The sequence below is a fragment of the Amyelois transitella genome, chromosome 28, assembly GCF_032362555.1.
Source record: "Amyelois transitella isolate CPQ chromosome 28, ilAmyTran1.1, whole genome shotgun sequence".
Taxonomy (NCBI): Eukaryota; Metazoa; Arthropoda; class Insecta; order Lepidoptera; family Pyralidae; genus Amyelois; species Amyelois transitella.
This window is the reverse complement of record NC_083531.1, coordinates 4,588,745-4,877,102: the sequence shown is the minus strand read 5'-3', so window position 1 is coordinate 4,877,102 and position 288,358 is coordinate 4,588,745. Positions and strand designations below refer to the sequence as shown.

At 37.7% G+C, this 288,358-nt stretch overlaps 15 protein-coding genes across 21 annotated transcripts; 7 read left to right on the top strand and 8 right to left on the bottom strand.

Annotated features, from left to right (window-relative positions):
- Window position 1: 1 nt before the first annotated feature.
- Window positions 2–20,751, top strand: LOC106137538 (gelsolin-like). Of its 2 annotated transcripts, none has more exons than XM_060952218.1 (19): window positions 2–175; window positions 1,619–1,693; window positions 2,905–3,097; window positions 4,251–4,366; window positions 4,988–5,165; window positions 5,906–5,997; window positions 6,485–6,598; window positions 7,381–7,512; window positions 8,034–8,148; window positions 8,417–8,537; window positions 9,068–9,206; window positions 10,366–10,501; window positions 11,692–11,786; window positions 12,337–12,462; window positions 13,197–13,317; window positions 13,758–13,906; window positions 14,326–14,436; window positions 17,695–17,820; window positions 20,581–20,751. In XM_060952218.1, exons 1-19 carry the CDS (start codon window positions 32–34, stop codon window positions 20,632–20,634), a joined length of 2,337 nt encoding a protein of 778 aa, XP_060808201.1. In that variant the 5' UTR covers window positions 2–31; the 3' UTR covers window positions 20,635–20,751. The 2 variants fall into 2 exon arrangements, with proteins under 2 accessions (XP_060808201.1, XP_060808202.1); XM_060952219.1 differs by having other exon boundaries at window positions 6,485–6,602; window positions 7,385–7,512.
- LOC106137554 (MIP18 family protein galla-2) lies at window positions 20,670–27,275 on the bottom strand. The gene is made up of 2 exons (XM_013338403.2): window positions 26,942–27,275; window positions 20,670–21,346 (listed from the first exon to the last, which is right to left on the bottom strand). The coding sequence occupies exons 1-2, from the start codon at window positions 27,216–27,218 to the stop codon at window positions 21,156–21,158; spliced, it is 468 nt and encodes a 155-aa protein (XP_013193857.2). The 5' UTR covers window positions 27,219–27,275; the 3' UTR covers window positions 20,670–21,155.
- A 794-nt stretch (window positions 27,276–28,069) lies between these two features.
- LOC106137553 (intersectin-1) lies at window positions 28,070–64,390 on the top strand. Its single transcript, XM_060952217.1, has 27 exons — window positions 28,070–28,182; window positions 28,458–28,585; window positions 29,949–30,047; window positions 30,431–30,509; window positions 31,338–32,096; window positions 35,137–35,227; window positions 36,377–36,528; window positions 39,100–39,202; window positions 40,394–40,523; window positions 44,707–44,817; window positions 45,655–45,719; window positions 46,152–46,334; window positions 47,219–47,330; window positions 48,409–48,486; window positions 49,350–49,539; window positions 50,701–50,787; window positions 51,816–51,934; window positions 53,554–53,617; window positions 54,059–54,163; window positions 54,977–55,039; window positions 56,374–56,506; window positions 57,494–57,623; window positions 59,629–59,786; window positions 61,556–61,691; window positions 62,746–62,835; window positions 63,477–63,585; window positions 63,915–64,390. Exons 2-27 carry the CDS (start codon window positions 28,466–28,468, stop codon window positions 63,974–63,976), a joined length of 3,528 nt encoding a protein of 1,175 aa, XP_060808200.1. The 5' UTR covers window positions 28,070–28,182; window positions 28,458–28,465; the 3' UTR covers window positions 63,977–64,390.
- A 644-nt stretch (window positions 64,391–65,034) lies between these two features.
- On the top strand, window positions 65,035–67,831 carry LOC106137546 (protein LSM12-like). The gene is made up of 3 exons (XM_013338392.2): window positions 65,035–65,480; window positions 66,468–66,605; window positions 67,679–67,831. The coding sequence occupies exons 1-3, from the start codon at window positions 65,178–65,180 to the stop codon at window positions 67,793–67,795; spliced, it is 558 nt and encodes a 185-aa protein (XP_013193846.1). The 5' UTR covers window positions 65,035–65,177; the 3' UTR covers window positions 67,796–67,831.
- A 4,444-nt stretch (window positions 67,832–72,275) lies between these two features.
- Window positions 72,276–104,712, bottom strand: LOC106137552 (BCL2/adenovirus E1B 19 kDa protein-interacting protein 3). 2 transcript variants are annotated; one of them, XM_013338399.2, is made up of 7 exons: window positions 104,506–104,712; window positions 80,475–80,601; window positions 78,047–78,128; window positions 77,429–77,487; window positions 75,975–76,074; window positions 74,845–74,948; window positions 72,276–73,121 (listed from the first exon to the last, which is right to left on the bottom strand). In XM_013338399.2, exons 1-7 carry the CDS (start codon window positions 104,543–104,545, stop codon window positions 73,067–73,069), a joined length of 567 nt encoding a protein of 188 aa, XP_013193853.1. In that variant the 5' UTR covers window positions 104,546–104,712; the 3' UTR covers window positions 72,276–73,066. The 2 variants fall into 2 exon arrangements, with proteins under 2 accessions (XP_013193853.1, XP_013193854.1); XM_013338400.2 differs by lacking the exon at window positions 104,506–104,712 and adding an exon at window positions 83,373–83,637.
- Window positions 104,713–105,480: 768 nt separating this feature from the next.
- LOC106137539 (S-phase kinase-associated protein 2) lies at window positions 105,481–119,511 on the top strand. The gene is made up of 14 exons (XM_060952380.1): window positions 105,481–105,666; window positions 105,854–105,923; window positions 106,274–106,351; window positions 107,467–107,635; window positions 108,486–108,614; window positions 111,060–111,216; window positions 112,111–112,240; window positions 113,344–113,518; window positions 115,038–115,128; window positions 115,936–116,060; window positions 116,685–116,779; window positions 117,977–118,041; window positions 118,545–118,664; window positions 119,229–119,511. The coding sequence occupies exons 1-14, from the start codon at window positions 105,599–105,601 to the stop codon at window positions 119,293–119,295; spliced, it is 1,539 nt and encodes a 512-aa protein (XP_060808363.1). The 5' UTR covers window positions 105,481–105,598; the 3' UTR covers window positions 119,296–119,511.
- A 5,897-nt stretch (window positions 119,512–125,408) lies between these two features.
- LOC106137545 (uncharacterized) lies at window positions 125,409–131,331 on the bottom strand. Its single transcript, XM_013338391.2, has one exon. It carries the CDS (start codon window positions 131,056–131,058, stop codon window positions 129,184–129,186), a length of 1,875 nt encoding a protein of 624 aa, XP_013193845.2. The 5' UTR covers window positions 131,059–131,331; the 3' UTR covers window positions 125,409–129,183.
- Window positions 131,332–132,222: 891 nt separating this feature from the next.
- On the top strand, window positions 132,223–133,288 carry LOC106137548 (partner of xrn-2 protein 1). Its single transcript, XM_013338394.2, has 3 exons — window positions 132,223–132,390; window positions 132,647–132,813; window positions 133,125–133,288. The coding sequence occupies exons 2-3, from the start codon at window positions 132,650–132,652 to the stop codon at window positions 133,270–133,272; spliced, it is 312 nt and encodes a 103-aa protein (XP_013193848.1). The 5' UTR covers window positions 132,223–132,390; window positions 132,647–132,649; the 3' UTR covers window positions 133,273–133,288.
- A 664-nt stretch (window positions 133,289–133,952) lies between these two features.
- Window positions 133,953–162,827, bottom strand: LOC106137550 (lysosomal alpha-mannosidase). Of its 4 annotated transcripts, XM_060952216.1 has the most exons (16): window positions 162,734–162,827; window positions 157,813–157,905; window positions 156,275–156,377; window positions 155,718–155,799; window positions 154,350–154,535; window positions 152,143–152,348; window positions 150,862–150,998; window positions 148,767–148,900; window positions 143,706–143,798; window positions 141,640–141,769; window positions 140,902–140,980; window positions 139,851–139,971; window positions 139,128–139,233; window positions 137,747–137,846; window positions 136,235–136,791; window positions 133,953–135,737 (listed from the first exon to the last, which is right to left on the bottom strand). In XM_060952216.1, the coding sequence occupies exons 2-16, from the start codon at window positions 157,900–157,902 to the stop codon at window positions 134,556–134,558; spliced, it is 3,306 nt and encodes a 1,101-aa protein (XP_060808199.1). In that variant the 5' UTR covers window positions 157,903–157,905; window positions 162,734–162,827; the 3' UTR covers window positions 133,953–134,555. The 4 variants fall into 4 exon arrangements, with proteins under 4 accessions (XP_060808199.1, XP_060808197.1, XP_060808198.1 ...); XM_060952214.1 differs by lacking the exons at window positions 152,143–152,348; window positions 154,350–154,535; window positions 155,718–155,799; ... (1 more) ...; window positions 157,813–157,905; window positions 162,734–162,827 and adding an exon at window positions 151,811–151,900; XM_060952215.1 differs by lacking the exons at window positions 148,767–148,900; window positions 152,143–152,348; window positions 154,350–154,535; ... (2 more) ...; window positions 157,813–157,905; window positions 162,734–162,827 and adding exons at window positions 147,408–147,541; window positions 151,811–151,900.
- Window positions 162,828–168,394: 5,567 nt separating this feature from the next.
- LOC132903661 (uncharacterized) lies at window positions 168,395–170,347 on the top strand. Its single transcript, XM_060952433.1, has one exon. It carries the CDS (start codon window positions 168,447–168,449, stop codon window positions 169,407–169,409), a length of 963 nt encoding a protein of 320 aa, XP_060808416.1. The 5' UTR covers window positions 168,395–168,446; the 3' UTR covers window positions 169,410–170,347.
- On the bottom strand, window positions 170,268–191,029 carry LOC106137541 (lysosomal alpha-mannosidase). The gene is made up of 21 exons (XM_060952159.1): window positions 190,945–191,029; window positions 188,873–188,975; window positions 188,270–188,357; window positions 187,666–187,724; window positions 185,958–186,084; window positions 184,922–185,127; window positions 184,457–184,590; window positions 183,139–183,275; window positions 182,286–182,378; window positions 181,285–181,414; window positions 180,610–180,688; window positions 179,468–179,588; window positions 178,657–178,747; window positions 177,964–178,054; window positions 177,171–177,313; window positions 175,253–176,869; window positions 174,368–174,525; window positions 173,685–173,801; window positions 173,169–173,239; window positions 172,569–172,709; window positions 170,268–171,584 (listed from the first exon to the last, which is right to left on the bottom strand). Exons 1-21 carry the CDS (start codon window positions 191,008–191,010, stop codon window positions 170,788–170,790), a joined length of 4,569 nt encoding a protein of 1,522 aa, XP_060808142.1. The 5' UTR covers window positions 191,011–191,029; the 3' UTR covers window positions 170,268–170,787.
- Window positions 191,030–194,116: 3,087 nt separating this feature from the next.
- Window positions 194,117–238,490, bottom strand: LOC106137549 (cytoplasmic aconitate hydratase). Its single transcript, XM_060952244.1, has 22 exons — window positions 238,323–238,490; window positions 237,192–237,284; window positions 235,850–236,016; window positions 231,085–231,230; window positions 230,481–230,550; window positions 229,535–229,597; window positions 228,743–228,869; window positions 227,878–228,008; window positions 226,920–227,091; window positions 222,164–222,264; window positions 221,294–221,410; window positions 208,537–208,699; window positions 206,617–206,717; window positions 205,625–205,744; window positions 204,845–205,001; window positions 203,400–203,506; window positions 202,224–202,352; window positions 200,848–200,984; window positions 199,716–199,889; window positions 198,412–198,508; window positions 197,597–197,782; window positions 194,117–195,893 (listed from the first exon to the last, which is right to left on the bottom strand). Exons 1-22 carry the CDS (start codon window positions 238,327–238,329, stop codon window positions 195,783–195,785), a joined length of 2,676 nt encoding a protein of 891 aa, XP_060808227.1. The 5' UTR covers window positions 238,330–238,490; the 3' UTR covers window positions 194,117–195,782.
- Window positions 238,491–239,074: 584 nt separating this feature from the next.
- On the top strand, window positions 239,075–260,884 carry LOC106137543 (ran GTPase-activating protein 1). Its single transcript, XM_060952158.1, has 13 exons — window positions 239,075–239,302; window positions 240,617–240,804; window positions 241,107–241,241; window positions 244,776–244,928; window positions 245,767–245,936; window positions 246,673–246,775; window positions 247,409–247,520; window positions 248,710–248,808; window positions 250,012–250,143; window positions 256,394–256,503; window positions 257,399–257,491; window positions 258,097–258,201; window positions 260,675–260,884. Exons 1-13 carry the CDS (start codon window positions 239,191–239,193, stop codon window positions 260,882–260,884), a joined length of 1,722 nt encoding a protein of 573 aa, XP_060808141.1. The 5' UTR covers window positions 239,075–239,190.
- A 3,863-nt stretch (window positions 260,885–264,747) lies between these two features.
- Window positions 264,748–265,548, bottom strand: LOC132903572 (uncharacterized). The gene has a single exon (XM_060952157.1). It carries the CDS (start codon window positions 265,546–265,548, stop codon window positions 264,748–264,750), a length of 801 nt encoding a protein of 266 aa, XP_060808140.1.
- A 360-nt stretch (window positions 265,549–265,908) lies between these two features.
- On the bottom strand, window positions 265,909–268,305 carry LOC106137547 (ubiquitin-related modifier 1). Of its 2 annotated transcripts, XM_013338393.2 has the most exons (3): window positions 268,211–268,305; window positions 267,898–268,095; window positions 265,909–266,150 (listed from the first exon to the last, which is right to left on the bottom strand). In XM_013338393.2, the coding sequence occupies exons 2-3, from the start codon at window positions 268,093–268,095 to the stop codon at window positions 266,022–266,024; spliced, it is 327 nt and encodes a 108-aa protein (XP_013193847.2). In that variant the 5' UTR covers window positions 268,211–268,305; the 3' UTR covers window positions 265,909–266,021. The 2 variants fall into 2 exon arrangements, with proteins under 2 accessions (XP_013193847.2, XP_060808353.1); XM_060952370.1 differs by lacking the exon at window positions 268,211–268,305 and having other exon boundaries at window positions 267,898–268,136.
- Between the last annotated feature and the right edge of the window lie 20,053 nt (window positions 268,306–288,358).

The window sequence follows — 288,358 nt, the reverse complement described above, 5'->3', positions numbered from 1 at the left end:
GCCTGTATAGTTACAATCTGATAAGGTTAGAATGAGTCAGACTTATCAAACAATCAATAATTCGGCTGGTTTAGTCAGTGTGTCATTTTACGCGGTAAAAAAAGGTCGTGTGATGGAGCATCCAGCTTTTGCCGACGCCGGAGCAAGTCCTGGACTGGAAATTTGGACTATTGATGTAAGTATCGTGATCAGAATCAGAGGGAAGACCTAGACGAACGGGTCTTGATCAAATTAAGGACGTCCTGGTAAAGGGTCAGGTCGAGAGTACCCGAAACCGCCGAGCTTGCGTGAAGAGAGTTGTGAATGTGGATGAAGCGAAGGAAGTGTGCAGAGATCGTGGCAAGTGGATAGAGGTAGTCTCTGCCTACCCCTCCGGGAAAGAGGCGTGATTTTATGTATGTATGTAAGTATGCAGAGATCGTGGCAAGTGGAAAAAGGTAGTCTCTGCCTACCCCTCCGGGAAAGAGGCGTGATTTTATGTATGTATGTAAGTATGCAGAGATCGTGGCAAGTGGAAAAAGGTAGTCTCTGCCTACCCCTCCGGGAAAGAGGCGTGATTTTATGTATGTATGTATGTATCGGGATCAGATCACTGCCGTGTGGTTCTCGGCAGTAGATGTAGGATTATAACCTGACGTGTCTTCTTGAACGTCACACTTTTTCAATCGACCACTGACGCTAGACGCTAAAAATATAAAAAAACAATTATTCCATTTTAAATATTCATATGAGCGACGCAGTCTATAATGATTGGTTGTTGATTTGAATGATAATCAATAAATCTATATTACATTTATGTGCGTCTAAATTTACGTACATACAGTCATCATCCCCTAATAATAACATACATACATACACACATATGGTCACGTCTATGTCCCTTGTGGGGTAGACAGAGCCAGCAGTCTTCAAAAGACTGATTGGCCACGCTCACCTTTTTGGCTCGATAATAAGAGTAGAATTCGTCAAATTTAGACCCGTGTGGTTCCCGGCACCAATAATAAAAAAAAAACAATAGGACCACTCCTTCTCTTAACCATGTATGTACCTAGTAAAAGGCGACTAAGGGATACGACTTATACACTAGCAACCTGTCACTATTTGAATCTCAATTCTATCATCAAGCCAAACAGATGCACGTGGCTTATCAGTCTTTCATGACTGTTTCCTCTGTCTACCCCGCAAGGGATATAGACGTGATTGTATGTAGGTATTACACATCCAGTTGCCTGAATGCAGATTTCCTCACGATGTTTTGTATCGCCTTGCCTTGATTGGTATATAAGAGGTTGCCCGGGTGTATCTTGAGACGCGTGTACTTATAATTTGTTTTACATACATACATACGGTCACGTCTATATCCCTTGTGGGGTAGACAGAGCCAACAGTCTTGAAAAGACTGATAGGCGACACTCAGCTATTGGCTTAATGATAGAATTGGGATTCAAACAGTGACAGGTTGCTAGCCTATCGCCTAACAAAATAATCCCAAGTTTGTAAGCCTATCCCTTAGTCGCCTGTTACGACATCCATAGGAAAGAGATGGAGGAGTGGTCCTATTCTTTTTTGTACTGGTGCCGGGAACCACACGGCACATAATTATTATTATTTTTTACAGAAATTCGAGCCTGTCCCCGTGGACTCTAAAACGTATGGAAAATTCTACAACGGCGACTCATACATAATTTTGAAGGTGAGTGGAATACATTTGCCGTTTTTTGTTTATTATAAAACGGCCTCTGTGGCGCAGCGGTAGTGCGCTTGTCTGTGACACCGGAGGGTCCCGGGTTCGAATCCCGGCCGGGCCATGATGTTGAAATGAACTTTTTCTTTTTGGCCTGGGTCTTTGATGTTTATCTATATAAGTATATAAGTATTATTTATAAAATACAGTAAGTATCGTTGAGTTAGTATCTCGTAACACAAGTCTTGAACTCACTTCGAGGCTAACTCAATCTATGTAATTTGTCCCATACATAATTATAATCACGTCTTATATCCCCTTGCGGGGTAGACAGAGCCGACAGTCTTGTAAAGACTACTAGGCCACGGTCAGCTGTTTGGCTGTAAGATGGAATTGAGATTAATTTGTCCCGGGTATGTATATTTATATCTAATATATTTAAACGAGCAATTCTTGTATATATATAATCAGGATCTCGGAAACGGCTCCAACGATTTTCATGAAAGTTACAGATTAGGGGCTTCTCGGCTCAAGGAATCGATTTATCAAGGTCCTAGGTTCGAGAAAAGCTCGGTTCCCAAAATATATTATAAAAATTTCAAAAACCGCGTTTTAAGAAACTACATATATCAGCACCATCTCTTGTACATCGGTAACCGGGTACTTATTTATTAAGCCATCACTCAAGAGAACCCTGACTTCCTAGCCCAAAGACTTCTTTCTCTTAAAAGCAGAAATGTCTGGTTTACCCCTAGAAATATGACCGATTCCAAAAAAATAAGGTTGCTCAATTCATCAACTCAATTTATTTGACGAAATATTCGTATTGGAATAATTTGTTTTTTACATTCATTCATGTTTTTTAATGTAGACAATGAGTAATCGTTCACGATTTAAATTTAAGAGATCTTTCGGTGAAAATGCTGCAGTGTAGTACTTATTCACACATAATTTCATATTTTTTCATTTAATTTTGAATTTTCGGGTTTTTTCCGGCTCTTTAGAGTAGAGCAACTCCATATGTCGTTAAAGGCGACTTAAGAATAGGCTTGTAAAGTTTGGATTCATCTCGATATTTCATCTGCCATTATTAGAATTTCTATTCCATCATGAATACCACAGCTGAACGTGACTTCTCAATCTTTACAACACCGTTGGCTCCGTCTACCCCGCAACGGATATAGACGTGATTATAACAAGTATGTATGTATTATTTACAGACAACAGGACGAAGCGATTCAGCCCTCTCCTACGATGCACATTTTTGGCTCGGCGCGAAGACTACCCAAGACAAGAAGGGGTCGGCAGCCATCTTGACGGTGACGCTGGACGATATGCTGGGCGGCAAGGCGGTTCAGCACAGGGAAGTCCAGGGTCACGAGTCCAGCCAGTTCTTGGGGTACTTCCAGCCAGGTTTGTTGCTTAATTAACTAGCTAACTTTTCTAAGGGTTCGCGCTTCCGTGGAATGTTCTAGAAAAAAGTCTATTTAATATTAATATAGGCTATAGCCTATGTCATTCCTAATGGTCTATTCTATACATACATAAAATCACGCCTCTTTCCCGGAGGGGTAGGCAGCAGAGACTACCTCTTTCCACTTACCACGATCTTTGCATACTTCCTTCGCTTCATCCACATTCATAACTCTATTCATGCAAGATCGGCGGTTTCGGGTACTTTTGACCTGACCCTTTACCAGGACGTCCTTAATTTGATCAAGATACGTTCGTCTAGGTCTTCCCACTCCGACCTTTCCGTCCTGTCTATTCTATCTAAGTGCCAAATTTCATAAAAATTTGTTCAGTTGTTATTGAGTTTGTTCGTTAGAAAAAACAATTCAAATCATCTCTCTTTATTACTAGCGATCCAAATAGTGACAGGTTGCTAGCCCATCGCCTAAAAAAAGGATCGCAATTTTATAAGCCTATCCCTTAGTCGCCTTTTACGACATCCATGGGAAAGAGATGGAGTGGTCCTATTCTTTTTTGTATTGGTGCCGGGAACCACGCCCTAAAATTACCTCTTTCATGAACTATTGCGTAGTTAGTTTTGATTTTCAAATTTTTTTCACTAAAGTTCCTAAATAAAAAACAAAAAAATGAAAATTTTTATAACTGGCCAGTAACATGTGAAAAAGAGGTTGATAGCTACTATTTAAGTTATGGACTTAATAGTATGACAAATAGTGGGAAATGAAGCGATTCTTTACTAGGGTTGAAAAAAGCGGTATTTTTTCAAATTCCCTCGTATTTATACAAGTTTTTTACGAAAGTTTCAAGAAAAATAAGAATGAAATATTTCATGTTTTTTATTAATAAAACGGAAAAATATCAAAGAAACGGAAAAATACAATAAGAAAAGTATTGATTACCGTACAATATGCATCATTGTTTTAAAAATTGGTAATTATACGTATTTTTTCCCAATCGTTTTTTTTTTATTTTTCGAAACAAAGCGAAAAAAACGAAAAAACGTTTCTTTCACCGAAAAAAAAAAACAATTTGTTTCTTTCCGAATTTTCAACGCTATTCTTTACATAAATTTCAACACTGACCATTCTGACAGCAATCAGATACTTGGAAGGTGGCAATGAGTCTGGCTTCAACGAGGTGGAGACCAACGCTGGGGCTGAGAAGAGACTGCTGAGACTTTCCGGCTGTGACAACATGAGGATTGACGAGGTTGGTTTAATCTATACTAATATTATAAAGCTGAAGAGTTTGTTTGTTTGTTTGTTTTAACGCGCTAATCTCAGGATCTACTGGTCTAAATTGAAAAATTCTTTTTGTGTTGAATAGACCATTTATCGAGGAAGGCTTTAGGCTATATAACAACATCTATACTAATATTAAAAAGCTGAAGAGATTGTTTGTTTGTATGTTTGTTTGTTTGAACGCGCTAATCTCAAGAACTACTGGTCCGAATCTATACTAATATTATAAAACTGAAGAGTTTGTTTGTTAGAACGCGCTAATCTCAAGAACTACTGGTCCGAATCTATATTATGAAGCTGAAGGGTTTGTTTGATTGTTTGTTTGTTAGTTTGAACGCGCTAATCTCAAGAACTACTGGTCCGAATTGAAAAAATATTTTTTGCGTAGAATTGACATTTTATCGAGGAAGGCTTAAGGCTATATAAAATCACGCTGCAACTTTAAATAGCCAAGAAATAATGGAATACATGAAAGAAAAAACGGGTAAAATTATTCATCCCCGACGGCTTCAATGATGCCCAACACAACTATTCCACTTGGACGAAGTCGCGGGCGCAGCTGGTAAATAAATCACCTTTTCCACATCAGGTACCAGCAGACGCCTCGTCCCTCACCAAAGAGAACTGCTTCATCCTGGAAGTGGAACATGATATCTTCGTGCTGATGCCGGAGGGAGCCAAGGCGACGCAGCGCAGAAAGATCATCAGCGTTGCCAACCAGTTGAGATTCGAGGAGCATAATGGGAGAGCTACAATTGAAATCATTGGTAAGTCAAAAAGTACATTAATGATGAGCTTTGTTGGAATACCTCGTGGCGACATCTCTACGCCACTCGTCACAACATCCAATCTCACAACAACTGTCAATCATCGCGAAGAAATTAACGCGCTCAACCAATAGCAGCGAAGAATCTAAATCGCGATTTCAGAGATTTCACGGAATGGAGCTATATATACAACCTCCGACACAACATCGTCGGAGCCGCGGTTCCCCAGGCATCACACCAGCCTGGCGGTAGATCTTCCCTTTGGTGGCGGTCGAGCCGAATCATCGCTCCCGCTACAACCTATTTCAGCACGAAGGATTATATGGCTGGCTAATATATTATAATGCTTGGATATAATGTCTAGCTTCCGCGCGCGACTCCGTCCGTATATAGTTATATAGATATAGATTAACATAATGTGGCCCGAGCTTGACATAATAGCCTTTCATGGTGGACTCAGGAGATTCCAGTGGCACTTCGCTTTGATTAGTCTATGGGATGTGGCCCAGAGCACTCTTGCGCCGTGTGTACAAGTACCAAAATCCAAATTCAAATTCAAAATTTTTATTCATTATTATAGGATACTTCATATCGCTTGGTAATTGTCAAAACGTTCGGTTTAACAACATTGGTTGACGTCAAATGAATTACTTAAAACTAATTTTACTGCCGCTTCCAAGGCGTCAGTGCAGAAGAAGCGGTAATAAACTACCCATCATAATGTACCATCATTTTTGCAGATGAATTCTCCGACGACGATGATGTAGCTTTGTTCTTCAACGCATTAGGATCTGGATCTAAAGATGACATTCAAGATGATGACGCCTCAGAGGTAAATACACAATAATAAATAAATAAATATATAAGAGACAAATATCACTGATTGAGTTAGCCTCGAAGTAAGTTCGAGACTTGTGTTACGAGATACTAACTCAACGATACTATATTTTATAATTAATACTTATATAGATAAACATCCAAGACCCAGGCCAATCAGAAAAAGTTATTTTCACATCATACACATACATACATACATACATATGGTCACGTCTATATCCCTTGTGGGGTAGACAGAGCCAACAGTCTTGAAAAGACTGATAGGCCACGCTCAGCTGTTGTCTACCCCGCAAGGGATATAGACGTGATTATATGTATGTATGTATGAGATTTGATAATATATTGTTTATGGATTGCCAATTTTAAATAGATTTATGTAGGTACAGAGTGTACTAAATTTTGATTTAGGTTTAAATAAAATATATTTTTATTTATTATTATTTATTTATCTCTAGTTGTTAGTACTTTGACTTAATTTCCAGGGCTACTCCCGCGCAGACATCAACGCCGTTTACCTGTACAAGGTGTTGGTCGGCGATGACCTGGATCTGGTGGCTCTGAACAAGCCGTTCAAGCAGAAACAGTTGGCTTCCGATGTAAGTATTAATTTCCGCTTCGCTCTGGTAGCATTTATAAGATACTCGTACTAGCTGTCCCGGCAAACGTTGTTTTGCCATACATACATATATTCATATGGTCACGTCTATATCCCTTGCGGGGTAGACAGAGCCAACAGGCTTGAAAAGACTGAATGGCCGCGTTTAGCTATTTGGCTTAATGATAGAATTGAGATTCAAATAGTGATAGGTTGCTCGCCCATCGCCTAAAAAAGAATTCCCAATTTTGTAAGCCTATCCCTTAGTCGCCTTTTACGACATCCATAGGGAAGAGATGGAGTGGTCCTATTCTTTTTGTATTGGTGCCGGGAACCACACGGTTGTTTTGCCATATAAATAATTTTTAAGTAATTTCTAGTTAAAATGTTGAGAGTGGACAACCCTTATCACTGAGGTGTATGAGAAATAAACATTGGCCGATTCTCAGACCTACTCAATATGCTCACAAAATTTCGTGAGAATCGGTCAAGCCGTTTCGGAGGAGTACTAGAACGAACATTGTGACACGAGAATTTTATATATAAGATAAAACCTTCTTTCTTTCTTTTCAAACTGTAACAAATTCCGTCCACAACTTTATCTTTACTTTATTTAAATCTCAATTCTACATTCATTAAGCCAAATAGATGAACGTGGCCTATCAGTCTGTTCAATACTGTTGGCTCTGTCTAGCCCACAAGGGATATGGACGTGAACATAATGTATATGTGTAAAAAAATAAGTCCTGGTTTAAAGGTTACATTATTTAATTTGATTTTCAGGAAGTGTACATTCTGGATACGCCCTGCAGTGGAATCTACATCTGGCTGGGTGACGATGTGGACGGTGAAACCAAGAAGAACTATTATGATATTGTCCAGAAGTATTTGGACGCGAAGGGATATCCGGCTTGGGTGAGTAAAAATAAATATAAGTAGAATTGATCGTGCCGTGTGGTTCCCGGCACCAATAAAAAATAGAATAGGACCACTCCGTCTCGTTCCCATGGATGTCGTAAAAGGCGACTTCTTTTAGGCGATGGGCTAGCAACCTGTCACTATTTGAATCTCAATTCCATTATAAAGCCAAACAGCTGAACGTGGCCTATCAGTCTTTTCAAGACTGGTCCTCTTTTAATAATTTACATACATACATACATAAAATCACGCCTCTTTCCCGGAGGGGTAGGCAGAGACTACCTCTTTCCACTTGCCATGATCTCTGCATACTTCCTTCGCTTCATCCACATTCATAACTCTCTTCATACAAGCTCGGCGGTTTCGGGTACTTTTGACCTGACCCTTTACAAGGACGATGTTTTAATAATTTATTTAAAATAATTAAAAAAGGACCTATTAAACCTCCTTGTGGAACACCTTCGTTAATTACATACAAAAAATTGATGTCCAAGTGTAAATTTATCAATTAATTTCAGGTTCATGTCACGAGAGTAGCAGAAGGCGTTGAGTGCTCCAATTTCAAGCAATACTTCCACAATTGGGATACTGTGAACAGCGGTTATTCTGTCAAAGGCATGATGTCGGACGCTGGTAAGTAAAATTTCTGATTTTCAACCACTAAGTGTTCCGACAGCTTATGTTTAATTTTGCAATAAAGTGCCGTGTGGTTCCCGGCACCAATAGAAATAAGAATAGGACTCTCCATTATTGTCTTACTTGAAAAATGAATTAAACTATACCTAGTTACAAAAAGCGCGCGCGACTAACAGAGATCGTTGCTTTTTTCCAATTTAAAGTTTAAGAAAACCGGTTCTAAACCATGGTAAGATTAACAGAAATGCTAATTCTAAAATAACAGATGCAGGATACTACTCTGGGGATGCAGAAGAGTCTGCTGCGGCCGCCAAGCAGATTGGAAAGAGCGCATCAGCCCGGGGATACATGCCAGATCAGGGGGAAGGCAGTCTCACTGTCACTAGGTAACATAATTTACTTTTATTTATTTACTAGCTGCGATTTCGTGGAATAGTTATTATGGGCATCATTGAAGCCCTCAAGGATGAATAATTTTCCTCTTTTTTCTTTTACATTTTCCATTATTTCTTCGCTCGTAATAGTTGCAGCATGATGTTGTATAGCCTGAAGCCTTCCTCGATAAATGGTCTATTCAACACAAATATAATTTTTCAATTCGAACCATTAGTTCCTGAGATTAGCGCGTTCAAACAAACAAACAAACTCTTCAGCTTACAGCTATTCGGCTTAATGATAGAATTGAGATTCAAATAGTGACAGGTTGCTAGCCCATCGCCTAAAAGAAGAATTTCAAGTTTATAAGCCTATCCCTCGCTTTTTACGACATCCATGGGAGAGTGATGGAGTGGTCCTATTCTTTTTTTGTATAATAGCTGAACGTGGCCTATCAGTCTACAAGACTGTTAGCTCTGTCTACCCCGCAAGGGATATAGACGTGATTATATGTATGTATGTCTTCTCTTTCCATTACCAGGTTCGCTGGTGACCAGGAAGACGTAACGGAGAGGTTCGAGTCAGGTCTGTCTTTGCTGTACCAGAGCGAGGTCTACGTGGTCAAATACCAATACACCAATGACAGTGGTGAAGACGCTTACGTCTTGTACTTGTGGATTGTAAGTTCTGCCGTGGTAAAACTAAAACGCCGTGATCTGACTTCAGGATTTTCACCTTTTTTACCAGTAGAATAAGAAAAAAAATCTCTTTTGATCTGTAGGTATATACGACTTTTAGGTACTACCTTTAAGTCATAAATAGGCGTTCTCATTGATGAATGGCATCAGTTTAAATTTTTACCGCTATTTTGACGTTTTACTTAAAACAAGGATTTGGCAGATAACGGCATTTTAGTTATACCAGGGCAGAGTTCTGACTATATCTTTCTTGTTTGTTTGTTTGTAAACACTTTATTGCACATAAAAATAACAGTACCTGGTTGGTACCTGACCACCAGAGATGGCGCTGATATAGTTTCTTAAAACGCGGTTTTTGAAATGTTTATATATCTTGGGAACCGAGCTTTTCTCGAACCTAGGACCTTGATAAATCGATTCCTTGAGCCGAAAAGCCCCTAATCTGTAACTTTCATGAAAATCGTTGGAGCCGTTTCCGAGATCCTGATTATATATATACAAGGGATATAGACGTGATCATATGTATGTATGTGTATTTCTGTGTGTATTTGAATACTTGTGGAGAGAAAGGTCGAAGTGGGAAGGCCTAGACGAACGTATCTTGATCAAGTTAAGGACGTCTTCGCAAAGGGTCAGTGCAAGAGTACCCGAAACCGCCGAGCTTGCATGAAGAGAGTTATGAATGTGGATGAAGCGAAGGAAGTGTGCAGAGATCGTGGCAAGTGGAAGGATGTAATCTCTGCCTACAACTCCGGGAAAAAGGCGTGATTTTATGTATGTATGTATGGTGCCGTGTGGTTCCCGGCACCAATACAAAAAGGATAGGACCACTCCATCTCTTTCCCATGGATGTCGTAAAAGGCGACTAAGTGATAGGCTTACAATCTTGGGATTCTTTTTTAGGCGATGGGCTAGCAACATGTCACTATTTGAATCTCAATTCTATCATTAAGCCAAACAGCTGAACGTGGCCATATTCAGTCTTTCCAAGACTGTTGGCTCTGTCTACCCCGCAAGGGATATAGACGTGACCATATGTATGTATATATATCTAGTCTTTCCAAGACTGTTGGCTCTGTCTACCCCGCAAGGGATATAAACGTGACCATGTGTATGTATGTATGTATGTATATCTTTTAAGGGTGCCGACGCTTCATCGCAAGACAAGACTTCAGCTTACGAGCTGACTTCTGACCTTGAGCAGGAGTTGGACAACGTGACCGTGGTCAAAGTGCCTCAGGGTAAAGAGCCCAAGCACTTTTTGAGCATTTTCAAAGGCAAGTTTCTATTATATAAAAGACTAGCGGCCCGCCCCGGCTTCGCACGGGTGGACATATCTTTGTGTTTTTTTTTAAATAAACAAAGAGTAAAAACAAATTTATGCCTATGTCACTTTTGAAGGTCTATTCTATATTTGTGCCAAATTTTATCAAAATCGGACCAGTAGTTTTTGAGTTGTTTCATATAGGAATTTATGATTGTTTAGGATATTTATAAATAAAACACATTCGAGCTTCGCTTGCATGATGACGCAATGCCCAACTGATTTATTGTCTTGTATGGCCGTTACAAACTCTCTTGACAATGACATTGACACTAATATGACACATGAGTTAATTCCACACAAACATACAAAAATACAAATCTTTCCTCTTTATTATTAGTGTGGATAAGGAATAAGTACTTCTTCTTCGTCGTTACATTTTCGCACTTTCTGCGCGGGGTCGGCACAGTATGTTAATTGTTTCCAATTACTTCTGTCTATTACCATCTCACCGGTCACTCCCTTTCTCCTCATACTATCCTTTACGGCGTCCATCCATCTCTTTTTCGGTCTTCTCCTATTTCTTGAACCTTTCACTTCCATATTTAAAGCGCTTTTAGTACATGTAACTAATATAAGGAATAGGCGAAGGAAATATGCAGCGATCGTGGTAACTGGAAAGATGTAGTCTCTGCCTACCCCTACGGGAAAAAGGCGTGATTTTATGTATGTAAGTATGTATGTAATATAAATAACAATAAACACCTCATTTATTTTCTTTACAAAAATAGAAATACATATATGTATATCTATACTAATATTATAAAGCTGAAGAGTTTGTTTGTTTGTTTGAACGCGCTAATTACTGGTTCGAATTAAAAAAATATTTTTGTGTTGTTGAATAGACCATTTATTGAGGAAGCCTTTAGGCTATATAACATCACGCTGCAACTATAAGGAGCAAAGAAATAATGGAAAATGTGAAAAAAAACGGGGCAAATTTTATTCATCCATGAGGGCTTCAATGATGTCTAAAATAACAATTCCACGCGGACGAAGTCGCGGGCACAGCTTGTCTTACATATGTCCTCTAGAATGACATATATTTCTCTGAAAAGAATCAATATAGTGGATCATCTACACGACGCATTATAAGTCTCAATTAACTGATGTAGTCGTTTTAATTTCAATTTTTTTTTTCAGGCGATCTCGCCATTGTCTTTGGCGGCAAAGACGAAGATTACAAAGCTACAAACTCCAAAAAATCATATGATGACGACAAAATACGCCTATTTAGGGTAAGTGGTGGACATGAAACTGGAACGATAGTTCTGGCTCGACCTTCGGTTTCTTGGTTCGTTTTCCATCACAACTAGACCAGCCCTCGTAGCCAGGGACTATCGCTGTTTCATTTAAGAATCGATCACAAAACTTGAATTTTTCAATTCAATAACCCAAAACAAAACGCGGCTTACTCACACATAACGTCAAAATCAAAAACTGTGTTGCCTACAAATAAAAATACATACATACATATCGTCACGTCTATGTCCCTAGTGGGGAAGACACAACCAACAGTGTTGAAAAGACTGATAGGCCACGCTCAGCTATTTGACTTAATGATAGAATTGAGATTCAAAAGAGACAGGTTGCTAGCCCATCGCCTAAAAAACAAGAATCCCAAGTTTGCAAGCCTATCCCTTAGTCGCCTTTTACGACATCCATAGGAAAGAGATGGAGTGGTCTTTGTCTTTTTTGTAATGGTGCCGGGAACCACACGGCACGGCACGGCACGACAAATATTTTTTTTTTTTTTATAATGTTAACACAACTGTAATATCTGTGCAGGTGGAAGGTACCGAGTTAGGTGTTGACATGCGCGCGTGCCAAGTTGAGGAATCAGGTTCAGTGCTGGAGGATGACGATGTCTTTGTGTTGGAGACTGCCGACAAAGTCTACGTTTGGTCTGGGAAGGTAAATTTGTTTGTAGCTAGAAAAATTGTTTAGTTGACATCTCGTCATTTTACGTATTTCGGCATTATCTTAATACGTCGCATTATTATCACGTCTCTTGGCTTAACTAGACAACATCTGCTACTTGTCTTATCCGATGCAATGAAAAATTTAAGTAGATTAAAATAGAATAGATTAATTTTCAAAATTGGATACAAGGTATCACTTATTGACGTCACATAACTTAAAATGATAAATTATATATACAGGAAATATATAATTATATAGGAAGATGTTCTATAAGCTATAGAATATCTTCCTGTAGGCTAGTGTAATGCCTGGGGAACCGCGCGACAGACAATGTTGAGTCGGAGATAGTATTTATGCTCCAATCCGTGAAATCTTTGTAATCGCGATTTAGACTCTTCGTTGCTATTGGCTGAGCACGTCACATTCTTCGCCGTGATTGACAGTTGGTGTGTGATTTAAGTGATGTCGCCAAATCTATATTTTGTAAAGGAAAAATAATTGTTTAGGAGGCACACTTACAAATATTAAAAAAAAATTAAAGAATTAATTAAAAAAAAACAACAATACCTGAGCCTAAAAGAACAAATTAATATTTTTAAATTAAATAAACCTCATTATCTGTTCATATATATTTTTTCTTAATGTGGAAAAAGTAGCTATGTAGACGTACATATAAAATTCGATAAAACTAGGTAGGTTAGGTTTTAATCTATTAAAATTTCCAGGAGTCAATACCTTCCGAAGCCGAGGCTGCTCAGAAGTTCGTTCTGAAGGTGGTAGGGGATGAAAAGGAGGTCGAACAAGTCGAGCAAGGGAGCGAGCCTGACGAGTTCTGGGATGCTCTAGGTTTGTAGTGTTACCCACTCCGAAAATAAAAAACTTCTAATTGATTTTTTATGACATGCGATGCGAAAACGGCAATTCGGCCCTTGTATACCTACAAGGATAATAGGAACAGAAAAAACTGACATTTGGCAAAAAGCGAAACATCACAAACGAAGTCGAGACTATAATTACCAAAAAAGAGTCGATGGAGTCTCATACATACCTACATATAATCACGTTTACATCTCTTACGGGGTAGAAATAGCCAATAGTCTTGAAAAGACGGAAAGAAGTTGGATTAAGGATTTCAATAGTGACAGGTTGCTAGCCCATCGCCTACGATGTTAATCCCAATTTTATAAGCCATAGTCGCCTTTTACGACATCTATAGGAAAGTTGGATAAAAGTTAATGGTCCATAATATTCTCAAAAACAGAATCAACTAAGAAGTTTCATTCCAGGAGGAGCTCCGGATGAGAAAGAAGACGCGTCAGGATGGAAGCTGAACTACAACCGGCGGGTGACCGCGCCCCGCAACCTGACAGCTGTCACTGTCACTGTCACCGGCAAGGTCAAGTTTGAGGAGTTGCCGCTCGAGTTCAAACAAGAGGTAAACTTTCACATCCAGGCCGTGCCCTGATACTCTTACAGCCTTACGTGTTCCTTCCGGAGTCTAAATATATTGCTACGTTTAACATACAATAACGTCACTATTTTCATGAATGTCCGACTCCGAATGAATCAAAAGGTAGTTAAAACCTTTTTTTTTGTTAATAATATGAGATCTTTTTGTTCTTTCTGGTGTCGTGTGGTTCCCAGTACCAATATAAAAAAGAACAGGATAACTGTATCTCTTTCCCATGGATGTCATAAAGGCGACTAAGGGATGAGCTTATATAAACTTGGGATTACCATTTGAATCTCAATTCTATCGTTAAGCCTAACAGCCTGTCAGTCTTTCACAACTGCTGGCTCTATCTTCCCCGCAAGGGATATAGACATGATTATATTAATGAATATTGTTTACAGGATCTATCAGACGATGGAGTCTACGTCCTGGACACGGGAGAGGAATTGTACCTTTGGCAAGGCGCCAACATACCGGAGAGGGTCAAAGCAGTCAGGAGTAACATAATTAAGGTAAGAAACTTTACGCCTTTATCTTTTTTAGTGTGAAAAAGGCCAACAGCCTTAAAAAGACTGAAAGTAAAAAAAGTAAAGTAAAAAAAAAGTAAAAAAGTATTTATTTCGTCTCCGTAGGCACAGAAAAATTACAAAAAATGTACAAAATATTGGTGGAGACTGGCGTCTGTTAAAGACTCAAGCCTGTGTAACAGTACGCCATGCTCTCACAGCGGTTGAAGAAGAAGTACATACAATTCATAAGTAGAACAATTTTTCAGAAGGTTTACCATTTTAAAGGGTGGTTAGTACGAACTTACGAGCTAAACTATATAGTGACGTGTAACATGTAATTTGGAGTGAGGGATAAAAGTTAGTATAAATTGCATAGATCTACAATAATATTTAATATCAAATAAGTCATGTGAATATAAGATACGTACCAAGAAAAATAAATAACGAATCAGATAAGAGGATGTAGGAGATTTTCAGTTTCGTCGTAATTAAGGGAAAACAAATAGTTGAGGATAGATTTTTTACAAGAGAACGTAGAAAGTGTTACCAAAGCCAATTTTGAGTGAGCCTTGTTGTATAAAAAGGGTCCGGTAAAACAAGTAAATCTATGTGCAAATTTCGTAAAGAAGAGAGAAGAGGTAGCTACAAGACGGTTGAGTCGGTTCGGGTTATGACGAGTATTGCCGTGCTGTTGAGTAATAACCCGCAAGATGTATAGCTGTCGGACAGTTAATACTTCACAATATTGGTATAGTTGGAATGTAGGATATGAAAATGGTTTGGAGGTACAGACCTTGAGAAGAGCTCGTTGAGCTCTTTCAAGTTTAATTAATATGGACTTGCACGCTCCTCCCCAGGAGCTTATACAATATGTTAGTAACGACTGTCCTAAGGTAATATAAGCCATTTTCACGATTTTTGGGTGTGCCACATGTCTTAATCTTTTAAATATATATATTAATTTGCGAATTCTGCCGGCCATAGCATTAATATGTAATCTAAAGTTCAAATTTTGGTCTAAAACAATACCTAGGTATTTTACAGATGCAGAAGGAGTTAGGGGAGTACAAAAACAAGTGTTGTTATGGATAAAATGTGAGTGAGCAGTTATTGACAGTTTCGCAATAGCATTACGATGGGAGACTAAGTTATAAATGGAGAAATTTATAAGTTGGGTTTTTTGGACGTTAAGTGTTAAAAGATTGTGTAGTAGCCAACTTGAAACAGAGTCTAAGCCAATCTGAGCGTGACGGTATGTGTCTTCCCAAGATTTTGCAAAAAATAATAGAGCAGTGTCATCTGCGTAAGATATGACTTTACAGTGAGGAATATTTAGTGTAAACAGATCGTTAATATAGACTAAAAATAGTGGGGCCCAGGATACTTCCCTGAGGAACTCCATACTGAATAGGCAGGTCAGAGCTTACTTTGTGGTTTATAGACACACATTGAGATCGATCCGTCAAGTAGCTTTCGAAGAGTTTCAGTTGTGTACCTCTTACACCGATAGAATCTAGCTTTTTCAGGAGATTAGAGATCGAAACGGTATCGAAAGCCTTAGAAAAGTCCAAGAACAGCCCCGCGCACTTGTTCCCCTTGTCAAGATTTCTAACTATAGTGTCAGTCAACTCATTAACAGCGTCATTAGTAGATCTTCCTGTGCGAAAGCCATATTGGTTAGGGGAGAGAACGGAATGCGCTTCAAGGTAAGATTTGAGCCGGATATTAATGAGGCGCTCTAAAATTTTAGAAAGAGCCGGAAGAATAGATATAGGCCGGTAGTTGCTAGGAAGATCTTTTGCACCACTTTTATATATGGGGTGGATTACAGCTTTCTTGAAGGCTGAGGGAAAAATACCGGAGGATAGGGAGATGTTGCAGATGTGGGTAATAAGGGGAGTTAACAATTTTTTGTTGCGTTTTATAAATGATGTAGAAACATTATCCCAGCCAACAGCGCAGTCGTCTCTTAAAGAATCTATGATATTTTCTACCTCTTCAGCTGATGTGTCAAGAAGAACAAAAGAATTCAGGGATGAATTAGTTTTACAGTAGGGAGATGTTGAGGAAGTAGCAGTAGAGTTAATCTGACTTCTTATGTTTTCTGCAAGAGTTTTACCGACATTGACAAAGTAAGAATTTACATAATTTAGAGAAGTTTCAAAAGTGGGTTTGCAATCAAGAAAGGCCACATAAATAGTGACAGCAAGTCTAAAAGCAGATAAAAACAAAGACTGTGGGTGTAAGACAGTTTTTTACTCCAATTTGAGGTTGGCAACATTGGGAAGTTATGTCAAAGTCAAACACAACAAGCTCTATATAATATTTATGCGAGATCTACGTCACTTCATGCCATGGCCGCCATATTGCTAAAAGTCGCGTTTTGGCGGCATATTTGAATATTGCATTTTCTTTTTCGATTTTTTAATATAATAGCTAATATATATAGCTATAATATAAATACAGAAAAGTATAGTTTTAGGGCTCCTTATAAACAAATAAATACCCTAAGATAGTTTTTAGAACTTTGTCAAATAGCCTATTGATATGCTCAATATAACAATGTCAAGTAGTAAGTATTTTATTAAAAATGCAATAAATTTAAATTGTAAGGTACATTATTTTGATTGCATTTCTTTTAAGTTGCATTTCCGTCGTCCGTTAGATTTTTTCTAATGGGGCAAACTCAACGATACTATATCTTATGATAAATACTTATATAGATAAACATCCAAGGCCCAGGCCAATTAGAAACAGTTCATTTCTCGTCATGCTCCTGGGATTCAAACCCGGAACCTCCGCTGTAACAGACAAGCGCACTACCGCTGCGCCACAGAGGCCGTTAATTATTGAAATACATATCTTTTTGCCGTGTGGTTTTCGGCACCAATACAATTAAAGAACAGGACCACCCCATCTCTTTCACATGGATGTCGTAAAAGGCGACTAAGGGATAGGCTTACAAACTTGTGATTCTTTTTTAGGCGATAGCCTAGCAACCTATCACTATTTGAATCTCAATTCTATCATTAAGCCAAATAGCTGAACGTGGCCATTCTGTCTTTTCATGACTGTTTGCTCTGTCTAGCCCAGAAGGGATATAGACGTGACCATATGTATATATATATGCATATCTTTTTTACGGTTAAAGAAGAAATTTATTCTCATAAAAGAATCTACAAAAAAAATACTTAATAATAATGTAAATATTTGAAGTTCTTCTTGTAAGTGATGAATATGCATATCTTTTTTGTTCACCAGGAGTACATAGATGATGACGGGCTGGACCGCACTGTGGACTCAGCGGTTGTAATCTCCGTGAAGCAGGGTAACGAACCGGCCGTGTTCAGGAAGCTGTTCCCGGACTGGGATCCTGACATGTGGAGTGTAAGTGAATTTATATAGTTATTTTCTAAAATACATCTAAACTAATATTATAAAACTGAAGAGCTTGTTTGTTTGAAGATGCTAATCTCAGGAACTATCTATACTGATACTAATATACTAATAATATTATAATAAATAAATAAATAATAAATAAATATATATGGGACAAATTACACTGATTGAGTTAGCCTCGAAGTAAGTTCGAAACTTGTGTTACGAGATACTAACTCAACGATACTATATTTTATAATAAATACTTATATAGATAAACATCCAAGACCCAGGACAATCAGAAAAAGTTCTTTTCTCATCATGCCGTGATCGGGATTCGAACCCGGGACCTCCGGTGTCACAGACAAGCGTACTACCGCTGAGCCACAGAGGCCGTCATTATAAAGCTGAAGAGTTTGTTTGTTTGAACGCGCTTATCTCTAAAAATTATTTTTGTGTTGAATAGGCCATTTATTAAGGAAGGCTATAGGCTATATATCATCACGCTGCAAATATTAGGAGCGAAGAAATAATGGAGAATGTAAAAAAAATCTCTAAAAATTGATAAAAGTAGGTTAGGTACCGTAGCACCTTTTTGAAGAAGTAGGTATGAGCTACTCTTGCCTCAAATATTCGCCCGAATACTGAAACGTTACTCAAATATTTAACGGCTACTTAAATGTTTGAGTAGCTCTTAAACACAAAATTCGTATTCTCAAACGTAAATTATAAGCATGTGTTAAATTTAAATGACCCCATAATTAAGTTGCGATCAAACGCCACTCAGTGTAAAATTGGTATACTGAAACGCTACTCAAGGGTAGTTAACTGTCAAACGAACTGTCAAATTGATTTGAGCTAGGGATGTGACATTGCTGATAAAAAATCGATTTTTATATAATCGATTTATTTTTTAAGTATGAAAAATCGATTAACAAAAAATCGATTTTTCTTAAGAAAATAATCGATTTTATTATATTTATAGATTTTTTCCTAATTTTTCAATTTATGTCAAAATAAACGCCATTTACATTATATCAATAGATTTATTCATTAAAAATAAATAACAGAAACAGTAAGTTCTTATATAATCAACACAAATTAAAGTTTTTAACAATCAAGTTTGAAAAATTAAGTTTCAGCAACGAATAATGAATAAAATATCAACCGAATGTCGGTAAAATACTGTTCATCGACTAATTCCATCTAGAGAATGTTTGATTAAATTAATCATCTAAACTGTTTTAAGAGCATAGAAAGAATGTACAGATGGCGTTAATGTAATATTATGGAGCTATGATAGTATTCTTTGGCAGTTCGCGTTCCGGGCTCCAAGCCAGAAGACAAAAACGTAATGTCGGAGTGCATTTATTGTATGATTATAAAAATCGATTTTAATCGATTATTAATTTTAAAAAAATCACATACAAAAATCGATTTTTACTTTAAAAAAAATCGATTTTTAATCGATTTTTTCCATAATCGATTTTTTTTTCACATTCCTAATTTGAGCGTCTCTTAGGTCTGAGAGTGGTCGAAAGGTCTCCTAAATCTGTGCTTTTATTTGTAAATTGAAACTTAAACATTATAAAATGTCTTCATCATCGCTATCGTCTCTTTCTGATCATGAAAGACCTACAGTGAGTCGCCGAAATGTAGAAAAGCTAAATGCATTTGAAAAATACGATGATGTGGAGTTTCGTGCCCGGTTCCGTGTTTCCAAAGAGACAGAAGAACCTATATTACCAAATATTGAAGATGAGCTTATAGCGCAACCTATAGGGCCAAGTGGCAATCAAAATTTTCTTGTAAGGACAACATTAATCAATACATATTTTTCTAATTAAACATGGTGTTTTTTTATAAAACCTTTATTAAATAGTATAATTTTCTACCTCTTACATCACATTACATTCACTTATTATTCATTATTGGAGACATTACATTCACTTTGGCAATATTCTTTTTAGACCTCTGTTTGAGGTTCTCATAACGAGAGGAGTTGTTGCCAACTTCTGAAGCCGCTTGCAGCAACAGCATTGTACTGCTGGCAAACAGAATCCCAAGCTTCACGCTTCTTTAAAATCATGCTGGCATTCGTTTCCTTATTTTCAATGATATTCTGGTATCTAAAAACATACAATAAAGTTAAACATCCAATGATCTTATTTGTAATTGAACGAAACGGCAGTTTGTTTACAGTATATATTTTATTGTTTATACTCACTTTTTTACTAGTTTCCTTTTTTCTTCCATAATATAAGTAAAGAGTAAATAATAAAAACTTTTCGAAAATAATACCGCGCTCACTCAAGTGTCAGGTATCATGTCATTAGGCTAGAACGTTTCATTCTACGACAATTTGGTCGTAATTGTTTACGTTTACTTTCGTGATAATTTTTATAATAATACCAGAACATTTAGTAATAATGATTTTAAACCGAACCGAAATTTTATTTTATTTGTGTACCGAATAAAACTTTAATTGTTTTAACTCATTTAAGTAGCATTGTAAATATTCTTCATTCAAAAATGTTGCTTAGAACGAGACATCGTGAATGTTACCATGATTTAAATTATTTGATAGCTGCTTAGCTGAGTATGCCTTGAAATCATTTGAGTAGCCTTTGAGTATACTACTTTAATCTGAGATATGCTTAAATTTAAGAGCCCTTCAACTGAGTATAAGATTTGAGTAACGTTTCAGTATTCGGCCGATTGTTTTTTAAATGTCAGAGTTGAAAATAAATTTTTTTTTTTCTTTTTCAGAACCAAACATCATACGACGATTTGAAGGATGACGCGAAGTCGGCCAATTCTTAGACTAGTATTATAACAATCAATAAAACAATAATAAATAAACAACTACTTACATTTATTTGCTAATATTTACATTATATTAAAGAACAAAATATGACTTATTACAAAAAAAATATTATATTTACATTGTTTTTTTTTATTCCCGGCATTTTATGGAGAATTGGACCACTCCCATATCTTTCCCACGGATGTCGTAAAATGCGACTAAAGGATAGGCTTATAAACTTGGGATGCCTCTTTAAGGCGATGGGCTAGCAACCTGTCACTATTTGAATCTCATTTCCATCATAGATCCGTATAGCTGAGCATTGCATTTCACTTTTTTCAAAACTGTCGGCTCTGTCTACCCCGCAAGCGATATAGACGTGTCTATATGTTAGTATGTATGCCTATTTTTATTTATGTTTTGTTTTACATGTCCTAGTCAGTTATTAGCAGTACTTCTACAATCTTTGTACCTTAGTATTAAGACACTTGTTTTGCGGAGAAAAATAAATGATTTAAAAAATAAAAAGTCATTGTTCCTATTTGACAGCAACACATTGATTGATAATCTGTACAAGATTGTTGTTCTCCAAAGCTGCCGCCACTCGTTCCTTGTCAGCCAATTGTTTATTGACTGCATGTTCTGACATGTGGGTGCCTTCTGTTACCGATACGGTCACTTTGAACCGGCTGGGCAGGGCTCGCAGGAGTTGCACTCGGATCGATAAGCCTGGAATGTATTTGAATACAAATTCAATTTGTTTTTTATTCATTATTACATACATACATAATATCACACCTTTTTCTAGTAGGTAGGCAGAGACTACATGTTTCCACTTGCCACAATCTCTGCATGCTTCCTTCGTTTCATCCACATTAATAACTCTCTTCATGCAAGCTCGGCGAGTTAATCCCAAGTTCATGAGCCTAGCCTAAGTCGCCTTTTTTGTCTCCCCAGTGCACCTGTTCACAGCCCAGAAGGCCTTTAAAACCGCGCACCTAGGATCTTTACTTATGGACTATCAGCTTTCATAACGTGACCATTGTTTTTTGGCGTCAGAGCGGGACGTTAACGGAATTTTGTATATAAATAAAAAAATATATTATATACTTAATATACAAGTCAATTATAAATACAAATACAAATACAAATATCGTTTATTCAGTATGAGTTTACATAAGTTTGTTGTGCTGGCCCCCATTGAAGGTTTCCCTGTGGTATGGGAGTCAGGCTTCCTCCGATTGTCAGTTACATTATCTTCATACCGTAAACGAAAGGAGAAAAAAAAACAAAATATAGTGAAATTTTTAAGATAAATCTAAACTAATACAACACTGAATCAGCAATAGTGAAAAAGAATGTGCATGTTGTGTGTTAGCGTGTGTGTGTATGAGTGTGTGTACGTGTGCATGTTCGTGTTCATGTGCCTGTGCGTGTGCGTGTGAGTGAGTATGGCGCCGGTTTTACTATAATTATATTATATCTATCAAATCACTACAATAAATAATTCTTCAGTCTCATCAAATGTCATATTTTTTAGCCAATTATAGAGGAATTTTTTAAAGGCGTTGTAACTTATATTTGTAATGTTTCTGTCTATTATTAGCAGTTTATTATACAGTTTTGGTGCAATATAATTGTAGAATCTACGAGCAAATACTGTCTCCACTCTTGGGACAAGGCAGCGCTGGATACGTCTGTTAGCTAGTGAGAGTTTGGGCACAACTTGTTTGTGGAACCTAATGAGACTTGTGAAAATGAAGAGTTTCCGTACGGACAACACTTCGGCTCGTTCATATAATGAAGTTGTAGGATAGCGAAATGGTAATCCCAGAATAACCTTAATAATTGCTCTTTGGGCCCTCTCCACCCCCAAGATGGAAGTCTTGGCAGCGCCACCCCAAGATGTAATGCAGTAGGTGAGGATACACTGGCAGAGAGCTTTATAAACTGTCATTAGGAGTTTAGGGTCACCAGCAATTTTTAGTCTTTTAAATATGTAAATTAGTTTCCTTGCTCGAGCCGAAATAACTGCGATGTGTGGAGCCCAGCATAGTTTTTCGTCAACCACTACTCCTAAGTATTTGACTGTTGGAACCCGCTTTAAGTATGAGCAATTGCACAAGTTGAAATTATTATTTTTTATGAAATCTCTATTACAGGGAAACGTGTGTATTTTGATTTTGAAGTCAGATGTTGGACATGATGCCGAAGTTTTAAAAAAGCATATGTAGTTAGATTTGCCCGTATTCAGCGTTAGTAGATTGTTTTCCAACCAGGATGTAATTTTAGCAAGTCCAGCTTCCGATAGAGCCTCCACCCCAGCCCAAGTTTTGTCGTGGAATATAACCGCGGTATCGTCGGCAAACATGAGCAATTCTGCTCCAGGGATATCCAGGCTACATAACGTGTCAATATACAACAAGAACAGACTAGGTCCAAGCGTACTACCTTGTGGCACACCATATGAACAGTATTCTTCTGTACTTTTATGGCTTTTTACTCTCACACATTGCTGTCTGCCAGTAAGGTAATCCCTGAACCAGTCATGGACGACACCTCTGACACCTGCATCATACAGTCTTTTCAACAGAATTTTATCTATACCTGGAGCAGACTCAGATTTTAGCTTCATTATAACGTCACGCACTTCAGTTGGTTCCGTTGGGATAAATGCCATCGATTTAGATGGGCTGCAGTCTGAATTTATCTTACTCGCTAGAACATCCTGCGTTGTCCCAAGTTTAGAAAGAGTTTGGTCTGCTAAAGTTTTACCTATGGATGTAAAGTATGAGTTAACTTCCGTCAGTGAGTCTTTGGGATTAGTTTTTATTGACAGTAGCTCCTCGCATGTCGTTTTACTTTTCGATAAGCCACAAATTTCCCTAACAACCTTCCATGTCCTTTTTGTGTTGCCTTTGTTTTCATGGATTAGTGCTTGGAAGTATGTTTTTTTGGCATTTTTTATAATTTTGTTACAAATATTCCGATAATTAATAAATTCAAATTTAAGCGAATCATTGTTTTGAGATTTAATGTATGTTTTATATAATTGATCGCGTTTGCGCATACATTTAACTAATCCTATTGTGATCCAGGGTTTGATAGGTCTGACTTTTTTTGGAATTTCCACAATGGTTGTGTTGTCATTGATGATTTTTTGTAGTGTTGATACTAGTATATTAGCTGCAGTATTAGGACTATCATTCGAGTATAAAGGAGACCAATTATATATCTGCAGTGTTTTGCCTATTTTTTCGTAGTCAAGTTTGAGATTGTAAGACGAAGTTTCGTTTTTATCTATGTCTACCTTTTCTAACACCAGAAGTATAGGTCTATGGTCAGTAAAATCGTTATATATGAGTGTCTGGGCCTTTAAATTAGTTTTGACCATGAAATGATCAATACATCTTTCTTTTCTGGTTGGTTTATAGACACCTGTTAAAAGTCCATGTGAATTCATCATTTCTAAGTAAAGATTTGTGAATATGTTATCATACCCTGGAAGAACGTTTATATTTATATCACCTGTGACGATTATATTTTTTGATTTTATGCATTTTAGGATTTCGTCTATAGAGTTTATATATTTAGTTGGATTTTTAAAAGAGGGTGATCTATATGAACAAATGAGTGAATAATCATTAGAAATTTTCAGTAAAAGACAACTGCCTTCGCTAACAACTGGTTCTGAGCAAGTGCACGGAATATTAGATTTGATATATACAACCACTCCGTCGTTTTGATTTAAGCTTTTTTTTGTGTAATAACATATGTAATTGCTTAGCAAATCAGGTACAAATCCAGAATCCGTCCAACACTCCGTCAACACTATGACATCAATAGAAATTTTTATGTCAGTTATAAATGTTAAAAATCTGTCCCAATTTTTGTTGAAACTTCTAATGTTGACAGAAATAATTGAAAGAGTATTTTGATTGTTATAATTAAATGTTAAAATTGACGGGGTTTCAGACGGAGACCCAACCTCTGCACATGGAATGATGTTATTTTCGTCTATGTCCGTTATAATTTCTTCATTAGGGTTTGCGAATTTTGTTTGTAAAAGTATAAAGTTTCGTAAGACTGAAGTTGTAGTAGGTTTGTAATTAATGTTTGGAATAATTTTATATATATGAGTGTGAAATGCGTTGCACTTAAAGAAGGGTAGTGTTGTTTGTTGATTTTGTTTGGATGTGTCTTGATGCGTGGGTGTGTTAGTGTGTACGAAGTCGATAGCTTGCCATTGTTACTAAACATGTACTCTAAAAACAGAAATAATAATAAAAACTTATAAAAGTAGCTCAAATATAGGGAACCATATATAATGCTGCTTGTTGCTGGGTTGTCTAGTCACTTTTGTATGAGGCCAAAATCACTCTCTTCGTTAATGCGGATCGCCGGAGATCCCTCCATTTTGCGCATAAAGACTGAACCCTGTGCAATCCAGCAGAACTTATATTTATGCATTCTGGCTGAGTCCCTTGCCATCGCGTACAGCTTCTTGTTTTTAAACGTTAATAATTCTGCTATATAAATTGGCTGTGGTGGACCTTCCATGCTGATGTGTGACGTATTCAGTTTCTTGTCAGTATCAGTTCGGTTAAACTTCTTTACCGCGGCCAAAATATCCTGTCTTTTGGTCACTGTTATAAACTCGGCAACAATTTGTTTATTTGTACCCTGTCTATAAATATTCTTTATATCCTCTTTATTCAAAGGAACACAAATGGCGTTGCAGATTGACTGTACCAAGTCACACAAATCAGACCTTGTTTCTCTATTTCTGGCTGGTATATTTTTTATTTCTATACACGTCATTTTACCAGTTCTATCAAGGTTCTCAATTCTTCCTTCAAGTTGTTTAATATAGGCCTTATCCGCGCTACGCTCTTCCTCTAGGACGTCGCAACGACCCAGCAACTCGTCGTATTTGCTCGACATGAACTCCACTGAGTTTTGTACGACACCCATTTGGCCTTGCAAATCTTTAATTGAGTTAATAATAGTTTCCAGCTTCGTGTTTTGAGCCGCAATCAAAGCTTTGAGCGAGGTACTATCCTCAGTCGACTCGATAGGTTTATCATTACTGTCCCGGCGCACGCGCTTGTTATTGCCGCGCTGTGTAACATTAAGACTAGGATCCGAATGCGCTCGACTTAAGGAGTCACCAATTTGTGGGAGTGCTAAGTTGCGTGGCTCATTGCTTTGTACTCTGTTTATGGGCGGTGGGGATCTTTGCGTAGCCATTTTAGGTAGCTTTGCGATTGGGTAACCTATTTATTTGTACTTGATATTTTTGTGACCGAATTCTTCAAACACTCGTAAGGTAGTTATGAATAGAAATCCACGTAGATCGTCGTAGCACTGCACTGGTTGGCCGTAGACGTAGGCGGGTAAGCGTCGTAGCCTCGTAGCCTTTATCACCAGTCACCTTACCAAGCGGCGGCGGGCCAGCGTCCTTCACGCAGGTGCGAGCGAGATAAACAAATCCCAACCTTGATGTCTTTATCTTGCGAAGGAATGGAGGGGCAACCGCGCTCGTAGGTTACCGTAGCCGCACTCGCGCACCGCACCGGGGAGCAGTGTTATTTGTATGGGTCGTAATTGCACTGTTATTGTTGATAGGAATATGACCTGACTGCTCGTATCGTTACGATATAGATAAGCGCGTACACCTTTAAACTTTTGCAAATACAACACTAAACACGTCCGCTCTCGTCGAGGTCTCGTAAGGAAGCAAAGGAAGGAATTATCTATACATATAATAATTTGTCTGTACATTTAGTATTTTTGACTGACTGTTCTCGTCAGCGAGATTTGAGTGCAATGTTGATATAAAATAAGTATAAAAATTTGGTTTGCTTGCAAATGCAGGATATTTTTGCTCTCGCTGGGGACAGCAAGACAGACAGCCTGAAAGCGGGACAATCCTGCCGAAAGCGGGATGTATGGTCACTTTAAGCATTCACCAAGTAGCTCTCTCCTCTAGCGACTACTTGCTAGATCTTGTGTCTATTGCTAAGCCTGCGACCTCTCTTAACTAATCAAAATAAAGATTGTATTTATCTATATATATACTGGACAAATTACACAGATTGAGTTAGCCTCGATGTAAGTTCGAGACTTGTGTTACGAGATACTAACTCAATGATACTATATTTATACTAAATACTTATATAGATAAACATCCAAGACCCATCATTTCCTGGCCGGGATTCGAACTCGAGACCTTCGGTGTCACAGGCACTGCCGCTGCGCAACAGAGGCCGTTAAATTATTTATTACATTAACATATCCCTTAATAATTTATATATCACTAACCTATCAAAGTAGCCATACTGCAATGAGGAATAGTCGGCGTAAACGTCACGTCCACCGTATTCTCCTTATTATTGACCGCAATATTCTTCTCTTCCACCACATGAAGCTCCTCCAAGGTCAGGGGGTGTTCAGGATCGTTGATGTTCCGGATAAGGTCGAAAATTTCCCGTTCGTCAAACTCATCTGTTACATCCTCGTCGTGGTCTGCGGAAGTTACCTCTCGCTCGGAACCTTTCTCGTAAACGTCGGGATTAACATTATCCGCTAGTTTGGTCATTTTTATTGTAACTCTCGAAGATCTTCAAACTAACCAAAACAAATCAAAATTTTCTATCCGAGCTCAGCTGTGAATGACATTGACATTGACTTTTTTTAAATACTAAATTGAACTAAGCAAATAAAACTTGTCTGTTTCTTGTTGTAATGTCAACGGCTAAAAAAGCAGCTGTCATTTTATGTTTTGTTGACAGTTTTCCCTGGATTAGGGATGTGACATTGCTGATAAAAAATCGATTTTTATATAATCGATTTATTTTTTAAGTATGAAAAATCGATTAACAAATAATCGATTTTTCTTAAGAAAATAATCGATTTTATTATATTGATAGATTTTTTCCTAATTTTTCAATTTATGTCAAAAAAAACGCCATTTACATTATATCAATAGATTTATTCATTAAAAATAAACATCAGAAACAGAAAGTTCTTATAAAATCAACACAAATTAAAGTTTTTTACAATCAAGTTTGAAAAATGAACTTTCAGCAACGAATAATGAATAAAATATCAACCGAATGTCGGTAAAATACTGTTCATCAACTTATTCCATCTAGAGAATGTTTGATTAAATTAATCACCTAAACTGTTTTAAGAGCACAGAAAGAATGCACAGATGGCGTTGATGTAATATTATGGAGCTATGATAGTATTCTTTGGCAGTTCGCGTTCCGGGCTCCAAGCCAGAAGACAAAAACGTAATGTTGGAGTGCATTTATTGTATGATTATAAAAATCGATTTTTAATCGATTATTAATTTTTAAAAAATCATGTATAAAAATCGATTTTTCCTTTAAAAAAATCGATATTTAATCGATTTTTTCCATAATCGATTTTTTTTTCACATTCCTACCCTGGATCAATAATTTCAGTGGCTCGTATATAAAATCTTCAAACATTTTTGAGTGTAACTAACTAAATAGGGCGTTTCATCACAAATTTTACGTGCACCTAACAGCTTTGATGTAAGTTTATTCTACATTATCAATTCTTAAGAGTTTTTACAGTGCCAATGCAATTTAATTTTCTGTAGAAAGTGTTGTAAATTATTGAAGCTATATACACCCATTTCTAAGCCTCTCAGCAAGATAAGAAAGTTATTTAGGATCCCTGCAAGTTTTTCCTTATGAGTTGAGTCACGGAGATCAGACTGAAGTCTCACTTACTTACAACGAAACAAACAAGCTTCATCTGCCGAAACTGGACTATCAGCTAAACGGCTTCTCTATATATATTACAGACTTCACCATGGCAGACCCCTGGGTAGTTCAGCCTCACGAGCACGCCAAGTTTGCGGAGCACTTCCGCAACCTCGGCCCGGTCAACGGAGCCCTGACAGGCGAGCAAGCTAAGAGGTTCATGTTGCAGGTAAATACATACATATTATCACGTCTATATCCTTAACAGGGTAGTTAGAACCTACAGTCTTGATAGGCTACCAGCCAAAGGGAGTAGCTGATGTCTGCACTTGGAAGATACCACCAAGACATTAATATAGGGAATCTAATTATATATAAGGAAAACATGTGGTTCCCGGCACCAATATAAAAAAGAATAGGACCACTCCATCTCGTTCCCATGGATGTCGTAAAAGGCGACTAAGGGATAGGCTTATAAACTTGGGATTCTTCTTTTAGGTGATGGGCTAGCAACCTGTCACTATTTGAATCTCAATTCTATCATTAAGCCAAACAGCTGAATGTGGCCTATCAGTCTTTTCAAGACTGTTGGCTCTGTCTACCCCGTAAGGGATAAAGACGTGATCATATGTATGTATGTATGTAAACTAATTAAAACCAATAGAGAGCAAACATTTTATTTTAATAATTACTGTCTGTATCATTGTATTTGCATCAATCAATCAATGTGATATAATATTCTAATGTGTGCATAGTCTTATTAGAAAACATACATACATATAATCACGTCTATATCCCTTGCGGGGTAGACAGAGCCAACAGTCTTGAAAAGACTGATAGGCCACGTTCAGCTGTTTGGCTTTATGATGGAATTGAGATTCAAATAGTGACAGGTTGCTAGCCCATCGTCTAAAAGAAGAATCCCAAGTTTATCAGCCTATCCCTCAGTCGCCTTTTACGACATCCATGGGAACGAGATGGAGTGGTCCTATTCTTTTTTTTTTTATTGGTGCCGGGAACCACACGGCACTTATTAGAAAAACCTGTTAAAAATAAAATTATATGTATATATATATTTTGACATACATATAAACACGTCTATATCCCTTGCGGGGTAGACAGAGCCAACAGTCTTGAGAAGACTGATAGGCCATGTTTTGCTTAATGATAGAATTGAAATTCAAATAGTGGCAGGTTGCTAACCCATCGCCTAAAAAAAATCCCAAGTTTGTAAGCCTATCCCTCAGTCGCCTTTAACGACGGAAAAAACGGAGTGGTCCTATTCTTTTTTGCATTGGTGCCGGGAACCACACAGTTGAGAACGACACGGAAAGAATGCACATTAGAATAGAATAGATTTATTTTCAAAATTAGATACAAGGTATCACTTATTGACGTCACATAACTTAAATCTAATTACAACTACTACCGCTTCCAAAGCGCATGTGTAGAAGAAGCGGCGGAACAAACTACACTGCAGCATTTTCATCGGACGTCAATTTACAAAAATAGATCTCTTAAATCTAAATCGTGGACGAATGCACATTGTCTACATTAAAAAACATGACACACAAACACATTGTTTGTTCCAGTCCCAGCTGCCGCCGCCGATTCTGGGGCAGATCTGGTCTTTGGCCGATACCAACGCTGACGGCAAACTGGATCTGAGGGAGTTCTCCATCGCTTGCAAGGTATTATGATGCTGTATTCTAGATGAACTGTATGTAACTCAATGTATTTAAATAAATATATATGGGACAAATTACACTGATTGAGTTAGCCTCGAAGTAAGTTCGAGACTTGTGTTACGAGATACTAACTCAATGATATTATATATTTTATAATAAATACTTATATAGATAAACATTCAAGACCCGGGCCGATCGGAAACAGTTCTTTTCTCATCATGCCCAGGATTCGAATCCGGGACCTCTGTTGTCACAGAATAAACGCACAACAGCAGCACCTCAAGAGCTGTGAATGCCACCACAGAGGCATACATCTTAGTGAAAATACAAAGATTATCTGAGGAATATAAAAAAAAAAGAGAAAAAAAACTTGTGACCTGTTTCAGATCATAAATTTGAAACTGCACGGTATTGAAATACCAAAAGTGTTGCCGCCGTCGCTCCTCGCGTCTCTCAGTCCTTCAGGTAATTCTTATCCAATACTTTCAAATGAGCAATATTTATTTTGTTTTTTATTTTCTACTACATATGTTATTTGGTTTTTATGACGTTCAGCGAGCACAGCTCGGTCAACCAGGTACTAGCTTTATAATACGTTGTTCACTTAATTATTAAATGCGCCTTCACTATTCTTAATCGTAAATCAAATGGGCATTATGACTAACTTTTTGTTTCGATGTTTATAAATTTACATATATACCTATATATAATCACGTCTATATCTATTGTGCGGTAGACAGAGTGAACAGTCTTGAAAAGGCTGCTAGGCCGCGTTCAGCTGTTTGGCTTAATGATAGAATCGAGATTAAAACAGTGACAGGTTGGTAGCTTATCGCCCAAAAAAAAAATCTTATAAACTTGTTCCCGATTTTTTTATTGAGGGCTTACATGAGCTCAATGCAATTTACTGCCACGGTCAGCTGTTATGTTGTGTTTATCTTTTACATTCATACATATAGTAACGTCTACATCCCCTGCGGGGTAGACAGGGCCAACAGTCCTGGAGAGACTGACAGGCCACGTTCAGCTGTTTGGAATGATAGAATCGAGATTCAAATAGCGACAGGTTGCTAGCCCATCGCCTTAAATAAGAATCCCAACTTTAAAAGTCTTTCCCTTAGTCGTCTCTTACAAAATCCACGGGAAATGAGATGGAGTGGTCCTTTTCTTTTTTATATTGGTACCGGGAACCACATGACACTCTTATCTTTTAATTTTTAAAATGGACTTAAATATAATAATGTTAGTCACATTAATACGATGAAAATTACAATGTATTTTTCTCTTTTTTAGGGGCTCAAAAGCAAATCACACCACCTGCAAAGCCACCTATCCCTCCTATGCCCACAATGCCACCTTCCATCCCTTCTCAACCCCTCATCTCGTCCCTGTCGTCTCAACCCCCAACCAACCAATCCCTACTCGGGGATTTCGACGCCCCGCCCCAACAAACATCATCACCCTTAATCCCACCGCTGACCCCCCCAAATAAACCTGTCCCCGACCTAATTTCGGGGGCCAAACCTCTGATAGACAATCAACCTTTAATGTCAAAGCCAATTATACCCCCGGCGCCAATGACGGCTCCCATGATGGCTTCTCAGCCTATGATTGCGCCAACTCAACCCCTAATCCCCCCAACTCAACCCCTGATCCCCCCAACTCAACCCCTGATCCCCCCAACTCAACCCCTAATCCCGCCAACTCAACCCCTAATCCCGCCAACTCAACCCCTAATCCCCCCATCTCAACCCCTGATCCCCCCAACTCAACCCCTAATCCCCCCAACTCAACCCCTAATCCCGCCAACTCAACCCCTAATCCCGCCCACTCAACCCCTAATCCCCCCAACTCAACCCCTAATCCCCAACCAGCCGTTAACCGGCCCCCCCATTGTCCCCTCATCGCAGCCACTCGCAGGGGGTACAACTGTACCCTCACTGGCCGGCAGCCCCCCACAAGCAATCAACACTGTGGCCGGGTCGATGGCGACGCAACCGATTACTTCCACGCCCATTACGACCGTAAAGAGTGATCCGATTTCTAAACCTGGTAATTTTTTTTTTTTTTTAACAACATTTAATTAGCTGTTACTCCGTTTGCGTGTTTTTGGAAATGCGAACGGTTGAGGTTTGTTAAGTTTTGCTCGAAATTAACCAAAATAAATTTCAACGAAATTTGAAATTATAGTAGAACCGCCTAAATGAGTCCTCGCCCGCGGAGTACAGGGGCGCGGGGGTATGACGACGAAGGGCGGCGGTCGAGCGTAGCGTGTAATACAAGGGGCGAAATGTTACTGGACATTTCTTGAGATATGTGACGTCATAGTGGTTAGCGGCAAACAGGTGAAGATTTTTATTAAAAAAATAATAATGGCTATACAAAATTTGAATGAAACAACTGTAAACTATACAACGTGTTCCTTTTGTTATCCCATAACTCCATGGTATCAACGAGACCACGTACATGAATTAAATAGCATAAGCATTTTTCGATTATTGTTATTTTCAAATTTTTATTTTTCATACAAAACAATTCGATAAAAATGTGATTTTATGATATATAGGTATGATATGTAGGTAAAAAAAAGGTAATAAAGTTATGTATGTAATATTTATTTATGCAAAATTTATCAAAATTATAAATCAATCACTTATGTCCATAATATCACTATCACTGGAACTTGATTCTTCACTTTCACAACAGCCATCATCAGAATCATCAGAATCGTCTTGCACATTAATAATAAAATCAACAACTTCATCTAGGACTCCATCATGTTTGCAATATTCGTCTTCGATTTTAATCACGTGTTTAACACAATTCTCCCATTTCTCTTTGGGATATTCAGCAAATAATCTCTCTAATATTTCTTTTTTCTGGTCCAAATTAGAGTCGATACTTTTTTGTGCTAATTGTCCTTTGATATCACCCCAGACCAACTCAATTGGGTTCAGGTCTGGGTGATATGGAGGCAAACGCAATACTTCGTGTCCGTTTCTTTTCAATACCTCGTCAATTTTGTAAATATCTTCTGTGAAATTACTTTTAATTAATTTATATAAGTCATCCTTTCTAAGTTTTTCATCAAAAGGCACGTTATGTCGTCGTAGCCATTCTTGCATAGTTGGCTTGGTAGAAGCCATAGTTGGCTTTTTCTCTTCTCGAACCGAATGATAAGCTGCGTTGTCCATTACTATGACAGAATTTTGCGGTATATTAGGCATGAGCTTTTCATTTATCCATTTACTGAAATTTGCGAAATTCATAGAATCGTGATAATCACCTGTTTTACATTTGGATTTGAATATCACAAGGGCTCCGTCTACAAATCCAATTTGACCTCCACAATGTACGATGATCAAACGGTCCCCTTTACCAATATGAGATAGAACGCCAAGTTCATCCTTTGATTGCCAACATTTTGAAACGTTATGAGACGCGTTTACATAAGTTTCGTCAAGGTATAAAATATGTCTTCCTTCTCTACGATATTTTTTAATAGTATTTAGGTATTTCCACCTCCACGATGTGATATTTGGCTGTTCGATAAGGAGTTTCCTTTTAGATCCGCATTTCTTAAATTTAAAACCTAGATCATGTAATAATAGCCTTAAATATTCCCTGCCGCAGTGTAATATATTCTCTTCTCTAAGTACAGCGTTCAAAGTTTTCAGAGTAGGTATTTTTTTGAAAATTGTGTAAAACTGAGTGACTTTTCTTCTTACCACTCCTTTTGTGAAATCGTCTATTTCCACTCTTTTTCTACGAACCTGTTTTGGTTTTCTCGGTGATTTAAATCTCTCGTTGTCATTTAATGCTTTCCCTTGTTGTACAATTCTAGATACAGTCTTTTCTGATAGTCCAGTAACTTCTGCTACAGTTTTATTTAAAGGTATATCTTGTTTATATTCATCAGAATTTGGGTCGAGTTTCTTTTTTCTAAAATATTCATATACGTTAAACGCCATTTGTTTGCACTGACTATTAATTCTATGTCCGAAAATATTTCGACTCATCTTGAGAATGTAATCTCATGTATAATTTTCACAAGGCGTCCGCAACTGTCAACACGTGTGATCGCTAACCGCGTAGCGAGCGAACTGAGTTTTTACAAGAATGCGCCCGCCGCCCGCACCTCTCTCGGTCCCCTTCGTCGTCATACCCCCGCGCCCCTGTACTCCGCGGGCGAGGACTCATTTAGGCGGTTCTACTATACATTGGATATAATTTGAATTAACAAAAAATACTTTGCATTCCGAAATTCTCACGGCAGCGGAGACCCATTGCGCATACAGTTGACAGCAAATATTTAATCTATACTAATATTATAAAGCTGAAGTGTTTGTTTGTTTGTTTGAACGCGCTAATCTCAGGAACTACTGGTTCGAAATGAAAAATTATTTTTGCGTTGAATAGACCATTTATCGAGGAAGGCTTTGGGCTATATAACATCACGCTGCAACTATTAGCAGCAAAGAAATAATGAGAAATGTGAAAAACTCAGGGGAAAATTATTCATCCTTGAAGGCTTCAATGATGACCAATATTACTTTTCCACGCGGACGAAGTCGCGGGCACAGCTAGTTATATACAGGGTGACATTTAAAACAACTGCATCATTTTAAACATAGACTATACCCATGCTTCTGAGCCATTTGAGCCTATTTTTATTTAAATTAAACGTCATCATTTTCACATTTAACAAACCCTCAAAAACTACGTCACACGCTTTATTAAAGGCCAATACTAAAAAAAGAAATTAAACTAAACATGTAAATAAATGTCTGAAAAATAAATTATTTTTCTAGTATCAAGATCAAGTAAAGTACAGAGTTGTCGAGATCGCACAGCTGAATGAATTGTGTCGTTGACCTCTGAATCTTACGCGTCGCTTTTCCGCCGGCCGGGGTGATATGACGTATTTAGGATCGTGGATTTTGATACTTTTATTTTTTTTCGTACTTTCTGAAATATGAACCGATATTTTTCTTTTAACGTTTTTAAATATCCTTAAGATGAGTACACTTAACAGTTAAATTTATGCAGTTGAAAAAAAAAGTCACCCTGTATAATGTAATGTGGTTTACAGGATCAGTGGTGACAAGTCCCACTGAGCTTCCCATGGGCGTGGTCAGCCCCCCACCTTTGGAGTGGGGCATTCCACAACCGCAGAAACTTAAGTGAGTCTACATCTACGTATAAATTTATTTATTTATTTCATCAAAACTTTTCCTATAAGCAGATATACATGGAGGGTGTGGAGGGAAAGGTCGGAGTGGGAAGACCTAGACGAACGTATCTTGATCAGATTAAGGACGTCCTGGTAAAGGGTCAGGTCGAGAGTGCCCGAAACTGCCGAGCTTGCATGAAGAGAGATAGATGAATGTGGATGAAGCGAAGGAAGTATGCAGAGATCGTGGCAAGTGGAAAGAGGTAGTCTCTGCCTACCCCTCCGGGAAAGAGGCGTGATTTTATGTATGTATGTATGTAAACTTATCCTATCATTACAGTCATAAAAACCAATGCGATAGACAAAGCAACTTATACATTAAATTCTTACACAATATTAACAATTATAACATACAACAAGTATCGTAGTATTTGATACATATAGTCACGTCTGTATCCCTTGCGGGGTAGACAGAGCGGATAGGTCTCGAAGATACTGATAGGCCACGTTCAGCTGTTCGGTTTTATAAAAGTATCGGGATTCGAGTAGTGACAGGTTGCTAGCCCGTCGCCTAAATGAAGAATCCAAGATTTATATGCATATCCCTTAGTCGCCTTTTACGACATCCATGGGAAAGAGATAGAGAGGTCCTATTCTTATTTGTATTAGTGCCGGGAACCACACGACACTACATTAATTATAAATTAAAAATTAAATGTACATTTTTTTGTACAATAAAGTTTTAAATACATAAAAAAAAAATATCAAGGGAATAATAATAATAATAAAATTTAAACTAGAAGAGAAATTCATTAATTCATTCAAATTTAGTACAAGGGCACTACCTACTTATGGCATTTTACATATAGACGGCCTCTGTGGCTCAGCGGTAGTACGCTTGTCTGTGACACCGGAGGTCCCGGGTTCGAATCCCGGTCAAGGCATGATGAGAAAAGAACTTTTTCTGATTGTCCTGGGTCTTGGATGTTTATCTATATAAGTATTTATTATAAAATATAGTATCGTTGAGTTAGTATCTCGTAACACAAGTTTCGAACTTACTTCGAGGCTAACTCAATCAGTGTAATTTGTCCCATATATATTTATTTATATATTACATATATATATATATATATATGTATATTTATTTCATTCAAAGGTACACACAGTTGTTCAACGCCACCGACCGAGCCAAGACCGGCTCCGTGTCCGGGGTTCAAGCTCGCTCCATAATGCTGCAGTCTCGTCTGCCGCAGCAGGCACTGGCCCAGATATGGGCGTTGGCCGATTTGGACTCCGACGGTAAACTCGGTGAGTTCTGGTCAAGTTTGGACTTTTTTTTAACTTCATTTGGGTTTCTGTCTCGTAGCGAGCTTGATAACACAATGTGTGTGAATTTATACGTCTCAGAATTTGAGTTGACTATCATTTGAATGTAAAATGATAAATCGCGTCCCAATCTCACACAAATTCTTCTATATCCCGTCCCAATCTCACACAAATTCTTCTAAATCCCGTCCCAATCTCACACAAATTCTTCTAAATCCCGTCCCAATCTCACACAAATTCTTCTATATCCCGTCCCAATCTCACACAAATTCTTCTATATCCCGTCCCAATCTCACCCAAATTCTTCTATATCCCGTCCCAATTTCACCCAAATTCTTCTATATCCCGTCCCAATCTCACACAAATTCTTCTATATCCCGTCCCAATCTCACACAAATTCATCTTCAACGCCACCGACCGAGCCAAGACCGGCTCTGTGTCCGGGGTTCAAGCCCGCTCCATAATGCTGCAGTCTCGTCTGCCGCAGCAGGCACTGGCCCAGATATGGGCGTTGGCCGATTTGGACTCCGACGGTAAACTCGGTGGGTTCTGGTCAAGATTGGACTTTTTTTTAACTTCATTTGGGTTTCTGTCCCAATCTCACACAAATTCTTCTAAATCCCGTCCCAATCTCACACAAATTCTTCTATATCCCGTCCCAATCTCACACAAATACTTCTAAATCCCGTCCCAATCTCACTCAAATTCTTCTATATCCCGTCTCAATCTCATACAAATCCTTCTAAATCCCGTCCCAATCTCACTCAAATTCTTCTATATCCCGTCTCAATCTCATACAAATCCTTCTAAATCCCGTCCCAATGTCACACAAATCCTTGTTCAACGCCACCGACCGAGCCAAGACCGGCTCTGTGTCCGGGGTTCAAGCCCGCTCCATAATGCTGCAGTCTCGTCTGCCGCAGCAGGCACTGGCCCAGATATGGGCGCTGGCCGATTTGGACTCCGACGGTAAACTCGGTGAGTTCCGGTCAAGTTTGTGGACTTTTGTGTTTTTTTTTGACTTCATTTGGGTTTCTGTCTTGTAGCGATGTTAATAATCCAATGTGTCCGAATTTATTCGTGTCAGAATTTGAGTTGACTATCATTTGAATGTCTTCTATATTCCGTTCCAATCTCACCCAAATTCTTCTATATCCCGTCCCAATCTCACACAAATTCTTCTAAATCCCATCCCAATCTCACACAAATTGTTCAAATCCCGTCCCAATCTCACACAAATTGTTCAAATCCCGTCCCAATCTCACACAAATTCTTCTAAATCCCGTCCCAATCTCACACAAATTCTTCTAAATCCCGTCCCAATCTCACACAAATTTTTCTTTATCCCGTCCCAATCTCACACAAATTCTTCTAAATCCCGTCCCAATCTCACACAAATTCTTCTTCAACGCCACCGACCGTGCCAAGACCGGCTCTGTGTCCGGGGTACAAGCTCGCTCCATAATGCTGCAGTCTCGTCTGCCGCAGCAGGCACTGGCCCAGATATGGGCGTTGGCCGATTTGGACTCCGACGGGAAACTCGGTGGGTTCTGGTCAAGATTGGACTTTTTTTTAACTTCATTTGGGTTTCTGTCCCAATCTCACACAAATTCTTCTATATCCCGTCCCAATCTCACACAAATTCTTCTATATTCCGTCCCAATCTCACACAAATTCTTCTAAATCCCGTCCCAATCTCACACAAATTCTTCTAAATCCCGTCCCAATCTCACACAACATACATACATACATACATATGGTCACGTCTATATCCCTTGCGGGGTAGACAGAGCCAACAGTCTTGAAAAGACTGAATGGCCACGTTCAGCTATTTGGCTTAAGATAGAATTGAGATTCAAATAGTGACAGGTTGCTAGCCCGTCGCCTAAAAGAGGAATCCCAAGTTTATAAGCCTATAGCCTATCTCACACAAATTCTTCTAAATCCCGTCCCAATCTCACACAAATCCAATCCGAAATTAAGATATCAAATAAAGACTGTCTTCCTACCCCCACCCCTCTAACGGGGCAGTTCACAGACGCTGGTTACAGCTAAATTTAATTATAACAATATAAGAAACATACATACACATACATGTAATCACGTCTATATCCCTTGCGGGGTAGACGGAGCCAACAGTTTTGAAAATACTGATAGGCCACATTCAGCTGATTGTATCGAAATTCAAATAGTAACAGGTTGATATATAAGCCCTTCGCCTTAAAGAAAAATCACAAGTTTACAAGTCTATCCCTTAGTCGCCTTTTACGACATCCATGGGAACGAGACTGAGTGGTCCTATTGTTTTTTTTTTTCTATTGGTGCCCTTAACCACACGGCGCATAATAATATAAGAAAGAAACAAATTATTTATACAGGGTGTATTTATTAATTTATATACAGGATGTGTTTATTATTTTTTATACAGGATGTGTTTATTAATTTATATACAGGGTGTATTTATTAATTTATAGACAGGTTGTATTTATTAATTTATATACAGGGTGTTTTTATTAATTCATATACAGGGTGTATTTATTAATTTTTATACAGGGTGTGAAGAATTCGTCCTAGCCATGTATCTGTGCGAGAAGGCGACACAAGGCGAGCCCGTCCCTGCCAAACTGCCCCCGGAACTGATACCACCATGTTTCCGGTGAGTTCAATGACCTCTACCTATACACAGGATAGCTGTGCCCGCAACTTCATCCGCGTGGAATAGTTATTTCGGGCATCATTGATTGATTTTGAATGATCTCATAAAGCCAAACAACTGAACGTGGCCTATCAGTCTTTTCAAGACTGTTGGCTCTGTCTACCACGCAGGGGATATAGACGTGATTATGTGTATGTGTGTGATTGATCAAGGATGAATAATTTTTCCCGTTTTTCTTTCACATTGTCCATAATTTCTTCGCTCGTAATATAATAGTTGCAGCGTGATGTTATATAGCCTAAAGCCTACCTCGATAATTGTCTATTCAACGCAAAAAGTATTTTTCAATTCGAACCAGTAGTTCCTGAGATTAGCGCGTTCAAACAAACAAACTCTTCAGCTTTATAATATTAGTATAGATGTTCTCCCACCTGGCTTTAGTCCCGGTCGCATTCTCATCACTCTGGAGAGGAGCACGGGGTGTGCCTTTGACCATGGACCCTGTCTTAAGCTCTCGTCTGTGACACCGGAGGTCCCGGGTTCGAATCCCGGCCAGGGCATGATGAGAAACGAACTTTCTCTGATTGGCCTGGGTCTTGGATGTTTATATAGGTATAAGTTGTTATCAATACAAATAAAAAAATTTGTCTGTAATTGAGTATACATACATACATATAGCCATGTTTATATCCCTTGCAGATTAGACATCCAACAGTCTTCAAAAGACTGAAAGGCCACGTTCAGCTATTTGGCTTAATGATAGAATTAAGATTCAAATAGCGACATGTTACTAGCCCATGGCCTAAAAAAATAATCCCAAGTTTGTAAGCCTATCCCTTAGTTGCTTTTTGCGACATCCATGGAAATGAGACCGTGTGTATTGAAATAAATACTTAAAATAATATATCCCCATACAAAAAATATGTATTGTTTTCAGTTTTTTTTTTTTGCTGTTACCCTATTTCAGTAGGTGCGTAAGCGCAATGTTACCTTAATAATTAAGGTATTGTTACCTTAATAATTAAGGTAATGTTACCTTAATAATTAAGGTATTGTTACCTTAATAATTAAGATAATGGTACCTTAATAATTAAGATAATGTTACCTTAATAATTAAGATAATGGTACCTTAACAATTAATGTAATGGTACCTTAATAATTTAACGAGACATTTCCCCCCCTAATCCGTAGTCGCGAATCGGTGACGTCAATAAGCAGCGTGACGTCATACGAGGAGAGGCGCAGGGAGAACATGGCGCGGGGGCAGGCGGAGCTCGAGAGGAGGAGGTCGCAGTTGGCCGATGCTAGGATTAAAGAGAAGGTATTGTGTTTATTTTATACTCTATATCCCCTGTTTTGTCATTTAGGGGATATATATGTTTTGTCATTTAGGGGAGTTAATACCCTATATAGGGGATATAGTAGGTCGAGAGGAGACGCTTGTTGTTATAGTCGTTTAGGGTATAAAGAGAGCTCGAAAGGAGGCGATCGCAGTTGGCCGATGCAAGGATTAAAGAGAAGGTATTGTGTTTATTTTATACTCCATATCCCCTGTTTTGTCATTTAGGGGAGTTAATACCCTATATAGGGGATATAGTAGGTCGAGAGGAGACGCTAGTCGTTTAGGGTATAAAGAGAGCTCGAGAGGAGGCGCTCGCAGTTGGCCGATGCTAGGATTAAAGAGAAGGTATTGTGTTTAGTTAATCCCCTATATCCCCTGTTTTGTCATTTAGGGGATATATATGTTTTGTCATTTAGGGGATAGACGGAGGTCGAGAGGAGACGCTCGCAGTTGGCCGATGCTAGGATTAAAGAGAAGGTATTGTGTTTATTTAATACCCTATGTTGTTTTGTCATTTAGGGGATAGACAGAGCTGGAGAGGAGACGCTCGCAGTTGGCCGATGCTAGGATTAAAGAGAAGGTATTGTGTTTATTTTATACCTTAAGCCCTCTGTTTTGTCATTTAGGGGATAGACAGAGCTGGAGAGGAGACGCTCCCAGTTGGCCGATGCTAGGATTAAAGAGAAGGTATTGTGTTTATTTTATACCTTAAGTCCTTTGTTTTGTCATTTAGGGGATAGACAGAGCTGGAGAGGAGACGCTTGTAGTTAGCCGATGCGAGAATTAAAGAGAGGTATTGTGTTTATTTTATACCCTATATCCCCTGTTTTGTCATTTAGGGGATAGACGGAGGTCTAGAGGAGACGCTGTTAGTTACAGTCATATAGGACTTAGACAGAGCTGGAGAGGAGATGCTTGTAGTTAGCTGATGCGAGAATTAAAGAGAAGGTATTGTGTTTAATTTTATACTCTACTAGCTTTCCGCCCGCGGCTTCGCCCACGTGTAATTCGGTTATATATAGCGTTTTTTATTGATCTCGACAGGGCTTTTTCTTCCACAGGCTGAAATCTTGTTACAACTGGAATTAAATATAGCCTGTGTTACCTAGTCCCGTTGTTACCTAGTCAGGATCTGATGATGGTATTCCAGGGAAATCAAGGGCAAACCTCAAATTTACAGGCAATTACGTTTTTGACAATTTCATAGATCTGTTTAAGTATTTGCGTCTGATAGTCATCATCCCATGTGAATGAGCTGACGATGGAAGGTACAACTCCTCAACGGTTAGGAGTTGAAAGAAAATTCTTACGAAGTTATACGTACATGTGAGGCTATTAGGTTGACCTGATAATAAAATGTAAATCTCATTAACGTTAAGAATTTAGGTGAAAATGGATGCGGACAAATTTCGTCTCTTCACTTGTTTCCTTTTAGCTGTTTGTATGGGTAGTGTTAACACAAAATAGGGATTTAAAGGCGTGATGTTATTAATGTTATGCATGTATGTACATAATTATGTATGTTATTATGTATGTTAAAGAGACGACTGAAAGTTGTCATACAAAGTCTTTTTTTTTAAGGATGGGAAATCATCAAATGACCTCTCTCGCTCTGGGTGGAACGGAAGGGAGTGTCAGACTTTTACTGACTAAAACCCACCTCGTTCCTTCAGTTGCCCTTTGCGTTCCGGGGCCACGGTATCTCGTTAGAACTTTCCCGCAGCCCCGGCTCAGTTTATCCCGTTTCCCCCCCTTGGGGGTTGACATTTCAAAAATCCCTTCTTAGTGCTCACTTATGTTACTAAAGGAACCTCTGTTCAAAATCTCAGACTCCTATACCGAGCGGTTTCGGCTGTGCGTTAATAAATCAGTCACCCAATCGCACCCCCTAAATCACGATTGGAGGGTAGTTTGAAAAAACTTATAATGTCAAACATATTTACTTGCCTATGTACGTGTTCATGCCAAGTTTCAAGTTTATAAACCCAAGGAATAAGATTTTTCATAGAAACGTTTTTACCCCTTTTCCCCCCCTTGGGGGTAGAATTTCCAAAAATCCTTTCTTAGTGCTCCCCTACATATCCCAAGGAACCTACATTCCAAATTTCAGCTGTCTACGACCAGTAGTTTCGACTGTGCGTTGTCTGTCAGTCAGTCACTCAGTAACGGAAGAGTTTTATATATATAGATATACCCCTGTTTTGTCATTTAGGGGATAGACGGAGGTCGAGAGGAGGCGCTTGTAGTTGGCCGATGCGAGAATTAAAGAGAAGGTATTGTGTTTATTTTATACCCTGTTTTGTCATTTAAGGGATAGACGGAGGTCGGGAGGAGACGCTTGTAGCTATAGTCGTTTAGGAGAAAGACAGAGCTGAACAGGGAGACGCTTGTAGTTACAGTCATTTAGGAGATAGACAGAGCTCGAGAGGAGACGCATCTAGTTGGCCGATGAGAGGATTGAAGAGAAGGTAGTGTGTTTATTTTATTCCCCTTTGTCCCCTGTTTTGTCATTTAGGGAATAGACGGAGGTCGAGAGGAGACGCTCGCAGTTGGCCTATGCTAGGATTTAAGAGAAGGTATTGTGTTTAGTTAATCCCCTATATCCCCTGTTTTGTCATTTAGGGAATAGATAGAGCTGGAGAGGAGACGCTTGTAGTTAGTCGATGCGAGAATTAAAGAGAAGGTATTGTGTTTATGTTATCCTCTAAGTCCCCTGTTTTGTCATTCAAGAGAAAGACATCATGCGAAGATTGAGGAGAAAGTGAGGTTTATTGTTCATACCTTAAGATAATCTCCTGTTTAATCGCCCAGGGGAAAGACGGAGAGGGGAAATTAGGGATAGGATAGCTAATTGCAGTCAATAAGCAGCGTGACGTCATAAGAGGAGAGGCGGAGGGAGAACACGGCGCGGGGACAGGCAGAACTCGAGAATTAAAGAGGCGGCAATGTGTTCATTTGGTCCCTCATGTGTCATGTTTAGTCATCTAGGGGATAGACAGAGCTGGTGAAGAGGCTAAAAGTAGTTTATTTGGTCCGTAAAATATTAGAATATCCGTGGTTTGATTGTACATACATACATAAAATCACGCTTTTTCCCTGGCGGGGTAGGCAGAGACCGCATCTTTCCATTTGCCCCGATCTCTGCACACTTCTTTCGCTTCTTCCACATTTATAACTCGTTTCATGAAAGCTCGGCGGTTTCGGGATGACTTTTTATTGTAAATTACATACATAGTACATATAATCACGTCTATATCCCATGCATGGTAGACTGAGCCAACAGACTTGAAAAGACTGATAGACCATATTCAGCTATTTGACTTTATGACATAATTGAAATTCAAATAGTGTCAGGTTGCTAGCCCATCGCCTAAAAGAAGAATCCCAAGTTTATATGCCTATGCCCAAGTCACCTTTTACGACATCTATGGGAACGAGATGTGGTACTATTTTTTTTTTCGGTACCACACGCACAATTGATTGTTAATTTGTTTACTTATCATTTAAGCTACTTAAAATCTTTAAATATTTTTAATATAATAATTATATATTCCTTTAATGTTTTCAACGCAACCTAGGAGGCGGAGGTAAATTTGAAATCTGTAAATGTATTTAAAAAAAAACTCTATTGAAATAATATTAGATATTTACTTAGATTTCAAGTCTATTCACTTTAATGAAAATATAAAAAAAAATGTTTATATACCAACTTATTAATGCGACAGTAAGTTTGTTTGTTTGTTCGCGAGTTATCTACTGAACCGATTTTTTTAAAATATTTTGCATATACATACATATATAACTAGCTGTGCCCGCGACTTCGTCCGCGTGGAATAGTTATTTTGGGCATCATTGAAGCCCACAAGGATGAATAATATTCCCCGGTTTTTTTTTCACATTTTCCATTATTTATTTGCCCCTTACAGTAGCTGCGTGATGTAATATAGCATAAAGTCTTCCTCGATAAATGGTCTATTCAACGCAAAAATAATTTTTCAATTCGAACCAGTAGTTTTTGAGATTAGCGCGTTCAAACAAACAAACAAACTCTTCAGCTTTATAATATTAGTATAGATATAAACTTAATAATAAAAGACCTTATGTACATATTTAAATTTGTTAGGATTTCGAATACATATATATATATATAATCGTAACATAGGCTGAACGCGAAAGGAAAGAGAGGGAAGAAGCCGAGAAGAGGGAGAAGGTGCGATTGGAAGCGCTCAAGAGGGAGCAGGAGGAGATGATGCGGAAACAGAAGGAGGAACAGGTTAGTGAATAATACATACATACATACATATAATCACGTCTATATCCATTGCGGGGTAGACAGAGCCAACGGTCTTGAAAGGACTGAATGGCCACGTTCAGCTATTTGGCTTAATGATAGGATTGAGATTCAAATAGTGACAGGTTGCTAGCCCATCGCTTAAAAAAAAGAATCCCAAGTTTGTGAGCCTATCCCTTAGTCGCCTTTTACGACATCCACGGGAAAGAGATGGAGTGGTCCTATTCTTTTTGTCCTGGTGCCGGGAGCCACACGGTACTAACATTAGTTTGATTATTAACCGATGCTCTTACGGTGAGGGAAAACATCGCGAGGAAACCTGCACATTCAGGCAACTGGATGTGTAACCATGATCGATCCAACACGGGTCAGGTTCCCCTGCAAAGGTCGCGGAGGTCGGACGGGAGTCGCTTCGTGTGAAAACCTGACTCACCCAATCCAGGGTCCATGGTCGAAGGCGCACCCCGGGCTCCTCTCCAGAGTGGTGAGGATGCGACTGGGACTAAGACGGCCGGCCTCTGTGGCTCAGCGGTAGTACGCTTGTCTGTGACACCGGAGGTCCCGGGTTCGAATCCCGGCCAGGGCATGATGAGAAAAGAACTTTTTCTGATTGTCCTAGGTCTTGGATGTGTATCTATATAAGTATTTATTATATTATAAAATATAGTATCGTTGAGTTAGTATCTCGTAACACAAGTCTCGAATTTACTTCGAGGCTAACTCAATCAGTGTAATTTGTCCCGTATATATTTATATTTATATACTAAAGCCAGGCGGAAGAATTAGAAGTGATTAATAATAAACTTTTTACTCTGACAGGAAAAAAGAGAAGCTGCAAGGAAAGAGATGGAGAGGCAATGTCAGCTGGAGTGGGAGAAGAAGAGGTGAGTTTAAGGATTTCTTTTTATTCAATACTAGCTGTCGCCCGCAACTCCGTTTGCGTGTTCAAATCCGTTCAGTGGTTCCGGAGATAAGTGTGAACATACAAACAGACAGACATTTTTTTCATATTCATGATCGATTTAGATTTCTTCGTCGTTATAAATATATTTTTTTTAAATATACTCAATGTACAGACAATTTTTTTTTATTTTATGTAGGTATTGATTTAGATCGTTTATATATTTTCCGGTGACCTCCGTGACCAACATTTTTGTGACCTTCGTGACCACCGTTTTTGTGACCTCCATGACCACTTTTTCTGTGACCACCATGTTTGACCTCTGACCACCATTTTGTGACCACATTTTTATGACCACCGTGACCACTCCGTGAACACCATAAATATGACCGTTTACAGTATATATTTTCAACAGGACCAGGGAATTAGAAGCGATGCGCACAGAGGAACAGTCCAAGGTTCTATCGCTGAAGGCAAAGAGTCAATCTCTGACCGCGGAATTGAACACGGTGACCGTGAGGGCCGGGAATCTGGCGAAAGACATACGGGAGACCAGGACCGCCGTCGCGGCAGCCAAGTGCACCATAGACGGGATGAGGTCAGTGATGAACCATGAACAAAATAAAAAAAAATAAAAAAAAACAAATGCACGATTCGTCGAATCACCATAACAACTAACAGTGATGAACTAATAATAATAACACGTTACTGAAGGAGTTTTGATAGGAGAACAACATAACATACATACATACATAAAATCACGCCTCTTTCCCGGAGGGGTAGGCAGAGACTACCTCTTTCCACTTGCCACGATCTCTGCATATTTCCTTCGCTTCATCCACATTCATAACTCTCTTCATGCAAGCTCGGCGGTTTCGGGTACTTTTGACCTGACCCTTTACCAGGACGTCCTTAATTTGATCAAGATATGTTCGTCTAGGTCTTCCCACTCCGAACTTTCCCTCCACACTCTCCATGTATATCTGCTTAGTCAACCTGTTTTCATAACAACATAACATCAACTTCTCCAAAGGGCCTCTACGTGTTGGATTTATATCCCCACGCAAGCCACTCAAAAATCGGGTGTATAGACCCGTGAAATCCAGGAGGAGAACGCATTACTAAATAGAAAGAAAAAATTACGATTCGTCGAAAAACGGTTCATAGAATCAATGACGAAATATTATAATACATGATTTGACAGAATAAAACAAAAAAAAAACGTCCTGGTAAAGGGTCAGGTAAAGAGTACCCGAAACCGCCGAGCTTGCACGAAGAGAGTTACGAATGTGGACGAAGCGAAGGAAGTGTGCAGGGATCGTGGCAAGTGGAATAATGTTGTCTCTGCCTACCCCTCCGGGAAAAAGGCGTGATTTCATGTATGCATGTGTGTACGATGCAAAAGATATACTTCAGCACACGTAAAATGGAACATGCGACGCCGCTTGATTCATTTTAAATTTAATTATTTCACTTGTCCAGGTCAGAGCGTGACTCCAGCATGTCTGAACTGCAACAGCTGAAAGCCAGGGTGAAGGAGCTGAACGCCAAGCAGATAGCTCTGAACAAGGAGAAAGCCGAGTTGGACGCTAAGGTTACAAACATACATACATACATACACACACTTCTTCTTCGTCATTACCTTTACCCACTTTCTGCGCGGGGTCGGCACAGTATGTTAGTTTTTTCCAATTACATCTGTCAATTGCCATCTCACCGGTCACTCCCTTTCTCCTCATACTATCCTTTACGCCGTCCATCCATCTCTTTTTCGGTCTACACCTATTTCTTGAACCTTTCACTTCCTTTCACACATGCATATCGTATTCATGCATTCATTCATGTTTTTTAATGTAGACAATGTGCATTCGTCCACGATTTAGATTTAAGAGATCTATATTTGTAAATTGACGTCCGATGAAAATTCTGCAGTGTAGTTTGTTCCGCCGCTTCTTCTACACATGCGCTTTGAAAGTGGTAGTTACAATTAGATTTAAGTTATGTGACGTCAATAAGTGATACCTTGTATCTTATTTTGAAAATAAATCTATTCTATTCATACCTACATACATAGTATCGTTGAGTTAGTATCTCGTAACACAAGATTCGAACTTACTTCGACGCTAACTCAATTTGTGTAATTTGTCCCATATGCAGGGTGACTTTTAATTCAACTGCATAAAAATTTAAATAAAAATAGGCTCAAACGACTCAGAAGCATGGGTATAGTCTATGTTTAAAAGGATGCAGTTGTTTTAAATGTCACCCTGTATATTTATTTATTTACTAGCTGTGCCCGCGACTTTGTCCGCGTGGAATAGTTATTTTGGGCATCATTGCAGACCTCTAGGATGAATAATTTTCCCCGTTTTTTTTTTCACATTTTCCATTCTTTATTTGCTCCTTATAGTTGCAGCGTGATGTTATAAGTATGTATAGCCTTCCTCGATATATGGTCTATTCAACGCAAAAATATAATTTTTCAATACGAACCAGCATTTCCTGAGATTAGCGCGTTCAAACAAACAAACTCTTCAGCTTTATAATATTAGTATAGCATACATAAATACATACATACACACATAGTATCGTTGAGTTAGTATCTCGTTACACAATATTTGAACTTACTTCGAGGACAAGTATAGATGAAATAAAATATGTTTTGTTAACAGGCGAAAGCGTCAGAGGGCGCTGGTGAGGATGGCAAACTGAACATGATGGAGGTCACATTGAAACAATTGAGAGACAAGGTAGGACTACTATCCCACTATTTGACGGCCTCTGTGGAGCAGCGGTAGTACGCTTGTCTGTGACACCGGCGGTCCTGGGTTCGAATCCCGGCCAGGGCCATGATGAGAAAATAACTATTTCTGATTGGCCTGGTTCTTGGATGTTTATCTATACATACATACATATAATCACGTCTATATCCCTTGCGGGGTAATAAGTATTTATTTTAAAAATATAGTATCGTTGAGTTAGCATCTCGTAACACAAGTCTCGAACTTACTTCGAGGCTAACTCAATCTGTGTAATTTGTCCCGTATATATTTATTTATTTATTTATCCCCTTCTTTTTCACGTACATACATAATAATCACGTCTATATCCCTTGCCGGCTAGATTGAGCCAACAGTCTTGAAAAGACTGATAGGCCAAGTTCAGCTGTTTGGTATTATTATAGAATGGAGATTCAAATAATGACAGGTTGCTAGCCCATCGCCTAAATGAAGAATCCCAAGTTTATAAGCCTATCGGCTTTTACGACATCCGTGGTAAAGAGATGGAGTGGTCCTATTTATTATCTTTTATTTGGTGCCGGGAACCACACGGCTATAGACGTGCCTACATGTATACAGGGTGACTTTTAATTCAACTGCATAAATTTAACTGTTAAGTGTACTCATCTAAAGGATAAAAACGTTACGTTTTGAGGGTTTTTTAAATGTGAAAATGATGACATTTAATTTAAATAAAAATAGGCTTAAACGGCTCAGAAGCATGGGTATAGTCTATGTTTAAAAGGATGCAGTTGTTTTAAATGTCACCCTGTATAATGTTTGTATAGTAGGTACTGTATAAAGACATAGATATTTTGTATTTCCCAAAACAGGTGGAAGCGACAAAGGCGATAATCGAAACAAAAAAAACGGACTTGGAGACGAACGAACAACAGTTATCGTCCCTGAACGAAACGGTGCAACAGCTGAGCGAGAAATGCAGCAAGGTGTGGGAGCTGTACGAGACGAGGCGCGCCGAGTTCCGCGAGAGGAGCACCGCGCCCGCCGAGACGTGGGCGCCTGGTGAGTGACCTTCGTGACCTCCGTGACCACCGTTTGTGTTACCACCGTGACCACCTTTTTTGTCCTCTGACCTCCGTGACCACCGTGTTTGTGACCTCCATGACCACTTTTTCTGTGACCTCCGTGACCACCATTTTGTGACCTCCGTGACCACTTTTTCTGTGACCTCCGTGACCTTCATTTTTGTGACCTCGGTGACCTCCATTTTTGTGACCTTGGTGACTTCCATTTTTGTGACTTCCGTGACCACCATTTTTGCGACCTCCGTGATCAACATGAATATGACCAGAGCTATCAAATAAAGAACTTAAAGACGAACAAACAGCAGTTGTCGTCCCTGAACGAAACGGTGCAACAGCTGAGCGAGAAATGCAGCAAGGTGTGGGAGCTGTACGAGACGAGGCGCGCCGAGTTCCGCGAGAGGAGCACCGCGCCCGCCGAGACGTGGGCGCCTGGTGAGTGACCTCCGTGACCTCCATTTTTTGACCTCCGTGACATCGTTTTTGTGACCTCCGTGACCACCAGTTTTGACCTCCGTGACCACCGTTTTTGTGACCTTTATGACCACTTTTTCTGTGACCTCCGTGACCATCATTTTTGTGACCTCCGTGACCTCCATGATCAACATAAATATGACTAGACCATTTTTTACCTCTGACCACCATTTTGTGACCACATTTTTATGACCTCCGTGACCATTCCGTGTGGGAGCTGTACGAGACGAGGCGCGCCGAGTTCCGCGAGAGGAGCACCGCGCCCGCCGAGACGTGGGCGCCTGGTGAGTGACCTCCGTGACCACCAGTTTTGACCTCCGCGACCACCAGTTTTGACCTCCGTGACCATCATTTTGTGACATCTGTGACCACCATTTTGTGACCTCCGTGACCACCATTATATGACCTCCGTGACCACCATTTTTGTGACTTCACATGACCAATATTTTGTGACCTCCGTGACCTCTATTTTTGTGACATATCCCATGGAGGTCACATAAACGGCGTGTGGCCACCACACCATGAACAGGACCGGTGACCACTGTGACCTTTGTAATGTGACCATCGTAATCACTATGACCTTCAAACTGCTAGAACCCACCCGATACGTCTATTTTTTTTTCTTTTTTTGAACTTTTGTTTATATACATATTTCTTTTAATATCAGAAGCAGCATGGGGCGCTTCCGAATCGGCTTGGGGCGACGACGGAGCCGCAGCCGAAGACACTTGGGGTGACGCCGATACAACTACAGGTGAGAAAAATAACGTTATTGAATTAATTAATAACCGTTTTGTAGACTAAAAAACATGCAAAAAATGATAACTGTTCGCCGCGAACTCAAAAAAAAAATTAATTAAGAAAAATATATTCATAAACAAAAATAAAATAAAATTGATAATATCTCAAAACCCACTTAAACGATTTTGTTGCCCTACGAGCGAAAAAAAAAATTCATTGACAGATACGAGGGCCACACTGAAAAAAATTAATGAATCAAACTAAAACCTCTTTATTTATGTTAAGGTGTATAAAATGTTATTCTAAACACAATTCCATTTTCGAAATTTAAAAAAAAAGTAACATAAACACGTGTAAATTTCATTTTAATTGAATAGTGTCAGTGAGGAAAATAAGTTAAGGCGGGAACATTAACATTCTTAACTCAACTTTCTTAGAGGTTATCTCAAGAATATCTTTTTTATAAATTTGAAGCACCAAGAAAATCTACTATATTTATTTGTATTCTGAGTATCGTCGTGCACGTGAATCTTCTGATCTTTGCCTGTATGTATTGAATGTATGTATAATGAATTAAAATTTCGAGTTTTAATTTCGAATGTGCCGTGTGGTTCCCGGCACCAATACAAAAAAAGAATAGGACAACTTCATCTCTTTCCCATGGATGTCGTAAAAGGCGAGTAAGGGATAGGCTTACAAACTTGGGATTCTTTTTTAGGCGATGGGTCACTATATGAATCTCAATTCCATCATTAAGCCAAACAGCTTAACGTGGCCATTCAGTCTTTTCAAGACTGTTGGCTCTGTCTATCCCGCAAGGGATACAGACGTGACCATATGTATGTATACAATTTGTTTCACGAAACAAGTTTTATCGTGCATGACACTTGTTGCGTAATGTAAATCCAGCTTAATGTATGTATCGAATCAAATCAAATCTATTTATTGTGGAGCACAGGTAAAAAGATAATATAATTGTATAGCGTATGTTTGTTGTATGTTTATTGAATAAAAATTTCGAATTTGAATTTGGAATCACAGCGACCGAACCCGTTGTACCGTCAACAACAACAACCACATCAGCCGCTCCAAAATGGCGGTGTGTGTACGAATTCTCGGCTAGAACGCCCGACGAGTTGAGCTTGCAACCGGGCGACCTGGTGAGTTACCTATATACATATTTTATTATTATTGATTAATTTATACAAAACTAGAGGCCGCCCGCGACTTCGTCCGCATGGAAACCCTATCAATCCCGCGGGAACTCTGGGATAAAAAGTAGCCTATGTGTTATTCTGGGTCTTCAGCTACCTACATACCAAATTTCATGATAATCGGTTCAGTAGTTTTTGCGTGAAAGAGTAACAAACATCCATACAAACTTTCGCCTTTATAATAGTAGTAGGATTGGCAATCCATAAAATATATATAGTTACATTTTTTTTTTAATAATATTTAAATCTCTTATAAATATATTTATCTGAACAATGTATTCTCTCGTCCACATTCTATTCTAAGTTTAATTAATATTGTAAAGTTGACGTTGTTGAAGAAAATGCTGCAGTGCAGTTTGTTACCGCTTCTTCTGCACTGACGCCTTGGAAGCGGCAGTAAACTTAGTTTTTAAGTAATTTATTTGACGTCAACCAATGTTGTTAAACCATACGTTTTGACAATTATTAAGCGATATATAGTATCCTATAATAATGAATAAAAATTTTGAATTTGAATTTTGAATTGAATTTGACATACATACATACATAAAATCACGCCTCTTTCCCGGAGGGGCAGGCAGAGACTACCTCTTTCCACTTGCCACGATCTCTGCATATTTCCTTCGCTTCATCCACTTCCTTCATCATCATCATCCTTTCGGGTACTTTTGACCTGACCCTTTACCTACATATATATCTATAGTTATACTTAATATTATAAAGCTGAAGAGTTTGTTTGTTTGTTTGTTTGAAAGCACTAATCTCAGGAACTACTGGTTCGAATTGAAAAATTCTTTTTGCGTTGAATAGACCATTTATAGAGGTAGGCTTTGGGCTATATAACATCACGCTGCAACTATTAGGGGCGAAGAAATAATGGAAAATGTGAAAAAAAAACACGGGTGAAATTATTCATCCTTGTGGGCTTCAATGATGCCCAATATAACTATTCCACGCGGACAAAGTCGCGGGCACAGCTAGTCTTATATAAAATTCTCGTGTCACAATGTTCGTTCCCGTACTCCTCCGAAACGGCTTGACCGATTCTCATGAAATTTTGTGAGCATATTGAGTAGGTCTGAGAATCGGCCTACATCTATTTTTGATACCCCTTAGTAATAAGGGTTGTCCAACCTTAACATTTTTTTTAACTAGAAATTACTTAAAAATTATTTATATGGCAAAACATAAGCACATAAATGCCGTGTGGTTCTCGGCACCGATAGACCAAAAAAAGAAAGAAGAATAGGACCACTCGCATCTCTTTCCAATTGATGTAGTAAAAGGCGACTAAGGGAGAGGCTAAATCTATTCTATTCTAAAGAGATGGAGTAGTGATCTAGCCATTCTTCATTGCCGGGAACCACACGGTACATGAATTTGTGAATATTTATTTTGTACAGGTGAGCGACGCATTATAGAAGAAAGAATGACAAATAAAACTAATAAAAAAAACTAAAATAAAAAATACATAATTATAACTAACAGTAATAAAACTTATGTGATTATATACTTCTTCTCATCTCATCTCTTCTCTTCTCATCTTATCTTATCTTGTCATATAGGTGAGCGACGCTCCAGCCCCTAGGGGGGACGCTGAACCGGGCTGGAGATGGGGTGCAGCCAGAGGTATGTTACTATTTCACAACTAGCTATAGCCCCGGCTTATCGAAGTCTCGAAGTCACAAGTCTCGAACTTACTTCGAGGCTAACTCAATCTGTGTAATTTGTCTCGTATAAGTATATTTTTTTTTTATTTTTTTTTCTCGCACCAATCATTTATTTGACGGCCTCTGTGGCGCAGCGGTAGTGCGCTTGTCTGTGACACCGGAGGTCTCGGGTTCGGATCCCGGCCAGGGCGTGATGAGAAAATAACTATTTCAGATCGGCCTGGGTCTTGGATGTTTATCTATATAAGTATTTATAATAAAATACAGTATCGTTGAGTTAGTATCTCGTAACACAAGTCTCGAACTCACTTCGAGACTAACTCAATCTGTGTAATTTGTCCCGTATATATTTATTTATTTAATGTGTATAAATGTTTACTGATGACGATTCATCATTCAGGTCAGACAGGATGGTTCCCTGAATCTTACGTGGAAGACATCAACGCTCCAGCGGCATACGATGCGGAGGTCATCGAACCCGCCGAGACTAAAACTCAGCTTGAAGGTAAGCTCATTTTACCACTACACCATAGGGTTACAATGGAGTAGATTTATTTTCAAAATTGATTACAATGTATTACTTATTGACGTGATATTATCTATCCAATATAAAAGGGATATGATCACTCCATCTCTTTCTCATGAATGTCGTATAAGGCGATTAAAGGATAGGCTTAAAAACTTTGGATTCTTCATATAGGCGATAGGTCCTGTCACTGTTTGAATCTCTATTCTATCATTAAGCCAAACAGATGAACGTGGCCCTTCAGTCTTATCAAGATTGCTGGCTCTGTCTACCCCGCAAGGGATATAGACGTCATTATAGGATGTATGTTTTTTTATAATCACGTCTATATCCCTTGCTTGGTAACAAATTCCAACAGTATTTTTATGTACTTAGTTTTTTTTATGTACTTAGATGCCCTTAATAGTTTAATACATATCTCTACACATTTAATACTATATGTTGAGAAAAGGTGGACTGTATGATTAGATTAAATAAAATTGGATATTATAATGAAATTGTACCCGAAACCGCCGAGCTTGCATGAAGAGAGTTATGAATGTGGATGAAGCGAAGGAAGTGTGCAGAGATCGTGGCAAGTGGAAAGAGGTAGTCTCTGCCTACCCCTCCGGGAAAGAGGCATGATTTTATGTATGTATGTATGTATAATGAAAAATGATAAAATTTGTGAACAGTCGAATTGGTACTTTTTATTTGACATTAGTGACAGACTTAAAAAATAAAAGCAAACATTATACAAAAAAGGTTGTTATAAAAATAGTTCACAACACTATACATACGTTTAATTTTCAGGTATAGCTGAGGTACCCGAAGCGGAAATAGCCAACGATCTAGGAGGCGCCATGCCACCTGTTGGTAAGCGTAAACGCCGATAAAGGGATGAAGGCAAAATCGTAACAACTTTTGTGAAAAAGAGACCTCCTCGAATCGATACCCTCCTTTTTGAAGTCGGTTAACTTTCTAAAAAGCATCCTTTTGAGTGTTACAAACGCTTTACTGAAAACCGCATCGAAATCGGTCCAGCGAACATACATACGTGCAGGTCAAATTGAAAAATTAACTTTTTACTTGAAGGCATTTGAAAAACTGTCAAGTTGTGATACATGACTTTTGAAATTAGATAAATGTCGTAAAAGGCGCTTAAGGTATAAACTAATAATTCTTATTTTAGGCGATGGGCTAGCAACCTGTCACTGTTTGAATCTCAATTCTATCATTAAGCCAAACGACTGAATGTGGTTTATGAGTCTTTTCAAGACTGTTGGCTCTGTCTATCTCGCAAGGGATATAGACGTGATTATTTATGGCTAATGTACAGAACTTCGAAAATAGTCATTGGATTTGAATTAATTTTATGAATGTACTAGAGGCCGCCCGCGAATTCGTCCGTGTGGAATAAATCCCGCGGGCACTCCGAGATTAAAAGTAGCCTATACTTTATTTTGGGTCTTCAGCTACCTACTACCTACATACCAAATTTCATCGTAATCGGTTTAGTAATTTTTGCGTGAAAGAGTAACAAACATCCACCCTGACATCCTGACATACTCACAAACATTCGCATTTATAATATTAGTAGGATTACATACTAAGATACCTTAAAATTGGGTTCCTTTTATTATTTCTACATACATACAGGTTGACATTTAAAACAACTGCATCCTTTTAAACATAGACTATACCCATGCTTCTTAGCCGTTTGATCCTATTTTTATTTAAATTACACGTCATCATTTTCACATTTAAAAAACCCTCAAAAACTACGTCACACGCATTATTAAAGACCAATACTACAAAAAGAAATTAAAACTAAACATGTAAATAAATGTCTGAAAAATAAATTATTTTTGTAGTATCAAGATCAAGTAAAGTACAAAGTTGTCGAGATCGCTCAGCTGAATGAATTGTGTCGTTGACCTCTGAATCATACGCGTCGCTTTTCCGCCGGCCGGGGTGATATGACGTATTTAGGATCGTGGATTTTGATACTTTTATTTTTTTTCGTACTTTCTGAAATATGAACTGATATTTTTCTTTTAACGTTTTTAAATATCCTTTAGATGAGTACACTTAACAGTTAAATTTATGCAGTTGAGTTAAAAGTCACCCTGTATAGTCGCAAACTTTCGCATTTATAATATTAGTAGGATGTAAATAGGTTATAGTAAAAATGTTATCACTTTCCCCAGAAGGTGGTGATTTCTACATAGCGGCTTACCCATACGTTTCGGCTGAACCCGGCGATTTGACCTTCGAGGCCGGCGAGAGGATCGAGGTGGTCAGGCGGGACGGTGACTGGTGGACGGGGCGGATAGGCATCAGGTGTGTAAGTGGGAAATTTTGGGAAAAAAATTGGGAAAAATTGGGAAAAGTGCGAGAAACTGGGGAAAAATTTGTGATAGTGGGAGAAATACGGGAATTTTGGGAAAATTGGGATTAGTGGGAGAAACGGGAACAGTTGGATTTTGGAGGTAATTACCATCTGAGCTTGGGTATATTTGAAAAACTAAGTCTATTCATTGATATCACTTGGGTGATTAAATTCAACACATACATGTCAGATGAACTTGGCGAATTGACCTTCGATGCCGGCGAGAGGATCAGGTGTGTAAGTGGGAAATTTTGGGAAAAAATGGGAAAAGTGCGAGAAACTGGGGAAAAAATTGGTGATAGTGGGGGGAATACGGGAATTTTGGGAAAAATGGGATTAGTGGGAAAAAATGGCACAGTGGTATTTTGAGGTTATTACATAGGCTTATAAACTTGGGATCCCTCTTTTAGGCGATGGGCTAGCAACCTGTCACTATTTGAATCTCAATTCTATCACTAAGCCAAACAGCTGAGTGCGGCCTATCAGTCTTTTCAAGACTGGTGGCTGTGTCTACCCCTCTAGGAATATAGACGTGATCATATGTATATGGAAATATTGGGACGTTCGGTAATTTCCACTTGTACTAAGTACTAAGTATAATATACAATATAAGTATACTATACTTAGTAGTTTGATAATGTTATCACGCCTTTGTTTTTACACGCCTTTATTTTGACGGCCTCTGTGGCGCAGCGGTAGTACGCTTGTCTGTGACAACAGAGGTCCCGGGTTCGAATCTCGGCCAGGGCATGATGAGAAAAGAACTTTTTCTGATTGGCCTGGGTCTTGGATGTTTATCTATATAAGTATTTATTATAAAATATAGTATCGTTGAGTTAGTATCTCGTAACACAAGTTTCGAACTTACTTCGAGGCTAACTCAATCAGTGTAATTTGTCCCGTATATGTTTATATGTTTATGTTTATTTTATCCCCAGGACCGGGATATTCCCTTCGAACTATGTTACCAAAGACGCGACAACTACGGCGAGCTCTATAACCGCCATACCGGAAGCGGCCGAGCCCGAGCCGGAACCGGAACCTGCGCCCGCGCCGCCGCCCGCTCCAGTACAGGTGAGACTGTGAATAGACCACTTTGGTGGTACCGATCTTTTCTCTTCCTAATATAAATATGGATAAAATATTAAATACATACATGTAGTCACATTTATATCGCTCCCGGGGCAGACAGAGCCAATCTTTCTTGAAAAGACTGATAGGCCATGTTAAGCTGTCTGGCTTTATGATAGAATACTACTAAATAATATAAATTAGATAACTAAATAAAAAAAATAGGCAATATGACATAAAATTTAATAGTTTTAAATATATAATAGTGATAATTGAATAGTTCCTCAAATCGCAAAATGTCAAGTTTTTAAATGATACACGCAAAATGTCATAACCAATGAACTACGAGTTAAAGGTGTAAAAACTGGAAACTACAAACACGCACATTATGATGGAATTGAGATTCCAAATAGTGACAGTGAGAAAATGCTGCAGTGCAGTTCGTTCTTTCGCACTGACGCTTTGCAAGCGGCAGTACAAGCATAGTTTGAAGTAATTTATTTGACTTCGACCAATGTTTTGTAAGACAATTATTAAGCAATGTTTCAAATGTTCCATAATAATAATAATGAGTAGCACAGTAATACATACATACACAAAATCACGCCTTTTTCCCGGCGGGGTAGGCAGAGACTGCATCTTTCCACTTGCCACGATCCCTGCACACTTCCTTCGCTTCATCCACATTCATAACTCTCTTCGTGCAAGCTCGGCGGTTTCGGGCACTCTCGACCTGACCCCTTTGCCAGGACGTCCTTAATCTGATCAAGATACGTTCGTCTAGGTCTTCCCACTCCGACCTTTCCCTCCACACTCTCCTTATATAGCCCAGTAATCCAGTCCACTATCATCCAATCCGCATGACCCACACCAAGTAAATCCCTCCCTGGCAATAGTTTGGCAGCTGTGGAGGGCTGATCCGTTGGTGAATCCCAATGGTTCATCAAGGGACAGATCTCCACAGCTGCAGCCATCTCACTCTAGAACAAAAGGTACCAAATGGCCTCTTCATGTTGGCTTCGGCCCCACGAACGCCTCCGAAACCCAGGGCCCGAGCACATTTGTCATAAAATAAATGAATATAATAATACGGGACAAATTACACTGTTCCGTGTGCTTCCCGGCACCAATAGGACTACTACATCTCTTCCCCATGGATGTCGTAAGAGGCGACTAAGGGATAGGCTTATAAACTTGGGATTCTTCTTTCAGGCGACAGGCTAGTAACCTGTCACTATTTATGTACATTTCTATCATTAAGCCATGCAGCTGAACGTGGCCTATTAGTCTTATTAAGACTGTCGACTTAGTCGCCTTTTACGACATCCAAGGATGAAAGAGATGGAGTGGTGGTTCTATTTCTTTTTTTTTATATCGGTGCCGGTTACCACACTCTATATTATCAAGTACATACATACATATTGTCACGTCTATATCCCTTGCGGGGTAGACAGAGCCAACAGTCTTGAAAAGACTGAATGGCAACGTTTAGCTATTTAGCTTAATGATTGAATTGAGATTCAAATAGTGACAGGTTGCTAGACCATCGCCTAAAAAAAACAAAGAATCCCAATTGTGTAAGCCTATCCCTTAGTCGCCTTTTACGACATCCAAGGATGAAAGAGATGGAGTGGTCCTATTCTTTTTATTCATTGGTGCCGGGAACCCCACGGCACAATTATCAATTCGTGATTTTTTTTATACTTACATCGTCACCAAAACAGGAACAGAAATCGTCGACGCCCGTGTCGTCGCAGGTGGCGTCTATAATAATTGATGTAGTAGTCCTATTGGTGCCGGGAACCGCACGGCACAATTGTCAATTCGTGATTTTTTTATACTTACATCGTACGGGATAATCCCGCGGGATTGTTTGTGAAATTATAGATAGGGTTTCCACACGAATCGCGACCTCTAGTTACGAATAAAAATACGTATTTTTATTCCGCGATTTCGTGTGGAAATTCATTCTATAGAATTAGAGAACACGCAACTGAAACAGGAACAGAAATCGTCGACGCCCGTGTCGTCCGAGGTGGCTTCCATCACGTCGGTGCCGCGGCCGGGCTCCGCCGCGCGCCGCGACTCGGGCCGCGACTCCGCCGCCGGCCGCCGCAAGCTGGACGTGGCGCAGGCCGTCGCCGCATACACGCCCACCAGGTACTGTAATCAATGAGCTTTATTATCCACTAGCTGATTCGCTTACGTAGGTATGTATATATATATATATATATATATATATATATATATATATATATATATATATATAAACATACATACATACATACATTCATTGCCGTGTGGTTCCCGGCACCAATAGAAAAAAGAATAGGACCACTCCATCTCTCTCCCGTGGATGTCGTAAAAGGCGACTGAGGGGTACGCTTACAAACTTGGGATTCTACTTTTAGGCGATGGGCTAGCGACCTGTCACTATTTGAATCTCATTTCTATCTTAAAGCCAAATAGCTGAACGTGGCCTATCAGTCTTTAAAAGACTGTTCGCTCTGTCTACCCCGCTAGGGATATAGACGTGATTATATGTATGTATGTATGTATACATACATTCAGCCAAATCGTTATCAAGACACAATCGGACACCAGCAGCTACAGCTACAGGCATGGTGACACGTATTTGAATGTTCTCACCAACAAATGTACCTACATATTTATTAACTAACTGTACCCGCGATTTCGTCCGCGTGGAATAGTTATTTTGGGCATCATTGAAGCCCTCAACGATGAATAAATATCCCCGATTTTCTTTTCAAATTGTCCATTATTTCTTCGCTCCTTATAGTTGCAGCGTGATGTTATATAGCCTAAAGCCTTCCTTGATAAATGGTCTATTCAATTCAAAAAAGATTTTTCAATTCGAACCCGTAGTTCCTGAGATTAGCGCGTTCAAACAAACAAACTCTTCAGTTTTATAATATTAGTATAGATTTTAAACTTTTTCTCTGTAAGTGAAATGTAAATTTCTATCTATATCTATACTAATATTATAAAACTGAAGAGTTTGTTTGTTTGAACGCGCTAATCTCAGGAACTACTTGTTCGAATTGAAAAATTCATTTTGTGTTGAATAGACCATTTATCGAGGAAGGCTTTAGGCTATATAACATTACGCTGCAACTATTACGAGCGAAAAAATACTAGAAATAGTAAAAAAACGGGGAAAATTATTCTTCCATTGAGGGCGGCTTTATTCCTCGCGGGCGGAGGCGCGGGCACAGCTAGTAAATAAATATGTAGGTATATTTGTTGGTGAGAACATTCAAATACGTATCACCATGCCTGTAGCTGTAGCTGCCGGTGTCCGATTGTGTCTTGATGACGATTTGGCTGAATGTTTGTGTGTATGTATGTATACCTACGTAAGCGAAATAGGTACGCCGCTTTGGGGATTTTTTTTCCAAATTTGACATATTTCGAACAATGTCAAATTTCGCAATACCTATATCAAATTTGTGCGAAACTGCACATTTCCCTAAAGCGGCCTACCTATACCGAACACGTTGACTAACCTAAATGTTGATGTTAGCAAAATAACTAGAATAAAATGTCAAATTTCACAAAATGCGCAGTTTCGCACAATGTTGAATTTCGAACAATGTCTAATTTCGCAAAATGTCAAATTTGACAAAAACGTCGACTAACCAAACTAGCAATAAAACTACCGATATGTCCAGTTACGCAAAATGTCAAATTAAGCAAAATGTCAATTTTTCGCAAAATGTCCATTTCAGCGAAACGTCCAGTTTGCAATTTTGCGCATTTTCGTCAAATTTCGAAAAAAAAAAAAAACAAAAAAGTCCAGTATACGCAAAAGGTCAAATTTCCAAAAAAAAAACCATCTTAACGCCACTAGATAATACCGAGTTTAAACATAATTAACTTCCACCCCATCCTTCCCCCCACACCAACAGTTCAGAACAGCTGGCCCTGCAGAAAGGCCAGCTGCTGGTGGTGAGGAAGAAGGCGGACAGCGGGTGGTGGGAGGGCGAGCTGCAGGCCAAGGGCAGGAACAGGCAGGTGGGCTGGTTCCCCGCCAGCTACGTCAAGGTGCGTCTCACTTTTATAAAATGTATATCTATACTAACATTAGGTGCGTCTCACTTGTAAAATGTATATCTATACTAACATTAGGTGCGTCTTACTTGTAAAAATGTATGTACATACATACATACATATGGTCACGTCTATATCCCTTGTGGGGTAGACAGAGCCAATAGTCCCGAAAAGACTGAATGGCCACGTTCAGCTGCTCGGCTTAATGATAGAATTGAGATTCAAATAGTGACAGGTTGCTAGCCCATCGCCTAAACGAGGTATCCCAAGTTTATCCCTTAGTCGCCTTTTACGACATCCACGGGAATGAGACGGAGTGGTTCGCCTTTGGATGATTATAAAGGATGGAGTGGTTCTATTATTTTTCCTTTTGGTGCCGGGAACCACACGGCATTTGGAAGTGTATACTTATCTACCTAAGTATACAGGGTGACTTTTAATTCAACTGCATAAATTTAATTGTTAAGTGTACTCATCTAAAGGATATTTAAAAACGTTAAAAGAAAAATATCGGTTCATATTTCAGAAAGTACGAAAAAAAAATAAAACTTTCCATCGTGCAATTTGATAGGATTTTAATCTCAATGTAATGGAATTTAGGTTGAATGTCGCAATGCGCTATGGCCATGCGGAGTTCAGTAAATAGCGTAAACGGTTAGTAACCATTTCGCACTGTGAATCTTGACTTGATCTTGATACTAGAAAAATAATTTATTTTTCAGACATTTATTTACATGTTTAGTTTTAATTTGTTTTTGTAGTATTGGTCTTTAATAAAGCGTGTGACGTAGTTTTAAAGGGTTTTTTAAATGTGAAAATGATGACGTTTAATTTAAATAAAAATAGGCTCAGAAGCATGGGTATAGTCTATGTTTAAAAGGATGCAGTTGTTGTAAATGTCACCCTGTATATTATATATTTTATTTTAAACTTTAATATTTACGAATGCCATGATTCCTAGGTGATTACTTGTTATATATTTTTGTTCTTCATTAAGAACTTTAAGGCCTTGTGAATAACATTTTATAAATATAATGTTTTCAAACAGATCCTACAATCGTCGGGACGCACTTCAGGCAGAACGACGCCTGTACTATCCAAAATGGACACGATGCCAGCGGAGACTGTCATCGATAAGGTAATACATATGTGGCGACATCTCTACGCCACTCGTCACAACATCCAATCAACCAATAGCAGCGTAGATTCTAAGACGCGATTTCAAAGATTTCACGGATTGGAGCTATATATACGACCTCCGACACAACATCGTGTGTCGCGCGGTTCCCCAGGCGTCACCCCAGCTGGCGGAAGATCTTCCCTTTGGTGGCGGTCGAGCCGAATCATCGCTCCCGCTACACATACATACATACATAAAATCACGCCTCTTTCCCGGAGGGGTAGGCAGAGACTACCTCTTTCCACTTGCCACGAAAATAAGGTAATACATACAAACATATGGTCACGTCTATTTCCCTTGCGGGGAAGACAGGGACAACAGTCTCGAAAAGACTCATAGGCCACGCTCAGCTGTTTGGTTTAATGATAGAATTGTGATTCAAATAGTGACAGGTTGCTAGCGCATCGCCTAAAAAAGGAACACACGTTTGTAAGCCTATCCCTTATTCGCCTTTTACGACGTCCATGGGAAACAGACGGAGTGATCCTATTCTTTTTTGCATTGGTGCCGGGAACCACACGGCACTATTTTTTTTTATTTATTACGTTCTATTCTATGTATTTTTAAATAATGACATATATTGTTTTTTTTTATGACAGGTGATAGCTCTATATCCGTACACTGCTCAAAACGCAGACGAGTTGAGTTTTGAGAAGGATGACATTATAGCCGTGACGGATCGCAGTCAGGACCCGGCGTGGTGGCAGGGTGCGTATTTGTTATCCCTTAATCGGCTTTTACAAACTTAACAAAAAAAAAACACACGGTGTGGTGTTCTGTTCCAAATTGGATGAATCTATTTGAATGACAAACGTAGCTGATGTTACATACTTACATATATGTTATCACGTCTATATCCGTTGCGGGGTAGACAGAGCCAGCAGTCTTGAAAAGTCTGATGGGTCACGTTCAGCTGTTTGGCTTGATGATAGAATTGGGATTCGAATAATGACAGGTTGCTAGCCCGTTGCCTAAAAGAAGAATTGTTAGTTTATAAGCCTGTATTAGTTTTAATATTAATGTAAATTTATTTTCAGGTGAATTGCGAGGCATGACAGGATTATTCCCAAGCAACTACGTCACCAAACTTGTCAACTAAAAGCTACCAAAATGGTAGTAAATAGTAGAAAATAGACGCATATAATGTTACCATGTTATTACACTAATATTTAATCAATTTTCAAACTTGTTAGTTTAGCACACATGTGATCACGTTTCCCTTTCTCGTAGGGGTAGGCAGAGACTACATATTTCCACTTGTCACGATCCCTGCATACTTTTTCTTCATCCTCATTCGGTTTATATGGTACTTTTAAACTGACCATTTCTGTTTAATGTGTAGTAAAAATAGTTCGGTCATGTAAGGTACATGTATTATTATGTAGGTAATGTATTCATTCCAATATTATTAAGTACAAATGTTGCCAGTTTCGCGTGTATTGCCATGTTATATGTTTATGTAATCGATTGTAGTAGTTGTTTGTTGAATAAAGATTATAGTCGCTTTAAAAAATGTTTTTTTTTTTTCATTTTTGTATGATGTGTGTGTTGGGTACCCTATGATCTGAGCGTTTGTGTCTAAAACGGCCTGCTAGTGTAAAGACAGGTCCCGGGTTCGATTCTCGGTCATAAGTTATAGTGTAAAACGAACTTTTTCTGATTAAAATGGAATGAAATTGTGGAGAGACTAAAAATACACTTCGTGTAAAAACTTGACTTACGTAAACTACTTAGAGCAAGTGTGCCTTAAGGCTCCAAGATTTGATTCACATACATTGATGTGGCTACGTGAGGTAAAGGCGCAAGCGGGACTTACGCCAATTTTTTAAATGGTCGGTTATGCAGAATCTGACGAATTTTAATTTTTTATTGCAAGTTTTGAACTTTTTTATTATTAAATCGGCTCCAACATCCACTCGGACAGATGAAGTAGATGAACCAAAAAAATCGCACGCTTGTACGTGTTTCTTCATGAAATATATTAAAAAAAATGTATTTCACTTCATAATTTTAATAAAAAAAATTTTTTACAATATACTACTCAAATAGATCCTCAATCACTTTAATTTATATATTTTTACGGCTTAGCACGTGTATAGGCTACCTCTTGCTTATCGCCAAAAACGAAACGTCATGTGATAACAAAACGCAAAAACATTTTTCATCTGTGACAACTGTCAAATATCAATGGCGGACGTTGATCGCAGCAACAAAACATTTTAGCACGTTTATTAGAAAATTGTCTATACAAAGCAAAATACATGCAAAATAGTCCATTCTAACAAAATAGAAGTTGAAAAATGTCCACTGTTGTGTCGGACTGCTTCACAATCGGGAGTATTGTGGCGACGAGAACATGTTACAATGAAGAAATAGAAGGAGAAGTTTTAGCTTTCGATCCTCAAACTAAGATGCTGATTCTCAAGTGTCCGTCTTCCAGCGGGAACCCAAAACGCCATGACGTTAATATTGTCAATTTATCGTTGGTCAGCGACGTGCAAATCAAGAAAGAAGTGACTACTGTACCAGAGCCACCACAGTCACTAAACCTCCATAGACTTAATACTAGAGTTAGGAATTCCATCGAAAATAAGAAAAGATTAGTGAGTATGATGATTTCTGTGCATTTGTGATTTTTTCTAGTTATTTTTTTTTTAAGTACCTAAAATTGTGATGGGATGATGAAATGAGGTCAATATTTTTACATGGTTTTTTAGGCAATCGAAAATTATCCTTTGGTATATATATTATATTAAATGCCTCATTAAATGTTATCTGCTTATAAAATTAAAATTCTTATTATAATGGGGATATGTTATGGGGGTATTATTATAATAGAAAATGGGGATATTCCTCGATAAATGGTCTATTCAACACAAAAAGAATTTTTCAATTCAAACCAGTAGTTCCTGAGATTAGTGCGTTCTAAAAAAACAATCTCTTCAGCTTCATAATATTAGTATAGATTTAAAATTTTTGATTATATTTTTCCATAATATCAGATTTAGTAATCTGACCTATTTCTCTATACTAACCTTCTGGTTATCATCACAAAGTCATGTTAGGAGTACTCTTCTCTCCCGCTTGCTCTCTAACAGCGTACCTTTTGTTGACTCCCTACATATACTTATAAGTGTCTATTAGTTGTGTGTAACTCACCCCCTACTCCAGGGGGGGCTGAAGACACATGTAACGCCTTGCGTAGCCATGCCATTCGCATGGTCGCCCAAATCTTTTAACAGGAAGACCGCAGAATTCACCTCAAATCCCACAAGATTGCAATAGTATACTCAGAATTGAACTATTTCTATTACATATAGTCACGTCTATATCCCTTGCGGGATAGACAGAGCCAACAGTCTTGAAAAGATTGAATGACCACATTCAGTTAATGATAGAATAGAGATTCAAATAGTGACAGGTTGCTAGCCCATCGCCTAAAAAAGAATCCCAAGTTTGTAAGCCTATCCCTTAGTCGCCTTTTACGACATCCATGGGAAAGAGATGGAGTGGTCCTATTCTTTTTTGTATAGGTGCCGGGAACCACACGGCACCATGTGACAATGATTGATGTGGTTATTCTTCAACAGGTGACAGCACTGGCGGCGTGCCTAGATCCCGAGGGGCAGAAGCTGTTCCTGGCCATCACAAGGGTCATTGATGATGTCACGTGGGTGGGGCAGAACATAAGGGTCTACAATGAGGTCACAATCACTCCACCTTATAAGGTAAGGAATGACATCAACATGATATGGAAACATACATATGATCACGTCTATATCCATAACGGGATAGACAGAGCCACCAGTCTTGAAAAGACTGATAGTCCACGCTCAGCTGTTTGGTTTAGTTATAGAATTGAGATTCAAAAAGTGACAGGTTGCTAGCCCATCGCCTAAAAGAGGAATCCTAAGTTTGTTAGCCTATCCCTAAGTCGCCTTTTACGACATCCGTGGGAAAGAGATGGAGTGGTCCTATTCTTTTTTGTAATGGTGCCGGGAACCACACGGCACTATAAGGAAACCATGATTGAAATAACTAGTTCTACATTCATTCATGTTTTTTAATGTAGACAATGTGCATTCTTCCATGATTTAGATTTAAGAGATCTATATTTGTTTATTGACGTCCGATGAAAATGCTGCAGTGTAGTTTGTTCCTCCGCTTCTTCTACACATGCGCTTTGGAAGCGGTAGTAGTTATAATTAGATTTAAGTGATGTGACGTCAATAAGTGATACCTTGTATCCAATTTTGAAAATCTATTCTATTCTATTAATGACGCACAGGTTTTTAATTACATCTGGGGTATGTGCCAACTATTTTCAAAGTTACATACGTTAGTTTGAATACTAACCGATGCTCTTACGGTGAGGGAAAACATTGTGAGGAAACCTGCACGTTCAGGCAACTGGATGTGTAACCATGATCGATCCAATACGGGTCAGGTTCCCCTGCAAAGGTCGCGGAGGTCAGACGGGAGTCGCTTTGTGTAAAAACCTGATTCACCCAATCCAGGATATAAATATAAAGCACTTTAGAAAAGGATCACTCGATATCCCATATCGTCGTATCGTTGATGTCGTAAAAAGCGACTAAGGAAAAGGCTGATAAACTTGAGATTCTATCTGACAATATTTGTATCTCAATTCCATCATTTAGCCATGCAGCCGAACGTGTTTCGTTCAGTCTTCTAGACTGTTACCTCTGACTGTGTTTACCCCGCAAGGTATATAGACGTGACAATATGTTTGTAGTGTGTAGATATCATTTTTGTAAATTTTCTTTTTTCTCTTTTACAGGTAGAAAATGTAATAGGTGATCTTGACTCGAAACCTTATAACTACATTAAAAAAGTAGTTGAAAAACATTGGCGCGACCAAAGAGAGAGCTCGGCTAACAGCAGTCAACATCAATAAGAAAAAAAGAAATAAAAAAAAAACAGATTATCAAATCAGAGCAGATCAATCAATTGGAATTATTTTGAAGGTAGTTGAAAAAAAAAACTACAGCAAACATGTTCCGTTATAATTCCACACATGAATTTAAAAAATATTTGTAAAAAAAGCAAAAATAAAAATATTTTTTTCGTAAAACACAATATAAAAATAAAAGACCCAGGCCAGTCTGAAAAAAGAAACATTTCACATCATGCCCTGGCCGGGATTCAAACCCGGGTCACAGACAAGCGCACTATCGCTGCGCCACGGAGGCCGTCATATATAATATCTGTATTTAATAAAATTTAATATACCCAACTTGCTTCGTCAGAATATTTAGTAGTGGAAAAACTGTCTTCACAAACCCAAGGGTTAATCATTACAAATGCTGTTGTATCTACCTTGAAAACAATTCAATTGATTTTCCTACCCTGAAAAGAACAATTCACATAAAAAGGTATCTTATAAGCGCGTTGCAAAATAGATGAAGGTACCTTTTCATGAAAAAATTGTTTTAAGTCATATATCTATATACATATATATTTTTTGTTTATGTATGTATTACAAAACCAATTCAAAAATCAAAAAACGAAAGACGGAACTTCCATTACAATTGGCATTGTACGTGTACATCATAAAACGTATGTTATTTTTTTTTTTTTAGTTTCTCCAATATTAGATTTATATAATTTTCTCCAAAAACATCTTATTAGCAATAAATACACTCGAATGAACATACAAAGTCAACTTCTCTGTATTTACAAAATGTTAAGTGATAGAATTGGGAAATGACAAAGTTTTATTCGCATGAACAAAAGAAAAAACGAAAAAAATTCAATAAAATTAAAAAAAAAAAATTATTTTGCAAATTTTTAAAATATTATTATTCATTAATTTTTAACTTTAAAAACATGATTGTGTTTGTCTTCAAGGCAGTATTTTAACGTGAACTCCAGACTTGGCTGCTTCACAATGATAACTTTTATTCAGATACTGCGGAACAAGTAGTAAAACCTGTCTCACCCAATCCAGCATCCATGGTCGAAGGCGCACCCCGGGCTCCTCTCCAGAGTGGTGAGGATGCGACCGGGACTAAAGCCAGGTGGAAGAAGACTGGTGCTTCTTCAAATCTACATTCACCTGTATTTATTGCATTTGACATGATTTCACTATCATGAATCTAATCAGAACGGTTTTTCCAAAACACAGTCCAGGTTCCCTGGGGAAGACCCAACCGGGCAGACGTCAACACATACGTCTTTATTCCTGACAGGCTTGACAGAGCTTGGTAGTTAAGCTTTAGATTCAAGATTAAGCATTACTTACATATACTCTAACGGTCAATTCACAAGAGGTTGAGAAGGTATGTGTATGAAGTGAAGGTATCTTTTTCCTTTTTGTAACTTTCTGTGGCTGACCTCAAAGTTAGAGACAGAGGAGAGACGAGTTCACCAGTCGGAGCAACTTACCATTTTGGTTCAACTTATATTCCGCGGTTTATTTACTTGCAACATGAATAAACCTTTCTTTTTTCGCAATCGGATAAAAACAAACAAAAGATGTAGATAATCATGTCATTTCGCAAACTATTTCCTGTGCATTTTATAGTTAAACAAATTCCCAAAAATGAATTATTTTACGTACAGTATCTACCTATATTGTTTTTTTTTAACTCCGAATCGATTTAATGGGTTCTGCCGTGACAAAAGTTGAAAAAAAATTGAAAAAAGTAAAAAAAATTTCAACACATGTAAATTTTATGGATTAATTAATTCGAATTGGAAAATTTCTTTTTAAATATTTTTTTTTATTTAAAAAAAATATGGATCTTTGTCATGGCGTATTATTCCACAAAGAAATAAAATTTTGGAGTTTTGTATGTAGTAGTACTATTTATATGATGTTGGATTAAGGAATAGAGAAAATTATTAAAAAAAACTGCAAAAAGTTTTCTTTGTTGTTTTTTATTTAATTTACCTTTGTATACTAACCTACTTTTTTGTATTGGTGCCGTGTGGTTCTCGAATAGAAAAAAGAATAGGACCACTCCCATCTCTTTCCCATGGATGTCGTAAAAGGCGACTAAAAGATAGGCTTATATACTTGGGATTTCTCTTATAAGCGATGGGCTAGCAACCTGTCACGATTTGAATGTAGATTCTATAATCAAGCCTAACAAGCTTAACGTGGCCTTTCAGTCTTTTGATGACTGTTGGCTCTGTCTACCACGCAAGGGATAAAGACGTGATTATATGTTATAATATGTTTGTATACTTATCTAATATATATGTACGATACAATTACCAGTCTATTAGCCTTTCCCTTGATAGACTTTTTTACAAAAGACTTCGTCAGCCTTAAATTCATAAAAAACCTTTTAGATTTTGCGTGAAAGAGTATGACATAAAAACCGGTCTTTTTGTTGTTGTAAATATCCTAAGATCCTAGAGTTGTTGTCTATATCTCTAGCGGTATAAACAGAGCCAACGGTCTTGAAAAGACTGAAAGGGCATTCAGCTGTACGGCTTTATGATGGAATTGAGATACAAATAGTGAGGTTGCCAGCCCATCGCCTACAAGAGTATATAATCATATTCCTTAGTTGCCTTTTACGACATCCATGGGAAAGATACAAGTGATTCTAAAGTGCCGATAAACCACACGGCATCTAATGTACGCAATCTATAATATATGTTACCGCTTTCAAAGCGCAAGTATAGAAGTCTATAACTAAGCAACTAAAGGGGTAATTTAAATGGAAATGTTAAATAAAAAAACGCTTAAAAAATGCATATCCTTATATTTTAAGCACTTACATTAGTGAATAAAATGACACATGTAACATGTATTTACAAAAATTTCGCATATACATATTATATTCCTGACAGTAAATGAGATCTTTACCCGACCCTACTGATACATTTTTTTTAAACATACAGGAATTACTGGCCAGCGAAGTTAATAAAAATAAAAAGAAATAGGCTAATTCTACTCAAGTAAAAAAAAAATCTACCCTCTGGCCAGTCAAAAGAGATAAAAAAAACTGGCCAGTCACATATTTAAAAAAAGAACGCCATGTTTTTTTTTCCCACTAAACAAATTTCTTCCCTGTAATCTAAATCTACATTATCTTGGTCCATCCATAGACGATATATATATTTTTTTCTAATTTACTGTCATAATATTTTTAAATGAAATGAAACATCTAGCGATTCAAACTCTACTACGTGTTAAACTTAAAATAAAGTTAAAATTACTATAGATTATAGCAATATAAAAAGAAAAATCTTTTTGAATTCAAAATCAGCCAGCGATATAATATTTTTTTTTTATTTTTTGCGCCTCACGCGTAATTTTAAAACATATTATAAGTATTTTAAAATTTCTAATCGATCTATCCCAATGATATAAATATATAATAGACAACAACGCGTCAATGAGTAATTTGCTAGATACTTTTTTCCTAAACAAAATGGCGGAATTTCACACAAATTTACCTTAAAATTTCACAATCACAGCTCAAATAGCTTTTTTATAAAATTGATATCACTGGAGTGATATTAAAAAAACATTTCCTACGCTAAATGACCAATGTTCCAATATGTGTGTGTGTGACCAATATGACAAACTGTGTGAATATACAATTTAAAAAAATAAAATGGCCTTTTTCGATAATAATAAAATTATATATAAATAAATAAGATTTTGAAAATGAATGCGCAGTTTCAAGATATCATAAAAAAAAATCAATTGTAAAATTGGTATTTCTCAAATATACACATAAAAAAAATTTTCATTGTTGAAAAAAAATTCAAGCGAAAATCTTTGCTATTTCAAATATATGAATGAGATAATGAAAATAACTACAATTTTGTCGATATGAAAATGAACTAATCATTACAATATGTTTAGGATTACAAACTCCAAGATACAAAAACTACTTGTATGAATTAATAAATATAACAAAAGTTACATATATTTAAAGGTACATACATATATTTTTAATGTTATTGTTGGCTGTGGAACTAAAATTAAAACTACGAAATTATTGTCAAAAATAAAATAACTAGATTTACAGAGCTGCTTATTTATATAAAAAAAACCATTGAAGAACAAATCTTTTGTTATATTTTTAATCCATACAATAAAAACAAACTTAAATGTATTTTTTTTATATATATGAATGTATGTATATAATATGCTTAAGACTAGTCATTTCATAGAAAAATATGGATAGAGCTAGAGTGCGAACTATCAACGATTTTAATTTGCTAATCTGGCTTTTTTTTTTCTCTGGCAAAATCGGTCAAGACCCCATATACATAGACATTTCCATGTTTTTTCTTAAAGTTTTATTGCAGTAAAAACAGAGTAACTTACATACAAAGAAATTTGCATGTAAATAACATAAAACCATTAAAAATTAACATTAAAACATTGAAATTAAAATCATTGAAACTTCGCTTTGAGAGTAAGAAGGGATTATTGGAAAAAATACAAAAGGTACAGCGTACGTGGACTATAAAAAACACTTTTTTTTTTAATTTTTTTAATTCTTTTATCTACCCAAAACGACAGTCAAGCTACGCGCGCAAATACATTTAAATATACTAGTTCTTCATTCACAACTGGTTACAAAAAAAATTCTTCCTTTGTAACTATGTAGTTTAGTTACCAAAGTGGACGAACGGGTCACCGTTCGCGGTTTTGACTCACAAAAAGGCAACTTTTTAAAATAATTAATACATAACATATTCAGATAACGAATTGGCCATGTTGATAACTAGTATATATAATGAAATGCTCGCAATTTATAATATTAAAAATCACACACCAGCCGCAATGAACTACAATTATCACCGAGCCATTATACTTAGTAAGTATTAAATATTTTACTCAAAATTTAGCCAGTTTTTTGTATACACATGAAAGTCTAAAAAATTACAAGAAATAACATTGATTGGCTGAATAAGATGTCTGTAATTTTGTTTTCTTTATATATAAAGAATTCTTTCTTTTTTTCTTAGAATTTCTTTTACTTTTTTAGACTTTCATTTATATATACTTTATATATAAATATATAAAGTATATATTCATTATGTATATAATGATCGTTCAGGAATTATGTATATATATATATAAACATAATCCCTTAACGAATATATATATATGTTATTTAATAAATATACAGACATTCCTTGTGGCAAATCGGTGATATAGCAGCAACTCGGTCCAGCGCGTGACGGTGTTTTAGTTCAGAATGATAAGCCGCGGGGGTAGCATCCCCCTTCGACTTAGCCACACCCTGGAAATTAAAATAATAAATATAACATACATATTCTCACGTCTATATCCCTTACGGGGTAGACAGAGCCAACAGTCTTGAAGAGACTGAATGGCCACATTCAGCTACTTGGCTTAATGATAGAATTGAGATTTAAATAGTGACAGGTTGCTAACCCATCGCCTAGAAAAGAATCCCAAGTTTGTAAGCATATCCCTTAGTCGCCTTTTACGACATCCATGGGAAAGAGATGGAGTGGTCCTATTCTTTTTTGTATTGGTGCCGGGAACCACACGGCACTGCCGGGAACCGCACGGCATAATATATATAAATAAATATATACGGGACAAAGTACACAGATGGAGTTAACCTGGAAGCATGTTCGAAACTTGTGTCGCGAGATACTAACTCAACGATACCATATTTTTATAATAAATACTTATATAGATAAACATCCAAGACCCGGGCCAATTCGAAAAAGTTCTTTTCTAATCACGCCCTGGCCGGGATTCGAACCCGGGACCTCCGGTGTTACAGACAAGCGCACAACAGCTACGCCACAGAGGCCGTCAAAACATAACATATACATAGGTATGTATTTAGGTAAATACATACATTCATGTGTACATATACATATAGGTCAAAATGAGAACCACTATGTAAGTATGTATGTGTATGTTTTGACGAGACTATATGTATGTATGTATAGACGTGACTGTATGTGTGTATACTGTCCATCTGTATGTCTGTATGTATAGACGCGACTATATGTACGTATAGACGTGACTATGACGTGACACATGTCTGTATGTATGTATAGAAGTCACTGTATGTGTGTATACTGTGCATCTGTATGTCTGTCTGTATAGACGCGACTATATGTATGTATAGACGTGACTATGACGTGACACATGTCTGTATGTATGTACAGACGTCACTGTATGTGTGTATACTGTCCATCTGTATGTCTGTATGTATAGACGCGACTATATGTATGTATAGACGTGACTATGACGTGACACATGTCTGTATTCATGTATAGACGTGACAATGGCGTGACACGTCTGTATTTATGTATAGACGTGACTATGGCGTGTCACATGTCTGTATTTATGTATAGACGTCACTGTATGTGTGTATACTGTCCATCTGTATGTCTGTCTGTATAGACGCGACTATATGTATGTATAGACGTGACTATGACGTGACACATGTCTGTATGTATGTATAGACGTCACTGTATGTGTGTATACTGTTCATCTGTATGTCTGTCTGTGTAGACGCGACTATATGTATGTATAGACGTGACTATGACGTGACACATGTCTGGTCTGTATGTATGTATAGACGTCACTGTATGTGTGTATACTGTCCATCTGTATGTCTGTATGTATAGACGCGACTATATGTATGTATTATTTATTTATTATTAAACTTAGATATTTTAACATTACATACATTTAACTGCTACAGTGTAACAAAAACCATAGACGTGACTATGACGTGACACATGTCTGTATTTATTTACCTAAAGACGTCACTGTATATCTGCATATTGTATGTCAGTCTGTCTGTATGCATACACATAAGCATGTAACGTTCACAAACGAATCAAATACGTAAAACATAGACGTGACATTATGTCTGTATTTATGTCTGTCTGTCTGTATGTATACACATAAGCACGTAACATTCACAAACAAATAAAACACGTAAAACAAACAACAAACACAAAATCTCTCACCCGATGCCGGCGCCCAGCAGCAGAGACACGAGGTTTGTGACGAGAACCGCGGCCAGAGCGCCGCGGCTGAACAGGCAGGAGCGGCGCACAGACAGACAGTGATTCTGGAACGTATATACATACATATACAATCATCCAACTTGTGTAGTATATGTATGTTTATTTTATATACTGTATGTATATATTTATCGTCAAACTTATACATGTAAACTATATTATATGTAAGTGTATAAGGTATTCTATTATTCATATTTTTCTTATTATTATTATATATTTTTTTTACACATTAAATTAAAATAAAATAAAAATTAAATGAAATTAAATTAAAAAATAATTTGCCGGCACCAATACAAAAAAGATAAGGACCTTTTACGACATCCATGGGAAAGAGATGGAGTGGTTCCATCTCTTTCCCATGGATGTCGTAAAAGGCGACTAAGGGATATGCTTATTACATACATACGTATAATGTGTACAAATACATATAATAAAAGTGCCGTGTGGTTCCCGGCACCATTACAAAAAAGAATTGGACCACCCCCATCTCTTTCTCACGGATGTCGTAAAAGGCGACTAAGGGATATGCTTATTATTACATACATACATAAAATGTGTAAATATACTTACATATAATAAAAGTGCCGAATGTGATACATATAATCACGTCTCTATCCCTTGCTGGGTAGACAGAGCCAAAGGTTTTGTAAAGACTGATGGGCCACGCTCAGCTGTTCGGCTCGATGATTGTTATTACGTATTCATATTATATAAATCTCATATTCATCCCTTTCGGGATGGACGGAAACATTACACAACAAGAATCAGAATCTGTGCCGTAGGGTTCACGGCACCAGTACAAAAAGAACAGGACCACTCCATCTCTTTCCCATGGATGTAGTAAAAGGCGACTAAGGGGCAGGCTTATAAACTTGGGATTCTTTTTTAGGCGACTGGCTTTGCATCCTGTCACTATTTGAATCTCAATTCCATCATAAAGCCAAACAGCTGAACGTGGCCATTCAGTCTTTTCAAGACTGTTGGCTCTGTCTACCCCGCAAGCAAGGGATATAGACGTGACCATATGTATGTATATGTGTGTGTGTATGTAAATCACATCTGACCATACATACCTGCTGCATGTTGACCGCCAACTGCTGGTCTATGACCTCAATGGACGAGGTGGCCGAAGGAGGGCCCCGGGCGCTCGCCGGGTGCTTGAATCGCCAGTCTCTGTTTGGGAGAATGAAAATGAAAAAAATGAAAAATATTTTATTTGGAAACAAAAACAAGTACAATTTAAGTAACATAGTATAACGATGACATCTGCAGAAGTTATGAAACTGTGTCGCAGATCTCAACGCCCACCTCCAGAAAACATTTAAGTATATAATGTGTTTCCTTAATCTTAGCACGTAATCCATTCAATTTGGGAGAATAACATTTGTATCATACATGAAGTGACCATACGTCCCGCTTCCGGCGGGATTGTCCCGCTTTCAGGCTGTCTGTCCCGCTGTCCCCGGCGGGAGCAAAAATGTCCCGCTTTTGCAAACAAACCAAATTTCTATACTTATTTTATATCAACACTAGAGGCCGCCCGCGACTTCGTCCGCATGGAAACCCTATCAATCCCGCGGGAACTCTGGGATAAAAAGTAGCCTATGTGTTATTCTGGGTCTTCAGCTACCTACATACCAAATTTCATGGTAATCGGTTCAGTAGTTTTTGCGTGAAAGAGTAACAAACATCCATACAAACTTTCGCCTTTATAATAGTAGTAGAATTGCAATCAAATCTCGCTGATGACAACAGTCCAGTCAAAAATACTAAATGTACAGACAAAATATTTTTACTGTTTAATTATATGTATATAGATAATTATTTATAATTGACTTATATATTAAGTATATAATATATTTTTTAAAATTCCGTAAGCGTCCCGCTCTGACGCATTTATTGAGATGAGAAGAGAGTAGAAATGATTCCGCCGTCACTTCTACTCTCTTTTTATCTCAGTTCCTTTTCGGCTTTGAAAATAAATATAATATAAATATATACGGGACAAATTACACTGATTGAGTTAGCTTCGAAGTAAGTTCGAGACTTGTGTCACGAGATACTAACCCAACGATACTATATTTTATAATAAATACTTATTATAGATAAACATCCAAGACCCAGGCCGATCAGAAAAAGTTCTTTTCTCATCACGCCCTGGCCGGGATTCGAACCCGGGACCTCCGGTGACACAGACAAGCCCACTACCGCTGCGCCACAGAGGCCATCAAACAAACATACATACATACATATTAGTCACGTCAATCTATATCCCTTGTGCAGTGTGGTTGAGGGCACCAATTAAAAAAAATTGGACCTCTCCCCATCTCGTTCCCGTGGGTGTCGTAAAAGGCGACTAAAGAGTTAGGCTAGCAACCTGTCAGTATGTGAATCTCAATTCTATCATTAAGCCAGACAGCTGAACATGGCCTATCAGTCTTTTCAAGTGTGATTCCGCCGTCACTTCTACTCTCTTCTTATCTCAATTCCGGTTCGCTTTGAAAAAAAGAGATAGAGAAGAACTCACTTCGGCGGCAGCTGATCAGGCCGACTGCTCCACTCCCAAACCCAGTCATTGGAGTCATCCTGTTTAGAAGAATAAAAAAAACAATTAGTTTATAACAATTAGTTTCCGCTGAGCTTATGACCTTTTTGAATTGCTGCGGCGTACACCTGCTTAGAGTTAAGTTATATATATTTTTTTTTAATTATTTTATGTTGTATTTGAGAAGCTTGTGTACGTTGAGTTATTTAAATAAAATTTAAATAAATAAGAATAAAAAAAATATTTATAAGAATAAAAAAAACAATTTACTCCTATATGTACCTATATATTCAAAATATCAGGTCAAAAGTACCCGAAACTTGATACTAAGTTTATAAATAAACAATAACACGTCACTATTTGAATCTCAATTCTATCATAAAGCCAAATAGCTGAACGTGGCCTTACAGTCTTTTCAAGACTGTTGGCGGCTCTGTCTAGCCCACAAGGGATATAGACGTGACCATATGTATGTATGTCTTTTCAAGACTGTTGGCTCTGTCTAGCCCACAAGGGATATAGACGTGACCATATGTATGTATGTATCTCTTGGTCGGCTATTACGACATCAATGTGCACACCACTTACGCTATGGCTTACCTTCCAGCAGTTTATGTAAACCCCCTTCAGCTCATCTTCAGTGGACGGCTCCAGATTAGGGCTGTTTGGTGGGGATTTTGGGCTGGAATTTATACAAAAAAAATTAAATTAATAAATTGAAAAAAAAAAACAAAACACAAACATAATCACGTCTATATCGCTTGCGGGGTAGGCAGAGCCAACAGTCTTGAAAAGACTGATAGGCCACGTTCAGCTGTTTGGCTTAATCATAGAATTGAGACTCAAATAGTGACAGGTCTCTAGGCCATCGCCTAAAAGAGGAATCCCGAGTTTAAAGCCTATCCCTTAGTCGCCTTTTACGACATTCGCGGGAAAGAGATGTAGTGGTCCTATTCTTTTTTGTAACGGTGCCGGGAACCACACGGCACTCGGCATGCAATAGACAATCATCACATACATGACGTAATGTATGTATGTATGTATGTGTGATGTTATATCATGTATCGTATTACGTGCGGTGAACCGCGCGGCGGCGGCACCCAACTTCACTTGTGTGGTGTTTATTTCTGCCGTGGTATAACTAAAATGCCGTTATCTGAAATCAGGATTTTCACCTTTTTACCAGTAGAATAAGGGGAAAAAAATCCCTTTCGATCTGTATTATACGACTTTTTGGTACCTTTAAGTCATAAATAGGCGTTCTCATTGATGAATGGCATCAGTTCAAATTTTTAACCGCATTTTTGACGTTTTACTTAAAACAAGGATTTGGTAGATAACGGCATTTTAGTTATACCAGGGCAGATTTTATATCCTACTAATATTATAAATGCGAAAGTTTGTATGTCTGTATGGATGTTTGTTGCTCTTTCACGCAAAAACTACTGAACCGATTACGATGAAATTTGGTATTTGGGTAGCTGAAGATCCAGAATAACACATAGGCTACTTTTTATTCCAGAGTTCCCACGGGATTGATAGGGTTTCCATGCGGACGAAGTCGCGGGCGGCTTCTAGTGTAGTATATTTACGCCGCCGCCGTGTGGTTCCCAAACATACATATTATCACGTCTATGTTCCTTGCGGGGTAGACAGAGCCAACAGTCTTGAACAGACTGATTGGCCACGTTCAGCAGTTGGGCTTAATAATAGAGATCCAAATAGTGACAGGTTTATTAGCCCATCCATTAGTCGCCTTTTACGATATGTAAAAGAGTGGGAAAGTGGTTCTATTCAAAAGTGCTTGGAACCATGGGTGCCGTGTGGTTCCCGGCACCATTAGAAAAAGAATAGGACCACTACATCTCTTTCCCATGGATGTCGTAAAAGGCGATTAAAGGGATAGGCTTAAAAACTAGAAATTATTCTTTCTGGCGATGGGCTAGCAACCTGTAACTATTTGAGTATCGATTCCATCATTAAGCCAAACAGCTGAACGTGGCTTTTCAGTTTTTTGAAGACTGTTGGCTCTATCTACCCCGCAACAGAAAAAGACGCGATTACATGTACCTACTGTATGGCATTGTTCCTCATTTATGAAATAGGTTAAAACCTACGCTTTTATCATTGAATACAAATCACTATGCACATGTATGATTAAGGCTTCTCATTATAATTAACTTAGTATTGCAACACGCGATGGCCGTGTGACTCTGTCCAGTCACATAACATATAAGTCTACACTAATATTATAAAGCTGAATAGTTTGTTTGTTTGTTTGAACGCGCTAATCTCAGGAACTACTTAAAAAAATTCTTTTTGTGTTGAATAAACCATTTATCGAGAAAGGCTTTAGGCTATATAACATCACGCTGCAACTATAAGGAGCGAAGAAATAATGGAAAATGTGAAAAAAACGAGGAAAATTATTCATCCTTGAGGGCTTCAATGATGCCCAAAATAACTATTCCACGCGGACGGAGTCGCGGGCACAACTAGTATATACATATACCTTGTTTTTTTTTTATTATCGTAGGGCATATCCTTTCTACGGACTACTCCCCTGGCTCCGATGTTTTACCTAAAACGGCACAAAGTGAACGTCTCACCACCGACCTGCCTTTCAGACTGGACGCGCGGGAGTGTCTCACTGACGAGTCTCTGCTCATTGTCTCACTGACGAGTCTCTGCTCATTGTCTCACTGACGAGTCTCTGCTCATTGTCTCACTGACGAGTCTCTGCTATGTTTTACCTAAAACGGCACAAAGTGAACGTCTCACGACCGACCTGCCTTTCAGACTGGACGCGCGGGAGTGTCTCACTGACGAGTCTCTGCTCATTGTCTCACTGACGAGTCTCTGCTATGTTTTACCTAAAACGGCACAAAGTGAACGTCTCACGACCGACCTGCCTTTCAGACTGGACGCGCGGGAGTGTCTCACTGACGAGTCTCTGCTCATTGTCTCACTGACGAGTCTCTGCTATGTTTTACCTAAAACGGCACAAAGTGAACGTCTCATCACTGACCTGCCTTTCAGACTGGACGCGCGGGAGTGTCTCACTGACGAGTCTCTGCTCTCTCTCTGCGCCTCGCGCAGCAGTCTGATGTACTCGTTCTCGGTCGCCAGTCCAGAGTTCAATTCCACCCATGATTCTGTAACAACATATAAACATATATGTACATATACATCAACTAGATGTCCAGGCAAACGTTGTTTTGCTATATCTATACTAATTATACAAAGCTGAAGAGATTGTTTGTTTGTTTGAACGCGCTAATCTCAGGAACTACTGGTGTGAATTGAAAAATTCTTTTTTTAAATTAGTTCTATTCTAAGTTTGGATAGTTGTGAAGTGGACGTTGTTGAAGAAAATGCTGCAGTGGAGTTTGTTACCGCCTCTTCTGCACTGACGCCTTGGAAGCGGCAGTAAACTTAGGTTTAAGTAATTTATTTGACGTCAACCAATGTTGTGAAACCAAAAGATTTGACAATTATTAAGCGATATGATAGTATCCTATAATAATGAATAAAAATTTTGTTTTGAATTCATGTTTTTTTAATGTAGACAATGTGCATTCGTCCACGATTTAGACCGAAGTGATCTTTATTTGTAAATTGACGTCAAGTGAAAATGCTGCAGTGCAGTTTGTTCCGCCGCTTCTTTTACACACGCGCTTCGGAAGCGGTAGTTGTTATAATTAGATTTAAGTGATGTGACGTCAATAAGTGATACCTTGTGTCCAATTTTGAGAATAAATCTATTCTATTCTGCCACTTGCATTGTCGGCGGACGTCCGCCATGTTGGATTCCGCCGCCATGTTTAATTTTAATTGTTTATAATCTGTCCATTCAACGCTGATTGCGTGCAGATAGTCGTAATGTTATTGTTACAAACTGAATTTTGTTAAGTATGTGACGGCCTCTGTGCCTCAGCGGTAGTACGCTTGTCTGTGACACCGGAGGTCCCGGGTTCGAATCCCGGCCAGGGCCATGATGAGAAAAGAACTTTTTCTGATCGGCCTGGGTCTTAGATGTTTATCTTTATAAGTATTTATCACTACATAGTATAAAACAAAGTTGCTATTTTAGTATGTTTGTCTGTATGCTTAAATCTTTAAAATTACGCAACGGATTTTGATGCGGTTTTTTGTAACAGGTAGAGTGATTCAAGAGGAAGGTTTTTATGTATAATAACATTTATAATTTTGCAGCCGTGCGAAGCCGGGGCGGGTCGCTAGTTATAAAATATAGTATCGTTGGGTTAGTACCTCGTAACACAAGTCTCGAACTTACTTCGAGGCTAACTCAATCAGTGTAATTTGTCCCGTATATATATATATATATATACGGGACAAACACATAAATATATATATATATATATATATATATATTTATGTGTTTTTGTAGAGTCTGTGGTCGAATCGGTAAGGTGCCCGGTGAAAAGCGTGACGCGCAGAAAGGCACAGGTTCGAATTCCACCTCGGTCATGAACCAATGACTATTTTCAAAGTTATGTACATTAGCTTGAATGCCAACCGATGATCTTACGGTGAGGGAAAACATCGTGAGGAAACCTGCACATTCAGGCGACTGGATGTGTGACCATATGATCCAATACGTGTCAGGTTCCCCTGCAAAGGTTGCGGAGGTCAGACGGGAGTCGCTTCGTGTGAAAACCTGACTCACCCGATCAAATACAAGAAACTTTTTAATTTAAGTTTGACCCAAAAACTCGTCTTTATTGTTAATACTAAAACAATGCGTTTGTGGCATAGATTATATTCATTATCATCACATTATCACAGTTCAATGTCACTAGGTTAATGTTGTTTAAACATACATACATATTATCACGTCTATATCCCTTGAGGGGTAGACAGAGCCAACAGTTTTGAAAACACCGATAGGCCACGAACAGCTGTTTGGCTTAACGATAAAATTGAGATTCAAATAGTGATAGATTGCTCTAACTCAACGCCTCAAAGAACAATCCCAAGTTTCTAAGCACATCCCTTAGTCGCCTTCTACGACATCCACGGAAAAGTTACGAGTTATCTGCTCTTAACCTAAGTTCTTTTAAAACACCAATCAAAAGACTGAATTCTGCATGCATTTAATAATTGAGTGTACTCATATTTATGTTAGTTTATATATATATTTCATTTACGTATGTTAACCATAAATTATTTGGAAATTTAATTGATTCACATATCAATTCTGACAGCTCATTTAGTGTTGCACTATAGGTAAAATTACCGATTTGATTTGTCACAACAATCGAATTATGCATCTAAGAATTTTATATCGATTTTTCAATATCTAAATTGATTCCAAATTTCGAATGTCTTGAAAAAGGGAGATATTTGGAGTACCCGTAATCGTCGAATATGCATGAAAAGAGTAATGAGTGTGGAGGAAGCGGGAGAGGTCTGTAAGGATCGTAGCAAGTGGAAATCCATAGTCTCTGCCTACCCCAGTGGGAAACAGGCGTGATGGTATGTATGTATGTTAGTTCTAAAATCTCACGATAAAAACTACCTATTTTCAAAGAGTAAGACTCCCAAATAAAATTAATAGGTAATTCGAATAAATTATCACAATGATGGTCACTTAATGAAGTTATTAATTTTATTAATTATTAAATGACCATAAAACTGATTGCTACTACAATTTTCTACAAATTCACGTCTTTATCCTTCATGAGGAAGAGAGAGCCAACAGTCTCACAAAGACTGAAAGGCAATGTTTAACTGTTAGGATTAATGATAAAATTGAGATTCAAATAGTGACAGATTGCTAGCCCATCGCCTAAAAGAAGCCTCCCAACATCGCATACAAATAATTTGTAACACGCAAATGATATCACGAAACACGAATCATTGCTAATAATCGCCCGGAAAAGCACACAAAACATCATCTCACCGAGATCATCGACCGCCACCGAGGTTTTTGGCTCCATGATTCTCAATAACACAGCACTGTATACAACAGTTAAAAAAACACTAAAACAAATACAAAATATCCACAAGTCTTGCTTCAAAGAATTTGTTTTCTATTTTTAAAACGGCATTCAATACGAGGAGCGTCCTCGTATCGCGCGTGCTTCCGCGCCGAACGCCCGTGTCGAACTGAGCGCAATGTTCAAAATTGGAACGTGGACGGACGTGTGTAAACAAAGCATTGTGATTGCGTGGGCGCAGGCAGACGCGTCGCGCCACCGTGTACCTACTTACAATACCACGCGTTGATAAAAAGCAATAAAGAGTTTTATCGCTATATTTTTTGCAGGGTTTTTCATTGTTAAGGAAACATGTTGCAAGTATAAAGACCAATTATCTCGGACAAGCGGCAAAATTAAAAAGATTTTTATTGCTTCTGTCAACCGCTACGCGGCGCCACTTACTTCCATTCTCATGTCGATCGCATTGGTTGTTTTGTTTGCTACATATTTGTAATACATACATACATATGGTCACGTCTATACCCCTTGCGGAGTAGACAGAGCCAACAGTCTTGAAAACACTGAAAGGCCCCGTTCAGCTATTTGGCTTAATGATAGAATTGAGATTTAAACAGTGACAGGTTGTTAGCCCATCGCCTAAAAGTCCATAGTCGCCTTTTGCGACGTGGAGTGATCCTCTTCTTTTTTCGTTTCGGTGCCGGGAACCACACGGCACAAATATGAAGTAGGATATAAATAGCGTAGTAGGATAAAAAAGCATGTTTGTTTCAGTAATTGCGTCGCTCCATACATACACCACACGTATTTGAATACCTTACAGTCAATAACAAAATGCGTATTGTTTGTTCATAATATCATTACATTAAGTATTTATTTGTCCTTGATACGAAGTTAATTATCTATTTTCCAGTTTTATTACGTAAGTATTATAGTATGTAGTGTGAAATTGAGTTTGTGTCGTGCGGTTCCCGGCACCAATACAAAAAATAATAGGACCACTCCATCTCTTTTCCATGGACGTCGTAAGAGGCGACTAAAGAATAGGCTTACAAACTTTGGATTTTTTTTGGGCGACGGGCTAGCAACATGTCACTATTTGAATCTCAATTCTATCATTAAGCCAAATAGCTGAACATGGCCTATCAGTATTTACAAGACTGTTGGCTCTGTCTACCCCGCAAGGGATATAGACGTGATTATATTGTATGTATGCATGTATTCATTCAATCAAACACCTGCAGTTTGCGTCATTAATTCTAACAAACTTATTTACGCTTAAAATAAACTAGTCACCATTTGAATCTCAATACTATCATAAAGCCAAATAGCTGATAGCGGGGTAGTCAGAGCCAACAGTCTTTTCAAGACTGTTGGCTCTGACTACCCCGCAAGGGATATAGACGTGACAATATGTATGTAATAAACTAGTTACCGCCTAACTGGGTCAAGCGCTATTGTTTGAACCAAATGCTATCGACGACATCAGATACGTGTAGGCGCTAATATACGCCCCTGCACGGCGCCCACTCGTCGCCTACTGTCTTTTGATATTATCCGTTCAAATTCGTAACAGAAACGTTGTGTTTACGATACGATGTATAATCACGCCTCTTTACTATAACGGTAGGCAGAGATATTACTGTTTGCAACGATCCCCGCGTGCTTTTGCTTTGTCAAAAGTTAAAGTTAAATCTTCTTTTTTAATCTTCTGTGCCTTTGAATTGAAAAGGTGCAGTAAGTTTTATTTTACACAGCTATTTGGCTTTAAGATAGAAGTGAGATTCAAATAGTGACAGGCTGCTCCAGCCCATCGCCTAAAAGATGAATCCCAAGTTTGTAAGCCTATCATTTAGTCACCTTTTACAACATCCATGGGAAAGAGACGGAGTGGTCCTATTCTTTTGTTTTATTGGTGCCTGGAACCACACGGCACTATGACATTCTGGTATACTTTGACGAACAAACTAATTACCCAAAACTTGTTTTAATTGAATGCAAAAGGCGAAATGTTAACATCATCATTAAAATTCAAGGTCTAAAGACAATAATGCAAGTGAGCTTTATGTACTGTGGAACGATTTGGAAAATAATTACATACATACATACATAAAATCACGCCTCTTTCCCGGAGGGGTAGGCAGAAACTACATCTTTCCACTTGCGACGATCTCTGCATACTTCCTACGCTTCATCCACATTCATCACGTCTATATCCCTTTCTGGGTAGACAGAGCCAACGGTCTTGAAAATACTGATAGGCCACATAGGTACAGCTGTTTGGCTTAAAGGTAGAATTGAGATTCAAATAGTGACAGGTTGCTAGCCTATCGCTCAAAAGAAGAATCCCAAGTTATAGCTTAAGCTTATACCTTAGTCGTCTTTTACGACATCCACGGGAAAGAGAAGGAGTGATCCTATTCTTTTTTTTTTATTGGTGCTGGGAACCACACGGCATAACAAACGTTCTATTGTTCGTAGTGAAGACAAAAGATTGAATATTATCTCCCTTAATCTACATTTCTTCGAGGCGATATGTGCGTTGTATTGTATTGTTACGTTCGTAACAAAAATAAATACATACATATAATCACGTCTTTATCCCTTGCGGGGTAGACAGAGCCAACAGTCTTGAAAATACTGAGAGGCCACGTTCAGCTGTTTGGCTTATAGATAGAATTGAGATTCAAATAGGTCGCTCTGAATCCCAAGTTTTAAAGCCTATCCCTTAGTCGCCTTTTACAACATTCACGGGAAAGAGACGGAGTGATCCTATTCTTTTTTTTATTGGTGCCGGGAACCACACGGCACAACAAATGATCTATTGTTCGAATTCTATTTCGTAGCGAAGACAAAAGACTGAAATTATCTCTCCCTTTATCTACATTTCTTCGAGTTGCATTGCTTTTTTGCGTTCATGACAAATATCTTTGTTCAAACACTCTATTCTGACTTTGGTTATATCATCTCTTTGATAGATAAGCCGTGTGGTTTCCGCCGCTTAAGAATTTAACCATCTATGTATATCTATACATATTTTAAAACAAAGTCCCCCGCCGCCTCTATCTGTCTGTCTGTTCGCGATAAACTCGAAAAGTACCGGACGGATTTTCATGCGGTTTTCAACAATGGATAGAGCAGCTCTTGAGCAAGGTTTAAGTCTATAGTAAGTTAACGTTTTGTACAAACTCAGTAGCTTTCCTCAAGAACGAAAATCATTCATCCTTGAGGGCTTAAACGATGCCCAAAATAACTTTTCAGTAAGACAGTTGGCTCTGTCTACCCCGCAAGGGATAAAGACGTGACCATATGTATGTATGTAAGACTGTTGGCTCTGTCTACGCCGCAAGGGAGATATAGACGTGACCATATGTATGTTTGTATGTAAGACTGTTGGCTCTGTCTACGCCGCAAGGGATATAGACGTGACCATATGTATGTATGTACGTACATTTCAGCGTTGCACTTTACCGTTGACTCACGCTCTTTGACGTCACATCGCTGATAAAAAAAAAGAAGAAAAGCATCATTGTCCGCGAACGTTCCAGTCAAAAAGGTCTTTGTTCTTGCAGAACAGATAACAATGCCTTCGCTTCAAATGTACGTTAATTTGATGCGAGTTATGCTTTTATTTATTTTCCATTGGCAAAAATCTATACTAATATTATAAAGCTGAAGAGTTTGTTTGTGTGTTTGAACGCGCTAATCTCAGCAACTATTGGTTCGAATTGAAAAATTCTTTTCGCGTTGAATAGACCATTTATCGAGGAAGGCTTTAGGCTGTATAACATCACGCTGCAACTTTTAGGAGCGAAGAAGTAATGGAAAATGTGAAAAAAAAACGAGGAAAATTATTCATCCTTGAGGGCTTCAATGATCAATGATGCCCAAAACATCTATTCCACGCGGACGAAATCGCGGGCAACAACTAATATACCAGCCTACGCACTAAAACCCCCTCCGTGCGCCCTTCTTGTGATTCAAATTCAAAACTTATTAATAAAAGTTTTGAATTTGAATCACAAAGAAGGAAGTATGCAGAGATCGTGGCAAGTGGAAAGAGGTAGTCTCTGCCTACCCCTCCGGGAAAGAGGCGTCATTTTATGTATGTATGTAATTTGAATTACGGCAACAGACATCAAGCGGGCCTTACGCCAAAATGGTGGATCACGATTGACCCTAACGCGTAATGCTGTGATACGTATGTATATACATACATATGGTCACGTCTATATCCCTTGCGGGGTAGACAGAGCCAACAGTCTTGAAAAGACTGAATGGCCACGTTCAGCTATTTGGCTTAACGATAGAATTGAGATTCAACTAGTGACAGGATGCTAGCCCATCGCCTAAAAGAATCCCAAGTTTGTAGGCCATCCCTTAGTCGCCTACGACATCCATGGGAAAGAGACGGAGTGGTCCTATTCTTTTTTGTATTGGTGCCGGGAACCACACGGCGCCAATACTTAATAAATGCTGTGATCCAAAAATCATATGTGACATTTACCAATGTCAATATTTGCGAGTCTTCAAGGCTGCTTCCTCACACTGCGCGGGTCAGTGTGTCAACGGTTAAATCGGGTTATTTTTACAATGGCGCACATCCAAGAATGTACACACACACACACACATGGTCACGTCTATATCCCTTGCGGGGTAGACAGAGCCAACAGTCTTGAAAAGACTGAACGGCCACGTTCAGCTATTTGGCTTAATGATAGAATTGAGATCCAAACTGTGACAGGTTACTAACCCATCGCCCAAAAAAGAATCCCAAGTTTGTAATCCTATCCCTTAGTCGCCTTTAACGACATCCATGGCAAAGAGATGGAGTGGTCCTATTCTTTTTTTGGTATTGGTACCACATGGCACGTTCACACACAGAACAAAGTACGACCGCTCGTGTGCCGTGAGTCACGTAGGTACCGTACGACCTTCACCCGTCTCCGATCAGGTCGTGATGACGACTGTACATCCACGTCACTCTCAATGAGCGTCAGGGCGTCGGTTGAAATGCGCAGAAAGGGGGGACATGTTCGAATCCCATCTAGACCAAAGACCGTATTCGTAAGTTATGTACATTAGTTGAATTTAATTTAGTGGTCCCCAGTACCAATTTACGATTTAGAAGTAGGAGTTCATATTGCACGTGCATTAAAATATATAATAAGCTGCCGGACTCATACAAGTCTTTGCCAATTAATATATTTAAGAAAAGACTGCATGAATTTTTAATTTTTAATTGTTTTTATTCCATTAATGATTATTTTAATTTTAAATTCTTTCTATTTCTGAAATACTACATACATACATACATATAATCACGTCTATATCCCTTGCGGGGTAGACAGAGCCAACAGTCCTGAGCGGACTGATAGGCCACGTTCAGCTATTTGGCTTTAAGATAGAATTGAGATTCGAATAGTGACAAGTTGCTAGCCTATCGCCTAAAAAAAGAATCTCAAGTTTGTAAGCCTATCCCTTAGTCGCCTTTTACGACATCCATGGGAAAGAGATGGAGTGGTCCTATTCTTTTTTGTATTGGTGCCGGGAACCACACGGCACTCTGAAATACTAACCGATGCTATTACTAGCAACCTGTCACTATTCGAATCTCAATTCTATCATTTAGCCAAATAGCTGAACGTGGCCATTCAGTCTTCTCAAGATTGTTGGCTCTGTCTACCCCGCAAGGGATATACACGTGATTGTATTCCAAAGTTATGTAGGTACATTGTAGTTTAAATACTAACCGATGCTATAACGATGAGGAATCTCTCATCGTGAGTAAATATGCACATTCAGGCAAGTGGATGTGTGACCATGATCGATCCAATACGGGTTAGGTTTACCTGCAAAGGTTGCGTATGTCAGATGGAAGTCGCTTCGTGTGCAAAACCTGACTCACCCAATCCAGGGTCCATGGTCAAAGGGATACCTTGGAGCTCCTCTCCAGAGTGGTGAGGATGCAACCGGGACTAAAGCCAGGAGGAAGAAGATTTGAACTCACAATGAGCGTTTAATGGGAGAACATCTATACTAATATTATAAAGCTAAAAAGTTTGTTTTGTTTGTTTGAACGTTTGTTTGAACGCGCTAATCTCAGGAACTACTGGTTCGAATTGAAGAATTCTTTGTATAGACCATTTATCGAAGAAGGCTATTTGTATAACATCACGCTGCAACAATAAGAAGCAAAGAAATAATGGAAAATGTCAAAAAAAGAACGGGGAATATTATTCATCTTTGAGGGCTTCAATGATGCCCAAAAGAACTAATCCACGCGGACGAAGTCGCGGACACAGCTAGTGTTACATATGTCATATCTTTCTCAGCGGTCGGTCAGATCCAGCAGTCTTTGAAAAGACTGATAGGTCACGTTCAGCTGTACGGCTTAATGATAGAATTGAGATTCACATACTGACAGCTCGCCAGCCCATCGCCCCAAAAGAAGAATTCCAACTTAAAAAGCCTATCCCTTAGTCGCCTTTTACGACATCCATGGGGAAAATAGATAGAATTCCTTTTTTTATAATAATGCCGGTTACCACACGGCAAGAAAATAAATACTTCACTACATAGTATAAAACAAAGTCGCTATTTTAATCTGTTTGTCTGTATGCTTAAATCTTTAAAATTACGCAACGGATTTTGATGCGGTTTCTTGTAACAGATAGAGTGATTCAAGAGGAAGGTTTTTATGTATAATAATAACATTTATAATTTTGCCCACCCGTGCGAAGCCGGGGCGGGTCGCTAGTAATTAATAAACAAGAGAAATGTAAAATTTCCAACCAAACGTGTCACACAAGATAAATTTAAAAGTACCAGGAAGGCATGAATCGAAAGCGGTTTGACGTCAGCGCAACGCACGTGGAGTTTGTGCACTTGGAACAAAATGGCGTACGGCCAAAATACGGTTCAATGTTTCCTGAACTGAATGTGGAAATGCGAAATGTTTTTGATTCCAAATCTCGTAAACGTGTATGTATATAGCTAGCGACCCGCTAGGGTATCTTACAGGTAGCATTATACGAGTACATATAAACCTCTATCTGACAACACTATCTATTAGTTTAAAAAAATCTGCATCAAAATCCGTCGTATAGTTTTAAAGATCTAAGGATACATACATACATACATACAGAAGGACAGACGCAGGAACCGACTACGCTCTATACAAATACTAATATTATAAAGCTAAAGAGTTTGTTTGTTTGAACGCGCTAATCTCAGGAACTACTGGTTCAATTTTAAAAAATAGTTTGCGTTGTATAGACCATTTATCGAGGAAGGCTTCAGGCTACAAAACATCCCGATACAACTATAAGGAGCGAAGAAATAATGGAAAATGTGAAAAAAACCGAAAATTATTCATCCTTGAGGGCTTTTATGATGCCCAAAATAACTATTCCACGCGGACGAAGTCGTGGGCACAGCTAGTATAGTGTAAAGCAAAGCTGCTTTTCGTACTCTTGACCTGACCTGTCGCTATGACGTCCTTGATTTAATGAAAGTACCAAGGAATGTCGCGAGAACAGCTAGTAAAAGTATACATATATGACCTATCATCCAATCGGTTCGAGCGAATATACATTTTAAAACATCGACATTTCGCCAGCATACTATTTTTTTTTTGTGGGCAATATGTCTGCCAAACGATAAATAACGTTTAATAAAGATACATACATATGGTCAAGTCTATATCCCTTGCGGGATAGACAGAGCCAACAGTCTGGAAAAGACTGAATGGCCACGTTCAGCTATTTGGCTTAATGATAGAATTGAGATTCGAATAGTGACAGGTTGCTAGCCTATCGCCTAAAAAAGAATCCCAAGTTTGTGAGCCTATCCCTTAGTCGCCTTTTACGACATCCATGGGAGAGAAATGGAGTGGTTCTATTCTTTTTTGTATTGGTGCCGGGAACCACACGGCACATTTTAATAAAGATACCAAACAGAAACTAGTTTTGAACAATTCACTAATGACTTCCAGTATTCCTTATCACCGTCATCAACTTGCAACAATCATTAATAGATAATTAAAATAAATGAAAATTAAATAATAATTAAGTGTGTCATTAACAACAAATGAGAGTGTACATGGAAAAAGTCACGTATTTCTTACAAGCTGTGCCCGCGACTTCGTCCGCGTGGAAAAGTTATTTTGGGCATCATTGAAGCGCTCAAAAATGAATAATTTTCCCCGTTTTTTTTTTCACATTTTCCATTATTTCTTCGCTCGTTATAGTTCCAGCGTGATGTTGTATAGCCTAAAGCCTTCCTCGATAAATGGTCTATTCAACGCAAAAAGAATTTTTCAATCGCTCAATAATTGATATATGTATGAATAAAAGGACCTTTTCGTAAAAGTCGTGAAAGGCGACTAAGGGATAGGCTTATAAACTTGGGATTCTTTTAGGCGACGGTCTAGCAACCTGTGACTATTTGAATCTCAATTCCCACACATTTGAACGCGGCCAATCTATCAATCTTTGTGAGACTGTTGGCTCTGTCTACCCCGCAAGGGATGTATGTATGTATACATACATACAGTCACGTTTATATACCTTGCAGGATAGACAGAGCCCATAGTCTTGTAAAGATTCTGATAGGCCACGTTCAGCTATTTGGCTTTAAGATAGAATTGAGATTCAAATAGTGACAGATTGCTATCCCATCGCCTAAAAAAGAATCTCAAGTTTGTAAGCCTATCCCTTAGTCGCCTTTTACAACATCCATGGGAAAGAGATGGAGTGGTCCTATTCTTTCTTCTATTGGTGCCGGGAACCACACGGCACTATGTATGTATGTATGAGTATGTGTATTCTTAATGTTAAGTAAACTTATTAGTAAGCCGGCATAATCAGCTGAACTACAAACAGCTGATTAGAAACGTGGTCAATGTCAATATTTATTGTCTAAACGGTCACTTTGTTCGTTCTACTTATAAAACCTCATACACACACACATATGTATATCCCTTGCGGGGTGGACAGAGCCAACAGTCACGCAAAGACTCTTCACCTTGATTGAGATTCAAATATTGACAGATTACTAGCTTCTATGAAACATATACTACATATCAGTCACTGTGTTTTGGTCGTGTGCCGTGTGGTTCCCGGCACTCTTATAGAATACGACCACTACTCCGTCTCTTTCCCATGGGTGTCGTAAAAGACGACTAAGGGAATGGCTAATAAAATTGGGTTTCTTCTTTCAGGCGATCAGCTAGCAACCTGCCACTATATGTATTACTACACAATTCTGTCCGTAAAGACTGTTGGATCTGCATAACCCGTAGAGGATATAAACGTGACAACATGTATTCGTACGTATGTGTGAAACGATGTATTCTCTCGTCCACATTCTATTCTAAGTTTAATTGTTATTGTGAAGTTGACGTTGTTGAAGAAAATGCTGCAGTGCAGTTTGTTACCGCTTCTTCTGCACTGACGCCTTGGAAGCGGCAGTAAACTTAGTTTTAAGTAATTTATTTGACGTCAACCAATGTTGTTAAACCATACGTTTTGACAATTATTAAGCGATATGAAGTATCCTATAATAATGAATAAAAATTTTGATTTTTTTTTTTAATTTTGTGTTATTTTTTATAGTTTACTACGCCGCTCGGTTCATTACACCCCACTCCGTCACAGCGCCGACTGAGTCATGATAACGTGCATCACAACAATAACAAGGTGACACGCAATGACACGCAGAGTCACATCGATCATGAAATTTATGTGTGTTTTAGTCAACGACATAACATAATATGTAGCGGGCGCGATGATTCGGCTCGACCGCCACCAAAGGGAAGATCTTCCGCCAGGCTAGGTGTCAGTCGTCATATAGTCTAACAATATATGTGTTGGGGCCAAAACTAGGTATATAATAATCTACCCGACAGTATTAAAGATCAGAATATTAAACAATTCAAGGCTAGATTACAAAAAAATTCATTGAAAGATGTTATTATTCATTAGAGGAATTTTTAAATGATAAAATTATGTAATAAATGTAGCAATGATATTTTATTTTTATGACATTTGGAAGTATTTTATTTCATATTTATGTCAAAACAAATGAATTGAATGAATTTTACTATTATAATTTGACAAATTTATTATTATTATTTGACATTAAAATGACAAAATGGTAATAATTAGACAGAGCCTATTACGCTGCTTATTTAAAATACATGTATGTACATAATACCGACGCCTTCAAAGGTAGAATGTGTGTTAACAGAAACTGTGCTCGAATACTTGAGACCTATATATATTGTGAACATATTCAAGGAATAAATAAATTATTAAATGAGTCTCCATGACGTACGCTTGTTTGTGACACCGGAGGGCCCAGGTTCGAATCTCGGCCAGGGCATGATGAGAAAAGAACTTTTTCTGTTTGGCCTGGGTCTTGAATGTTTATCAAAATTAAAAAAAAATCAAAAATATTTTATTTAACTTCACAAGTTATACAATAGATAACACAATAATATTAAAAAAGAGAAAACAATTACAAAAACTTGTTGGAGTCCTGGAGACTCAAACTAGTTATCTACATAAGTTTTATTATTTTTATTATAAAATATAGTGTCGTTGAGTATCTCGGAACACAAGTCTCGAACTCACTTTGAGGCTAACTCAATCTGTGTAATTTGTCCTGTATATATTTAATTTTTATTATTTTTATGTATTTTTATGTGCCGTGTGGTTTCCGTCACTATAGAATAGAACCGCTCTATATCTTACACACGGATATCGTAAAAGGCGACTTAGTGATAGGCTTATATATTTGCGATTCCTGTTGGAGGCGATAGGTAGCTAGCAACCTGTCACTATTTGAATCTCAATTCTATCATTAAGCCAAATAGCTGAACGAAGCCATTAAGTCTTTTCAAGACTGTTGGCTCTGTCTACCCCGCAATGGATATAGACGTGACCATATGTATGTATGTATGTTTACTAACACAGCAGAAGGGAAAACATATAATAAATCACGACATTCATAAATTAAATAGCAAGTTATAACTTAATTATTGGCTTACGTTATCGGACCAATAATGTTATTATAACTAACGTCAAGCTGTTATCAAGTACAAAACACGAACGTAAGTCTTCATTATAAGCGTTCAAATTTTATCTCAACAGTTTAAGAATAGAACAGAGACACGACCTAGCCGGACGAAGGTCAGAGTTCTAATGGAGCGGGTACGATGACCGGCGCCAATATATTTTTCAAATTTGGAACATTTATTTTTTCCAGTAAAGGAATCGCCAACATGCGGCCAGGCGGGAGGTTCGAGAGACAATTTCGAAAATGATTGCGCCAATATAATTTTTCAAATTTGGAACATTTATTAAAAAGAAAAAGGCCGGAGTGGGAAGACCTAGACGAACGTATCTTGATTAGGGTTGAAAAAAGCGGGAAATTTTCCGGTTTTTTTCAAATTCCCTCGTTTTTATACAAGTTTTTTACGAAAGTTCCAAGAAAGATAAGAATGAAATATTTCATGTTTTTTATTAATAAAACGGAAAAATATGAAAGAAACGGAAAAATACGATAGGAAAAGTATTGTATACATATAGTTCTTCAATCGTTTTTTTCTTATTTTTCGAAACAAACGACGAAAATCTCAATCTCAATAAAACCGTTTTTTCCCCAAGGTTTTATTCTGATATATTTCAATGTAACAAACCAATAAAACGGTAAAAAACGAAAAAACGTTTCTTTCACCGAAAAAAACAATTTGTTTCTTTCGGAATTTTCAACGCTAATCTTGATCAAATTAAGGACGTCCTGGTCCAGGTCAAGAGTACCCGAAACCGCCGAGCTTGTATGAAGAGAGTCATGAATGTGGATGAAGCGAAGGAAGTGTGCAGAGATCGTGGCAAGTGGAAAGATGTAGTCTCTGCCTACACCTCCGGGAAAAAGGCGTGATTTCATGTATGTATAGAACATTTATTTTTCCCAGCAAAAGAATTGCCAAAATGCGGCCAGGAGAGAAATTCTAGAAACAATTATAAAAATTGTTTCTCGAATTTTGGCTCAAAAGTCGTGTAAATTTTCGACAGTCAGGCCGTGAACTCGTGAGATCATTCATAATAATATGTGTTTGTATGTGTAAAGTGTCTGACAGATGATTGATGAAAAATGTGAGTGAAACTAACAAGTGCCACTAATAAGTGTGACTATAAATGATTTATTTAAATATATTAATGTACATCAAGGAAAATAAGAATAAAATATATATGTAGATAGGCTTATAAACTTGGGATTCTTCTTTAAGGCGTCAGGTTAGCAACCTGTCACTATTTGAATTTTATTTTCTTTACAAGCCCATTTCTTAGTCACCTTTTACGACACCCATGTGTTCTATTATATAACACAATATTTAATTAATGATGTAGTCACCTTCATATTGATATCGGTAAAAATATTGATATTATATATTTTATGTCCAATTAAAATGAAAATCTGTGAATTACTATCTTAAATTATTTTTATTAAGATTATTTTTCATAGTTATCGGGTCAATGGGTTATCCTACGTTTTTTTTTAGCCTGCAGCAAGAACTACCCACAAACTATTTTTGGGTACAAAGTTTTATAAAACGTTTGCATTTGGGTTAATGCCGTGCGGTTCCCGGCACCAATAGAAAAATGAATAGGATCCACTCAGTATCATTCCCATGGATGTCGTGTAAGGCAACTAAGGGATTCTTCTTTTAGGAGATTTGCTAGCCTACCTGTCACTATTTGATTTTCTCATTTTCTCAATTTTATCATTAAGCCTATCAGCTGAACATGACCTGTCAGTCTTTCAAGACCGTTGGCCCTGTCTACCCCGCAAGGGATATAGACATTATTATTATATGTATGTATGTGGTGATAAAGTTCAACCTTTCCCCCACCGATCTGACCTTAGTTCAAGAACCTAGACGTCTGAGGCGGGGTCACTGACACCGTTCCAAGGGTAGCTTCTATGAATGAGCGCTTTGAAAACCTCCTTCGATATTATGATAGCCTGGTACTTTTGCAAAATGTTAGTCGGGGCGCTTTTATTTATTACTAGAGGCCGCCCGTGACTTCGTTCGCGTGGAATCATTCCTGCGGGAATTCAGGGATAAAAAGTAGCCTATATATCTTCAGCTACTTACATATCAAATTTCATCGTAATCTGTCCAGTAGTTTTTGCGTGAAAGAGTAACAAACATCCATACTGACATACAAACTATCGCATTTATAATATTAGTTTATAGTTTATTATAATCGTGCCGTGTGGTCCCCGGCACCTATAAAAAAAACAAAATAGGACCTCTCATCCCGTTCGCATGGATGTCGTTAAAGGCGACTAAGGCAAACTTGGGATTAGGCGATGGGCTAGTAACCTGTCACTATTTGAATCTCAATTCTATCGTTAAGCCAAACAGCTGAACGTGATTAATCAGTCTTTTCAAGACTGTTGGCATTGTCTACCCCGCAAGGGATACAGACGTGACTATATGTACCGTATGACCTATTGCGCATGAGCATCCGGTCATCATTGGTCAAAAAAACCGCACCCTGGGCTCCTCTCCGTTATTTGTCGCATTATTGATCTTTGGTAATTTAACCTTTAATATATAATTTTAACTTTCTTTCACATCCAAATGACGCATTTTGTAGTCACGGTTCACAGAATAAAATAGAATAGATTTATTTTCAAAATTGGACACAAGGTATCACTTAAATCCAATTATAACTGCTGCCGCTACCGAAGCGCGTGTGTAGAAGAAGCGGCGGAACAAACTACACTGCAGCATTTTCACCGGACGTCAATTCACAAATACATATAGATCTATTAAAAATAAATCGTGGAGGAATGCACATTGCCTACATAAAAAAAAAATTACATGAATGAATGTAAAACTAATATGTAATTACAATACGAATATTTCGTCAAATAAATAAAAGATACAATTTAATATGTACACACTGTACCTCAGTACATTATCAGTTACCTAATTACGTGAATCGTTATCAGTGTACGTGACGATTCGTAGATCCTATTAATGGTCTAATTTTAATAGTATTTTGATGAATTGTAGACCTCACACGTCACATATATATATCTATAATAATATTATAAAGCTGAAGAGTTTGTTTGTTTGATCGCGCTAATCTCAGGAACTAGTGGTTCGAATTGAAAAAATTTTTTTATGTTGAATAGACCATTTATCGAGGAAGGCTTAAGGGTATATACTCGTAAGATCACGCTGCAACTTAAGGAGCAAAGAAATAATGGAATATGTGAAAAAAACGGGGAAAATTATTCATCCTTGAGGGCAATATAGCACATTCCACGCGGATGAAGTCGCGGGCACAGCTAGTACATAATATAAGTCACGTCTATAACTCTTGCGGGGAAGACAGAGTCAACAGTCTTGGAATGACTGAAACTTACCGCTTTACAGCTTAACGTGGCCTTAAAATCTTTTCGAGACTGTTGGCTCTGTCTACACCGCAAGAGATATAGACGTGATCATTGCATGTATGTAGTAGAATCCTTGGCATCTATTATCTTCGATTTAAAAAAAATAACGAGTTTTCATAAAAGAGTAGGACCGCTCCATCTCTTTCCCATTATTGTCGTAAAAGGAGACTAAGGGATAGACATATAAACTTGGGATTCTTTTTTTTAAGGCGATGGGCTAGCAACCTGTCACTATTTGAATCTCAAATCTATCATCAAGCCAAACAGCTGAACGCGGCCCGTCCGTCTTTATACCTACGACTGTAGGCTCTATCTACCCCGCAGGGAATATACACAAACTCTTAAGCTTTATAATATTAGTATAGAATGTATGTATTCATACAAAGTAAACGTTGAATTAGTGTATCAATAACTATTTTTAAAACAAGATTCACTAACTATCTGCGTGTTAGTTTAGTTGGCACTCGGCCAATTCTAACACGTCCGGGGTGTCATACATACATACATACAAACATACATAAAATTACGTCTCTTTCCGGTGTCATCTTGTACGGTTATAGACAAAAAACGGCAGTAGTTATAATTAGATTCAAGTGATGTGACGTCAATAAGTGATAGGTACCTTGTGTCCAATTTTGAAAATAAATCTATTATTCTATTCTATTTCGTGTGGATCCCGGGCACCAATACAAAAAAAAAAAGAACAGGACCACTCCATCTCTTTCCCGTGGATGTCGTAAAAGGCGACTAAGGGATAGGGCTTACAAACTTGGGATTCCTTTTTTAGGCGATGATGGGCTAGCAACCTGTCACTATTTGAATCTCAATTCTATCATTAAGCCAAACAGCTGAATGTGGCCTTTTCTTCTTTTCTGGTGATTTCAGCCTTTTCAAGACTGTTGGCTCTGTCTACCCCGCAAGGGATATGGACGTGACAATATGCATGCAAGTTGTTTTATTGAAACACAAAAGATTTCTGCGATATCGATCGTTCAAAAGATAAACAGACGCGATTAACTACAAGTGTCATATTTAATCCTTATATGTATAAGATAACAATTGATAACGATGCATCCTACTTACTAATATGACTTCCTGATCAAAAGATTGCGAAATTTCTGGTTTCAGACTTATAAAGACTTATAAAGTTGGGGATTCAAATTCGCAATTCTATCAAATAGCCATACAGCTGAATCGTCTTCGCGAGATTATTAGCTCTGCCTACCCCGTAAGGGATATAGACGTGACTATATGTATGCATATGTATGCCTTTGTACCATCTATATCTGCTTTGTGTTGTTTTGTATGTTTTACTCTTATGGTGCAATAAAGAGTTTTATCTATCTATCTATCTATCTATCTATATGTACATTCAGTCAGAAAAGTATCGGGAATGGATTATTTATTTATGGTTCCAAATTAAAATTTTTGTTTTTTTTGTTGTTGTTAGATTGGCACAACTGTTTTCCATTTTGGCGCGGAGTTTGAGTTGCATCTGTTGTTTACATTAAATACAGTGCTATTTTTAGTTATATCATATCTAGTGTGTATTGCTAATTTCATAATGGATAAAAACATCGAACAAAGAGTTTGTCTTAAATTTTGCATTGCCAATGGAATATCGTGTTCGGAGTCACTGAAAATGTTACAGAAGGCTTACGGTGAATCGACTTTATCAAAAACTCGTGCTTATGAGTGGTACAAAGCGTTCAAAAGCGGTCGAGATGTGATGGAAGATTTGCCTCGCTCTGGTAGGCCATCAACGTCTGCAACTGAAGTTAACATCGCAAAAGTGAAGGAAATAGTGACTGAAAATCCTCATTCAACTTTGAGAGAGATAGCCACCGAACTTTCTGTATCTCACGAGTCAATCCGTACCATTTTAACTAATAATTTGGGTATGAAACATGTTGCCGCTCGGCTAGTCCCAAAAGACCTGAATTTTTTTCAAAAACTCAATCGCATAAGAGTCGCTGAGGACATGCTAGAACGAGTCAATTCCGACCCAACATTCATGAAACGCATTGTTACTGGTGACGAGACGTGGGTTTACGAGTTTGACATGCAAACTAGTCAACAAGCTTCGGAGTGGCGCCTTCCAACTGAACCGAAACCGAAAAAACCACGCCAAAGTCGTTCAAAAGTCAAAGTCATGTTGACTGTTTTCTTTGACTATCGCGGTGTTGTGCACTCGGAATTCTTGCCGGAAGGTCAAACGGTAAATAAGGAATATTATTTGAGTGTTATGCGGCGTTTAAGAGAGCAAATCCGACGAAAAAGAGATTTGTGGAAAGAAAATTCTTGGATTTTGCACCATGATAATGCACCTTCGCACAAGGCCATCATTGTGAACGAATTTTTAACCAAACACTCAACAAATACCATCGAGCAACCACCATATTCACCAGATATGGCTCCAGCCGACTTTTTTCTTTTTCCTAAACTCAAATTACCACTTCGTGGCACCCGTTTTCAATCGGTAGAAGACATAAAAGAGAATTCGCGGCGAGAACTGACCTCAATTCCGGAAACAGCGTTTAAAAATGTTTTGATGATTTGATTATTCGTTGGCGTAAGTGTATCGTTTCTAAAGGAGCATATTTTGAAGGTGATAAAATAAATTTGGATGAATAACAAACAGTTTGTGTATTATTGATCTTTTCCTGCTACTTTCTTGACAGAGTAGTATGTATGTTATTTGTTTTTGATTTTATCTATGACTAGCTGTGTCCGCGACTCCGTCCGCGTGGAATAGTTATTTTGGGCATCATTGAAACCCTCAAGGATGAATAATCTTTCCCTTTTTTTTTTCAACATTTTCCATTATTTCTTCGCTCCTAATAGTTGCAGCGTGATGTTATATAGCCTAAAGCCTTGCTCGATAAATGGTCTATTCAACGCAATTCAGAATTTCAACTCTTCAGCTTTATAATATTAGTATAGATATAATCAGAGCTGGTAGACCTAACCCGCATTGGATCCATTATTACACATCCAGTTGCCTGAATGTGCAGGTTTCCTCGCGATGTTCTCCCTCACCGTAAGACCGTCTGTTAGTATTCAAACTAATGTACATAACTTTGAAAATAGTCATTGGTACATGGCCGAGGTGGGATTTGAACCTGTGTGTCTTTCTGCGCATCACGCATTCTAACCGGGCACCTTACCGATTCGGCCAACGACGCTCTTTACCATCAATTTAAATTTTACGTTTGCTTTCCTAAAAGCATTGACCGGTCATACGAATTAACGGCACGGAACGTATTGGACAATTTGTCAATCAAAACCAATAAACGGATTCACTCGGACGCGTATTTGCAAACCCTAATCTAGCACGAACCAACTTTCTGACCAAAACTTTTGACTCTGTATTTTTTTATTATTGATTTGTAATAGCGACAAAGGAAATACATAATTTGTAAAAAAAATCAGCTAATTACATATCACGGTTAATGAGATACGGCCTAGTGACAGACAGACAGTGGTGGCTAAGTAAAAGGGGTACCGTTTTTTACCTTTTAGATATGGAACTCTTTAAACTAAAACACGCTTAAAAATACATACATATAATCACGACTATATAGTAGTAGGCAGCCAACAGTTTTGAAAAGACCACGTGGAAGGCCACGTTCAGCTGTTTGGCTCAATGATAGAATTGAGATTCTAATAGTGGCAGAATCACTATTTTAAGTCACTATTTTGTAACAGCGAAGAGTCTTAACCGCACAAGCAAAGATTTCACGGATTGGAGCATAAATGCAACCCCGTCTCCCCGGAACCAAGCATAACAGCGAGCCCGGCGAAAGATCTTCCCTTTGTGGCGGTCGAATCATCGCTCACGCTGCAGACATTTATTTTCTGCAGACCAGTCGATTCGAATAGGGTTTGCTAATACGCATCTCGATCTATATTCGACTGTAATCATCCAATTCGTACGAATTGTATTTGAGCCTCGTAACTATGAGAACGGGCTATGTATAGCGGCATTTATGATTGTGAACATACATATATATAATCACGTCTACATACCTTGCGAGGTAGACAGAGCCAACAGTCTTGTAGAGACCACGTTCAATGTTTGGCTTAATGATAGAATTGAGATTCAAATAGTGACAGGTTGCTTGCCCATCAAGAATCTCAAATTTATAAGCCTATCCCTTAGTCGCCTTTTACGACATCCATGGGAATGACACGGAATGGTCCTATTCATGTTTTTATTGGTGCCGGGAACCACACGGCACATTTATTTTACTAATTATGATTGTAAATTTACTATACCTATTTCTAGTTCTACTAGCGCTTAAGAATAGGTCCACACCATCTCTTTCCCATGGATATCGTTAAAGGCGACTAAGGGAAAAGGATCATTACAATATAGTACGTCACGTCTATATCCCTTGTGGGCTAGACAGAGCCAGCAGTCTTGAAAACACTAACAGGTCACACTCAGCTATTTGGCTTAATGATAGAAATGAGATTTTTATTTGAATCTCATCTCTCTATTAAAATCTCATTTCTATCATAAAGCCAAAAATTTTGGTCTGGTAGCAAACAAGGTAAACACCACTTACTCAAATTATGTGAAAAGGTCTGTATTTTATGTAAAATTGATTGTGATTATTAAATAAAATAGAATTTTTTTCACAATAGGCCACAACTTTAAATGCAAAAATTAAATGATCCATACATACATAAAATCACGCCTCTTTCCCGGAGGGGTAGGCAGAGACTACCTCTTTCCACTTGCCACGATCTCTGCATATTTCCTTCGCTTCATCCACATTCATAACTCTCTTCATGCAAGCTCGGCGATTAAAATTAAATGACCTTGCTTCTTATCAGCTATGTAGCAAAATATTGTTTACTGAATAGTTTTGTTATATTCAGTATATAATCAGAGCAGGTCTGTTCAAAACAATAACATTTATAATCACACTAGCTGTGCCCGTGACTTCATCCGCGTGGAATAGTTATTTTGGGCATCACTGAAGCCCTCAAGGATGAATAATTTTCCCCATTTTTTTCACATATTCCATTATTTCTTGGCCCTTAATAGTTGCAGCGTGATGTTATATAGCCTAAAGCCTTCCTCGATAAATGGTCTACCTACTAAACACAACAAGAATTCTTCAATTCCAACCAGTAGTTCCTGAGATTAGGACGTTCAAACAAACAACAAACTCTTCAGCTTTATATTAATAGTATAGATATCATTCAAGTTGAAGTATTATATGATTATAGAAGCCAATCACTACATAATATGTATATAGTGCTGTGTGATTCCCGGTACCAATTATAAACTTGGATTCTTTTATCACTAATCTTACACTGTGCCGTGTGGTTCTAGGTACCAATATAAAAAAATAAGACATTTCTTTCCTATGGATGTTGTAAAAGGTGACTAAGGGATAGGCTTATAAACTTGGGATTCCTCTTTTAGGCAATGGGCTAGCAACCTGTCACTATTTGAATCACAATTCATATCATTAAGCCAAACAGCTGAATGTGGCCTGTCAAATTTTGTTCATGTATGAAATGTTGGAAAGAGAGTTTTCAGAGGAAGGTTTATATCTTTAAATGCTAGCTGTTAAAAGCCGGGGCAGGTCACTAGTGATAAATATAAATCATGAAGTTTATTCCATGAGATAAAGGATATACAATGTTGAAATGTCCATTAATAAAAATATACATTTCTCAAAAAGTAGGGGTAAGACTTCTGTAATTTCACTTTTATTTTTTCTTTTTCTTCTCATACATATGTGCATATGGTCATGTTTATATCCCTTGCGGAGTAGACAGAGCCAACAGTCTTGAAAAGACTGAAAGGCCACATTCAGCTATGCCATTTTTTAACCAAATTGAGATTCCAATAGTGACAGGTTGCTAACTTGCCTACAAGAGCAATCTCATGTTTTAAGCCTATCCCTTAGTCACCTTTTACGACATATCCATTGGAAAGATATGGAGTGGTTCAATTTTTTACTCTTTTTCGCTACAAACTTTCGTGTTTTTAATATTACTAAGAAGGAAGTAGGATAAGATAGTATGAATAGATAGATAGATCCATATTGAATGTATGAATAACAACAATATGCGGTGAAAACAACTTGTTTACAAACATGAAAACGTAAACAAAATGTCTCCCAATCAATAGGTGCAAGTACCAGGCAAACAGAAACTTGAAGGAGGTTGAAAATGTTTACAGGTGTTACCCGGCCGAATGCGGAAGACGATAAGTTAACTGGAAATTGCACTCAAGAGAGCAATATTACAATAGTCGGTTTATCCCTTGTGGTATCACGTACACATCAGCTAATTATTTATGACGCAAAATCATGCGTTGTTGTGTTGTTACATTCAATGACCTCGAAAGTTCAACACGACTGCGCCATTTTATTGAAACTAAATTTCTACAATGTAAACAAAGAAACAGCTGGCTGAAATAACAAATTTAAAAGTAATTTCTGCGATAAGAAATCCACGAATGAAGTATTCGCATTGTATTAATAGCATTTTTGCATCGTGCATAGTCGATATCCTTGATAAAAACAAGAAAATCGAGTTTCGTCATGCATGTTTTCATCTCATTGTTTATTTATGTTACGAATCACTTACCGCTCAAATCTTCGATGGTATTCAGCTTTCGTGCTGCCATTTTCGCGATAATCGCAAACACTACACTTGAGAATATAGTTTTTCGACAAAATAATCACTTTCGATTGTTATTTTCGAACTTTTTGCGCACAATTACAAAGAAAGCAACGGACTTCACGTTGCTCGCAGTCCGCCTTCGGCCTTTGTTTCCTGTTTTATTTTCAATCCGCCGTGACAAGACGGTGGCGCCAGTGTCGCCGAGACACAGATAAAATATACACCAATTATTACAATATCGAGCTTTATTCTCACCCTATAAGGTGAAAAATTAAATGCACTTATTCTTGGAGATGATGTTACAAACTACAATTGGATTGGCTTTCATGCGATTAATATAAACCAATAAGAAGAACCTTCGACGAGGGAAAAATAAAAAAAAAAGAAGTCATTATTGCCAGTTATTTAAATTAATTTAACTTGTCTATGGTATTAAAATGTCAATGACCTAAATAAGGAGGGTTAAAGGTGGCGTATTTTCTTACTTATCATTATAACTATCTACTGAAATGAAATCGCTAGCAGTAACGAGATGCTACCAGAAACGTAGGAACGTTAACTGGTCATAGTTCTTACATTACGTAAGAAATGTGACCGATTATGATTATGAAGAGTTTGCTTGCGATGTTACTTTAAATTTTCACTTATTAAGGGTATGAAGGAAAAATATATTTTGATATCAACTAAAAATACATCTTTTGCGTGATTTATTCAGATTATTAATATTTTTTAAAATTAAAATTTATAGGACCATTGAGTGAAATAATCTTTAAAATTCGTTCAAACGGGTCTGCGAATAGTTTTCAATTTGTATTATCCTATCTACGACTTCTACAAGTAAAATCGTGTAGGTATTCTTACTTAATTTAGATTTGTGTGCTTTCTTAACATAGATTCTAGATATGCACTGGTAACACCATATTGTCTATTGAACTGACTGCAAGTGCATTTTTGACATTTGGACTTTTGTAAAAAGTTGAGTTGGTGTCTGGGTGGCGTTTTTCGGCACCTTCACAATTTATTACAAATAGTAGGATACATTTTTTTAAATCTCGAAATGAGTGTCGATAATAGCAAAGAAGATATCCCACCATCTAGAGCGGCGGAAGAAATGGGAAGTCCCAGGTAAATTGAGTGTTTATGTCATAAATTGTACACTTGATCTGCTCGATCACCTGTATTTCTGACAGCTGATTTTTAGCGGTAAAGTTGAAAGCTGGCGAGGCGCGAACGCTCTATAATGTGTCGAGTTTTGAACGAATTTCTGCATATTTTTTATTAAATTATTGTTAATTGTGTGTTTTTGACGCAGGAAGCGTATACGGCGTGAGAACTCCTCGCGAAAAAGTTGGAGTTTAATGGACAGGAGAACAGACAGAGAGGTAAATGTCACGGTTCCCGCTTTTTTGCCCGCTTATTTTTTGGTTATGTCGCCTTGTTTTTATCCATGAGTCAATGAACTCTCGTTATTTTGATCTTACGTATTATCAAATCGATGTTTTAACTATATTTCATTCATAATATGAATATTTCTGAGGTAAGTTGTATGTTTATATTTCCTATGACATCACTTGTAAATGATCCGGAAAATACCGTTATAAGATCATTGTTAATCCTCTTTTACGACATCCCTGGGAAAGAGATGGAGAGTGGTCCGGTTCATTTTTTCTATTCCATAAGTGCCGGGAACCACACGGCAAATTTTAATATTTTTTTTGTCATATTTCTAAAGGTTCTTCAAGAGATGGGTGTCGGTCTTTTGGAGCCCGATGAGAACGATCAGCCGTGTGATCTCAGCCCTACCAGTATGGTGAGTTATCCAATTTTTAACTTTTTAATTATTTGACGAAGAAATATTCGTATTGAAATCATTAGTTTTACATTAATTCATCTTTTTTTAATGTAGACAATGTGCATACGTCAATTGCTTAGATTTAAGAGATCTATATTCTGTAAATTGACATCCGGTGAAAATGCTGCTGTGTAGTTTGTTCTGCCACTTCTTCTGCACAAGCGTTTTGGAAGAGGTGGTCGTTATAATTAGATTTAAGTGATGTGACGTCAATAAGTGATACCTTGTATCCAATTTTGAAAATAAGTTTATTCTATTCTAACCCCTGACGAAAATAGAGGGGTGTCATGGGTTTGACTTGTCAGTCTGTCTTTGACACCATAGAAGAAAACAAACAGATGAACCTAATTAAATTAAGTTTTTATTTTCTTCCCATTGAAAGCTTTTGAAAGAGGCGTGATTTTATGTATGTATGAAAGGTTATTTACAGGCAAGCGTTCTTAGACCTGTTTGTTCAAAATCTGTACAGAATAAACATACATACATAAAATCTCATTTATATCCCTTGCTAATACTGATAGGCCATGTTCAGCTGTTTGGCTTAGTGATGATAGAATTGAGATTCAAACAGTGACAGGTGGCTAGCCCATCTAAGGAACTTAAGGAAGGACTTGGAATTCCTCTTTTAGGTAATGGGCTAGCAATCTGTCACTATTTGAATGTCAGTTCTAACATTAAGCCAAACAGCTGAGTGTGGCTAATCAGTCTTCAAAACTGTTGGCTCTGTCTACCCCGCAAGGGATATAGATGTGATTATATGTATGTATGTATGTTTCAGGGTTTTATTAAACATTAAATTAATGCCATGTGGTTCCCGGCACCAATAAAAAAGAATAGGACCACTCCATCTCATTTCCCATGGATGTCGTAAGAGGCGACTAAGGGATAGGCTTATAAGCTTGGGATTCTTATTTTAGGCGATGGGCTAGCAACCTGTCACTATTTGAATCTCAATTCTATCATAAAGCCAAACAGCTGAACGTGGCTCTTCAAGGCTGTTGTCTCTGTCTACCCCGCAACTGATATAGACGTGACTATATGAATGATTAAAATTAACAATATTTTACCAACAGCACCACAAAACGCTGAAGAGGAAACATGACATTGAAAACATGAATCCCAATGTGAACTGTGTAACGTCTCCGAGGTCCAGGTTCAGTCCCAAGAGCCCCAAATCCAGGGTAAAGTGCAGCCCTAGCCCGGGCCCTTCTAAGGCTAAGAGCCCTAGGAGTTTGGAGAAGGGTGAGTTTATTATCCACTAAATACATACATTCACATCTTATAATAAAATTCTCGTGTAACAAGGTTAGTTTCTGAGTTAATAAGTAAATAAATATTAGTTATAAATCTTCTTATATATAATATTCTCGTGTCACAATGTTCGTTACCGTGCTCCTCCGAAACGGCTAGACCGATTGTCATGAAATTTTGTGAGCATATTGAGTAGGTTTGAGAATCGGCCGACATCTATTTTTCTTACCCCTAAGTGATAAGGGTTGTCCACCTTTAACATTTTTTTTTAACTAAAAATTACTTAATAATTATTTATATGGCAAAACAACGTTTCAGCTAGTAAATTAATAAAATACGGGACAAATTACACGGATTGAGTTAGTCTCGAAGTAAGTTCGAGACTTGTGTTACGAGATACTAACTCAACGATGCTATATTTTATAATAAATACTTATATAGATAAACATCCAAGACCCAGTCCAAGAACCACAGAAGAAAGTTATAAATGTGGATGAAGCGAAGGAAGTATGCAGAATAGAATAGAATATTTATTTGCTTTTGACTAGGTTTTACAAAAGGTGTAAAACAAAAATATTTCCTCCCGGTCATCCATTAATTATTATAGCATGCAAATTATTGTAATTATTATGCAGAGATTATGGCGAGTGGAATGATGTGGTCTCTGCCTACCCCACCGGGAAAAAGGCGTGATTTTATGTATGTATGTATGTACTACATATTGAGTACATAAACATTATAATGCCAAACAACGTGAAGTAAAATTATATATATATATATTTATTATTTACATTTTATATTCTCTCAACACGTAGTTACAATTGTAGTCTCATTGTCCCAGCGGCACTCCAGCAGACGGAGTTGGAGACATCCCTGGTGGAGGGCTACCTCGTGGACGAGGAGACGCCGCTGGCGCAGTGCGTGGGCCGCTACAGCGGGGGGCGCGGCGGGGAGCCGAGGCAGGCTGTGTGTGAGTGTGCTTTTAATATTACATACATACATACAATAATAACGTCTATACCCTTACATACATACAATAATCACGTCTATACCCTTACATACATACAATAATCTCGTCTATACCCTTACATACATACAATAATCACGTCTATACCCTAACATACATACAATAATCACGTCTATACCCTTACATACATACAATAATCACGTCTATACCCTTACATACATACAATAATCACGTCTATACCCTTACATACATACAATAATCACGTCTATACCCTTACATACATACAATAATCACGTCTATACCCTTACATACATACAATAATCACGTCTATACCCTTTGATACATACAATAATCACGTCTATACCCTTGCATACATACAATAATCACGTCTATACCCTTACATACATACAATAATCACGTCTATACCCTAACATACATACAATAATCACGTCTATACCCTTACATACATGCAATAATCACGTCTATACCCTTACATACATACAATAATCACGTCTATACCCTTACATACATACAATAATCACGTCTATACCCTTTGAAATCACGTTTATACCCTTACATACATACAATAATCACCTCTATACCCTTACATACATACAATAATCACGTCTATACCCTTACATACATACAATAATCACGTCTATACCCTTTGATACATACAATAATCACGTTTATACCCTTACATACATACAATAATCACCTCTATACCCTTACATACATACAATAATCACGTCTATACCCTTACATACATACAATAATCACGTTTATACCCTTTGATACATACAATAATCACGTTTATACCCTTACATACATACAATAATCACGTCTATACCCTTTGATACATACAATAATCACGTTTATACCCTTACATACATACAATAATCACCTCTATACCCTTACATACATACAATAATCACGTCTATACCCTTACATACATACAATAATCACGTCTATACCCTTTGATACATACAATAATCACGTCTATACCCTTGCATACATACAATAATCACGTCAATACCCTTACATACATGCAATAATCACGTCTATACCCTAACATACATACAATAATCACGTCAATACCCTTACATACATGCAATAATCACGTCTATACCCTTTGATACATACAATAATCACGTCTATACCCTTACATACATACAATAATCACGTCTATACCCTTACATACATACAATAATCACCTCTATACCCTTACATACATACAATAATCACCTCTATACCCTTACATACATACAATAATCACCTCTATACCCTTACATACATACAATAATCACGTCTATACCCTTACATACATACATACAATAATCACGTCTATACCCTTGCGGGGAGACAGAGCCAACAGTCTTGAAAAGACAGGCCATGTTCAGCTGTTTGGTGTAATTATAGAATTGAGATTCAAATAGTGACAGGTTGCTTGCCCATCACCTATCTCAAGTTAATAAGCTAATCCCTTAGGCAGAGACTACCTCTTTCCACTTGCCACGATCTCTGCATACTTCCTTCGCTTCATCCACATTCATAACTCTCTTCATGCAAGCTCGGCGGTTTCGGGCACTCTTGACCTGACCAGGACGTCCTTAATTTGATCAAGATACGTTCGTCTAGGTCTTCCCACTCCGACCTTTCCCTCCACACTCTCCTTGTATATCTGCTTATTCAACCTGCTTTCATTCATCCTCTCCACATGACCGAACCATCTTAACATACCCTTTTCTATTCCTGTAACTACCATCTTCTTTGAAAATAAATCTACATACATACATATGGTCACGTCTATATCCATTCTGGGCTAGACAGAGCCAATAGTCTTGAAAAGACTGAATGGCCACGTTCAGCTATTTGGCTCAACGATAGAATTGAGATTCAAATAGTGACAGGTCGCTAGCCCATCGACTAAGAAAGAATCCCAAGTTTGTAAGCCTATCCCTTAATCGCCTCTTACGACATCCATGGGAAAGAGATGGGAGTGGTCCTATTCTTTTTTGTATTGGTGCCGGAAACTATTTTTTTTTTAAAGATAAATATTAAATCAATAATTTAAAAAAAAAATTTTATTTATTTATTATTTTAATTAGCGTCTATTTAATCATAACACGCAGTTCAATTTTTTCTATAGTAAGAAAACTTCACGACTTATATATATATATTACTAGCGACCCGCCCCGGCTTCGCACGGGTGCAAAATTATAAATGTTATTATACATAAAAACCTTCCTCTTGAATCACTCTACCTGTTACAAAAAACCGCATCAAAATCCGTTGCGTAATTTTAAAGATTTAAGCATACAGACGAACAGACTAAAATAGCGACTTTGTTTTATACTATGTAGTGATATATGTATATATATACATATATATTATATTATAGAGAAATTTCTTCCAGTAGGCCCATGTATGTATGTATGTATGTTTCAGCGTTAGGCGTCGAAGAGGAACAGATAATCTCCCGGCTGTCTCAGTCCGCCCCCGACGGGGTAGACTCGTTCGCCGCGCTGTCTGACGAGATGATGCTCAGCGTGTTCCGATGGCTGCCGAAATTGACGCTGTCCAATTGTATGTTGGTCTGTAAGAGGTGAGATATATACATTCATCTATCTAATATATTTAAACGAGCAATTCTTGTATATATATAATCAGGATCTCGGAAACGGCGCCAACGATTTTCATGAAAGTTACAGATTAGGCGCTTTTCGGCTCAAGGAATCGATTTATCAAGGTCCTAGGTTCGAGAAAAGCTCGGTGCCCAAGATCGCCATCGATAAAAACTATATCAGCGCCATCTCTGGAAGACCGAGCAAAGCTCGGTCAACCGGATACCTCATATAATTACGTCTATATCCCTTGCGAGGTAGACGTAGCCAGCAGTCACGAAAACACAGAAAAGCCACGTTCAGCTGTATGTCGTCATGATGTCTGTCACTATATGAATTTAAATTCAAATAGTGACAGGTTGCTAGCCCATCGGCTTAAAGAGGAATCCCAGTGACAGGTTCCAAGTTTATAAGCCTGTCCCTTAGTCGCCTTTTACGACATCCATGGGAAAGAAATGAAGTGGTCCTGTTTTTTTATTTCTATTAGTGCCGGGAGCCACACGGCTCCCGTTATAAGTATAAAAGTTATATATACAACTAGCTGTGCCCGTGACTTCGTCCGCTAGGAATAACGTTATTTTGGGCATCATTGAAACCCTCAAGGATGAACAATTTTCCCCATTTTTTTTTACTTTTTCCATTATTTCTTTGATCTTTATAGTTGCAGCGTGATGTTATATAGCCTAAAGCCTTCCTCGATAAATGGTCTATTCAACGCAAAAATAATTTTTCAATTCGAACCAGTAGTTCTTGAGATTGCGCTAATCTCAGGAACTACGGGATCAAATTGAAAAATTCTTTTCAAACAAACTCTTCAGCTTCTTAATATTAATATATATATATATATATATATAAGTTATTTATTATCTTTTCAGATGGTACAGGGTAGCGTGCGATGAAACGCTATGGCAACGTTTGGATTTAGGAAACAAATCTCTAGCCAGAAACGCGTTAGAGAGGATACTAGCGAGAAAACCCAGCGTAATCAGGCTAGCTAACTCTGAAGTGAGTATTTGTTTACATCACACTTACTTTTAAGAGCGAAGAAATAATGGAAAATTTGAAAAAAAAAAAAAAGTGCCGTGTGGTTCCCGGCACCAATAAAAAAAAGAATAGTACCACTCCATCTCTTTCCCATGGATGTCGTAGAAGGCGACTAAGGGATAGGCTTACAAACTTGGGATTCTTTTTTAGGCGATGGGCTAGCAACCTGTCACTGTTTGTATCTCAATTCTGTCATTAAGCCAAATAGCTGAACGTGGCCTATCGGCAGGATTGTTGGCTCTGTCTACCCCGCATGGGATATAGGCGTGACCATATGTATATATGTATATGAAAAAAAAGAACGGGGAAAATTATTCATCCTCGAGGGCTTCAATGATGCCCAAAATAACAATTTCACGCGGACGAAGTCGCGGGCACAGCTAGTCTTCGATAATAGTTTGACCTATAGATAGTGGATTCACTAACCACACTTGTTCCTCCCGGCTTTAGTCCCGGTCGCATCGATCTATCGTTGTTCTAACTGCCTTGCATTACATTGATTCATGTTTTTATAATGTAGACAATGTGCATTCGTCCACGATTTAAGAGATCTATATTCTGTATATTGACGTCCGGTGAAAATGCTGCAGTGTAGTTTGTTCCGCCCGCCGCTTCTTCTACTTGATGTCCGCGTGGATTAGTTGTTTTGGGCATCATTGAAGCCCTCAAGGGTGAATAAATTTAACCGGTTTTTGTTTTTCACATTCTCCATTATTTTTTTGCTCCTTATAGTTGCAGCGTGATGTTATATAGCCTAAAGCCTTCCTCGATAAATGGTCTATTCAACGCAAAAAGAATTTTTCAATTCGAACCAGTAGTTCCTGAGATTAGCGCGTTCAAACAAACAAACTCTTCAGCTTTATAATATTACGAGACATTATATAATTTGGTGCCGTGCCGTGTGATTCCCGGCACCATTAGAAAAGAAAGAATAGGACCACTCCCAACTATTTCCCATGGATGTCGTAAAAGGCGACTAAGGGAAAGCCCTATAAACTTGGGATTCTTCTCTTGAGCGACAAATAAGTATAGATTACCTAACTAACTTTTTTAACATCCAATAGATAGGCGAATGGCACCCAACTACGCCACCGATCGCGTCCCGGATTCAATTCCTGGACCTCAGCATGAGCACGGTGGACCGACACACGCTTAGCTGTTTGCTGGAGAGGTGTCCGGCTCTAAGGAGGTTGAGTTTGGAAAATGTCGCACTTGGCGATACGCAGTGTCTGTTAGTTGGTAAGTTATATTGTATCTGTTGGCTCTGTCTACCCCGCAAGGGATATAGACGTGACTATATGTATGTATGTTACATTGCATCTGTAGGCTCTGTCTACCCCGGAAGTGATATAGAAGTGACCGTATGTATGTATGTATATTGTATCTGTTAGCTCTGTCTACCCCGCAAGGGATATAGACGTGAACGTATGTATGTATGTATATTGTATCTGTTAGCTCTGTCTACCCCGCAAGGGATATAGACGTGACCGTATGTATGTATGTATATTGTATCTGTTAGCTCTGTCTACCCCGCAAGGGATATAGACGTGACCGTATGTATGTATGTATTTTGTATCTGTTAGCTCTGTCTACCCCGCAAGGGATATAGACGTGACCGTATGTATGTATGTATATTGTATCTGTTAGCTCTGTCTACCCCGCAAGGGATATAGACGTGACCGTATGTATGTATGTATATTGTATCTGTTAGCTCTGTCTACCCCGCAAGTGATATAGACGTGACCGTATGTATGTATGTATATTGTATATGTTGGCTATGTCTACCCCGCAAGGGATATAGACGTGACCGTATGTATGTATGTATGTATATTGTATCTGTTAGCTCTGTCTACCCCGCAAGGGACATAGACGTGACCGTATGTATGTATGTATATTGTATCTGTTAGCTCTGTCTACCCCGCAAGGGATATAGACGTGACCGTATGTATGTATGTATTTTGTATCTGTTAGCTCTGTCTACCCCGCAAGGGATATAGACGTGACCGTATGTATGTATGTATATTGTATCTGTTAGCTCTGTCTACCCCGCAAGGGATATAGACGTGACCGTATGTATGTATGTATATTGTATCTGTTAGCTCTGTCTACCCCGCAAGGGATATAGACGTGACCGTATGTATGTATGTATGTATATTGTATCTGTTAGCTCTGTCTACCCCGCAAGGGATATAGACGTGACCGTATGTATGTATGTATATTGTATCTGTTAGCTCTGTCTACCCCGCAAGGGATATAGACGTGACCGTATGTATGTATGCATATTGTATCTGTTAGCTCTGTCTACCCCGCAAGGGATATAGACGTGACCGTATGTATGTATGTATATTGTATCTGTTAGCTCTGTCTACCCCGCAAGGGATATAGACGTGACCGTATGTATGTATGTATATTGTATCTGTTAGCTCTGTCTACCCCGCAAGGGATATAGACGTGACCGTATGTATGTATGTATATTGTATCTGTTAGCTCTGTCTACCCCACAAGGGATATAGACGTGACCGTATGTATGTATGTATATTGTATCTGTTAGCTCTGTCTACCCCGCAAGGGATATAGACGTGACCATATGTATTTACGTACGTATACAGTATTTTGTCCCATTACTGAGTTGACTTTTGTTACCTGTGAAAATTTGTTATTATGTAAACACGTCTCATTTCCCAATGGCAAATGTTTTCATGAAAAATTGCCATAAAAAAAAAAATATATATATAATCTTATTTTTTTTTTGTTACAGGCAAATGCAAGAACTTGGAAACATTAAATTTGGCGATGTGCCAAGGCATCACCGCCGATGGACTGAAAGCCATCTTGGAGGGGTGTCAGCTGTGAGTGGAAATTATTACATACATACATACATACATATGATCACGTCTATATCCCTTGCGGGGTAGACAGAGCCAACAGTCTTGAAAAGACTGAATGGCCACGCCATGGAAATTATTATGCCATCAAAAACATCATGTAAAAAAGCCCAAGTCTCGCACCTAAGTTTTTCTACCGTAAAAAGTCGTGAGATCCATGTTATAACAAGTCGGTCAATCTATTTAGTCTCCACTTAAATGATGTTCTGCCTTAAGTTATTGCATTTAGTTATTATCATTGCAATATTAAAAATATTCTGTCTACCCCGCAAGGGATATATACGTGACCATATGAATGTATGTATGTATTAAAAATATTTTACGTTTTAAACAATCACTTTGATCCACTTGGAACAAATTAATCGAAAATAGCCTGAATTGCTTCGATAAAAGGATGGTATGGCCGTGCCGCTTTTTTTTTTTTTGCTCGACTTGGCAAGATTTACTGGAGGCTTATTTTTATATACATACATATGTAGGATTGATCTATTCAAATTACCAGCTATATTTTTATTTGCTACTAGAGGCCGCCCGCGACTTCGTCCGCATGGAAACCCTATCAATCCCGCGGGAACTCTGGGATAAAAAGTAGCCTATGTGTTATTCTGGGTCTTCAGCTACCTACATACCAAATTTCATGGTAATCGGTTCAGTAGTTTTTGCGTGAAAGAGTAACAAACATCCATACATCCATACAAACTTTCGCCTTTATAATAGTAGTAGGATTTTTATGTATGTATGTATGTAAGTTTTTATCTCTTCAATTTCCAGCTTGCAATCCCTGAACATATCGTGGAGCGGCCTCTCGGAGAGCGCTCTGGAGGTGTTGGTGACGTCACTGCCCCCCCACGTCACCCGGCTCAATGTGGGGGGCGCTAGGATCATGACCAGCGACAGTGAGTATATCTATTTATATTTGTATGGTCACGTCTGTGTCCCGTGCGGGGCATTCAGAGACGACGGTCTTGAAAAGACTGATGGATGGGTCGCGTTCAGCTGTTTGGCTTGATGATGGAATTGAGATTCAAATAGTGACAGGTTGCTGGCCCGTCGACCGGAATTAGAGTTCCAAGTTTATATGCCTACCCCTTAGTCGCCTTTTACGACATCCATGGGAAAGAGATGGAGTGGTCCTATTATTTTTGTATTGGTGACGGGAACCACACGGCACACACAGTGAGTATATATATATATATATATTGCTCCTTATAGTTGCAGCGTGATGTTATATAGCCTAAAGCCTTCCTCGATAAATAGTCTATTCAACGCAATTCAGAATTTTTCAATTCGAACCAGTAGTCCCTGAGATTAGCGCGTTCAAACAAACAAACAACAAATCAATCTCAAGTCTCCATCATTAAGCCAAAGGTGAACGTGGCCTATCAGTCTTTTCAAGACTGTTGGCTCTGTCTACCCCGCAAGGGACATAGACGTGACCATATGTATTTATGTATGTACTTTTTACTCACAATGTGCATATATTATATTTTATAATATCTATTAACATCTCTTTGTTACAGTGCTGAGTAAACTCGTAGAGCGGTGTCCGCATTTATTAGAATTGGATTTGTCAGATTGCTCTCAGTTGGGCGTTGAGGCTGTTCAGAGCGTGCAGGTAACATAACTCTCTCTTTTTTTTAATTTTAGGCATGGTAGGGTAGGTATAGAATAGATTTATTTTCAAAATTGGATACAAGGTATCACTTATTGACGTCACATAACTTAAATCTAATTATAACTACTGCCGCTTCCGAAGCGCATGTGTAGAAGAAGCGGCGGAACAAACTACACTGCAGCTCTTTCATCGGACGTCAATATACAAATATAGATCTCTTAAATCTAAATCATGGACGAATGCACATTGTCTACATTAAAAATAGATTTATTTTCAAAATTGGATACAAGGTATCACTTATTGACGTCACATAACTTAAATCTAATTATAACTACTACCGCTTCCAAAGCGCATGTGTAGAAGAAGCGGCGTAGTTTCAAAATGCCGTAGTGTCGTGTGGTTCCCGAGCACCTATACAAAAAGAGAATAGGACCACTCCCGTCTCTTTCACATGGATGTCGTAAAAGGCGATTAAGGGATAGGCTTACAAAATTGGGATTTCTTTTTTAGGCGCGATGGGCTAGCAACCTGTCGCTATTTGAATCTCAATTCTATCTTTGAGCAGAACAGCTAAACGTGGCCTATCAGTCTTTTCAAGACAGTTGGCTCTGTCTACCCCGCAAGCTATATAGACGTAGCTAGCCCATCGCCTAGAAGAGGAATCCCAAGTTTATGAGCCTAGTACTTAATTGATTTTTACAATTTTCGTCCTATCCTATGTCCGGGGCAGGTTCATATTATAGAACTAGTGACTTACTAGGTATTTAAAAGCGTTACATACATACATACATAAAATCAAGTCTCTCTCCCGGAGGGGTAGGCGGAGACTACCTCTTTCCACTTGCCACGATCTCTGCACACTTCCTTCGCTTCATCCACATTCATAACTCTCTTCATGCAAGCTCGGTTTCAAGTCAATTATAGATACATACATACAGACGGCCTCTGTGGCGCAGCGGTAGTGCGGTTGTCTGTGACACCGGAGGTCCCGGGTTCGAATCCCGGCCAGGGCATGATGAGAAACGAACTTTTTCTGATCGGCCTGGGTCTTGGATGTTTATCTATATAAGTATTTATTATAAAATATAGTATCGTTGAGTTAGTATCTCGTAACACAAGTCTCGAACTCACTTCGAGGCTAACTCAATCTGTGTAATTTGTCCCGTATATATTTATTTTATTGTTTTTTTTTTTCAGAAGCTCTCTCGTCTCGAACATTTGGCTCTGAGTCGATGTTATTTGTTGCCGCCGCACGCTCTCACGTAAGATATTACATACATATGGTCACGTCTATATCCCTTGCGGGGTAGACAGAGCCAGCAGTCTTGAAAAGACTGATAGGCCACGTTCAGCTGTTTGGCTTAATGATAGAATTGAGATATTGACAGGTTGTTAGTCTGTCACCTAAAATAATGATCCCAAGTTTGTAAGCCTATCCCTTAGTTGCCTTTTACGACATCCATAGGAAAGAGATGGAGTGGTCCTATTCTTTTTTCTAATGGTGCCGGGAACCACACGGGTCAAGGGATACATACATACATACATAACAATCACGCCTCTTTCCCGGAGGGGTAGGCAGAGACTACCTCTACCTCTACCACAAGGGATATACATAGACGTGATTATATATATATATATATTTATTTATTTTTATTGATTTATTATACCACAAGGGATATAGACGTGATTATATATATATATATATATATATATATATATATATATATATATATATATTTATTGTTATTATTATGTTTTTCAACAGCAAAGTCAGCAGTATGCCGTGTCTACAGTTTCTCGACGTTTGGGGAATGCTGCCTTCAAAATCACTCAGCGCGCTGAAAGCCGCATTGCCGGCCATACAAATTAATCAGTTTATGTTCAGGTGAGTACATACATATATGTATGTTGTACTAGAGGCCGCCCGCGACTTCGTCCGCATGGAAACCCTATCAATCCCGCGGGAACTCTGGGATAAAAAGTAGCCTATGTGTTATTCTGGGTCTTCAGCTACCTACATACCAAATTTCATGGTAATCGGTTCAGTAGTTTTTGCGTGAAAGAGTAACAAACATCCATACATCCATACAAACTTTCGCCTTTATAATAGTAGTAGGATTACATACCTATTCGTTTTTGTATTGGTGCCTGGAACCACACGGTCCGCACCATCTCGTTCCCATGGATGTCGTAAAAGGCGACTAAGGGATAGGCTGACAAACTTGGGATTCTTCTTTTAGGCGATGCGCTAGCAACCTGTCACTATTTGAATCTCAATTCTATCGTTGAGCCAAATAGCTGAATGTTGCCATTCAGTCTTTTCAAGACTGTTGGCTCTGTCTACCCCGCAAGGGATATATCTGTAATATCTGTTTTGTTTAATAGTTCTGTTTTGTTTAACAGAACAGCTTTTTAATAAATAAATAAATATATTATTTTTTTTTCACAGCGCTATCGCAAGACCCACAGTAGGAGCGAAAAGAACGTCTATATGGGGACTGCGGACCAGGGACTGATAGGTTTAGATGATTGAACGTTGCGATTAGTCGCAACGATTAGTCGCCGCGACTGGTCGCAAGTTTGTCGGAACTTTTTTTCGGTGACAGTGAAATTTCCTTCCGATGTGTTGTCGCGACTGAAAGTTGCGACTAGTCGCAACGATCAGTCGCTGCGACTGGTCACAAGTTTGTCGGAACTTTTTTTTCGGTGAGAGTGTAATTTCCGACTCAAAGTTGCGATTAGTCGCATTGTTAATTGAAACGTAACTCGTGTGATACTGATGTTTTTATGTTGTTGCGACTTGTCGCAAAGTAATAGAAATCTAACTCGTGACAGTGTATTTCTGATGTCTTGTTGCGACTGGAAGTTGCGACTAGTCGCATGTTAATTGAAACTTAATTTTGTATATAAGTCGCAAGGTAATAGAAATCTAACTCGTGACAGTGTATTTCTGATGTATTATTGCGACTGAAAGTTGCGACTAGTCGTATGTTAATCGAAACGAAACTCGTGTTATACCGATATTTTTGTATATTAGTCGCAAGGTAGTGGAAATCTCATTATAGTGAATTTCTGATGTATTATTGCGACTAAAAGTTGCGACTAGTCGCATTGTTAATTGAAACGGTAACTCGTATTATACCGATATTTTTGTATATTAGTCGCAAGGTATTGGAAATCTAATTCGTGATAGTAAATTTTTTATGTATTGCGTCTAAAAGATGCGATTAGTCGCAAGGAATTCTAAACTTAAATCGTAAATATCGATATTTTTTTAATTCTGTTGGCAACTAGTCGCAATTAAGTAAACATACCTACATACATAAAATCACGCCTCTTTCCCGGAGGGGTAGGCAAAGACTACATCCTTCCACTTGCCACGATCTCTGCGTACTTCCTTCGCTTCATCCACATTCATAACTCTCTTCATGCAAGCTCGGCGGTTTCGGGTACTTTTGACCTGACCCTTTACCAGGACGTCCTTAATCTGATCAAGATACGTTCGTCTAGGTCTTCCCACTCCGACCTTTCCCTCCACACTCTCCTTGTAACTTATTAAGTAATATCGTAATTAATTCGTGATAATTTATTTAAGTTTCTATATCGTTGCGACTAAATGTTGTGTTTTAATCGCAAACTGTGTGTTTGCAAATAACCTAGAAACGTATTAATCTTGATTGTGTAAATGTGTTGTTTGTTGTTAATACAGTTGGCTCTGTCTACCCCACAAGGGATTTAGACGTGACTATATGTATGTGTAAAAGTGTGTTATTATAACATATTATAACACTTGCAACCGGGACTAAAGCCGATAGAATAATAAATATATCTTTATCCCTAGACAGAGCCAGCTCAGAAAAACCACGTTTAGATTTCATGGAATTGATATTTAAAATGTGATTTGTTCCTAGCCCATCATCTTATACAGAGAATCCCAAGTTAGCCTTTCCCTTAGTCGCCTTGTACGGCGTCCACGTGAACGATGTGGAATGGTCCTATTCTGAAGTGGCTGGAACCACACGGCGCAAAAATGGATACTAAGTAGTTATATTAATTTATTCTTAGTAAGATTTTTGAAAACAGTCAATATTTATATGTTGTCCCTTCAAATTGAGTATTTAAAGTAAGAAGTTTTATTTTAAAAAAAAATACTGCATTTATTTTAAAATATTTTTAATTATGCTTATTATAAGAGAATGCATTGTAGGCAATTAAGTCCACCTGTTGCACAAATTTACGTGCATAAAGTTTAAATAAATTTATATTATACTAATATTATAAAGCTATTTTTCAATTCAAACCAGTAGTCCCTGAGATAAGCGCGTTCAAACAAACAAACAAACTCTTCAGCTTTATAATATTAGTATAGATATACCTATATTGAATCAATATTATTCTTATATCAAAATTATTGATCGAAGTAAGTATCGATACTATTGTTTCAAACTGAACTAGCTTATTTTCGTGATAAAGGGATTATTAAGCAACTTTACCGTTATTATTCGTGAATCGACCACTAAAGGGCTTATTCACGATGTGAAGTCATATATCTGTATTTTCTCTCTCACTCTAACATTGAGTGATAGAAAAAGAGAGCAGATGAGACATATGTCGTGTCAGTTTGGGAATAAGACAGCGGGTGTTGCTTTTTAATCATCGGAAATCAGCGGTGACTTATTGATTTAAATAAAAGATTTTTTAAAATTAAATTTTACGAGTTTTATTTTTATTTCTGGATAAAAAAAAGCGTATAACGCTTTTACGCTTTCTCGTTACCGCGAGAATTTTTGGGAATTGTCGCTCAGCGTTGTGACGACATCTCTACAAGATACAACCAATCAAGCGACGTATCAGTCAAAAACAGCGCGAATTCTAAATCGCGCAAGCAAAGATTTCACGGATCGGAGCAAATATACAACCTCCGACACAACATCGTGTGTCGCGCGGTGTCCCAGGCGTCACACCGGCTTAGAGGTGGCGGTCAAAACGCATCATAGATTTAAATAATATATATATATATTATATAATATATATAATAATGATACATGTAAATCTGAACTTTTATTTCGAAAGTGCAAAATTGTAAAAATTTTGATTTCGGCGATGTAAAATAAAGATTCAAGTTATCTTAATAACAAATAAAGACTTCCTGATTATTACTATCTCCTTTGTTTGTTTTTTATTTCATTTCTAAGGTAATGGGGAATTGTGAACTTTATCAACAACTTTTTTCACAAATCCCCATCATAAGGGATTAGTGGAATAACCCGCAATAAATAAGTACATATTATTAATTGAAAAAGTTGCAAAACTTGGATACTTGGTTACCTTCAGCGTGTTAAAATGTAGAATTTTTTTATTTCTTTGTTTCTTTGTTTCTTTGTTCCCGTTACGAAATTTAATAAACTAGTCGTTCACTATAGCCTAAAATGGTATGCCTTTGACCATGGACAGGTGTTTTACACGAAGCGACTCCCGTCTGACCTCCACAACATTTGCAGGTTAACCTAACACGTATCGGATCGATCATGGTCACACATCCAGTTGCCTGAACGTGCAGGTTTCCTCACGATGTTTTCCCTCACCGTAAGAGCATCGGTTGTTTTACAAAAGAATGTCATGAATGTATAATACATGCATACATGGCCGAGTTGGGATTTGAACCTGTGCCTTTTTGCTGCACACGCATTTTAACCGGGCAACTCACCGATTCGACCACGGACGCTCTACGTTTTACAAAATGGTGAATATGTTAATAACAACTAAACCGATTTTGATGCACGTTTAATACACGTTATAAATTTCCGTCAATCAGACGCAACGGTTCGCAAGTTATGGCGTTACAAACATACTTCCATACAAAAAAAAAAATATTTTCGCCCTAAGAAAACAGAGCTTCAGAGAAAAAAATAACAGTTTTAATGACATTGTGACGTATCTATGTATATTTTTTTTTCTATTAACCGATTCAGTGCGGATGGCATCAGAGAGAGAATAGAAAGAGGCGTGATTTATGTATGTATGTATCACTAATCAATAATTATGTGTTCTTGACGTAAAATTTTTTTTTCTACGGACACCTAATTTTGCAAATGGCGGTCAAAGGGTTAAAAAAAAAACAACAAACTCCAAACTGCACACATTTAATAGTCGAAAATGGTTTTAATTACCCGAAAAATAACAGTCAACAGGAGTAGCGCCGCTGTAGTTGTGTAGAAATAATTAACATTTGCTTTCGGTAAAAAAAAAATACGTTACTTTACAAAATGAAAAATACACGTCTTCATACAAAAATTGAAAGTCATGTTTTAAATCTTAACAGTCGCAATAAAGGACAAATTTCCATACAACGTAGTTATCTCTTTCACAGAAAGAGCACATTGGCTTTCGACAATTTTACAATTATATACCTAATAACTTATATCTGGAGTAATAATTGATTTCTGAAAAACAAAAAACTTTCAATTATATAGATACTTATGATTTATCTATCTTGGTAAAATTTTATTGTTTTCTAATGAAACCGTTTCAAATAAAAGGGATTTTAGAGTAGAAAAAAATAATGTTTTTTTTTTATGGCAGAAATCAGAAAATAATGTAACACTAAGATATGATATGATTTGAATTCGAAATTTTCAATTTAAAACAAAACTAGATCGTAATTGAATTAGGCATTGTAATTAACTCATAAATGGACCAAATTTGAGGTGAAAATTTCATGGCAGTCACTTCTCACGCCTACTCACAGTAATGGGGCACCTCGTTCACTGGTTTTGTCAAATTCCCGATATATACCTACGGCGATTTCCAAAATCTAAGTCTCATATATTTCAGGGAAATAACACACACAAATTGGAAGCCAAACTCCCTTAATAAAACTTCAAATTAACTTCATCCCTTTCGAATCAGGCCATAGAGAAAAGAGACAGATATTTTATTATTTTCCTTTTTTTTAAATTACACCGTTTAGAAACGGAGGAGTATCGAAAAATAGCATTGTCATTTTTCCCGTCTAAAGTTTTCAAAATGGCGCGTGGCTTCCAGATTATAAGAACCAAAAAAGTTTACGAACTTTGTATCATAAATAGGAAGGCGGTATAGTTATAAATGGATGTTATTGTAGAAAATGCTGCAGTGCAGTTTGTTTCCGCTTCTTCTGCACCGAAGCTTTGAAAGCGGCAGTAAACATTGTTTTGAGTAATTTTTTCGACGTCAACCAATGTTTGTGAAACCAAAATATATGACAATTATTAAGTGACGTTTTAAATTTCCCCCAAAAGATAAGACAATTATTAAGTGACGTTCGAAATGTCCCATAATAATGGATAACAATTTTGAATTTGAATTTAAATATGAAGAGATTTCTATTAAAATAGTAGCACCTTTGTACTACAATTACTGTATTTAATGTTCCTGTATATAATTTTATGTACATTAATGAGTAAATAGTGTCGTGAGTGATCCCCGATAAAATATTTGGCATGCAAAATTTCGGAAAATAACCTGAAATTGATTAATTGAATTAGTTTTTAGCGTAGTCTGTTATTTTTTTAAGAATAATTTTTAACAGCTATTTTTCTACCAAGTTTAAATTCCAAAGTTATTCAATTTCTACAGTACTACAGCGGCATTATATTTAATGATATGAACACTATTAAGGAATCACAGATTACCGAACGGCCGTATAAGTAACGACTTTGGAAAACCTTCATATCTTAAAATTAATTATGCAGAAACATTGCCTTTGTACCTCATAATCTGTTTTTTTGGATGTTCATATTTTTTTCTTATTGCGATAACGAGAATAAGTACCTTAATCTAAAAACTTTGAATTATTGAAAAATCTTTTATATTGTCTTAATTAGTATTGGAAAAATTTAAAAGCCTAGCCTATTGGAACATCAATAAATCTTACTATACCTAGTAGAAAAAAAATGATATTTTTTTATTCATATAGTGTATTCATTGAAAATTCCAGCTATGAAACATTGGAAAAAAAATAAAAAAGTTACTACATATTTAAACACTGAAAGACCTTTCGGATTTGGAAGCCTTGCTGATGTGTAAGAAAACAACTTTGAGAAACCTTGGTATTATGTAATATACCTATTTACATTGAGAATATTGTCAATTTGAACATCTCATAAAAAAAAGACATTTTACCTCTTAGACCTCAATCATATTAGATTCAACGAGACTTGGAATTCGGCAAAATACGTCTCTGACTATCTTGACAAACCTTCGTACAATAACGATTAGTTTTAGGGTCGTCACGCAACTTTTTAAAATGACTATTATAGGAAAAGTAATATTTAAAACGTGTGAATAAATTTTTGATTGATATTCTAATTTTTAATTTCTATTTATTTAAAGCTATTTTTGGGCAATAATGTTTCTAAACGATAAACACTCGTTCTTTGTTTTTGGTAAAGACATGAAAGATTTTGCAAAATCGCTACTCGGATTTAGTAACAACACTATTTTTTTTTAATTTCTGAATAATCAACAGTAAAAATCACAGTTTTAGCGTTTTGAGTACCCTTGTCTAATATTAAGAATTTGGTTCATTTTGAAAATGTTATGTAAGTACTTTGAAAGAATTTGAGTAACACCCAAAAAAAAGGTTAAGAAAAAAAAAACATTCAATTTTAATTTTGGAATTTTGCCACAAATTGAATTTTGAAAATTTCTAAAAATAAAATTAAGTTACTTATACGTATACTTATAAAAAATATTTTTTTTTACATTTTCAGTTTTGAGCCATTACACATCTTAATAAGAGTACATGCATTAATACTACTCAATGTTAAATCGTTTTTAATGATTAATTAACATTTAAGTGGAATGACGTTTGCGGTGTAAAATGGTCACTTTTTTTGTAAATTTGATCTAAATCTGAAAGAAATAGGGTACAATCCGATGAGTTAAAAGAGATATAGACAAAAAACTATAATAAAGTCTAGGACTATAAAAAAAAATTATTAAAATTATAAGTTTATCTATTTTAACTATGGAAAAATACCCTATGACTATTTCAAAGAAGTTACATAGATTACAGTCAAAAAAAAAACGTAGAAGGAAGATACAGAAAAGGCAGTATTTGTCAAATATATAACTGAGAAAATCAGGTAAGTCAGAAACTGGGTCATCGATTAGTTTTTCACATATTATCTGTTTGATAAACCAGTAAACAATTTCACTACATTATTGATTAGTAATATCTAAGCACAGACTTACATATATATATCAATGTTACCTACCTTACGCGAAACTATTACGCATCTAAGAAAAAAAAAGTTGTATTCGATTTTTAAAAAAAATAATAATAATCAAAAAATAAAAGTGTATAAAAAGTTGTAACCAGTTGGTATGTACTTTCAAGATTTCACATTTCACTATTGTTTTGACATAATTTCTAGACTTTTTTTAAAAGTTTCAATAAACATACAAAGTTATGGCAAATAATCAACGAATTCATTGTTACAACTTAATACCTAAATAAATTTTTATGTTTGACTACATTATAAGTGCTAAATACTAGCTTAAAGAGTGAAAAGACATTTTTTTTTCGCTTACATTTATCAGATTTAATCTATCTTTTTTAGGCGGCAAAATTTTTGGAGTGGCATCGAATATCAGTCTTTAATTAGGCTTGAGATCTGATTACTTAATTTTAAATACATTCCACGTCCGGAGAAAATATGAAGAGATATATAGATATATATATTTTTAATGAAAATAGGAAACATGAACTCCTTTAAATATTTCTCATGACATTCACAACACCAAAGGGTGGTAAAAAAAGTTTTATTTCAAAAGTATCTTGATTAAAACGGAAGACTCCAAACCATTTATTTATACAAAATATGTACACACTGAAAATCGTTAAATTATGATGGAAAAAATACCTTACATTTACACATGAGTGGCACATTTTTACGTAAATAAATAAAAATATTATGGGACAACTGTTTGAGTTAGCCTCGTAGTAAGTTAAAAAAATTAATAAGAGGCTTATTTAATTATAATCTAATATGGAAATTTATAAGTTCTCCCAGTGACGAAATTCACGTAAAATTATACATTGTCATAATGATATATCAGTGCCAACGGGTACAGCGGTCTGTACAGACAAATGGTACGAGGAATTCAGTTTTAATAGTATCCATTAGTTTTTCAATTCACAAAAATCATTTGAGAAAGATTTAAAGAGCTCTATGTGAAATTCACAGGCAGGTTTTGTAAATATAAATAATTTTTAACTTCACTTGTGATTTCAACAGTCAGGGATTCAAATACTTACACAAAAAGAGGCTAAGACGCCAAGAGAAGAGAAAACATAAACAGAATGAACGATGGAATGTTTAGTTCTTGTGTATGAAACTCTTGTTTGCAACTAACAATATTTTGAATATATTATATCGTATTGCGTGTGCATATTTGAGCATAATAATTGCAACGTTCCAATATGAGAGGTATTCATTTTTAGAGTGCTAATAAAGTACATATACACTTAAAACTATAACTTACATCACACCTAATCCAAGTTGGAACGAAAAGTGGACAAAGAAAATGCAATAATCACCCTGTTTTTGAATTTATTGTCGAACTCGCTTCGTCACAACTATGATAAATAGGAGGAAAGGCACAATATTCCGTAACTTATTGCAGGAGAGTTTAATTTTAAAATTACGTATATAATTGTTGTTACCAATCTATCAATTTTGAATAGATCATAATTATTATTTTTTTACTCTAAATATTATTTTCACATAGTATGTAATGCTAAAAAAAAAAAGAATTTCATCAGAATATACAAAAGAAAATGGAATGTATATATACGTAAAATTCAACGGTACTATTTGTCAACTATGTATTTATTCACAACATCATTTCAAATCACAGAACGTAACGGGAGAAACGAATTCGACAATATTTTAACACTAAATCGTCTAAACCCAGACAATATGAACACGAAACGGTATTTTAATATGGCAGTGTGCAAGCACCAACTACAATGCCACGCACAGATGTAAACTTCAAGGATTATCTTGAAAAAAAGAAAAAAACACTGATTGTGTTTTTTTTCTAAATCACCCTAATTTATCATACCAGTGATAAACAGGCGAGATATTAATGTTAAATTAATCAGTTTAGCAAAAAAATTTATTTATATCTTTAAAAAACAAAATGTAAAATTGTCACTTTGAAAGCATAATTTATATTAATAAAGCTTTCCTCTGTATTTTTTGTGTAATCTCTATTAAATTGCAAGAGCTTATTGTTGATTTAAAAAAAAATTGTGTATATTCAAACTGGCCACAAAGATAAAAATTTGATGTAACGAAACAAAAATAATCCGCCACATCTGTGCGGGGCATGGACGCGGCACATTTGACGAAATATCAAGAAATTATTTCCAATTTTCTTTTTACAATCGTATTTTCAGCACCATAAATAATCTTAATTGAGGTTCTTTGCTTTCGTTATATATATTATTTAAAACTTTTATATTTTTTCCTAAATTTCTATAACGTGTCAGTCAAATATGCCGCTATGTAGTTCAAAAATTACATTTTATCACAATTAAGCTGGTCGCTTTTAATAAACGAAAAAGGGACCTGGTATAAAAATGAGATCTAATTTATTATTTTGGTTCAATTTGAATATAATCAGTTCTATGAAACGTCATGCTTTTTAGCTAAAATGTGAACTATATTTACTTATGTTAATACGTCTTTAATATGTATGTGACTGTACCAAGATAAATTGCATACCAATTGATTTTATTTTACAAAATATTTCCGAATGTAAATATAAATTTGATGACTTGTAACTAAAAATATAACTGATACATAAAAACAATCACGTTTAGTTGACTTTGAGTCTTCCTACAAAATAATAATTTAAACAAAAGTAAGCAAAAGAGGTGATATTCTCAGTATTTTGAATAAAATGTTTTTTTTAAGTGAGTGCATTTTTACAGAATTTTTTTATGTTAATAATTATAAAAAAAAATGTAGTCTCAAAAATTAACACTGAAGGGCTGCTATATACATCCGAATATGAAAAATAAAATAAAATTGGTACAATCGGCAGACATATTATGAGATTTACGTTATACACATATAATTATTATTATGTTACTTCTTAATATTATATATTAGGTTACACACATTTTGATAAAAATTTAGTCAAATATCATGTGCTTAATATTTATTGATTAATAAAAATAGTGGAAGGTACAATTCTTTTAAACTTAAAAAACATAATCTGTCTGCAATTAAAAACATGTTACAAACTACACAATGGCAACATTGTCATGAACAGTGTTTAAATAAAAAAAAAATTTTTTTTTACATATAGAAAACACATGATATGTGACCTTTTACATGCATCATGCTTCATTCTAAGATTTCGCAAAGCTTCGCTCTCCTATCAATGTGTTCCGCATCAGCACAGTGTGCCATCAGCACGGACTCGCCCACAATCAGGTTCTCAAAGCACAACGAGCAAGCGTACATCGCATCACCGAAACATACAATTTTATTATCATCCCGATACATCCTCATCGGATTAAGCACAGTGCTGGGCATTATTTCCTTGCCTGCCGCAACGCATTTTTTTATATACGCAGTTTTATACTGAAAATGTATTTTTTCACAGTGACTTTGACTCAGAATGTGCTTCAAGAGGCCGTTCTCCTCGTTCTCAACGGTTTTGCACACTGGACAGTCAAACAATATGGTGCTTTTTGATTCGAACTCTTGCTCAGACGACTCACATTTCAACTGGATGCTGTGCACTTGTACGTAGAATGTGATTCTTTCAATTGCCGCTTTCTGGAGTAGAGTGCTGTAGAGACTCGTGTCTTGGAAACTGTTGTAACTCACGATTTGATCTAACGATTCCGAGTAAGCTGTTAACGTTGAATTGTCAAGGCTGAAATTGCCAATCGATGAGGTGATAGACTGACTTGACATAGATTCTTCTTTGTTATTGAGTCCAGAATCGATGATAGATTCCGAAGAACTTTGGTGGCATTGGCAACCACACTTGGAAATTTCAGATTCATCTGAACATGACATGTGGGTGAGCCGTGTGTTTTCAAGATCTTCACATGAGAACAGGCGGAGTAACGCATCACGATAATCAGGGTAGTCGAAATGTCTGTGTTTCTTCTTGATGCTTATTTTCCGTTTCATGGGCTTCGGTTTCTTACTCAGGTCGAACGTGATACTTCTACCTTTCAACTTCTTCCGTGTGTCCCGATTTTGCAGGTATACGTCGACGAACTCATCTATATTCTGACGCATAGCGAGAAGTTGCTCTTTGACTTTGTGTTTCGTTACAGTATCTTGCGTTTCCATAACAATATTCCAAGATTCAATAGGACTGTCTGCTTTAACGTTATCTATATAAGCTACTTCACCCAAAATCTTTGGGATTTTACTAATGTCAGTCCCAGGTAATGTGCTGACTATAGACTTGCACGTAAAGACTTTAGAAACTTCGATATGAAACTGAAATTCGGACAAAAGTTTTTGAAGTACATTATCAATCTTTTCCAACCTCATCTGATAGTTCAGTAGCAGTGTCACGCGGTCCTCTTCATTCCTCTCAACCTCGACATCTCCGAACGACTCCGGACTGGCAGACGGTATCAACTCGTTGTCCATTTCTCCGTCATGTTCAACCTTGCGACACATTTGGATGCTCTCCTTTTCCGAGACAATTGACATATCCGTATCGGAATGTTCCGTTAGAGATTCTATATCCAAAGACTCATCAGACATCGCATCAAAGATATCGAAAGAACGATCCAAGTCGAATTCCTGAAACTTTTGACTGAAGATATCCTCGCTGTTGCAATCCAAGAGTACATGTTTAGGCGTGTTTTCAACGTTATTGGAGCTATCTGACTCGTCGACTGCGTCCGTCATCGATTTGCTCGCTTTTTTGATGTCCAACTTTAACTTTTTGCATTTTTTCCCTTTTTTGGGGGATCCCAAAGTAACAGTGAGAATGTCGGTGTCTGACAAAGAACCTTTCTTTGCTGCATAGTTTTTAATGGATTCTGGAAGTTTTAGGCTTGTAGCGCATTGTTTGGAAGTAGAATCCGCTTCGACGCGGTCAAAATCTATGTTATCAGAGACATCGGTGTAGACATATTTCAGCCTTCGCTTTGATGGAATCACGTCGGGACTTTTTCTATCGTCATCTTCTGGCTTATTGAAATAACTTATGTTCGAAAGCATACGACGCAATGAAAACGACATTTTTTTAATAGTAAACTAATGAGATTAACGCCCAGATCAAATTATCTCGGGATGAAAACAATGGTTTTGCAATAACGAAGTAACAAAGGAGGAACTGCTTCTTGTAATAAAAGTTTTACCTTAACGATTTCTGTGACGGGAATCGGTCGACACTCACGGTATCACGTCATCTTGTTAGGATTATTTTAATTTTGTTTGCAGTTACCCTCGGAATGGATTTATTCCTAAAATATTACGGACCAAGCTAAGCTGAATGACTTTTTGACAACAATGAAACGTATGATTGTGTGAAGGATAAATTAAGAAGACTCGGTTTTTGTTTGCAATGGCGCTAGTGTCATTATTATATACGGGCCTTATCAAGAACTTAGTTTATTTATGAACAACTTTTTAAATCATCCGGGTAATACATCGATACTTTGTTTGTTGCTACTTGCTATTGCTACATTACTACTGTGTAGGTACTCCCTAAAATAGTAGATATAAAATAATAGCAGGGCTTTCAAGTAGTTGGAAAGACAAGAGGTGCTAAAATAGTAAGAGGTAAAGTTTGTATTACTTTGATTGTTTGTTATAAGGCATTTTATTCGGAAATATTCAAGCGATCATGAAATTTTTTTTCCGTTAAAAAGGGACACAGGGTACATATCATTGTAAAACTAAAGGTACCGTGGACTTTGCAAAAAACGCGGGCAAAGCTGCGGATAAAATACATGAATTGCAATTATACTTGGAATTCAAGTTGATGTTATGCAGGAACTAGTTAGAAACAATGTATTCTCTCGTCTACATTTCTTTTCTAAGTATGGGTAATTGCGAGTTATTGAAGAAAATGCTACAGTGCAGTCTTTTGCAGTAACGTTTTCGAAGTGGCAGTAAACTTTATTGTAAGTAAGTAATTTTTTTTGACGTCAACCAATGTCGTGAAACCCTTTGGGTGATGACAATTATTAAGTGATTTTGAAATGTCCCATAGTAATGTATATTAATTTAAATTTGTACAATTTGTAAACTTTATTTTACTTGTAATCCTCTTTTTTATAGATAGTTTTAGTTCGTATTCATTAAAATATTTCTATAGTATTTTAGTATTAAATTAATTAATTAAGTATAAGAAGTTTTTCAAATTGCAATCTAGCAACACAAACGAAATCTAGTAGGTACCTACTTGTCAATGTCAAACAACGTAACGTGAAAAGAAACAAAGAAATCAAAAATCAAACAAAACAAAATTAAAGAAATTATTAATTATATTACATTCTATTTGAATTGAAGGATTTAATCAGTAATTTATTCTTATTGTTTTGCTGCAATTTATTGTATTCTGACACTGTAAGTTTCTAAGACAACAACCCTCTGATAAAACTTATACATTTTGTGGTTAAACCTCTTCTGCATTTCCCCTCGTTATTGTATTAAACCTGCTTTAATTTCCACAATTATTTCTACATCTACAAATTTAATCCCCTAATTTCTACAATAGGATCATCCTATTTAACTCCCTAACTTTAAAATTTTTGTTTGCATAATATGAGTACAACAAGGTTTAAAATTTATATGTATACCTTCATATTTAATTTAATTGCAGATTATGAAAACCTCCGTAGAAATAGAATCTTTACGGACGGAACACGAGTCCGATGAACAGTGGGAAGTGCGAAAGAATTTTATGATGGAGCATAAAGACAACTTTGCTGAAGAGGAATTAGTAACTTTGGCACAATTGTTTACCAATATCGAATTCTTGGGATGCAGGTAAACACTTGCTATATAGAATACATACATACACACATATGGTCACGTCTATATCCCTTGCGGGGTAGACAGAGCCAACAGTTTTGAAAAGACTGATAGGCCACGTTCAGCTGTTTGGCTTAGTGATAGAATTGAGATTCAAATAGTGACAGGTTGCTAGCCCATCGCCTAAAAAAGAATCCCAAGTTTGCAAACTTATCCCTTAGTCGCCTGTTGCGACATCCATGGGAAAGAGATGGAGTGGTCCTATTCTTTTTTTGTATTGGTGCCGGGAATCAAATGGCACATTATGTAATATTTGCTAATTCCAGGTACCCTCCGCAGACCATGAAGAGGATAGCTCAGATGTCAGAGAAGGTTTCGGCGAAATATCGGGAGAGCAGGAAGAACAAATTGAAGAGGACTTTTGTTCAGGCCAGCGACGCAGCGGAGCAGAAAGCAAAGAGGTCTTTCAAATAAAACTATTCCATTTAAATGTGACAGCATTTTATTTATGACAGTAGTGTAGATAGTGTAAATTAAAAATAAATATATATGGGACAAATTAAGTGACGTATGGTTCCCGGCACCAATACCAAAAAGAATAGGACCACTCCATCTCTTTCCCATGGATGTCGTAAAAGGCGACTAAAGGATAGGCTTACAACCTTTTTTCTTCTTTTTTTGGCAATGGGCTAGCAACCTGTCACTATTTGAATCTATTTGAATCTCAGTTCTTTCATTAAGCCAAATAGCTGAACGTGGCCATTCAGTCTTTTCAAGACTGTTGGCTCTGTCTACCCCGTAAAGGTTATAAATGTGACCATATGTATTGGACAAATAACACAGATTGGGTTAGCCTCGTAGTACAAGACTTGTGTTAGGAGGTACTGACTCGACTATACTATATTTACTATATTTTATAATAAATTACTTACATAGATAAACCAATCCAAGACCCAGGACGATCGAAGAAGTTCCACTTGCCACGATCCCTTCATAATTCTTTCGCTTCGTCCACATTCATAACTCTCTTTTTTCATATCCCTCGCTACGCAGAAAATAAAAGGAGAACATCTTATTTGTCTTAATAGGTGGGTATATCTTTTTTGTATTGCGGTCGAAATACGTTACAGTAAGTATGAAAATAAAACTAATAATTTTCTAAAAATATTTATTAAAAATTCTCTCATAAAATAGCAATACTTACATAGCTTCGATAAGAATTTTTTAGACAGATGCCAAAAATAAACAACGGGTGAATGAAATAATTTTTCTAAACATTTTTATACAAACTTAAATTATGGGAAAATAAAAATAAATTAGCATTTAATATTTGCTTTTGAGACGTTTAATATAATTCACATTGCGCCCCTTATCGATTTTCAGCACATACAATTAGTTCGATAACTTTTTGTAATATAGGTATTCATGGGATTTTTATTTGCCTGGTCAGTCATGTCGCTTTGGCCAGCATTGCAAGCAGTAATTTAGGGAAAAAATATACACTTTGGTATATAAGAAAAATTATTTATAGTTCTATGAAAATACGCCATTGCAAAAAATAAAAACTAACTTCACTATTTATTACAATACTTTAAAAACACATGTTTGTTTTAAATTTACTTTTGAGAATTTCATATTCAAAGTGATACAAAATATATGTATAACAACCGCATCTAGATATTTTTTATTGTAATTTATTTCAATTGAGATAATATAGACGAAAAATTAATGTTTATTAGTTAACATAAAAATACAAATCACACATAATCATATTTAACAATAAAAGTCCTAATCTGCTTCGATTTCAAATTAATTTTAAGCCCGTCATCTTCATTCTTCAAATCAGCATCTTCGGATAATATTTTGTTTTTGAAATTACCATAATTCTCATTGAAACTCCTCGAAAATCTGTTCTCTGTCTTCCATTCCCATTTTTTATAATCTTTCAACAATCTATTCGCCGCTAAAGTCGTCTCTTCCAAAGACTTGACTTTGATATTTTTAAACAATTTATCCAAATCCACATTCAATGAAGATTCAACTTCGTTGATATTTTCAAATCTTAACAGAAGATCTTCACGCCACGGTTCCAAAGTCAACAAATGGAGACCATCAGGCAATTTATTATTCAACCAACTGTATTCATTTTTTAAATTCAACCAATTCTTCATGCTCATTTTGGGATCAGATACAAAAACTCTGGGATGTAAACTCATTTGCAACGCAACCTTTCTCACATCATGAGCATTCCTGTTTATCAAACCTCTATGAGTTATTCTTGTGACCAGACCTACACCGTTAGCAGTTTCATTCAGCGCTTCGTCGACGCCAAAAGCGTCATCATGTAACAATCGTCTGTGTAACATTAATTCAATTTCACCTTCAGACAAAGACGTGCCACCTTCCGATCTATCAGTAACTATAGCGAATTTTTTACCATCATCACTTATAGAAATGAAATTAGTGACCGGATAATAATTGCCAGCTATCGGCTCTTCCAGTGACACGTTCCATTGCGGTCTCTGATTCAATTTTCTCTTCAACAACTGTCTAGCGTTTGAATCTGTGTAAAACTCGCCGTTATTAATAATATTTGTCGTATATTTAACTACATATTCTTTGCCTGTATCATCGTTGACATCTATAGGGCCGACCACAGTGTCCATTTCGAAGTAATTGTCGTATGATCTTAGCGTGCTAGCGAAATTGTCGCCGCTTACTCGCGTTTCTCTTACTATAGGGCCGCTTATGTACCCATCTAGTTTAATATTGACTTTTACAGGTTCCGTAGCGTTGGGTCTGAAGATGTAAGCACCAGAAGACCTGTTGGCTCCACGATTATCACCAACACAACCTGGATAGTAATAATAGCCAATGGCAACTGTTGTATCTTTCTCCTGATATGTCATACCAGAATCGCCGACCGATATTTGAGCGGGCTGGAAAGGAAATTTGTCGTCAATAGCTTACATACATACATTGAACACGTCTATATCCCCTGCGGTGTAGACAGAGCCAACAGTCTTGAAAAGACTGATAGGCTACGTTCAGCTGCTTGGCATAATGATAGAATTGAGATTCAAATAGTGACAGGTTGGTTAGACCATCGCCTAAAAGAAGAATCCCAAGTTAATAAGCCTGTCCTTTAGTCGCCTTTAACGACATCCATGGGAACGAGACGGAGTGGTCACATTCTTTTTTTAATTGGTGCCGGGATCCACACGGCACTCATTCAATAGCTTTGTTTAATTCTAACATATGTATCATTGACTTTTCTGAGAACATCGGCTAACATTCAGACACATTTGAAGCCAACCAATTCTCTAACGGCGAGTGTAAACATCGTTAAGAAACTGGATGTACGGACTGTATGCCCTGTCTACCCCGCAAGGATTATAGACGTGGCTATATGTAATATATCTGTGAATACACTCACCTCAACCTGCATTACGCTATCGGAGACCATCTCAACAATTTGTGGCTCATCAGAAAGCATCCTCATTTCTTCATCATTCAATTTCGGAAAAACAGCATCTTTAGCTCTTCTGCTCATTTCTTTCACATCTTTCCTCAGAGCCAATTCCTCTTCAACTAACTTCTCGAATTCCTCAACATCTTTAACACTGTCTCTGTCTTTCAAAACGCCAAAATCTATGACACCCACATTAACATTCCTCACCAAATCTTTAGCTGGAGCGTCGGGTATATCACCTTTCACTATCAAAACATCGGAATCATCAATATTTTTTATATCAATCACATTTTCTTCGTGAATACTCTTCCAATAGTCGTTCATGTTGTAATAATTTATTTCTTTTGACTTTTTAGTGTTTCGTTTTGATCTTGAATTGGTTTTTTTTAGATAATAAGATCTGTATCCTAATGGCGGTAAAGTCGGCATGATTAGGACTTCATTGTTAGCTGTGCTTTTTCGTGTCGGTATGTTTATGACTGCATTAGCGATGGGCAGTAATTGGCTTTGAATTATTTTACCTGAAAAATTATATATTATTTGGAGGCCCCTTATACTACTTATATAGATAAACATCCAAGACCCAGGCCAATCAGAAAAAGTTCTTTCCCATTATAATGTAATATTAGCTGTGAGATTTAAATAAATAAATTTTCATTAATCCATTAGTTTATTATTTATTAGTTATTAATTGACGGCCTCTGTGGCGGAGCGGTAGTACGCTTGTCACAACATCGGAGGGTTCGAATCTCGGCCAGGGTATGATGAGAATAAAGTTTCTCTCATTGGCCTGGGTCTTGGATGTTTATCTATGTAAGTTTTTATTATAAAATATAGTGTCGTTGAGTTAGTATCTCGTAACACAAGTCTCGAACTTGCTTCGAAGCTAACTCAATCTGTGTTATTTGTCCTGTATATCAAGGGTCAGGTTCTTCTGCAAAGGTCGCGGAGGTCAGACGGGAGTCGCTTCGTGTAAAAACCTGACTCACACAATCCAGGATCCATGGATTTTAAATTTAATTTTCAAACTAGGTACCCATACATGCTAGAAATGTTAATGAAATAAAAATTTCAATATATAAGATACAATTACCATTAGGGTCACAAACCTCATATCCACATGCAAGAAATAAATAAATAATAAATATATACGGGACAAATTACACAGATTGAGTTAGCCTCGAAGTAAGTTCGAAACTTGTGTTACGAGATACTAACTCAACGATACTATATTTTATAATAAATACTTATAATACATAAACATCCAAGACCCAGGTCAATCAGAAAAAGTTCTTTTCTCATCACGCCCTGGCCGGGATTCGAACCCGCGACCTCCGGTGTCACAGACAAGCGTACAACCGCTGCGCCACAGAGGCCGTCAAAAAAAAAAAGTTAATAAAATAAAAAAAAAGAAATGTTACCTAATAAAAAAAAAAATTTAATAAAATAAAAAAAATCAATAAAAGATACAATTACCATTAGGGTCATACACCTCATAGGTCTGACTATTTCGCGTGACCACTGGTATCCTGATGGGTTCAGTGACCTCCCAAGCTAGCGGGTTATATATAGTTACCTTTAAAAAAATATCAAAATATTTAAGAGTACAATAGATTTATTAAATAAATTGTATAAAAGTGCCGTGTGGTTCCCGGCATGAATAGAAGAAAAAAAAACAGAATAGTACCACTCCATCTATTTCCCACGGATGTCGTAAAAAGGCGAGTAAGGGATTTATAAACTTGGGATTCTTCTTTTAGGCAATGGGCTAGCAACCTGTCACTATTTGGATATCAATTCTATCATTAAACTAAACAGCTGAACGTGGCCGTATCAGTCATTTCAAGACTATTTATTGGCTCTGTCTACCCCGCAAGGGATATAGACGTGACCATATGTATGTATGTATGTACGTATTTAACTACGTGTATTCCACGAGTATCATGTAAATAAAGATTAAATATCAATTCTATTCATTAAACCAAACAGCTGAACGTGGCCATTCAGTCTTTTCAAGACTGTTGACTCTGTCTACCCCGCAAGGGATATAGACGTGATTATATAAGTACCCGGAAACCGCCGAGCTTGCATGAAGAGAGTTATGAATGTGGATGAAGCGAAGGAAGTATGCAGAGATCGTGGCAAGTGGAAAGATGTAGTCTCTGCCTACCCCTCCGGAAAAGAGGCATGATTTTATGTATGTATGTATGTATGCATATAAGTATGTGTGTATGTTATGACATATTTATCTATGTACATATGTCATGACGCAGTTTTTGTGTAAATCTTTCCATGGTTGCAATTCTACTTGTGAAGTCTTTTAATTAGCAATCGCATTATATTATTATTAGTCTATATATATACTTATATATTATATATATAAGTATATATATATATATATATATATATATATATATATATATATATATATATATATATATATATATATATATAAGTAATATATATAAGTAATAATAATATATATATATATATATATATATATATATATATATATATATATATATATATATATATATATATATATATATATATATATATATATATACATATATCATATAAATTAGACTGTAAGACTTCCATCACTACATAGTATAAAACAAAGTCGCTATTTTAGTCTGTTTGTCTGTATGCTTAAATCTTTAAAATTACGCAACGGATTTTGATGCGGTTTTTTGTAACAGGTAGAGAGTGATTCAAGAGGAAGGTATTTATGTATAATAACATTTATAATTTTGCACCCGTGCGAAGCCGGGGCGGGTCGCTAGTATCATATAAATTAGACTGTAAGACTTCCATTAATAAATAAATAAATGTATGTATGTATGTATGCACTTACCACCAAATTGTCGGCGCGTTCGGACGTTATACAACTAGACTCGTTGTATTTACACCGGTCCATGTTCAGTACGGGCGGAGACGGGGCGTCGCCTTGTGTTATTTTACTGTGAAAAAAAATATAAAAACAGTTTTAAATTTATGGTAAAGGGTCAGGTCAAAAGTACCCGAAACCGCCGAGCTTGCATGAAGTGAGTTATGAATGTGGATGAAGCGAAGGTATGAATGTGGATGAAGCGAAGGAAGTGTGCAGAGATCGTGGCAAGTGGAAAGAGGTAGTCTCTGCCTACCCCTCCGGGAAAGAGGCGTGATTTTATGTATGTATGTATGTTTAAATTTATATATGTATATATATATATATACGTGCCGTGTGGTTCCCGGCACCATTACAAAAAAGAATAGGACCACTCCATCTCTTTCCCATGGATGTCGTAAAAGGCGACTAAAGTAGGCTTATAAACTTGGGATTCTTCTTTTAGTCGATGGGCTAGCAACCTGTCACTATTTGGAATCCTATCTTAAAGCCCAACAGCTGAACGTGGCCTATCAGTCTTTAAAAGACTGTTGGCTCTGTCTACCCCGCAAGGGATATAGACGTGATTATATGTATGTATGTATGTTTATCACTTTTGTTCTCGTGTAAGTGGATTTTTGTAATCTTTTTTTTGAGAATAAATTCTTTAAACCTATGTATATGTATTCTATTCTAAAAATAAAGACTTACTTGATAGCATGTCTTGGTATGAGCAATGAGTCCTCAATAGCCTGATCCAAAAGTCTCTCGTAATCATGCGTTACATGCTGTTTCTCAGTTCCTGTCACCGCGTCATGATGCTGCATGACGCCTGAAATATAAATATATATTTTGGATAACAGACTTCTTCCTTCTACCTTTTCCTCCCCTTTATTCTTCTCTCATATTATAGAACTCTGTCGTTAGTACTGACCACCTGTCCTTATAATATACTAGAGGCCGCCCGCGACTTCGTCCGCATGGAAACCCTATCAATCCCGCGGGAACTCCGGGATAAAAAGTAGCCTATGTGTTATTCTGGGTCTTCAGCTACCTACATACCAAATTTCATGGTAATCGGTTCAGTAGTTTTTGCGTGAAAGAGTTACAAACATCCATACAAACTTTCGCCTTTATAATAGTAGTAGGATATTTTGGATAACAGACTTCTACCTTCTACCTTTTCCTCCCCTTTATTCTTCTCTGATATTATAGAACTCTGTCGTTAGTACTGACCACCTGTCCTTATAATATACTAGAGGCCGCCCGCGACTTCGTCCGCATGGAAACCCTATCAATCCCGCGGGAACTCTGGGATAAAAAGTAGCCTATGTGTTATTCTGGGTCTTCAGCTACCTACATACCAAATTTCATGGTATTCGGTTCAGTAGTTTTTGCGTGAAAGAGTAACAAACATCCATACATCCGTACAAACTTTCGCCTTTATAATAGTAGTAGGATATTTTGGATAACAGACTTCTACCTTCTACCTTTTCCTCCCCTTTATTCTTCTCTGATATTATAGAACTCTGTCGTTACTACTGTCCACCTGTCCTTATAATATATATATATATATACACACGAGATAATCGCGGACAAATACATACACACATACAGGTCAAACTGAGAACCACTTTTGCATTTGAAGGCGGTTAAAGAGAACACCACGTCAAGAGAAGCACAAGGTTCGGAATAAGTTAGTTGTTAAATAAATTAATAGAGAAACAACGAGAAACACTGAGAAACACCGAGAAACACTCACCCATAGCACTTTTCAATTCGTCCAGCACAAACATGTTGTGTTCCTCCAAATTGGCCAACACTAGGAGTTGTTTTGCCACCTGTTTTAATAATAAAAAAAACGTGGTATAATACTTAAAAAGTCCGCCATTGCAAGTGATTTATTTCTTTTATAATTAATTATGTACTATTTCTTGAACTGTTGTAAATTCTGTGCGAAAAAGATGTGCCGTGTGGTGCCTGGCGCCAAAAAAAAAGAAAGAATAGGACCTCAACATCTCTTTCACATGGATGTCGTAAAAGGCTACTAAGGGATGGGCTTATAAACTTGGTACCTATTCTTCTTTTAGGCGATTGGCTTACAATCTTTTTCATAACAATAATATTTTTTATCTCAATTCTATCAGTTTCTTTCAGTCTTTTCAAGACTGTTGGCTCTGTCTACCCCTCAAGGGATACAGACGTGATTATATATACGTAATAATTTCGTAGTGATTTTAGATAAAATCCAATTAAGCGCGGCCTTGCAGACTTTTCAAAGTCCGCTGCCTCTGTCTACCCCGCAAGGGACAAAGACGTTGTATCTTTCATAACCTGTTAATACGAGTATTAATAATTTTATTATACGCAGCGATTACTATACGTGTTTAAAATGGTTAATTCCAATTTAAAACGTGGCCTTTTCATTCAAAGTCTTTCGCCTCCGTCTGCCCCGCAAAGGACTAAGACGTTTAAAATCTAGATAAACAAACAAACAAACCTGCAAATAATTATTGCCCTCCCTCTCGAAATATTTAGTTGTGGGTCTCGATGTGAAATAACCCGTCCAGAACGCGTTAGGATCGCTCGCATACGGAAAGAAATCGTCCTGCTTCGTCGGCAAAGTTGGACTGAAAATAAATTTGATTTACATACATACATACATATATAAAATCACGCCTCTTCCCCGGAAGGGTATTTACATACATACGTACATACATGTAGTGCCGTGTGGTTCCCGGCACCATAAGAAACAAAAAATAGGGCCACTCCATCTCTTTCCCATGGATGGGGTAAAAGGTGACTAAGGGATAGGCTTTTAAACTTGGGATTCTTTTAGGCGACAGACTAGCAACCTGTCACTATTTGAATCTCAATTCTATCATTAAGCCAAACAGCTCTGAACGTGGCCTATCAGTCTTTTTAAGACTGTTGGCTCTGTCTACTCCGCATGGAATATGGACGTGATTACAAGTTTATGTACGTACATACATAAAATCACGCCTCTTTCCCGGAGGGGTAGGCAGAGACTACCTCTTTCCACTTGCCACGATCTCTGCATACTTCCTTCGCTTCATCCACATTCATAACTCTCTTCATGCAAGCTCGGCGGTTTCGGGCACTCTTGAGCTGACCCTTTACCAGGACGTCCTTAATTGATTTACGATAATAACAAATAACAAAAAAAAAAGGAATGGGACCACACCATCTCTTTCACGTGGATGTGGTAAAAGGCGACTAAGGGATAAGGCTTATAAACTTTTGATAAAAAAAGAATGGGACCAGTCCACACCATCTCTTTCACGTGGATGTCGTAAAAGGCGACTAAGGGATAAGGCTTTTGAACTTGTGATTCTTCGTTTGGGCGACGGGCTTGCAACCTGTCACTTTATATGAATCTCAATTCTGTCAGTAAGTCAAAAACAGCTGAACCTGGCCTATCAGTATTTTTAAGATTGTTGGCTCTGTCTACCCCGCAAGGGATATAGACGTGATTATAGGAATGTAGGTATCAATTAGTTTTGTTTTTATTAGTTATTAATTGACGGCCTCTGTGGCGCAGCGGTAGTACGCTTGTCTGTGTCACCGGAGGTCCCGGGTTCGAATCCTGGCCAGGGCATGATGAGAAACGAAACTTTCTCTGATTGGTCTGCGTCTTGGATGTTTATCTATATAAGTATTAATTATAAAATATAGTATCGTTGAGTTAGTATCTCGTAACACAAGTCTCGAACTTACTTCGACGCTAACTCAATCAGTGTAATTTGTCCCGTATATATTTATTTATTATTATTTACTAGCGACCCGCCCCGGCTTCGCACGGGTGCAAAATTCGGAAAAAATTATACATAAAAACCTTCCTCTTGAATCACTTTACCTGTTACAAAAAACCGCATCGAAATCCGTTGCGTAATTTTAAAGATTTAAGCATACAGACAAACAGACTAAAATAGCGACTTTGTTTTATACTATGTAGTGATTAATTTAATATAAAGAGATACCGGGTTCGAATCCCGGCCAGGGCATGATGAGAAACGAATCTTTCTCTGATTGGTCTGCGTCTTGGATGTTTATCTATATAAGTATTAATTATAAAATATAGTGTCGTTGAGTTAGTATCTCGTAACACAAGTCTCGAATTTACATCGAGGCTAACTCAATCTGTGTAATTAGTCCCATATATATTTATTTATACATATAATCACATCTATATCCCATGCGGGGTAGACAGAGCCAACAGTCTTAAAAAGACTGACATGCCACGTTCAGCTGTATGGCTTAATGATAGAATTGAGGTTCAAATAGTGACAGGTTGCTAGCCCATCGCCTAAAAAATAAAGAATCGCAAGTTTACAAGCCTATCCCTTAGTCGCCTTTTACGACATCCATGGGAAAGAGATGGAGGGGTCCTATTAAATTTATACATAAAAACATTCCTCTTGAATCACTCTACCTGTTACAAAAAACCGCATCGAAATCCGTTGCGTAATTTTAAAGATTTAAGCATACAGACGAACAGACTAAAATAGCGACTTTGTTTTATACTATGTAGTGATTAATACTCACTTGGCGTCCTTTACAGCTTTGAGATAACAATCCGGTGTCGAGTAGAACAAGGTCACGTTCTGACCTTCTTTAGCCGCTTTTAGATTGGCATGTCTGGAAATTACACCAAAATTTATTATTGCAATAAAAAAATGCCGTGTGGTTCCAGGCACCGATAGAAAAAAAAAAGGAAACGACTTCTCCAATAGATAACACGAAAGAGATATTTGGCTTTCCCATGGATGTCGTAAGAGGCGACTAAGGGATAGGCTTATAAACTTTGGATTCCTCTTATATGCGATGGGCTAGCAACCTGTCACTATTTGAATCTCAATTTTATCAACAAAGTAAAAAAGCTGAACGACACCTTTCAGTCTTTTGGACTTTTCGTCTTTTTGAGAAGACTGTTGGCTCTGTCTACCCCGCAAGGGATAAAGACGTGACTATATGTATGTATGTAAGTGAGTGAAATGTGAAATGAAAACCTCAAGCAGTGAATGGAGACGGCATGCGCATACAAAAATCACTGAGAAATAGTGTAGTGTAAAACATGCTATTACGAGTATTTTCTATATAAAATCGAAAATTTTTAAGATTAATTATTCCATATTTATATGTTCCGGGTTCCAATATAAAATAAGAATAGGACCACTCCATCTCTTGCTCATAGATGTCGTAAAAGACGACTAAGGTATTGGCTTATAAACTTGGGATTCTTCTTACAGGCGATGGGCTAGCGACCTGTCACTATTTGAATCTCAATTCTATCATTGAGTCAAACAGCTGAACGTGGCCAATTTTTTTTTTTTTTGAGACTGTTGGCTCTGTCTACCCCGCAAGGGATATAGACGTGACCATATGTATTAGCGCCGGGAACCACGCGGCACTACACCGAATGGACGGACGGCCACGTGACCATATACACACATACATATGGTCTCGTCTATATTCCTTGCGGGGTAGACAGAGCCAACAGTATTGAAAAGACTAAATGGTCACGTTCAGCTTTTTGGCTCAATGATAGAATTGAGATTCAAATAGCGACATTCATCGCCTAAAAAATAATCCCAAGTTTGTAAGCCTATCCCTTAGTCGCCTTTTACGACATCCATGGGAAAGAGATGGAGTGGTCCTATTCTTTATTGGTGCCCGGGAACCACACGGCACGGCACGTGACCATATGAATGTATGTATTATGTATGTATTACCGCCGGGAACCACACGGCAATATACCGAACAAACAGAGTCTGTAGACATAACGTGGACTTATGAAAAACTCACGTAATTAACTTATCCATGTTGACAAACCACATCGACGCATCTTGATAGGTAAAATCACCCCCCATGGTTACAGCGATGTTGTTCGTTCTATAGCATTGAGACTGTTGTGTCGCGTACTCCAGGAAATCGGTGATCTGAATTGTGGTGATGATGATGAGTTGGTGATGAATAAATAAATATGTATGTATACATATACGGGACAAATTACACAGATTGAGTTAGCCTCGAAGTGAGTTCGAGACTCGCGTTGCGAGATGCTTACTCAACGATACCTACTATATTTTATAATAAATACTTATTATATATAGATTAACATCCAAGACCCAGGGCCAAACAGAAAAAGTTCTTTTCTCATCATGCCCTGGCCGGGATTCGAACCCGGTAAGATTAGTAAAATGGTTGTGATAAATAGAATTAAAATTACAATTAAATAATTCAAAAAATTGTCCAGTTTCTTCTCGATCCTAATTATTACATACATTCGTACATACATATAGTCTATATCCCTTACGGGGTAGACATAGCCTACAGTCTTGAAGAGACCGATAATTTCAGCTTTTGGTCTTGATGATAGAATTGAGATTTTAACCAAGGAACGAAGGAATAAATTAATTTGACGTCAACCAATGTTGTGAAACCAAAAGATATATGACAATTATTAAGTGATATGAAGTGTCCCATAATAAGTTAATAAAATTTTTGAATTTCAACATTCGCATCAAATGTCAGCTTGCTAAACCCAGTCGTTCCGGACCAGCGTTGTAATTGTCATTAGTCAGTTATTAAAAAAAAAACAAATAAAAACAAAGGAATCTTAAAAAAAAAAACCATAACGTTTTATTTATTTATCTCGCTCTGCGCCAACGCCAATCTCCTGTTTGGTTTCCTTCCACCCAATTACAATGATATTAAGCCAACGGTTTCAGCCGCTTTAAAAAAAATATAATCCAGAGAGAATAAAGATAAGTTCCCGCTTAGTGCTCCTCAAAAACATGTCGTATTCAAGCTTACATACATATAATTACGTCTATATCCCTTGCGGGGCAGACAGAGCCAACAGTCTTGAAAAGACCGACAGGCCACGTTTAGATGTATGGCTTTATAATGGAAATGAGATTCAAATATGGGCCGTTTCCAAGTGGAATCCTTAGTTTTATCCTATCCCGTAGGATCATGACATCTATGGGATACCCAAGTTGAAGCTTATCCCTTAATCGCCTTTAACGGCATCCATGGGAAAGAGATGCGATTGGTTCAATTTTTTAGTGCCGGGAACCACACGGCGGAGTATTTAAATATTTTTGATTTGTTATTTCAAACATCAAAACAATTAGACAAATCAATGCTTTATATCTGCGCTTGGATACCTGGATTATTTTAAGATTGGAAGAAATCCAGGAAAAAAATTGGGATAAATCCGCCATTGTACATATTTTGTAATTCCAGAAACTGTATTATATATTTTTTTTGTAACAAAAACTTTTTGACAAACAATTAATACATGCAAACATACATAAAAATCACGCCTTTATCCCGGAACGGTAGGCAGAGACCACATCGTTCCACTTGCCACGATCTCTGCACACTTCCTTCGCTTCATCCAGATTCATAACTCTCTACATGCAAACTCGGCGGTTTCGGGTACTATTGACCTGCAGGCCAATTCTGCTTTTTATTAACCGAAACAGTTCGGATGCGTTTCAGCTTGGTTACAGTTGCGTTTATATTGTCAAACGGTATTCCAGTAACTTTACGTTGATAGCTGAAACGCAAATGAAACGGAAGCGGTTGGTTATTTGCTGCCGATGCAAAACCGTAACTTTGGACAATTCAACCAATGCAGAACCGTTGCGTTTCGGCCGGACCAACTGTCAAAAACTTATCAGAATACGAAATAATAGCCGAACGGCAAACGGAAGGTTACGCGTCCTTTAGCAGAATACGACAACCAAACCGTTTCGGTTGCGGAACCAACGCGTTACGGCTTCGTTTTGACAAATTGTTAGTAGAATACCAAAAGTTGTAATCAATGTGTTTCAGATCGGTTTCGGATTAAAATAAAATAGCAGAATTGACATGCTGACCCTTTACCAGGACGTCCTTAATTTGATCAAGATACGACAATTAATGATCGAGCAAATAATTTTACACAAGAAAGCGTAGGTACATATAATAAATTTTCTCAAAAGATAGTATGTGCCGTGTGGTTCCCGGCACCAATAGAAAAAATAATAGGACCACTCCATCTCATTCCCATGGATGTCGTAAAAGGCGACTAAGGGATTGGCTGATAAACTTGAGATTCTTTAAGGCGACGGGCTAGCGACCTGTCACTAAGCCAAACAGCTGAACGTGGACTATCAGTCTTTTCGAGACTATCAGCTACGTCTACCCCGCAAGGGATACAGACGTGATGATATGTATGTATGTAGATACACTTACTCAATTAACTTTTCCAAGTTCACAAACCACATAGCGGCGTCCTGATATTGAAAATCATCACCCATTGTCACGAGAATATTGCTCGTGCGATAAGCGTCCGCCATTTTGTAGGCAACCTCGATGAACTGGCTCACCTTAAGACAATTTATGTTTTTCTTTTTACATACATACATACATATAGTCACGTCTATATCCCTTGCGGGGTAGACAGAGCCAGCAGTCTTGATAAAACTGATGGGCCACGTTCAGCTGTTTGGCTGAATGATAGAATTGAGATCTAAATAGTGACAGGTTGCTGGGCTGTCGACAAAAAAAAAGAATCCCAAATTTATAATCCTATCCCTTAGTCGCCTTTTACGACATACATGGGAACGAGATGTAGTGGTCCTATTCTTTTTTTATTGGTGCCGGGAATCAAGTCACACGCACGACCTCTAGATCAAAATTGGTCACTTGATGTAGTTTACAACTACTGCCGCTTCCGAAGCGCGTGTGTAGAAAAAGCGGCGGAACAAACTACACTGCAGCATTTTCACCGGACGTCAATTTACGTAAATAAAGTATTTTAGAATTAATTCTGAATCGTGAACGAATGCACATTGTCTACATTACAAAAAAATATGGATGAATGTACATACTCGTAAAACTGATGATTTAAAAATGAATGAATGAACATGATGAATGATAGATCCAATACCGTCCGATATCATTCCTCGCAGTTAAATGATAATATTAATTTATTTAAACCATTACGTGCTCATGCGTTATAAGGGAATATTGTGATGTGAAAGAAAGATGTAGTTACAGGAATAGAAAAGGGTATGTTGAGATGGTTCGGTCATGTGGAGAGGATGAATGAAAGCAGGTTGACTAAGCAGATATACAAGGAGAGTGTGGAGGGAAAGGTCGGGGTGGGAAGACCTAGACGAACGTATCTTGATCAAATTAAGGACGTCCTGGTAAAGGGTCAGGTCAAAGGTAAAGAGAGTTACGAATGTGTGGATGAAGCGAACGAAGTGTGCAGAGATCATGGCAAGTGAAAAGATGTAGTCTCTGCCTACCCCTCCGGGAAAGAGGCGTGATTTTATGTATGTATGTATCATTGAAGCCCTCAAGGATGAATAATTTTCTTCGATTTTTTTCACATTCTCCATTTATTTCTTCGCTCCTTATAGTTGCAGCGTGATGTTATATAGCCTAAAGCCTTCCTCGATAAATGGTCTATTCAACACAAAAAGAATTTTTCAATTCGAACCAATAGTTCCTGAGATTAGCGCGTTCAAACAAACAAACTCTTCAGCTTTATAATATTAGTATACCTAAATTACATGCACATTCGGACATTTACTAATCACTCACTGTATAAGTTTGTCCAAATTCTTGTACCACATAGCCGCATCTTGATACTGGAAGTCTTCCCCCATTGTGACCAGGATATTTTGAGAGCGGTACACTCGTGACATGTTCAGACTTATTGACAAAAAGTCTGACACCTTTACAAGGAATTAAAAAGTTCATATACATACGAGTACGTAGTACGTAAAAGAGTACGAGTAAGAAGAAGAAAATGCTGCAGTGCAGTTTGTTACCGCTTCTTCTGCACTGACGCCTTGGAAGCGGCAGTAAACTTAGTTTTTAAGTAATTCATTTGACGTCAACCAATGTTGTTAAACCATACGTTTTGACAATTATTAAGCGATATATAGTATCCTATAGTAATGAATAAAAATTTTGTTTTTTTTTTTTAATTTTGAGTACATAGGTACATGCAGCTGATAAATTGTTTTCACAAAAAAAAGAACAAAATTCGCAAAACTTTGAGAAAGTCTTCGCTGAGACAGAGGCATAATTTGGAGAGTTGGACAAATCATATTTTTTTTAAACTAGAACTTCCCAAAAAGGAATTATGAAAAAAAAACTAAAAAAAAACATATATAATAACAATAATCTTAACACGGTTACTCATTGAACCGACTTTGTATGTACCTCTTTTTTCATCCTACAAAATACGTAAGTTTAGTTAAGTATGTATGGATGTTTGTTATTTTATGTACTGCAGTGTAGTTTGTTCCGCCGCGTCTTCTACACACGCACTTCGGAAGCGGCAGTAGTTATAATTAGATTTAAGTGATGTGACGTCAATTAGTGATAACTTGTATCCAATTTTGAAAATAAATCTATTCCATTCTATGATATAACCGATAATGATGAAATTTGGTAATTGAAGATTACATAGGCTTCTTTTTATCACTGAATACCCGCTGGATTGATTGTTACGTTATGACATAGGTTTCCAAGATTCAAATAAAAAAAAATTATAATTCAATTGTATGTATGTATGTATCAGGGAAGAGATTATAATGATTCATGATCATAATGATTTGACTAATAGACTAAGGTATAGCCTTATATACTCGGGACACTTCTTTTAGGCGACGGGCTAGCGACCTGTCACTATTTGAATATCAATTCTATCATCAATCCGAACAGCTGAACGCGGCCTATCAGTCTTTTCAAGACTGTTGGCCCTGTCTATCCCGCAAGGGATATAGACGTGACTATATGTATGTATGATTCGAACCTGGGACCTCCGGTGTCAGAGACAATATATATGTATGTATGTAATATAAGCTGTGAGATTTAAATAAATAAATTCTCAATAATCAACTAGTTTATTATTTATTAGTTATTAATTGACGGCCTCAGTGGCGCAGCGGCAGTGCGCTTGTCTGTGACACCCGGAGGTCCCGGGTTCGAATCCCGGCCAGGGCGTGATGAGAAAAAACTTTCTCTGATTGACCTGGGTCTTGGATGTTTATCTATACAGGGTGACTTTTAATTCAACTGCATAAATTTAACTGTTAAGTGTACTCATCTAAAGGATATTTAAAAACATTAAAAGAAAAATATCGGTTCATATTTCAGAAAGTACGAAAAAAATAAAAGTATATTATATATAATCCACGACCCTAAATACGTCATATCACCCCGGCCGGCGGAAAAGCGACGCGTAAGATTCAGAGGTCAACGACACAATTAATTCAGCTGAGCGATCTCGACAACTCTGTACTTTACTTGATCTTGATACTAGAAAAATAATTTATTTTTCAGACATTTATTTGCATGTTTAGTTTTAATTTCTTTTTGTAGTATTGGTCTTTAATAAAGCGTGTGACGTAGTTTTTGAGGGTTTTTTAAATGTGAAAATGATGACGTTTAATTTAATTAAAAATAAGCTGAAACAGCTCAGAAGCATGGGTATAGTCTATGTTTAAAAGGAGGCAGTTGTTTTAAATGTCACCATGTATAAGTATTTATTATAAAATATAGTATCGTTGAGTTAGTATCTCGTAACACAAGTCTCGAACTAACTTCGAGGCTAACTCGATCTGTGTAATTTGTCCCGTATATATTTATAATTATTATTTATGTATGTATGTATGATATGACTCACCCGCTTATCAACGTTGTACATCGGCGATTCGACATCATCAATGATCGGCTCGTCATTGCACAAAACGTCGAAGCAGAAACCAGGCGGGGGGGAGTATGTGTTGTACAATACTCCGGTGAATATGTCCGATGATTTACCTGTAAATATGATTAAATTTCATTGATATAGCAATAAACATATATTATATTATATAATTTTGCGAAATATTATGTATGTTAATTAAATTTTAGATTTTTTTTAGTGGAGATCCCGGCATCAAAAAAGAAAAGAATACGACCGCTCGATTTCGTTCCCATGGATGTCGTAAAAGGCGACTAAGGGAAAGGCCTATAAACTTGGGATTCTTCTTGTAGACGGTGGGCTAGCAATCTGTCACTATTTGAATCTTAATTCTATTATTAAGCCAAACTTCAAACTTTTGAAGACTGTTGGCTCTGTCTACCCCGGAAGGGATGTAGACATGATTATATGTTTTTTCTACGAATCCCGGTTATGCCATGATGAGAAACGAACTTTCTCTGATCGGGCTGGGTCTTGGATGTCTATAAGTATTTTTTATAAAATATAGTATCGTCGAGTTAGTATCTCGTAACACAAGTCTCGAACTTACTTCGAGGCTAACTCGATCTGTGTAATTTGTCCCGTATTTATATATTCATTACTTCTTATTAAAAAAATTCCATAATATTTTTTTTTGTTATGGTTTTTTTTAATTACTCTTATATATTTTTTTTGGTTAAATATTTAATGTACTGACACACAATTTCATTGATATAAATATAATAACAATTATAGCATATTGTTTGCCAATTGCTTTTGTCTTCTTCCTCAATCTGTTCCACTAATTTTGGTAATCGATTCTGCCCAAAAACAGCCCATTTCCGCCTACAGAGACTGAAATTTCCTGAAATGCCCGAGCTGGTCAAGTTGAATCCAAAAGAAATCTCACCCAAAACATCGTCTCCCCTCCACACCGTCTCCATATTCTTCATTCTCAACCTGTTCCCCTTGTCTTGGTAATCGATTCTGCCCAAAAACAGCCCATTTCCGCCAACAGAGACTGAAATTTCCTGAAATGCCCGAACCGGTCAAGTTATATCCAAAATCAAAACTCACCCAAAACATCGTCTCCCCTCCACACCGTCTCCATATTCTTCATCCTCAACCTGTTCCCCTTATCTTGGTAATCGATTCTGCCCAAAAACAGCCCATTACCACCAACAGAGACGCTAATTCCCTGGAATGCCCGAACTAGTCAAGTAAAATCTAATCAAAACTCACCCAAAACATCGTCTCCCCTCCACACCGTCTCCATATTCTTCATTCTCAACCTGTTCCCCTTATCTTGGTAGTCGATTCTGCCCAAAAACAGCCCATCGTAGCCCATTCCCGCCAACAGGGAAGCGAATTCCCGGGAATGACCGAACGGATCGATTTGCCAACCGACTCGCGGTACACCGCAAACGCCGAATGTATCATTCAATTTTCTGTAATAAAAATTAATTTTTTCAATATTGGGGAGCTATGAAAACAATCATTCAAATTAATTATTTCAATATTGTAGCTATGAAAACAATCATTCAAATTAATTATTTCAATATTGTATCTATGAAAACAATCATTCAAATTAATTATTTGAATATTGTAGCTATGAAAACAATCATTCAAATTAATTATTTCAATATTGTATCTATGAAAACAATCATTCAAATTAATTATTTGAATATTGTAGCTATGAAAACAATCATTCAAATTAATTATTTCAATATTGGAGTTATGAAAACAATCATTCAAATTAATTATTTCAATATTGGAGCTATGAAAACAATCATTCAAATTAATTATTTCAATATTGTAACTATGAAAACAATCATTCAAATTAATTATTTCAATATTGTAGTAGCTATGAAAACAATCATTCAAATTAATTATTTCAATATTGTAGCTATGAAAACAATCATTCAAATTAATTATTTCAATATTGTAGCTATGAAAACAATCATTCAAATTAATTATTTCAATATTGTATCTATGAAAACAATCATTCAAATTAATTATTTCAATATTGGAGTTATGAAAACAATCAATTATGTAAGTATTAGCATGTATATTTATGCACACGCCATACCGCTCCAAAATACATCTCTCCTCTCATGGGTCTACTGGAAGAGATTTTTTTTTAAATAAGCAGCACCTTTGTACTAGAATTACTGTATTAAATGCTCCTGTATATAATTTTGTGTACATAAATAAATAAATCATATTTATTTTTATTTATTTATTCATTTATTGGCACACAATACTGTTTTACAACGTGTGGTTCCCGGCACCAATAGAAAAAAGAATAGGACCACCCCATCTCTCTCCCATGGATGTCGTAAAAGGCGACTAAGGGGTAGGCTTATAAACTTGGGATTTTTCTTTTAGGCGATGGGCTAGCAACCTGTCACTATTTGTATCTCAATTCTATCTTAAAACCAAATAGCTGAACGTGGCCTATCAGTCTTTACAAGACTGTTGGCCCTAGACGTGATTATATGTATACATATCATCACGTCTATATCCCTTGCGGGATATACAGAGCCAACAGACTTGATAATACTGATAGGCCACGTACAGCTGTTTAGCTTAATGATAGAATTGAGATTCAAATAGTGACAGGTTCCTGCGAGCGAGATGGAGAGATGGTCAGGTGAAGTCTGCGGGGGAAGTTGGATGCAGTTGACGTCATACGGCTGAACTGATGATGATGATGAAATAATATAGCTATATACCTTGATATATAGCAAAGAAACGTTGGATGCACGTCGTCTCCAACGAGCGAGGTGGAGGTCTATGTTCAGCAGTCGACGTCCTACTGCCCGAATGCTGATGATGATGAAATAATACAGGGTGACTTTTAATTCAACTGCATAAATTTAACTGTTAAGTGTACTAATCTAAAAGATATTTAAAAACGTTAAAAGAAAAATATCGGTTCATATTTCAGAAAGTGCGAAAAAAATAAAAGTATCAAAATGCACGATCCTAAATACGTCATATCACCCCGGCCGGCGGAAAAGCGACGCGTAAGATTCAGAGGTCAACGACACAATTCATTCAGCTGAGCGATCTCGACAACTTTGTACTTTACTTGATCTTGATACTAGAAAAATAATTTATTTTTCAGACATTTATTTACATGTTTAGTTTTAATTTGTTTTTGTAGTATTGGTCTTTGATAAAGCGTGTGACGTAGTTTTTGAGGGTTTTTTAAATGTGAAAATGATGACGTTTAATTTAAATAAAAATAGGCTCAAACAGCTCAGAAGCATGGGTATAGTCTATGTTTAAAAGGATGCAGTTGTTTTAAATGTCACCCTGTATAGCTATATACCTTGATAAGCAAGAAAACGTTGGAGAGAACGCAGATAGAAGTCATTGACGGATGCCTATATCCAGCATTCCAGGTCCTACAGCTGAAATAATGATCACGATGATCAACTCACCGCAATCCCCACGTGAATTGATCAATCGTGGACTGGTAATGAACGGCTGCTTCGTCGTTCATACTCCAAGCACCGCCCACGAATTGCAGGCGTCCCTCCCTCACCAGCGCGTGGACTTTGTGACGTATGGAGTCTGTCTGTTTTGACCACCATTTCCAGAAGAAGGCGGTTTCCACGTAGATAAATCTGGAATTGAAGTGAGTGATTACCTCTATTGTGGCGATATCTATTCGTATAAAATAAATAAATAAATATATACGGGACAAATTACACGGATTGAGTTAGCTTCGAAGTAAGTCTTATATAGATAAACATCCAAGACCCAGGCCAATCAGAAAAAGTTCTTTTCTCATCATGCCCTGGCCGGGATTCGAACCCAGGACCTCTGGTATCACAGACAAGCGTACTACCGCTGCGCCACAGAGGCCGTCTGTATACGCAATAAGTCACAAAAATAAAAAATAGAAACACGCGACGCTGTCAGTCATAAACAGCGAAATACCTAAATGGCCGTGTGGTTCCTGGGCACTAATACAAAAAAGAATAGGACCATTCCCATCTCTTTTCCATGGATGTCGTAAAAGGCGACTAAGGGATAGGCTTACAAACTTGGGATTCTTTTTTAGGCGATGTGCTAGCAACTTGTCACTATTTGAATATCAATTCTATCATTAAGCCAAATAGCTGAACGTGGCCATTCAGTCTTTTCAAGACACCTTGCCCGGTAAAACAACTTTTGCTGCTATTTATATATACTCGTTTATGTATCGGGAGCGATGATTCGGGGCTCGTCCGCCACCAAAGGGAAGATCTCCCTGTAGGCTGGTGTGACGCCTGGGGAACCGCGCGACACACGATCTTGTGTCGGAGGTTGTATATATGCTCCGATCCGTGAAATCTTTGCTTGCGCGATTTAGGTTTTACGCTGTTTTTGACTGATAGCGTCGCGTGATTTTATTTTTTATTGTTGTGACACTTGTGGCTTATAGATGTCGCCACATATAAAACAGTCAGGTCGAAAATTAAACACACTCAAATTTAAATAAAAAAAATATATATACAGGGTGACATTTAAAACAACTGCATCCTTTTAAACATAGACTATACACATGCTTCTGAGTCGTTTGAGCCTATTTTTATTTAAATTAAACGTCATTATTTTCACTTCACATTAATAAAGAATATGATGTATTTAGGATCGTGGATTTTGATACTTTTATTTTTTTTCGTACTTTCTGTAATATGAACCGATAATTTTCTTTTAACGTTTTTAAATATCCTTTAGATGGGTACACTTAACAGTTAAATTTATGCAGTTGAATTAAATGTCACCCTGTATAACCCTCGGTTTATAACATGAACTCCTACCTTCGGTCAGGTTTCTCCCACAGTTCCTTGATGACTGAGTCCAAAATGTACTGAACACCAGCCTTTTGGATTCCGTTACGACCTGACAACATTACAATATTTTAAAAAATATCTCTCATAAAAAAAAACCCAACAAAATCATTGATAACAAATAAAAAAAATCAATGACTATTTTCTGAGTTATGTACGTACTTTTCTTTCCCATGGATGTCGTTAAAGGCGACTAAGGGATAGGCTTACAAACTCGGGATTCTTTTTTTAAGCGACGGGCTACCAACCTGTTACTATTTGAATCTCAATTCTATCATTAAGCCAAATAGCTGAGCGTGGCCTGTGTCTTTTCAAGACTGTTGGCCCTGTCTACCACGCAAAGGATATAAACGTGACTATATATATGTATGTATGTAGTAAGCTAGCTAGCCGTGGTATTTCAGTCTTTTCAAAACTGTTGGCTCTGTCTAGCCCGCAAGGGATAATAGACGTGACCATATGTATGTATTTTAGTATGTATGTTTGTATGTATGTTTGTATGTATGCTCGTAAGACTATTGACTTACTCCCGTAATAGTATTGGTCGACAGTTTTCAGCCAGCCGACGTCATCATGCGTGTGCGCAACTAAATGTACGTTGAGAAAACCATCTTTTGTCTTCGGACAGCTCTGTAGAGAGATAACAATTGAAAGATTTATACATACCGTGTTTATAATCTATACTATACTAATATTATAAAGCTGATGAGTTTGTTTGTTTGAACGCGCTAATCTCAGGAACTTGTGGTTCGAATTGAAATTCTTTTTGCGTTGAATAGACCATTCATCGAGGAAGGCTTTAGGCTATATAACATCACGCTGCAACTATAAGGAGCAAAGAAATAATGGAGAATGTGAAAAAAACAAGTAAAATTATTCATCTTTCAGGGCTTCAATGATGCTCAAAATAACTATTCCACGCGGACGGAGTCGCGGGCACAGCTACTAAATAATAAAGAATAATTCTTATTTTGTTAAGTATAGTTCATATATTTATTCATTGTGCCGGGTGGTTCCCAGCACCAATACAAAAAAGTATATTACCACTCCATCTCTTTCCCATGGATATCGTCAAAGGCGACTTATGGATAGACTAATAAACTTAGGATTCTTCTTTAAGGCGATAGGCTAGCAATCTGTCACTATTTGAATTTCAATTCTATCATTAAGCCAAACAGCTGAATATGATCTATCAGTCTTTTCAAGACCGTTGGCTCTGTCTAACCCGCAAGGGATATAGACGTGGACGACATATAGTATGTATGTATAAACATCCAAGACCCAGGTCGATCAAAGAAAAGTTCATTTCATTTCTGGCCGGGATTCGAACCCGGGACCTCCGGTAAGCGTATGCCGTGCCACAGACGCCTTATCACTAAAAGTTATCAGCGTATGTCAAAGTGCAATTGATAACGTATTATTTCAATTTGTTGTATTTATAACACGTACATACTTACATACATAAAGTCACGTCTATAAAGGCGTCGCGTTAGGATGTCGGTAAAAGCGACAGGCTAATAAACTAGGGATTCTTTTCAAAGTCAAAGTCAAATTATTTATTGCAAATGTAGGTAACACAAGGGATGTTATTCTTTCTTTCTTCTTATTCTTCTTCTTCTTATTTCTTTCTTCTTATTCTTTTAAACGACGGGCTAGCAACCTGTCACTGTTTGAAACTCAATTCTATCATTAAGCCAAACAGCTGAGCGTGGCCTAACAAGTCTGTCGGCCCTGTCTGCCTCGCAAGGGATATTGGCGTGATTATATGTATGTGTACATACATACATATAGTCACGTCTACATCCCTTGCGGGGTAGACAGAGCCAACAGTCCCGAAAAGACTGAATGGCCACGTTCAGCTGCTCGGCTTAATGATGGAATTGAGATCCAAATAGTGACAGGTTGCTAGCCCATCGCCTAAAAAAACGATCGCACTTTTATAAGCCTATCCCTTAGCCGCCTTTTACGACATCCATGGGAAAGGGATGGAGTGGTCCTATTCTTTTTGTATTGGTGCCGGGAACCACACGGCCAATATAATGTATGTGTGTATGTATTTACTCACCTCATAACCGCATTTCGGTGATGTATCTATCACGCCTGCCAATGAAAATGGAATTGACACCAAAACAAGATATTGTATGATTCTCAGCATGGTCTGGAAAGAGAATAAATTATATTATATTGTGTTTTATATTTTGAAATAAATTTATTTCAAAACAAATTTATGCCTATGTCACTTTTGAAGGTCTATTCTATATATGTGCCAAATTTTATCAAAATCGGACCAGTAGTTTTTTAGTTTATTCCACACAAACATACAAAAATACAAATCTTTCCTCTTTATTATTAGTGTGGACATACATGTCGTGTATAATGATCTCATCATCAATCATAATGCCGCGTGGTTCCCGGCACCGGAAGAAAAAAAAAGAATATGACCTCTCCAATAAATAACACGAAAGAGATATGGTCTTTCCCATGGATGTCGTAAAAGGCGACTAAGGGTGGGTTATAAACTTGGGATTCTTTTTTAGGCGATGCGATGGGCTAGCAACCTGTCACTATTTGAATCTCAATTCCATCATTAAGCCAAGCAGCCGAACGTGGCCTATTAGTCTTTTTAAGACTGTCAGCTCTGTCTAGCCCGCAGGGGATATAGACGTTAACATATGTATGTATGTATATTATAACGTCTATATCCCCTGCGGGGTAGACAGAACCAACAGTCTCGAAAAGACAAAATTGAGATTGAAATAGTGACAAGTTGCTAACCCATCGCCTAGAAGATATATATATTTATATATATATATCAGTATAGTGCAGTGTGTATTGACCTGACTAACTCAACACGGTCAGTCAGGAATCAGGGTAAATCGTTAATTGACCGTTATGAACTGTCTAATGGGTACTTAATTCTTTAATTAACCGTTAAGGAAATGGTGACTTAAAATTTCCCCTTGATTAGTTGAAAGTAACAAACATACATACAAATAATAACGCCGTGTGGTCATCTGCAGCAATAAAAACAAGAATTGGACCACTCCATATCGTTTCCACGGATGTCGTCAAAGGCGACTAAGGGATAGGCTTAAAAACTTGGGATTCTTCTTTTAGGCGATGTCCTAGTAACCTGCCACTATTTGAATCTCAATTCTATCATTTAGCCAAAAAGCTGAACGTGGCATGTCAGTCTTTTCAAGATTTTTGGCTTTGACTACCCCGCAAGGGATATAGACGTGATTATATGTATGTATGTATAAATCAGAAAATTTGATTGTCTGAATGAGAAATAAATTGATCGCGACATTAAATACCTACTACATCCTATTGAATTAAAAAAACAAGTATGTCTACGGCCGGCCTCTATAATCTATGGTACAGGACCCAGTTTTTTACCGGGAAACCGTTCCGCAACAGAATCCAGTTTCATCCGCTTTTTGTTTGAAAGGCCAGTTAGTCGATCTGATTTAAAACTAGAGGCCGCCCGCGACTTCGTCCGCATGGAAACCCTATCAATCCCGCGGGAACTCTGGGATAAAAAGTAGCCTATTAGATGTGTTATTCTGGGTCTTCAGCTACCTACATACCAAATTTCATGGTAATCGGTTCAGTAGTTTTTGCGTGAAAGAGTAACAAACATCCATACATCCATACAAACTTTCGCCTTTATAATAGTAGTAGGATATCCCAGACCAGTCTGAAGGTCTGCAAAAGAATTGTGTAGCGGAATAAGAATACCTATACATACATACATACATATGGTCACGTGACCATATGTTCAGTCTTCTCAAAACTGTTGGCTCTGTCTACCCCACAAGGGATATAGACGTGACCATGTGTATGTATGTATATGGTCACGTCTATATCCCTTGCGGGGTAGACAGAGCCAACAGTCTTGAAAAGACTGAATGGCCACGCACAGCTATTTGGCTTAATGATAGAATTGAGATTCAAATAGTGACAGGTTGTTAGCCCATCGCCCAAATAAAAAAATCCCAAGTTTGTAAGCCTATCCCTTAGTCGCCTTTTACTACATCCATGGGAAAGAGATGGGAGTGGTCCTATTCTTTTTTTGGTATTGGTGCCGGGAACCACACGGCACATGATTTACATTTTTGGCGGCGAAAAGGAATATACTAACTGTAAACATATTATAACGCCTGTATCCCTCAGGGGTAGGCAGAGACGACAACTTTATGTCAACTTACCAAGCTCCCTGCATAATTATTTTGCTAAATTACATTATACAGTGGCGTGTGGTTCCCGGCACTAATATAAAAAAGAACAGGACAACTCCATCTCCTACCCAAGGATGTCGTAAAAGGCGACTAAGGGATATGTAAGCATATCCCTTAGTCGCCTTTTCGACAAGTGAGACAAGAATCTCAAGTTTATAAGACTATCCAGTCTTATAAACTTGAGATCTATTAGGCTCTGTGTACCCCGCAGGGAAAAGTCTTGATTATATGTACCTATGTATGTATTTGTAAAAAAAATAAGTGTACGCGGTTAATGACTAACTAACTAGTCAGTCACAATAATCATATATCACGGAATTTCTACCGTCAGATTATTTACGCCAATAATCTGCCGTGGCATTATCCATTCTAATATTATAAAGCTGAATAGTTTGTTTGTTTGTTTGAACGCGCTAATCTTCGGAACTACTGGTTCGAATTGAAAAATTCATTTTGTGTTTAATAGACCATTTATCGAGGAAGGCTTTAGGCTATATAACATCACGCTGCAACTATAAGGAGCGAAGGAATAATGAAAAATGTGGAAAAAAACCGGGGAAAATTATTACTCCTTGAGGGCTTCAATGATGCCCAAAATAACTATTCCACGCGGGCGAAGTCGCAGAAACAGCTAGTAAAATTTAAACGGTCAAGTAGTTAGAATTTTTAAGATAACATAATAATATTTAAACCGTTTCAAGTGTTTAAGATAAGAAAATTATGTTTGTTATTAAGTAGTTAGATAATGTTATCGTAAGAAGTCCGCTGACCGTAAAGCTACGAATGAGTTTGTTTATAAATAACTTACTTATTATTGCGCCGTGTGGTTCCCGGCACCAATGGAAAAGAGAATGGGACCATTAGAATAGAATAGAATAATTTTCAAAATTGGACACAAGGTATCACTTTTTGACGTCACATCACTTAAATCTAATTATAACTACTGCTGCTTCCAAAGCGCTTGTGTAGAAGAAGCGGCGGAACAAACTACACTGCAGCATTTTCATCGGACGTCAATATACAAATATAGATCTATTCAATATACAGTCTATGTCTTTCCCGTGGATGTCGTAAAAGGCGACTAAGGGTAAGGCTTGTAAACTTGGGATTCTTCGTTTAGGCGATGGGCTAGCAACCTGTCTCAATTCTATTATTAAGCCTAACAGCTGAACGTGGCATTATGAGTATTTGAAGACTGCTGGCTCTGTCTACAACGCAAGGGATATAGACGTGATTATATGAACGAATGAATTATTATCATCATGCGCTTTAGTGTCGTGTGGTAACCGACTTTGGATGGAAGTCGTAAAAGGCGACTAAGGTATACCTATACCAATTAATTTGGGATTCTTCTTTTAGGCGAATGAATCTCATTTCCAGCATTACGCCGTACAGCTGAACGAGGTCTAACAGTCTTTGCGAGACTGTTGGCTCTGTCTACCCCGCAAGGGATATAGACGTGATTATATGTATGAAGGAGTAGAAAGGGTATGTTAAAATGCTTTGGTCATGTATAGAGGATGAATGAAAGCAGGTTGACTAAGCAGATATAGGTACAAGGAGTGTGGAGGGGAAAGACCTAGACGAACGTATTTGGATCGAATTAAGGACGTCCTGGCAAAGGGTCAGGTCAAGAGTGCTCGAATGAATGTGGATGAAGCGAAAGAAGTAGGTATGCAGAGATCGTGGCAAGTGGAAAGATGTAGTCTCTGCCTACCCCTCCGGGAAAATCGGTGATTTTATGTATGTTATTATTATATTGTCATGCACTTCTGGGTTTTGTCTGGGTCAGAAAGGAGCCCAGGTCAGGTCAAGTTTCAAGGAGAGACTTCCTTCATACAAGTTTACGATAATTTTTTTTCAATGACCGTAAAGAAACCGTGTGGTTCCCGGCACCAGTACAAATAAGAATAGGACAACTCCATCTCTTTTCCATGGATGTCGTAAAAGCCGACTTAGGGGTAGGCTTATAAACTTGGGATTCTTCTTTTAGGCGATGGGCTAGAAACCTGTCACTATTTGAATCTCAATCCTATCATAAAGCCAAATAGCTGCACGTGGCCTATCAGTCTTTACAAGACTGTAGGCTCTGTCTACCCCGCAAGGGATATTGACGCGATTATATGTATGTATGTATGTATGTAAAGAAACCGTTAAGCACAGGTTCAAAACATGTATCAATGACTCTCGAGTGATTTACATTAGTTAGAGTGCCAACCGATCATCTTGTCATTAATAACGAATCAACTCCACAATCACTGGACCGATGTTCATGAAATTTAGAAGAGAGTAAAAAGATTTACAGTAATAAATAAAAAAATTCAATCTGTGGCGTCATCACTAATGTCAAACATCTAGCAAAGAATGTGACGCGCTCAGCCAATACCAGCGAAGAGTCTAAATCGCGCAAGCAAAGATTTCACGGATTAGAGCATCCGACTCAAAATAGACTATATCGCGCGATTCTCCGGGCATGACACCTAGCTTGGTGGAAGATCTTCAATTTGTGGCAGTCAAGCTAGAGCTAGCGCAAAGTTTTATTTAAATATAGGTATCTATCATGTATTTTATTTGGCACATAATAAAATTATATCTATTTTACCGATCAGCTTTAATTTATAAATAAATAGTAAACTTATACCTATTGAAGTAAATAATTGTAAAAGAACAATTAAGTTCTTACTTTACTATTAGTATTAATAAAATATGAATACAATAAAAAAATTAATAAATATAAACACTCACCTACAACATGAAAATATTTATACGTTTCAAACAAATATTCGTAAAAAAAATATATGAAAAACCCGCGTTAATACACTCACGGTCTCCAATAAACTGATTTGTTTGTTTGACAAGTCGGATTTCTACTTGCATTCATAACACAAGATTGACAGTCGTGGCAGTGTTGCCTGTAGTTAAAAATCAATCGACTGCTATTTGTTCGTAATACTTATTTGTAAGTTTTACTTTATTTCAAATCATACAGAATTTAATGTAATGTATGATGCAAAATAATTATTTTATATTAATATCTGTGTATAATTCTGTGTTTAACTTTGTTTGTTTACAGGAAAGGTAGCCATTGGTTAAATCTCTCCACTTTCCACAATCAATTTGCTTCGTTCATATTCATAATTATATCATTTCGTGAAAGCTTTCCAGTTTAGGGTAGGTACTCTTGAGTTGAACTTTTAGATGCCACCAATAAGATCAACTTATTCTCTAAAGTTCCTTTTTACAACTATTTATCCATTCATAGAAAAGTAACTAATATTATAAGTGTAAAAGTGTGCTAATTTTCAGTCTATCATGAAACCAATTTCCATGAAATTCATAGGCACGTGTAGTGTAGAATACGGATAAGAGCTGCAACTGAAAACTGGTTGTTTAGTTTAATCACAGATTTGAAAAAAAAATATTTTTATGTCTGTGAGTTTAATAGATGACGTAGGTATCAAATACATCCGCCTTCTTGGAGGTTTTGCATTTGGAAACAGACAATCGATCGACTAAGAAATGAAACATGGCAACACTTAGACCTGGGACGCGTTAGCTTAGCCCCAGCCTAGCCAAACTAAAAATCAATACAGTACCTAGGTACCAACCGCGTCTTACTTTAAAATTAGTGTTAAGTTGGATATTTCGCTAATGGAAAAAGTTAGAAAGTAAAAAAAAGAAGATAGCATAGAGCAAATAATAAGATAGATTGTAAGTCATTTCACTTTGTGTTATATGTTACAGGAAATCTGTTTAATTCAGTAATCTAAATAAGACCTAGGCTTAGGTTGTCTATATAGAATACCTGGGGCATCTTGGCAAAAAATATAATATCCACACCTATTTACTAAAATTTTATAAAAAAATATATATATAATTGTGTGTATTTTGTTTGAAATGAATTAACTCAAAATGTACTGAATCGATTTTGATGTTATTTAGCACAAAGACAGACCAAAGTTTCGTGAGCAATATAAGAGTCTACCATTTTTCTTAAAACTCTTGCTGGAGCTTATCCCTGTTCAAAAACAATGCATATTAGGTATTATTCAAGCTCATTATTATTCAATATATGTAGGTATTATTGAAATTCTGCAAAAATATTATAAAGTAGATTTGTTACTTTCATCCTAATTTGGGGTATGTAGTTCACTTTGCTAGTTATGTTTCTTATTGTATCACGTTAAGAAATTGTTTGGTCTGTTTGCGAACAAAAACTTTGTGAGTGACAGTTGCTTCTTTTCCGCCAATATTGTAAAAGTCAGTTAAAGGAAAGTCGTATGAACATAGGATATTTATCAAGATTCAAAAAATCAAGACATTAGACAAGGGTATTTTAAACATAATCAAGTTTAGGCATAATAATTTTCTAAAGCTCATTATAAATGTTTGCTTAATATTTAACTCGTATAACAAAAAAATTATCAGATATTTATTTGAAAGTGATTACACGGGACATTGCTCTGATCAGAATGAATGGTGCATAAACCTGTAGGTAGAAGAAAAATATTTTTTTTATGAAAGAATATTGCCTAACCCGTGAACTCCAAATTTAAGGTGTTATTAGACCTAATGTAAGCGTATATTTATCATGTTTATTAAAAACCTCGAAGCTTTAAAAGTCAAAATTTTGTGTGGTCACAAGGTAACCCAACAAACTTAGGTATTCAATCCGTACGTACGTTTTTAAATTGTTATTCTCAATTTTATTTTTTTACTGGTGATTCGATTAAAATTGTACTTCTCACTAGTAAAATGCACTTGTTTAAAAGTTTACAATGGTTGTGAAGTATAATACGCCTTAAAAAAAAAAACATAAAAATAACTGACACGAGGGAAATATCCAGCGGTTTCTTTTTCAGTACATTCCTTCACTGCAAAGAAGATCTTCTTCATAAAAATAATAATTTTAAATTTTTAGATGAGCTAGCCACTTATAACTTTATCAGATAGCTTGTTAACAACTATAAATTAATGAAATAATTAAGCCGTGTGGTACCAATAAAAAAAGAATATGATCACTGCATCTCTATCCCATGGATGTCGTAAAAGGTGAATACGGGATAGGCTTATAAACTTGGGCATCTTCTTGTAAGCGGTGGACTAACAACCTGTCACTATCACTCAATTATATCATTTATTATCATTTATAAGTAATAATTAAGCAAATCGTTGAGTTAGTATCTTATAAAACAAATCTCGAATTTACATTAAGGCCAACTCAATCTCTGTAATTTGTCCCGTATATTTTTATTAGTTACACGGTACACAGTCATCTTAATACTTCGCTTTACAGGTTTATGCCAAATGGAGGAGACAATTTCAGGGACACGCATTTTCAGTACTATGAGTGAAGACGAAATAGTGGAAATTGATCAACCACCTTTGAGTTCACCAACTGACACGGACGAACCAGAGAATGGGATCGAGTTGTTTTTCGAGTATATGTATGCAAAAGAGAAAAATTTCAGATTAATACAAATATACTGCATCAGAAATCATGATCTACTGCGCGGTCTGGCTCAAAATCTATCGGGGCCCGCCATAGAATTGATTTGCGCGAAGACATTCGCTAAAAATGGAATATCGGAAAAATTTGTTGAAATATTTTTCACAATCTTTTTGCCGACTTATTTTAAGAGGTCATACAATTGGTTTACCCAGAGGTTAATAACACTATCAACATATGCATATTGGGAACAATCACAGTCATTATTTCAGTGTTTATATAATGATTTAGATGTTCCTACCGCAATTTTGTTCGACTACGCTCAACCTTTACACGGAATTAGATTGGGCAAGTTCATAGAAATGACTGAGCAATTTGTAACAAAACCAGCGGTATTCCGCCACCACATGAAACTGATGTCGTATTTGTTCACTAAATGCAATAGTAGGTATTTTGGCTTTATTTTTACAAGCTTAAAAGAAAGCGCACAAGCTTGCCGTTATGACAAACTTTACGGGACGATATTGTTAAATTTTCTACTTCGTCCGTTCATATTTACTGGTTTCTTTCATACGGTTAATAGACTTGTAGAATATCATGGATCCTGTTGCAAAATAGCATGTGATCTGATTTTGGAATATTCATTAAACCAAGCGCCTGATAAAGAAAATATTCAGAGAACATATCATATATTTAAATTCTGCAGACCGAAACTGTTTGCGATTTAAATTAAAATGATTCAAGTGAACTTCACAAAAAACAGGCGTAAAAAATAAGGTATTGAGTAAATATTTAGCTTTTTTTTATTATCAATTTAAATTTTGTATTTATTTTGATTGCACTGGACAATGCAAAGCGTAGCCGGTACAATTGTGTGGCTCTGAGTCTTCCAAAATATTTACTCTATACGTATGTATTTTTTTTTATGAAGACTAACAAATCTTAAATTCCCTTCTATGTTCACTAAGAAATAATTAATATTACTCGTTAGCGTCAAGTCATTTAACATAATCATTTATATTTAAGTATATTCAATAGACGTTTGAAAAAACAGACATACTTCAAATGTGATATTTTTTGTGCTAATGAAGCGAACCTTTTTTTTTTGAGTCGCTTACTTATATTGGTGTAAATCAGGTATAAATATTCACACATGCCTTAAAGGTGAGAAAAAAACATCGTAAAGAAACCTGCACATTTATGAAAGTGAATGTGTAACCATTATCCAAACTGGACTTGGTTTTCCAGTAAGCCGACTCATGAAGGTGCCATTTGGTTACCGGCACCAATAAAAAAGCCACTCCGTCTCAAACCCATGGATTTCGTAAAAGGCGACTAAGGGATATGGCCTGTAAACTTAGGGATTTTCTTTTAGGCGACGGGCTAGCAACCTGTCCATATTTTAATCTCAACTGTATCATTAAGCTAAACAGCTGAACGTGGCCAATCAGTAACTATTTTCCAGACTGTTGGCTGTGTCTACTCCGCAGGGATGTAGATGTGGTTATTTATGTATGTATCTATGTGTGTACTCATGGAGGTCAGGGTAGCCACTGTGTATTATTGATATCTGATTTTCACTTCTTTCTGTTTATTCACGAATGTTGTCGTCGTGACCTCTGAAGAGGAAGAAGACGGTACATGTGTCTTGTCAGTGTTCGTGGATAGACTCCGCCGGTAGAAGGAACATATGGTTTTCTTTCTAAATATTTTGTCTTTAACATACCTATAAGATCATAAAAATATGGACAATTATACATTTTAATATATCCACTTACATACATATAACCGTAAAATAAGCGCAAATATTAAATACTCATATAAGTTACAATACATGAAGAGGCACGAAGAGAGTAATGAAAATGGAAAAAGCGAAAAATATGCAGGAATCATGGCAAGCGAAGAGATGAAGTCATAATATATTTATAGATATCTATAAATATTCATACAATAAAAAGGATAGCTTGGACGCCGCACCACAGATAAACAAGAACATAACAAGAAGGAGTTTGTATAACATCTCATACTTTTTTGAACATTATATATCATGAAGTCTTTGCCTATCCCTCTGGGAAAGAGGCGTGATTTTATATTATGTGTGTAGGTTACAATTAATTAAGTATTAATATAACAATTAATTGTAAAAAAAAACCACAAAAGTACGACACGTATTTTGCAAATACTTTTAAGTGTGATACTGATGTATTGATATTATTATATTCACTGAGGTGAAATAAATATATTATACTACTTTTGAAGTGAAAATCTTTTGTTTTTTTTTTATCCGCCGCTTAAACACTATTAAGAAAAAATCGCAGCGATAAGTTCTTTACCAAGTTTATAGGTATTAAGTCATGAAATAAATACGCTAATTTGAATGTTAATTTAATAACATTATTAACTGTAAACGATTAATTAATCGTTAAAAATAAAAGATATAACACAAGGGTTTAAGAAAGTGGATAAGTAAATTTGAATAGTCAATTTTTAAACAAGTATCCACCCCTCCCATACAGCGCGCCTAACCCTGGTCACGCGCGGCGTTAACTTAATTGTCTAAAAATAAAAAATTTCTTATGAACTTTATACGTAAATTCTTAATGCACGTGTAAACGATCGAGATTTTAAATTAAAGTTAACTAATTATTTATTTATATAGTCTCTTTATACGAATAAACAGGCTATTTGATTAAGTTTAATATTTACATGCTGTAAGTGTGTGTTGCTTGTATTGTTAATCTATTTGTTACATTTCAAGCGAAAATATAAAAACATAGAATACAGCGTCTATCTAATTTATGATAAGTTTCCTTTATTTACTAATTTTATGCACTCAATAATTATAATTTTTAAAAATCATTAGCCTAATAATTTATAGATTTTATAATAGTCGATCGATTTTCGATTATGTTAATATGGCAACATTTAAACAGCTGTTGCAAATGTCAATCAAAAATCTAAATCAAAACAATAACAATTTTTGCCGTGTGTTTATTTACCATCCTTGAGATGTCGGCTATTTGGACATTTTCTCCATCATCTGAAGAAGTATTGGAAAGATGTATAGCAGCTGCACAAAATCCAGAACAAACAAACAAATGGATATTGAGGTTTGGCCAAAAGAACGTAAAAAAACGTAACATAACCTCGATAAACAACGATCATGAATCTTCATCGATAGTACCTGAAAAGCGGCCTGCATTTAAGAAAAATGAAGTTTTAAATTCAGAACGTTTCGTCGAATTAACTGAATTGATACAAAATGAGCCATTAGCAAAATTTGATCATTTGGTTAGTGAATGTGCTAAAAATAACAAATTACTTATTTATTTGGCTAACAAATTGTGTGTCGGGGCGGTGGAGAAAATAGTGAATCATACTTACGAAGACAAATCATTGGATCCCATGTTTATTGAGGATTTTCATAAATATTTTATACCAACTTTATTACGTAAAGAACATAGCTGGTTTGCACTAGACATGCTAATTAAATCTCGCAAAATATATCCAGAAGCCTTCGAATTGTTGCTTAAAATTATAATAAAAGATACAGATATAACCAGCAAAGTTTTACAAGATTTAGTTGAAAATTTAAATGAGGAACAATTAACTGACTTTTTTATTTTGCTAATGAACATAGAACTATCAAAAGAAGAGTTTATTCACAACTTGTTCAGCATTTATACAGCGTACATAGGTTGCAACAAGAATTTGGATGTACAAAATTGGGTTTTAGCACAGCTAACAAAGTACGGACATAGTTGTATCAGTGAAAAAAATTATGGTAAACTGCTACTAGCTTTTTTGCAATCAGAAAATGAATCATTAAGTTTCAAAAACTATAAAAGTGTAGAACAAGTTTTAGAAATACACAGGTCACCTTTCAGAAGACCGTGCATGATGTTATTAAAGGAAATATTGGAGAAACTCAAGACGATTGATGTTAATAATGATGATAGCGAAATAATGTAGATATGATGAAGTTAAGAGTAATAAAATATATTTTTCGTGTCACGTAAAAGTTTTATTTATAAAATTGTATATAATACAGTCTTCTTACTTAAGTACTTAATGACTAAATAACTTTGTAATTTACAAAAAGTAATAACTACATTAAACAAATATTATAATTTCGTTTGTTAGATAATCAATCAATCAATCAAACAATTTATTTGTCAAACATAGGTACAAAGATGCAGTTGTTGAATAATAATACAGTTCACTGTCTTGCTGTTTAAAGCATGCAAATATTAAAGGTTCATGTATTATAATTATAAAAAATTTTAACAAATCAAATTTAATCCATACATAATAATTCAATGTCAAGGAAAATATAATAAATATTTGTATTTTTGTCTATAACTCAAAAAAATTCTGGCACAAAATTTTTATAAGAGCAAAGCCCGCTTAAAAACTAGTTATTATGGCTCTTATAATTATTGTGGTATAAAAAGCAAGAACAAAAAACAGCCAAATGGCCAGCTGCCATATTGGATTTAAGATCACTTGTTGATCCAGTGAAATAGTTTGTTTTTAAATGTGTGCAGTATAAAAGAATTTAAACTTTAACTTTTTTAATAAAACAGGTATTAAACCCGCCCCTAACATAATGTTTGTAATCATGTTACAATTATTTGTTGCCATCAAGGACTGACCAAATGGAGAAACCAAATAATCCGAGATAAAATAAAGGTATGTTACGTGCGCGTTTAATACCTGTATTATTTTTAAATGGTAAAATAATTTTTGTAATTTAAAAGTATAGGTAGGATTCAGTAGTACTGTTTTCTACAAATACCGGTATTTTAAGCCATGGGAAACGGTACTTTTTCCAATACATGTTTTTCATTTTAGTTTCTCGATATTTATAATCGTTATGTCCATAGGTAACTAAATGAATACAAATTTTATTTACGTTGTTTCGTTTTTAAAAATAAAATCCTATTTCATTCAGTTCCAAGGAAGTACGAACAAACAACTTTCGGAAACGGTATCGTTATTTGCTTATCGCTTTACCCTCTGATTCAAGCTAGCTCAGTCCACAGATATCTATACTAATATTATAAAGCTGAAGAGTTTGTTGGTTTGAACTTGCTTATCTCAGGAACTACTGGTTTGAATTGAAAAATTATTTTTGCGTTGAATAGACCATTTATCGAAGAAGGCTTTAGGCTATATAAAATCACGCCGCAAAGAGCAAAGAAATAATGAAAAATGTGGAAAAAAACGGGGAAAATTATTCATCCTTGAGGGCTTCAATAATGCCCAAAATAACTATTCGACGCGGACGAAGTCGCGGGCACAGCTAGTTATTATATAGTTGGCTCAGTCTGAGTTGCCATTACTTCACCTACGTCTCAACGTAAGTGTATTTAACGTAAAATGTTCTTATCTGTTGAGGCACCAAAACAATTCCCGAGTTCAAATCTAGCTCCACATTGGGTATATTAAAATCGTCATTATCATAATCTATTTCAGGGTTATTTCCATACGCTCTATTGGAATTCTTCACGAACTTGTTTCTTTTATTCCAAAGAAACTTTTCAGTTGAATTCAACCACATATTCCCGCCCAAAGTCAACTCGGCCACGCTGTTTAGCTTCAAATTTACGAACATATCTTGCAAAAACACTCTTTTGTTACCCTTTTTCAACGCATCGGTCTTCTCCAAATAGTTTTCCAGGCGTAATAATAAATCCTCGCCAGTCGGGCCCCATTTTTCTAATGTCAAAATGTGAACACCAATAGGTAGTTTAGTTTTGAGCGCGCTAAACTCGTTTTTGTGGTATTTCCAAATGTTTTTCGAGTGTGCGCCGTACGGACCGGCGCGCGTCACGAAAATCTGTGGCGCCAATTCGATTTCTTTCGCCAATTTCTTCTCGAATATTCTGTTAGGTTTGTAATCGGCATTCGTGAGGTAAATATAGTGTTTCCCTCTAACTCTGATCCCCTCCCCGTATTCCGTTTCGTTTAACGTTAAAATGTCACGATGTGTGTCGTCAGTTAATATTCTTCTGTGTAAAAATAAATCTATTTCACCGTCAGCCAGTGAAGTGCCTCCCTGGGCGCGGTCGTTCAAAACCGCGAATCTTATATTCCTCATTGCGTCTTCTATGTATATTTTTGAGGTTACCGGGTATATGTTACCTGTATATAAAAAATAATTCAAATTCAAACTTCAAACTTTTATTTGCATAATATGAGTACAACAAGGTCTTAAATATAATGTATAACAGATCTTCATATTTACCCTTTCGGATGTTGCAAACATTTTTTATGTATTAGTAGACATACAAACTTATACATAGAGGTACCTACTTAGTATCACATTATAATTTTAAATCTAATTAGAATTGTTTAAACCTAGTATTGCACAATTTATATTTATCTGTTAATAGGTGCTTATTTATTATTATTGTAAATATTTATAATGTTCTAATGTAGTCATATAACATACATATAGTCACATCTATATCCCTTGCGGGGTAGGCAGAGCCAACAGGCTTGAAGTCAGACAGGCCGCGTTCAGATTTTTGGCATGTTGAAAAAAAAAAACAATCTCTAATATTTACGGAGTTAAAAAAAAATAAAAGCATGTTTGCTTGCTTGTTGTCAGCGTAAGCGACATCTAGTGTCAGACTGAAACTAGTTTTTACCTAGGTAAGCCCTAACAAAGATCATGTTGTAGGGTAAAATAAAGAGAAAGTTGTTAAGTAGTCGCCGTGTGGTTGCCGGCACCAATAGAAAAAAGAATAGGACCACTCCAACTCTTTCCCATGGATGTCGTAAAAGGCGACTAAGGGATAGGCTTATGAACTTGAGATTCTACTTTTAGGCGACGGGCTAGCAACCTGTCACTTTATATGAATCTCAATTCTTCTATCTTGAAGCCAAACAGCTGAACGTGGCCTATCAGTATTTTCAAGACTGTTGGCTGTGTCTACCCCGCAAGGGATATAGACGTGATTATATGTATGTATGTATGTTGTTAAGTAGTCTGATATGTCTGTCTGGCATATTTGCAGGGGAACCTAACCCTATATTGAATCATGGTAGCACCAGTTGCTTGAATGTGCAGGTTTCCTCACGATAGTTTCACGCTGCGTAAAAGCATATTTATATATAACTTACCCGCCAAATAATCTGGGTTCATTGGCTCGTACGTGGGTCGTCTATTTCTTATTCTTTTGACAGTCTGCCGGCCGTTGGAGTCCGTGTAAAAAACACCGTCATTCACCAAGTCAGTGGTGTATCTGATGAAAATTTCTTTGCCTGGAAAAAAAAATAAAAAAATACCGGTAAATTTTTTTTTGTGTTAATAGGTATGTCAAAAAAAGAACCAAATTATGATCCATATAAAAATACAAATATTTTGCAGATAACTAAAATATGATTTAGACCGAAAAGCGGTTATAATATAATATCAAGGTCAATCAGTCAATCTAATTTAAATTTATAACGAAAAAATTGGTCGGATCAAAAAAAAAAAGCAGAAAATGTTTAATTGACAAAGCATGTCGCGGAATAGAATAGATTAATTTTCAAAATTGGATACAAGGTATCACTTATTGACGTCACATCACTTAAATCTGATTATAACTACTGCCGCTTCCGAAGCGCGCGTGTACAAGAACAGCGGAACAAACTACACTGCATTTATCTGAACATTTTTTTTGTTTTAATAACCATTTTTTTGTAAAGTCAGTAAGTATGTTTTTGTGATTTCCTCACCAATGTCATCAGCAACAGGCACAGGTCCAACCAACCACTCCAATTCTATAACTGGATCTCTCCTGTAAAGCCTAGAAAAAAAAAAGTTACATACATACATATAATCACTTCGTCACACACGTCTATATCCCTTGACGGGTGACGAGAGGCAACAGTATTTAAAATGCTGATTCGACATGACACGTTCAGCTGTTTGGCTTAATGACAAAATTGACTTTCAGATTAAAGTTGCTAGCCCGCCGCCTAAAAGAAAGAAAGAAAGAAAGAAAAAAAAGAAGAATTAAATGATTACGTGCCGTGTGGTTCCCGGTACCAATAGAATAGGACCACTCCACCTCTTTTCCATGCCCATGGATGTCGTAAAACGCGACTAAGGGATAAATTTATTAACTTGGGATGTATGTAGTAAATGATAGATAGAGAAAGATATATAATGAATGATATATACCTATATATAGATATATGTATTGATCTACATATAGATGTACATACTTATATATATATATATATGTTTACCTGATGGCAAACGAGGCGTAATTGGAGAATTCATAATGTAACTCTTGGACCATCCTATTTTTATACACGTACACTTTGAATGCGTCGTTTATCGGTTCTGCCCTTGGGTCCATGGCCCTAAAATGAGACGTAAATAAACAGATCAATTATCCAATAAATTCAAATTCAAAATCTTTATTGCATTTTATAAAGGACATCAGTTGATGTGCCGTGTGGTTCCCGGCACCAATACAAAAATGAATAGGACCACCACATCTCTTTCCCATGGATGTCGTAAAAGGCGATTAAGGGATAGGCTTACAAATTGGGATTCTTTTTTAGGCGATGGGCTAGCAACCTGTCACTATTTGAATCTCAATTCTATCATTAAGCCAAACAGCTGAATGTGGCCATTCAGTCTTTTCAAGACTGAATGACTGAAAGTGTATTTATAACGGAGAGTGTGGAGGGAAAGGTAGGAGTGGGAAGACCTAGACGAACGTATCTTGATCAAATTAAGGACGTCCTGGCAAAGGGTCAGCTCAAGAGTACCCGAAACCGCCGAGCTTGCATGAAGAGAGTTATGAATGTGGATGAAGCGAAGGAAGTGTGCAGAGATCGTGACAAGTGGAAAGAGATAGTCTCTGCCTACCGCTCCGGGAAAGAGGCGTGATTTTATGTCATGTTATGTATTTATAACTGACCTAAACATGGCTGTACCAGGCGGCCTCTCATTTCTGTCCAACTTCTTGGGGTCGTCTGAAGCGTAGAAATACATTTCCGCGTTGAAACTTATGTTAACGCCATTTGAAAGCGTTAAGTTGGTCAGTTTGCGATTGTGGTCCATGCTTATTTTGATGTACTGAAAACATTTAGTTTAAGAAGTTTAGTCAATTCTTTATACATACGCATCTCCTTCGCCGTGTGGTTCCCGGCACCAATACAAAAAAGAATAGGACCTCTCCATCTCTTTCCCATGATGATGTCGTAAAAGACGACTAAGGGATAGGCTTACAAACTTGGGATTCTCTTTTAGGCGATGGGCCAGCAACCTGTCACTAGTTGAATCTCAATTCTATCATTAAGCCAAATAGCTGAACGTGGCCATTTAGTCTTTCAAGACTGTTGGCTCTGTCTACCCCGCAAGGGATATAGACGTGACCATATGTATGTATGTATGTACGTATCTCCGTCTCCCTCCTGGTTACATCCTCACCTTTCTGGAGAGGAGCCCGGGGTATGTCATTACGACCGTGAACCTGAATTGTGTGAGTCAGGTTTTAACACGAAGCGATTCTCATCTATTTTTTTTTGGAATTTTAGTGCGTTTGACCTTAATCTGTCTGGTGGTAAGAAAGATGAGGCTAAGGTTGTGTAGGCGAGTGTAGTTAGGTTCCTCTGCAAAGGTTGCGGAGGTCAGATGGCGGAGTCGCCTCGTGTAAAAACCTGACTCACCCAATCCAGAGTCCATGGTCAAAGGCATACCCCGGGCTCCTCTCCAGAGCGGTGAGAATGCGACCGGGACTAAAGCCAGGAGGAAGAAGAAGATTATGGAAGTATTCATATAGATGGACATATAACAAACTTACTCTGTTCCTAATAAAAGTTTCGTTCGGCGTAAAATAATTGTAACCATTCCAAATACTATCAATATATCGCTCCCGTTCCGTGATTTCTGGCGGAGAATCTGCGTCAGATTTGCCAACATTCTCAACATTCTGATCCCTCAATTTTTCTGCTAAAAACTTTTCGTCTTGATTGACTTTTTCATGTTTAAACAAATCATCATCTGTGCCGAACCTTGTATCTTTCAATGTTTCATTTTCACTACCTATTAATTCTTCTTTTGGGTATATTTCTTCTTTATTGATTATATTTTTGTGATCATTACCAAACATTTGATTCCGCATTTGCTCATCATCGCTTCCAAATATTGGAATAAACTTTCTACTTTGATTCACTGTAACTTTTCCTTCAATATCTGAACCAGGTTTATCACTGAAATCTGAATCTTTTAATCCACTTTCTTCTAAAGGTATTTTTAAAGTTGTGCTTTCAATAGCTTTAGACGTGGTTTCAGTGTTACTAGTTAAAGTTGTTACTTCTACATATGCTTTAGGTATAGCCTCAATGTCGCTAGTGTTAGATTCTGTAGTTGCGTCCAAATTTTTTAAAGATTCATTAATCATTTTGATAAATTCTAGATCGTTCCCCTTGAAATTCTTTCTTGTTTCTTCAATTTTGTGGCGAATATCTTCTCCGCTCGTCTCCAGCGCTTCATCTATCTCATTTTTTATTTTCACAGGAACCCAGGTTGAAGTCTCTTCAATGGTCGATTTAATCGTTGTGTCCAAAGTCTCAACTTTCGCTGTTTTATTAACGTCAACTTCATTTAACGTTACATATTCAGTGTCATTTTGGAAGTCATTTATACTTAAAACTGGTCTCGTCTCTTCTTCGCTGAATACACTTGTTGTTGTTGATTCCGCATTTGTTGCTTCATTTGTAACTTCGTTCTCAACAATACCTTGAATTTCAGTATCACTACCCAAATTATTTTCATAGATTTTCCTCATTTCTTGTACATCGTCTATATCCGTATTGACAAGCAAAACATTATTATTTAAATCTTGATTTTCTACTGAAATGTCATCGTTTTTATCGATGGTGAAATTGTTATTAGAACCATCTCTGGTTACATTATCATTGTTAACAGCGGTACTAATTTTTTCTCCACTGACGTCGAAAACTGTAACATTCGTCATGTTTTCAGACGTTGTTACTTCATTTTCATTGAAATTGCTTTGAAACCTATCCGTTGACATTTTTACCTTTCTTGTTACTAGTTCATCATCACCTACCGTCATGTCACCAATTTTTCTTAAAGGAACATCATTAGAATCGGACTTATCGTCATCCTTATTTGCATTCTCATCATCGTCTCCACGATATCTCGGTCTTGGAGTGATGACGTCATCGCTCGTGCGATCAGAACGTTTGTCATTATCACTTTCAATGCTGCCGAATAGTATTTTTGTTTTAGGAGTAGTTGGCCCTTCAAAATAGTCATAATCGAAAGGCACCTCGCGACTTTCGTCAGTAGAGCTTGTTTGGTACGCTTGCCTGACTAGATACTTTCTCGTTTTGCGTATTTTATTAACTTTTTTCACTATTGATCTCCTGTCCCGTTTCCAGCCGTATGATTTCTGTAATCAATATTAAAGCGATATATATATGTATGATTTGTGGTTCCCGGCACCAATACAAAAAAGAATAGGACCACTCCATCTCTTTCCCATGGATGCGGTAAAAGGCCATCCAGGGATAGGCTTACAAACTTGGGATTATTTTTTTAGGCGATGGGCCAGTAACCTGTCACTATTTGAATCTCAATTCTATCATTAAGCCAAACAGCTGAACGTGGCCATTCAGTCTTTTCAAGACTGTTAGCTCTGTCTACCCCGCAAGGGTTCATACGTGATTATATGTATGTACAAAAATACCCACCAGCCTTATGAAGTAAGAACGGTAGCCCAATGCTGGTATATCCTCAGCTATGAAGACCAACTCGTGTTGAACTTTCGTGCGTTTCCTGTTAATCCTGAATACTGGCTCCGGTATCCTCATTATTGATGCTTTCACCCGTTTACCTGGTCAGTCAGTTAATTAATCGAATCAAAATATATTGAAACTGTACTTATTGAAAGCAAAAAAAAGAAAGAAAAAAGAAAAAAAAAGCAAAAAAAGAAAGAAAAACATATTTATTTGGTACATACTCGTAACAAGAAAAGAAACCTAAATCTATAACAACATTTGTACCAAAATGGCCCCCCCTCAGCATTTGTCGTTGTATATACCGCAACGCTGGTCTTCCGTGGGCACAAACGTGGAAAATAAAATAAAAAATAAAATACATGTATATTGTGGGGTAGACAGAGCCAACAGTCTTGAAAAGACTGATAGGCCACGTTCAGCTGTTTGGCTTTATGATGGAATTGAGATTCAAATAGTGACAGGTTGCTAGCCCATCGCCTAAAAGAAGAATCCCAAGTTTATAAGCCTATCCTATGTATGTATGTAACAATTGGTCACCTGTAAATGTGCATCTATGACATCGGCCGCCTCTGGACCCAGCCTGTCCAGGTTTAGTGCGGTAGGCTCCTTCAGGAACCTTCCTACGTCGCCTTTTACGACATCCATGGGAACAATATGGAGTGGTCCTATTCCTTTTTTTATTGATGCCGGGAACCACACGGTCTGTCTTAGATAATTAGGTAAATATATCCACTTTCTTTGTTACCTGAATGATGGAATACATAAAACTCCTCGTTGGGAACAGGCAATCTCACTTTGACAGTTACTCCCCATCCCAAAGGGTTGTAAATTACGATCTGGAAAACAAAATATTTCTCTTAAAATATCTGTATAGATAATAGTACCTGGGCTACCGAGCGGTGCTCGGTGTACATTGAGATTTCTACTATAAATGCGAAAGTTTGTGAGTATGTCAGGATGTCAGTATGGATGTATGTATGTTTTTATGAAGAAGAAAAAAATCCCGGAGTCTTAAATCTAAATCGTGGACATGGAATGCACATCGTCTATATTAAAAAAACACAAATGTATGTAGAACTAACTAATTATGTCAATACGAATATTTCGTCAAATGAATAAAGATAAAATAAAATATGTGCACACTATACAAATTATGTCAATACAGTATGCCTGCGATCCCATGATGCCCTCAAAATGGCAAGAAGGGCGCACAGGAGGGGTTTTAGTGGGTAGGCTGGTAGGTATACTAGGTGCCGGGAGTCCCACACTCTCCCGGCTGAAGACCCGGGGGGTTGTCCGTAAAAAGGATTTCCCCTTCGATAACAAAAAAAAAAAAGAAAAAAAATGGCTTACATAGTACCTACTGTTCGATAACAAATAAAAAAAAAGACTTACATAGTACTGAAAAAAATAATAATTAAAAATAAAAAAGGCTTACATAGTACTGCTGGGCGTCATCTCTCTGACATGCAGATATGTTAAATGCACATCTATGATACATTGTGTCTGTTGGACTTTTTCTTAGTTTACTGAAAAAAATGTTTAACGTATGGTTTAACAACATTAGTTGACGTCAAATAAATTACTTAAAAACTAAGTTTACTGCCGCTTCCAAGGCGCCAGTGCAGAAGAAGCGGTAACAAACTGCACTGCAGCATTTCCTTCAACAACGTCAACTTGACAACTATCCAAACTGAGAATAGAAATGTGGACGAGAGAATACATTGTTCAGATCAATTTATTTACACCAATACAAAAAAGAATAGGACCACTCCATCTCTTTCCCATGGATGTCGTAAAAGGCGATTTTAGGCGATGGGCTAGCAACCTGTCACTAGTTGAAACTCAATTCTATCGTTAAGCCAAATAGCTGAACGTGGCCATTCAGTCTTTTCAAGACTTTTGGCTCTGTCTACTCCGCAAGGGATATAGACGTGACCATATGTATGTATCAATTTATTTATATGAGATTTTAATATTAAATACAAAAAAATATATAATACTAGAGGCCGCCCGCGACTTCGTCCGCATGGAAACCCTATCAATCCCGCGGGAACTCTGCGATAAAAAGTAGCCTATGTGTTATTCTGGGTCTTCAGCTACCTACATACCAAATTTCATGGTAATCGGTTCAGTAGTTTTTGCGTGAAAGAGTAACAAACATCCATACAAACTTTCGCCTTTATAATAGTAGTGTGATTGTTTTATGGATTTCTCCGGCTACAGTGATAATATGACGTTGAACTCACTTTAGGGCGTCGATGACCAATCGCGTGGAGCCCTGGAGGGCCATATGCATTTTGTGTACGTAGTAATGACGGCTAGCTTCTGTCATTATACCGGATATTATGTTGTGGTCTTGCATTATACCTGCAAAGACATGACGTGACATATTAACACGTCTATATCCCTTGCGGGGTAGACGGAGCCATCAGTCTTTAAAAGACTGAAAGGCTACGTTCAGCTGTTTGGCTTAATCATAGAATTGAGAATTAAATAGTGACAGGTTGCTAGTCTGTTGCCTAAAAGTAGAATCCCAAGTTTGTAAGCCTATCCCTTAGTCACTTTTTACGACATCCATGGGAAAGAGATGGAGTGGTCCTATTCTTTCTTTTCTAATTGTGTCGGAAACCACACGGCATATAAACACGTCTATATCCCTTGCGGGGTAGACGGAGCCAACAGTCATCAAAAGACTGAAAGGCCACGTTCAGCTGTTTGGCTTAACGATAGAATTGAGAAAACCTTATAATTATACTAGCTGTCCTTAATTGAGGAAACCTTAAAAGTATACTAGCTGTGTAGGTAAGTATATAAGCAGGGAGTCGCTTCGTATAAAAACCTGACTCACCCAATCCAGGGTCCATGGTCAAAGGCGTACCCCGGGCTCCTCTCCAGAGTGGTGTGGATGCAACCGGGACTAAAGCCAGGAGGAAGAAGATAGTGAAGAATAGAATAGAATAGATTTATTTTCAAAATTGGACACAAGGTACCACTACCTGACGTCACATCACTTAAATCTAATTATAACTACTGCCGCTTCCAAAGCGCATGTGTAGAACAAACGGCGGAACAAACTACACTGCAGCACTTTCATCGGACGTTATGAACGGGGTCGCTAATAGCATAGACTTGTTCAACTGTACTTTGACTGAGTTCACAAGAGCTATGTTATATGAATTATCCTCATAAGTACACAAATATTTTGCTTAATATAATTGTAATTTAATTAGCTACTCTATCGCATTAGGTAACACTGTAATGGTAGGGTTGGTTATTATCAATAAATAAATAATACAAATATAGATCTCTTAAATCTAAATCATGGACGAATGCACATTGTCTACATTAAAAAACATTAATGAATGTAGAACTAGTCCTGAATACTAACTGTTGATCCATTTGAATTTCTCAATGTTTGAATCGTGTTTCACCAGTATCCTTGCCGTGACTTGCATCTGTTTTGCTATCTGAAAACATACAAACATACATATAATCACGTCTATATAACCTTGCGAGGTAGACAGAGATACAGTCTTGAAAAGACTAAAAGCCACGTTCAGTTGTACTTCTCAAAATGATGGAATTGAGATTCAAATAGTGATGACAGGTTGCTAGCCTATCCCTTAGTCGCCTTTTACGACATCCATGGGAAACAGATAGAGTAGTCCTATTATTTTGCCCGTTTTTTTCACATTTTCCATTATTTCTTCGCTCCTAATAGTTGCAGCATGATATTATACATAAAACCTAAAGCCTTCCTCGATAAATGGTCTATTCAACACAAAAAGAATTTTTCATTTCCAACCAGTAGTTCCTGAGATTAGCGCGTTCAAACAAACAAACAAACTCTTCAGCTTTATAATATTAGTATAAACTAGCGACCCGTCCCAGCTTCGCACGGGTGCAAAATTATAAATGTTATTATACATAAAAACCTTCCTCTTGAATCACTCTACCTGTTCCAAAAAACCGCATCAAAATCCGTTGCGTAATTTTAAAGATTTAAGCATACAGACAAACAGACTAAAACAGCGACTTTGTTTTATACTATGTAGTGATTTACCTGTAAGAAAACGTGACCTTGTCTAATGAGGTATTTCAGAGTGGGTCTGGCCGTGTAGAAGCCGACAGCCATTGATTTTTGGTCGTACGCGAACGGCAGAAAGTCGTCCTGTTTTACAGCTAGTTCTGGGCTGAAATTGTAACGATTATGTTATGCCGTGTGGTTCCCGGCACCAGTACAAAAAAGAATAGGACCACTCGCATCTCTTTCCTATGGATGTCGTAAAAGGCGACTAAGGGATAGGCTTACAAACTTGGGATTCTTTTTTTAGGCGATGGGCTAGCAACCTGTCGCTATTTGAATCTCAATTCTATCATTAAGCCAAATAGCTGAGCGTGGCCTATTAGTCTTTTCAAGACTGTTGGCTCTGTCTACCCCACAAGGGATATAGACGTGACCATATGTATGTATGTAGCTGTGCCCGCGACTTCGTCCGCGTGGAATAGTTATTTTGGGCATCATTGAAGCCCTCAAGGATGAATAATTTCCATTATTTCTTCGCTCCTTATAGTTGCAGCGTGATGTTATATAGCCTAAAACCTTCTTTGATAAATGGTCTATTCAACACAAAAATAATTTTTCAATTCGAACCAGTAGTTCCTGAGATTAGCCCGTTCAAACAAACAAACTCTTCATCGAATCCCGGCCAGATGAGTAAAGCTATAAAAGTATTTATTATAAAATATAGTGTCGTTGAGTTAATATCTCGTAACACAAGTCTCGAACTTACTTCGAGGCTTACTCAATCTGTGTAATTTGTCCCGTTCATATTTATTTATTAATTTATTTATCACCAAAACGAAACAAAAAATGACATCATGCCTCATTGAGATGAAATAAAATTAAAATTCTCAATCTGCCAATAAAAAAAACGAAAAATTCAGAACAAAAAATGACATCATGCCTCATTGAGATGAAATAAAATTAAAATTCTTAATCTGCCAATAAGAAAAAAAAAACCAAAAATTCTGACGTTAGAAATTATTTTAAGAAAAACTTACTTAGATTCTCTCACCGCTTTCAGGTAACAAGCTGGCGAGGAATATAACAATTTCACTGGAAATCCATTTTCTGCACTCTTGGTGTTCACATAACTGCAAAAAAAAGTAAAACCAGGTAAAAAAATTGGCACACCCAAACATAAATCATTAACTTGAAGTCCATTGTCATCACTATCGCCGATCGCTTTTCTATTTGTGTGGTGTGGTTCCCGGTTTTCCAATAGAAAAAAAATAGGACCACTTCCATCTCTTCCCCATGGATGTCGTAAAAGGCGACTAAGGGGTAGGTTTATAAACTTGGGATTCAACCTGTCACTATTTGAATCTCAATTCTATCTTAAAGCCAAATAGTTGAACGTGGCCTATCAGTCTTTACAAGACTGTTAGCTCTGTCTACCCCGCAAGGGATATAGACGTGATTATATGTAAGTATGCATGCCTTTCTATTTTAATTTCATCCCATCCTAAGGTTAACTGGAAGAGATAGCTTTAGCGATAAGTCCGCCTTTGTGCCTCATTACCTGTGTTTTGTTTTCTGTTTTTCTTTTTCTTATGGTGCAATAAAGAGTCTATCTATCTATCACTATATATTATAAAGTCACCATTTTTTCACTGTCTGTATGTTTGTATGCGGTAATCTCGGAAATTTGTGGACAGATTTTGTTATATTATGTATATATATATGTATATAATCACGTCCTTATCCCTTACGAGGTAGACAGAGCTCATGGATGTCATAAAAGACGACTAAGGGATAGACAGAGCGTCTACCCCGCATGGGATATAGACGTGACCATATGTATGTATATGTGTATGTACCAAATAAACATTATTTCTTTCTTTAGGTACTCACTGGATCAGTTTATCTATGTTCGCGAACCAAACATCAGCGTCAAAGTACCCGAATCTTGTTCCCATTATGACCATGATGTTTTTCGTGTCGTAATACGGCCCTTGGCGGTGTAGAACCGACTCTATGAACGCTTGAACCTGGCGGAGAACGAATAAGATTTTTTTTTGTTTTTTAGACAAATCACACAGATTCAGTCAGCCTCGAAGTAAGTTCGAGACTTGTGTTACGAGATACTAACTCAACGATACTATATTTTATAATAAATACTTATATAATTAAACATCCAAGACCCAGGACGATCAGAAAAAGTTTTTTTCTCATCATGCCCTGGCCGGGATTCGAACCCGGGACCTGCGATGTCACAGACAAGCGTACTACAGCTGCGCCACAGCGGCCGTCAGAAAATGCTAAATAGATGCACAATGAACTAAAACATCAAAAATGTTAATGTAAAACAAAAAAAATGTTAAGGGTGTACAACCCTTATCACTAAGGGGTATGAAATATAGATGTTGGCCGATTCACAGACTTACTTAATATGCTCACAAAATTTCATGAGAATCGGAGGAGTACGGGAACGAACATTGTGACACGAGAATTTTATACAGGGTGACTTTTAATTCAACTGCATAAATTTAACTGTTAAGTGTACTCATCTAAAGGATATTTAAAAACATTAAAAGAAAAATATCGGTTCATATTTAAGAAAGTACGAAAAAATAAAAGTATCAAAATCCACGATCAAGAAAAATATCGGTTCATATTTAAGAAAGTACGAAAAAAATAAAAGTATCAAAATCCACGATCCTAAATACGTCATATCACCCCGGCCGGCGGAAAAGCGACGCGTAAGATTCAGAGGTCAACGACACAATTCATTCAGCTGAGCAATCTCGACAACTCTACTTGATCTTGATACTAGAAAAATTATTTATTTTTCAGACATTTATTTACATGTTTAGTTTTAATTTCTTTTTGTAGTATTGGTCTTTAATAAAGCGTGTGACGTAGTTTTTGAGGGTTTTTTAAATGTGAAAATGATGATGTTTAATTTCAATAAAAAACATGATTATAAGAGTAATTTTTTATCTTTTTATTCTGTAATATAAAAAATGGCCCTTCTTTCATTGCAGTGCCCGCCAGGGCCCTTAATGGTTCGATATTATCACACAAACATCTGTATTTTACATTAAGGAAGCAACAAATAAATAAATAAATAAAAATAGGCTCAAACGGCTCAGAAGCATGGGTATAGTCTATGTTTAAAAGGATGCAGTTGTTTTAAATTTCACCCTGTATACATACATATAAGACTTACCCTAGAATCAATGTTCTTAAACATAGTATCGGAGTCGACCATGAGCGGGTCGTCGCAAAAGGTCCCAAAACAGAACCCTGGGGGTGACCAGTAGCCATCAAATAATTTGTGAGTGAAGATATCTGTGGACGCGCCTGAAACATATAAATATATACACATACATACATACGTGCCGTGTGGTTCCCGGCACCATTACAAAAAACAATAGGACCGCTCCATCTCTTTCCCATGGATGTCGTAAAAGGCGACTAAGGGATAGGCTTATAAACTTGGGATTCCTCTTTTAGGCGATGGACTAGCAACCTGTCACTATTTGAATCTCAATTCTATCTTAAAGCCAAATAGCGGAACGTGGCCGCTGTTAGTCTTAACAAGACTGTTGGCTCTGTCTACCCCGCAAGGTATATAGACATGACCGTATGTATGTATGTAACACATTTCTCTGCAGGTTAATATTCAACTCACCCAAATCATCGCTCCCCCTCCACACGAACTCCAAAGACTTAGAAATCATCCGGCTGACTTCATCATCATAGCTGATGGGGTTGATGAAGTGAGCGGCGAACCCCATCTGACTCATTAAAGATGCGAACTCCCTGGAGTGTCCAAAGACGTCCGACTGCCAAGTGACAATTGGTCGGCCGCACTCCAAAAATGAGGAGTTGAGTTTTCTGCAATAACATTTTGTGTGTTTACGAAATTTATTTATTTAAAATTTATATAAATATTAAAAAAAAATACTTATATAAATATAAATACGGGACAAATTACACTGATTAAGTTAGCCTCGAAGTAAGTTCGAGACTTGTGTTACGAATTGCTAACTCAACGATACTATATTTTCTAATAAATACTTATATAGATAAACATCCAAGACCCAGGCCAATCAGAAAAAGTTCTCTTCTCATCATGCCTTGACCGGGATTCGAACCCGGGACCTCCGGTGTCACAGACAAGCGTACTACCGCTGCGCCACAGAGGTCGTCGTGCACGTAAAGTGCCATGTGGTTCCCGGCACCAATACAAAAAAGAATAGGACCACTTCATCTCTTTCCCATGGATGTCGTAAAAAGCGACTAAGGGATAGACTTATAAACTTGCGATTCTTCTTTAGGCGATGGGCTAGCAACCTGTCACTGTTTGAATCTCAATTCTATCATAAAGCCAAATAGCTGAACGTGGCCATTCATTCATTTCTATTCAAGACTGTTGGATAAAGACGTGATCATATGTATGTATGAAGTATCCTATGATAATGAATAAAAATTTTGAATTTTATAATTTTTTCTTATAGTCCATGGCATCAATATAAAAAAGAATAGGACCACTCTTGCCCACGGATGTCGTAAAAGGCGACTTAGGGATAGGCTTATAAACTTGGGATACTACCCCTTAAGGGATAAAGACGTGATCATATGTATGTATGTGATATAAACAATGAGGAATACATATGTACATACATATGGTCACGTCTATGAGGAACTGAATCATAATTACCCACCCCAGGGAGTATGTGAACATGTCTATAACGGAGTGATAGCTGGTAGTGGCCTCATCGCTCATGCTGAACCCTCCGCCGACGAATTGCAGCCGACCCTGGCGGATCAGCTCATACACCATGCGATGGACTGGAATAAATAAATATATACGGGACAAATTACACAGATTGAGTAAGCCTCGAAGTAAGTTCGAGACTTGTGTTACGAGATACTAACTCAACGATACTATATTTCATAATAAATACTTATATAGATAAACATCCAAGACCCAGGACAATCAGAGAAAGTTCTTTTCTTATCATGCCTCGGCCGGGATTCGAACCCGGGACCTCCGGTGTCACAGACAAGCGTACTATCGTTGCGCCACAGAGGCCGTCTTAGAATAGAATAGATTTATTTTCAAAATTGGATACAAGGTATCGCTTATTGACGTCACATCACTTAAATCAAGTTATATCTACTGCCGCTTCCAAAGCGCATGTGTAGAAGAAGCGGCGGAACAAATTACACTGCAGGATTTTCATCGGACGTCAATATACAAATATATGTAGATCTCTTGAATGCAATGACTGAAAGCAGATATGATTTACCTTAATACATAATATTAAGATAAATCATATATATAACCTATACTAATATTATAAAGCTGAAGAGTTTGTTTGTTTGTTTGAACGCGCTAATCTCAGGAACTACTGGTTCGAATTGAATAATTCTTTTTGTGTTGAATAGACCATTTATCGAGGAAGGCTTTAGGTTATATAACATCACGCTGCAACTATATGGAACGAAGAAATAATGGAAAATGTGAAAAAAACGGGGAAAATTATTCACCCTTAAGGGTTTCAATGATGCCCAAATAACTATTCCACGCGGACGGAGTCGCGGGCACAGCTAGTACAATATAATTAAAGTACCTAAGCACCTATTTATCATCATATTTTTTCAATTTGAACCAGTAGTTCCTGAGATTAGCGCGTTCAAACAAACAAACAAACTCTTCAGCTTTATAATATTAGTATAGAGAGGTATTAAGCCATAGAGTTGAACGAGGCTGAACGGGCCGAGGGTCTGGTGGGTGAGAATAAAAAACCAGATTTTCGGATGTTCAAGATTGTTGAGTTTTGTTCATCTAAAATGTCAAGTCAAAGTGTCTGTCTGTCCGTGGAGGCCGCTACAGAGGCCTTTCAGTCTTTTAAAGACTGTTGGCTCTGTCTACCCCGCAAGGGATAAAGACGTGATTACACTATTTGAATCTCAATTCTATATCATTGAGCCAAATAGCTGAAAGTGGCCTTTCAGTCTTTTAAAGACTGTTGGCTCTGTCTACCCCGCAAGGGATAAAGACGTGATTACACTATTTGAATCTCAATTCTATCATTGAGCCAAATAGCTGAAAGTGGCCATTCAGTCTTTTCAATACTATTGGCTCTGTCTACCCCGCAAGGGATAAAGACGTGATTACATTATTTGAATCTCAATTCTATATCATTGAGCCAAATAGCTGAAAGTGGCCATTCAGTCTTTTCAATACTGTTGGCTCTGTCTACCCCGCAAGGGATAAAGACGTGATTACACTATTTGAATCTCAATTCTATATCATTGAGCCAAATAGCTGAAAGTGGCCATTCAGTCTTTTCAATACTGTTGGCTCTGTCTACCCCGCAAGGGTTAAAGACGTGATTATGTGAATGTATATTATAAAATCATCACCTGTGCCGTCTCGTTGTTTCCACCAGTAGAAAAAATACGCCATATCCGAAAATGTGAATCTGAAAAAATATATTAAAACTTTACATACATACATATGGTCACGTCTATATCCCTTGCGGGGTAGACAGAGCCAAGAGTCTTGAAAAAACTGAGTGGCCACGTTCAGCTATTTGGCTTAATGATAGAATTGATATTCAAATAGTGACAGGTTGGTAGCCCATAGCCTTAAAAAGAATCCCAAGTTTGTAAGCCTATCCCTTAGTCGCCTTTTACGACATCCGTGGGAAAGAGATGGAGTGGTCCTATTCTTATTTGTATTGGTGCCGGGAACCACACGGCAAATAATTAGACTGTGAAAGTGTGTAACTATGAAAGCAACCTGTCACTATTTGAATCTTAATTCTATCATTAAGCCTAACAGCTGAACGTGGCCATTCAGATTTTTCAAGACTGTTGGCTCTGTCTACCCCGCAAGGGATATAGACGTGACAATATGTATGTATATATATGTATATTATTTATAGGAATCCAAGACCAAACACAGAAGGAAGCCAAACGGGTGATTGGTGTTGGTGCAGAGACTAATGTATGTAAGTACACTCACTTTCTCTCGCTATCTGCCCACAACTCCGTGATGGTGTAATCTAGGATTCTTTTCATGTTGGCGTTATTTTTATCGTCTCCACCATAGTCTGTAAATTAATAAATAGATAGTCTTACAATAGAACCTCTTTTTTAAACCGTGTGGTTCCCGTCACCAATACAAAAAAGAATAGGACCACTCCATCTCTTTCCCATGGGTGTCGTAAAAGGCGACTAAGGGATAGGCTTATGAAATTGCGATCCTTGTTTTAGGCGATTGGCTAGCAACCTGTCACTATTTGGATCTCAATTCCATCATTAAGCCGAGCAGCTGAACGTGGCCATTCACTCTTTTCGGGACTGTTGGCTCTGTCTAACCCGTACGGGATATAGACGTGACTATATGTATGTACTAGAGGCCGCCCGCGACTTCGTCCGCATGGAAACCCTATCAATCCCGCGGGAACTCTGGGATAAAAAGTAGCCTATGTGTTATTCTGGGTCTTCAGCTACCTACATACCAAATTTCATGGTAATCGGTTCAGTAGTTTTTGCGTGAAAGAGTAACAAACATCCATACATCCATACAAACTTTCGCCTTTATAATAGTAGTAGGATGTGTTACCTCCAGTGTAGTGGGTGTAGAAGTCTCCCGTGAAGCCGAGTTCGCCATGCGTGTGCGGAACTATGTGGACGTTTAGAGTAGCCTGCGTCACTGGTTTACAGCTCTGGAATAGGTGCATTTAAGTACTTCATGTCAAATAGACATACATACATAAAATCACGCTATTTTCCCGGAGGTGTGGGCAGAGACTACCTCTTTCCACTTGCCACGATCTCTGCACACATCCTTCGCTTCATCCACATTTACTGTCTTCATGCAAGCTCTGCGGTTTCGGGTACTCTTGACCTGGCCCTTTGTCAGGACGTCCTTAATCTGATCAAGATACGTTCGTCTAGGTCTTCCCACTCCGACCTTTCCCTCCACACTCTACTTGTATATCTGCTTAGTCCACCTGCTTTCATTCATTCTCTCCACATGACCAAACCATCTTAACATGCCCTTTTCTATTCCTGTAAGTATATAGTACCTACCTACATGTCATAGTATTTTAACGTATCTTGATCAAATTAACCCTTTCCATGCGGAAGCATTATTTCAATTTCGCCGTCTTTGTACGGGCGGTTTTGTATTAAGGCCCTTCTATAAAACGATGGGCGAGATATTACGTCTTAACAAAACTGGTTCTACTGTACGGAAGGCGTATTATTGCGTTCTGTAATTTCTTTCGCTAGACGCGGATGGCGTATTATTTCGTTTTCAAAATTATATAGACAATTTTGGTGTTGCCATACCTTGAAACAATAACGTCTTTATAAGCAGAAATGAGCAAAATTGAATTATGATTAAGAATAATGAACATTTGCTGCAAAAATACAAAAAGAATATCAAATATTTATATAAAATTACTTGCATATATATTTTTTTATAAAAAACTGAAATATGTAGTAAATTGAAATCAAATTTTTATTAATCATAATAATTTTTTGGGCAACTGGGTATGAGCAAGCATATAAGCAAATTAACACTCAGTTTTTTACATACTCATTTTACATTTTTTTATATTATTTTATCATGCTTTTAAAAAAAATCTATGGTTATAATAAAATGTAACGAGGGTAGCTTAAAATTTAATTTATGAGGGTACAATAAGTAACTGGCTAGTTGACATATCTTGTATATTGTATCGTGTTTTTATTGGACATGGTGTTATCGGATTTGGAGAGTCATCATAACATTTCACTTTATTTTGTAAAATTCGTTTCGGTATCTTAAATACTTGAGATTCTTTGACCTCGTCAAAAGTTTCGGGAGAAATTTCATTGTTTCTTCCTCGTTTTCTAGATAAAATACTTTGCGACATCTTATCATCGTCGATAAAATTTGGTTGCGAATATGGTTCATGCTCGTCAATTTGAGTCTCATCTGAAGATTTATCTTTAAAAATATTATCGTCGAGGTAAAACACATTATTAAGAATTATAAGTAATAAACTTACCATTTATATTATTCTCCTTTTATTAGACTTTTTATATAAAAAGCTTACAACACTATCGGCGTAAACCATGCACTCGTATCTACATAATAATAAGTAAGTATTTTTTCACCGTTTCACGTAAGGTTGTTGAGTTTATAACTACAGTACAGGGGAACCAACTTTCATATTGGTCTAATCGTTTAACACAAGGAATTGTTTTGGACGCAATAATACGCCCACCGTGTGGCCAACGGTTTTTAGTTATACGTGATATTACGCCAGCCGCATGGAAAGGGTAGGACGTTAGAAAGGAGTTATGAATGTGGATGGAGCGAAAGAAGTATGCAGAGATCGTGGCAACTGGAAAGATGTAGTATCTGCCTCCCTCCGGGAAAAAGGCGTGATTTTATCCTACTACTATTATAAAGGCGAAAGTTTGTATGGATGTATGGATGTTTGTTACTCTTTCACGTAAAAACTACTGAACCGATTACCATGAAATTTGGTATGTAGGTAGCTGAAGACCCAGAATAACACATAGGCTACTTTTTATCCCAGAGTTCCCGCGGGATTGATAGGGTTTCCATGCGGACGAAGTCGCGGGCGGCCTCTAGTGTATATATATGTAGGTATTAATGGAGGTTAATTTGATACTCACGTCAAATCCACAGCCTTCTCCAAATTGCTTGGCGGGTGTCAGGAGGTCCAGGGTTACAGCATCCATGGCAAAGGCCACGGGCAACATCGATAGATACAAGTGTAATAGCATTTTTGATTTAAACAATTGGTTCGAATACAAACAGTTTTTCTGTAAAATGTTGGAAGAAAATAAGTTACTCTGCAAATGTGTTTTAGTATTATTGGCTTTTTCACTCGTGCAGTGAGTTTATTGTAAAATCGGAGATACAGAGAGAATACATTAGATTTATTTTCAAAATTAGTAGATACAAGGTATCACTTATTGACGTCACATCACTTAAATCTAATTATATGTACTACCGCTTCCGAAGCGCATGTTTAGAAGAAACGGCGGAACAAAATACACTGCCGAATTTTCTGCGGACGTCAATTTACAAATAAAGATCTTTTAGATCTAAATTGTGGACGAATGCACATTGTCTACATTAAAAAAATTATTTGAGTATTAAATTCATGATTTCAATATGAATATTTATTAATATATATATATTTTATTATACTTACATAAGTATAAAATATAGTTATTGTTATATTCAGATCTTTGCCGATTTAAAATTATTACATAAAAAAAAACACACAGATTATAAAATACCTTTTTAAACAATTAAGTGCTATTTAAGTGTATTTGTAGATTTATCTTTCAGTTTTCCTTAATTAGTTTTATTTTAGTTTAATTAATATTTAACCAATTCAGTATTTATTTAAACAATTACTTAATCTTGATATCACATCGTTACACCGATCTTGTTCAAGTAAAACTGTGAAATAACTATTGGTAATTATTGTTCATTACATAAATAATGTTTTTAAACAAAACTTGATCGTCGTACCTAAACATTGATTATTATCGAATTCCGTCATGATATTGTTTTGAGATGATTATAGGAATGCGAGAGGCGTGAATGTTTTAAAAATAAACAGGTATTGAGGAATATATTATATGTATATATCTACACTAATATTATAAAGAGAAAACTTTGTTTGTTTGTTTGTTTGGTTGTAATGAATAGGCTCATAAACTACTGGACCAATTTTAAAAATTCTTTCACCATTCGAAAGCTACATTATCCACGAGTAACATAGACTATATTTTATTTTGGAAAAAAATAGGGTTCCGTAATATATTTGGATTTTTCGGATACAAACTGAAAAAAATCAACCAAAAAGTCACTTATTTTGCGTACGCTGCCTAAACTACAAAAGATAGAACCATAAAATGTTTAAATTAATTGTACTTAGATCTTATAAATATTTACAAAAAAGTCCGCGACACACTATACCTATCTATGTCGAGTGAGGCACAACAACCACATTTTTATTTAAAAATCTTGAATTTTTTTTGGTCTACATTTAAACGCGTTTTTTTTTACTCATGCTATTAATCCTTATCAAAATAAATAATTTTATCAATAAGTACAGTTTATGTAGATAATATTTGGTCTTTGAATGATTAAAATTGGACGTTTGGTTTTGAAGTTGTGGTGAAATTAAAATATTACGATTTCTGCTGCACGGCCCGTTGCGAAGTGAGCAAGACTTAGTTTGCCGCTTTGCGGGCGGTCCTTTAGTTAGTTCTAATAGAGATATATTTAGTATCGGCTGTGCAACCGTGCGAAGCCGGGGCGGGTCGCTAGTATGTATATAAAATTGTTACAGACCGATGTCTGTACTTGGTAGATATACATACGTATAGTCACATCTATTTATCTCGCTCTGCGCCAACGCCAATCTCCTGTTTGGTTTCCTTCCACCCAAAGATTAACTGGAAGAGATTGCATTAGCGATAAGTCCGCCTTTGTACCATCTCTATCTGTTATGTATGTTTTACTCTTATGGTGCAGTAAAGAGTTTTGTCTATATCCCTTGCGGGGTAGACGGAGCCGGCAGTCATGAAGAGACTGATCGGCCATGTGTAGGTGTTTGATACCTAGATATTGGCATACTTACATTAATATGGGGATCTAAAGATACATACATACATATGATCACGTCCATACCCCTTGTGGGGAAGACAGAGCCAACGGTCTCGAGAACACCGATAGGCCACGTTCAGCTGTTCGACTTAATGATACGATTGAGATTTAAATAGAGACAAGTTGGTAGCCCAAGAAGAATTCCAAGTTTATAAGTCTATCCCTTAGTCGCCTTCTACGACATCCATGTGAAAGAGATAGAGTGGTACAATGCTTTTTTCTATTGGTGGCGGGAACCACACGGCGCACATCACGCGAAAACTATTCTCAATTGGAAATATGTTTTAATGTTTTTAAAAGTACTGAAACGATTTTAATGATATTTGGCACAGAGACAGACGAAACATTCAAGAATAAGTAACATTTTCTTGAAATTCCCACGTGCTCGAAACACCGCGCAATAGTTAGTAACTTATTTATTAACTTGAGAACCTGTCACTAATTCAAACTTAATTCTATCATCAAGCCAAAAGGTTGAACATGGCCTATCAGTCTTTTCAAGACTATTAGCTCTGCCTACCCCGCAAGGGATAAAGACGTGACTATATGTATGTACGTAAAATGCTTTATAAAATCTTAGCTTTTACATCTTATTAACAAACCTTTCCTATCGTGAGCCTGCTGGAAGAAATTTCTCTAGAAATAAGTAGTGCCCTTGTACTGAATTTCTCTTTATTTTAAGTTTCATTCTTATTTTTCTTGATGTACTATTTGGTATTCTTCCACCCAAAGGTTGACTGGAAGAGATTGCATTAGCGATAAGTCCGCCTTCGTACCATCTCTGTCTGTTTTGTATGTTTCACTCTTATGGTGCAATAAAGAGTTTTATCTAATATCTATGAACATAAAAACAATAAATGTTCGTATTGAAATAACTAGTTCTACATTCATTCATGTTTTTTAATGTAGACAATGTGCATTCGTCCATGATTTAGATTTAAGAGATCTATATTTGTATATTGACGTCCGATGAAAATGCTGCAGTGTAGTTTGTTCCGCCGCTTCTTTTTACACATGCGCTTTGGAAGCGGTAGTAGTTATAATTAGATTTAAGTGATGTGACGTCAATAAGTGATACCTTGTATCCAATTTTGAAAATAAATCTTTTCTATTCTATTCATAAATAAATAAACATTTTGATGAAATAAAAGACAGTAATAATATAACAAAATATTTATTCCATACCATTCCAATATTAAAGCAAATATTACACTTACATCCACCATTTTAAATTTAAAAATAAAACGCTATAAAAACTAAAGCATAGATATTTTTTTATATCTGTGGCGGGAAAACTATTTTGACGATATTTCTTTTTATAAATTTATTATATGTATGTAATATAATAAATTTATAAAATACAAATCATAAAAGATTTTTTTAAAGTTAATTAAGCTGAAAGTGGCCTTTCAATCTTTTCAAGACTGTTGGCTCTGTCTACCCCGCTAGGGATATACAATTGAAAAAAAAAATGTAACCAATATTTTTTAATTAAAATAGTTTGTAAACATCCATATAATTCGTTCTAGGAGTTATAATAATTTCTAGTTCTGTATGTTTGTAAACTCTCCAATCTAATACATCATGCCACATCCATTAACATGCATTTACATGCCGTTCTTACGCTGGTACCAACACTGATAAAATGTAAAAATTTAAAACCAAATAACGCTATTGTGAGAAAAAAATATATACTTTGTGACCATCAATTTGAGACGCCTTCTACCCCGTGAGGAGTAGAGAAGTGTCAATTCATCCATTATCATATGATAGTATTTGTTTATAAATAACTGAACCGATCTGAATGAAATTTCGCCTTCATTTAGTGTGAAGTACGGAGGACATATGATACACTAGCTGTGCCCGCGACTGCGTCCGCGTGGAATAGTTATTTTGGGCATCATTGAAGACCTCAAGAATGAATAATAAAAAAAGATGAATAATTTTCCCCGTTTTCTTCACATATTCCATTATTTCTTTGCTCCTTATAGTTGCAGCGTGATGTTATATAGCCCGAAGCCTTTCTCGAAAAATGGTCTATTCAACGCAAAATTTTTCAAAGCGAACCAGTTGTTCCTGATATTAGCGCGTTCAAACAAACAAACAAACTCTTCAGCTTTATAATATTAGTATAGATTTCACGCGGACGATACTAAGTATCAAAATATATCAGTTAATTTAAATGCCATATAAAATAATTGCTTTATACCCTTTAGTCTTAACACAACCTAATTAATTTATAAAAAAAATATCCTTAACATAATACACCAATAATAAAAGAAAATATTGCTATAAAAATTACAAAATATAACTACAGTCGATTCTTACTAGGTATAAAAAAAAAACAAGTGAACATTAAGCTGAATATTGTCTTCGAATTTTGGTACAATTAGCTCTGTCTACCACGTAAAGGATAGAGACGTGATGTGTGTGTAAAATGTATATAAATAACATTTATCCAATGATATTTACATATATATATATATTACACACATTATTAACGTGGTGGTATATGATTTTTTTATACATTCATACTTAAAATCACGCCTCTTTCCCGGAGGGGTAGGCAGAGACTACCTCTTTCCACTTGCCACGATCTCTGCATACAACCTTCGCTTCATCCACATTTATAACTCTCTTCATGCAAGCTCGGCGGTTTCGGGTTTTTTTATATTTATTTATTTATTTCAACTAACGCACAAAATACAAATGTATAGCACAATTGGCGAACTTAACGCTAGAATTACTTAATCATTATACATACTAACATTGATAACCTATCAATTAGTTCCGATTCCCTAGAAGAGTAATATTAAGAGGTACATTACAACATCTTTCTGATCATGTAATTGAGAATACCGCCGTTTCTGAAGTAGGTCAAGTCTACTTCGGTGTCGAAGCGTGCCTTCACTTGAAATGTTAGGCCTGTGTCCACCTGTAATAGAATTTAAAAATAACATACATGTGGGAATGATAGTAAAACAGTGCGGAATTATATCGTAAATCTTCTTATTTTATTGGACTTCTTAAAAACACATCTTATAACGTCTTACATCGTACCACAGACTCTCTATTCTATGTCTTAATGTTACTAACGTAAAAATAAGAAAGAGGTCAGCTAACAAAAAAAAAGGATTAAAATAAAAATAAAAAAACAAAACTTCTCCCACATACATACATACATACATATAATTACGTTACTATTTGAATCTCAATTCTATCATTAAGCCAAACAGCTGAACGTGGCCTATCAGTGTTTTCAAGACTGTTGGCTCTGTCTACCCGGAACCAATAGAAACAAGAATAGAATCACTTCATGTCTCTGCCATGGATGTCGTAAGAGGCGACCTAAGGGGTAGGCTTGTAAGCTTGGGATTCTTATTTTAGGCGACGGGCGAGCAACCAATAAGTGACAGTTTGCTAGCTTATCGCCTACAAGAAGAATCCCAAGTTTATAAGCCTATCCTTTAGTCGCCTAAAACGACATCCATTGGAAAGAGATGGAGTGGTCCTATTATTTTTTTTACATTGTTGACGAGTGTCTGTTTTCGAACGGTCAAAGCAAGTCTTAATGTACCTACATTACTTTCATTGCTAACCGATGACACCGAAAGGCCACCTTCAGCTGTATGGCTTAGCGACGGAGCTGAGATTCAAATAGTGTAGTAGTACATACATACAGTCACGTCCATATCCCTTGCGGGGTAGACAGAGCTAATAGTTTTGAAAAGAGTGATAGGCCATGTTCAACTTTTTGGCTTGATGATAGAACTGAGATTCAAATAGTGACAGTTCGCTAGTTCATCGCCTACAAGAAGAGTCCCAAGTTTATAAGCATTTACCTTAGTCGCCTTTTACAACATCCATGGGAAAGATACGGTCCTATACTAAAGTTTCGGGTACCACACGGACTATTTCGATTTAAGAGATCCATATTTGTAAATTGATGTCCGGGTGAACGCTGCAGTGTAGTTTGTTCCGCCGCTTCTTCTACAACAAGCGCTTCGGAAGCGGTAGTAGTTATAATTAGATTTTAGTGATGCGACGTCAATGAGCGATACCTTGTATCCAATTTTGAAAATAATTCTATTCCATTCAAATAGTGACATGTTGCTAGCCCATCGCCTAAGAGTCCCAAGTTTATAACCCTTTACCTTAGTCGCCTTTTACGACATCCATAGGAAAGATACGGTCCTAAAGTGTCGAAAACTACACGGAAATCTATTCTATTCTAATGGATAATATACAAAAGTGTCGAAAACCACACGGATAATGGAAATACACAATGTATTCTCTCGTTCACATTCTATTCTAAGTTTAATTGATATTGTGAAGTTGACGTTGTTGAAGAAAACGCTGCAGTGCAGTTTGTTACCGCTTCTTCTGCCCCGACGCCTTGGAAGCGGCAGTAAACTCAGTTTTAAGTAATTTATTTGACGTCAACCAATGTTAGCAAACCATACGTTTTGACAATTATTAAGCGATATATAGTATCCTATAGTAATTAATAAAAAAATTGATTTTTTTTTTATTTTGTGTACATAGGTACATGCAGCTGATTAACTGTTTTGATAACTGTTAGGATAATTAATAAAAATTTTGAATTTTGAATTTGAATGGATGGCAACAGCTACTCACCTGGACCTCCAGAATCTGTCCAGGGACTATATCGTTAGGCACGTGTATTGTATACTGTTCAGAGCCAGTTAACCCCAAACTCTCCGCGTTCTGTCCGTCGACAAACTGCAGCGGAATGATCCCCATACCGACCAGGTTCGAACGGTGGATGCGTTCGAATGATTCGGCTATTACCGCTCGAATGCCCTGCGGGGGGAAAATTTAAAGAGTTAATAGCGGGGGGAAAAATAACAGAGTTAATAGCGGGGGGGGGGGGGGGGGGGGGAAATTACAGAGTTAATAGCGGGGAAAATAACAGAGTTAATAGCGGGGGAAAATAACAGAGTTAATAGCGGGGAAATATAAGACAGTTAGTAACGTGGAAAAAATTACAGAGTTAATAGCGGGGGAAAATTACAGAGTTAATAGCGGGGGAAAATTACAGAGTTAATAGCGGGGGGAAAATTACAGAGTTAATAGCGGGGGGAAAATTACAGAGTTAATAGCGGGGGAAAAATTACAGAGTTAATAACGGGGAAAATGACAACAGTAATAACGGGGAAAATGACAACAGTTAATAACGGGGAAAATAACAACAGTTAATAGCGGGGAAAATTCTGAGAATCTTGATAATTAAAGAAACTTTATGATATTCAATAAAGAATTTGAAATTGAAATTGAATCGGCCGACATGTATTTTTCATACCCCTCAGTGATAAGGGTTGTCCACACTTAACATTTTTTATAAACTAGAAATGACTAAAAAAAATATTTATACGGCAAAACAACGTTAAGCGTGACAGCTAGTATACACATAAAAACATAGTATATCTCACCAATAAGTAAGGTCCCTTGGCAGCCCAATCTCTACTCGAACCGGACCCGTAATCCTTACCAACTATAGCAATCAGAGGCACTTGCTCTTGCGCATATCTGTAACAAATAATGTTTGTCTGTTTGTATGTTTGTATTATCTTTATTGCATAGAAATTTACGTAGTAACAAGAAAGTAGTACTTAGTATACATATATACATGTATGTATTATATATCCATAATAGCAACTGACAGATGTCTGTACATACATACATAAAGTCAAAATTTGTCTCCTTTGTGTCAAATTTTGAGTCTCTCTTCTAAGTGTCATTTTGAGTGTCGTCTGTGTCACACTTTAGAGTCTCGCTTGAGTCACTAATGATCTTTTTTATGTCCATGACATTATCTATCAACGTTTTCCACAAAGCGACTCCCTATGACCCTCATCTATGTACAAAACAGTGTCAACAGTGTAATTCTGCCAATTCTCTGACCTCCTGGCTGGGGAAGTACGTGGTGCGCGGCCCGGTGGTGGGGGATAGCTCACTTGGAGATATCACGGACTTTTTGAGTTCTCGTCTCAGTTACGATAAGTCATTTTACATTTGAGCCTCGTCTGAGTAACACTTTTAGAGTCTCGTCTGTCACATTAAGAGTCTCGTCTGTCACATTAAAGAGTCTCATCTGCGTCACAATTTGTCTCCTTTTTGTCACATTTTGAGTCTCTTCTAAGTGTCAACAGTGTAATTGTGCCAATTCTCTCACCTCTCAGCAGCATCGAATATGTCCATGACCTCCTGGCTGGGGAAGTGCGCGGTGCGCGGCCCGGTGGTGGGCGACAGCTTGTTGACGAGCCGGATGTTGGCGAACGTGCCGCGCGACATGATCGCGTTATCTCACTTGGAGATATCGCGGACTTTTTGTGTTCTCGTCTCAGTTACGATTGAAGTAATTTCACATTTGAGCCTCGTCTGAGTGACACTTTTAGAGTCTCGTCTGTCACATTAAGAGTCTCGTCTGTCACATTAAGAGTCTCGTCTGTCACATTAAGAGTCTCGTCTGTCACATTAAGAGTGTCGTCTGTCACATTAAGAGTCTCGTCTGTCACATTAAGAGTCTCGTCTGTCACATTAAGAGTCTCGTCTGTCATATTAAGAGTCTCGTCTGTCACATTAAGTCTCGTCTGTGTCACAATTTGTCTCCTTTGTGTCACATTTTGAGTCTCGTGTGTCACAATTTGTCTCCTTTGTGTCACATTTTGAGTCTCTTCAAAAAAACACTCTACAAAACATTGTCAACAGTGTAATTGTGCCAATTCTCCCTCACCTCTCAGCAGCATCGAAGATGTCCATGACCTCCTGGCTGGGGAAGTGCGTGGTGCGCGGCCCGGTGGTGGGCGACAGCTTGTTGACGAGCCGGATGTTGGCGAACGTGCCGCGCGACATGATCGCGTCGTTGCCGCGACGGGCGCCGTAGGAGTTGAACTCGCGCGGGGTCAGACTGTAAGGGGGGAGAGTGAGATGAATGGTTTATTGGTAACTCTTTACTGACTAGATATGATATAGTCGGTAAAGAATTACATTTTGACGGCGTAAATGTTTATTTATTTATTTAAATTTTATTGCACAAAATACAAATGTATAGTACTGTTGTGGATGACCAAAAAGGTTGGGTTTTAGAATATTTCTTTATTTTTAATGTCATTATTTTTGAATAGTGTTTTATTGGTGTCTCGTTCTGTCAGCGGAAAATAAAGACCGTATTTTTGCAATCTCTTTATTTTATTTATTCCTGCCGCTATTATGGGGCAAAGAGAGCTGTGGGTCTACTGGCCAAAACGAATCCATATCAGCAGAATTGGGGCACTTAATGCTATGTACCAGTCAACCTCTGACAGAAATTACTATCCCATGCGGACGAAGTCGCGGACGGTCTATAGTCTATATATATGTATGTATGCATGTTACCCCCTAGCGGACAGGTATCTGGCGGCGGGCGAGTTCCTGGCGATGGAGCCGGCTTTCGGATGGATATATCAATCGTTGCCGTTACGATGTTAACATGGGCTATATTAAGTCGATAACTAGCCTGATAGGTATACTAGGTAGTTCAACTAACGTCGCACAGATGGCGTTATATGTATATATATATAGGCTACTTTTTATACGGGACTTCCCGCGGGATTGACAGGCTTCTAATCTATCATATATATGTATGTATGTTACCCCCTAGCGGAGAGATATCTGGAGGCCGGCGAGTTCCTGGCGATGGAGCCGGTCTCCTGATGGATATATCGCGGTGACTTCAATCGTTGTCGTTACGAGGTATACTAAGTAGTTCAACTAACGGCGCACAGATGGCGCTATATAAATATATATATATATAGGCCACCTTTTCTCCGGAACTTTCATCGGGATTGACAGGCTTCTAGTCTATCATATGTATGTATGTATGTTACCCCCTAGCGGACAGATATCTGGCGGCGGGCGAGTTCCTGGCGATGGAGCCGGCCGGCGAGATGTGGTCAGTGGTCACCGAGTCAGCCAGCAGCAGCAGACAGCGGGCGTTCCTCACACTCTTGATAGCTGGTAATTCCTGGTTAAAACAAATAAAAGAAATCAGTTGTGTGTAAAGGTCAAAACATTTTCAGCAGATCGTTAGGAGAGTGTGGAGGGAAAGGTCGGAGTGGGAAGACCTAGACGATCGTGTCTTGATCAGATTAAGGACGTCCTGGTAAAGGGTCAGGCCGAGAGTGCCCGAAACCGCCGAGCTTGCATGAAGAGAGTTATGAATGTGGATGAAGCAAAGGAAGTGTGCAGAGATCGTGGCAAGTGGAGAGAGGTAGTCTCTGCCTATCCCTCCGGGAGAGAGGCGTGATTTTATGTATGTATGTATGTATGTAAAGCCGGTTTACTGAGTGTACTGTCGTAGAATAAGATTCGTTGAAATTTACATACATACATTCATATGATCACGTCTATATCACTTGCGAGGTGGACAGAACCAACAGTCTTGAAAAGACTGATAGGCCACGTTCAGCTATTTGGCTTAGTGATAGAATTGAGATTCAAATAGTGACAGGTTGCTAGCCCATCGCCTAAAAAAGAATCCCAAGTTGGTAAGCCTATCCCTTGGTCGCCTTTTACGACGTCCATGGGAAAGAGATGGAGTGGTCCCATTCTTTTTTTATATTGGTGCCGGGAACCACACGGCACGTCTCTCTCGAAGTAATCTCTGACTACTGTGTAGGCAGAGATTACGTCTTTCCACTTGCCATTATCTCTGCGTACTACTTTCGCTTCATCCACATTCATAACTCTCTTCATGCAAGCTCAGCGGTTTCGGGCACTCTCGACCTGGCCCTTTAGAATAGAATAGATTTATTTTCAAAATCGGATACAAGGTATCACTTATTGACGTCACATCACTTAAATCTAATTATAACTACTGCCCGCTTCCAAAGCGCATGTGTAGAAGAAGCGGCGGAACAAACTACACTGCAGTGCTGCACTACACCACTTCGCCAGGACGTCCTTAATTTAATCATGATATATGATGATATACCAATATATAAACTCTGCGCCAACGCCAATCTCCTGTTTGATTTCCTTCCACCCAAAGGTTGACTGGAAGAGATTGCTTTAGCGATAAGTCCGCCTTTGTACCATCTATATCTGCTTTGTGTTGTTTTGTATGTTTTACTCTTTTGGTGCAATAAAGAGTTTTATCTATCTATTATATGTATGTAGAATGTCCAAAAGATATGCAATAAAGAGTTTTATCTATTTATCTATCTATATCAATACAGGTTAAACTGAATTAAATAATATTTACCTTAGTCATACCGTCGAAGAAAGGTGGCCTCTTGATGTAAGTAGAATTTGGGTCCCAGCCGTAAAGCTTGCCTTGCGGGACAGACAGAGCCTGCCACGAGGGAGATCCCAGCTCGATTTTACCGTATACCTGTTGAGAGACAAATTATATAATAAAGTAGCGACCCGCCCCGGCTTCGCACGGGTGCAAAATTCGGAAAAAAATATACATAAAAACCTTCCTCTTCAATCACTCTACCTGTTACAAAAAACCGCATCAAAATCCGTTGCGTAATTTTAAAGATTTAAGCATACAGACAAACAGACTAAAATAGCGACTTTGTTTTATACTATGTAGTGATATATACGGGACAGATTACACTGATTGAGTTAGCGTCGAAGTAAGTTCGAGACTTGTGTTCCGAGATACCAACTCAACGATACTATAAATTTATAATAAACTAGAGGCCGCCCGCGACTTCGTCCGCATGGAGACCCTATCAATCCCGCGGGAACTCTGGGATAAAAAGTAGCCTATGTGTTATTCTGGGTCTTCAGCTACCTACATACCAAATTTCATGGTAATCGGTTCAGTAGTTTTTGCGTGAAAGAGTAACAAACATTCATACAAACTTTCGCCTTTATAATAGTAGTAGGAATAGATAAACATTCAAGAGCCAAGCCGATCAGAGAAAGTTCTTTTCTCGTCATGCCCTGACCGGGATTCAAACCGAAAGCTACGTGTAAGGTGTAGGTAAGTCATTTGCGGTCATCGATAAGGCATTGGCGGTTCAATATGTTACCGGTACTAAAAGTACTGACTGACTATATTGCCTATGTGAACATGCCAGGCTGACGTACAGTAAAAAGAGATGATTCATTCGTCGATAAAACATTGTCGGTTCAAAATGTTACCGGTACTAAAATTACATGACAATATTACCTCCTTAAACATGCCAGGTATGACTTATCTTATTTTCTGTAGGAATTGTTTGCGAAACAGGTAAGTAACTCCCTTACGGTCGTCGATAAGGCACTTTTTGACGGTTTAAAATGTTACCAGTACCAAAATACACAATGAAATTACCTTCTTAAACATGCCACTACTGACGTACAGTTAAAAAAAAAGCAAATTAATTCGTCAATAAAAAAATCGGTTCAAAATGTTACCGGTACCAAAATTACATGACTATATTACCTCCTTGAACATGCCGGGTATTACATGCTTGTTCTCGACCTCTTGTATTTCAGCTCGCGTCGGCCAGATGTCCCGAAGGAAGACTAAGGAGCCATCGGGACGTGTACCTGTTAAAGAGAAATGAATAATCCATACTATTACTTCGAACTTACTTAGACCTAGACGAACGTATCTTGATCAAATTAAGGACGTCCTGGTAAAGGGTCAGGTCAAAAGTACCCGAAACCGCCGAGCTTGTATGAAGAGAGTTATGAATGTGGATGAAGCGAAGGAAGTATGCAGAGATCGTGGCAAGTGGAAAGATGTAGTCTCTGCCTACCCCTCCGGGAAAGAGGCGTGATTTTATGTATGTATGTACTTCGAACTTACTTCGAGGCTAACTCAATCTGTGTAATTTGTCCCGTATATATTTATTTATTTATTTTATTAATAAAGAGTTTCCCGTGTGGTTCCCGGTACCAATAGAAAAAGCATAGGAGCATTCCGTCTTTTTCCCATGGATGTGGTAAAGACGACTAAGGTATAGGCTTATATAGCTACTCGGGATTCCTCTTTAAGGCGATGGGCTAGCAACCTGTCACAATTGAATCTCAATTCTATCATTAAGCCAAACAGCTGAACGTGGTCTTTCAGAGAGAGGGGGAGGGATAGAGTGAGGGAGATGTTACCCAATGGATGAGTATTCAAGTCAATCTTGTAACTATCGACAGTAAAAACCATCGAAATCTTTCAAGGTCAACTATCGATACTCAGCACAGAGAGTGAGAGAGATAGAGAGAGTGAGAGAGATAGAGAGTGAGATAGAGAGAGTGAGAGAGATAGAGAGAGTGAGAGAGATAGAGAGTGAGATAGAGAGAGTGAGAGGGAGATAGAGAGTGAGATAGAGAGAGTGAGAGGGAGATAGAGAGTGAGAGGGAGATAGAGAGTGAGAGGGAGATAGAGAGTGAGAGAGAGACAGAGAGCGAGTGAGGGAGAGATAGAAGTAGTGAGTGAGGGAGAGATAGAAGTAGTGAGTGAGAGAGAGATAGAAAATGAGAGAGAGATAGAAAATGAGAGAGATAGAGTGAGAGAGAGATAGATAGTGAGAGAGAGAGATAGAGAATGAGCGAGAGAGAGAGATAGAGAGTCAGAGAGATAGTGAGTGAGAGAGATAGAAAATGAGAGAGATAGAGTGAGAGAGAGATAGATAGTGAGAGAGAGAGATAGAGAATGAGCGAGAGAGAGAGATAGAGAGTCAGAGAGATAGTGAGTGAGAGAGATAGAAAATGAGAGAGATAGAGTGAGAGAGAGATAGATAGTGAGAGAGAGAGATAGAGAATGAGCGAGAGAGAGAGATAGAGAGTCAGAGAGATAGTGAGTGAGAGAGATAGAAAATGAGAGAGATAGAGCGTGAGATAGAGTGAGAAAGATAGTGAGTGAGATAGATAAAGAGAGAGATACATTACCCAACGGCTGAGTCTCCAGGTCGATGTGGACAGTGCCCGCCAGCGCGTACGCGATGACCAGCAGCGGCGAGGCGAGGTAGTTGGCGCGCGTGTTGGGGTGGATGCGCCCCTCGAAGTTCCTGTTGCCGGAGAGCACGCCGCAGCAGACCAGCTCGTTCTGGTGATTAAAGAAAATAAACAAACAAACATACAAGCGAACGGATGTTTTGTTATGATAAAATTCGTAGAAATGAAAGTAGAATAAATACTACTTATGTATACAGGGTGACTTTAAAACAACTGCATCCTTTTAAACATAGACAATACCCATGCTTATGAGCCGTTTGAGCCTATTTTTATTTAAATTAAACGTCATCATTTTCACATTTAAAAAACCCTCAAAAACTACGTCACACGCTTTATTAAAGACCAATACTACAAAAAGAATTTAAAACTAAACATAAATGTCTGAAAAATAAATATATTTTTCTAGTATCAAGATCAAGTACAGAGTTGTCGAGATCAGTCTTTTCAAGACAGTTGGCTCTGTCTACCCCGCAAGGGATATAAACGTGACCATATGTATGTATGAATGTATAAATATATATATATATACGGGACAAATAATACAGATAAAGTTAGCCTCGAAGTAAGTTCGAGACTTGTGTTACGAGATACTAACTCAACGATACTATGTTTTATAATAATAAAAATTCTAAACTAAACTTACCTTCACGTCTTTATCCCTTACGGGGTAGACAGAGCCAACCATATATATGTATGTATGTAAATTAAACTCACCTTTTCAATAGTGTTTGCAATGTTATCGTCTATTGGTCCAGAGTTTCCGATGCACGTCATACATCCGTATCCTACGATGTCGAAACCTAATTTCTCCAGATACGGTATCACGCCGGATTCCTGTAAGGGGAATAACATTTATTTATTTATTTAATTAAATTTATTATTGCCGTGTGGTTCCCGGCACCAATAAAAAAAAAAGAATAGGACCGCTCCATCTCGTTCCCATGGATGTCGTAAAAGGCGACTAAGGGATAGGCTTATAAACTTGGGATTCTTCTTTTAGGCGATGGGCTAGCAACCCGTCACTATTTTAATCTCAATGCTATCATTAAGCCAAACAGCCGAATGTGGCCATTCAGACTTTTCAAGATTGTTGGCTCTGTCAACCCCGCAAGGGACATAGACGTGACTATACGTATTATAAAGTCCCCCTATTTACTATATGAATTTACTAGCTGTGCCCGCAACTTCGTTCGTGTGGAATAGTTATTTTGGGCATCATTGAAGCCCTCAAGGATGAATAATATTCCCCCTTTTTTTCACATTTTCTATTATTTCTTCGCTCCTAACAGTTGCAGCGTGATGATGAATAGCCTAAAGGCTTCCTCGATAAATAGTCTACTAAACAAAAAAATAATTTTTCAATTCGAACCAGTAGTTCCTGAGATTAGCGCGTTCAAACAAACAAACAAACTCTTCAGCTTTATAATATTAGTATACATACATATACATATGTACATACATATGGTCACGTCTATATCCCTTGCGGGGCAGACAGAGCCAACAGTCTCAAAAAGACTGATTGGCCACATTCAGCTGTTTGGCTTAATGATAGAATTGAGATTCAAATAGTGACGGGTTGCTAGCCCATCGCCTAAATATCTTTTCAAGACTATTGGCTCTGTCTACCCCGTAAGGGATAAAGACGTGATCATATGTATGTATGTATGTAGTATAGATGTATTAAGTTGGAAATGAGTGTGATTTACCCTCAAATAGTATGTGACGACCCCTGAACCGGGCGACAGCGATGTCTTGATGTACGGCAGAACGCTGAGGCCGTTCTCCACAGCTTTCTTCGCCAGGAGACCTGGAGATGGACATTTGAAATGGCGATGATGAATAAGACATCAATTAAATTCAAGTTAATTCTAAATATATAACTAATGGTCAAAAGCTATATGTGGTATAAAGCTGTATACATATAATATACATACATACATAAAATCACGCCTCTTTCCCGGAGGGGTAGGCAGAGACTACCTCTTTCCACTTGCCACGATCTCTGCATACTTCCTTCGCTTCATCCACATTCATAACTCTCTTCATGCAAGCTCGGCGGTTTCGGGTACTTTTGACCTGACCCTTTACCAGGACGTCCTTAACTTGATCAAGATACGTTCGTCTAGGTCTTCCCACTCCTACCTTTCCCTCCACACTCTCCTTGTTTTTATTAAAATTAAATTAAAGTTAATTCTAAATATATAACTATTGGTCAAAAGTTATATACATATTATATATAAATGGCTATGTCATCGTATATAGTTCATAGCTATATAAAGTATATTTATAATAGCTTAATATAAATTGAAAAGGATATATTGAATCCATAGTCCCTGCCCACACTAATGGGAGACAGTATGTAGGTATAATAGCTATATATAGTATACATAAACGTATATGTGCCGTGTGGTACCCGGCACCAGTACAAAAAAGAATAGGACCACTCCATCTCTTTCCCATGGATTTCGTAAAAGGCGACTAAGGGATAGGCTTATAAACTTGGGATTCTTCCTTTAGGCGATGGGCTAACAACCTGTCACTATTTGAATCTCAATTCTATCATTAAGCCGAACAGCTGAACGTGGCCATTTAGTCTTCAAGACTGTTGGCTCTGTCTACCCCGCATGGGATATAGACGTGACCATATGTATGTACGTCTTGTGAAGACAGATCACAGTGACACGAACTGTTTGTATCATCTTTTCTACCTGTTTTCGCAATAAAGAGATTTGTATTTGTATATGTATGTATGCATTACCCGCTCCCAACATGACGCTAGGGTTGGAAGTGTTGGTGCACGAAGTGATAGCCGCTATGATGACTGAGCCGTGAGTGATCGTGTAAGACCTGCCGTCACTGAACGTATTGTTGGCTCTGTCTACCCCGCATGGGATATAGACGTGACCATATATATGTATATACAGGACAAATTACACAGATAGAGTTAGTCTCGGAGTAAGTTCGAGACTTGTGTTACGAGATACTAACTCAACGATACATTATTTTATAATAAATACTTATATAGATAAACATCCAAGACCCAGGCCAATCAGAGAAAGTTCTTTTCTCATCATGCCCTGACCGGGATTCGCACCCGGGACCTCCGGTGACACAGACAAGCGTACTACCGCTGCGCCACAGAGGCCGTCAAATGTATGTATATATTACCCGCTCCCAACATGACGCTGGGGTTGGAGGTGTTGGTGCACGAAGTGATCGCCGCTATGATGACGGAGCCGTGAGTGATCGTGTAAGACCTGCCGTCGCTGCACGTATTGTTGGCTATGTCTACCCCGCATGGGATATAGACGTGACCATATATATATATATACATACATACATATAGTCACGTCTATATCCCTTACGGGGAAGACAGAGCCAACAGTCCCGAAAAGACTGAATGACCACGATCAGATGCTCGGCTTGACGATGGAATTGAGATCCAAATAGTGACAGATTGCTAGCTCATCGCCTAAAAAAAGGTTCGCAATTTTATAAGCCTATCCCTTAGTCGCTTTTTGCGACATCCATGAGAAAGAGATGGAGTGGTCCTATATCTTTCTGTTTTTGATGCCGGGAACCACACGGCACTTGTATTGTATACACCATATGTATGTATGCATTACCCGCTCCCAACATGACGCTGGGGTTGGAAGTGTTGGTGCACGAAGTGATCGCCGCTATGATGACGGAGCCGTGAGTGATCGTGTAAGACCTGCCGTCACTGAACGTGAAGCTGCCTGACGCGTCGAGTTGTTTTGGTGATAGACCGTATCCTTTGAAACCGACCTGAGAACAAAATACATACATACATACATACATATGGTGAGTTATTAGTATGTACTAATCCTACTACTATTATAAAGGCGAAAGTTTGTATGGATGTTTGTTACTCTTTCACGCAAAAACTACTGAACCGATTACCATGAAATTTGGTATGTAGGTAGCTGAAGACCCAGAATAACACATTGGCTACTTTTTATCCCAGAGTTCCCGCGGGATTGATAGGGTTTCCATGCGGACGAAGTCGCGGGCGGCCTCTAGTACTACATACATTCAAATAGTGATAGTGATTCAATTAGTATCAGTACATACTAATACTAATTGAATCACTATCACTATTTGAATGTATGTATGTACATACATACATACATTGAATCACGTCTATATCCGTTGCTGGGTAGACAGAGTTTACATTGTTGAAAAGAGTGATAAGGCCACGTTCATCTATTTGGCTTACTGATAGAATTGAGATTCAAATAGTGACAGGTTGCTAGCCTGTCGCCTAAAAGAAGAATCCCAAGTATATATAAATATATACGGGACAAATTACACAGATTGAGTTAGCCTCGAAGTAAGTTCGAGACTTGTGTTACGAGATACTAACTCAACGATAACATATTTTATAATAAATACTTATATAGATAAACATCCAAGACCCGGGCCAATCAGAAATAGTTCTTTTTTCATCACGCCCTGGCCGGGATTCGAACCCGGGACTTCCGGTGTCACAGACAAGCGCACTACCGCTGCGCCACAGAGGCCGTCACGCTAATATTATAAATGCGAAAGTTTGTATGTAAGTCAGGATGTCAGTATGGATGTTTGTTACTCTTTCACGCAAAAACCGTGTGGTTCCCGGCACCAATAGAAAAAAGAATAGGACCACTCCGTATCTCTCCCATGGATGTCGTAAAAGGCGACTAAGGGGTAGGCTAATAAACTTGGGACTAGTTCTACATATCTGAGCTTACAATTTTAATGCTCATTAGGGTTTATTCCACTTTGGTCGCCTGGGTGACCGAAATAAACAAGATTTTATAGTACACAAGCTGTGCCCGCGACTTCGTCCGCGTAGAATAGTTATTTTGGGCATCATTGAAGCTCTCAAGGAAGAATAATTGTCCCCTTTTTTTTTTTCACATTGTCCTTTACTTCTTCGCTCCTAAAATTTGCAGCGTGATGTTATATAGCCTTCCTCGATAAATTATCTATTTAACACAAAAAGAATTTTTCAATTCGAACCAGTAGTAACTGAGATTAGCGCGTTCAAACAAACTAACAAATTTTTCAGCTTTATAATATGAGTATAGAAAAGCCATCAATTTGACAATTTATATTTCCTCTTACGACATCCACGGGAAAGAGATGGGAGAAGTCCTATTTTAAAGTGGCTGGAACCACACGGCACATAACATACATACATATAGTCACAGCTACAGCCTTTGCGGAGTAGACAGAGCCAACATATTTAAAATGACTGATAGGCCACGTACAGCTTCATGGCTCAATGATAGAATTGACATTCAAATTGTGACAGGTTGCTAGCCTGTCGCCTAAAGGAAGAATCCCAACTTTATAAGTCTATCCCTTAGTCGCCTTTCACGACATCCACGGGAAAGAGATGGAGTGGTCCTATTCTTTTTCCTATTGGTGCCGGGAACCACACGGCACATTACCCTTAAAAATATGCCAAAACCAATACAGTCGCATAAAAATATGTTTACTCACGAATTGAAAAACAAATTGCTAACAACATACTAATTAAGTCCTTATGACGATCATCGCATAATAACGCATCTCATTTCTGATGCACATTATTTAATAACTTGTCATTAGTAATGACCACATTAGAAAATTATAATTTAACTGATGATTTTGTATAAAAATGTGTCGCTTGTTTGCATATTTCGTCAGTCGGCTGTCGAAATTATTCCTGGGTGCGTATAATCGTGTGTTATTAAAATGTCAGTGAAAAATATTATTTGTTGTGTTAAATTATTGATATTGTGCTACAATGTTTCTTCGAAAGGTTCAGGTGAGTGCGTTATAATTCTTTCTAAATAATAATTTAAAATTAAGTCAAAAATAAATTTGTGCTCTAATTTTGTCACTCAATTCGGTTGTTTTAAAATTTTATGTTTGTTACAAAATTATTAAATTTTAATAAAGTTGAAGTAATGTAAACTTACTAAATAAATAAACTGACAGGAAACATAAATGTGATACTTAAAGTATAGCACTTAAAATGACCTATAATATATATCATACTAGACTTCAATTAAAAAATTATAAGATTTAACATTGAAAGAATTTCAGTTTTACAAAATATGTCTAACCGTTGCAGTCGCCTCTAACTCAGTAGACATGTTTGTATTCTGTCACTGGGTACGTGATGACTGTAGCTGAAGATATACCTTCATCACAGCAAGATTTCAAGAAAATACAATGTGTCTGACCGTTGCAGTCGCCTCTAACTCGGTAGACATGTTTATATTCTGTCACTGGGTACGTGATGACTGTAGCTGAAGATATACCTTCATCACAGCAAGATTTCAAGAAAATACAATGTGTCTGACCGTTGCAGTCGCCTCTAACTCAGTAGACATGTTTATATTCTGTCACTGGGTACGTGATGACTGTAGCTGAAGATATACCTTCATCACAGCAAGATTTCAAGAAAATACAATGTGTCTGACCGTTGCAGTCGCCTCTAACTCAGTAGACATGTTTATATTCTGTCACTGGGTACGTGATGACTGTAGCTGAAGATATACCTTCATCACAGCAAGATTTCAAGAAAATAGCAAGATTTCAAGAAAATACAATGTGTCTGACCGTTGCAGTCGCCTCTAACTCAGTAGACATGTTTATATTCTGTCACTGGGTGCGTGATGACTGTAGCTGAAGATATACCTTCATACATACATACATACATAAACTCACGCCTCTTTCCCGGAGGGGTAGGCAGAGACTACCTCTTTCCACTTGCCACGATCCCTGCATACTTAAGATATACCTTCATCACAGCAAGATTTCAAGAAAATAAGAGAAAATACAATGTGTCTGACCGTTACAGTCGCCTCTAACTCAGTAGACATGTTTATATTCTGTCACTGGGTACGTGATGACTGTAGCTGAAGATATACCTTCATCACAGCAAGATTTCAAGAAAATACAATGTGTCTGACCGTTGCAGTCGCCTCTAACTCAGTAGACATGTTTATATTCTGTCACTGGGTGCGTGATGACTGTAGCTGAAGATATACCTTCATCACAGCAAGATTTCAAGAAAATAAGAGAAAATACAATGTGTCTGACCGTTGCAGTCGCCTCTAACTCAGTAGACATGTTTATATTCTGTCACTGGGTGCGTGATGACTGTAGCTGAAGATATACCTTCATCACAGCAAGATTTCAAGAAAATAAGAGAAAATACAATGTGTCTGACCGTTGCAGTCGCCTCTAACTCAGTGGACATGTTTATATTCTGTCACTGGGTACGTGATGACTGTAGCTGAAGATATACCTTCATCACAGCAAGATTTCAAGAAAATAGCATAATTTCAAGAAAATACAATGTGTCTGACCGTTGCAGTCGACTCTAACTCAGTAGACATGTTTATATTCTGTCACTGGGTACGTGATGACTGTAGCTGAAGATATACCTTCATCACAGCAAGATTTCAAGAAAATAGCATAATTTCAAGAAAATACAATGTGTCTGACCGTTGCAGTCGCCTCTAACTCAGTAGACATGTTTATATTCTGTCACTGGGTACGTGATGACTGTAGCTGAAGATATACCTTCATCACAGCAAGATTTCAAGAAAATAGCATAATTTCAAGAAAATACAATGTGTCTGACCGTTGCAGTCGCCTCTAAATCAGTAGACATGTTTATATTCTGTCACTGGGTACGTGATGACTGTAGCTGAAGATATACCTTCATCACAGCAAGATTTCAAGAAAATAGCATAATTTCAAGAAAATACAATGTGTCTGACCGTTGCAGTCGCCTCTAACTCAGTAGACATGTTTATATTCTGTCACTGGGTGCGTGATGACTGTAGCTGAAGATATACCTTCATCACAGCAAGATTTCAGGAAAATAGCAAGATTTCAAGACAATACAATGTCTCTGACCGTTGCAGTCGCCTCTAACTCAGTAGACATGTTTATATTCTGTCACTGGGTGCGTGATGACTGTAGCTGAAGATATACCTTCATCACAGCAAGATTTCAGGAAAATAGCAAGATTTCAAGACAATACAATGTCTCTGACCGTTGCAGTCGCCTCTAACTCAGTAGACATGTTTATATTCTGTCACTGGGTGCGTGATGACTGTAGCTGAAGATATACCTTCATCACAGCAAGATTTCAGGAAAATAGCAAGATTTCAAGACAATACAATGTCTCTGACCGTTGCAGTCGCCTCTAACTCAGTAGACATGTTTATATTCTGTCACTGGATACGTGATGACTGTAGCTGAAGATATACCTTCATCACAGCAAGATTTCAAGAAAATACAATGTGTCTGTCCGTTGCAGTCACCTCTAACTCGGTAGACATGTTTATATTCTGTCACTGGGTGCGTGATGACTATAGCTGAAGATATACCTTCATCACAGCAAGATTTCAAGAAAATAAGAGAAAATACAATGTTTCTGACCGTTGCAGTCGCCTCTAACTCAGTAGACATGTTTATATTCTGTCACTGGGTGCGTGATGACTGTAGCTGAAGATATACCTTCATCACAGCAAGATTTCAAGAAAATACAATGTGTCTGACCGTTGCAGTCGCCTCTAACTCAGTAGACATGTTTATATTCTGTCACTGGGTACGTGATGACTGTAGCTGAAGATATACCTTCATCACAGCAAGATTTCAAGAAAATAAGAGAAAATACAATGTGTCTGACCGTTGCAGTCACCTCTAACTCACTAGACATGTTTATATTCTGTCACTGGGTGCGTGATGACTGTAGCTGAAGATATACCTTCATCACAGCAAGATTTCAAGAAAATAAGAGAAAATACAATGTGTCTGACCGTTGCAGTCGCCTCTAACTCAGTAGACATGTTTATATTCTGTCACTGGGTGCGTGATGACTGAAGCTGAAGATATACCTTCATCACAGCAAGATTTCAAGAAAATAAGAGAAAATACAATGTGTCTGACCGTTGCAGTCGCCTCTAACTCAGTAGACATGTTTATATTCTGTCACTGGGTACGTGATGACTGTAGCTGAAGATATACCTTCATCACAGCAAGATTTCAAGAAAATAGCATAATTTCAAGAAAATACAAGCAAATAAGAGAAAATACAATGTGTCTGACCGTTGCAGTCACCTCTAACTCACTAGACATGTTTATATTCTGTCACTGGGTAAGAGGTAACTTTGTCTGATAGACACAATCTATATAGTTTATTTTATACTAAGTTAAGGGATGAAGACGTAGTTGTTGTATCAATTTGTGCATATGTTTGACAGTAACTGAATATATAGCTTCATTACAGCAAGATTTCAAGAAAATACAATGTGTCTGACCGTTGCAGTCGACTCTAACTCAGTAGACATGTTTATATTCTGTCACTGGGTGCGTGATGACTGTAGCTGAAGATATACCTTCATCACAGCAAGATTTCAAGAAAATAAGAGAAAATACAATGTGTCTGACCGTTGCAGTCGACTCTAACTCAGTAGACATGTTTATATTCTGTCACTGGGTGCGTGATGACTGTAGCTGAAGATATACCTTCATTACAGCAAGATTTCAAGAAAATAAGAGAAAATACAATGTGTCTAACCGTTGCAGTCACCTCTAACTCACTAGACATGTTTATATTCTGTCACTGGGTAAGAGGTAACTTTGTCTGATAGACACAATCTATATAGTTTATTTTATACTAAGTTAAGGGATGAAGACGTAGTTGTTGTATCAATTTGTGCATATGTTTGACAGTAACTGAATATATGGCTTCATTACAGCAAGATTTCAAGAAAATACAATGTGTCTGACCGTTGCAGTCGCCTCTAACTCAGTAGACATGTTTGTATTCTGTCACTGGGTACGTGATGACTGTAGCTGAAGATATACCTTCATCACAGCAAGATTTCAAGAAAATAAGAGAAAATACAATGTGTCTGACCGTTGCAGTCGCCTCTAACTCAGTAGACATGTTTATATTCTGTCACTGGGTGCGTGATGACTGAAGCTGAAGATATACCTTCATCACAGCAAGATTTCAAGAAAATAAGAGAAAATACAATGTGTCTGACCGTTGCAGTCGCCTCTAACTCAGTAGACATGTTTGTATTCTGTCACTGGGTACGTGATGACTGTAGCTGAAGATATACCTTCATCACAGCAAGATTTCAAGAAAATAAGAGAAAATACAATGTGTCTGACCGTTGCAGTCACCTCTAACTCAGTAGACATGTTTGTATTCTGTCACTGGGTACGTGATGACTGTAGCTGAAGATATACCTTCATCACAGCAAGATTTCAAGAAAATAAGAGAAAATACAATGTGTCTGACCGTTGCAGTCGCCTCTAATTCAGTAGACATGTTTATATTCTGTCACTGGGTACGTGATGGCTGTAGCTGAAGATATACCTTCATCACAGCAAGATTTCAAGAAAATAAGAGAAAATACAATGTGTCTGACCGTTGCAGTCGCCTCTAATTCAGTAGACATGTTTATATTCTGTCACTGGGTACGTGATGGCTGTAGCTGAAGATATACCTTCATCACAGCAAGATTTCAAGAAAATACAATGTGTCTGACCGTTGCAGTCGCCTCTAACTCAGTAGACATGTTTATATTCTGTCACTGGGTACGTGATGACTGTAGCTGAAGATATACCTTCATCACAGCAAGATTTCAAGAAAATAAGAGAAAATACAATGTGTCTGACCGTTGCAGTCGCCTCTAACTCAGTAGACATGTTTATATTCTGTCACTGGGTGCGTGATGACTGAAGCTGAAGATATACCTTCATCACAGCAAGATTTCAAGAAAATAAGAGAAAATACAATGTGTCTGACCGTTGCAGTCGCCTCTAACTCAGTAGACATGTTTATATTCTGTCACTGGGTGCGTGATGACTGTAGCTGAAGATATACCTTCATCACAGCAAGATTTCAAGAAAATAAGAGAAAATACAATGTGTCTGACCGTTGCAGTCGCCTCTAACTCAGTAGACATGTTTATATTCTGTCACTGGGTACGTGATGACTGTAGCTGAAGATATACCTTCATCACAGCAAGATTTCAAGAAAATAAGAGAAAATACAATGTGTCTGACCGTTGCAGTCGCCTCTAACTCAGTAGACATGTTTATATTCTGTCACTGGGTGCGTGATGACTGAAGCTGAAGATATACCTTCATCACAGCAAGATTTCAAGAAAATAGCAAGATTTCAAGAAAATACAATGTGTCTGACCGTTGCAGTCGCCTCTAACTCAGTAGACATGTTTATATTCTGTCACTGGGTACGTAATGACTGAAGCTGAAGATATACCTTCATCACAGCAAGATTTCAAGAAAATAGCAAGATTTCAAGAAAATACAATGTGTCTGACCGTTGCAGTCGCCTCTAACTCAGTAGACATGTTTATATTCTGTCACTGGGTACGTGATGACTGTAGCTGAAGATATACCTTCATCACAGCAAGATTTCAAGAAAATACAATGTGTCTGACCGTTGCAGTCGCCTCTAACTCAGTAGACATGTTTATATTCTGTCACTGGGTACGTGATGACTGTTGCTGAAGATATACCTTCATCACAGCAAGATTTCAAGAAAATACAATGTGTCTTACCGTTGCAGTTGCCTCTAACTCAGTAGACATGTTTATATTCTGTCACTGGGTACGTGATGACTGTAGCTGAAGATATACCTTCATCACAGCAAGATTTCAAGAACATAGCAAGATTTCAAGAAAAAACAATGTGTCTAACCGTTGCAGTCGCCTCTACCTCAGAAGACATGTTTGTATTCTGTCACTGGGTACGTGATGACTGCAGCTGAAGATATACCTTCATTACAGCAAGATTTCAAGAAAATAAGAGAAAATACAATGTGTCTGACCGTTGCAGTCGCCTCTAACTCAGTAGACATGTTTATATTCTGTCACTGGGTACGTGATGACTGTAGCTGAAGATATACCTTCATCACAGCAAGATTTCAAGAAAATAAGAGAAAATACAATGTGTCTGACCGTTGCAGTCGCCTCTAACTCAGTAGACATGTTTATATTCTGTCACTGGGTACGTGATGACTGTAGCTGAAGATATACCTTCATCACAGCAAGATTTCAAGAAAATAAGAGAAAATACAATGTGTCTGACCGTTGCAGTCGCCTCTAACTCAGTAGACATGTTTATATTCTGTCACTGGGTACGTAATGACTGAAGCTGAAGATATACCTTCATCACAGCAAGATTTCAAGAAAATAGCAAGATTTCAAGAAAATACAATGTGTCTGACCGTTGCAGTCGCCTCTAACTCAGTAGACATGTTTATATTCTGTCACTGGGTACGTAATGACTGAAGCTGAAGATATACCTTCATCACAGCAAGATTTCAAGAAAATAGCAAGATTTCAAGAAAATACAATGTGTCTGACCGTTGCAGTCGCCTCTAACTCAGTAGACATGTTTATATTCTGTCACTGGGTACGTGATGACTGTAGCTGAAGATATACCTTCATCACAGCAAGATTTCAAGAAAATACAATGTGTCTTACCGTTGCAGTTGCCTCTAACTCAGTAGACATGTTTATATTCTGTCACTGGGTGCGTGATGACTGTAGCTGAAGATATACCTTCATCACAGCAAGATTTCAAGAAAATAGCAAGATTTCAAGAAAATACAATGTGTCTGACCGTTGCAGTCGCCTCTAACTCAGTAGACATGTTTATATTCTGTCACTGGGTACGTGATGACTGTAGCTGAAGATATACCTTCATCACAGCAAGATTTCAAGAAAATAAGAGAAAATACAATATGTCTGACCGTTGCAGTTGCCTCTAACTCAGTAGACATGTTTATATTCTGTCACTGGGTACGTGATGACTGTAGCTGAAGATATACCTTCATCACAGCAAGATTTCAAGAAAATAGCAAGATTTTAAGAAAATACAATGTGTCTGACCGTTGCAGTCGCCTCTAACTCAGTAGACATGTTTATATTCTGTCACTGGGTACGTGATGACTGTAGCTGAAGATATACCTTCATCACAGCAAGATTTCAAGAAAATACAATGTGTCTGACCGTTGCAGTCGCCTCTAACTCAGTAGACATGTTTATATTCTGTCACTGGGTAAAAGGTAACTTCGTCTGATAGACACAATCTACAACAATCATTTAATACTAAGTAAAGGCAATACTAAGTTAAGGGATGAAGTCATGGTGCATGTATCTATTTATGCATTTGTTAGACAGTAACTGAAGATATACCTTCATTACAGCAAGATTTCAAGAAAATACAATGTGTCTGTCCGTTGCAGTCGCCTCTAACTCAGTAGACATGTTTATATTTTGTCACTGGGTACGTGATGACTGTAACTGAAGATATACCTTCATCACAGCAAGATTTCAAGAAAATAAGAGAAAATACAATGTGTCTGACCGTTGCAGTCGCCTCTAACTCAGTAGACATGTTTATATTCTGTCACTGGGTGCGTGATGACTGTAGCTGAAGATATACCTTCATCACAGCAAGATTTCAAGAAAATACAATGTGTCTGACCGTTGCAGTCGCCTCTAACTCAGTAGACATGTTTATATTCTGTCACTGGGTACGTGATGACTGTAGCTGAAGATATACCTTCATCACAGCAAGATTTCAAGAAAATACAATGTGTCTGTCCGTTGCAGTCGCCTCTAACTCAGTAGACATGTTTATATTCTGTCACTGGGTACGTGATGACTGTAGCTGAAGATATACCTTCATCACAGCAAGATTTCAAGAAAATAAGAGAAAATACAATGTGTCTGTCCGTTGCAGTCGCCTCTAACTCAGTAGACATGTTTATATTCTGTCACTGGGTGCGTGATGACTGTAGCTGAAGATATACCTTCATCACAGCAAGATGTCAAGAAAATAAGAGAAAATACAATGTGTCTGACCGTTGCAGTCGCCTCTAACTCAGTAGACATGTTTATATTCTGTCACTGGGTGCGTGATGACTGTAGCTGAAGATATACCTTCATCACAGCAAGATGTCAAGAAAATAATAGAAAATACAATGTGTCTGACCGTTGCAGTCGCCTCTAACTCAGTAGACATGTTTATATTCTGTCACTGGGTGCGTGATGGCTGTAGCTGAAGATATACCTTCATCACAGCAAGATTTCAAGAAAATACAATGTGTCTGACCGTTGCAGTCGCCTCTAACTCAGTAGACATGTTTTTATTCTGTCACTGGGTACGTGATGACTGTAGCTGAAGATATACCTTCATCACAGCAAGATTTCAAGAAAATAGCAAGATTTCAAGAAAATACAATGTGTCTGACCGTTGCAGTCGCCTCTAACTCAGTAGACATGTTTATATTCTGTCACTGGGTGCGTGATGACTGTAGCTGAAGATATACCTTCATCACAGCAAGATTTCAAGAAAATAGCAAGATTTCAAGAAAATACAATGTGTCTGACCGTTGCAGTCGCCTCTAACTCAGTAGACATGTTTATATTCTGTCACTGGGTACGTGATGACTGTAGCTGAAGATATACCTTCATCACAGCAAGATTTCAAGAAAATAAAATACAATGTGTCTGACCGTTGCAGTCGCCTCTAACTCAGTAGACATGTTTATATTCTGTCACTGGGTACGTGATGACTGTAGCTGAAGATATACCTTCATCACAGCAAGATTTCAAGAAAATAAAATACAATGTGTCTGACCGTTGCAGTCGCCTCTAACTCAGTAGACATGTTTATATTCTGTCACTGGGTACGTGATGACTGTAGCTGAAGATATACCTTCATCACAGCAAGATTTCAAGAAAATAATAGAAAATACAATGTGTCTGACCGTTGCAGTCGCCTCTAACTCAGTAGACATGTTTATATTCTGTCACTGGGTGCGTGATGACTGTAGCTGAAGATATACCTTCATCACAGCAAGATTTCAAGAAAATAATAGAAAATACAATGTGTCTGACCGTTGCAGTTGCCTCTAACGCAGTAGACATGTTTATATTCTGTCACTGGGTACGTGATGACTGTAGCTGAAGATATACCTTCATCACAGCAAGATTTCAAGAAAATAAGAGAAAATACAATGTGTCTGACCGTTGCAGTCGCCTCTGAGTTAGAGGCGACTGCAACGGTCAGACACGTTTATATTCTGTCACTGGGTACGTGATGACTGTAGCTGAAGATATACCTTCATCACAGCAAGATTTCACGAAAATAGCAAGATTTCAAGAAAATACAATGTGTCTGACCGTTGCAGTCGCCTCTAACTCAGTAGACATGTTTGTATTCTGTCACTGGGTGCGTGATGACTGTAGCTGAAGATATACCTTCATCACAGCAAGATTTCAAGAAAATAAGAGAAAATACAATGTGTCTGTCCGTTGCAGTCGCCTCTAACTCAGTAGACATGTTTATATTCTGTCACTGGGTACGTGATGACTGTAGCTGAAGATATACCTTCATCACAGCAAGATTTCAAGAAAATACAATGTCTCTGACCGTTGCAGTCGCCTCTAACTCAGTAGACATGTTTATATTCTGTCACTGGGTACGTGATGACTGTAGCTGAAGATATACCTCCATTACAGCAAGATTTCAAGAAAATAATAGAAAATACAATGTGTCTGACCGTTGCAGTCGCCTCTAACTCAGTAGACATGTTTATATTCTGTCACTGGGTACGTGATGGCTGTAGCTGAAGATATACCTTCATCACAGCAAGATTTCAAGAAAATAGCAAGATTTCAAGAAAATACAATGTGTCTGACCGTTGCAGTCGCCTCTAACTCAGAAGACATGTTTATATTCTGTCACTGGGTACGTGATGACTGTAGCTGAAGATATACCTTCATCACAGCAAGATTTCAAGAAAATAAAATACAATGTGTCTGACCGTTGCAGTCGCCTCTTACTCAGTAGACATGTTTATATTCTGTCACTGGGTACGTGATGACTGTAGCTGAAGATATACCTTCATCACAGCAAGATTTCAAGAAAATACAATGTGTCTGTCCGTTGCAGTCGCCTCTAACTCAGTGGTAATTTTTATATTGATCCAAAGGTTGACTGGAAGATTATGCATTAGCGATAAGTCCGCCTTTGCACCGTCTCTGTCTGTTTTGTATGATTTTTTTCTTATGGTGCAATAAAGAGTTTTATCTATCTATCTTTCTATCTATATTGTCACTGGGTGCTTGAAGATAAAGACAAAGATTTGACGGATTGGAGCATATATACAACCTCCGACACAACATCGTGTGTCGCGCGGTTCCCCAGGCGTCACACCAGCTGGCGGAAGATCTTCCCTTTGGTGGCGGTCGAGCCGAATCATCGCTCCTAAGTTATAACAATATAAGTATAATCAGCCGCTAACAATCTCACCTTGTTACTTAAACAGTCCTGGAAGTCCTTCTTCATAACGGAAACGGAAACCCTGTCTTGGGGCCGCTTCGGCCCGCTCACAGATGTCACCACCGTCGACAGATCCAATTCCACCACCTGGAAAAGAAATGGCGAAGAAATGATTACCTTCAGTCCGCCATTGCGAGTGATAAATTTCTTTTACAACTATGTACACGTGCCGTGTGGTTCCCGGCTAATGCTGGAACATGAAAAAGAATAGGACCACTCTATCTCATTTCCCATGGATGTAAAAGGTGACTAAGGGATAGGCTTATACGCTTGGGATTCTCGTTTCAAGCGACGGGCTAGCAACAAGCCACTATTTGAATCTCAATTCCATCATAATGCCAAACAGCTGAACGTCCACCAGTCTCTTCAAGACTTTTGACTCTGTCTACCCCGAAAGGCATATACATATAGACGTGACTAAATGTTAAAGCCAATCAAGGGAAAGACTTATAAACTTGGAAGTCTTCTATACTTCTGGCTATCAACCTGAAATTCAACAAGATTCAAACAATTGTCTTCCAGTCTCTTCGAGATAAAGACGTAACTACCTACATATATGTATGTATGTATAAAAAAATAAATAATAAATATATACGGGACAAATTACACTGATTGAGTTAGCCTCAAAGTAAGTTCGAAACTTGTGTTACGAGATACTAACTCAACGATACTATATTTTATAATAAATACTTATATAGATAAACATCCAAGACCCAGGCCAATCAGAGAAAGTTCTTTTCTCATCATGCCCTGGCCGGGATTCGAACCCGGGACCTCCGGTGTCACAGACAAGCGTACTACCGCTGCGCCACAGAGGCCGTCAATGTCAATCATACACACCTCAGAGAAGACGGGATCCTCTTTGGGGTTCTGATAATCCCGGAACTGTTTTGTCGCGCGCAAGTAAGCTTCGATCACGTCTATCTTCTCCTTGGGACGGTCTGAAATGAAATTCAAATTCAAAAAATTCAAATTCAAAATTTTTATTCGATACTTCATATCGTCATATAATTGTCAAGATAAGGAACAGCGTGATAAGGGAATGTTGTGATGTGAAAGAAGATGTAGTTACAGGAATAGAAAAGGGTATGTTGAGATGGTTCGGTCATGTAGAGAGGATGAATGAAAGCAGGTTGACTAAGCAGATATACAAGGAGAGTGTGGAGGGAAAGGTCGGAGTGGGAAGACCTAGACGAACGTATCTTGATCAAATTAAGGACGTCCTGGTGAAGGGTCAGGTCAAAAGTGCCCGAAACCGCCGAGCTTGCATGAAGAGAGTTATGAATGTGGATGAAGCAAAGGAAGTATGCAGGGATCGTGGCAAGTGGATAGAGGTAGTCTCTGCCTACCCCTCCGGGAAAGAGGCGTGAGTTTATGTATGTATGTATGTATGTATATAATTGTCATATATCGTCTTAATAATTGTCACAACGTATGGTTTAACAACATTGGTTGACGTCAAATAAATTACTTGAAACTGAGTTTACTGCCGCTTCCAAGGCGTCAGTGCAGAAGAAGCGGTAACAAACTGCACTGCAGCATTTTCTTCAACAACGTCAACTTCACAATATCAATTAAACTTAGAATAGAATGTGGACGAGAGAATACATTGTTCAGATTAATATATTAATATAATTATAATGCCTCAAGAACGTGGACGTAGGAACAAAGGCGGATGGTGTTCTACAATATGGCAAAATGAAGCCCACTGTATGTAATATGTATATGTCACCGGAAAATATTAACACTCGTATGTTGATCAATTTTCTAGGTAGTTAATCAACTCTCGGAAAATAATAAACGGCAGTTTTCGCAGCATACGTTCAGCTATTTGGCTTAATGAAAGAATTGAGATTCAAATAGTGACAGGTTGCTAGCCCATCGCCTTAAAAAGAATCCCAAGTTTGTAAGCATATCCCTTAGTCGCCTTTTACGACATCCATGGGAAAGCGATGGAGTGGTCCTTATCTTTTTTGTATTAGTGCTGGGAACCACACGGCACTGCACGGTAATGCCGCTATTACGATGCTTCGTTTTTCTTTCAAGCCACACTGCGTCCGCCTTTTTTTGTACGACTATGTTTTTCAAATAATTAGTCTTTCAATACTTTAAATACAGTTATATATATACAGCGAAAACTTTACGTAATATAGTGAAACTCATAAATCCAGCAAGTAGTAGTTAGTGCCGTGTGGTTCCTAGCACTAATACAAAATGGAATAGGACCACTCCCATCTTTTTACCATGGATGTCGTAAAAGGCGACTAAGGGATAGGCTTAAAAACATGGGATTCTTTTTAGGTGATGGTCATGCAACCTGTCACTATTTGATTTCAATTCTATCATTAAGCCAAATAGCTGAACGTGGCCATTCAGCCTTTTCAAGACTTTTGGTTCTGTCTACTCCGCAAGGGATTTAGACGTGAACATATGTATGTAGTCTTATTTAATTTTCACACTTTGCAACGGCCTCGATGGTCCAGTGGTTAGCGCGTGAGACTGTTGGCGGTCCAAGTTCGAACCCCAACAAAGCCTGTTTTTTTTTTATTACATTTTTTTTTGTGTTTTTGACTATTTTATTTAAAAATCTGAAAATCAAAATACTACATATAATAAAACGGAAAAAATATTTTGTCTGTACATTTAATATTTTGACTGAAAAGGACTGGGTTTTTTTTAAATTTTTTGTCTATCTGTCTGTATCTGACTGTATGATTAAGATTCAACTCGAAATTTACGCGAACGAACGAAGTCGCGGGCAACAGCTAGTAATAAATAAATATATAACATATTAGAGACTGATTGACTTACTGGCCTGTGTGTGGTGTCAATAAATATAAATAAATATAATATAATACATTGACAGATTGACTGATTATATGTATGTATGTAATTTTTTAATACACAATAAATAAATATATAACACATTGACTGATTATATGTATGTATTTAATTTTAAATACATAATAGATAAATATATAACACATTAGAGACTGATTGACTTACTGGTCTGTGTGTGGTGTCAATAAATAAATATAATATAATACATTGACTGATTATATGTATGTATGTATGTAATTTTTTAATACACAATAAATAAATATATAACACATTGACTGATTATATGTATGTAATTTTTAATACATAATAGATAAATATATAACACATTAGAGACTGATTGACTTACTGGTCTGTGTGTGGTGTCAATAAATAAATATAATATAATACATTGACTGATTATATGTATGTATGTATGTAATTTTTTAATACACAATAAATAAATATATAACACATTGACTGATTATATGTATGTAATTTTTAATACATAATAGATAAATATATAACACATTAGAGACTGATTGACTTACTGGTCTGTGTGTGGTGTCAATAAATAAATATATAACACATTGACTGATTATATGTATGTATGTAATTTTTTATACATAATAAATAAATATATAACACATTTGACTGATCGACTCACTGGTCTGCGCGAGGTACAGCAGCGACCTGCCATCGACCGGGAAGTGAGCGACGGTCGCGCCGAACTCGGGACACATGTTGGCCACGGTGGCGCGGTCTGCTATGCTCAGTGCCGACACCCCGGGGCCGTAGAACTCGACGAATTTACCCAGTAATTTTTTAATACATAATAGATAAATATATAACACATTAGATACTGATAGACTTACTGGTCTGTGTGTGGTGTCAATAAATAAATATAATATAATACATTGACAGATTGACTGATTATATGTATGTATGTATGTAACTTTTCAATACATAATAAATAAATATATAACAAATTTGACTGATTGACTCACTGGTCTGCGCGAGGTACAGCAGCGACCTGCCATCGACCGGGAAGTGAGCGACGGTCGCGCCGAACTCGGGACACATGTTGGCCACGGTGGCGCGGTCTGCTATGCTCAGTGCCGACACCCCGGGGCCGTAGAACTCGACGAATTTACCCAGTAATTTTTTTAATACATAATAGATAAATATATAAACACATTTGACTGATTGACTTACTGGTCCGTGTGTGGTGTCAATAAATAAATATATAAAACATTGACTGATTATATGTATGTATGTATGTAATTTTTTATACATAATAAATAAATATATAACACAAAAGATACTGATTGACTTACTGGTCTATTTGTGGTGTCAATAAATAAATATATAACACATTGACTGATTATATGTATGTATGTATGTAATTTTTCAATACATAATAAATATGATTATATGTATGTATGTAATTTTTCAATACATAATAAATAAATATATAACACATTGACTGATTATATGTATGTATGTATGTAATTTTTTTATACATTTTAATACATTTGACTTATCGACTCACTGGTCTGCGCGAGGTACAGCAGCGACCTGCCATCGACCGGGAAGTGAGCGACGGTCGCGCCGAACTCGGGACACATGTTCGCCACGGTGGCGCGGTCTGCTATGCTCAGTGCCGAGACCCCGGGGCCGTAGAACTCGACGAATTTACCCAGTAATTTTTTAATCTATACTTATATCATAAAGCTGAAAGAGTTTGTTTGTTTGAACGCGCTAATCTCATGAACTACTGGTCCGAATTGAAAAACTCTTTTGCGTCGAATAGACCATTTATCGAGAAGGCTTTAGGCTATACAACGTCACGCTGCAACTATAAGGAGCAAAGAAATAATGGAATATGTGAAAATTATTAATCCTTGAAGGTTTCAATGATGCCCAAGATAACTATTCTACGCGGACGAAGTCGCGGGCACAGCTAGTACATTATAAATAAATATATAACACATTGAATGATTGACTCACTGAATATATAACATATTGACTGATTGACTCACTGAATATATAACATATTGACTGATTGACTCACTGAATATATAACATATTGACTGATTGACACACTGAATATATAACATATTGACTGATCGACTCACTGGTCTGCGCGAGGTACAGCAGCGACCTGCCATCGACCGGGAAGTGAGCGACGGTCGCGCCGAACTCGGGACACATGTTCGCCACGGTGGCGCGGTCTGCTATGCTCAGTGCCGAGACCCCGGGGCCGTAGAACTCGACGAATTTACCCAGTAATTTTTTAATCTATACTTATATTAAAAAGCTGAAAGAGTTTGTTTGTTTGAACGCGCTAATCTCATGAACTACTGGTCCGAATTGAAAAACTCTTTTGCGTCGAATAGACCATTTATCGAGGAAGGCTTTGGGATATATAACGTCACGCTGCAACTATGAGGAGCAAAGAAATAATGGAATATGTGAAAATTATTAATCCTTGAAGGTTTCAATGATGCCCAAGATAACTATTCTACGCGGACGAAGTCGCGGGCACAGCTAGTACATTATAAATAAATATATAAAACATTGACTGATTATATGTATGTAGTATGTATGTAATTTTTTAATACATAATAAATATGATTATATGTATGTATGTAATTTTTTAATACACAATAAATAAATATATAACACATTGACTGATTATATGTATGTGTGTATGTATGTATGTAATTTTTCAATACATAATAAATAAATACATAACACATTTGACTGATTGACTCACTGGTCTGAGCGAGGTACAACAGCGACCTGCTATCGACCGGGAAGTGAGCGACGGTCGCGCCGAACTCGGGACACATGTTGGCCACGGTGGCGCGGTCTGCTATGCTCAGTGCCGACACCCCGGGGCCGTAGAACTCGACGAATTTACCCACCACGCCTAAGGAGCGGAGGTGCTGTAATATTGTATGAAGCAAAAAAAAATACATAAAATATAACAATATATGTAAAAAAAAAAAAAATTGTCTGGTAAATCCTACTATAATATTATAAATGCGAAAGTTGTTTGATATTTATAGTACCTATACTAGCTGTTGCCCGCGACTTCGTCCGCGTAAATTTCGAATTTCTCCGCGTAAACTTATTTACTTATTATAAATGCGAAAGTTTGTGAGTATGTCAGGATGTCAGTATGGATGTTTGTTACACTTTCACGCAAAAATACTGAACCGATTAAGATGAAATTTGGTATGCTGAAGACCCAGAATAACATATAGGCTACTTTTTATCCCGGAGTTCCCGCGGGATTGATAAGATTAACTTACATGCGGACGAAGTCGCGGGCGGCCTCTAGTAAACAAATAAATAAAGGGCCTAAGTTAGCTCCTTGCGTAACTCCTTAAGTATTTGGTCCATATAAAGTCATTTTTGGGTCAGGTCAAAAGTATTGATTTTTTTTTTTTAGCCGAGCTTGCATGAAGAGAGTTATGAATGTGGATGAAGCGAAGGAAGTGTGCAGAGATCGTGGCAAGTGGAAAGGGGTAGTCTCTGCCTACCCCTCCGGGAGAGAGGCGTGATTTTATGTATGTATGTATAAAGTCATTTTTATCCGGATTTCCCGCGGGATTGATTGTTAAGTTATGATATGGGTTTCCACGCGGACGAAGTCGCGGGCGGCCTCTAGTATATATATATATATATATATATATATATATACATATATATATATATATATCTCTTACCTTAGTAATAGTGAGCACCAGATCAGTAGAAGTTGCCATTGGATTAAGTTCCCCCACCAATTTGTAACCAACCACTTTAGGTAGCAACATGCTGATGGCTTGACCCAACATTACGGCCTCGGCTTCGATTCCTGTTGGACAAAAAAATTAAATCATTTATTCATATATCGGGGTAGACAGAGTCAACAGTCTTGAAACGACTGAAAGGTCACGGTCAGCTGTTAGGTTTAATGGTGGAATTTAGATTGAAATAGTGACTATCCCTTAGTCGAATTTTACGACATCCAAGGCGACTAAGGGATAGGCTTATAAAGTTGGGATTCTCCTTGTAGGCGACGGGATAGCAACCTGTCACTATATATGAATCTCAATTCTATCAGTAAGCCAAAAAGCTGAACGTAGCCTACCAATATTTTTTCGGGACTGTCTACCTCGCAAGGGATACAGACGTGATATCTGTATTAATGTTTGTATTGATGTATGTATTAAAATCTGTATTAATGTATGTATTGATGTATGTATTAAAGTCTGTATTAATGTATGTATTGATGTATGTATTCATGTATGTATTAATGTATGTATTAAAGTCTGTATTAATGTATGTATTAATGTTTGTATTGATGTATGTATTGATGTCTGTATTGATGTCTGTATTCATGTCTGTATTAATGTATGTATTCATGTCTGTATTGATGTATGTATTAATGTCTGTATTATTGTACGTATTAATGTATGTATTAATGTACGTATTAATGTACGTATTAATGTATGTATTAATGCACATACTAATGTATGTATTAAAGTATGTATTAATGCACATACTAATGTATGTATTAATATATTAATTATTGATTGACTGACTCACCACCCACCCCCCATCCGACTACGCCAAGACCGTTGATCATAGTGGTGTGACTGTCGGTTCCCACCACCGAGTCTGGATGCAGGACATCACCAGTGAATACCACTCGAGCTAGGTATTCTAAATTGACCTGAAAAACATAAATTATTGTAAGGATGTGCCGTGTGGTTCCCGGCACCGTTACAAAAAAGAATAGGACCACTCCATCTCGCTCCCACGGATGTCGTAAAAGGCGACTAAGGGATAGGCTTATAAACTTGGGATTCCTCTTTTAGGCGATGGGCTAGCAACCTGTCACTATTTTAATCTCAATTCTATTATTGAGCCAAACAGCTGAGCGTGGCCTATCAGTCTTTTCAAGACTGGTGGCTCTGTCTACCCCGCTAGGGATATAGACGTGATCATATGTATGTATGTATGTTGTAAGGATCTATATATAATTTTGACGGCCTCTGTGGCGCAGCGGTAGTGCGCTTGTCTGTGACACCGGAGGTCCCGGGTTCGAACCCCGGCCAGGGCATGATGAGAAACGAACTTTCTCTGATTGGCCTATTATTTTTATAATCTTAATATCTATATAAGTATTTATTATAAAATATAGTATCGTTGAGTTAGTATCTCGTAACACAAGTCTCGAACTTACTTCGAGGCTAACTCAATCTGTGTTATTTGTCCCATATATATTTATTTAATTGTTTAATAGTTTTGTTGTGGGAAATGCCGTGTGTGTGTGATTTTATGTAAATAATAAATGTATGTATGTAATAAATGAATGAATGAATGAATAATACTGACCTGATGAACGATACCGGAGCCGGGTGGCACGATAAGCATATTATCAAATGCTTGGGCTCCCCACTGAGAACAAACATTAAACACGATTAGTATTTATTAGGTCAAGAGTACCCGAAACCGGCGAGCTTGTGTGAAGAGAGTTATGAATGTGGGTGAAGCGAAGGAAGTATGCAGAGATCGTGGCAAGTGGAAAGAGGTAGTCTCTGCCTACAGTTCCGGGTAAAAGGCGTGATTTTATGTATGTATGTATGTAGAAGTCTTCCTCCCGGCTTTAGTCCCGGTCGCATCCTCACCACTCTGGAGAGGAGCCCGGGGTGTGCCTTCGATCATGGACCCTGGATTGGGTGAGTCAGGTTTTTACACGAAGCGACTCCCGTCTGAGCTTCGCAACCTTTGCAGGGGAACCTGACCCGTATTGGATCGATCATGGTCACACATCCAGTTACCTGAATGTGCAGGTTACCTCACGATGTTTCCCCTCACCGTAAGAGCATCGGTTAGTATTCAAACTAATGTACATAACTTTGAAAACACTCATCGGTACATGGCCGCGTTGGGATTCGAACTTGTATCTTTAAGTACAAATGCAACGTGCAACGATTTTCAACACACGCTGAATAATCAGCGGATTTTTTGCACACATCATCATTCCTACTCTCTCATACATACATAAAATCACGCCTCTTTCCCGGAGGGGTAGGCAGAGACTACCTCTTTCCACTTGCCACGATCTCTGCACACTACCTTCGCTTCATCCACATTCATAACTCTCTTCATGCAAGCTCGGCGGTTTCGGGTACTCTCGACCTGACCCTTTACCTTTTCCTACTCTCTCATTAAAAAAAAACACTTATTTTAGAAAAAAAAACCTTGACCTTCCTGGGCTGTAATGATAATAGCGTAGTTTAATATTTATTTACCTTTAAATGAAAAAATAAAGAATTACCTTCAAGAATTGAAACCTCTCTTTGTTCCTAACAAACTCCAGTTCCTGATTCTTATTTAAGGCGTCCGGCCTGTGAACAAAAGATTTCTTTATTCATACATACATATGGTCACGTCTATATCCCTTGCGGGGTAAACAGAGCGAACAGTCTTGAAAAGACCGATAGGCCACGTTCAGCTGTTTGGCTTAATGATAGAATTGAGATTCAAATAGTGACAGGTTGCTAGCCCATCGCCTCAAAGAGAATTCTAAGTTTGTAAGCCTATCCCTTAGTCGCCTTTTACGACATCCATGGGGAAGAGATGGAGTGGTCCTATACTTTTTTGTTCGAATGGTGCCGGGAACGACACGGCACTCGGAAACCACATTTTAGGTTTTCCGCTGTTTGATGACTCATAGCGTCACGCGATTTCAATTTTTATTTTTGTGACTTGTAGCATATAGATATCAAAATTCAAATCCAAAAATTTTATTCATTATTATAAGACACTTCATATCGCTTAATAATTGTCAAAACGTTTGGTTTCACAACATTGGTTGACGTCAAATTAAAAATTGCCACGCACAAGAGAATGTTCCTCTTAAACGTCCAATCAATACTTACGATCTAGCGAAGTCGACCTGCACCGAGTGGTCTATGACCAGGTCCGCTGGACATATGGGGTTGATCTTGTGGGGGTCACCCCCCAAATCGCGTACAGCGTCTCTCATTGCAGCGAAATCCACCACCGCAGGCACACCTGTTAAGTCCTGGAACAAATGATATTCATTTAAATTTACAATTTTTTTTTTATTGCATATCTTTTGTACATTCTACATACATATAATAGATAGGTCTTCCCACTCCGACCTTTCCCTCCACACTATCCTTGTATATCTAGACGAACGTATCTTGATCAGATTAAGGACGTCCTGGTAAAGGGTCAGGTCAAAAGTACCCGAAACCGCCGAGCTTGCATGAAGAGAGGTATGAATGTGGATGAAGCGAAGGAAGTATGCAGAGATCGTGGCAAATGGAAAGAAGTAGTCTCTGCCTACCCCTCCGGGAAAGAGGCGTGATTTTATGTATGGATGTACTTCGAACTTACTTCGAGGCTAACTCAATCTGTGTAATTTGTCCCGTATATTTGTTGTTATGTATGTATGTATATAATAGATAGATAAAACTCTTTATTGCACCATAAGAGTAAAACATACAAAACAACACAAAGCAGATAGAGATGGTACAAAGGCGGACTTATCGCTAAAGCAATCTCTTCCAGTCAACCTTTGGGTGGAAGGAAACCAAACACGTGTATATCCCTCGCTAGGTAGACAGGGCCAACAGTATTCAAATGACTGATAGGCCATGTCCAGCTGTTTGGATTAATAATACATTTGAGATTTAAAGCGTGACAGGTTGCTAGCCCATCGCTTAAAAGAAGAATTCCAAGTTTATAAGACTTAGTCGCCTTTTACGACATCCATGGGAACAAGATGGAGTGATGATGGAGCAATATAAAATAGAACAGGGCCACTCCATGTCATTTCCAGTGGAGGCGACTAAGGGATAGGCCTATAAACTTGGGATTCTCATTTAAGGCGATGGACTAGCAACCTGTCACTATTCGAATCTCAATTCTATCATAAAGCCAAATAGCTGAACGTGGCCCAGCAGTCTTTGCAAGACTGTTGGTTCTGTCTACCCCGCATGGGATATAGACGTGACCATATGTATGTATGTAAGCTAATGCTTAAGCGCATACATACTGTGAATAATTAAAAACTTAAAGAAGATAAATGTAAACACTTAACAATAAGAGGTGTTAAACATTTTTAACTCGTATTAAGTCGGAATTTCATTAGAAAAAAATATAAAATTATAAATATATACAGGACAAATTACACAGATTGAGTTAGCCTCGAAGTAAGCTCGAGACTTGTGTTACGAGATACTAACTCAACGATACTATCCTACTAATATTATAAATGCGAAAGTTTGTGAGTGTGACAGTATGGATGTTTGTTACTCTTTCACGCAATAACTACTGAACCGATAAACACATATATAGATAAACATCCAAGACCCAGGCCGATCAGAGAAAGTTCTTTTCTCATCATGCCCTGGCCGGGATTCGAACCCGGTACCTCCGGTGTCACAGACAAGCGTACTACCGCTGCGCCACAGAGGCCGTTGAAAAACACTTAGCATTACACTGTTAATTTGTAAAACAATGGTGCGACACGCCCATGCGATTTAAATTGTAAATTCATTGAAAAACAGTTAAAACCTTCGACTTATGACGTGGTAACTTTGTTTTTCTGTCTAAACGGCCTCTGTGGCGCAGCGGTAGTACGCTTGTCTGTGACACCGGAGGTCCCGGGTTCGAATCCCGGCCAGGGCGTGATGAGAAACGAACTTCCTCTGATCGGCCTGGGTCTTGGATGTTTATCTATATAAGTATTTATTATAAAACTAGAGGCCGCCCGCGACTTCGTCCGCATGGAAAGCCTGTCAATCCCGCGGGAACTACGGGATAGAAAGTAGCCTATATGTTATTCTGGGTCTTCAGCTACCCACATACCAAATTTCATCGTTATCGGTTCAGTAGTTTTTGCGTGAAAGAGTGACAAAAATCCGTACTGACACACTCACAAACTTTCGCATTTATAATATTTGTAGGATAGTATCGTTGTGTTAGTATCTCGTAACACAAGTCTCGAACTTACTTCGAGACTAACTCAATCTGTGTAATTCGTCCCGTACATAAATACATATTATGGTCACGTCTATATCCCTTGCGGGGTAGACAGAGCCAGCAGTCTTGAAAAGACTGATAGGCCACGTTCAACTATTTGGCTTTTTAATAGAATTGAGATTCAAATAGTGACTGGTCGCTAGCGCATCGCCCAAAAAAAAGAATCCCAAGTTTGTAAGCCAATCCCTTAGTCGCCTTTTACGACATCCATGGGAAAGAGATGGAGTGGTCCTATTCCTTTTTGTATTGATGCCGGGAACCACACAGCACTATTAGAATATAGTAGATTTATTTTCAAAATTGAAACAAGGTATCACTTATTGACGTCACATCACTTAAATCTAATTATAACTACTACCGCTTAGAAACCGCGTTTGCAGAAAAATCTAAGTTTATTTCTATGTTTTGTACCTCTTCAAGGGTTATCAACTGAATTAATCTTCTTGAAACATCACGTGTATCTTGTGCCGTGTGGTTCCCGGCATCAATAGAAAAAAGAACAGGACCACTCCAACTTTCCCATGGATGTCGTGAAAGGCGACTAAGGGATTCTTCTTTTAGGCGACGGGCTAGCAACCTGTCACTTTATATGAAACTCAATTCTATCAGTAAGCCAAACAGCTGAACGTAGTCTATCAGTATTTTCAAAAGTATTGGCTCTGTCTACCCCGCAAGGGATATAGACGTGATTATATGTATGTATGTATAACGTATATATAATTAAGAGTCTGGAGAGGACATAGGGTACCTTTACATACAAGACATACATACATATAATCACGTCTATATCCCTTGCGGGATTCAAATAGTGACAGGTTGCTAGCCCATCGCCTAAAAGAAGAATCCCAAATTTATAAGCCAACCCCTTAGTCGCTTTTTACGACATCCATGGGAAAGAGAGAGTGGTCCAATTCTTTTTTCTATTGGTGCCGGGAACCACACGGTACCTTACGGTACCTTCCCGTTAAAAAAATAGGATCCCATGGGAACCCATGGGATTTGCGAAAAACCTGTATTCTTTTGTAAGTGGCGCTAAATCCGTCGCTTTTTGTCGGCGACGTTAATTTCGTTGCTTTTTATAGGTGTTGCTAACTTCGTCTTTTTTTTTGTAAATGCGCATAAGTACGTGTTAATGTATTTTTAACGAATTTGCAATTCTAATAACATGGGTGTGACATTCATTGTCTAAGTTTTTTTTTTTTACAATATTTGTCGCAATATTTATTTTGAATAAGAAAGTTTTGTCTTAAAAAAACACTTTTAACCTACCTAATAATAAATTCTAAATAATATAAAATTCTAACCTATAAATTCTAACAATTTGAAGTTGACAAAAAAAAATTTAAAAAGAATGTCACTTACATAAGCATTCCGTTTTTCACAAATAAATAAAAACAATCTTATGTTACTACAGAAGTTACTTAACTAATATATCAGGACCAGTCCATCTCTCTCACATGGATGCCGTAAAAGGCGACTAAGGGATAGGTTTATAAACTTATGATTCTTCTTTTAGATAATAGACTAGCAACCTATCACTATTTGAATCTCAATACTATCATTAAGCCATACAGCTAAACGTGGCCTATCAGTCTTTTTAAGACTGCTGGCTCTGTCTGTTTGTTCTTACATACATACATATGGTCACGTCTATATCCCTTGCGGGGTAGACAGAGCCAACAGTCTTGAAAAGACTGAATGGCCATGTTCAGCTATTTGGCCTAATGATAGAATTGTGATTCAAATAGTGACAGGTTGCTAGCCCATCGTCTAAAAAAGAATCCCAGGTTGGTAAGCCTATCCCTTAGTCGTCTTTTACGACATCCATGGGAAAGAGATGGAGTGGTCCTATTCTTTTTCGTATTGGTGCCGGGAACCACACGGCACTATTACATACATACATTTATTTTGTACTTAAAATAATACCACACGGCATTTCCCACAACAAAACTATAGACCGGGTGGAAGATGATGCAGTTAAACCAACCTGCAATATGACCCTGGCCGGTTTGAAGGCTATCTCCGTGGCATCTTCTTTGGATTGATTGGTCTCCCATTCTAGAACGTTCTGTACGTCCTTCTCGAGAACGCAGTAACAACTATCTCTCATTCAATGCATAATAAATCATTCATTCATTCAACCAACCTGCAATATGACCCTGGCCGGTTTGAAGGCTATCTCCGTGGCATCCACTTTGGACTAATTGGTCCCCCATTCTAGAACGTTCTGTACGTCCTTCTCGAGAACGCAGTAACAACAATCTCTCATTCAATGCATAATAAATCATTCATTCATTCAACCAACCTGCAGTATGACCCTGGCCGGTTTGAAGGCTATCTCCGTGGCATCCACTTTGGACTAATTGGTCTCCCATTCTAGAACGTTCTGTACGTCCTTCTCGAGAACGCAGTAACAACAATCTCTCATTCAATGCATAATAAATCATTCATTCATTCATTCAACCAACCTGCAATATGACCCTGGCCGGTTTGAAGGCTATCTCTGTGGCATCCTCTTTGGCCTGATTGGTCTCCCATTCTAGAACGTTCTGTACGTCCTTCTCGAGAACGCAGTAACAACAATCTCTCATTCAATGCATAATAAATCATTCATTCATTCATTCAACCAACCTGCAATATGACCCTGGCCGGTTTGAAGGCTATCTCCGTGGCATCTTCTTTGGATTGATTGGTCTCCCATTCTAGAACGTTCTGTACGTCCTTCTCCAGGACTTGGAAATTGTCGCAATTCCTCACGCACGACTCCAACAGCACCCTTATGCTGTAGGGGAGGCGGTCTGGAAGAGAATGTTGATTTTATTAAACAAACTTCAGTTCAGTTTTTGTTTCAGTTTTGAGTTTGTTTGTTTGAACGCGCTAATCTCAGGAACTACTGGTTCGAATTGCCTTGTGGTTCCCGGCGCCAAAACAAAAAAGAATAGGACCACTCCATCTCTTCATCAGTTTGTAAGCCTATCACTTGGCTTATAAACTTGGGATTCTTTTGTAGGCGATGGGCTAGCAACCTGTCTCTATTTGAATCTCAATACTATCATCAAGTCAAAAAGCTGAACGTGGCCATTCAGTCTTTTCAAGGCTGTTGGCTCTGTCAACCCCGTAAGGGATATAGACGAGAACATATGTATGTATGTATGAAAAAAAATCGGGGAAAATTATTCATCCTTGAGGGCTTCAATGATGCCCAAAATAACTATTCCACGCGGACGAAGTCGCGGGCACAGCTAGTTTTCCACATGTGTAGGTGACATTATTTTGATACCCTGTTACTTACTGGTACTTACTTTAATTATATTTCATCAACATAACTTTTAGATTGATTAGATGCCGTGTGGTTCCCGGCACCAATACATAAAAGAATAGGACCACTCCATCTCTTTCCTATGGATGTCGTAAAAGGCGACTAAGGGATAGGCTTACCAACTTGAGATTCTTTTTTAGGCGATGTTCTAGCAACCTGTCACTGAAATGTAGCCTATGTTATTCTGGGTCTTCAACTACCCACATACCAAATTTCATTGTAATCGGTTCAGTAGTTTTTGAGTGAAAGAGTAACAAACATCCATATTGACATCCTGACATACTCACAAACTTTCGCATTTATAATATTAGTAGGATGTATTACATTAAATAATTGATAAGGTTCTTGTACGATAATAAATTATGTTTTGAAATGAAATGACATAATAACTTTATGTTAGTTATTTATAACTAACTGATAATAAGAACTCGAGATTTGAGTGGTCATCTTTTCTAAAGGTTACATACATATGGTCACGTCTATATCCCTTGCGGGGTAGACAGAGCCAACAAACAGTTTTGAAAAAACTGAAAGGCCACGTTCAGCTTTATGGCTTTATGATAGAATTGAGATTCAAATAGTGACAGGTTGCTAGCCCATGGTCTACATGAGGAATCCCAAGGGACAAAACTAATGTTAAATCAATTTTCTCACCATATTTAGGCCCCAGAGCGGTCACATCAAAATATTTGTATGTTTTTCCGTTTATCTCCAATGTCTTGACTAAGCTGCTGAATGGGTTGTTGGCTGAAATATAAACATTATTTTATCAGATACCTGCAATTGCACACTAGGGCTTTTTATACATATATTGTACCTGGTTGACTGAGCGGTGCTCATAGTTGGGGTTGTTTCATCTGGAGAGGAGCCAGGAGGAAGGAAGGTAAGAATTTATAGTACCTAGGTATTAGGTATATAATTGAATCTGAAGATCTACGTTTATAGGTATGATAGGTACATCAATCAAAACAATTATTTTTTTCAGTTTTGTAAAGTTTATTTAATTAATTGTTTTTTTGAATTAACATATACATACATAAAATCACGCCTTTTGCCCGGAGGCGTAGGCAGAGACCATTAACATGGATATCATTAAAATAGTAATATCTACTTAGAATACAATGTAGTTGAATAAGTAGGTAGGAATTAGCCTTCCTATTCCTTATCAAACTTAAGATTTTTGGTAAATTATTTTGTTTTTATATCTGTTGTTGTTTTAATATTTCGTTTTTTTAATCGAATATGTGCGATGTACCTGATTGTTGTATAATGGGTTGGTAGGCAGCTACCAACAATAATTTTTATTAAAAAAGTATGTGACGAACGGCTTGATACTTTAAAAAATTGTAATGTAATGCATTACATCCAGATTGTTATCAAAACCTAGTTCTCAAGTAGATAAGAAGTAGGTATTAGAGAAATAAAAAGATGCCTAGTTCTTAAAAGTTTATGGCAAAACACACGTTTTCAACCGGCCGTATGGCCTTGTAAACGTTTTATAAGTAAAACAACAGTGCAGCAAGCAGAGAATGTTATCGAATATTCATTTCGGATCAAAGGTTAAGTGGAACATCGTAGAAACTTAAAAACTAAAAAATAAGTAACCAAACATGGATTAGCTGAGAATTAAAGTCAAAATTAGGCGTAACTTAATATAAAAAGTACTTAAAAAGTAATGATAAAAGTTAGTTAACATAATCTAATTGGAAATTAAATTCAAGAGGTGAGGTATGTACATCGTAAACAACTCGTTTTTTCATAATTCGAATTACAAAAAATACAAACCCGCCATGGTGTGATGTCGCCCGGTCACGTAGGAATAGAGATTTCACTAAAGAATCTTTATTTCCTCGATTTTAAATCGAGATTGAGAATAAAATTGCGATTATATTTCGCGAGAGCTCGAGACCGACACTACCAATCGCTGTCAGTCAGTGACGTCAAGTGACAATAAAGTTTGATTGACACTGACAATATAGTAGGAATTTGATGATGCCAAGTTAGTAGGAATTACTACATTCTAGTAGAATTCTTATTTAATTGTTGCTTCCCAAAGTTGCACCAATGCTTTTTTTTTACATCTTTTACTTTTTAAGTTATTAATAGTAGAAAGAAAAATACAGTAAAAGTACAAAAAGCTACTTTTTTTTCTGCACAGGTTTTAATATCAATCATGAGAAAGGCTTGCAAAGGAATTCCTCGTTTAGGCAGATTTCTAGAAAGCAACCTGTCATTACCCGAAACCCAATTTCATCATAAAACAATTCTGCAGGAAGAGGCCTGCAAGTCTTTTAGAGACTTTTGACTCCGTCTGTCCCGTACCTAAATGATGAAGACATAATTTACGCAGGAATAAAAATACATCACTTTCCATTGTGTATTTAAGAGTTATCATAAATCCAAAAATGTAGTACATCACTTTCCGTTATGTATTTCTTTTTAGATTTTTATTTCACAAATACGCTTCACATAATATATTTTACGTGGTTATTCATAATTTGTCTTTTAGATACTGGTAACTCTGTTGAATGGCTTTAGAATGTCAGGTCACTGTCAATAAAAAAAAAAAATTAAAAAATAACCGTTGACGAAGTGTTTGTTTTCCATGATTTTGTGATATTAATTTGCTTTTAACTTATTTTTTATTTATAAAATGGCTTCTTTCGATTTAAATGCGATAAACACAGCTTTAAGTGAGCCGACCAGAACTGTTAGTGGTGTGGACTTTTCTGGAAAATCATTGAAACTTGATACGGAGAAAGATGGTAAAGTTTTAGCGGTTCTACTTGAATTTTCCAAACTGTTCATATTTTTAACCGTTTTTGCATTGTTATTGAACACGCATTGTCTGTGCAGTAAAATATTAAATTAGTAGTTTAGACGGAAAACACAACGTTCGTCACATAACCTCTATCGCGCCATAAAATGAATGATGCATGAATTTATCAATCACATTGATCAAACATTATTTACTATTTACTGCCATAAACCTTTAATAATAAACTTTTCTAGTGTCTTAGTCTTGTTAAAAAAAGATCTGCTATATGGCTATTGTATTATTCTTTTAGGCGATGGGCTAGCAATCTGTAACTATTTGAATCTATCTATATTCTAATCAATTCTATTTGAAAGCCGAATAGCTGAACGTGGCCTATCAGTCAGTCTTTTCGAGACTGTAGGCTCTGTCTGCCTCGCGGGGTATATAGACGTGATTATATGTATATGGCTATTGTTTGTTTGTAAACTCTACATTGCACATAAAAATAAATTGAACAAATTACAAAACAGTCATTGGATTTCGAAGAATATGTACAATGGCGGAATTATTCCAATTGGGATTTCTTCCTGTCAACCAAAATATAATGGGAAATCCATAACCAAAAAGGCAGTGCTCAGAAAGCGTATTGAGGATGCTTTATAATAATCAAGTAATTTCTAAATGATAAACTTACATAAATGTGAGTATATTATCTAACACAACTGTTTCCCTCAATTCAGATTTCATTCAAAGTGTAAATATTTATTTGTCTTATTCCGTTTTAAAAAGTAAAGTACCTACTTTGTGAGAAGGTTTAATATAGGACCATTTGAAAAAGTAAAGTACTTTGTGAGAAGGCTTAATATAGGACTGATGATTACCTGAATGATAAAAATATGTGGCTTAAGTTTGGCACAGGCAGGAAACTCGTAAAGAATTGTAGTTTGATTAGTATGTGTAATGACTGTATTTTTGAATAAATAAATTTATTCATTCAAAAATATAATCATTACATGTTACATACATATGGTCACGTCTATATCCCTTGCGGGGTAGACAGAGCCAACAGTCTTGAAAAGACTGAATGGCCACGTTCAGCCATTTGGCTTAACGATAGAATTGAAATTCAACTAGTGACAGGTTGCTAGCCCATTGCCTGAAAAAGAATACCAAGTTTGTAAGCCTATCCCTTAGACGCATTTTACGACATCCATGGGAAAGATATGGAGTGGTCCTATTCTTTTTTGTATTGGTGCTGGGAGCCACACGGCATTTACATGTTCCTTGATTAAATACATCAATATAAAATCCCTTTTTACAGCTCAACCTATCGTGGATGCCATCAACTCGTGTCCCGACCTTCAGTACCTGACATTGACGGGTAACACCCTCGGTGTGGCGGCCGCCAAGGCCATAGCGAAGGCCCTGGAGCACCACCCCGAGCTGAAGGTGGCTCGGTTCTCGGACATGTTCACCGGCAGGATGAAGACTGAGATACCGCCCGCTTTGGTTTGTGTTCCACTTCTATTTGGTTACATACATATAATCACGTCTATATCCCTTGCGGGGTAGACTGAGCCAACAGTCTTTTAAAGACTGATAGGCCAAGTTCAGCTATTTGGCTTTAAGGGATAGGCATATAAACGTGGGATTCTTCTTTAAGGCGATGGGTTGGCAATCTGTCACTATTTGAATCTCAATTCTATCATTGAGCCAAACAACTTTTCAAGACTGTTGGCTCAGTAAGGGATGGAGACGTGATCATATGTATGTACCTTTGTAATTTATGAGTACCCCTCTTTTGTACACAGAGTGCGCTAGGCGACGGCATGATAGCGGCCGGCGCTCGCCTCTCGCTGTTAGATCTCAGTGACAACGCATTCGGCCCCATCGGAGTGGAGGGGCTCGCTAGGCTTCTTCAGAGCGAGGTCTGCGGCCAACTGCAGGTCAGATTGTTGGTCCTACACATAATCACGTCTATATACCTTGCGGGGTAGACAGGGCCCGGCCCGATCGGAGTGGAGGGGCTCGCTAGGCTACTGCAGAGCGAGGTCTGCGGCCAACTGCAGGTCAGATTGTTGGTCCTACACATGATCACGTCTATATACCTTGCGGGGTAGACAGGGCCCGGCCCGATCGGAGTGGAGGGGCTCGCCAGACTGCTTCAGAGCGAGGTCTGCGGCCAACTGCAGGTCAGATTGTTGGTCCTACACATGATCACGTCTATATCCCTTGCGGGGTAGACAGAGCCCGGCCCGATCGGAGTGGAGGGGCTCGCTAGGCTGCTTCAGAGCGAGGTCTGCGGCCAACTGCAGGTCAGATTGTTGGTCCTACACGTGATCACGTCTATATCCCTTGCGGGGTAGACAGAGCCCGGCCCGATCGGGGTGGAGGGGCTCGCTAGGCTGCTTCAGAGCGAGGTCTGCGGCCAACTGCAGGTCAGATTGTTGGTCCTACACGTGATCACGTCTATATCCCTTGCGGGGTAGACAGAGCCCGGCCCGATCGGAGTGGAGGGGCTCGCTAGGCTGCTTCAGAGCGAGGTCTGCGGCCAACTGCAGGTCAGATTGTTGGTCCTACACGTGATCACGTCTATATCCCTTGCGGGGTAGACAGAGCCCGGCCCGATCGGGGTGGAGGGGCTCGCCAGACTTCTTCAGAGCGAGGTCTGCGCCCAACTGCAGGTCAGATTGTTGGTCCTTGGTCTACACACACACATAATCACGTCTATATCCCTTGCGGGGTAGACAGGGCCCGGCCCGATCGGGGTGGAGGGGCTCGCTAGGTTACTTCAGAGCGAGGTCTGCGGCCAACTGCAGGTCAGATTGTTGGTCCTACACATGATCACGTCTATTTCCCTTGCGGGGTAGACAGGGCCCGGCCCGATCGGAGTGGAGGGGCTCGCCAGACTTCTTCAGAGCGAGGTCTGCGGCCAACTGCAGGTCAGATTGTTGGTCCTACACATGATCACGTCTATATACCTTGCGGGGTAGACAGGGCCCGGCCCGATCGGAGTGGAGGGGCTCGCCAGACTTCTTCAGAGCGAGGTCTGCGGCCAACTGCAGGTCAGATTGTTGGTCCTACACATGATCACGTCTATATACCTTGCGGGGTAGACAGGGCCCGGCCCGATCGGGGTGGAGGGGCTCGCTAGGCTACTGCAGAGCGAGGTCTGCGGCCAACTGCAGGTCAGATTGTTGGTCCTACACGTGATCACGTCTATATCCCTTGCGGGGTAGACAGGGCCCGGCCCGATCGGAGTGGAGGGGCTCGCTAGACTTCTTCAGAGCTAAGTCTGCGGCCAACTGCAGGTCAGATTGTTGGTCCTACACATGATCACGTCTATATCCCTTGCGGGGTAGACAGGGCCCGGCCCGATCGGGGTGGAGGGGCTCGCCAGGCTACTGCAGAGCGAGGTCTGCGGCCAACTGCAGGTCAGATTGTTGGTCCTACACATGATCACGTCTATATACCTTGCGGGGTAGACAGGGCCCGGCCCGATCGGGGTGGAGGGGCTCGCCAGGCTACTGCAGAGCGAGGTCTGCGGCCAACTGCAGGTCAGATTGTTGGTCCTACACGTGATCACGTCTATATCCCTTGCGGGGTAGACAGGGCCCGGCCCGATTGGGGCGGAGGGGCTCGCCAGACTTCTTCAGAGCGAGGTCTGCGGCCAACTGCAGGTCAGATTGTTGGTCCAACACATGATCACGTCTATATCCCTTGCGGGGTAGACAGGGCCCGGCCCGATCGGGGTGGAGGGGCTCGCCAGGCTACTGCAGAGCGAGGTCTGCGGCCAACTGCAGGTCAGATTGTTGGTCCTACACGTGATCACGTCTATATCCCTTGCGGGGTAGACAGGGCCCGGCCCGATTGGGGCGGAGGGGCTCGCCAGACTTCTTCAGAGCGAGGTCTGCGGCCAACTGCAGGTCAGATTGTTGGTCCTAAACATAGTTGTCTAGTTGCGCTTATTGTGGTCCTCTAATGATGACTACACGCACACGCATTGAAATGCTACTACCTACCTATCGAAGATCCTAAGTAGTTCCGCGCGCAGCCAGCACGGAGTGAATATACTTTATTGTTTAACTACCGACAACTTGTACGCGTCAACTAAATGTAAATATTTGAAGTTCTCAATTGTAAGTGAATTTTTTTATAGATACTTTTATGAGAATAAATTTCTTTAACCGTACACATACACACTTTCTTTCTTTCTTTCTTTTCTACATTTTGGCTTCCACCGTTTTTTCGGTGATTCTGCCAATGTCGTGGTTTGAAGAGACACGAAGTTACAAAAATGGACGGTATACAATCTGAAAGGAGAAGGTTAACAAAACACACACACACACATGATCACGTCTATATCCCTTGCGGGGTAGACAGGGCCAACATTCTTGAATAGACTGATAGGTCACGTTCAGCTGTTTGGCTTTATGATGGTATTGAGATTCGAATAGTGACAGGTTGCTAGCACATCACCTAAAAGAATTCCAAGTTTATAAGCCTATCCCTTAGTCGCCTTTTACGACATCCATGGGAGCGAGATGGAGTGGTCCTATTCTTTTTTTTTATTGGTGCCGGGAACCACACGGCGCGATTCTTGGCCCTTCTTTCAAAAATTGAGTAGATTGTTTACCCTTCTTACAAAAAATTTAATGTGTATGTTTAGTTAGTATGTTAAACGATATTATGATTATTTTAGCAGTCGTGTGGTTCCCGGCACCAATAGAAAAAAATTATAGGACAGCTCGCATCTCTTTCCCATGGGTGTCGTAAAAGGCGACTAAGGGATATGCTTATAAACTTGGAATTCTTCTTTTAATCGATGTGCTAGCAACCTATCACTATGTGAATCTCAATTCTATCATTGAGACAAACAGCTGAACGTGGCCTATCAGTCTTTTCAAGACTGTTGGCTCAGTCTACCCTGCAAGGGATATAGACGTGTCCATATGTATGTATTTTGTTAAACTTCTTCAATACATATCATATATATTTATAGGAGTTGCAGTATAATGATTGGATTACATGATTATCATTTCATGTGGGATTACATGAAGCTGCAGTTTTTTATATTGGTGCATATAAAAAACTGCAGCTTCATATTTATATACTACTAGCGGACCCGACAGACTTCGTTCTGTCAAAAAGATTTGTAATATGACAGTTTTTTGTTCCTATCTATTAGACCTACATTGCTTAGACAACAGTGAACTTTATACATTAGCAATAAAGCTCAAATTGACTGTACATATTAGTTAGAAAACGTTTGTATGGGATAAAGAAAAGGACTGTTTTTAAGGTTTTTCAGGCAATTATTTGGTATTTTTTCGCCGTTAAAACCATCCTTGAGTTTTGACGAATATTAGAAAAAAAGAATTGGCCAAATTGGTCCAGGCGTTCTTGAGTTATGCGTTTACCAACACATTTAGCGATTCATTTTTATATACATATAAGATTTAACATTTATATATTAACAGGAGTTGCGGCTTAATAACAACGGTCTCGGCATCACCGGCGGAAGACTCCTGGCCAAGGCTCTGTCAGCGAACCCTCGGAGGCTGAAGGTGTTCATAGCGGGCAGGAACAGGCTGGAGAATGACGGGGCGACAGCTTTGGCCAAGGTGTTCCAGGTTGGTTCAGAAATAAAAAAAATCATTATTAGAATTGAATAGATACATATATATGGTCACGTCAATATCCCTTGCGGGGTAGACGGAGCCAACAGTATTTAAAAGACTGAATGGCCACGTTCAGCTGTTTGGCTTGATGATAGGAATTGAGATTCGAATAGTGACAGGTTGCTAGCCCATCGCCTAAAAGAGAATCCCAAGTTTGTAAGCCTATCCCTTAGTCGCTTTTTAAGACATCCACGGGAAAGAGATGGAGTGGTCCTACTCCCCCCTGTACCGGTGCCGGAAACCACACGGCAATAGCATAGAATAGATTTATTTTCAAAATTGGATACAAGGTACCACATTTTGACGTCACATCACTTAAATCTAATTATAACTACTGCCGCTTACAAAGCTCATGTGTAGAAGAAGCGGCGGAACAAACTACACTGCAGCATTTATTATATGTTGCGTAAAGAAATCATAATATCTGTTGCTTAAATTCCAAATATATATATATACATACATAAAATCACGCCTTTCTCCCGGAGGGGTAGGCAGAGACTACCTCTTTCCACTTGCCACGATCTCTGCACACTTCCTTCGCTTCATCCACATTCATAACTCTCTTCACGCAAGCTCGGCGGTTTCGGGCACTCTCGACCTGACCCTTTACCAGGACGTCCTTAATCTGATCAAGATACGTTCGTCTAGGCCATCCCACTCCGACCTTTCCCTCCATACTCTCCTAATGATCTGCTGAAAATGTGGTTTTACATATATGCCTATAAATATCACGTCTATATCCTTTGCGGGGTAGACAGTGCACCGGAAACTGGTAATTCAAATGTTACAGGAAATGGGCACCCTTGAAGAGGTAGCGATGCCCCAGAATGGCATATACCACGTCGGCATATCGTCGCTGTCTGACGCGTTCAAAAAGAACCCGGGACTTCGGAGTCTGAATCTTAACGACAACACTATTGGGGGCAAGGGGGCGCAGGCTATAGCTGACGCTTTACCCAGGTAATTCGTAATTGTAATGTTTAATGCTGGTAAATGTGCCGTATGGTTCCCCGGTGCCAATACAAAAAAGGAATAGGACCACTCCATTTGTTTCACATGGATGTCGTGAAAGGCGACTAAGGGATAGGCTTACAAATTTGGGATTCTTTTTTAGGCGATGAGTGAGCAATCTGTCACTATTTGAATCTCTAAGCCATTTGGCTTAATGATAGAATTGAGATTTCAGCTGGGATTACATGATTATCATTTCATGTGGGATTACATGAAGCTGCAGCTTTTATATTGGCGCCGGGAACCACACGGCAAATCATTATACATACATATTATCACGTCTATATCCCTAGCGGGGTAGACAGAGCCAACAGTCTTAAAAAGACTGACATGCCACGTTCAGCTATTTCGCTTAATGATAGAATTGAGATTCAAATAGTGACAGGTTGCTAGCCCATCGCCTAAAAAAAGAATCCCAACTTTATAAGCCTCTTCCAAATCCGCCTTTTACGACATCCATAGGAAAGAGATAGAGTGGTCCTTTTCTTTCTTTCTTTCTATTTGAATCTCAATTCTATAATTAAGCCAAACAGCTGTACGCTGCCTATCAGTCTTTTCAAGACTTTTCGCTCTGTCTACCCTGCAAGGGATAAAGATGTGATTGCGTGTATTTCTGTATGTATGTAGTATAGAATTATGGTGTTGAATTATTTGTGACTCATCCAAATTTTTTTTGTTGTTGCAGATTGAAAAATTTAAAATCGATAAATTTTGGTGATTGCTTATTGAAAAGCAAAGGTGCTAAAGCTCTCGCCAGAGCTTTCAAAGATAACTCGGTCCGTTTAGAGGTAATGTATATATATTATGTTTATTTCATGTAACAGATTCTATATATATATATATATATATATATATTGTTACGAGATACTAACTCAATGATACTTTATTTCATAATAAATACTTATATAGATAAACATCCAAGACCCAGGCCAATCAGAGAAAATTCTTTTCTCATCATGCCCTGGCTGGGATTCGAACCCGGGACCTCCGGTCTAATATATATATATATATAAGTATAAGAGAGCTATTGTTATGCCGAACAGCTGAATGTGGCATATCAGTCTTATCAATACTGTTGGCTCTGTTTACCCCGCAAGGTATATAGACGTGGTTATATGTATGTATCTATACTAATATTATAAAGCTGAAGAGTTTGTTTGTTTGTTTGACCGCGCTAATCTCAGAAACTAGTGGTTCGAATTGAAAAATTCTTATTGCGTTGAATAGACCATTTATCGAGGAAGGCTTTAGGCTATATAATATACAACTATAAGGAGTAAAGAAATAATGGGAAATGTGAAAAAAACGGGGAAAATTATTCAATGATGCAAATAACTATTCCACGCGGATGAAGTCGCGGGCGCACCTAGTGTTATATAATTATTAAAGGCATTTTATTGTATTTTTTTTTACTCTTACAGTCACTAGACCTGAGCCACAACGAAATAGGCAGAGAGGCGTGTATGGAGATTGTGGACGCCATCACATCGCCGTCTGATGCGCAGGCGCAGGGGACCAAAGTTGTTTTGGCCGGTTAGTGTTTACATACTATAGGAAATATGCTGAATATAATAAAATATTTGCGCTGGCAAAGAAAAGATGATGCACGCTCAAAACAGACTGTCATTTATTTTTTCTTATTTTTCTTATTTTAAATTACAAAATGTTTTTCCTTAACAAAGGAGTTCGGAACACTCTAAAGGAGTTCGTAACACATTAATACCTACTTTCGTACATACATCAATGCATACATACATCTACATATACATACTTACATACATCAATACATACATTAATGCATACATACATCTACATATACATACTTACATACATCAATACATACATACATCAATACATACATACATACAGTGTGGTTTCCGGCTCTTTCGAATAGTACCACTCTCTCTCTTTCCCGCGGGTATTGTAAGGAGCGACTAAGGGAACGGTTTAAAAACATGGAGTTCTTCCTGTAGCTGATGGAATAGCAACCTGTCACTTTACGGCTGAATATGGTCTTTAAGTCTTTTTAAGTCTGTAGGCTGTCTACCCCTCAACGGATATAGACGTGACTATGTGTATGACCCTTATTATGCCTGAGTATTATGCCTTTGACTATGGACCCTGGATTGGGTGAATCAGGTTTTTACACGAAGCGACTCCCGTCTGACCTCCGCGACCTTTGCAGGGGAACCTGACCCGTGTTGGATCGATCATGGTCACACATTCATTTGCCTGAATGTGCAGGTTTCCTCGCTATGTTTTCTTACATCGTAAGACCATCGGCTAGTATTCAAACTAATGTATATATAACATTCGAAAATAGTAATATTCGAACCTGTGACCTTTTTGCGACACACGCATTCCAACCGGGCACCTCACCGATTCGACCGTCGACGATCGTACGAAGGTTTTTTTTTATATTGTGTTTTCAGCGCGTGCCGTGTGGTTCCAGGCAGTGCCGTGTGGTTCCCGGCACCAATACAAAAAAAAAAGAATAGGACCACTCCATCTCTTTCCCATGGATGTCGTAAAAGGCGACTAAGGGATAGGCTTACAAACTTGGGATTCTTTTTTTAGGCGATGGGCTAGCAACCTGTCACTGTTTGAAGCACAATTCTATCATTAAGCCAAATAGCTGAACGTGGCCATTCATTCTCAAGACTGTTGGCTCTGTCTACCCCGCAAGGGATATAGACGTGACCATATGTATGTATGTTTTCAGGTAACAGTTTAGGCGGTACGGCCAACAAGAAGACGATGAGGGACAAATTAGGTGAAACTGCCGTGTTGAGTGATGGAGAAGGGAGTGACGGCGATGAATGTGAGTTTTATGAGGTTTTATTAACATTGGTACACTGGATTTGATTAGCGCCAATTTAGCGCCACCTACAAAAAAGGGATAAATTTCGAGCTTCACTTTAAAAGCAGAGTTGAGAGTCATTTACATAAAGCAAGTAGTATAGCGCCATTTAGAAAAAAGTGACGAATTTAGCGCCACCTTCAAGAAGCAAGTAATTTTGTGACATTTAAATAAAGCGGCGAATTTAGTGCCACCCAAATAAAGCGACGAAATTTCCGCCACCTACAAAAGTTGTATGTTTTTCGCAAATCCCACGGGATATACAATTTTTAACATAATATGTTAAAAATATTATGTTCTTCCTATACCGAGCGACGTAGAAATTGCCACTGTCAAAGTCGACCAATCAGAGAGCTGTGTGTTATATATACGTACATACACACATGAAATCACGCCTTTTTCCCAGAGGGGTAGGCAGAGGCTACATCTTTCCATTTGCCACGATCTCTGCATAGTTCTGTGTGTTTGTCATATTTTATAGAAGCGTAAAATTAAAAGCTCATCTGTCATTGGTCGAACCGCTTAGAATATTACGAATATGGACATTCATAAGTTAGAAATTTATTTTGTAATATATTTTTTGATAGATATTTATTCTTCCGTGCGTTCCAAGTGCCGTGCGGTTCCCAGCACATCAATTAAAAATCAAAAGCAATAGGACCACTTCGTCTCATTCCCTTATAAACTTGGGATTCTTCTATTAGGCGACGGGCTAGCGACCTGTCAGTATTTTTGTGTTTAAAATTGTATAGCGTACTAGTTTTCTTTATTTTTACCAACACACAGTATTTTATTTTACATCCCGGCTAAATATCTAAACATTTGATCCTTCGAGCCGGATGTTATGATGCATAACTTGCTCAACCCCAGCTGTTTTACCACGATTTGAATCTCAATTCCATCATTGAGCTGAACGTGGCCTATCAGTCTCTTCAATACTGTCTAACCCGCAAGGGATATAGACGTGACCATATATATGTTTGTTTGTTTGTTTGTTTGTAAACTCTTTATTGCACATAAAAATAAATATAACAAATTACAAAACAGTTATTGGATTTAGAAGAATATGCACAATGGCGGACTTGTCCCCAATGGGATTATGTATGTATGTTTACTCTTCATCACCATATATATGTTTGTATGTATACTCTTCATCACCATCAGACGTGACAGACTCCGAGGAGGAGTCGTCGGGCGATGAGAGTGAGCGCTCAGAAGACAGCGCAACGGAGGACGCTCAACATTTGGACACGAGCGCTGATTTCGTTAAAGATGTCATCGCCCTCGACAACTCAGGTGTGTGAAACATTTCTTGTTTTGTTTTTTTTTTTTTTTTTTTTTTTAATAATTTTGACACTGTTTCGCGCGATATTTAATTTTTGAGACTGTTGTGACGTGATTATTTTTTTAATAATTATGACACTGTTACACGATATTTGGGCCTATAAATATATTTTCAAAAATTATGACACTATTACACGATGTATGAGCCTTTAATTATATTTACAAAAATTATGACACTGTTACATGATATTTGTGCGAATTACGCGATTATTTTTTCAATAATAATGACACTATTACTCTATATATGGGCCTCTAATGTATACGGGACAGATTACACAGATAGTTAGCCTCGAAGTGAGTTCGAGACTTGTGTTACGAGATACTATCTCAACGATACTGTATTTTTTAATATATACTTATATAAATAAACATCCAAGGCCCAGAACACAGGAAGATCGTTACTCATCATGCCCTGGCCGGTATTCGAACCCAGGATCTCCGGTGTCACAGACAAGCGTACAACCGAATAAAAAAATAACTACTTAAATATAAAAATTTTCGGTTTTTTAATTATAAAATTTGACATTTGACCTCCACCTTTTTTTTTTCTCCGTGTGGGGTATCGAAATGCAGAGAGAGGGACAAGGGGCGGGAATATTTTAACCGCAGAACTAGCGGCAAATGTGCTACTCCGCCAATGCCTGGCCGGGATTCGAACCCGGGACCGCCCCTGTCACAGACGAGCGCACTACCGCTACGCCACAGAGGCCGTTGTGAATTGTGACGTTATATATTTATGTTTTCATGAAAGAAACATGAAACGGCTCCAACTATTTTCATGAAAGTTACAGATTAGGGGCTTTTCGGCTCAACGAATCGATTTATCAAGGTCCTAGGTTCGAAAAAAGCTCGGTTCTCAAGATATGTATGTGTTTGGAGTGGCGCCATCTCTCTTGCGCGAGATACATCGGCTCTGTGTTTTAATAATCCAAAAAATAGTAAATCAGTGCAAAACATCATAATTTATACATAATCCAGTTTATAAATTGTCGGACTACAAGTGCGAGTGTTATTGTGGAAAAATAAGGACAACTGTGAACATTATACGTCAATAAAACTACAGACTCCAAAATCTTGTTGGTGCCTAAACCAATCGATTTGTGTGAATTTTTGGACACATTTCCAATATCGTACTTTTATCTGAAATATTTAATAACAAAACTAATCAGTGAAAACAGTTCCCTGTGAATTAAGTGAATTTGTGTCAGTTAAGATTTGAAATACGCAAACAAAGAACCAGCTGTTACAATACCTATACTCACCAGCACCGCCATCTATGGGTGAGTCAAGACATTAAGTTTAACGAATAAATACTGCGAGACTAGCGCCATCTATTAAGGGATCCAAGAGTCATCAAAACTATCACTATAATTTTTCTTAGTAGCAATAATTAATTGAAAATCCAATAAGAATACCGATTGTGACTTCTAGATCCTTAAGAAAGTTACATTGTTGAACAAATAAATTGATTAATTCTAAATCATATGATACATTATTATAGTACACATAGGCGCCATCTACATCCAGAATCACGCATACGAAATCGCATAAGCAAACGCACAACTCCAGCTCTCACCAGTTTGGTATAAAAATCATTATCTTATCTGTTGAATAGTTGGATATTCTCGTCGCTAGAGGGCATAACCAGTACCATAATGACTTCGATTCAAAAGAAATGTGCTGGATGCCGCCGAGAAATTTCAAATAGGGAGTTCTTGGACTGTGTTTTATGTAAAGAACGCTACGATTTGGAATGTGCAAATGTATCTACTACCAGATTCTATAATACGATGGCAACAGAACACAAACAAGCTTGGCGCTGTCAAATGTGCATATGTAAACTGCCTAAAGGAGATAACTCTAACACGCCTGTACGACATCGTGACCATCGCGATACAAACCCTGTCGCTCTCTCGCCTGTTGATGATAATGTAACGATGCGGAATAGGAATGCCTTACCGATTAACGAGTCGATATGTTCTGACGACTTAAGCATATTGGGAGATACTAATACTACAAATAAAGAGAGTACTAACGCGAGAACTGAGTTAACCTTTGACAACTTAAAGGATTTAATAGCCTCCCAGCTAAAAGATAATAACAAGAGGATAATAACGGACCTAAAGAACACAATAGGAGCTGAAATAAAAAAAGCAATCTCCAAATTTAGAGAAGAGTTTAAACAAGACACTACCACACTGTATCAAGAAAATAATTCAAGAAAAAAAGAAATAGATGAGCTTACCGTCAAAATAGAGAAATTACAACAGGAAAATGAAACGTTGCTTAAAGAAATTAAACAAATTGAATTGAACACTTCAACCCCTGACCGGAGAGCAATACCTGATAGTGAGTGTAAAAAAATTGTGCTATTTGGCCTACCAGAATATGAAGAACCTGACTTTGAGTTACACGGTAGAGTAGCGGCAGTTTTTCGTGATATCCTCAATATTGACCTACTTGGATACATAGAAGAAACAAAAAGAATAGGAAGGTTTCATGAGCAAAAAAATAGACCACTTATGATAGAGCTTATCAGCAAGAAGATGACCAAATATATTATGAACAACATTCATGGTTTCCGTGGCTCAGGCCTCTCGGTATCACAATATATGGATAGAAATACACTGAAGGAAATAAAATCATTGAGAGAACAAATGTTTAAGGCAAGGAACAAGGGATTATACGCTATTATAAGGAATAATAAATTATACATAGAGGGAAAGCACATAGATGCAAATAAAAATGAGCAGAATAAGCTACCGAGTTCTAATAGCCACACATCAAATAGTAAGAACCACTCCTTTCGCAGGAGGACCGCAACTTAAAGTCTTGTTCCAAAATTTCCAGAGTATCTACAATAAACAACACCTGCTGGAAGCATATTTAGACCAAAATCCTGATAATACAGCCATTTGTGTTTCGGAATCATGGCTAACAGAAGAAAAAACAAGTTTAATACGATTAAATGGATATAAACTAGCAGCTTCCTTTTGTCGTAAGGAGCATGACGGAGGCGGAGTCTGCATCTTGTTACAAGAAAATATAGAATATAATGAAATAACTGTTATTAAAAACATGTCTATTGAATACTGTCTAGAATTGTGTGCTGTTGAATTGCCTAAAGAAAATACTCTGTTAATATCTATATACTGGAATGGAATAGGGGCCGATACCTTTAATTCTCAATTAGAAAAGGTACTACTCTATATCTGTAAAAATTACTCTAAATATAAAATAATTCTTGGTGGCGATTTCAATATAAATACCGTTAAAAAAAGAAACAATTCTAAAATCAAAAAGTTTCTTGATAAAATGTCAGAATACGGATTCACTCAACATATTAACGAACCTACACATTTCACAAAAACATCAGCAACGTGTATAGATCTAATCTTCACAAATTTCAAAGAAAACATACGAACAAGAGTCGAAAAATTAGGATTTTCAAATCATTCTGCCACAATGTTAAGCATCAAATCGGCCCAAACAATTTCTAAAAGACCGTGGTACACCGAAAAAAGGATATTTAATAAAAAAAGTATACATTCATTTAAATCAAAATTAAAAGAAATAAACTGGCATGAAATCTTAATAGAAAATAAAAATATAACAAAGAATTATGAATTATTCCATAATAAATTAATACACATTCTTGACCAATACATGCCTAAGAAAAAAATAAAAATACAAAAAACATCCAATAAACATTGGCTAACAGTGGGGATAAAAAAATGTTGTAAAAATAAACGTCTATTAAAGCTCCTCACTATAAGATCAAATAGTTATATACTTAACAATTATTATAAAAAATATGAAAACATTTTAAAGAAAGCAGTGGCTACAGCAAAAAAACTCCATTACAAAGATCGCATGAATAAATCACAAAACAAAGTCAAAACCATGTGGAACATAGTAAACGAACTTACAAATAAAAAAACTAATTCGGAAAAAAATAACATAACCTTGCGAATTAATAAATCAATAATATCTGACCCAATGCAGACAGCTAATACCTTTAACGACTTTTTTGCATCTATAGCTGAAAATGGCAGGAGAAATAGTCTTGGGAGACCTGTACATTGTCCTGCTGAAAATAGCATATTCCTCCGCCCCGTAGACGAAAAAGAAATTCATAAAATTATTAAAAACTTAAAAAATAAAAGGAGCCATGGCATAGACGAAATACCGCCAAACTTATTCAGGGAGTGTGCAGATGAACTAACCGTGCCTTTCACTTTATTAATAAACCAATCCTTTAACGAAGGAGCTTTTCCGGACCTTCTAAAAATTACAATAATAAAACCTGTCTATAAGAAAAATGAAAGGACTGACCTTAATAATTACCGACCGATAGCACTGCTGCCAACAGCCTCAAAAATTTTCGAAAGAGCCATGGCAGACCGAGTATACAAATTCTGTGAAAAGTATAACCTACTTGATGAATGTCAGAATGGTTTTAGGAAAAATAGATCTACCGTTTTAGCTGTCTTTAAATATATCCAAGAAATATTAAAAACACTAGATCACGGAAGGTATGGCGTCGGTATACTACTGGATATGACGAAGGCATATGACCGGGTCCTATACAATATCCTACTAGATAAATTGTATGGAGCTGGGATCAGAGGACCTGCACACAAGTGGTTTGCTTCTTACCTTACGAACAGGAAGCAATATGTTGAAATCGAACATTATAATTTTGACACAAAAACGATCCAAAATGTCAGATCTAACTGTGTGCCGATAAACACTTCGATCCCCCAAGGAAGCGTACTCGGATGCCTTTTGTTTTTGTTATATATCAACGACCTTCCAAAAACAATAAAGGAGCACTGTGTCCTGTTTGCTGACGATGTCTCCATATTAACATCAACTGTCAATAATAGTAATGACTTTTATAAACATCTAACAGAAACCCTCACTAAAACGGAGAACTGGTTGAGTGACCACAACCTGGAAATAAATTATACAAAAACTAAATTAATGGTTTATCACCCACATCAAAAACCATCACTAAACCTAAAAATTAACTTTAACGGAACGGACTTGGAAGTGATTGACGTGTTCACCCTGTTAGGTATAGAAATAGATAGCCATATGAACTGGAAACCTCATATCCAAAAACTTTGTGCTAAGTTGTCGAAGTTTGCATATGCTCTCAGAGAAATAAAAAAAACAACAGACGTAGATACTGCACTCACTAACTATTACGCTTACGCCTATTCTTGGCTTAGTTACGGCATAATTCTGTGGGGTAATGGTACCGACTGGGATAATGCTTTTACACTTCAAAAACGTCTGATCCGAATTATAGCTAATATCCAGCAACAAGATAGTTGTAAAGCCTATTTCCAGCGATTAAAAATACTTACCGTGCCGTGTATCTATATATTAGAGGTATGTAAATTCGTCCGCAAATACCCACACTTTTTTGTAAAAAGAAAGGATATAGCCACTAGATATGCATCTCGACATCAAAACAGGCTACTACTACCTACATCGCGCCTCCGACTTCACTCGTCTGGTCCTCTAGTTATGTCCGTAAAACTGTACAATAGGCTACCAGAGACTATAAAAGACATAGACAGTTATAATACATTCTTGAAACACCTCAAAGAATTTCTCATAAAAAAGTGTTACTATTCTGTAAAGGAATATTTAGAAGACAACGAAATAAACAAAATAAAAAAATAAATGATAAAGACGTGATTAATAAAAAATAATGATGTACACAATAATTAATTTGTATAATAAAAATTATCTATTATTAATTATAAGTTAAATAAACCTAATAAGCAATAAATAATAAATACATACTACAATAAATAAATACTATACATGCATGATGAATACTCAATTACAATTCAAAAGTCCAATTCTATACATAATAAGTATCTATTTAATAAAATATTAATATAAAAATATGATTATAGGAGTAATTTTTTATCTATTTATTCTGTAATATTAAAAAATGGCCCCTCTTTCATTGCAGTGCCCGCCAGGGCCCTTAATGGTTCGATATTATCACACAAACATCTGTATTTTACATTAAGGAAGCAATAAATAAATAAATAAATAAATAAATAAATATGTAAACATTTTAAAAACCGCGTTTTAATAGGCAAAATCAGCGCCATCTCTGGTAGACCTAGCAAAGCTCGGTCAACCGGGTACTTTATGTTTTAAATATAATTTTCAGGCGTAGAAGAGATCGAAACAGATGTAGGCAGATTCCTGAAGGAGCCTACCTCACTAAACCTGGACAGGCTGGGTCCAGAGGCGGCCGATGTCATAGATGCACATTTACAGGTGACCAATTGTTACATACATACATAGGATACATACATACATAGGATACATACATACATACATAAAATCACGCCTCTTTCCCGGAGGGGTAGGCAGAGACTACCTCTTTCCACTTGCCACGATCTCTGCATACTTCCTTCGCTTCATCCACATTCATAACTCTCTTCATGCAAGCTCTGCGGTTTCGGGCACTCTCGACCTGACCCTTTGCCAGGACGCCCTTAATTTGATACATATATACATACATAAATACATAGGATAGGGATAGGCTTATAAACTTGGGATTCTTCTTTTAGGCGATGGGCTAGCAACCCGTCACTATTCGAATCTCAATTCTATCAAAGCCAAACAACTGAACGTGGCCTATCAGTCTTTTAAAGAGTGTTGGCTATGTCTACCCCGCAAGGGGTAAAGACGTGATCATATGTATGTAATGTATGTATGTATACATACATACATATCGTCATGTCTATATCCCGTGCGGGGTAGACTGAGTTAACAGTCTCGAAAAGACTGATAGGCCACGTTCAGCTATTTGGCTTAATACATACATACATATGGTCACGTCTATATCCCGTGCGGGGTAGACGGATCCAACGGTCTTGAAAAAACTTATAGGTTACGTTCAGCTGTACGGCTCAGTGATAGAATTGAGATTTAAATAGTGACAGGTTGTTAGCCCATCGCCTAAATGATGAATCTCAAGTTTATAAGCATATCCCTTACTCACCTTTTACGACATCCATGGGAGCGAGATAGAGTGGTCTTATTCTTTATTTTATGGAACTGGAACCTACTCCGTACCTGTCTACCCCGCAAGGGACAAAGACGTGATTATATGTATCAATACGTATGTAATAATTTTTTTTTAAATTTTTTTTTTACCTGTTCACAGTCAATAAAAGAGCCGGCCGATTTGATCCAGGCGTATGTTGAAGCAACATTCTGTGTTTCGGGCCTGTATCAGGATAACAATACAGCGGCACAGGTAATTTATAACTTAACATGCATACATATCATCACGTCTATGTCCCTTGCGGGTAGACAGAGCCAACAGCCTTGAAAAGACTGAATGGCCACGTTCAGCTGTTTGGCTTTTTGTTAGAATTGTGATTCGAATAGTGACAGGTTGCTAGCCCATTGTCATACAAAGGGAATCTTAAATTTATAAGCCAGATAGCTTATAAATTTGACATTTTCCATTATTTCTTTGCTCCTAATTGTTGCAGCGTGAAAAAGGATAGGACCACTCCGTCTCTTTCCCTTAGTCGCCTTTTACGACATCCATGGGAATCAGATGGAGTGGTCCTATTTTTTTTTTGTATTGGTGCCGGGAACCACACGGCACAGATATCTTCTATCAGATATATATCTTACAGATATCCCGCAAACTATATATAAATTTGACATTTTCCATTATTTCTTTGCTCCTAATTATTGCAGCGTGAAAAAGGATAAGACCACTCCGTCTCTTTCCCTTAGTCGCCTTTTACGACATCCATGGGAATCAGATGGAGTGGTCCTATTTTTTTTTTGTATTGGTGCCGGGAACCACACGGCACAGATATCTTCTATCAGATATATATCTTACAGATATCCCGCAAACTATACCCGATACTGTTATCCCGGGCGGGGCAACAGCACGCCGCCGCCTGGCTCCTAGCGGATACCATGTTGCGGGGACTCGGACTCATCAAAGTTAGTACTTACTTTTTTTTAATTACATACATACATACATAAAATCACGCCTCTTTCCCGGAGGGGTAGGCAGAGACTACCTCTTTCCACTTGCCACGATCTCTGCAAACTTCCTTCGCTTCATCCACGTTCATAACTCTCTTCGTGCAAGCTCGGCGGTTACGGGTACTTTTGACCTGACCCTTTACCAGGACGTCCATAATTTGATCAAGATACGTTCGTCTAGGTTAAAAAAAAAATTAAAAATTAGTTAAAAAGTTAAAGTTTAATTCTTTTTTAAAATTAGTTTGCATTTAATATGGATACTACTGATTTGACTATTGACGCTATTGAAACGCTTTGATATTTATTTGTTTGTTTGATGGTCTTTGTAGAGCAGCGGTTGTCTGTGACACTGGAGGTCCCGGGTTTGAAACTTGGCCAGGGAATGATGGGAAAAGAAGTATTTCTGATTGGCCTGGGTCGTGGATGTTTATCTATATAAGTATAAAATATAGTATCGTTGAGTTAATATCTCGTAACACAAGTCTCAAACTTACTTCAAGGTTAACTCAATCTGTGTAATTTGTCCCGTATATATTTATTTAAGACATTGAGCCTCAAAGGCGCAATAGGTGATAACTATTTCTAAATACTAATATGTACAGTGGGTTGCCAAATTAATAGGGACAGTCGAAAAATATTGTTTTTTTACACTTTATTGGTCCATAACTAATTAAAAACGTTGTTTTGAGTTATAATTATATTTAATAATATTAGACACACATCTTACAAGTAGTTTAAACAAAAAAATAACAGTCTTTGGGTAATTAGAAAATATTAGCAGGTATTACGAAAATGGCAATGAGATATTGCTAATATTTTGTCACATTTCCTTTAGCCTGAATGAGTGCTTCGATCCGCCTCGGCATACTTTCTATGCACTGTTTGGCACTTTCCTTTATTTTAGGGTTGTGGTGCCACACATTTATTAATTTTTCGATCAGTTTTACCTTGGTGGTTATCACTTCCTTGGCAATTTCCGCCTTGGTAATTTCCCATAAGTTTTCGATGGGGTTCATGTCTGGAGAATTGCCAGGCCAAGGTAAAACTGGTATATTGTGGTCTGCTAAAAATTTTGTTACACTCCTTGCTTTATGGCATGGTGCTGAGTCATGCATGAACATGAATTCCTCCCCCTCTGAGAACCATTCCCGGAGTTGCGGCAACAAGCGAGTTTCTAGGACCTGCCTGTATTGGTCCTGTCTCATGGTTCCCTGGACAATGTAGAGACGCCCAACCCCTTTAGCACTTATGACAGACCATACCATTATTTTAACAGGGTGTTTAACGCGTTCCACAATGCAGTCAGGGTGAAATTTCTCGCCTGGGCGCCGCCTGACAAAGTTGCTTTTGTCGGCAAGAATCTCAAATGTTGATTCGTCTGAGAAACACACCTGAAAAAAAATATTTATAACTTATATGAAAATCTTTTTAGATAATATACCATAATATTAATATAAATTATCAATTGACATTAAAACTGACCTTGCTCCAGTCTTCAACACTCATCAGACGGTGTTCACGAGCCCAAGCAAGTCGTTTCTTCTTCATCGCCTCTGTCAGTCGCGGTTTTTTAGCTGGGCGATGTCCGGTCAGGCCTTCCTCTGCCAACCTACGCTGTACAGTTCTCTTCGAAACTTGTATTCCAGACTCCTGTACCATCTGGGTTAACAATCCAGCACTTTTCTTCCTGTTTTGCAAACACATATCCCTGATTTTCCTATCGGACCGTGGTGTCGTAATCCGTTTTCTTCCGCATTTGCCTTTTCTTTTGGGCAAAAGTGGCTGATCTTGATCCAGATTTATTTTTATTTTATTTACTACCGACTTAGAAACACCAGCCAGTTCTGCTATCTTCCTCTGAGAATGACTTGTGTGCAAAAGAAGGGTTTTAACCTCAGATTTTTTTCTTGGAGACAAATCTACCCCTCGACCCATAGTGAAAGCTGTAAAAATAAAAAATTAATTAATTTCGTCCTAAAATCAGCCCCAAAATACTTAAGATTTAATAAAAATAAAGTAATACTTACTTGCAGTCAATAATAATTTCACAAAATCACAAAATAACTTTTTAAAATAATTAGTTACTTATTTTACTTTTACACGTGTGAAGGACTGCGCGTCTCTCCCGATAATAAAATATTTTTACAAAATAAACAAATCCCATAACACTTGAAATTTACTTTCAAGTTGATCTGTAGAGGTGCTGTGAACATAAAAATACATTCCAGGACCACTTACACCACTTGAAATAGCAGTCAAACGCGCCTGAAGAAAAAATATGATAAAAAATGTGACTGTCCCTATTAATTTGGCAACCCACTGTAGGTATCTTTCTCAGCCAACCTTTAGAAAATAGCAAACAGATGAATAATCCTACGATACAATGCTAATATACTACGATATTTAATTCCACTCTTTATATTTCCAGTCTGAAAACAAAGAGTACCGCCCCCGCTGGTCGCTCCCCGGCTGCTACACAGCCCTCGGCTCGGTAATAGAAGAGGCATACTTCCCGCCGGCTCTACGGGACACGCTACGCTTCTTCATAGCAAGCAAGTTACCGGTGCTTGGAGAAGATACGAAACAAGCCGTATTGAGGCAGAGAACGTTGCAACAACATAATACACAATACGCTTGAAATACCCGTGTTTTATTTAGCCATTTAACTTGCAAACCTTTGGCCTTGCGTAAATCCCGCTTAAATCTGCAGGTTTTTATTTTCATGTCAGTTTGACAGTGACAGGTGACATTGACATTTGGGTACAAAGTGAGGCAAGGGTCTTTAAAAACATTACCATGACTGTAAAAACAACAGTTGATGTTTTGTTCAATAATTTATTATATACTCTAAGGTATTAGTATAGTTCAAATAGTCTTATTGAATATTGTAACTATTTGAGAGTTCAGAAGGTGATATTTGTATCAGTCATCAAAATGCACACAACATATTGAAACAAAATATTTCTTTTTGTTTGTGTAGCGATAGATTCAGAGCTTACTCAATAGAAGGTGAAGCGCAGTCAGAGTAAGAGAAGAGGGAAATGAATATAGGGTGAAATAAAAGATTTGAATCTGAAATCTGAAAATTAATATTTAAACGTAAAGCAACAAACGGGCCTAGAAATACAATCGGATTGACACTTGTCAAACTGTCATTTTTTCATTTTACTTGTCCGCCGAATTTATGGCAGGACGAAAGAGTTCCGCGTATGAGTAGTGATATAGGTTGTCCGTTTATTACTAAAATATAATTTTATTTATTATTTGATGTATATACAATTAAAACTAATAAAATTATTATGAAAATCCCTACATCAGCCCCCCCTTGAGACCGTCAAGGGCGATAATAGTCGGGGAATCTTACCTTACGACCTGATCTAGTTTTAGTATTTACTTCTCGATCAGGTGGGTTCTGATTCTCTGATTGTGGTACATGACGTGTATCGGTGTCGTGTTTGTCATGCTTTTGTGAAGTATGTTTGTGTGATGCGTGATCTGAAGGTATGTATGGAGTGGTGTCTGGGTCACACAGTATGTAGGCCGGCTTGACTCGGTCTATCGATACCGTGACTTTTTTACCTCTAACCAAGATAGTGAATACCTTATTATCTCGTTGAAGTACCTCATATGGTCCGGAATATGCAGGTTTCAAGGTACCACCTACCGTGCAATCACGCAAGAATACGTGAGTGCAAGTGGTTAATTCCTTGAAAACGAATGTTGGACGTTTTCCACCATGACGAGAGGCTGGTGTGGGCTTCAGGCTTTGGACTATATTCCGAAGTCTTGAAGTGAAGTCCGTCAAGTCTAAGGGACAGTCAGTTTCAGAATCAAAAAATTCACCTGGCAGACGCAATGGTTCGCCATACACCATTTCTGCTGAGGTAGTTCGTAAGTCGTCCTTGAACGCGCTGCGGACACCCAGCAATACGAGAGGGAGAGACTCGACCCAATTTGTGTTACCGTGGCAGATTATGGCAGATTTCAGCTGCCGATGGAATCTTTCCACGAGGCCATTACAGGCGGGATGATAGGCGGTTGTTCGGCGATGAGTAAATCCAGCGATGCGTGAAAGATTTCCGAATAACGCTGATTCAAACTGTCTGCCACGATCTGTCACGATATCAGCAGGGCAACCAAACCTAGAAATCCAGCCACTGAGTAAGGCTTTTGCAACTGCTTCGGCCGTAATTTCTTCTAAGGGTATTGCCTCAGGCCAACGCGTAAAACGGTCGATGGCTGTGAGACAATACTTGTAACCTTGGCATGAAGGTAATGGTCCGATCAGGTCAATATGGATGAATTTGAAGCGAGCTGCAGGAAGTTTGAAGTTGCTGAGAGGAGCACTAGTATGACGCGTGATCTTAGACTGTTGGCACGCTATGCATGCTCTCACCCAGTTCCTACAGTCCTTTTTCACCTCCGGCCAAACATAACGTTCAGAGACCAATCTGACTGTTGCCTTGGCACCAGGGTGGCTGAGACAATGTAGACTCTCGAACACCCTTCTCCGTAACAGCTTGGGAACAAACGGTCGTACCATGTCTGTGCTGGTGTCACAAAACAGCTCTGTGTTGGAACCTGGAATCCTGACTTTCTTAAGGCACAGTGAAGTCGTACCTTCTGCAAGTTGCCTAAGCTCTGGATCAGAACGTTGAGCAGCAGCCAGCTGTTCTGAATCGATTGGCTGGGAAATTTCCTCAACTCGGGAAAGGGTATCAGCTACCACGTTGTCCTTACCAGAGATGTGACGTATGTCGGTGGTAAACTGCGCAATCAGATCCAGGTGTCGGAACTGTCTTGGCGAGCAGTTTTCCTTTCGACTTTGGAAGGCAAAAGTCAGGGGCTTGTGGTCGGTGTAGACCGTAAAAGTTCTAGCTTCGAGCATGTGCCTAAAATATTTTATGCTCTCATAAATGGCGAGCAATTCTCGATCGTAGGGTGAGTATTTCTGCTGGGAAGGACTCAGCCCACGAGAGAAAAATGCCAATGGCTCCCAGGACTCACCATCAGACTGTTGCTGTAACACCGAACCGATAGCTCTGTCTGACGCATCAGTAACAAGCGCCAACCTTGTGTCACACTTGGGATGAGCCAGCAAGGCGGCCTGACACAGACCTTCTTTGCAGGCTTCAAAAGCCTCAAGTGACTTACCAGTAATATGTACCGGGTGTGAACCTTTCACTGATCCTGTCAGCAGTGCGTTCAGAGGACCTTGTTGTTTAGCGGCGCCTGAAATAAACCTACGATAAAAGTTCACCATACCCAAGAAGCGGCGTAGTTCTTTTACCGTCTTTGGGACAGGGAAATTGGTGATGGCTTCGACCTTCTCAGGTAGGGGTGTCGTACCTTTACCTGAAATTCTATATCCTAAAAAGGTTACCTCAGACGCGCCAAAGACACACTTCGCCGTGTTGACGACCATGCCGTACTGCTTGAGTCTTTCGAAGAGTTGACGAAGGTGCTCTTCGTGGGTCTTCTGATCCTTCGAGAAGACCAGAAAATCGTCCAGATATGCATAGGTAAAATCCAGGCCCCGCAGCATCTCATCGACAAATCGCTGAAACGTCTGTCCGGCATTACGAAGTCCGAACGTCATGAACGGAAATTCGTAAAGACCGAACGGCGTTGTGATCGCTGTCTTCGCTATGTCGTCTGGATTGACCGGGATCTGGTTGTAGGCCTTCACCAAATCAATGGTAGAGAAGACGGTGCAGCCTGATAGAGAGTAGGAAAAATCATGAATGTGTTTAATGGGGTATCTGTCGGGTATTGTCCGGGAATTCAGCATGCGGTAATCCCCACAAGGACGCCACCCATTGTCCTTCTTGGGCGCAAGATGAAGGGGTGAAGCCCATGCTGATTCGGAAGGCCGACAAGTACCATTCTGTAACATAGACTCGAATTCCGATTTAGCAATTTTCAGTTTATCAGGCGCAAGCCTACGGGGAGTGCAAGAGACCGGTGGCCCAGGTGTAGTGCGGATGTGATGGACAGTGTTGTGGTGCAGTGTACGATGTATTCCATGTGGGCGAGTGATTTCGGGAAATTTTGCTAGTATGTTGTGATAGACAGAGTTACCAGAAACCACCTTCACGGAAGAAATACTTTCGTTACTAAAGGCAAGCGAAGCCACGGTCGCGACCATAGTGTTACCGTCGATAAGGCGTTGATTTCGGACGTCTACTATAATATTGTAATGTGATAAGAAATCCACGCCTATTATCGCCCTCGTTACGTCGGCTACAATAAAATGCCAAGCAAAGTCACGACGCAGCCCTAGGTTTAGTACGCAATGATAGAAACCGTACGTATTTATGATTGACCCGTTAGCGGCACACAATTCAAAATTAGTTTTCGCACGATAATCTTTTAAAAATTTGCGAGGAAATACACACAAATCACTACCTGTATCTACTAACAATTGTAATTTCGTCCGTTTGTCCGTAACAAACAAGCGACCGGTACTTGGGCAGTCGTCGGTCGCCATTATCGACTGCCTTACGCATTTCCCGTATAGTCACACGGCTTGACACATCTTTTTGCTTTATCACCGAACTTGTAGTGATACCAGCATGTCGGGAACTTCCTGTAATTCGAGTGCGATCTTGTTGACGTAGAGCGACCACGACGACTTGAAGACTGCCTGGTTCTTGACTTTGACCGCGACATACGGTCGACCTTGTCAGCTAGCGCTTCGACTTGTCGTGTTAACGCAGCAATCTCACTCGACCCACTATCGTGTTTTGTGGAAACTCCTGCTGCTTGCAAATTCGGTGATACTGTATCCAGCACCTGATCAGCTAGCACGGCGACCTCATCGAGTTTCATCCTAGCCTGCGACGCAATGATGGGTTGTACGCTGTTGGGTAAACGGCTGGCCCAGAGAGTTCTGAGTAAATCGTCTGGCACCTCAGAACCAGCTAATCCCCTTAACCGCCGCAGGAACTGCGATGGTTTGCGATCTCCCAATTCTTCATGATGAAGTAGTTGCTGGACCTGCTTTTTGCGGGACGCTGACAACCTCTTTACGAGCTCTGATTTAAGCGTCTCATACTTATCTGCCGTAGCCGGCGCCTCGATAATATCTTCGACGATCTCCACGTACTGAGGTTCTAGATGCGATACTGCATAGTGGTATTTCGTCGCCTCTGACGTCACTCCAGCTAGAACAAATTGGCTTTCCAGCGAAGCAAACCAAAGCTTGGGTTTCGATGGATAAAAAGGAGGTACTCTTACGCCTACGCGATCCAAGGAAAGCGGCTCTCCGGCTCCTTTGTTCTCACTCCTTGATTGCGACATCGTGTTAAAGCGGGGTCACCAATGTAGCGATAGATTCAGAGCTTACTCAATAGAAGGTGAAGCGCAGTCAGAGTAAGAGAAGAGGGAAATGAATATAGGGTGAAATAAAAGATTTGAATCTGAAATCTGAAAATTAATATTTAAACGTAAAGCAACAAACGGGCCTAGAAATACAATCGGATTGACACTTGTCAAACTGTCATTTTTTCATTTTACTTGTCCGCCGAATTTATGGCAGGACGAAAGAGTTCCGCGTATGAGTAGTGATATAGGTTGTCCGTTTATTACTAAAATATAATTTTATTTATTATTTGATGTATATACAATTAAAACTAATAAAATTATTATGAAAATCCCTACATTTGTATATTTTAATACCTTAACACTGTATAAAAGAGGGGTTGAAGCACAGTTTCATTGTAAAAAAATAACATATATTATTAACTTAGCTAATGGATCCTTATTTTTTTATATTAACCTCCATGCAATGTAGATATAAACATAATCGTGTCTCCCGGCTGTATCTGGTAATCTAGCTCTCCTAACAGCTCCCAATCTGCATCATTGATCAGAACTAGGATACCAGGCCGGACAGAGTCACCCTGAAACAGATTTACATGAAGTCAGCATGCTGGAAAGAGATGAGAGAATTTTGAAGAAAAAACATAATATGCAATGCCAATCGTTCAATCTATACTAATATTATAAAGCTGAAGTTTGTTTGTTTGAATGCGCTAATCTCAGGAACTACTGGTTTGAATGGAAAAATTCTTTTTGCGTTTTATAGACCATTTATCGAGGAAGGCTTTAGGTTATATAACATTACATTGCAACTTCTAGGAGCGAAGAAATAATGGAAAATGTGAAAAATAACAGGGAAAATTATTCACCCTTGTGCGCTTCAATGATGCCCAAAATAACTATTCCACGCGGTCGAAGTCGCGGGCACAGTTAGTATACATATTAAATCATTATTCTTTTAGTGCCTGTATTTTTTGTGCAGTTTCTACATGAAGAACTTTGATATTTACAGTCTTTGCATTAATAATATATAAATAAATAGTGTAAATAACAATCGATTTTGAATTTTTATTTGAAATAGTCGTAAGTATCAAATGAACTGCTGGGACTGGGTTAGGGTATACAAAAGGGTGAGCACTTTTTGGGACAAGCAGAGCCGGATTAACCCTGTCATGGGCCTGTAGGCACTACCATTTTCGGGCCCCTTTTCTTTACCTATTCTGACTGATAATCATGTGATGTATTTTTTTTTTTGCCTTCTACTAGGGTTGCCAACATTTTAGTGTCAAAATATAGTATTTTTTAAGAAAAGCTTTTAAAAATATAGTACCTTGCACATAAATATAGTATTTTAGTAGGGAACAATAAAACATTACCTAAGTTACATTATACTAATTTATTTTTTATTTTTTACTGGCCAAAAACTATATTTTTTGCACTTTTTAACAATTTTTTCTCTCCAATAAAACTGGCAGAAGGTTTATCGCAGTAAATTTTTAAATAACTATAAATCAAAAGCTCATTTTTAGTAGGTATAAAAGATATATGTGCTCTGTTTCTTTCTTCACACCATTTAGAATTCATAATCCTTTCTATGAATGCCGAAATAGCGGGAACACTTTTGTTTTAAATACTTTTGGTTTTGTGTATGTGAAAATCGTAAGTCTTCAAATACGGAGAACACATAAACTTTTAAAATTTACCTTGCAATCGCAGAACTCATATCACATATTGTAATTAAAGATACGTAGGTTATAGGTATTTTGAAAGTTTCGGAACTATTACGCTACAAATTATTATCACCCTACGGAAGCTTACAGAACGCACCCAACAAATCGGGGATTCCCCCAACGTACATGAAGTCCAGTTAGTTGCGATTCGAAGGATTATATTAGTTCTTATATTAGATACTAGATGGTTCTGTATGTATAAAGTGTTACAGGTGTTGAAAAAGAAAGAAAAGTTTTGTTAATTATCATTTTCGTTCAATTAAAAAAAATATATTTTCGGAATGCAGTGCAGTGGGCGGGGCCCCTGTCGATGCTGGGCCCCTAGGCAGTTGCCTACTCTGCCTTAAGGTTAATCCGGCTCTGGGGACAAGTCCTGAGAACCATTGACGAAAAAATGAGTATAACTCTGAAAATATCGTATGCAGCGCAAAACAACATATGACCTTAAGGGATGCTCTTAGTCATACCTAAGCCTTGGCATCATAAAAAATTGGGCTTAATAGGGCATAAAAAAATCGGCGAAATTTTTCTAAGTCCCAAAAAAGTGCGCACCCTTTCCGACACTCTGACCGCTGACTGTCTAAAAACATATAAATACCTGCAAAAACAGTTCCGGCCTTTCCCTCAATAGATTATCTTTTATCCAAATTAATAATTCTCGTATCCTCCAACTGTCTTGCTCCAAGTCTGGATAGCATTTCTTCAGTGGCGGTAATTCTATTTCCCGCCTTTTTATTTTGTCAAACAGTAATTCGGCACCGCCACCGAAGCGTAAGTTTATTTTTAATTCTGCCATCTGTAGAAAAATGGTTTTTACATAACAATTCAAAATTTCACAAGTTACCTTTTCAAAAAAAAATAAACAAATCAAAGATTTAGGTATTACACAAAACCACTAAGACATGACGAACCTTTCTAAGTAATTTATGTTTCAATCAGCTAAAAGTAAGCCTAAATTCATTATAAGTTCATTCTTAATTTTTAAAATGAATAGGTTTTTAATGTTTTTATTTTTACAGGTTATGTTTTGATTGTTCGATTTGACTTTTCGGGTTGGTATTGCCAACGCTGATAACTGAAGTTACCCCGTCGAAAATAATATGAATAATAAAGAAAAAAAAAAATATTCCATTCACTGGTTTGACTTTGACTCAATCAAAAATAAAAGTATAAAATATTTACTTGATGTAATATATAAATAAAAAGAGCTTATTTTTGTTTTATCGCAACTTTTGATCAAAATGGCTGAGTACAGAGGACTATTATTACAAAGCTGTTCGTATTTTTTAGTAAAAAAATTCCTTTTCTAAAAATTCAAAGTAAAACTGCGCGCGAAAGCTAGTCAAGTAATTTTTGATTAGTTTAGTACCTTGCTTTTGCGGGGACACGCAAAAGTTGGCGACATCGTTTTGTCAAAGTCAATGTCAAAAGTTGACAATAAGAAAAACATTTTTTTACTTTTTTTGTTGTACTTGAATGATGATTGGTACACACAGAGCCAGTCTGTTAGGTTCGAACTCATCATGCTTCTGGCAGGCCCGCCGAATCCTCACCTCTTTGGAGAGGAACCCGGGGTCCGCAGTGCCACCGGGTTTAATATGGGATGTTGTAAAAGGCGACTACGGGATAGGCTTATAAACTTGGGATTCTTCTTTTAGGCGACGGGCTAGCAACCTGTCACTATGAATCACAATTCTATCATTAAGCTAAATAGCTCAATGTGGCCTATCAGTCTTTTCAAGACTGTTGACTTTGTCTACCCCGCAAGGGATATAGACGTGATTATTGTATAAAACATACATATACCTAGAAATTAAATTTAGCTGAAGCTGCGTTTCATTCAACCTTGCAGAGTAAGCAACCTTGCAAATTTAAGTCAGTGTGGTAATGTTCACTACAGTATTATATATTACCAATATATTTTTTAAATTGGCCGCGCCGTGTGATTTTCGGCAACTATAGAAAAAAAATAGGACCACTCCATCTCTTTCCCATGGATGTTGTAAAAGGCGACTACGGGATAGGCTTATAAACTTGCGATTCTTCGTTAAGGCGATGGGCTAGCTACCTGTCACTATTTGAATCTCAATTCTATCATTGAGCCAAATGGCTGAACGTCACCTTCCAGTCTTTTCAAGACAACTGACTCTGTCTTCCCCGTACGGGAAATAGACGTGATTATATGTATGAAGTACATAATACATACATCACATCATCATTAGGATATACTTTAGTCGCCTTTACGACAGCCATGGGTAAGATGGAGTGGTCCTATTCATTTTTCTATTGATGCCGGGAACCACACGGACTGGTAGGTATGTACCTACACCTTTTATAAAACAACGCCTTCGTCCGCATGGAATAGTTATATTGGGCATCATTGAAGCCCTCAAGGATAAATAATTTACCCCGTTTTTTTTCACATTTTCCATTATTTCTTCGCTCCCTAATAGTTGCAGCGTGATGTTATATTACCTAAAGCCTTCCTCAATAAATGATCTATTCAACACAAAAATAATTTTTCAATTCGAACCAGTACTTCCTGAGATTAGCGCGTTCAAACAAACAAACTCTTCAGCTTTATAATATTAGTATAGATACGTGCCATACATTCGCGGAAGCAAAATATGCTGACTCTAAATAAATCTCTCGATATGTACATGTCAATTTTGTTTATACACACGCATCACATTATTGTATTTATTTGTTAATTATCACGTATTATTTGTTATAACAACACGTTGTTACTTCATGCAGTCAAATTTAATTAGTGCAAGACAAATCATCGTTCATAGTTCATGTTATTGACTAGTTATTTTGGAAGAAAGTGTAGTAAGTAATTAATTTATTTGTGTCCAAAGTTTTTAATGTATAATGCATATTCGGCGTGAATGAAGATTCGGTAAGTTTTTTAAGTGTTCGTTTTAGTTGCTTCTTTTCGCTAAATATTTATTTATCTAATGTCGATTACATAAATAAATATCGTGTGATATTTATTTATGTAATCGACATTAGCGACTCCCGTCTGACCTCCGCAACCTTTGCGGGGGACCTAAATCATGTTGCATCGGGGTTAAATCTAATTGTCGCGGTATGAAAATGTAAAAAAAAAGGCCGTCATTGACATATCACACATATCAAAAATATTTTAAAGCTATGAGAGTTAACATACATATAATCACGTCTATATCCCTTGCGGGGTAGACAGAGCGAACAGTCTTGAAAAGACCGATAGGCCACGATCAGCTATTTCGATTAATGTTATAGGTTGCTAGCCCGTCGCCTAAATGAAGAATCCCAAGTTTATAATTCTATCCCTTAGTCGCCTTTTACAACATCCATGGGAACGAGATTGAGTGGTTCTATTCTTTTTTTTATTGGTACCTACCGGTAACCACACGGCACTATGAGAGTTAAGTTGCTATCAATATATATATACATACATATGTAGTATATATGTATGTTGCTATCAAAAATACGAGAAAACCACATGTTGCGGTAACATTGTTAAATTAGCCATTTGTAGATAAATTTGTCTAGACCAAACCAGGAACGGTAGAAAAAGATCTACATACATACATACATATAGTCACGTCTATATCCCTTACGGGGTAGACAGAGCCAATAGTCCCGAAAAGACTGAATGGCCACGTTCAGCTGTTTGGCTTTATGATGGAATTGAGATTCAAATAGTGACAGGTTGCTAGCCCATTGCCTTAAAAAAAAGAATTATATGTATGTATATAAATACATATATGTATGTGAAAACACTTCTTTGCCGTAAACAACATAACTTACTGTAACATATATATATATATATGTATATATATATATGTGACATATTAAAAATCAATAAACAAACCGCAAAATGATAAACGAATGTTATATATGTACGAACAGACAGCAGCACACACATTATATAGTTATATTTAGGGTGAGTACAAGCGACATTAATTTTTAATTTTGCATACATACATATGATCACGTCTATATCCCTTGCGAGGTAGACAGAGTCAACAGTCTTGAAAAGACAGATAGGCAGCTATTTGACTTAATGATATAATTGAGTGTCAAACAGTGACGGGTTACTAGCCCATCCATTAAAAGAAGAATCCCAAGTTTAGAAGCCTATCCCTTAGTCGCATTTTACGAAATCCATGATGGAGTGGGCCTTTAAAATAAAATTTTGCGTTTAGAATTTCTCTTCATTTTAAGTTTATTTCTTATTTTTTTTTCTTGATGTATGTAGGTATCTACATAATATATACGTATACCAAAAGACGTGATTTTATATGTTTGTATATATGTATAATTTAATATCTTAGCTCAGCTTAAAATACGAGGATTCTCCGTGGACCAATATCACAGTTAACCGACTGACAAAAAAGAGGAAGTTCTCAATTCAACCAGCAAGACAATTTGGTGACACGGCTTATGAAGTCTCCATTTATCATAAAGCTGTCTTACTAAATAGTTTCGCTGGTTCCATTCATCAAGAAGACGAAGAAATAATATAGGTGCCATTTTTTAACCCCCGACGGAAAAAGGATGGGGTGTTATAAGTTTGACGTGTATTTGCGTCTGTGACATCGGAGCTCTTGAACGCATGGACTGATTATGGTTTTGATTTGTTTTGTTTAAAGGTGAATTAGTTTATAGTTTGATGGTTCGTTCGGTACAAGATGGCCGTCGTCACAAAATGGCGGATCTAATATTTTACACATAAAATATTTGGAATTTAAAAATAAAATTATTACATGTAAGTATTTTGTGAAATAAATTAAATTATATTTGGTGTTTTATTATTAAAAATATGAAATGGTATAAATCGTACCTACCTGTTACCGTCTAGGTATATCTAAGTATATACTGTAGACAATATATTAATAATAAATAAGAATTTAGGAGCGAACTAAAACATAACTTAAGTATAATAACTAATTATATTTAATAATAAAAAGAAACTATGTATTCTAAATCTTATATATAAAATTCTCGTGTCACAATATTCGTTCCCGTACTCCTCCGAAATGGCTTGACCGATTCTCATGAAAATTTCGTCTCACGGCCTCTGTGGCGCAGCGGTAGTACGCTTCTCTGTGACACCGGAGGTCCCGGGTTCGAATCCCGGCCAGGGCGTGATAAGAAAATAACTTTTTCTGTTGGCCTAGGTCTTGGATTTTTATCTATATAAGTATTTGTTATAAAATATAGTATCGTTGAGTTAGTATCTCGTGACACAAGTCTCAAACTTTATTCGAGGCTTACTCAATCAGTGTAATTTGCCCCGTAAATATTTATTTATTTATTTGTGAGCATATTGAGTGGGTCTGAGAATCGGCCAACATCTATTTTTCATACACCTCAGTGATAAGGGTTTCCACCTAAGTATATATTTAAAATACCACAGAAATAAAGAAAGAAAGATCTTTATTTGGCGCGAAAGGTGACATTAAATTTTTTTTAAAACAATAATAAAAAAATAATTACACGATAAAACCAAAAGGGTTTCCACTCAGCATATGCATGTGTATGATGATGTCACAAAATGCGTTGATTTTCTGTGATCCTACAAAAACGATATAGGATTTTTTTAGAGAGTTATTACATTGAAATTTGAATTAATTTATTAGCCTTTCCTTTAGTCGCCTTTCACAACATCCATAGCGAATACATTCCGATTCATAAAGTACATAAGTAAACCTATTTAGCAATTACTCATACATACATATGTACATATAATCACGTCTATATCCCTTGCGGGGTAGACAGAGCCAACAATCTTGAAAAGACTGATAGGCCACGTTCAGCTGTTTGGCTTAATGATAGAATTGAGATTCAAATAGTGACAGGTTGCTAGCCCATCGCCTAAAAGAAGAATCCTAAGTTAATAGGCCTATCCTTTAGTCGCCTTTTACGACATCCATGGGAACGAGATGGAGAGGTCCTATTATTATTTTTATAATTGGTGCCGGGAGCCACACGGCAATTACTGATAATTTATTTATGACTCATTGAAATACCGATTGAGCAATGATTCTAAAATATGTTAATAAATATTTCAAACAGTAATCACCGTCAGTAATTTAAAACACATTTAGATAAGTGTAATTAATAAACAAGTTTTCAACTATTTGTGATTTGATAAATTGTACTTATTCCTCAATATCTGAAACGTAACATTGTCACATTTTTATATAACTTATACATACATATATAGATATTATCACGTCTATATCCCTTGCGGGGTAGTCAGAGCCAACAATCTTGAAAAGTAAACAATCTTATAGGCCACATTCAGCTGTTTGGCTTTAAGATAGAATTGAGATTCAAAAAGTGACAGGTTGCTAGCCCGTCGCCTAAAACAAGAATCCCAAGTTTATAAGCGTACCCTTAGTCGCCATTACGACATCCATGGGAATGAGATGGAGTGGTCCTATTCTTTTTTAATGGTCCCGGGAACCACACGGCACAATAATTATATCAATAATATGCATTTTTGTGTCTCTATAGGTATAATATTCTTTCTTTCTTCTTTCTTCCTTCTTACTTTGTCTTGATTGCATCCTCACCACTCTGAAGAGGAGCCCGGGGTACGCCTTTGACCATGGACCCTGGATTGGGTGAGTCAGGTTTTTACACGAAGCGACTCCCGTCTGACCTCCGCGACCTTTGCAGGGGATTTTCCCTCACCGTAATATATTCTTATATATGTAGATATGTTTATGTAGGTATAAAAAACAAGCTGTGCCCGCGACTTCGTCCGCGTGGAAAAGTTATTTTGGGCATCATTGAAGCCCTGGATTGATAAATTTATCCCGTTTTTTTTCACATCTTTCATTATTTATTCGCTCCTAATAGTTACAGCGTGATGATAAATAGCATAAACCCTTCCTCAATAAATGGTCTATTAAACACAAAAATAGTTTTTAAATTTGAACCAGTAGTTCCTAAAATTAGCGCGTTCAAACAAACAAACTCTTCAGCTTTATAATATTAGTATAGATTTGTGTATTTTTTTTCTTACTCTTCAATTGACATCGGATTATTAATCTATTAGCTATTTACAAAGTTAGTCAACCTTAGATAATGCTATTAGCATTAAGTCCACCTATTGTACCTTTGAGGCTCAATAAAGTTTTAAATAAATAAATAATTTTTCGGACGATAACGTCTTGTGGCGAAGGCACGGTTGCCAACGGTTATTTCTAAAAAGCACTAAAATACAACGTATTTAAAAAAAAAACGAGCTGAGAATTTTTTTATTACAATTTTTTTGAAAACAATAAATAAATAAATATATGGTCCAAAATTAATATTAGTATATTACTATTGGAAATATGCTCAAAATTAGTAAAATATTTGCGCTGAATAAAAGAAGGTGACGTACTCTGTCAACATACATACATATCATCACATCTATGTCCTTTAGACAGAGAGAGAGGTAGACAGAGCCTTAATGATAGAATTGAGATTCAAATAGTGACAGGTTGCTAGACCATCGCCTAGACTGGCTTTGTCTACCCTTCAAGGGATAAACGTGATTATATGTATGTACAAGTAAATTGGTCTATACTAACCTGATTTTTTCACTGAAGTTTCGCGTTCTTGACCGGACTCAGGACTTCTACGAAATGATGTGTGACTATATTCAAAAATAAATAATTATAAAGATAGACATCCAAGACCCCGGCCAATCAGAGAATATTCGTTTCTCATCATGCCTTGGCCGGGATTCGAACCCGGGACCAAATGTGACACAGGGAAACGCATTACCGCTCCGCCACAGAGGCCTTCAAAACTTAAGCCAGGAGGTAGTTCGAAACGTTTAGTTGGCAACACTGACCTAAGGTCCCAACCTGTGTGAATGCGCGGGAATTTTTTACCTGCATATCGCAAAACAAGTTTATCTATAAATTCCTTCAAACCGGTTTCGCTTTCTCCATTCCTAATTATAGCAATTAGTGAATAATAGATTTTTTTTTTCAATAATCTGACGCAGGTACAAATATTTTTCGAATAAAACGGGCGAAAACAGTAATGCACTTTCATTTGACGTTTCAATGTGCCAATGTTAAAAGTATTGAATTAAATTTAATATAAAATGTTGCAGTTCAACATTATCGCAGATTATTTCGTAGAAGTCCTGGGTCTGGTCAAGAACGCGAAACTTCAGTGGAAAAATCATGTAAGTATAGACCAATTTACTTGTACATACATATAAGCACGTCTATCCCTTGCGGCGTAGACAGAGCCAGCAGTCTAGGCGATGGGCTAGCAACCTGTCACTATTTGAATCTCAATTGTATCATAAAGCCTAACAGCTGAACGTGTTCTACCAGTTTTTTAAGACTGCTGGTTGTATCTACCCCGCAAGGGATATAGACGTGATTATATGTGTGTATGTATAATGCATACATGTGGTGCCGTGCAGTGCCGTGTGGTTCCCGACACCAATACAAAAAAGAATAGGACCACTCCATCTCTTTCCCATGGATTTCGTAAAAGGCGACTAAGACTAAGGATAGGCTTACAAACTTGGGATTCTTTTTTAAGCCGATGGGCTAGCAACCTGTCACTATTTGAATCTCAATTCTATCATAAAGCCTAACAGCTGAATGTGGTCTACCGGTCATTTCAAGACTGCTGGCTCTATCTACCCCGCAAGGGATATAGACGTGATTATATGTGTGTATGTATAATCCATACATGTGGTGCCGTGCAGTGCCGTGTGATTCCCGACACCAATACAAAAAAGAATAGGACCACTCCATCTCTTTCCTATGGATTTCGTAAAAGGCGACTAAGACTAAGGATAGGCTTACAAACTTGGGATTCTTTTTTAGGCCGATGGGCTAGCAACCTGTCACTATTTGAATCTCAATTCTATCATAAAGCCTAACAGCTGAACGTGATCTACCAGTTATTTCAACACTGCTGGCTCTATCTACCCCGCAAGGGTTATAGACGTGATTATATGTGTGCATGTATAATGCAACACGAAAGTTTAAAATCAATTATATCACATACGTCATAATATCTAGTGCCAAATACATACATACATATGATCACGTCTATATCCCTAGCGGGGAAGACAGAGCCACCAGTCTTAAAAAAACTGATAGGCCACGCTCAGCTATTTGGCTTAGTGATAGAATTGAGATTTAAATAGTGACAGGTTGCTAGCCCATCGCCTAAAAAAGAATCCCAAGTTTGTAAGCCTTTCCCTTAGTCGCCTTTTACGACATCCGTGGGAAAGAGATGGAGCGGTCCTATTCTTTTTTGTATTGGTGCCGGGAGCCACACGGCACATTGTATTTTAATTATGTAATTAGTTGATGTGACTCCATTTGATGGGTAATTACTTTCATTACCAAATTGTAAATAATAATTACACGTTAAGTAAATCTCTTCCCTTTTTGTTTAAAATAGAAGGATTTTATTAAAAACCCTTCAGTTATTAATGGACTGTTAACCGAATTCTTATTTCAAATAAGCAAAAGGATTTTGTGAGTTAAATATTATTTAAAGTGTTTACAACTTTTGTAATAAAAAGTGCATGTTAAATCTTGACTTGAAGAAGTGGCCGTGAAGTTATTGCGACAAATACAGTAAGTTATTACAAATTAAGTATAAAACTTATTTATTTTTGGATAAGTTAATTAATTATTTAGTGAAAATAGTTGTAAAGATCGCCAATTGTAGCATTCATGAACTCAGCAGACGTCATGTTTATATTCTGTCACTAAATAATAAATAAATATAAATATATACGGGACAAATTACACTGATTGAGTTAGCCTCGAAGTAAGTTCGAAACTTGTGTTACGAGATACTAACTCAACGATACTATATTTTATAATAAACTAGAGGCCGCCCGCGACTTCGTCCGCATGGAAACCCTATCAATCCCGCGGGAACTCTGGGATAAAAAGTAGCCTATGTGTTATTCTGGGTCTTCAGCTACCTACATACCAAATTTCATGGTAATCGGTTCAGTAGTTTTTGCGTGAAAGAGTAACAAACATCCATACAAACTTTCGCCTTTAAAATAGTAGTAGGATACTTATATAGATAAGCATCCAAGACCCAGGACAATCAGAAAAAGATCTTTTCTCATCATGCCTTGACCGGGATTCGAACCCGGGACCTCCGGTGTCACAGACAAGCGTACTACCGCTGAGTCACAGAGGCCGCCAAACCAAAAACAAACAAACAAACAAACGTCACTGGGTTCGTGATAACTTTCACTGAGAGACTAAGTCTACGAAAGGAAGAAAATGAAGAGATTTATATCTTTACATACATATAATCACATCTATATCTCCTGTAGGGTAGACAGAGCCACTTTTAAGACTTATTTTTAAAAGTGTGAAAGGCCACGTTCATATCCTACTACTATTATAAAGGCGAAAGTTTGTATGGATGTTTGTTACTCTTTCACGCAAAAACTACTGAACCGATTACCATGAAATTTGGTATGTAGGTAGCTGAAGACCCAGAATACATAGGCTACTTTTTATCCCAGAGTTCCCGCGGGATTGATAAGGTTTCCATGCGGACGAAGTCGCGGGTGGCCTCTAGTGTATACATAGATTTATTTAAAAAAAATTGTGTAATAAGTCTAGAAAATAAGTCTATCAGTTGTAGCAGTCACTAACTCAGTAGACATGTTTTTATTCTGTCACTGGGTGCGTGATAGCTTTCACTGAAAGATTAAGTCTAAGAAAGAAAGAAAATGAAGACATTTATAGTTTAACATACATATAATCATGTCTATATCCCTTGTGGGGTAGACAAAGCCAACAGTAGCGACATCTATGCATCACAAGTCACAAAAACAAAATCACGCTTCGTCGCTATCAGTCAAAAACAGCGAAGTCTAAATCGCGGAAGCAAAGATTTCACGGATTGGAGCAAATATACAAAATCCGACATAACATCGTTGAAGCCGCGGCTCCCCAAGCATAACTTCTAGCCTGGCGGAAGATCTTTCCTTTGTGGCGGTCGAGCCCGTAATATCGCTCCGGCTACAAGTCTATCAGTTACAGCAGTCACTAACTCAGTAGACATGTTTTTATTCTGTCACTGGGTTCGTGATAGCTTTCACTGAGAGACTAAGTCTACGAAAGAAAGAAAATGAAGGGATTTATATCTTTACAAATATGTATATGTATAATCACGTCTATATCCCTCGTGGGGTAGACAGAGCCAACAGTCTTGGAAGGAGTGAAAAGCCATGTTGAGCTGTAGGGATTAATTAACTAATATTATTTTGTGTAACAAGTCTATATAATAAGTGTATCAGTTCTAGCATTCACTGAGAGATTTAGTCTACAAATGAAAGATGATTTGCATTATGTTAACCTATTGTACCTTTACGGTTTAATAAAATTATAAATAAATAAGTAAATAATTAAGATATATTAAATACGTCAATTTGTCTGTCAGTTGTAGTGATCACAACTTCAGTAGACATGTTTATATTCTGTCACTGGGTTCGTGATGACTACAACAGAAGACAATTCAGCATTCGAGTGGATCGGCCGGAATTCAAGAAGATAATGTAAGTGATTTTTTTGATAGAAGAACATTCTGCTGTGTTGACGGAGCAGTAGCCCGCTGGTTTTCAGTCGCTCGGTGGCAAGGGATCATTGTAACATGATTCGAAACGTCCGAGATAAAATAAAGGTACGTTACGTGCGCGTTTAATACTTGTAATAAATACATACATACATATAGTCACGTCTATATCCCTTGCGGGCTTAACAGAGCCAACGGTCTTGAAAAGACTGACAGGCCACGTTCAGCTTTTTGGCTCGATGATAGAATTGAGATTCAAATAGTGACAGGTTGCTAGCCTATCGCCTAAAAGAAGAATCACAAGTTTATAAGCCTATCCCTTAGTCACCTTTTACGATATCCATGGGAATGAGGTGGAGTGGTTCTATTCTTTTTATATATTGGTGCCGGGAACCACACAGCACTTGTAATAAATAAATAAATATACACGGGACAAATAACACAGATTGAGTTAGCCTCGAAGTACTCGTAAGTTCAAGACTTGTGTTACGAGATACTAACTCAACGATACTATGTTATAATAAATACTTATATAGATAAACATCCAAGACCCAGGCCAATCAGAAAAAGTTCTTTCCTCATCACGCCCTGGCCGGGATTCGAACCTGGGACCTCCGGTGTCACAGACAAGCGTACTACCGCTGCGCCACAGAGGCCGTTGTGAATTGTGACGTTATTTATTTATGTTTTAAATACCACAGAGGCCGTCGATGATGATGATGATGACTGCTTGCATTTATTCTTTCAGTTGTAGTGATGTGCCGTGTGGTTCCCGGCACCAATATAAAAAAAGAATAGAACCACTCCACCTCGTTCCCATGGATGTCGTAAAAGGCGACTAAGGGACAGGCTTATAAAATTGCGATAATTTTTTTAGGCGATGGGCTAGCAACCTGTCACTATTTGGATCTCAATTCCATTATTAAACCGAGCAGCTGAACGTGTCCATTCAGTCTTTTCGGGACTATTGGCTCTGTCTACCCCGTGAGGGATATAGACGTGACTATATGTATGTATGTATGTTGTAGTGATCACTAACTCAGTAGACACGTTTAAATTCTGTCACTGGGTGCGTGATAGCTTCTACTGAAGAAAACGAAGAATCTGAGAAGAAAGACGCTTTATGTGTTACATCAGTCAAATTATAAGAAGAATATTGTGATGATTAGTCAGAGCATTCATTATCTTAGTAGGCATGTTTTATGTTCTGTCACTGGAAACATAGAGTGCTACGATTGAGCATAGATTAAAAATAGTAATATTAATTTATTATTGTAAGTATTTCATCTTTTTTGATAACGGGCACTAAATTTGTTTAGAATAGAATAGATTTATTTTCAAAATTCACTTATTGACGTCAGATCACTTAAATCTAAATTATAACTACTACCGCTTCCAAAGCGCACGTGTAAAAGAAGCGACGAAACAAACTACACTGCAGCTGTCAGTTTTTCAATTGAAGCAATCACTAACTCAGTAGACATGTGACATTCTGTCACTGGGTGCGTGATAGCTTTGATAGAAATACTAAGTCAGCGGAGGAAGTAAATTGAGCGATAATAACGAAAACGCTTTATCGCGCAAGCAAAGTTTCTATAGACTGACAAAAAAGCATGAGGTCTGCTGTTAACTTAAATTTGTCTATCAATTAAAGCAGTCACTAACTCAGTAGACATGTTTATATTCTGTCACTGGGTGTGTGATAGCTTCTATTGAAAGACACAGTCTACTAAGGGAAAAATGGAGGAAATATCATTATTTTTATTGTCTAAAGTCTTGCAGTTGCAACAGTTACTAACTCGGTAGACATGCTTATATTCTGTCACTAGGTACGTGATAGTTTTCACTAAAATACTAAGTTTACAAAAATTTCAACGGAACGAAGCGGCGATTAATTTGTTTGTCATTTGCAGTGATCACTTTTTCAGTAGGCACGTTTATATTCTGTCACTGGGTACGTGATGACTGTAGTGGGAGACTTCAGCATTTATGCGGAATAATAAGATTTCAAGAAGAAATTATTCTTAAAACATCATGTTTTTATTCTTCAACGCGGTTTTATTCTCAGTAGTGTCTAAAATCTTTCAGTATAGTGGTCATTAATTCAGTGGACATGTTTATATTCTGTCACTGGGTGCGTGATGAATGAAGCTGAAGATATACCTTCATCACAGAAAGATTTCAAGAAAATACAATGTGTCTGTCCGTTGCAGTCGCTTCTAACTCAGTAGATACGTTTATATTCTATCACTGGGTGCGTGATGACTGTATCCGAAGATATACTTTCATCACAGAAAGATTTCAAGAAAATACAATGTGTCTGTCCGTTGCAGTCGCCTCTAACTCAGTAGATACGTTTATATTCTATCACTGGGTGCGTGATGACTGTATCCGAAGATATACTTTCATCACAGAAAGATTTCAAGAAAATACAATGTGTCTGTCCGTTGCAGTCGCCTCTAACTCAGCAGACATGTTTAGGTATATTCTGTCACTGGGTGCGTGATGACTGTAACCGAAGATTAACAATCATCAGTTAAGAATAGCATTATTTGTTAAAGCTATAGTATGTGAATGTGTTATTGTTTGTTTAATATTTGTCGATTTCGCATTGGATTTTCTGTAATGATAATTGTAGGTTGCAACTAAATAAAATATTTGTTCCTGTTAATAATTTAAAAGGATTTCTTTCAGCAGAATTGGTAATAATAATTAAAATACTAGAACAACGGGTGCGCGCCTTTCAGTAACAGTTGTCTCATAACTCAGTAGACATGTAAAATATATTCTGTCACTGGGTATGAGATAGCTTGTACTGAAAGACTAAGTCAGCGGAAGAAAGAAAGAGAACAGTGACAATCACTAATTCAGTAGACATGTTTACATTCTGTCACTGGGTTTGTGATGACAGCAGAAGGTAATTCAGCAATTGAGAGGATCGGCCGGAGTTCGAGAGGATAATATAACTGACTTTTTTTATGGAAGAACATTCTGCCGTGCAGACAGAGCGAAAGCCCGCTGGTTTTCAGTCGCTCGGTGAACAGAAACATTGTAACATGATTTGAAACGTCCGAAATAAAATAAAGGTACGTTAAGTGCGCCTCTTATTTGTAGTCTTTCAGTTGTAGCAGTCACTAACTCAGTAGACATGTTTATATTCTGTCACTGGGTACGTGATAGCTTCTATTGAAAGACACAGTCTACTGAAGAAAAAATTGAGGAGATGTCATTATTTTTAGTGTTTAATGTCTTTTAGTACTAGCAATCACTATTCTTTCTTTTCTATATTATGGCTTCCACCGAACTTTCGGTGATTCTGCCAATGTCATGGTTTGAAGAGACAATAGCAATCACTAACTCAGTAGACATGTTTATATTCTGTCACTGGGTGCGTGATAGCTTTCACTGAAAAATAATATCTACTGAAGAAAGAATGGAGGAAATGTCATTATTATAAGTGTTTAATGTCTTTTAGTTCTAGCAATCACTAACTCAGTAGACATGTTTATATTCTGTCACTGGGTGCGTGATAGCTTTCACTGAAAGATAATATCTACTGAAGAAACAATGGAGGAAATGTCATTATTCTAAGTGTTTAATGTCTTTTAGTTCTAGCAATCACTAACTCAGTAGACATGTTTATATTCTGTCACTGGGTGCGTGATAGCTTTCACTGAAAGATTAAATCTACTGAAGAAAGAATGGAGGAAATGTCATTATTCTAAGTGTTCAATGTCTTTTAGTTCTAGCGATCACTAACTCAGTAGATATGTTTATATTCTGTCACAGGGTGCGTGATAGCTTTCACTGAAAGATAATATCTACTGAAGAAAGAATGGAGGATATGTCATTATTATAAGTGTTTAATGTCTTTTAGTTCTAGCAATCACTAACTCAGTAGACATGTTTATATTCTGTCACTGGGTGCGTGATAGCTTTCACTGAAAGATAATATCTACTGAAGAAAGAATGCAGAAAATGTCATTATTCTAAGTGTTTAATGTCTTTTAGTTCTAGCAATCACTAACTCAGTAGACATGTTTATATTCTGTCACTGGGTGCGTGATAGATTTCACTGAAAGATTAAATCTACTGAAGAAAGAATGGAGGAAATGTCATTATTTTAAGTGTTAAATGTCTTTTAGTTCTAGCTCTCACTAACTTAAAAGACATGTTTTCATTCTGTCACTGAATGCGTGATTGATTTCACTAAATGATTAAATCAACTAAACGACGCAGACGAACTGATTTTTAGCGATTGGTAACTAACCTGTCACTATGTGAATCCTTATTTCAGCATTAAGCCATACAACTGAACGAGACCAACAAGAAGATTGAACATATTTGATGAAGCTGAAACGAAGAATGTCACGTCGAAGAATTGTAGTGGTCACTAAGTCAGTAGACATGTTTATATTCTGTCACTGGGTGCGTGATGACTGTAATTTGAGACATAATGACATTCGGGAACTCAAGAAGGAGTTAAATCAAGAATTTTGTCTTATTCCGCCTTCGAGTCACTACAAACTGCTTTTTTTAATTAGTACATACATACTTACATAAAATCACGCCTCTTTCCCGGAGGGGTAGATAGAGACTACATCTTTCCACTTGCCACGATCCCTGCATACTTCCTTCGCTTCATCCACATTCATAACTCTCTTTATGCAAGCTCGGCGGTTTCGGGTACTTTTAAATAGTTTTTGTGAATAACATATAAGTACATGTAGCGCGTTGGTGGTCGGACCTATAAGAACAATCCAATGTTTATTAGCCTTTCCCTTAGTTGCCTTTTCGACATCCATGGGTAAATTATGGAGTGGTCCTATTCTTCAGCGCCGGTAACCACACGGCGTGATCTTTGAATCTCAATTCCATTATTAAGCCATATAGATATGTCATTCAGTATTATTAGATTGGATCTAAGACTTAGCTTTAATACATACATACGTACATATTATCACGTCCATATCCCTTGCGGGGTAGACAGAGCCAACAGTCTTGAAAAGACTGAAAGGCCACGTTCAGCTGTTTGACTTAATGATAGAATTGAGATTCAAATAGTGACAGGTTGCTAACCCAACGCTTAAAAAAGAATCCCAAGTTTGTAAGCCTATTCCTTAGTCGCCTTTTACGTCATCCATGGGAAAGAGATGAAGTGGTCCTGTTCTTTTTTCCTATTTGTGCCGGGAACTACACGACTTAGCTTGAAATATAACCAAATTGTGCAAATCAATACATACATATGTAGGGATTTATTTATAAAATAAGTGACCAAAAAAGTAAATAATAAACATTGATTCAATTACACCAAAAGCACATTAATTTGTAAGATTTTATGAGTTAGGTGCTGCTGGTGTACGCAGATTTACTCGCAAATTGGCTTAGCCGGTGACGCGGGGTGGTCACATGTCAAAAACTGCGCGCCAGGTATGTAATAAGTACCACTTAATTCATTCGAAATTGAAAAAAAAAATCACACTGTTATTTTATTTAAAAAAAAATTCTCTGCGTCTCCAACTAATTTTTAACGTTGCTTCACCAAATGTTTGGCATTGTTAATAGAAGATTTTTTTAAACATAAATGTATGTTTATTTATATTATATGTTTAATTATTTATTTAAGAATATATTGCACCCAAAAAAATTTACAAAAGGCGGACTGACTTAATGCCGTTTGGCATTCTCTACCAGTCAATAGCTGACCGAACAGAAAATCTTCAAGTTGGTGGTGCGATAAAGTGCACATGCATACTGAAAAAAAAAATACATTACAAATAAATGCATAAATACATACAAGTAAAAAAAATGCAAAAAGAATTACATACATACATATGGTCACGTCTATATCCCTTGTGGGGTAGCCACGCTCAGGTATTTGGCTTATTGATAGAATTGAGATTCAAATAGTGACAGGTTGCTAGCCCATCGCCTAAAAAAGAATCCCAAGTTTGTAAGCCTATTCCTTAGTCGCCTTTTACGAAATCCATGGGAAAGAGATGGAGTGGTCCTATTATTTTTTGTACTGGTGCCGGGAACCACACGGCACGGTATTTTTGTGTTGAATAGACCATTTATCGATGAAGGCATTTAGGCTATAGGTATAACATCACGCTGCAACTATTAGGAGCGATGCCCAAAATAACTATTCCACGCGGACGAAGTCGCGGGAATAGCTAGTAATTTATAACTTTTCGAAAATATAAATTTGTAATGTCATTTGAAATCAGGAAGATTACCTGTAGGTATTATCTAAACATCTTTTAACATAGAGATAACACTCCCGCATGTTGATGCTATGCAGGGACTGTACAATTTATAAATTAAATTTTAGTTTGTAGACATCTTTTTTCTTTCTTTTTATAAGTAGTTTTAGTTTTAATTTGAAATTTATTAGTTTGTAAGTATCTTTTTTCTTTCTTTTTATAAGTAGTTTTAGCTTTAATTTTAATTTGATTTAATAATAATATTTCAAAATAAATAATTAAACAACAATAAAGTAATATAACTCACATAGAGATATAATAAAATTCAGTTAAAATTAATTCATTGTTTTAATCCCCCCTTGATTCGGCCCTGTGTCCGTCAGTCACCCAAAACCGCCGCACCCTCGTGTTTTTTAGGGGCTGGTACAGTCGCGCACGTAAGCTTATTAAAATAAAGTGCATCACTAAAAAGGGGTTCCCTATTAGTCTCCCGAGTGTTTTACCAACGGTGGTATTATATTAAAAAAAAATACCTACATACATATAATCACGTCTATATCCATTGCGGGGTAGACAGAGCCAACAGTCTTGACAAGACGGATAGGCCATATTCAGTGGTTCAATGATAGAATTGAGATTCAAATAGTGACTGGTTGCTAGCCCATCACCCTAAAAGAAGAATCCCGAGTTTAAAAGCCTATCTCTTAGTCGCCTTTTACGACTTCCATGGGAAAGAGATGGAGTGGTCGTATTCTTTTTTTTTATTGGTGCCGGGAACCACACGGCACTATAAAGAAAAATGTCGTAGAAAAATGGAAGATACATTGCAAAGAACTTGGCACTATTTGAATCTTAATTCTATCATTAAGCTAAACAGCTGAACGTAGCCTACCTGTCTTTTCGAGATAGTTGACTCTGTCTACCCCGCAAGGGATATAGGCGTGACTGTATGTATAGGCCACGTTATAGGTACGTTCGTCTAGGCCTTCCAAATCAGCGGTTTCCAATTACAATGTTCATTCTGGTTTTTTTTTATTAAATTTATTTGGTACTTTTTTCAATTCGATCATGACTGTACTTTTTGGCAAATGAATGAAATGGGTTTAAATTCACTTTTAAAATTGGGATTCGACCATTTTTGTTATTAAAAATATTATATTCAAATTGTAAAGTCAAAAATATAAATTAAATATAAAGATCTCAAATTTCAATAATACATTATACACATATTATCACGTCTATATCCCTTACGGGGTAGACAGAGCCTACAGTCTCAAGACCGAAAAGACCACGTTCAGCTGTTTGGCTCGATGATAGAATTGAGATTCAAATAGTGAATAGGTTGCTAGCCTATCGCCTCAAAGAAGAATCCGAAGCCTATTCCTTAGTCGCCCTAACGACATCCATGAGAAAGAGAAGGAGCGGTCTTTTTCTTTTTTTATTGGCGCCGGGAACCACACGACACAATTTCAGCAATAATTTAAGAAAAAATAGTTTGTAGTTATTGCAAATGAATTAAGCGAGAGTCGCTTCGTGTACAAAACCTGACTCACCCAATCCAGGATCCATGGTCGAAGGCACACCCCGGGCTCCTCTCCAGAGTGGTGAGGATGCGACCGGGACTACAGCCAGGAGGAAACATGGTAGTAATGGAACATAGTCCGTCTCACTAAACACAGTTTAAATACATACATATAGGTATACATATAATCACGCCATTTTCCCGGAGGGGTCGGCAGAGACATCTTTCCACTTGCCACGATCTCTGCATACTACCTTCGCTTCATCCACATACATAACTCTCTTCATGCAAGCTCAGCGGTTTCAGGTACTCTTGACCTGACCCTAAATTATATTACACACAGTTTAAAAGCGTTTAATATTCCAGTTAGTAAACCTAATGCCTTAGAAACTGATCTAGGACAAACTTCAAGTCTAGATCGAGTCTAGCTCAATCTACGTCACCTGACGTCCTAACCTGAGATCAGTGAATCAAGGAGATATGAAAAATTACCTCTTTTAGGCGATGGGCTAGCATCCTGTCACTGTTTGAATCTCAATTCTATCATTTAGCTTAGCAGTTGAAAGTGGCCTTTCAGTGTTTTGATGACTATTGGCTCTGTCTACCCCGCAAGGGATATGGACGTGATTTTATGAAATGTTATGTTATGTAGTTAATCTCGAAGTAAGTTCGAGACTTGTGTTACGAGATATTAACTCAACGATACTATGTTTTATAATAAATACTTAATAGATAAACATCCTAGACCCAGGATGATCAGAGTAATTACGTTTCTCATCATGCCGTGGCCGGGATTTGAACCCGGAACCGGTGTCACAGACAAACACACCAGCGCTGCGCCACAGAGGCCGTCAAAGGTATACGTGGTCTCAGAGTCAGTTGGCTTTATCATAAGCGTAAGGCATAAAGACGTAATTAGATGAATATATGGTTTTTTTTAACATTTCATAATGTACTTCATTCTTTGATCTGTGAAACCAAGCATGAGCAAAATGGGGGCTTATAAAAGACAAATGAGCAGCGCGAGAGACAAAAGACAAAGCCTTCTTTAAGATCTTATTCATACACTAGCTGTGCCCGCGACTTCGTCCGCGTGGAATAGTTATTTTGGGCATCATTGAAGCCCTCAAGAATGAAAAATTTGCACCTTTTTTTTTTTCACATTTTCCATTATTTCTTCGCTCCTTATAGTTGCAGCGTGATGTTATACAGCCTAAAGCCTTCCTCGATAAATGGTTTATTCAAAACACAAACGATTTTTCAATTTGAACCAGTAGTTCCTGTGATTAGTGCGTTCAAAAAAAAAACCCTTCAGCTTTATAATATTAGTGTAGATTTATATAATCACGTCTATATCGGTTGTGGGGTAAACAGAGCCAGCAGTATTGAAAGGCTTGTATGATGAAAGGCCACGTTCAGCTGTTAGGCTTAAGGATAGAAGTTGCGGGTGTAAATTAATATACATACATACATAAAATCACGCCTCTTTCCCGGAGGGGTAGGCAGAGACTACCTCTTTCTACTTGCCACGATCTCTGCATATTTCCTTCGCTTCATCCACATCCATAACTCTCTTCATGCAAGCTCGGCGGTTTCGGGTACTTTTGACCTGACCCTTTACCAGGACGTCCTTAATTTGATCAAGATATGATCGTCTAGGTCTTCCCACTCCGACCTTTCCCTCCACACTCTCCATGTGTATCTGCTTAGTTAAATAAATATATACGGGACGTATTACACAGATTGAG

Coding starts and splice junctions, on each gene's coding strand:
- LOC106137538 (XM_060952218.1), top strand. CDS start 32: ATGAGTCAGACTTATCAAACAATCAATAATTCGGCTGGTTTAGTCAGT. Junction 8,538..9,067: donor GGCAGTCTCACTGTCACTAG/GTAACATAATTT, acceptor TTCCATTACCAG/GTTCGCTGGTGACCAGGAAG. Junction 9,207..10,365: donor ACGTCTTGTACTTGTGGATT/GTAAGTTCTGCC, acceptor ATATCTTTTAAG/GGTGCCGACGCTTCATCGCA.
- LOC106137554 (XM_013338403.2), bottom strand. CDS start 27,218: ATGACCAAACTAGCGGATAATGTTAATCCCGACGTTTACGAGAAAGGT. Junction 21,347..26,941: donor CAGTATGGCTACTTTGATAG/GTTAGTGATATA, acceptor AATACATTCCAG/GCTTATCGATCCGAGTGCAA.
- LOC106137553 (XM_060952217.1), top strand. CDS start 28,466: ATGGCAGACCCCTGGGTAGTTCAGCCTCACGAGCACGCCAAGTTTGCG. Junction 36,529..39,099: donor GGACTCCGACGGTAAACTCG/GTGAGTTCTGGT, acceptor ATTTTTATACAG/GGTGTGAAGAATTCGTCCTA. Junction 61,692..62,745: donor TCCCCGCCAGCTACGTCAAG/GTGCGTCTCACT, acceptor GTTTTCAAACAG/ATCCTACAATCGTCGGGACG.
- LOC106137546 (XM_013338392.2), top strand. CDS start 65,178: ATGTCCACTGTTGTGTCGGACTGCTTCACAATCGGGAGTATTGTGGCG. Junction 65,481..66,467: donor TCGAAAATAAGAAAAGATTA/GTGAGTATGATG, acceptor ATTCTTCAACAG/GTGACAGCACTGGCGGCGTG. Junction 66,606..67,678: donor CAATCACTCCACCTTATAAG/GTAAGGAATGAC, acceptor TCTCTTTTACAG/GTAGAAAATGTAATAGGTGA.
- LOC106137552 (XM_013338399.2), bottom strand. CDS start 104,545: ATGGCAGCACGAAAGCTGAATACCATCGAAGATTTGAGCG. Junction 80,602..104,505: donor TACCATCGAAGATTTGAGCG/GTAAGTGATTCG, acceptor ATGTTGTTACAG/AATCATGGGTGGAATTGAAC. Junction 78,129..80,474: donor GCGTCCAGTCTGAAAGGCAG/GTCAGTGATGAG, acceptor TATAAATTCCAG/CCCAAAATCCCCACCAAACA.
- LOC106137539 (XM_060952380.1), top strand. CDS start 105,599: ATGAGTGTCGATAATAGCAAAGAAGATATCCCACCATCTAGAGCGGCG. Junction 106,352..107,466: donor ATCTCAGCCCTACCAGTATG/GTGAGTTATCCA, acceptor TTTTACCAACAG/CACCACAAAACGCTGAAGAG. Junction 108,615..111,059: donor GGAGCCGAGGCAGGCTGTGT/GTGAGTGTGCTT, acceptor TGTATGTTTCAG/CGTTAGGCGTCGAAGAGGAA.
- LOC106137545 (XM_013338391.2), bottom strand. CDS start 131,058: ATGTCGTTTTCATTGCGTCGTATGCTTTCGAACATAAGTTATTTCAAT.
- LOC106137548 (XM_013338394.2), top strand. CDS start 132,650: ATGAAAACCTCCGTAGAAATAGAATCTTTACGGACGGAACACGAGTCC. Junction 132,814..133,124: donor ATCGAATTCTTGGGATGCAG/GTAAACACTTGC, acceptor TGCTAATTCCAG/GTACCCTCCGCAGACCATGA.
- LOC106137550 (XM_060952216.1), bottom strand. CDS start 157,902: ATGCTGAGAATCATACAATATCTTGTTTTGGTGTCAATTCCATTTTCA. Junction 156,378..157,812: donor CACCGAAATGCGGTTATGAG/GTGAGTAAATAC, acceptor ATCTCTCTACAG/AGCTGTCCGAAGACAAAAGA. Junction 139,234..139,850: donor ATACCAAGACATGCTATCAA/GTAAGTCTTTAT, acceptor TTTTTTTCACAG/TAAAATAACACAAGGCGACG.
- LOC132903661 (XM_060952433.1), top strand. CDS start 168,447: ATGTCGGCTATTTGGACATTTTCTCCATCATCTGAAGAAGTATTGGAA.
- LOC106137541 (XM_060952159.1), bottom strand. CDS start 191,010: ATGGATGCTGTAACCCTGGACCTCCTGACACCCGCCAAGCAATTTGGA. Junction 182,379..183,138: donor AACATAGATAAACTGATCCA/GTGAGTACCTAA, acceptor TTTTTTTTGCAG/TTATGTGAACACCAAGAGTG. Junction 177,314..177,963: donor TTATGTATTCCATCATTCAG/GTAACAAAGAAA, acceptor CTGACTGACCAG/GTAAACGGGTGAAAGCATCA.
- LOC106137549 (XM_060952244.1), bottom strand. Junction 228,870..229,534: donor GCTCCGGTATCGTTCATCAG/GTCAGTATTATT, acceptor TATGTTTTTCAG/GTCAATTTAGAATACCTAGC. Junction 228,009..228,742: donor AGTCGGATGGGGGGTGGGTG/GTGAGTCAGTCA, acceptor TTTGTCCAACAG/GAATCGAAGCCGAGGCCGTA.
- LOC106137543 (XM_060952158.1), top strand. CDS start 239,191: ATGGCTTCTTTCGATTTAAATGCGATAAACACAGCTTTAAGTGAGCCG. Junction 244,929..245,766: donor CTTTGGCCAAGGTGTTCCAG/GTTGGTTCAGAA, acceptor CAAATGTTACAG/GAAATGGGCACCCTTGAAGA. Junction 257,492..258,096: donor ATAACAATACAGCGGCACAG/GTAATTTATAAC, acceptor TATATCTTACAG/ATATCCCGCAAACTATACCC.
- LOC132903572 (XM_060952157.1), bottom strand. CDS start 265,548: ATGTCGCAATCAAGGAGTGAGAACAAAGGAGCCGGAGAGCCGCTTTCC.
- LOC106137547 (XM_013338393.2), bottom strand. CDS start 268,095: ATGGCAGAATTAAAAATAAACTTACGCTTCGGTGGCGGTGCCGAATTA. Junction 266,151..267,897: donor GGCCGGAACTGTTTTTGCAG/GTATTTATATGT, acceptor AATCTGTTTCAG/GGTGACTCTGTCCGGCCTGG.